This window comes from Macrosteles quadrilineatus, unplaced genomic scaffold (genome assembly GCF_028750875.1).
Source record: "Macrosteles quadrilineatus isolate MER2022 unplaced genomic scaffold, UCM_ALF_1.0 Scaffold_3__2_contigs__length_128488019, whole genome shotgun sequence".
NCBI classification, from domain to species: Eukaryota; Metazoa; Arthropoda; class Insecta; order Hemiptera; family Cicadellidae; genus Macrosteles; species Macrosteles quadrilineatus.
In genome coordinates, this window is record NW_026542596.1 from 66,169,683 (window position 1) to 66,458,040 (window position 288,358).

The following is a 288,358-nucleotide window of genomic DNA, read 5'->3' on the forward strand; positions in this document are numbered from 1 at the left end:
GAAAATCATTAGAAAATTAAGATAAAATGGGTAGGGCTAGTACTCAAATAATCGTACAGTACACTAATAGATTTTCTTTACAAAGGTTATATTCCACGTGTAAACCGTATTTACTGTTTTGTTGCTATTCAATATATCAACACATATGAGAACGATTTTTTTTAGATATATTACAACACAAATGCTTAACAGTTAAGTCAAAATAAAATTTATTTTACACATAACGATATTTCCATATACAAAACATAGATTCAGCGACCAATAAATATAACAGTAGTTGAAGTCTCCCAAATTTACAACTACCAGTAGAAACCTAAAACTGCCCGGTTATAAGAAACACACATATAACTCCCGCATGACAAACGCAGCATGCGACGTCCACACATTTATCACCCGACTTTTCTGTTTTCTCCGTCGCCATATTGTGTACAGGTGAGGTGTAAATGTAAATGAGAACCAAGTAGTTCCGAGGCGCCAGACGGGGGACAAGATAGAATGTTTACCGTCGTGCAGGGAATGGGAGATGAGTCGGTTGGTAGCACTGAATGCAAACAAAATGTCAGAGTCAACAGTGCCACACCTGCCTTTGGAGACGAGGAAATATCCTGAAAGAAAATAATAAATCATTGCCCATTCAGTCAAGCATTGAGCACGCATCCTTTAGAGGTCCTTTCAGAGCGTTCAGGTGTGCCTAAACGGTCTATGGGGTTGTTGATGTTTTTTATGCCGAGATCGATTATTCAACGTCATAGCTCTTGAAAGAGACGTCAGTAGAATAGAAGAATAGTTGCAAAATGTGCTTGCAATCATTCGTAGAGCGAATAGGATGACCCATGACCCGAGAACAATAATAGTAGTAGGGGGATTTAAGCCCAATTACTTCACTTGACTTATACAGTTGAATTACCAATTCTTTCTTATATAACTCGATACATTATTATATTATTGGAAATATACAAAACTAGAGCTAGCTCCGTTGTTGAAAATTCGACCAAAAGTATGTATTGTGCAAATTTCTCTATTTTCACTCCATGCTGTAAATAAAACATGTGATTTTTCTTTCTTGTATTTGTTTTGATTTTCTGTTTATATTTTGTTGTTATTTTGTCTCCAACATAGCATTCCATTAGGCCCAAGTAGATTTTTGTTCAAATTCATTTTTAGTGCTTATTTTTGAGCCTATTTTAATTTATAAAGCGATTCTGCACATCTTCAGGAAAATATATCTTTCTGTATGCGTAGATTTTCCCTGCGATGCACAGGGGAGAAAAAAGGGTTTCAATAAACATGCTTAATTAATATATAGAATTAGCCCTATGTTAAATCTCCATAAGAAAGGTTGAATTTCCATTTTTGACCCAATTAACATAAATGTTCTCAAAATACAAATAAAACCTGCACGTATTGGACCGATAACCTTTCTTTTCGTCCAACCCGCGTGTAATTCGGTTCAGAATTATGGTCAAGCTAGCTGTCATAAGTTGATTAGATATCGTAGTAAAAAAGTCCATTAATAGATTTAGTTTTTTTCTGTGGTACACATATAAAGTTAACATACCGGTAGCTTTTATTTATACAACCACCCCAACACGTTTATATGTTGTTTCCGTTTCTGCGAATTCTGTAAATAGGAAATGTATGCAAGATGTGCCTCAACATACTTATAAAGCAGCTAAATATATTTTTGATGCTTGAGCGTAATATTTATTAAAATTACTACACAAAGACTAAATTAGATAATAATGAAAAGCAATAAAATTAAGAGCATAAAAAATATATACGACGAACAAATCTTGATAGTAAATATTTTATGAGGCAATAAAAAACACTCATTAATCTATTTACAGGTAATTTATTATTGTAATGCTACTAAACAGCAAATAATTTGCTCCTTTTTATCTTAACTGGTTATCAACAAGTTACAGTCTGTGAAAAAAAATTATGAGCTTACATGATCGTGCATTGCTCACAATCGTAAAAAATATCAGTGTAACCAATATAAAAATGTGTTGATGATCAGAAGATTTGAAATTATATATTTTACTATTATCAAAATGTTAACACTTTTGCAAGTAAATTCTTCGTATGCTTCTGATTACGTTAATACACTGAGCTTATGTTCTATACTTAACATAATGTCTATTCAATAACATAATATCTAGTAAATAATTAAGATAAAACTGTTTATATCATAATCATTATCGGAATGAATTGGCTTGTTTTATGTAATAAAGCTATTGAAATTCTGCATTTTCCTTAAACGATTGCATATTTTAATAACATCTTAAGACTATTAAAAGTATTCAATAATTTCTCTTCTCTTTTTTAAAAACCCATTCAAATTACTTAAAAGCTGTTTGGGATAACAAAACAATTTTAACAATCAAATATATAGTTTGTATTTAGTGAAAAGAGATAATCAAAAGCTAGGAAATATCAGCAAAATATTAATTTAAAATGATCATAGAAAAGGAAGGGAAGATGTTAATAAAACGTGAAAGGCTATTCAAAGCATCAGCTTTTGCTTCAGCGGTTCTTTAATTATATCTGCGAGCGATCCCTCGAGTTGTATTCAACGAATCTGTTTTAATTCCGCTCTTTCTTGATCTTTTTAAGCATGTTATAATAAGCTTTGAATACCCTTTTATTCCCGACTAAACTGGGTATTTCTTGGGGGTTTTCATCGGGCTTTTGACTTTGTTGTATTTGTTTTGATATGCAAGAAACGTTTATTTACTATTTACCTAAATCTTGTTGGTATTTGCTATCCTACTATCACAATTTAAATAATTTAAAGAACTCTATTATTAAAGTTATGCACTGGAACCGCACAGTTTTTTATAGGGGCGATACAAATTTATATACAAGAAGAAATTAGAAACTGAACAGAAGTACTGTATATAGCAATAATATATAGAATATAAATTAGTAGTTTGAAATAATGGAAATAGGCTATACTCGTATTGTGGAATTGTAAAATTGCAGTGTGCATTATAAATTTTGCACGTTTATAATATTGACTTAGTTGCAGCTTATTTAATTTCTACCAGACATTAACCTTATTTTATTAAAGTATAATATAGATTCAAAATCTTGTATCTAAAAACTCTATAATACAGTACGATAATAGTGTTATACAGACTGTCCCAAAAGTCCCGGACCGGTTTAATATTTTCTAAACAACAACAGATAAATCAATACGATTTGGTACATCAACACCACTCCTAAAAATCTACTTTTTTAGGGAAATATCAATTTTCTGTCACATCATGGGGACGTCCCGCAAGGGGTCAGAAGGAAATCTTAAATAGAAGCATAGGTTGACATGTACACCAAATTAAAGGTCTTTACTAGCAGAATATAATGCTGCAAATTTGAACTCAAACGGACAACCAAGTCAAGAATGACAGTGGTTCAAAGATTCATTTAATTTTCATTTGGGGGAACAGCCCTAAATCGGATAAAATTGTTAACGTAAGCGTAGGTCGATATGCACATCAAATTAAAGGTCTTCACTAGTAGATTACAATGCCGTAAATACAAGCTCAAAAGAACGCCTGAGTAAAAAATAGCAGTCGTTCAAATATTCAAAATGGCAGGTTCAAAGAAATCTTTGAACGGCTGCCATTTTTTACTCAGGCGTTCTTTTGAGCTTGAATTTACGGCATTGTGATCTACTAGTAAAGGTCTTTAATTTGATGTGCATATCAACCTATCCCTTCTGACTCCTTGCGGGACGTCCCCATGATATGACAGAAAATTGATAGTTCCTTAAAAAAGTAGATTTTTAAGTGTCGTGTTGATGTGCAAAATCTTATTGATTTATCTGTTGTCGTTTAGAAAATATTAAACCGGTCCGGGACTTTTGGGACAGTCTGTATAGTAGTTCACGCAATCGTTGCCACTGAAAGTGATGCAACGACTTATTGTATAATCAGCTGATTTCATGTAATTACGTGTTTGTAAAACTTCGTTAAATAATACGTTACTTTTTCAGAGAATAGGTTCTCCTAGCAGCATTCTTACCATAAATACTGTATCAGGTACAATTAGGGAAATATTGCATTTTTTTGGCAACTGAATAATATAATGAAACAGTAAATTTACAGATAGATTTCAGCATCGAATATGTGGTCCACAACAAGTTGGGTGGAAAAGTGGTTAAGAGGTTTTTCAAAATTAACTAAAAGCTAATTTTCATTTATCAATTAACAAACTCTTTTGTTTCGTCCATTTAATGAATTGCTGGTATGTAATTCTATACCTTTGTTTCGATTTTGGTGGCAAAAGATTATCACAAACAGTTTGTGCTCTCATTTCCATCTCGTCAACTTCACTTTCACTAACTGACATTTTTAAATCAGTTTAATATACCTTCCTTTAACTGCCACCAACTTAGGTTAAGAATACGTGAGTATCAATAGGAACAAGTTGGATCAACAATTAAAATTATCAACTGTTCAGCTGATCAGCTGATTAGCATTACAATTTCACATCAATTTCACTTCGTTCGAAGCATTACAATTTCACTTCTTTTATCTCAATCCTTGAACCTCATTGGTCCGTTACCCGTGTTGTTATGAGAAAAACTATGCTGCTATGAAATGAAACTATGCTGTTATGAAAGTAAACAGCTGTTAAGTGAAACTTTTCAATTCTAAGAACTGAACTGAAATGGCTACTTTAAAAAACGGTCGTAGGTAAAAATGTATAGCTCATACACAGGTCATAATCGGTTTTCCTATCAGACCTGACAGATTTCACAAAATAAAAATATAAAAAATTTCATCCTTGACAAGTCCTTAGTGATTACAATAAATGATAAAACAACCCAGTAATATTGTTTGTCACCGCTTACCCAAGCCCAGATGGATCAATTCACCCCATTAACTCTGGGGTCGGGGAAATAACCATGAAATTAATGGTTATCCAACAAGGACCATGGGATGAGTCCTATATCCTGGACACTCCCTGGTGGTGATTGATGCATATATTCCATTTCCGGTTCCGAGGGGACAGAGCCTACCATAACGACCCATACAGGACCACCCTCCCACATCGATAATGTAGATTTTGGGATGGAGTGAGTGGTGTCGGGATAGAGTGGACAGACATGTGTAATCCTTTGACAAACTTTCGAATTACTCCCCATAACTCAGCAATCGCCTGCTGGAAGGGTTGGGAATACGGTAGTCCTTTACTTTCTGTGTGAAAGGATGTTTAATGCGTTTGGGGGAGATTGAAAGAGATGCTGTCGAAACGGGGAACCACGGAAATGAATTTGATGGTGGGATTGTGAAGTCATATTGGAAGGTTTTGAATTTTCTGAAAAGGGTGTGGAATTTGAATATGTTTCGTATAAATCGGAGTCACAATTACATAAACACGTAACAACTACGTAAGAAAATCAATGAATTGATTAAACACGTGTTCATTAAAAACTGCTGCTGAAGGTAGTTTGAAAAAATGTTTTAAAATGCTGCATACGATTCTTGAAAACTGTAAAACTATCAGGGTGTCCCGGAACTCTCTACCAATATTTTAGGGCATTGATCCTGGGTACGAAACGTACCTAAATATCATATTCAAATTGTCCGAAAGTCCTTAGTTACTCACACAGCCACCATTTTTTTCAGTTATTATTTTTTTTAGAACGGTTAAACATACGAAATGGAAACTTTGCACAAACATTTATGACAACTAGACAAAACTACAAAAAAATTATGAAGATTTTTCAAATTCGTAAAACAAAATGGCGGCCATTTAAAAATTTCTTTCTTAAATAACTCAAAAACCATTGATTTTACAAAAAATTTAAATGGCCACCATTTTGTTTTATGAATTTGAAAAATCGTGATAATTTTTTGGTAGCTTTGTCTAGTTGTCATAAATGTTTGTGCAAAGTTTCCATTTCGTATGTTTAACCATTCTTTAGAAAAAATAAATAACTGAAAAAAACAAAATGGCGACTGTGTGAGTAACTAAGGACTTCTGGACAGTTTAAATATGATATTTAGTTATGTTTCTTACCCAGGAGCAATGCCCTAAAATATTGGTAGAGAGTTCCGGGACACCCTGTATAATATTCTAAACTACCATAAATAGTCTTTCCAGATGAATTAATTGAGTTTTCTTCAAATCAGGTTTCTATTACTGTAATTCTATTAAGTCAGTGCTAGAAAGTTAAAGATATTATATTGTGCGGTCGCCAGAGAGTGTTGTTTCGAAATATATTTTTCATTCTTGAACCTAAAGAGCATTGTATTGTAAAATATAGCATATTTTAAGTCCAAAACTACCATACTATTAAAAAAAATGTGTACCATACTATTAAAGAAAATGTGTATAGTAGAACACTATATGAGCTATTTTTTTTAAATTCATTTTTGCATTGGTTCTGAAATTTACTATTCTATACTAATTTTAATAAGCCCTCAAAATGGGGCTAGTCAAAAAACTGTTTATTAAAAACATTTGTAAATAGTTCATTTCAATAAACAGTTTATTTTTACTGTTTTTTAAACTGCTATAAAAAACGTAAAAGTTATATAGTTATGACCAATTAATTTGTAGGTATATTCACGTTGCCACAATCTTATTTCATATTTTACAGTTCTTGTTTGGAACATCCACTCTCAACTTGTTTTGTATTTTACGTTGTTGTTTAGTTAAAATTGTAAAAACTTTTCTATTTTTTAGCAACTTAATCCTCAACGCTTTAGCTTTTCTTTTGCATTTTTCTAAATTGTTTCATGTTTTCCAATTTCACCTTCTTTACAACTTGATCAGACCACACGTAGCTCCACCAACAGCTGAATACCTGATGTCCCGCAGGACCCAGGGGTATCTATAATCGTTCACTCACGACCCTATTTACATAGCCTGTTGATTTACCTCCTCCGTCCCTCCTCTGTACCTCAGGGTCACGGGAGGATGAGGGGAGGGGAGGATGATAGCATTAATTTATTTAACACTGCAGCCCGCGGACGACAGAGAGCGTGTGGGCAGAGACCACGGGCTACCGTACCACCTCGTTAACTGCTGATATAGGAGTTGTGGATAATGAAATGCTTATGTAAACAATGTTTGAAAAAGGGTTTGTGGGTTGATCAATTAATTTAAAGAAGATTTAGATTACAAATATCTCTTATAAGTACCAAAAGCTGTGGTTGAGAAAATGCAAGAGCGTCGAAGAAAATACTTATAGGGTGTTAAGTAATTTGACATGTAATTGGTTTTAGCGAATAGGGAAGGAGCTCTTACCGTAGGTGGCATGGTAAGATTTGGTTTGAAGGTGTAAGGCGGGATAAACTTGAATGAGTTCGCGAACCAGCATGATCGGACCATGGGAACAGGGTTTTACGGGGGTTTGTTATGGGGTAAAATTGGTTTTTCTAATTTTTGACCCTCCAAACACCAAATTTTCCTAATTTCTCTCCAGAACTTTTGAAAGAGCTTAAAATACAAATAATTTAGTATATCAAAGTGTTTTTGTACAATTATTGGTTAAGGAGAAAATTCAAAAAATTGTTATTTAAAATTCCCATGTTATTTTTATGGAGAATAAGGCAACTGTTGTAGTTTGCTTATTTTTGATCATATTTTCATCAAATTTTGAAAATACTTTCATTTCTTACTAAACTATTACCATTTTACAACAAAAATCATTTTTGCCCTCCCTGTTGCAGCAAACCTAAGTACTCGTTAAACTACTTCTATTTAAATTAGGAGTAAATGTGATATTTTGTAAGTATATTGTCAATAATCAATCCTGGAAGAATGCTGAAAAAAATATATGTTCGCGTTTACATTTAATCGGATCTATTTAAAATACACACTAGTCAATACAATAACTAGAGAAACATAATTTTATTCAATCTAATTAGAATGTCCTCACCGAATAACTGATTTATATTTGACGTAGGCTAACCGCGCCTTGGTAGATTGGACTAGGGAGTTCATTACAAGCTTTTTTGTGCAGTTTTCATTTACATGTTAAGTATTCAATTTAGAGAGCTTTATCAAAATAATAAAATAAAAACCAAATCAGTTCAGTCTTTGACCAAATTATTGAAAAAAACGCATGACTTCGCTCACTGATATACTGTCATTACAAACTTTTTTCCTAAATTAACAAATAAATTATTATTGTTAAGAAATTTTTGATCCCAATTCACGCTATCATTCAACAACAAGAACTGAATTTTTCTCTCAGCTTTACCTCTTGTATGATTTGTTTTACTTGCATTAAAAAATATTTTACATGAACTAACGATTAAAATATAACAAATATATCGCATTAAGTGTCACTCGAGAATCGACTCTGTCACGGAGACAATTTCTTCACCCGCTGTAACAAAAAACGACGGACATACATTACAATTTACATAACGAGAAATAATACCAGACCGAATAAACTCGAGAGTAATACTGTATAGCGATAGTATCGATATCTTGTAATTCGATATTGCGGTCGCATTCTTGCGGTGTGGTCTCGTCGTCCACATAACACACCTTGGTTATTGCCTTGTCTTGCATGTCTGTTATCAGATCCACCCGTATCTAGAGACATTTAAACACCGGAGTTTAAAGACAGGCAATTCGACCATTCGGTTGTCTGCTGAATCGACCATTCGGTTATCTACAGATTAAAGATAATTTTAATCAGCATTTGTTTCATGCTGTTCTGGTTATTAACCAGCAAAATAAATAGTACTAGTGTACATGTTGCTCGAAATCGAGCAATTGCAAATAAGTAAAGTAGTTATTGAAAAACAAATAACTTAATTAAAAACGAATAAAAATCATAATTTCCGATGAATTTAAAAGACTCAACGAATAGACTACGTGCTTGACAAATCTATATAATCAACATTTCTTGTAAATATTTTATTATTTTTCAAAAGCTGATCTGGTTTTTTAGTGTAATCTACAAATGTTTCCCACTTATAGCCGCATTAGCTTGTCAATGTTGATCTTAGGCAATGATAATGTAGCGTATTAATTATATAGATAATTACAGCAAAACATCTGTTCGAAAAAGAAGTATAGGCATTATGTTATCCAAGGTAAATTTTAAGAATGACTGCACTCATTACGACTGACTACAGGAATGCAAATCAATATAAGTTTTTCATCGTTTAAATCCTCAATTTTATTCTTTTACAAAAGTAGGTTTGTTTCAGGTACATTTATGTTTATTATATCATTTGTTTTGGCTTTGATAACATTTTTTTTTATCGTACAGTGAAATTAAAAATACCATCTATCTGAAGTTCCCAAACAAGTAACCAACGTCAATCGATCCTTCGAATAACATGGGAGATAACTTCCTTAGAACAATGGCACTTGATGTAGGTATAAAACCAATTGGAGTAAAATACTTAGGTAATCTACCAAAGCGCCTTTTAAGCAGATTTTTATAGCAATGAAATATATTCAACAGTTAAGAGAAGTGGGCTAAAATTCAAACTGTTTGAAAAATCCCCCTTCTTCCAAACCCCTGTCATCGACGGGTCGTGCGGTTTGACTTAATCATAATTTTAGAAACTGTATTTATTTATTTTTCAGTTGACGATGAAACGAAAGAAGTACGGTGGTTCTTGGATTGTATTACAACATATAACTTACTTATAACTTCTGCTTCAAAGAGAATTTTTTTAACTACAATAGGGTGTATTAACAAAAGGATTTTAGTTTTTAATAGCTTACACATTTGATTTAATATAAACGCTATCAAAATAAATTCCACAATACAAGCTGCAATACTAGAATATCTACTCCTTAGCAGAGTATACAATATGCATATTTCCCGGGAGGTATTTTGCACTTATGTCGTAAAATATAATATTCTCTTTACTACTTGAGAGAAGGAATAAAACAAACATAACCTACTCTCCCAGTGAAATAAGTCGTCACGAAGGATGACATGATACGTTGCTCTGCTTGCCCTAGCGTAGAGCGTAGACACGCTGGCGAGCGTAATACGACATCGTAAAGGGAACGCAATAATACGCCAATCTCAGTGGTAAACTTCCAGAGAAATGTCAACGTTCGTTTTATTGAAAGAAATGATACAACTTGGAATCAAACAGACTTTCATTTCCACTCGCGCAACAGAGAGATACTTTGAGTAATATGGTTATTTTGTTACTTCGCTTCCAGTTTTGACTGAAAGATTTATGTATCGTTTGGCAGCTTCGTTGAATATGTTTTATTTCATTTACCTTACGTTGTTCGCTTTTATTATTCTCTATGTTTGGCATTTAACCTGTATTTTATGTTGGGGGCTACGTATAGTTGTTTATGGATGCAATATTATTTTGATTATCAAAAAGTAGAAGGTAAAACACATTTTTCGTATTGTTGGAAAACAACATACTGGTCAATCATTTCTATCTTTCCTGGTGTATCTAAAATCGACCTTTCGGGTTAAGGCATTTGATTTTCAATCCTGAAATATATTTTTCACCACACTATGTTGTTTTTAGCTGTTTTACATACATACGCTACTTGGTGGCTGAAAGTTACGTTTTGCTGGCCATACCAGCTGTCATCGTTATCTGGGGACCGAGCGGGTTTTTACATCCCTAGGGCCGCAAAATCAGCTGTTCGCTTACTTACTTAAAACATTAATCCATTGCAATAGACTTGTTCTATTGTCACCACTCACTAGCAACTATTTATTATTATTTCTGCTGATTCCTCAAATTGTTTCTTCACATAACCTTAAAAGTGTTGACTGTTAGTGTGGACTGCATTATTTTTGTGGTGAATAGTAGTAATAGGGAATAGTGTGGTGAAAAATAGCGTTTGTACCACGAACCTATGGTTTTGCAGCTCTCGATCGTTTAAAAAAAACTATCTCGAGCCGACACCTACCTCATTTTCGGCCCTAGGTACGAAATATACTATTGTAGTTCTGTAAAACTCGAATTATCGACCTTAACCTATGGCTCTAACTTATGTAGAAAACTAATGAAGAAACTAAAGTAGAAACATAATGACGAACAACAAAGGTGTTATACAAATACGTATAATGTTTAAAAGGATGAGTTGCTGATGCTAGTCTTGTGGCTGATGTATCAAACTTCACTTCTGGAGTGACGGTTTTGATTTCCACAATATGCGTAGGCTGCTGGGGTTTGGTTTTTTCCCCTTGAACGCTTTTGATTCTTTCACACATGGCACTGTTGTAGATACTAACAAAACAAAAATAAACACTAAACCAAAGCCAGTTTAAATGTGTTACAATCGGTTTCTCTGATAATTTTAAATTTATCGTTTAGCCCCCAATTTTCGTGCCAAATCAAACAACTGTTCCCGCCAAACTGATTGCACGTTACCACGTGATCCACTGACTCTCACGATTATCTTCTTCTTCTGCTCGTCTAATCCTCTTTTAATTATAGATCCAAGCGAGTCGACGACGTCTTAATTTGATATTCACTCTGTGGCCGTGTTAAGGCGGTCCGCCATTTTTCAACAAACGCCGACAAAGGTTGGAGAAATGCGCTTTGGAACTAACAACAAGGCGATTGTATATGTTAAACGCAACGTAACTGGACTATGGCAGAAAGGTCGATTTGAGAGAGAGATTGCTTACTTAATTTTAACCTTTGTAGATCCTTCAGACGGTTTCGGAATGCTTCGCTTCGTATGATCCATCAGGTCATGTTGGATTTTATTTCCATCGCAATGTATAGGGCGTTGTTCATTAATCATAGGGTATTTAACTAAATTATTAATAAAATACCATTTAGTCATTCAAACTTTTCAACCAACTTAAAACAATTCTTTTATATGCTATAACCTTGAAGAATGTATTTAGAATGTGACAATACTGCTAAATTAACATGGTTCAATGTAGGTCTAAAGCGACAACAATCAATGCAGCTAAGTTCTATGTATACTTAAAAAAGTTAAAGCAACACTTTTAATTGTTTTCATATTTTACTATTTAAGGTAATACTGCATTATGTTGGGGCTATTATTGTAGAAGGACACACAAACCCGACTTTAATATTTATTAACATTTCAAAACTTTTTTGGAAGTAATGATATTTTACAGTATATTCAGTGACTGTTCACAAGTTCGTTGCTTGTCTCCTTGTTGTCGAAAATATGTCACTTGCTTTGGTAAAATTAAATACTTAAGGTTATTAAATTACGGCTTTTCAAATACATAATGAGTTAAATGAGTATTATTGCAAATTACTTCAGTACTGACACCCTCATTGAAGTATTCTTAGTTTTGTGTAATTATTTTTTTCATTCTTTTCTATGTATTTAAATGAGTAAATGAGTTATTTTCGAGGATACAGATTAAAACATTTTTGGTTTTAAGTAAAATAGCTTTTCCCAATATTTTGAAATTCGTAGTACATATTTTTTTATACGCATGTACAACGATGCAATTCTATTGTACTCAAATCAAATTTAAACCCCTTATTAGGTTTAACCAAATTCAGAATCAAATAAATACAATGATTAATCTTCAAGATATATCACCCTGTAAAAGTTTCTGAGTTCAAAATAGATCCACACTGTTATTTTCACCAAGCTCATTCTATGTGGTTTTCTACACAATGTGTTCATGCATGGTTCCAATCGCCCATTGTTCAGTATTAATCAGGATTATTGAACAAACAAACCAAGTAGGTCTAGATATCACGACATAATCAATGCCTGGAGAATCTAAACACAATGGGGTATTTATATAACCTTTCTATCGGATCGTACGTTCCATGTTATTAAATAAGCAATCCGCGATAAGCATAGCAGACATAAGGACAATGTGGATACAATCTATATTCATAATGTAACGCACGACTATGCGGTAGGCTAGTTACTGCACGGTGTGTATAGCATTCAACTGATGCCATCGCTCCATTCAGTAGGTAGTTAGCAATGTAAATACTTAGATTAGAACACGACTCCTATTAAAGGATATTGGTTGTGTTTAATAGGAATCGATTAGGAAATTAAGTGTAAAATCCTCAAATTATTTTGATCAATATATACGTTATAGGGTTGCCGATATAAACTGTGATAAAATGCGTAATTATTTGTTAAATACTGTATGTAGCACAGAATAGACTTCCCATGCAATATACTAATTTGAAGCCGAGAAAATAGACGAAGTTCATGACCATCTCACTAGAGTTTACTAGTGTATTGGGTTAAATATTAATCACAAGAGTTTACTAGTGTATTGGGTTAAATATTAATCACAACCAATGCAGTATCATAGCCAACATTTGATTGATTTATCCGTTGGTAGACCATCTCAACAGATTGCACCACGTTTTTTGGTGTCAAATGATTAATTTCTATTGTAGCAATTAAATGTCATAAACTTGTTCTCATTCTCTATAAGGTTTAATTATTTAATGTCTTTTACCAATCCATCAGATCCCATGAGAAAATTTCCTATAGAATTTAATTCGAAGATTCCTGGTAATTAATTTAATTGGCAATTAAAATTTGGTTTTAACGTAAATCCCTATAGCTACTTTCATGTTCATTTTTACGTGTGGAACTTGGGTACTTTTTTCATTTTAGGATTCGCCGAATATTTTAAATTAAACATACAATCAATAATTAAATTAAACTGTTTTTACTCAAAAGACTCTTTATCGTGATTTTCTTGTCCATTTCATTTTGTATATACTCCACACTCATAAATACATTTACACTATTTAGATTTTAAAAAATATAAAAATATTCAAAATTCAAATATTTTTATGAGATTATGTATCCTCATTAATGATTTGGTTAAAACAATAAAACAGGTTTATTATTGTTGATTGATTATTTTGTACTAACTCTACAAGATGTTTTAACCTTGAACATTTGTATATTTTCCAAGATAACAGACATTTCAAGCCTAAGGCTAACAACCTGAGCAGCGAATCGTTTCGTCCGACCAACTGTAATATTGGACTTTATTGATACTTCTCTGCGATCCTGTCTCGCCTAAGGCTTCTATCAAGGCTTTCTCCAGTCAATATAAAATGTTACTGCTATTTGCGACCTATGTTTTACAAACTGGTTTTCACAGATAATAAATCGTTTGCTTTCTAGCTTCTGAAAGTAGATTGTAAAATGTATAAATCACTTTTGTTTCAACCCATGAAATGTCTACTGTTTTGTGCATGGAATGTGTACTAAAAATGACCATTATACAGCAACAAACTATAATAGTTCATTTTAATTAGGTAAAAATTAAAACTACAAGCTTTTTATCAAACATTACTCATAGAGGCAAAATGATTAAGGGAATTGATTTTGTGAATAAGAAAATGAAATCGCAATACAATATTACATTTTGTACAACAAGGCTCTGTGTTCTGTCCCTTTTCTTTAACTCGTCACATCGTCATGGTCTATTTACTGGAAGGAAGTATAATTGCTTCTTCGTTTTATAGCTTTGAGAGGTTTTCCCTTGTTTCACCCGTTCTTCTTCCTACAACCTTTCCTATAATAGAAAATAAACCCTTCTTTACTGTTGGAAACTACAACTCGCTTTTGGCACTGATTTGTACGTGCAAAATGTGAAAAATATCCTGACAACGAAAACCACGCCCAAATGTAAATCGTAAGAGAGGTTCTGGATACCAATTTGTCACTTGGTAGTTTTCTTGCTGCGAAAATTAAAAGGCTCTTGATCGTTTTTCCTCCGGTCTGTCAGCAGATGGTTACTTCCCGCGTTCCCGCACAGCCTCACGGATCCAAGATGGCGGCAACGAGCTGCTAACAGCAATGTTTGTCTCGGGTGTTCCTAACCTATAATTTGCTGCGCCGGAGTCCCTCCAATATAATTAGGTTCTCCTAACCAAACATTACATCAGATTCTATTGTCTCAACCCTTCTTCGACAAAACCTTATTGTTTCAAAAATCGCGATCGTTTTTACGACTTCGACTCGCAGGCGCTCCGATTGTTTGCGACTTATAGTTATGGCAGTGTTTACGCTCGTGAGATTATAATTACCGAATGGTTGACGAGGTTCAAGGATCTCCGTGCAACAATTATGTCTCGAGACGCCAGTGCAACTTCAACTTCATAGTTTTGGCCGGAGACAAACGTAGAAGGGGTGTAAAACATCTTGATTTATGTGTTTTTTTTTCTCTCTAAAGATGCTTAATTTCAAGAAATATACTGTAATCATAATTCGATAGAATCAGGATATTCTCAAGACATTCAATATTTTAAATTTTAAGATTTTACATTTTAATCTGATGTTTTAAAGATCACTAAAACACCACTTCGTTAAAACACTTCGTTACTTATTCGTTAAAATACCATCCCTAGCTTGTAAGCATTGCAATTAGCCCTCCTACCCACATACGTAATGAAGCTTCGTCGGAATTAGAAAATATTACAAAAATATTTACTGAGAATGCACAAATGTTTTATCTCCTGTTATTGCATAATTTACTGTTTGTGAGCATATTCAGGGAGGTTATAATGACTTATGAATAAGAATCGCATCCTGAATAATTATTTTTTCATAATTTGCTATTTTAAAAACTATTTGGTCGCACGAGAGAATTGATATATTAACGTTAACTACAGAGGCGATGAATACCAATTAACTATCTTAATTTTGTAGTAATATCGGATAGAATTTTATAAAGCGATCAGCATAAAATACTCATTGTAGTATGCCTCAAAATGTTTCCTATGAAAACGTAAGTCACAATATCGATACAGTACCAAGTTAGGCATTTCTTTTTTTTACTTTCCATTGTAATCCAAGATTAATACAATTCTTAATTATATAGCCCTGTAGGGTAAACCTTAATGGTGTACAGCAGTTACAACAGTGTCCGTAGAAGATATTTTTTTATTTAAAAAGTAGAATTGAAATCGAAACGGAGTATCAGGGAATACGAGCAAGGTGTATTTAACACCAAGCTAACAAGTAACAATCAGAACGTTAACTGCAGTCAAAAGTTCAGCTTCCACAAATCCATTCAGAGTTCCGCAGAAACTCACTAAATCTCGCGCCCATTTGGCGCAGGATGGGCAGGCTTTGTTTGTTTTGGGCGCAAAAAGTCGCCCCACGTCAGGGTGGTTTATAGCTTCATGCTGCACTGTGTCGTGTGCCAAAGTGCCACAGAGACAGTGGAGGCTATAAATTGTCTATTGTTGTAGTGTAAACATAGCTAAACACCGTGACCGCCCGTACTCACGTCACTGGACTCGTGATTATCCACGGTGTCCTAGCATTGACTGTAGATACAAGGACAATGTCAAGTGTAATTAGTGTTCTGTGACAGCTACGTAGCTACAGCTATATCATAGAAAACGAGAAAGGAAAAGTGAAATCAGCTGTGGTCGCTGAGATATATTCAGGTGATGAGAACTTGCTCATCGTGGGACACCCTTGAGGCGTATGAGGAACAAATTAATCATTACAACGTCATGTCTTTATAAGTTTTTTTCCTTAGGACAAAACTCTTAGAAAAGCCATAGCTGTAACGAAAAATACTGATTTTTCAACTGGAAACTAAATCTTTGGCCTCAAAATAGTTGTTTCCATTGATAATTTTTTCATCGTGAATGCTGAATATCAGACAGTCATCCGACACAAAAATAAGTGTTCAACAATATAAATACTACATTTTCGAAAGGTTATCTTTTCACTATACATGTATATAGTTTATGTGTTTAGATATCTCTAAACACATTTCTTCTAGTTTTTGCAGCATCTATTGACAGGACAAAAAACTAAATCAAGGTTACAATTATGTTTATACCCTATTTTATGGGTATTAACCACTGTGAAGAGCTAGCAGCTTTCTCACCCAATGTGTATATTAGAGTGTTGATTTGTTTGTTCTCAGACTCTTCAGATAACCCAGATGCTGACCGATATCTTTGAAAAAGTGTTTTCTACCTCGGATAATCTGCTTAAAGGAGAAACTAGCTGGAGGTTGAATAACTGAATGTGTATTTGAATCAATGATTGACTCGTTAGTTGAATTGTATTAATTTGTTCTGCTTTGGTTACAGTACTCCTACTTGACCAATAGTTTCCTTATTAAGTATCCTACACAAAATAACTACAAGACACCTCGATCAAATCTCAAACATCCTTAGGCAAAACACTACTTCAACTAAACCTTATCTTAAACATGCGGCCAACTAATTTTGGAAAATCATGAACTGAAAACAACCTTTAAGCCGTAAACCGGGTCGTAAATTGCTTCCGATTGTGTGTTTTAGATCGTCCGATACGCGCGTAATGAGACAGAACGTAAAATACGCTCTGGTCGTTCCAGAGAGTTAATGACTACACGGGATATCTGTCGCGGACGTTGGGTTCCGAGCCACGGTGCCAGATCCCCTTACGACCGCAGATCAGCTGTTAATTGGCGAGACCAGGGATCAGATATCGCACGGTCATTTTATTTAGCTAACCTCGGTTTAAGTCTTGAGTTTATTTTTTGCCTTGGTGGTCTTCGTAAAAATCTTATATCAGATAGCTGTTGTGTTTATTTTTTTACCACGAGATGCTTTAAAGTACTAAATTAACATGGGGTTTAAGGACTACACTAAACAGGAAACTTTAGACTGAGATATCACAATAGATTGATATTACGTTTGATAAATCAGGGTATTGAAACATTTAGTTTTAAGTGTCACCATGCAGTAGGCCTATATGATTTTTTCATGTGGTTAAAATATTGATTTATTCTGTCGAATAATGTGGGAGGTAGATTTGGAACAATTATCAAATTGTATCTCGATATTTTAATATCATAATTTTTAGTTGTTGGTATTAAAATTAAAATAAAAGTCAAACTGTACGTTATAAAACTTTGATGATATTGCATTCGTACTTCATAATTATTTTTTTTAAGTACAGTATAAAAGTATATTGAATCTCTGTGAAATGTTTGATATAATGCAGGTATTATGAGAGAATGGTTGCCAAAAGTTTTGAATAAAATACTGAAATGAAATTCATTAAGATTTGTTTAAGAGCTGGATTTAAATCATCAACGGAAAAGAGGGATACTGTGTTAGAACACGGTATGACTGTCGATTTTTATGGTTTCCATGATTTCGTTTCTTCTGTCCAATTTAAATGACTAATAACTTAAATGTTCGTTAATACATGAAGGTAAATGTTGCTGTACTATACTTGGAAGTCAACTGTCAAGCTAAATTAAATTTACTTAGTCTCGTATAAAAAATACTATTGATTTGTGATTAAATACGTTAGCGTTAAACATAGGTATCTACCGTTTAACCCCAAACAATGAGAACAGTGAAAAACAGTATGCTCTCAAAATACGTAACTCATTGAAACCAACATAAAAACATTTCGTAAGATAAACCATAAGTTCGTAATTACATTACAAATTCTTAAGAGGGTTAATGTATTATAGCAGCCTTAAACCCCCCCCCCAAAAAAAAAAAAAAAAAAAAAAAAAAAAAACAAATGACAGAACTTTAATCGCAGGCGTAGCACTCCCGAAGAGAGGTTCTAGGAGGCAACCTTTTCACCTAGTAAAAGCCTTACCGGTACTGCAGATTCCTCTTGTACAGGGTAGAGTACTTGAGTACAGTCAATGATGGAAGTAAGCAAGACCTCATGTCTCGACAACAGACAGACATAGACACACACCTAGTACATCCCACCTAGCATTGCTACAACTCAGCCCAGCCCAGCTGTCAGTCTACAAGACTACAAGCTACTCTGCTAATGACTTGTCTACAAGCTACAATCTACAAGCTGACACTTACAAGACACGCAGACACCTTCACTTACACAGCATGTAGAAGGGAACAATTATTTACACCACTGCATCAATTGTGTATTAATCATACATCTTTGTCTCCGTAAGCGTCTTGCAAAGTAACAATTGTGTGCAACGAAACTGTTCTGCCACAAAATGTGAAGGAGTTGTGCTAGATAGTAAAATCGCTTTGGCAATAAGGAAATCATGTATTTCCCAACACTTATCATGCGGCAAATTTTCAGATGTGCAAAATCTCTGAAGAGCATAATTAATTATACTTTCTGTTTTGACACTGCGTTTCGGAGGTGAGAAAACTCCTCCCGTTTTCAAGAGACTAACAATTAATCAGCATTTACCTAATTACCCTATCCAGCCTAACCTGCCCAGTGATTTTACACACATTGATTATATTTTATATATTACATTACCTAAAAACAACTCAACCACAGTTTGGTTCGAGTGGTGGTATCCGAAAGTGTGTTGTGGTGTTTCCTCAACCAGCTAGGAGGCCTTAAGCTGATGAGTATAGTGTTAGGTTTTAGTTCCATTGTGTATTGCTGTTTACTTTTAGTAGTTAATTTTGTTTGCATTGTGTTTCATACATATTTTTTCAAAACTGCATACACTAAAATAAAAGATGGTGAAACCTTTTAGAAATACAGCTTAATTAAAACTGGAAGATTTACAATTAACTCCTGTCATTGGCACTCCTTGGTAAGGAGGCATAAATGATGCTCTGGCTGAATACAAAATAAGCTGCGGTAAAATTAAAATGATTTGCATGGTAAAAATACCGCTTACTCTCAACAGCACATTCAATCAGTAGCTCAATTTAACTAAATAGCATCTAGTAAGCTCTCATTATTATAATAAAACTGACCACAGCACTACATGAAATTGTTGTGTCGTCTTCACGACAGTTCACTTATAGTTCAAGCTAAGAATCAGGAATTTTGTTTCTTAAACACCTCAAAACCCTAAAGCGTCACATATACCTAGCAGATTTCCTATACTGCTACATCCATCATGTAACTTTTTTGTCCTAGGAGGCTAGAAACAAGCCTGGGATTGTTTTTCACATTACTTCAGGCTACACCTAGGGGTTTCGGCATTATCGCTTAGATAAAATCCATTGGTGATTCGGTGGGATTTGGACCCGGGACCTCTTGGACCGAAGTCCCGCGCTCTAACGACTAGACTCGCTCCCCCATCATGTAACTAGGAGATGCTAGTACGACATGTACAGTACTAGGATCAGGATGTCTCCACTAGCTCACCTAGTTGACTGTACAAGGACTGAGGTATGTGTCAGGTTAACACCGCTTTGCTCTGGACCTACGCCAGTCCATCCGTTGTCTAAATAACCAGCCTGTCTCGGTGAGTAATTGCTGATGACTACAGAGCTACAGAGCTCGTGGGCCGCGTTGCATTCTTCCTCTGTTTGATGAGCCATTCTACGCCCACAAGCAGACTCGTTACTGCAGGAGAATTGTGGGAACTATGAATAATTTATTGCAATAAATGAAAACTAATTATAGATTAGCTTAAATTATACACACATATAAAAAGATGAAGGTGTATAAACATAGCCCAAATACAGTATAACTGTTGGTGGAAACTTAGCTGGATTTATTGGTTGTCACACAAGCGCTGGACGCTGGTGATAAGATGAGAATTGTTAAGATTAGACGAGGCATTTTTTCTCATATTGTTGATTGCCAATCTATTGTACTGTAACTCTAACAAAGACTTTTGCAAACGATATATTTTCTCTACTCTAGGAATATCTAGAAGATAAATAATTAGTTGATGGTTTCTATTTGACTTCACCTTATTCCTCAACCAAGCGCAGTTTATATATACAGAGGAATCAACTGTTGTTAGTTATCCTATACTCTAATACAAGCAATGTTTGTATGTATGTATGCTTGCTTGTACCAAGATCTCGAAAACGGCTCCGACGATTTTCTTCAAATGTTGTAAATAGATTATTTTTGGCCTAAAAACAAGTTTACTACAGTTACAGTTGCCAACAAAAATCTAATTACGTAGAAAAATGAAACTGAAAGTCACATTTTTTTAACATTAGTCTTATATGGGTTGCTAAGTAACCATGTTGGAAGAATTAAATAACAAGGGAAAAGTAAACAAAATTCTTGTAAGTTAAAACATGTGTTCATTAAGGCATCTACCCACAGTATACTAGAAATTACAAAATACAGTACAAAAGCAAAAACATCAGTTGTTACTATTAAGCAAAGATTATACTGAAGATTACTGGATAGGCCTACAATGTTTGTAGTAAAGGCTAGCAGTGCGGAGTGTAGCTGCTGCAGTTGGATTAATGTATCTAAAATACTTAAATGCTACGGGTAGATTTCCCATCCTTATGGAACAGCTGAAGCCAATTTTATTGATAGTTCTGTCCGGTTTTCTGTAGATGTCGTTTTTGTTTACAATTTGTTTCTATTATTTTAGGGTTAGTTTCTCATTATTTGCGTCTCACTTTTTGGTTATATAGCTAGGGGACGAGTTGATGTTCATGATTAGATAGCTTGATTTGGCTAAACGAGAGTTTAAATGACTGAAATAACAAGAAACAAATTGTAAACAAAACACGACATCTACAGAAAACCGGACAGAACTAACAATAAAATTGGCTTAAGCTGTTCCACAAGGATGGGAAATCTACTAAGGGACTGTGTTTTATCATGTTCTATCAATGCTTAAATGCTAAGAGAAGGGTAGTATATATATATTTATGTAGTATGAAATTATGGAAAAGTGGTATGTCAATTGTATGAGCTTTATGCAAGCGCATACTTTGGTAACTATATCTCAACTCTAGAACCGTAAAAAGTGTATTACTATATCACTAGCTCGAAAAAAGTCGAATATATTTTATTCTTATTGTGGCCAACTTGGTTTAAAATCTAGAGTCGACTCAATCCAATTGGATTGTATTATGTCTTATGTGTTATGGCAAAACTAATACTGAAAAAAATGGCAAAACTAATACTGAAATAAAAACTTTGCATTATGCACATGTGGTTAAAAGTCACATGTTTGTGATTAACGTATCAACAATAGAGTTTTGTTTGTAAACATCTTGCCTCAAAAAAATCGTTACTAGATGGAAATGTACTCAACAAAAAATCTGATATCATCATGAAAAGAGGACGACCACCAAATAAACGTTTGAAGAAGTTGGGGAATTTCTTTAAAAGTCACAAAGCTGATGAAGACCAGGTAAGTTATAAAATATATACCTTTATTAATTTAATTACATACATTAAATTCGTGTGGTATGTCATTACTAGCTTACACCACGAATACATAAATTGGAATATTTCTCTATAGCTCATTGTGTGAGGCACGTTAAAAAGTTGGATGACAATTTTTATGATTGGTAGTTAAAAATTAAACTAATTAAAACTGATCCAGTACCTCATTATATATAATATCAAATAGGCCTATATGATTCAAAGAACATAACATTCTTTTTTATTTAATTGCAAAGCTAATGGACACCCGGTTAGCCTAACCGTTATAGAGTCCAAACTAGATGAAAATGTGAGTTTTTTCAAATTTTGTACACATCATTATTAACATTGAAATAGTTACATATTTCGTTTAGGATGAATTAAAACAATTCTATAAAGGTAGGATAACTAAGGAATAAACTTATTTGTTTAATTAAAAAATTTGAATTCTTAACTTTTGCACAACTTACCGGTCATTATGGTTAAATAAATATAATGATGTCAGTTTCTCTAATAAATTTAAGTAGGTAGTTAGGCAAGCTCATGAGGAATTTAAAGGTAAGTTTTCAATACTTCAAAACCTGTAGATAAGAATGGTTTTGTATGAGCTAGGCCTATCATCTAATTATAAATTTGTAAAATCTAATATCATTCAGGAATTTGTTCTATTGAAGTAGCAAGAGTGTTTTAAGTAGAAAAGTTTGTGCCTTTTTCACCCAAACAATAGAGAAGCAGGCCGTAAGTTGAATGTGACATAGTGGGGAGACCGTCTTGAGCATTGTCCTACACACATATATCTTAGTGTCATACTTCGGTCCAAAAAGAGCTTCATATCACGGACACGAGTTCTGGATGGATCACTCTCAAGCAATCGGGTGGCAAGGTGGGAGGCCACTTTGACTAACACTCCCATACCAGCCAGAGAGGAACTGGCTCCTGGTGGATGCCTTCACTACACGGTGTGGAAGACTCTAGATCGAATCAGGGTCGAGGTACCAAAATGTAAGACAAACATGCAGAAATGGGGTCTCTTACAAGACGAAGAAAACGTCTTGTGTGCGTGTGGTGCTGCTCAGGATCCCGGCCATCTACTGATGTCCACGCCTAGACCAGTCTTGCACATTTATTAGATGAGCTTTTACAAGCGAATGACAAAGCTATATCGATAGCTGATTTCTGGAAAAGCGAAGTCTGATTTCCGGACACGGAAAGTAAGTAAGTAGCATGTGGAGGAAGAGGTACGCTATAGGGTTAGTTACCATTTTTTACGACCCTTAGAAAGAAGCTTAAATTTACTTCCTTTGATAAAACATTTTTTTTTTATTTCAGGTTGCTAAAGAACCTGAACCTGAACCTGAAGGACCTGAGGGGTCTGGTGTATGTGTCTTAGAAGTTCAATCTGAACAAAATGTGAGTTTTTATTATCATCTCAACCGTAATGTAAAATTATTCAAAACAATTAATTTATTTAGTTTATAAATATTATTTTGTGATAAATTAATAATAGGTACCAATAACCAATAAAAAGTAAGTAAACAGTCACCAATTTTACGATCATTGAAAAATTATAGCTTACACTTAGATAGGCCTACAATGAAAATTACCTTTTCAACAAGCATAAAAGACAAATATTTAAATTTCAGGTCACAAATGGATTGTGCGTGTTGAATGATCAATCAGATGAAAATGTGAGTATGAGTAACTATACCTGAACCGCATTGCTACGGTACTGTACAAATAAATAATTTTAAAAAGTTGAACCGTTCTTTTTGTGGTTAACTTAATTCATATTTGAAATAATAAATTAACTACTGTAGAAAGTATACTGTAGAAAAGTATGAATTTGGTTCAAACAGAAAAAAAAAATAATCTAAACACGCAAAAAAATCTGTCATTATTGTTATTGTATACGGTGAAAAATTGCATTACTGTACTCGATTTTTCGGATAGTGTAATTGCTTATGTACCTACCCAAAGACCGCAATAGAAAAGGTAACGTTTGCCCAAAGTAACCGTTGATGGTGGTTAGGAGGAGGATACTCATATATTTTCATGAATCTTTACTGTTGCTAGTAAACAAATAGAGCTACTGTTATTGTTTGTTGAAATTGTTATACATTTATTTTTATTTTCCATGATGATTAGTTATTCTTATTCTGGTATTGGAGTATGCCAAGAGTATAACGCATTAAGTGTAGACAGGAATATATTCTAAAATTGAACAGGTGATGCTAAAATTTGTACTCTCAGTATACTAGGATACAAATGTTGCAGTATTACAAATTAACGCAACCTTGATACAGATTTTTTATTTGTACAGCTGATGACTTCCAACAAACCCATTAGATGTGCGAAGATAAGGGCTCTGGAGATAATTTCAGATGTAAGTGCTCAAATAAGTCAGTCTATGGTGGAAGAAAAGGTAAATTATGTTGAGCAAAGAAGAATGTCAGAAGACAGCCAGGTTCGTGCCACTCGCCTTGAGGAACAGCGACAAAGAGACGCCAACCGCAGGGCTGCCGAGGAGGAGGACAAGCGAGCACGACGCCTCGAAGAACAGCGGCAAAGAGACGTCAACCGCAGGGCTGCTGAGGAGGAGGACAAGCGAGTGCGACGCCTCGAAGACCTCCGACAAGCAGCCACTACCCGCAGAGCCGCCGAAGAAGAAGACGAGCGTGTGCGACGCCTGGAAGAAATGCGGCAAGCTGCTGCTATCCGCAGAGCCGCCGAGGACGAAGACGAGCGTGTTCGACGGCTGGAAGAACTGCGGCAAGCAGCCGCTATTCGCAGAGCCGCCGAAGACGATGACGAGCGTGTTCGACGTCTTGAAGAACAGCGTCGTCGTACAGCTGAAATACGACAGAATTCTGAGCGTAATCGACTTCAATCCTATAAAGCTGCTGCCTCAAGCCTCGTAGAGTACAGCAATTTGGGAATGTTTGACATTGCATGTGTTCATTGTGGTGCTGTTCATTTTTTAAAAGAGAGAGTGCAGAACAGAATTCACCCTAATTCGTTTGGTGACTGTTGCCTTCATGGTCGCATTGAACAACCTGCGCCAGAGTTTCCCAATGAATTGGCATTGCTGTACACAAAACAACACAGACTAGCCAAACAGTTCCACGATAAAATTCGAAATATTTCTGCCTGTTTTGCTTTTTCTTCATTCAATGTTGCTGATGACAGGACTTTCAATAGTAAAGGTATATATACATTTACTGCTGGTGGACAAGTGTATCACAAGTTAAATTTGGCGGCTCAGCCAGTCAGCAACAGTGAGGGTGATTTGGAAAGACCTAGATATGGCCAAATGTACTTCATTGACCCGGAAACAGCCGTTGCAGAACGTATGAATGAACCAATGAATCAAGGCGTCAATCAAGAACTAATACAGATTTTAGAGGAGGTCATGAGAAGTCAAAACCCATTTTCACAGGCTTTTATGATGATGAGAGAGATAGTTGAGGAAAACAATCAACGTGCTGAAGCTCTTGGTGTCCAACCAACCCATGTCCACCTCCTGTTTGCTGAACGTGCAGGTAAAATAATACTGTTTTCTCTAATCACAATTATTTTGTATGTTATTTGTAGTTGCTCCAAAAATATAAAATCAGAAATATAAAATAAACAGTAACTAAACATAAAAACTTATACAAACTTATCAAGTAAGATGTCTCGTGTTACTCCTCCATAAATGTGATTTACTCTGAAGGGAAATTTAATTAAAGGGTCGCCAAAACTAACGTTTTGCTGCAATCTCAGTACTAAACTCTGAAAACTTCCACATAAGCAAAAGCAAACGCGCCGTAGCCATTTTTATTTCCTTTCTCTTCTCTTCTCCGTAGCTACTCTATATTACATGTAAGAATGACTACAACAGCCTGTTAAAATAATAAAAACAAAACTTGTAATCTCTGCTCTTTCAGATGGCACCAGTTTAATTTGCCTACGATCATTAATAAAGTAGCTTTGAACAATTAAGAGTGCGGCATTAATTTTTTGACATACCAAACTTTGTTATTAAGCGTAACGCAATTTATAAACTTGACATTTTTTCTGAATGTGGTTTTTATAATCAATAATTTCATCAAAACAACTTTATTGAAAAGAGGATTTTCGTACATTTGTATTTTTGAAGAGTAGTCAAATACTATCATTCATTTACTGGATTAAATGAACACTCTACAATTAATTCAGTCTTTTTTTATTTTTATAAATGAATAATCTTTAAACTTTGGCAAAACTATACGGGTATGTTTCAAGAGTAAAGTTATGTAAGAGAAAAATATGGAATGTACATTTTGTGTCATTTTTCTCTTAGAACTAAATAACGATTAAAAGTTAAGATTTTTTGTTTTTCATATCATTAATTTATGATGTTTACTTATAGGCGATGATCCCAGGCGATTCAACTCACCAACTTATAATGAAGTTGCTGCTGTAATTACATTAAATGCAGACCAAAGCATCCCGGAAAATGAGATGGTTATTAAGGAGCGAGGAAAACACTTAATAACGCTCAAGAACATTGACAGCCGAGTAGAACCATTCACCTACCCTCTTCTCTACCCAAAAGGAACTTTTGGATTTACTGTAGGGCTTCCTCTTAAAACGCCTTATGCAAGCCGTGCACACATGACGAGGATGGAGTTGGCTCAATACAGGTTAGCCTTTCGTCCAGAACAAGCCAAGGCTCTTCCTCCTGAACCATTGCTAGAGGGGTTAGATCTAAGGTCGATTGGATTTAATGCTCTCCACTTTGGTGGTAGACTGTTTCAACAGTACGTCGTGGACACATACATCCGTGTTGAACGTGATCGTATTCAGTGGATCAAATATAACCAAAAGAAACTTCAAGCTAATCAGTATGCAGGAGTAACACATTTTCTAAATGAATTGGCTGAAAAGAAAAATGCTACAGTTGCTGAAAAATTGATTTTACCATCATCTTTTCCCGGATCAACTAGATATTTCACCGAACACTTTGAAGACGCTATGGCAATTGTCCGAAGGTTTGGCTCTCCAGACTTTTTTATCACAATAACGTGCAGTCCAACATGGCCAGAATTAAAAGAAGCTGCATGTATTGAGCTCTCTGATGGTTCTAAACTTCAACAGTTCGCCCAGGAAAGACCTGACATTGTAGCTAGGGTAGCCAAATTGAAATTTGACAGCATAGTTGAAGATATAAGTAAGAAACAGATTTTTGGGAAGTCTTCTGCTTTTGTTTACACTGTAGAATTTCAAAAACGAGGATTACCCCACCTACATCTTCTTGTCATCATGGCAAATGAAGACAAACTCCGGTCTCCAGAGGAAGTAGACAGTTTCATTTCGGCAGAAATTCCTAATGATGACCCAGTTCTAAGGGAGTTGGTCCTCAAATGGATGATTCACAATCCATGTGGCGAACTTAATCCGTCTGCGTCATGTATGGAGAATAAGGGTGGATCTCCTAAATGCCGCTTTGGATTCCCCAAAGCTTATCAAGAGTTTACGTCAATTGTTGACAACAAAAAACCGAATTACAAGAGACGGTATGACCCACAACTGGATCCAAATAACCCAGAATTTTCTCACGTCCATGCGGTGTACCGCAAAAACAGTGATGGACAAAAAGTTACACGGGACAATAGACATGTTGCTCCATACAATGGTTATTTACTGAAGAAATACATGTGTCACATAAATATCGAGTATGTTGGTAGTGTTAGAGCCGTTAAGTACCTCTATAAATACATTTATAAAGGGCATGACTGTGCAAATGTAAAAATTGTTGAAAATGTGGCCCGAATAATGTATAATGAAGCAGAAACATTTGTTGAGGCACGTTATATTTCGCCCCCTGAAGCATGTTGGAGGCTGGCTGGAAATGAAATCCAAAGGAAAAGCCATTCGGTGCAACGTTTGGACATCCATCTAGAAGGTCAGTACCGTGTGGGAAACATGGAACAGACACAAGAAGATGTAGCGGACACTGGCCTGAAAGGGTCCACCTTAGAGGCGTACTTTAAACACAACTCTAAGCTTCACATAGAAGAAGAGAATGGGAATGAAGTAATCTACTACTTCTACTGGCAGATACCAGAAAAGTACAAATGGTTAGGCAAAACAAGTGAATGGGTGGTACGACAGCGAAGCTCAAAAACTATTGGAAGGATCCACACCGTGAACTTGGTGGCCCAACCTGAACTTTATCACTTGAGAATGCTCCTCTTTCATACCAAAGATGCCAAAAGTTTTGAAGACCTTAAATTTGTAAATGGGACTGCCTATTCCACTTATAAACAAGCATGCCTAGCAAAAGGCCTTACATATGATGACCAGCAATGGATTGATGGGCTGCGGGAATCCGCTTTGTCAAAGATGCCGAGTGTCATGAGGACACTCTTTTGTCAAATCTTGATTCTCGGATCACCAGAAAACCCTAAACGTCTCTGGGATATGTTTAAGGACGAGTTGGCAGAAGATTTTCTTAGAGAAGCAGAGATTTCTGGAACCCCTCTAGAAGATGCTTACAACAGAGCATATAGAATCATAGCTTACAAGCTAAATACTGAAGCTACAGAAGGTAATAATAAACTTATAAATATTACTTATTACAAAACTTAAATTAAGTTTATTTTGGGTGTATACCCCTTCAAAATTTGTAATATATTTATTTATATTTTATTTTCAATGATAATATCTTTCTCTTAAACTGACAGCGAATAGGTTAGCCATGCCGATGGTCGATGAATGTTGTCTATTGGTCTACCAAAGTTAAATATCAATCTTTAGTGAATTCCTTCAACATATCATACATAATACCATATCAATATTCAATTATTTTAATGTCTTTAAAAGTCATTTCAAAATAATTAACAAAGATGGTCTAATACAGTCCTTACTATTATTTATTAATCACAAATTTATAAAAAACAGATGATTTCAGAATCAAACCTTTGCAGATATTTTTATAACAGTCTTTATAAACTAAACTAAAATATGTTAATTTAATATAAAAAAAGGGTTGGAAATTAGTGTGTGTTTTAGATAAGAGAGCACAAACCCCATTTAATCATATTATTCACTCATGAATAATACATTCATGACACACATTATTCTAACCATTGTTGTAAACAGTACTTTAATTTGGGAGATATCGACCTTGAAACATACATAATTGCGGATCTTCCAGCAAAATAAATCGTCTTAATAACAAACATTTTGAGCCTTTGGGTGGAGATTGATCACCTATAATTACTCCCAATTATTTACCCAAATTCTTTCAGCTTTATTAACTTATCGTTATTTGTGATGTGTTACAAAAACTTTAATGACACTTTTTAGAAATTTTTAACACTTAAACGTGCTTATTTTAGGACGCAACTTCCGTTTTTGGGTAGAGAACTATGGAATGGATGATATTAACGACTTCGAGATGAATGAGGAGGTTTTTAACGTTGGGCAATCTCATGCAATTGGCCATCGCCTCTACAACAACCTCAATGATAAGCAGAAGGAATTTGTTGATGCTGTCATCCAAACACTTGATGATGAGAGTTCAGGTACAGTACACTGTTAATAAACTGAGAAATTCAGGTGCGAGAATACCTAGGATACCACTAATAGCATTGAACATATGTTTTAGCAATTCCATTTAACCAATGTTAAATAATGTTTATTTTGGGCCAAAAACATCATTTGTTGATGTTTATGATCCATACCGGGTATTTTTCTAGTAATCGTGTAGGATACCAATAACCTTGAATAATAGGGATGTTACTTCAATATTTAGAACAGTATGTTTTGAAACTATTTAAATAATGGTCAAGCCTTTTTTTATTTACAAGTAAATGACATTGTTAGTTATCAAAATACAGTTTCAGTTTTGAAATAAAACATATGGTTAACACATATTATTTGTTGCAAAAAAAAAGAACAAAAAAAACAGAATCCTACTGCATCAGCTTTTAGAAACCCGCAGACTTGGATAATATAAGCTAGGATAATAATGAAGTTAACTGTAAATTGTACATTTTTGTTTTTAATCAATGTCATCTGATTTAATTCATTTTTTAGCTTCAATTTTGTATACTATCTTTCTTTATACTATTCAAACAATGTCACCAGTTTTAAAATCCTGACAGTAACAAAACATAATGTTGTGATAGTACACATGAATTGATTTGTTTTCAGGACCAAAATGTTTCTTCCTTGATGGACCTGGAGGTACAGGGAAAACATTTGTCTACAATACCTTGTACCACCTCTGCCAAAGTCGAAACATCATTGTTAAATGCATGGCATTTACAGGCATTGCATCCATACTTCTGCCAGAAGGACGCACAACCCACAAGACATTTGGTCTTAAAGTTCCTTTGACTAATGATTCAAAATCATCAATCAAACGTGGATCTTCAAAATTCAAGGAATTGGAAGCAGTCAACATGTTCATGATGGATGAAGCACCAATGCTTCCTAAATACGGACTTGACTGTATGGACGAGCTCCTTCGTGATCTAGGTGACAGAAACTCCCCATTTGGCGGGAAAATAATGATTTTAGGAGGAGATTTTCGACAGTGTCTACCGGTCCAGCCAAGGGCAAATCGTACCGAACTTCTAGACCTTTCCATCAAGAAAAGTGTTCTCTGGAGGTACTTCAGGGTTTTCTCTCTGGAACAAAATATGAGAGTTGATGCAGAAGAGGAGTGCTTTGCTAGGTACCTACTGAAACTTGGAAATGGAGAGCTTGATACCAACGCTGATAGTGAAATTGAACTCCCTAATGACATCATCACTAATACTAATGACATCGTTAACGAGATCTATGGAGAATGTCTCTCCGACAGAAACTTTGAGGAGATGAAGGATCGAGCAATTCTTGCACCCCTAAACAAGGACGTCGACACAATTAACAACACCGTTATCAATTTAATTCCTGGAACCGAGACCATTTATAAAAGTTACGATTCAATTAAAGATGAACCAGAAGGTGCCTTAAAGTTCCCCCCAGAATTCCTAAACTCTATCGAGATTTCTGACCTACCACCACACCAGCTCAGACTAAAAAGTAATACCATTATCATGCTCCTTCGTAACCTTGACGTCTCAGAGGGTCTGTGCAATGGCACTAGACTGATAGTTACAGCACTCTGTCCTAACATAATAAAAGCCAAGATCATCACTGGTGAACACTCTGGCCGAGACGTGCACATACCGAGAATCACCCTTGATTCATGCAAGTCTCAGCTAGGGTGTTCACTACAAAGACACCAATTCCCTATTCGGCCAGCCTTTGCGATGACAATACATAAATCGCAAGGGCAAACATTTAAATATGTCGGCGTCGTGCTACAAACGCCTGTATTCATGCATGGCATGCTATACGTTGCATTTTCAAGGGTAAAGCGTAGAAGTGCATTGAAAGTGGTGGTACCGCCAGAAACAGGTGGTCGCACACGCAACGTAGTGTGGACCGAAGTTTTTAATTGATGTGGTTCGTGCATTTGAGAAAAGACTTTTGTTATATTATGAAATTCTATTTTTCTTGCACTATTTTTCATTTGTTTTGTTGTAAACATTTTCTTTGATAGTTTGTTTTATTGAAAGTATGCATTGTACTGTATCAGATGCAAGCAAGTTCTTTACTTGCTCTGCTCTTTAGGGATACTTTAAATGTATTGAAATATTTGGGAATATTTCATTTTCATATAATAATCTTATATTCTTATGTGAGCAATGTTTGCTTGCAGATCAAAAACAGCAAGGTCAAAGGTCGGGGTACCGCAGGGTTCGGTTATGGGCCACATTTTGTTTTTAATTTTAATTAATGACATTAGTTTCAATTTAGATTGTAAGTCAACAATTTATGCTGATGACACCTCTTTACTTGTTAGCCATAGAGATTTAGATTGTATGGAAAATGTTGCCAATTCTGTTTTTAAAGATGCTGAAGAATGGTTTACAGTAAATGGATTGTTTTTAAATTCTAAAAAACACAGAGAATATTGGTGACCTTGAAAAAGAATCATGAAAACCATCAATTTGTTCACGATTATGAAAATTTTGTAACATTACTTGGTATAAAAGTAGACTGTAAGCTGTCATAGTCTGACCATATTAATTTTGTAAATAATAAATTGCCCAGAGTTGTACATTTGTTTGTTAATAAATCTAAAAAGACATGTTTCCAGTAAATACTTGAAAATGGCATATTTTGCTTTTTATGAAAGTGTTATCTGGTGGATAATCTGGAGTAACGGAGTTGGAATTAAAAAAAATTTAATCAAACAAAAAAAGCTGTTAAGAGTTTTGCCGGACTCAGAAAGGTTAGCCCGCTCCAGGCCACTTTTTGTCTCATCGGGGACCCTGACTATTGTACACTTGTATATTTTAGAGGTATTGATGTTTGTCAAAATTAATTTAAATATGTTTTCTGTCAGAGAAAAAATACATGATCATGTAACCAGATTTAGGAAAAAATTATATCAACAAAGGTTTAGGTTAAGTAAATCAATGAATTATTATGTTAATTTAGGTGTAACATTTTTAAACAAGTTACCATTGACTTTTCAGAGTTTTCTCAAAAAAGCATTAAATAGATTGTATAATTGGTTACAATTGAACCCATTTTATACATTGGATGAATTTTTAAATATTAAAATAGAGTCTTCAAGCCTAGCCCAATTTTAGATTTTAAACATTACATGGTTTGTTGTGATGTTAGCTCAATTTATGTTGCTTGTTTATCAATGTGAATCAAATACAACTGTTTATTGAAAAATTTTGTAATTTTGTTGAATGTCTAATAAATGTCTTATTATTTGTCTTATTTGCTTGTATGTATAATTTCACAAAGTACTTGAAAACGGCTTTGACAACAGCCTTTAAATGTTGGAAATAATTTATTTCTAGCCTAAAAACGTAATTGACGACCACCAACATCTAAGGCAAATTCGCATTTCACTATACAACTCAATATAACAATATACAAATTTAACATTTGCCACAAGGGCTGCTAAGTAGTTATGTTGGTTGAACAAAATAATAAGTAAAAAGAAAAACAAAAGACTTGTAACATATTGTGTTCATAATAAGCCAACCACAGTATACGGTACTACAATTTACAGTACAAAGGGGGGAACATCAGTTGTTACTATTGAGCAAAGATTACACTAATTTATCTATATAGGGGATATTTTCCCTTATATATTGATTAATTTTCAGTGTAATCTTTGCTCAATAGTAATAACTGAAGTTCCTCTATATGAGGTTTTTGCCATTGACTGAAAATAAAATAATTTGTTGTGGATTGTCAGGTTAAATTTTCCATCATAATAAATGGAAATTCCACTTGAAGTTAAATAATTAAGTGCGAAATTAGTTGTAAATAAGACTTGATATTGTGAAATCCGTGAATAAGTTAAAGTCATATTGTGGTTTACCTGTTTTAAAGTAAGTTTTGAGTTAATAAAAGTAGAATGAATATTAAGAGTTTAAGTTTGTATCAATTCCTTTCTTTCAGTATAAGTTTACAATAATGAGTATTTACATAGTAACCAAAAGTAAAAACACTAGGAAAATAAAACACAGCTGGCCTAAAGATATTGCTTTAGCAACACTTAAGTTGCCTTTATATTGCTTTTACAATCGAAATCAACTATACCGAGCCATGGCTCGGTCCCCCGGTACTTTAAGTTAAGTCTAGCACATTTATTTATTGTCCTTATTATTGTACCAACTCGGTATAACAGAAACTATTGCTAAATGGTGTGTTAGTTTTGATTCAAATCACAAAAATCCAGTTCCTTTTATTCAACCAAGACCTGTTATTGTTCTCTATGCCACTATTATTGTTGTCGAATTCTATATGAATGCTACTTCTCCGAAATACCTGTTTAAATTGCAAAAACTGTTGATTTTGAGTCAGGAGGAACGAATTATTATTCAAATTTCTTGCAAGTTGTTAGTCGCGATATCTATCTGAGTTGATATCGAAAGCTATAAATGATTGGTTCTGTTCTAATCATATTCCAATATTAGAGCACTAGTTGGTTTATATTAAGAAACATGTTGGTCCCAAACACAAATATCCAGCACAGTTTGTGTTGTCTAGAGAAACCAGTTGTACTTCGGTGGTTGTTTTCTATTAATATTTTGTTAGACACCTCGGAGGGACCTATTGGCCAAATTAACATTGGCTTCAAACACACATCTACAGCTCAGTTCGTGCCAAAAGCTCAAGTCTTATTCAGGGCTCATCAATGATTGGTTTTGTTTTGTACATTTTCCACGACTAGATCACTAGGTGGAAGCTGTTGGACTCAAACACAAATATCCAGCTCAGTTCGTGTCAGGAGGAATCAATGATTGATCTTGTTTGTGAGCTGTTCCGCTTGTTAACCTTGACGTGATGACCGGCGGTAGATACGCGTTCTCGGACGACGAGCTGTCATTACTGCTCTGATACCTGGCATCACAGCATCACAGCATCACAGCATCACAACACGGGAGAGCGATGCGGGACCAACGGTATAGACAAATCGGCCTTGTTAGCAAAGGTCACTGGTGCGATCCCCGCTGTTGGAGGAAACATGACACGTCACGTAGGGGAACTAGTAGAAATAATAAATCCACAATCGGAACCCAAGGGTGTATCACGTCACGTGATCCACGTCAATAGTCATCTCAATGGTAAATATTTTATCGAAGGTCCATGAAGAGAGTACCGCATTTGAGGAAGGTTATCCCAATTAAGACGTTATTTAGAGACATAATTGAAATATAAAACGCAATGCAGATAACCCTATAAAGCACTATACAGTATATCCTATATCGAGGCATTTCATCTCCACTTTATACTTTAGGAAATTATATATAGTTTGGACCTAAAATCATGTCTTAATTTCATAATTGGTTTTTGCTTCAATAAGTTCCACCATTATCCAGGATTAGAAATGTACATTATCCTGATCGTCGTCAACAGCCACGGGCCAAATTTAGATGAAAAAAATCTAACGAAAATACTTTTTTATTGAGGGGAACTTAAGACTTCGGGGTGTTTTCTTACAGTTAACCTTCTATGCTCCTCTGGTTATTGAATTAAAAATGTATCCTCATTAATCATAATACTTTGAATCAACTTTCAAAAACAGCAAATAGCATTCGAGTATCATTATTAAACATATAATAAAATATTAATTTTCTGTCAACAAGGAATATCACTTTCTGTACATTTAGTGTTACCAGTTCTAGTTGGCATCGATGACAACGATAGAGGACTATTTTAGCCTACTTGTCTCCCTATTTAGTTATATTTAGTCTCCGTTGGTTTTTATCTCCTTTATAAATGTTGGAACAAAAAAAAACTCATATTGTTAGAAAATCTAATATTGCTTGAGTAAGTTTTGCCTACAAATAGTACTTTCCAAAGCCATAAAGCAGTGATATAAACTAAAATACTTTTTTGTGATTTTGATTCACGGTTTCACAATGAAATCAAGTACGGAAGATAATGTAGAACGAGCACTCTATAATATTCGCTCGTGAGTGTAACGATGTAGAGCGACCATCAGAGCGACTAGATGTGCTGAGATCGTCGGAGTTATCGTAGTGATTACGACGGAAGCGGTTACGGACACTCGTTCGCTCCAGTCCACTCCCACTCCAGTGCGATAGCTAAAATAATTACTGTACTTACATGACATCAATCTCTGACGTTGTTCTGTGTACTTTCTCAGTTGTAATGATGGTGATTACCATTCAGAGATATTCAGGTTGCAAAAGGTTGCGGAAAAATAGTGGTCTTGCCGGTCTTGCTGTGTTTAGTTAGTGCAAAGGTTGTTCCAAATAAACAAAAAGTTAACAATAATGTATATAAAAACTTTTTATATTGACAATTATTAAAAATAAAAACATTGACCTATTTAAGGTAACATTTTTTATAAATTGTATCCTGATTGGATCGTTTCCTTGGATACTTAAGACTCCATTAGTCCCACATAAGTCTCAAAATATTAACAAATCATTTCAAAACATAAGTTTAATAGTAAACCCGAATTCATTACGATAACAACTAGCTGTGAATTCATAACTGATAGAAATATCTTATTACTCTCGACTATTGTTTAGTTATCCATTTCGTCGAAAAAAAAACTATAATACAGTATTTTAAAGAACTAGGCTATAAAACATTTTGATATTCGCTATAATTTTAGACCTCAAATATCCTTAAGTGAAATATAAAAAATAAACTGAGTTTCATACCATATTATAGTAAAATTGTTCTCATACCATTTTTCCTTGCTGAGATGGTTCTGCGTCCAGTAGGTCTAATTTTTGACTTGACAAGTTAAGTTATTGAAGTGTACTATCCAAATTATAATACTTGCTTCTTTCTCACAAAAATTGCTAGTGAAATACTGCCAAAAATTGTTCCCAATCTACAATGGAATCTTACAGGTCACGAATTGTCGATATTTATAGGCATGCACTGTGGATGCGATACTCTCTGGTGTGGATTAACGTCCACACTAGTGAGTACTACGACTATCCACAGTACTATCCTGATAATTAGACCAACTCGTTAAAACCAAGGCAAAATAATGGTTCGGATATCACTATAAACTGCAGGTCCTTTGTTGCCAATAGCTGTATGGGCAATTAACAGCTGTGTCTAAGGAATGTCGGCCTTAGTCACTAACAAGACTTCAAGATCGCGCCACTCCTACACTCATCTCCATTCATACTCGGCTTAAAATACATATTTTGTATGGTCGCCATTTAAATGAAAAGTATTAAAGTACATGATTTCTCAAAACCCTAAACCCTTTAGGAGGGAAGGTGCAAAGACCAACGTAATTAGAAACACAAGACAAATGACGACCCATGACGAACTCTGTAACGAGCTGTAACGTATACTTCTCAATCAGACTTTGTCATGTGGCTGATATATTACTGCTCCAGATATCAGCTGGCGGCGACTCGGTTGACAGACGATTTGTCCGAGTTTCGACCTATCGATCATGTCCAAGATGGCCGCCGTGATTGCCTCTATCAGACAAACAAGTTAGTATCGATTACGATGTTTGCTTTTCTCGATAATCGATATAATTTCCAGCATTCCCGCACAACCAGAAACCGGTCTGGATTGCTGAAAGCTAATTGCAGCAAACTGGGCAAATTGCAGGATGCGAATTGCAGTCTTGTCTTCGCCAGTTTGCATTATGTGTAATTTACAAGTCACTATGCATGCGTTTATGATAGTTGGGGGATTATCGGGTTACTTGTAAAGTTATGCTAAGGATAGGTTAATTATTGTAATCGCTGAGATCTTTTAGGTTTTTAGAGACATCTGTTTCCTGAAAACAGTGGACAAATTTGGAGTGTTAACGAGTCATATCAGTAAGATGTTCAACGGTTTAGTCCCTTTATTGATTATAAATACTAAGGTGGTTTAAATACTGCATAGAATGTGCTATCAAGTTGAATGGACACAGATACAGCAATGCTTTTGTGATAAAGTAAACTTCAATATCTATCTGTAATATTAAAACGAAACAGGGTTTTTTTTATTTCACGATTCTGAATCAACCACTCGACGGATTTTCATGATTTTTGTGTTGAAAGAAAGATAATTTTGAGGACTAGGGAATGTCGAAGCCATAATTTTAGTTTAGGGTCCCAGTTATTTAGATATTAAGTTTTAATTTTTGAAGCGTTTTGACACGGAAAAGGAAAAGGAACAGGATAAAAATTAAAAGGCATACTTAGGGTTGACTTATTTATACTATGTGTAATGTGTAATGCTATTATCATTGATACGTTAAATTCTTCGGTAAGAGGACGACAAATTGATTAAATATTCTACATAGTAAAATACTAGGTTACCAAATAATTTTTAAAGCAAACTTTAAAATCTTCGGTTTTTTTTAGGGCAATATAATTTGTATTAACTAACATCTGGTTATATATTTAAATATTACATAGAACTATGTGGTTATTTTATTTTCTCTATGATTGTGTCATTGATTATAGTAAATAAGTAAGATTAATGGAGATAATTAGACCACAACACAGAGAAAAGTAAGACCATTACTGTATACAAATCCAGGCTCTGCTCGAGTCTTAAGAGAAAAGGATATGCAAATGATTTTACTGCTCAAACTTTTGAGGAAAGAGTTGGAAAATAACAATGTTTACATCTTTTAATTCCTATGCCGGGAATTATTGATGTAATTAAAAAAGGAGATCAAGAATCATCAGGAATCACGATTTTAAATTACCACCACAACCTCAGACGGGTTTTATCCAGAGATAAACAGATGGATGACATATACTGAATACAACTTAATTTACCTAGGATACTGTAATTAAACTTACCATCCTTTTATGAAATCTAAAAATTTGTGTGGCGTGTCAGGTTACCAAAGATATATTATGTGTACTGTGAATTGTATTGTATAATATCGTTTTATTTTAGGTAGTTTGTATTCACACTTACTTGAAATTGTGTACAGTATGAGTAATTGTATTGTGGTGATAAAAATTATAGAAGAGGAAGGTGATAGTATGCGATGGAAGGTGGTATTGTTGACTAGGCCTATACACTTCTCAATTGGCTATATTACTCTTTACTGTACCGTGCGAATCAGCCGCAAATCTCACTTCAACGCTTTTCACATCGACACAATTGCTGTTTTATTGTAAAATTATCTAAATTAAAATGCATATCATATAGGTCTTTAATGGGGTGAAAACATATTTGGTCACGCTACATTCGTTTATAAGATATCACTTTTAAACAGCAAGAACCTTTTTGTCTTTACACATGTTAACTAGCTGTCCTGTGTATACTCAATGATTATACACAGTTTTGACTGACTGCTCGATTCCCGTACGTAGGACGGGCCAACACCTCTTCGTTGTTTAATACTAAACACACATACTACTGAAGTTCATATTTACTCTCTCAGATAAGATAATATTTTCCACATAATGTTTTAAATCATTGACTATTCTTAAAGCTAACCACATCCAATGATACAATATTAAATCCCAACCATGTGAGCTACCAAGTACTCTACCAGCTAACAACAAACCGCTTCTGAACCAATAAAAGTAGACGATGAAGTCATAATTGGACCAATCAGAGGCGGAATCACAGATGAAGTGAGGCCAAACTCCTCTAATGAAGGGATTCAAAACAGAATGTTTCCTGTCTGGGTGGAGGGGGGGGGGAGGTTGATTGGGGCTTGTTACACTTCAAACGTCATCATAAACAGCTCTTACCATACCTTGTGTCACCTAGTTTGTCCACTTTGTGTGTTTTTTTTTTTTTTATTTGAATTCTTTGTCAAAAAGCAATTGTATTTTTACGTAGAAGACAAAACGTTATTCTCAGATTGAAGGTAAAGAAACGATCAAAATAGACACCATTTTACTGCTTGGGTTGATAATGAAAATCGTGTCTTTACTATGGAATCCTCATATATTTTTATCCATTTATAAATGCCTGATGAATTCAATAAGGGGTTTCCGTGTAACGTCCCTTTTCAGCCGTCCTACTTAACCATTTTTTACGATTAAGGTGTCGTTTTAAATCTTATGATCTAGCGCCCACCAAATGGTAATTTTAAAGGTAATTTAATTTAGGGGTTCGCCCCCTCACGTTTAATGTATTCCAAGAGCCCGTTTTATAAGGTTTAGTTATGCTGACAAACTTTATGTAATGTTCCTTCAGTTGAATGTTTAACCACAGTCAGATTGTAAACAACAGATCATGAAAATGTATTTTAATCATGCTACTATTTAGACAACCAACTGTGACCTAATTGAGGAAAAATGTATTGTAAATTACTAGTTATATTCACCTAATAACTGTTCTTGAAAAGGTAAATTAGTATTGCCTAGGAAACAAGTTCTGGGCCCTCCTTATAGAAAAAAATGGCATACCTCAAAACCGGTGGGGCACACGGGAGGGACTAAGGCTAACATATCTTGTAGTGTCAGCGTTCGCCGCTAGGACTGCTAAGTTGAAAAATTAATTTTTAATTTTTTATTTTTTGTTATAAAATTAACTTTTTAATTATAAAATATTGTTTTAAAATTATAAAATAAATTTTTAATTTTTAAAATTAAACTGTCATAACATAACCTAACCAACCAGACTTGCTGATAATATAAAAACTATATAAGAAAAAAATCTAATTAATGATTACTTATAATTTTTAATTAATTATAAAATTAATTTTAAAATTTAGTATTATAAAATTAAACTGTCATAACATAACCTAACCAACCAAACTTGCTGATATGAAAAATTTGTTGACAAAAAGTTAGTGCTGCCAGCGGGTTTCGAACCCCAGACCTCCTGAACTCCAATCCGAAACGCTACCAACTATGCCACGAACGCCGCTGAAATCACATCGTTTCGTTACGGTATTCGTGTCGCCTCAAGAGAAGACATTAACCACTAGAGATATGACGTCACTACACCTTTAGCCTTAGTCCCTTCCGTGTGCCCATTCCACCTCAAAACTGTTAAAACGATAGGGTTAGTGTTTTGATTATCCATGAGCTTAAAAATAAACTTGCATGCAAAATATAGTAAATTAAACCTAACATTTACAAAATAATTTGATGACCATATCACAAATGTTTATTTCCTCTAGATTCACCAATTTACGATAGTTTAATCCATAACTTACAATTAGTAAATGTGAACACTTTTCAATTCTTTTTAATATACAGTTTGTTCACACCATTGTACTCTTTAAAAGTACTTTAAAAAATACAAAATTGAAATAAAGTAAATAATTTCCAAGTCATATGTAAATAAATATTTACACCAAAGGGAGTAAGTTTACCGTTATTTTAATTCAATTTCATCCCCGAGTAAGTTAAAATAACTTGCGGATTTTCGGACGTCATTTGGGTCTCAATGTTCCATATTTTAGGCAACAAGTGTCTGTAAGTGGCTGTTAACGTGATCATAACTTGTACACGGTCGTTATTGAGGCAATTATACTTGGTTTTACGGTTATTATACCTCAAAGCCCAACGACTAAAGATGTACTTTTGCCGTAGAGAGGATATGTAATCATTTTCAAAAACTGTATTAAATTGTATAAAATATTTCTTAATTATTATTTTGTGAAAATAGATGAAATACAATTTTCCTTGGTTTTAATTTAGTTTGGGTGTCTTGGTTTTTTGACAAATACAGCTCTAAAAAATCTGGTGAAGTATGGTTCTTAAATTATTATTTGCGAAAAAAATCTATTTGTAACTAATATCAAATAATGGATTGGTTTTTAATCAATAAATTTTAAGATTTAAGACTATACACTTGTAAAATTATATTTTATGTGCAAATATTGAACTTAGGTTTAGTATTTTTTAGCGATCCTATGAGTATTTAACGATTTTGACTACATTTTTTACTTTAATAGGTTTTCATTAAAAAAATTGAATAAAAGTAGGCCCAATTGAACGGAGAATAACACAATGTAAATTCTATCCCTTATTTAACAATATTACATTATATCTTTAACTGGTTGAGTAAAAAAATGCTTTTGAAGTCAAACTGACAACAACCGTCTTTGATAACCGCTGCAAGCTACTCAAATAAACACACTTTCTGATCATAAGGAGTCCAGAATATGTTATTGACTTAATTGCAGCTGACCCACCTATGTGCCTAGTGAAATGCGAAGATATACAAATGACGCAAATAACGATACATCTAAGAACAGCACATTATTTACAATAATGATCAACAAATGATCCAATCTTTCCTTGGGATCTAACGGACATAATTAAATTTCTAGGTGAGCTCTCTACAGTAGAGCTTTTATGATAACATTGATAACTAATAGTTATGGTTATCGAGTAAAAGGCATTGTTTATCAAAATGGTGTATTAGGTTTGTTAAAAGCGACCGCGGCGCTTGTATGTAAATGACCGCAGAGTGCAACGGTAGCAGACATTATATCGGCTAGTTTTCCCGGGCCGGGGACTGTAATTTGGCGCCAAATTGTGGGAACGGAAACCATAAACAATGAGGAACAAGAGAAACTGGGCCACTCCACCGCAAGTCTTGGCCCAACGGTGACCGAGGAAATTAATTATCTTAATTATGATTTTTTATCAGCTTCACTTACTTTTATTTTGGAAGTCTGGCTCAAATCCCACCATCACAAAATTGACGTATGCTATTTGGTATGTGATAATGCCGTGACTTACCCGGTGCTTTTAAGTCCATCTTGGAATGCACGAAGTTCAAACATAGGTCCCTTTACCATTATGAATTTTTACTCTAGAGATCTTCCTCCCCAAAAAATCATAGGACTTTTTGGACTTACGAAATTAATCACAACTTTAGATTAGTAAAAAAATATCCTTCATCATCCTTCATTACTTATTGTAAATATCTACAATGCTTTAACGCTACTTAGACGTACAGGATGTTTGTAACCACAACTGCTCGACAATGTGATCTGTGTAGGATATAGGACAGTGAGTGGTGTGGTACGTAGAGCTAGAGGTGTGTGGGTTTGTGTCGTCGTATTCAAGTGTGTGGGAAGTAGAGGACATCAAGACCTACAGTGGACCAACTTGACTGCTCGTTCAGATATGTACAATAGATAACATAAACTTACAACACAGCTGTGTATACTGAGGCTGGAACAAGATATCCGATGGGATTTTTGTAAATGTTTCTCATTTTCATATGAGTTTATTCTAAACACGATATTGTTACTACTAACTAGAGACATATGTTGGAAAACTCACCTGTAAGCTATAACTTGTATTGGTTACAACAGTTATTAATTATTAGATTATTGAAACTAAAATATGCCTCAATTAAAGTAAAATCGACTAAGAGGTTGAAAATAAGTGACACATAAACATTTGTACTTTAAACCCAAAGACATTATAAATATACTATACATTTAATTCCTTGTTTTATTTTATGTCATATTTCGAAAATGACATGCACGTTTAAATAATAAACAACTTTAGAATAAAAAGTAAAAGGAATTCCTTTTTGAAATCTCAAAAAACATACAACGTTTAGGGATAAAATAAAGTACTAAATGGGATTTATTTTGGATGTATTTGATATCCAGTAGGGGATAGAACTGTCTTGCAAGACAATATAATAATCACATTCACACTAAAAATAAATACGGATTCTGTAATCTTTTTTTTTTTACATTTGTTTATTATGTACGAGTATTTAAAAGTGTGGTTTTGATGTACGTATTGGAATACACTAAAAAAGTACTCTAATGTATTTTATGCCAGCACAGACACTTTAGGATGGATAATGTTCTTTTGTAGAGAGCATTCTGAGGAAAGAATTCTCATAACAAAACACCGAACAACACTGATTTTGGAAAACAGCCTCGAGTTGATAAAACTTTTTTTAGAAAAACATTTCAAATGAATTCGCAGAATGTCTTCTCAAGGTGAGAGTAAATACTGGGAGTAAGCTACGTAAGAGTAAAAAGTGATTCCAGAATACCCCGAGGATTAAAGAAAGTTAATGCGAGTTTAAGACAACCCTTGAGGGGAGGAAGAAAGTCAACTTAAACACCAATTGGGAATAGGCAGGAGTTCAACTGCGAACTTTGTATTGGCATTTGCTCAGGAGTCAGGGCACAAACTGTACCTGCAAATATACGTTTTAGCGCAAATTAAAGAGTAGAAATTAATGTATACCCTTCTATGATTTTAATTGCAACTAATTTAACTTGCTTTTCCATTCATTGTTCAGAAATTAGAATACCTAATTCTATGGTTGATTAGGGTCAATCGTAATTCCAATCAAATATATCGATGTTATTGGCGTTAGTTCTGATCCAAAGAGTGTTGCCTAAATTATAAACACAGCCATACAACTCATAACTATAGAATTTGTTCGTTTTCTTTCTGAAAAGTGTCAACACACTGCTAGATTTAGATAGGTACAAAAGTCTTGCATATAGTCAACAAGTATTATTAATTTATCTTATACCAAAGGATATTTTAGATCTCTAGAGCTTTTCAACTAATAAGCCAATAGTAGTTGTGTTCATCACCAGAACGAACATCAAAGAGTCAACAATCGGATTATATAGATTCAAGGGACAGCATCAGTTTGCAGCACATATCAAATAACTACCAACGAGGGAGAGAGAGGAATGCTTGGAAGAGGCAAAGTAAACAACAGACAAACGAAATATAATTATTACCAATTGTGGAAGTGCAAGGATAGTTACAAACTTTTGAAATGGCACATTGACATAATTACGGTGAAGAGGTTAAGTTTATTGTTCAACATGGGTCCATGAAAAAAAAACTGTTTAATTACTGTTAATTTATCATAGAGAACACACAATGTTATTGCAGCCTTTATTTTTCTTATGAAAACTGTTGTAGGTTTTGTTTTCGTAATTTGGGATTCAACTAATCTATGGAAAGCATAAAAATAGTGATTAGTGTCTTATAGGAGGATAAATTTATTTTCACTCGAAAAATAAATCAATTAACATCAAAATAATAATTTCCTAATGTTATAAAGAAACTTTCTTAGACAGTACATCAGCTGTATATTGGAAAAAGGCAGTATGATAAGTCATAACCTCTATTTTCACTTGTAAGTGAATGGCTTTATAATAATTATTAGTGGAGAGAAATAACTAAAATATAACGTATGAATAGGTGATCAATTACGAGTAACTTATACTCGTATATTCTTAGGGGTAGCTTTATGACCAATTTTACTTTAATTGCTGCTAATGCATTGAAATTGTGTCAAAAATGTGCATTTTCTGTGTTCGAACATTTCCTTCTCTGGGCTCCGCCCCATTGGCATTAAAAGATTGAAAGTAATGCAATTATCTTTTTCCATAAATTAAGTTTTTCACAGGTTAATTGAATACCCAAATGTTTACTCTAACTAAAGGAACATAATGGTTATGTTGAATTTTTGTTTGCCACGATAGTAAAATCTTTTTTCAAAAAGCTAATAAATTAACATTTTAGTCGTGAAATACAGAACAATAAGTAAAAAATGCTAATGCAAGCATCATGTAAAAAAAAAACAATGAATATTTTGTCTGGAAGAATAAGCCGGGTTCTGTTCATGTTTAGGAAAAATTAAATATACAGTGCGTGGTAAGACTTTGTTTTCTCAAGTTGAACCCGGAACTAAGTACTGCATAAGCTCCTTATCCTAAAACTTTCTCCGTTGGCAAATCATTATTCCCTTCATCTTATAAACTGTTTCTGAAAATTTGAAATCCCCTTGAAATATATTCAAAAATATTAGTTCTTGCCATACTTTTAAATGTAAGATGAATAATATTGCAGATTTGTTTTAAATGCTTTGCATTACATTGTATTGTACTGCTTTGAATTTTATTGCATTTCACATTGTTTTATGTCTGAAGTTTTTTTCAAAATCAATGTGAACGTGGGTTAATGATGACGTCATAGTTAGCGTCCTAATTTTAATGTTCTCACGTCCCTGTTGGTAATATTTATTTACATTTGACCGATCACATTAATAGTACCTATGTGATAAGAATGAGTAGTTGTACAGGTTAATTATAATAAACAATTACTGAAGTAAATGTGTTAATCTAATTCATCCCATAGGCTATTTGATACCCATACAGTGAATAACCTATTACCGTAGTACGGTAGTACTTATGGTAAGACCTGGACCCGGGACCGATTTACTTTTTCTTTTTGGGGTCCCTAGAGGCCCAAAACACCATCCGTTCAAATCCAGCCAGGAAAAGAAAGTCACTTAGTCTGCAGGTTTGCTGTGGCGGGGGTATTTTTATAATTTAGCTTCTTCACACAAAGTTGACAGAAATTGTAACAGCATCTATTTTATATGTAGTCAAATTTATTGTGATCCGAGAGTAACTTAATAATCCCTTGCGAAAGCGTTTTCATTTTCTCCAGGAGACGCGTTAATAGTATTTAATAATTTTCGCATTGAATTGAAAATCGGGGATTAAATTTTATATTCAATTTGTAAGCTTCTTAGACAAATCTTCTCAACTCCTCTTAGGAAGCGTTTCCTTCATTAAATCTCTCTCTGAATCTCTTTAGGGTTTACATGAAATCAACTTCGAATTTAAAACATTTTTTGTGTTTCTTGATTGGCTTCGATTTAAGTCATACAATTTAAAATTGAAATGCAAATATTATTTTACAGGCAATTAGTCTGGTGACGAAATTTACCTTAGGAAGAGCTAAATAAGTATTTGTTTCGGCAAACCGTATGTTCCAATTAAATCTCCTAGTAAGCTTACCTTAAATAATTATTTAGCTAAATACAATTTTTTGAGACCACTTACTTGTAAAATGCCTGACTCAACAAACCTGCAGATTATTTAAGCGAATTAACCGCTGCTATTGTCGCGGATTTATAAGTTTTGTTCTAATTTAAGTAGATATATAAATGTGGAAGCGTGAAAGAAGTTTTATTTTTGACAATTAAAGTATTTCAGTTTTAGAAAACATTATCTTTTTGCTATTAGTTCAACTAGTACAACTCGCATTGTTTTCTTTTTATATTCACAACATCTGGTATTAATTACATATGTTACAGTCTTTTGGGAAATGTTATGGCTTTGCCACAGCTATGTTATATTATAATTAATTCAAACAAGTTTATAACAAAAGTCCGGTATACTCTCAATAATTTTGGACGAATGAGTCCTTACGTTTAAGTGCTACAAGGAGCACAAATTGTTGTTTTAAGCTAATTTAATTGTAAAACAGTATTTTATAAAGTTTTTCCATATGTTGATAAAATCAGTAATAAAAACAGAGTTTTAGTCAACTCTGTTTGGGTTTACCGTCACTCAAAAATTCCCCATCATGTTAGCTCAGTACAAAAAAGTTATGAAAAGTTAAGTACAGCTCTCAGTTTACCCTTGTGTGTAATTGCTGGTCTCACTCTTTATTTGTGTTGTTGGATTGTTACAGCTTGACAACAATGACTGTTAGAGTTACTGTACATTGTTGAGCTATTTGAAATACACTCATGTTACTTCGCGTGTTTTCAACACGCGCCATTCTAGCGTAACTTACAATTATTACTACACACACACACGCACACACACACACACGCACATCTGCTTTAATTGTTATCGGATTCTAAATCACAGAAGGCGTGGTAAGCTTATTGCTTTTGATTATACCTTGCAACAAAGGGTTTCTATTTGTGTTTGTTCAAATTTTATTCGGACTTTGCTTTTATTCAGTCATGGCTATGCAAGCAGTAACACTATACGGTATTAGTACCATTAGTGTAGGCATTATTATTACAGTTTTACTTCTGACGTTCTTGTCTGCATTTATTGTAGTTGTGAATGTGAGTTTCTTGGACGATCAGTGTGGTAGAAAAAATGTACCAAACGAAAAACAGTTGATTAGTTATGAAGTTATGATTAGTTAAAATCAATACATTGCGCTCTATAAAATCTGCAAACGTATTACTTGGTGCAACGAATCTAGAAGACATTACCTTAACTTCATAATGAGGAAAAGGAAACATTTAGATCTTTTGAAGTTTGCAATTTTTATACAGTTCTTAAATCTATCTCCGAGATATATGCCGAAGAAATAACCCCTACATGACCTGTTTAATCAATAAATTGAGGGGTTCTTCACGATTTTCCAAAATTAATTTTTTCCACCAGCATTATAGAGAACAATAAAAGCTTTTTAATTTCTATTAATCCACGTGAAAATCATATTAGGACACTCATGAAAAAGCGGGTGTAATTAAATCTTGGACATAAAACTATTTAAAACAATGCATTCTATTACAAGTGTTAGGGTAACACTTTAGCTGCAAAGATCCAGATTCGTGATACAACAATACAAGTAGTAGACTCCAAGTCGGCAACAAACTTGGTGAAGTTCTGGCTGAAGTTTGTACAAGCAACAAACTTATGTTGATGGTTCTGAAATTGTAGTTTGTACACGCAACAAGCCTTTTGTTAGGAGTATCAAGGGAGTTTTAAGCCATGAAACAACAACCAACAGAGCTGAACTATAAGGGAGGGGTAACTGTTATATCTGATCGCTGTTGTTATGAAAATTACCTATTCAGAAGTATGGCAATTGTTTATAATAACTAAACGATAACAACTACACCTTTATACACGTCTATTTAAATCGTACTTGTCTACAAAATCATAATCTTTACTAAATCTATAAGTATAAAAGAGGATGTTTGTATATATATTTGTTTGTTTGTTTGTTTGTTTGGGGGTGATAAACTCGGACACCGCTGAACCGATTGCCACGAAACTTGGTACATACGTGTAGAATGTCATGGAATAGGTTTATACACCATCAATTTCGTGATCCGTCCAATCGGCTCCGCCCCAGTGGCTCTGGAGTTTCCCATGTTAACCTTATGAGAAATGGAATTAATGAATCTTAACAGCTGTTTCAATTAAACAAGTTGGTTCTGTTCTATGATGTTCAATAGCTTTAAAGTTACAAGGATTGCCAACAGGGTGCAGCACTATTATTTCTTTTACATTTATGACAACTGCCAATTTGCAACCAAAAGGTGAGTGAGCGTAGCGAACGAACTTCAACCTGGAGGTGAGTTAGCGTAGCGAACGAGCTAACCTGAAGACAAGTGAGCGTAGCGAACGAGCTAACCTGAAAGGCAAGTGAGCGCAGCGAACGAGCTCCAACCTAAAGGTGGGTGAGCTGAGTGAACGAACTTCAACCAGGACGTGATTGAGCCATGCGAACGAGATCATCTTGAAAATTAAACGTAACGGTACTTAAATTATAAATAGTCAAAGGCAAGACAACGTCTGCCGGGTTCAGCTAGTCTGACATAAAAATGAATGTTTTTTTTCAATAGGAAGAAAATGTTTTCAGTAATCATATTTATCCATTTAGTCAGAGTATTGATTTAAAATTCACAGTTTCACTGCAATGTTGACAATTCAGATTTCCTTTGGTTTAGTTTAATCCGAGCCTTTGCATGCTATGCAGAAATCCCTAAGCAAATATATATTTCAGATTAGCACCAGTTCCCTCGCATATAATTCGATCGGACAGCAGTGTAAGAATACAATCGACATTCAAAAATCAACAATGCCCAATCAGCTGGTGCGCGTACAAGGGATGTAAACAGTATGAGCCGCAAATCATACAATGTCGATAATTACAACTGCGAAGTAGCAGGGGACCTACAAACTGGATTATGTTTAACAAACGGGTCAATGGTATACAAACGATGACAAATTGCCGAGTGGGGATCTAATTTTTAACCCAGCTGTGACGTATTTACGTTGTAATAGCTCAGATTATTGTGATTAAATACACGAGGTTTTGTTATTGTAACTTTATAAAAAATTAGATGTAAAATCATCGAGAGCTGCAAAACCATTTTGGTCCGTGGTACGAACGCTATTTTTCACCACACTATACCCTATAAGCATTCATGTTTTTTAAGATAGTAAGCGGGCAGCTGATTTTGCGGCCCTAGGGATGTAAAAGCCTGCTCGGTCCCCAAATGACAATGACAGCTGGCATGGCCAGCAGAACGTAACTTTCAGCCAACAAATAACGTATGTAAAACAGCTAAAAACATCATAGTGTGGTGAAAAATAAGTGACGATTGTATACTTATCCAAAATAATTGTATTCTCTTATACCTCAATAATATTTGTTCAAAATATTTTCTTTACTTGGTTCAATATCAATTTTCAGAGATGTTCTGTAAACAATGCCATAGCCTCACTCTAAAAAAAAGGGAAAACACATTTACAAGAAGTTAAACATATAATAAGTGTTGCGATAAAATATTTGAACAGTCTTACATTGTATAATTATTTTGTTATCTAATGGAACACTTTACTCTCTAAAAATTTTACATTCAAAATAATTTCTACCTATGCTTCTTTGCAGTAACAGGACGAACTATAAATTATGCGTCAAGGTGAAATACACATTAAGTGTTCAATTTTATTAATGATTCCAAACACTTAATAATTTATTCGAAAAGACGTGGTCTAACGGTAGAGTGCGGAGCCACAGGTTAAAACTTTACCAACCATCGATTGATTGTGATCATGTAAATGTAAGCATGTAGTTCGGAACTTACCTAAATACACATTTCAAACTATCAAGTAAAAAGGTCTCTTAAACGATAACTGTCTCTGCTTCGGCGTTTTCCATCCCTCTGCGATCAGCTGACTATTCAAACATTCCAACCCCCGACTGCAGTTTCCAATCTAATTTCCTCATCGTCAGTCTGTCCAGAGTCCTTTTGATTACTTCTCTCAGATGCTTCTGTGAGGGTGGCTTATGACTAGTTACTTGTGACCCCCTCCCCTCCCCACCCCTCCCATCCCCTTGTATATTCAGGGACGATTGTCCCCTCATCATGACTCTCCCTATCTCATCCCCTTCTGTTTCTTCATATTGTCTTTCGATTTTCTGTTTAATTTCTCTTATTGGGGCGAATGACAATAAAATCCCGCCACGGTTGCGAAAGTAATATAGAGTAGCTTGTGAGATAAAATTGGGTGAAGCTTACTACACTATGTGGGTGACAGTAAATGTGGTGCTAATATGTGAGAACGAAGAGGCAATAAAGGGTCAAGAACCAACTTATAGTGTACATAAACTGTAAACAATAAGAATAATGAAGCAATTAGACAAAAGCAAAATTCTCAATCAAAATATTGCATGTTTTTTAACACGTTCGATAAACTGGTTATAATTTTTAGATGAAAAAAATATTACACGTAACTAATTCCAACTACATTAACCTATATAAGTACACAATTAGATGACTTCATTGCAAAAAAAATAAATAAAAGTACTTTAAAATATGGCTGTTAAATGCATACTAATTATAAGTATTTGTGTGTATCAGTAAAAATAGTTTCAATCTAGTTTGTGTGTAGGAAAACAGGCTGTTAGTAATGAATGACTAATAGACTAAATAACTGTTTAGTAGTCATTGTTCTTAAATTGGTTTCAAAATGGTCTGGCAATATTAATGGCCATAGCGATTGAAATCCCTTTGGAACGGGAAGATTCTAATAAACTCCACGGAAAAATGTCACAAATACAATTTTCTCAGAATTTATCTCAAGCATTCTGCTTGCTTGGCTTGTAAGTTTTATTGTTTTATATATTTTATTGTAAAAAAATACAGTATGCTATTGACACATTTATACTGTGCATGGTATACATTGAAAATCTATGAAATTAATTAACCATTCAAATGTTTTTAATTTTCGAAAATATTCACAAAACTCACAAAACTAAAAAGACAACTAAATCTACTCAACCTGAGCGTGGCGTATAACCAGAGTTTCACTCTGTAAAGGAAGCTGGAGGAAAGTTTTAAGCCTAAGAAATGTTTTACCATAACACAATGATGTTATCACCCCGTTACCCCACCAAGCACCGTAGTGCAGGGTTGTATGTCTCACGGGGTGCGTTAACTTCACCCCTTTTCATGTACTTACTGCGTGCTGCGACTAGGCCTACACACACTGCTGTAAATACTCACCAGGACTTGAGTAAAGTCCCTTAAAGAGCTCAAAGCTTTGATATTCCACAGTTAAATGATTTAAAATACAAATTTCTCATAAATTATTTTTTTATATAAAAGTTTCCACTTGTAAACCTTAGACAAGGTGCTAAAACTACTAACGGAATAGTGATATGACGTAACTATTGCTTGATAACTATATTTAACAATTTGCAATGGAATAATTCATGATATAAGTTAACAATAATATAATTATTGGAATGGAATTGGTTTTACCTTACATTCCAATGCCATAATTGCTGTATTTTTTGATGAAGTTAAACTTCACTACAAAATTGCCAAATTCACTTGAGTATAGTATAAGCATAGATTAAATCAGTATACCGAATCTATGTCTACTATAATCTGCGGTGTAAGGTCAAGGTCAAGTTATAACGTGCTAAGAATCAGCTGATTAGTTTTTTTTAGAAACATGGTTTCAAAAAGCATTGATTCATAATTATTCACTTGCGTACTTGGACTATAATTTAGTTCTTTACAAAACACTGATGCTATATTGTACTTCCACATCCGGTACAGCGGTTAATTTCATTTGAATAGTACCTACTAATTTATTTTTAAAATATAAACTTTAAAAATGTAAATAGAAGGTTTATACTGTGATATTATTTGCTTATTCGAGCTTTTATTCACCAGGAAGCTCAGTCACTTAACCTCACGAAGGAAACTAATTAAAAGGTGCAATTGATCCATGTTAAACATGTTTAATCCTATTGACTTTGTTTTTATCCGCAAACTATTTGTATTTTAGAATAATTTTCTTAAACAGCTAACCCGCTTTTATTTCTATTTCACTAGGAGGTTGGATTTTATGTGATTTTTATGCCGTCAAAATACCCTTCTCTGCACCGAAAATTGGCTGAGGAGATGATTGTAACAGGGAAGGTACATCCGTTTACAACCCCTATTTTGAAGGGGACGGTGGGAAAGGTAGAGGAGGAAGTTAAATCCTTCAGGATTGAAAAGGATCTCAGGAGTGCGAAAGCCTTATTTCGCTGTAATATAGCTATTTGTCGTCTTCGTGTGAATTTATTCAATCGCATTACGTTTCTTTGCCATCTTTTTCAAGGGAATAAGACTTTAATTTGGTTTCAGATTGAAAATAACAAATATGAAAGCTTAAACTGGTATATTTAAATCCCTTCCATTTAGATCCTCTTTTTTTATCTCTTAAAATAATAATTCAAAAGATATAGAATAAATATAGGCATATAAACGAAAATCGCTGAACTACTGTTCGTCTGTTTGTTCCTCCTAATCAGAAATTATGTGTTCGGTTGGATCGGTACAGTATGATGTTAAGATGTTATGACAGGATGAGGATGCAAATAGTTTGAGTCTAAATCCCACAAAGTGTTCTCATATTTTCCCCCATTGATAAATAGTCCAAAATAATGCCCTGAATCAAATATATGGCATGTGCAGTACATCAAACCATTAACGACGCTAGTAAATTGTTTTACCACCAAAACAGAAGTTACGACCCAGAATTTTAAACCCCAATAATTTGCAGAAAAATACAGCCCACTTAAAATATTCAACCAGAAACCCCCCAAACATAAAAATTCAAATAAAATCCACGTCAAATCCCCTCATAAGCCTCATTGTCCAAACAAAGGTTACGCGTTATTTATAGCTGAATATTCTCTTCGGACGTTCAAAGCGAAATATGGATCTATAAATCTGCGGAGGTAACGAGGAGCAAACTTTCGGAGTCGTAAACGATGAAATAACTCATAAAGCAATTAATCCGAACGTCGCCCAAAATGGCGGATTCGCCTACAACGTTATTCATCAGGGGTTTATACTCCGCTCGTTCTTGGTAGCCCGTGGCATGTTCCGGGTGGCCTATTAATTAAATGGAAAACAAACAACCTGAGACACGGCCGGGGAGGGGCGTCGCTTCTTGTTTTCCTTTTTTTGGCGGGAACACAGCGCCTCGGTTATTTATCGAAGGTTGTATATAGTTACCGGACTTGTACTGGTAGCTGCTGTGTAGGTTCAATGGTCAAGGGGAACTTACAAAATGAGCCAAGGATTATAAGGGTGTCATAGGGGAACCTAATGTTGAAACATTCGTTGGACTCTACTTGAGGCTTCAGGAATTGATTTCTAATATAAAATATGTGATATCTTGAGCGAAAAAATGTTACATGTGTAAACTATAACAATACTACTATAAAACCGTGTAAAATGACAGCACTTGTGCTAGTTGGCATTTCAATGGCGATAAAGGTATACGTAGGTTGACTTATTGGTATTGGATAAGGCAACCTTCACCCGATTAGGATTTCCATGAACATAATTTATGTAAACAGCCATGTATACTGACTATAATAATAACAGTTTTGTATAAGTATAAGTGTATTGATTTTACCTCGATTGCCTTACAAGCGTTAAAAATTTTTGGCACACAAACTAAGTAGAATGCATTTTCCATACAAAAGTAAAGGAGAGTATCTTCAGCATCATTCACCACGAACGCTATACTTGTAATGCTTACAAAAGGAACTTACAAATTATCTCCGGCAACATAATTGCAAAACAGATCCATAAAGATTCTTACTTAACAACCAATAACTTTTACAACAGTTAATGCCCAGTTGGGTATTTACCAAGTAGTAAACCACTCTTGACAAGATTACCCAGTGCAGTTTGCCCATACCCAGGTATTGCCCGAGGAGCGCACTGCGCGCTGCGCACTCCGCCAGCCGTAAAGCTAGCCAGCGCGCCCGCGGTGTAGAGGCGGTGAAAGATAATGGCAGTGTTAATTATCAGGTTTGCAACCGTGGTGATGGTAGGGGAGATGTTTGCTTGACGATCAGCTGTTATTTATTGTGTGAGCGCAGGTGGCTGGGTGAGTGACCGGGCGGTTCGAGGAGTCTTGTTGGAGTTGGAGATTGTGTTTGGTGGTTGGTTCTGTTGATGGAGTTGGCTAGAGCAGTTGGTGTTGGAGTCGGAAATTGTGTTTGGGGGCTGGCTCTGTCAATGGAGTTGGCTAGAGCAGTTGGTGTTGGAGACGGATATTGTGTTTGGGGGTTGGTTTTGTTGATGAAGTTGGGCAGAACTGTTAGAGTCGGAAATTGTGTTTGGTGGTTGGTTCTGTCGATGGAGTTGGCTAGAGCAGTTGGTGTTGGAGTCGGAAATTGTGTTTGGGGGCTGGCTCTGTCAATGGAGTTCGCTAGAGCAGTTGGTGTTGGAGACGGATATTGTGTTTGGGGGTTGGTTTTGTTGATGAAGTTGGGCAGAACTGTTAGAGTCGGAAATTGTGTTTGGTGGCTGGTTGTGTTGATGGATTTGGGTAGAGCAGTTGGAGTTGGAGTCCTAGATTGTTAATTTATAGTTGAGTAAAGAAGTTGGTTTTGGAGTTGGGGGTCGAGTTGGTACTGTAGTTTATCCTGCTGGTGTTGTTGGAGTTATATAGTCAATTTGGTTTGTGCTGGAAAGTGTTGTTGGAAGTGAAATAAGGATACTTGAGGTCCCAGTCAGAGATTTCGCTTGAAAGTTGCAATTTGACAGTTAATTAGAGATAAGATATATGGTACTGAAGATTGAACCTTTTTTCATGGATTGTTTTTGGTGATTAATCATTAAGTAAGCTCGGTGTAAGGTGTTAGTTGGATATTAGGATTAAATTTGGTTGATAATGTGTGTAGTCTCATGTCTGATTGAGCTGTATGTTATAGTTGGTAGACGGGGTAGAGTTTAATCGGTGTAAAAAATTGCAGTATATAATTTTAACTTATGAACATGCAAGGTGGTTAATTGATTTATTCATTAGTTTATTCATAGCAATAACACTAAATGTATTCCAGCTAGAAAAGCAACAAACGGACTACAAAAGCGTATTTGTAACAATCCAAAAATCGTGTTCCCCAACTGACCCCGGGGTTTCAGGCTGAGCAGGTTAAATGTACCTGTCCGTCGCTCATCAGTCACTCGGCTAAGCAAACAAGAGGCGGAGAGCCAATTTCAACTGACCCCCCAGATCTGGTTCACGTGGTCGTCGGTAATCAGTAATCACGTGGCAATCACGAGACAATCACTGGTAATCACGGGTAATCGGAGCCTGATTGGGCCCGCGAGATGGGAGTATGTTATTTGTTTGGACGGATAGTCGTGACATGAAATACCGGCATTGGGAAACGAGATTCGATCAGCTGATTATAAAATTAAAAATGGCTGAGGATTAGGCTCGGGCTAATTGGGCGCAGTTTCAATTTTGGATTCGGTAGTTCTAATCGGATGTTGAAAGGATGCAAGGTAAAATAGTTGTCGAGATGAAAAAGTAATTGGATGGTTGTTGATGTTTGGTAACACGAACTATCATATTTTCAACAGAATATGATCTAAAAACAGGTATATAACTTATCATTTAAATTATTTTTTTCATCTAATAATCAAAAACTAGTTGCTATTGAAATCATTCATTTATACAAGTGGTCATTCTATAGAGACCACATTTTTCTCTGTGACTAGTATAATAGAGTGGGTAAAGTTTCCAAACATTAACATCTAGACTATTTTGTTAATAGCATGGTAGAACCATAGAATAAATACATACAATGTGATGCAATTACTTCATGGATAGTAAAACAAACTATCCATGTCTTTGTTTGTTTAGAGAAGTTTATAGTAAATGTTAAGACATTTCCATGTGTTCTTGGCATATAACACAACATGTGTTCTGAAAGTTGGCAGCAGTGTATAAGTAACATGTCTACTTCCACACAATGAAAGCATAACAATTATTCTTTTAACAATAGAAAAAGATAGTTTGATGTACCCTTTTTCCCCTAAAAATTTATGTCCTCTTCTAGACTGAGACGAACTACAGTAATGCATAGTTTTTTCACCAATTTGAAAAAAATGTATAGTCGATTGAGTTTCAGCAATAGTTAAGACTTATGAAAATGATAGTGTGATACAAACAATGCTGTTGCATATTTTAACAAAAACATCAATCACTTTGGGTTTCAGAGGCTAAACATTTTCTCTAAAAAAATATGTTTAAACAGATCCCAGCACTGCATAAAAGTATAATTTAGTATTTTTACCCGGATTGATAGATGATTAGTCTTTGTATTTTTTACTGTTGTAACGGAATCTGTAGTAGCCTAGATTTTAAATAATTGGTTTTTCAGTATTTGAATATGGTGAACGTAAATTAAAACTATAATCCATATCAAATAGAGAATAGGTAACACAAAAGTCAATATATACAACCACTATACATACAAATATGAGAAGATAAAGGTTAAAAAACCGTGCTTTATAATACATTTAACCTACTAATGGTGGAAATTCAGCTATCCCCCCGGGGGCGTTGTCCCAGGACAGTACGGTACCGGGTACGACCCCCACCCTGGTACTGGACCCTCCCAGGACAGCGGATATCCTTCTACCTCAATATCCTGTCGATAATAACGTGAAAATCGACCGCCATTAGCCCATAATTGTCTAATTATTTTACAGGTGCTGCTTCACATATAAATGGGCTAGTTTATCTGTGAGAATCTGCAATAGTTTGTAGAGGGGTTAGGCCTATACTTTAGTGCAAACTTATTGCACTACCCAGTTTAAGGATGCAATGAAGGAATACCCAGCAGCGACCCAGTTTGTAGTTTTGTTTTCAACTGAATATAAGAGATGGGACGATGGGTGAGTGTATAACGAATAAGATTGACTATTTTACTTTTAAGATTACTAGTAATAATTGTTTCTTAAGCCAAGACGATTCATAAAACGCAATGACCATAGACAGCGTGTTCCAGGTTTGAACAATTAGTAGTTCTCACTTAAACTTCTGTGTGTTAAACTTCTGTTCCAGGAGTTTACTCCTGGAAAGAGCCTAACCATTGACTATATAACACTAGTGACATAGTAGTGTTTATGTAGTCAATAGTATATAGTGATAGTAGTGTTATATATTCAATGGTCTAACTCCTGGAGGTATCTTATTATTCTTTAATAAATGTGTAGGAAAAAATGTCTCCTTTACAAAATAACAATCATAAAATAATCCTAATTGCAAATTAATTATGACCCTTGCGCAGAAAACTACCATGCATAATAATAACAATTGTTTCTATTAATGGCCATTAATAGTTCCAAGAAATGAACTATGTATTGTCAAATTAATTGTTTCAAAAACCATAAACTCGAGTTGTATTACTTGTTTCGAAGTTGTACAAGATTTTTAACATTTCACCGAAGGGGGTCAGAGCTCTTAAATTTCAGGTTTTATTAGCTAATTTAGGATTCTTCGAATTCAATCTTGAGGTAGAGCTGGTCCATAAAGAGTAAACAAGGCGAAAGTATAATGAGTAGACGGTAAAGATTATTGGTTTTTCTCAACAAACTCTAAAAGACAGGGTCATCATATTTGCCTCAAGGATGGGTCCTTATACATACGTTATACATACGTCACTTATTAATGTTTAATTTACATTACCTAATGTTTATTATTTGACTTTCTTACTTCCTTTGAGTAAATCCTTGCGTTTCTCAAATCACAACTCTTTTAAAACAAATCAACGTCTAAAAATATCTAAGAAAGCCTTTAACGACGGAAGAGCACTCTTGGCCTTTCTTACTTTAGCCCTTACTTCGTGAGTGTGGTCAAGATAAGGAGACTAAACCTCTGCAATAGTTGCGATTATACTAAGAAGCAAAGGCACATATCTTATACTTCAAATGGTCTACAAGTAGTTGAGACTACATGGGGTAAAAGCAAGTAAAGTATGTTTTGGTAAAAAGTTAAATTCACGTGATCAACCGTTGGTGAAAAATTTAAGATCACCCAATCGGTCTCATGAAATACATTTTATTGATAAGAAAATATTGGTATAAGAATTAATTATGTTTTCTATAAAGTGAAATGGTGCAGTCCAAAATAACAGAATATGATACTCTAGCTGGGAGCTGGTTTGGCGTAATCCCATAAAAGCTATTATCGAACTCTCCAATATTCACACCGTGATTACAACATCCACCAAACAACAACTTCCTCTATTAAAAATCAACCGATACTTATAACCGGACAGTTTCCACATGTCCACCACTGTTATACCCCGATATCAAGGGGGGGGGGGTACGACACCCAGATCGACCGGAAGGGGGGCGGGGGGGATTGTTTACAGGGGTTGATTTATGCGACAAGTATTTGTAAATACGCAGGTCCATGTGGTTCCTGTATCGGTTCAACACGGGCCAAAACAAACATTTACGCTTATGTTGACTACATCTACGCTGGGATCGCTGGGATCGCTCACTGGCAGCCTCTTCGTCTTGCGATTAGATTAATCGAACCTCAACTAGACTTCGATTGTAGTTAATGAAGACAAAATAGTAAATGGGGGTTTTTTTAGGAAGAATTTATGAGAGCTTCAGTAAAATGCAACAAAGTTAGAAGATTTTCATAAGTAGGCCGTGTACTTTTGTTAGTTTTCCAAACTTAAGACGAATACCTCATAGATCCCTAAAAATAATATACAGGGTGGTCCAAAAAGAACTGACACATTTTAAGATGAATTTTTATTTACAAAAATTTTACTATTGGTAACATTTACATGTGTACAGATAAAAAAACTTGAAAAGTTTTTGGTGATATTCAATAAATCTCAATATGGCCACTATTTAAGGCTCTACCGGCGTTAAATAAAAATGTACCACATCACACACCTTTACTTGTTAATATTTGGCGTTAGGTTGAATTTCGATTTGACGCCAGCCGAGTCTTAAATGGTATTCATATTGAGATTTATTGAGTACCACCAAAAACCTTTTTAGTTTTTCTATCCTTTACCAAGTAGTTACAATTTTAAAAATAAAAAAATGTTGTACATTTGTCAGTTCTTTTTGGTCCACCCTGTATTTGGCACATGTTCTCTAAATTGCTATTAAATAAACCTTCATTGCAATTGAAATGACGGTGAATTAATTACCAGATGGATTAAAAGGAATACAAAACAAATCTTCAATCCTGAACAAATCCTGAATTTCGTTAAAAACACTCTGTTTATAGTAATTCTGTTACAATCCGGGGACCTAGTAAAAATACTAGATTCACAAAAAATTACAGATACGTAAACATTGCCACACTTCTGAAGCAATAAGGGCGTATATACCCCAGGACAACACCAATGTCATGTAAAACCTTTTCACAGTAAAATGCAAACAAGAAAAAATCACCTGTACACATGGTTAACCGTTTTTGTCATCCTTGCCACCAAGACTGATTGTACGAATATAATAGGATTTTATAACTTGGAATAATTGCTTGCGGTGCTTCACTGTACATATTATTATGTACCGACTTGGATGTTTATGCAATGATCGTGCTTTTCATGTTTCAGCTTTTGACTTGCATGTTCGAATTTATTGTATCAGTCACATGTGTTCACATTGCTCTTGACAATTCCCCCTCGTTGCCATTCTATCATGAGACTAATTTTAGTATCACAAGGAAAATAACACGTATTTAAGTCACACAAATCAAAGTCAATAAAGTCATTGAACTAAGTAGATAGCCTTGTTAACACAACCAAATAATTGTTATCCATTATCGCTCTAATGGCTTACAAAAACAATCTAATGAACCGTCAGATTTCCGTCTGACAGATACATAACTTAGTATAAAATGTGAAATCGACCTGGGATGACAAGGATGTGATAACAGATAACGGATGACCCAGACACTGATAACAGAAGAGGTGAAGTAGATAACTAGTGTCAACATATGGGCCATGATTGTAGGGGATGTTTGTATAGGGGGGTGGCGACAGCTCTGGAACAGGTCGGAGGAGATAACATGTTCTGAAATTCCTTTTGAGGTAACACAAATATGACATATGTCCAATAATTGAGTGCTCATTCAGTTAAAATATTGAAATATACATTCCATCTATATGGACAAGCTAGAGTCAATGTATTATGCAAATATAACATCGTCTTCGTCAACACCCTTATACAAGATTGTTGTTTCTAATAACAACAAAAGGCTATACATTTCTCAAATATGAATACGATTTAAAATGAAAATAATCCTCATAAAATAAAAACTGTGTTCGAGGAAGATTCTTTCAGCAGGGTTTGTATTCAGGTCCATTTTCACCCCCAAGCTATGTAATGTTTAGGTCACATGGAAGTTATTTTCTCATGTATCTTTTAATAGTGAAATTTACCCCATTTCTTACAATCATATATCAAGAAATTCCAGTTAAGAAATGTAATGAAGTGGAAGTTCATGAAATACTTCCAGCCTACAGTGGAAATCGCGATGAAGTTGTTGATTACAATGAAGGATTTGACAACTTGTAAATTCCACTGTACAAATAAAAAAAAATTACTAGTACTCTTACTAAGCTACTAAATGCTGAATGTACTGAATTGTGTTTCAACGGTCCAAAAGATTCGTATAAAGGAATTGTTGATACTCTAATCGTGGTACAAATAATATTACAAAAACATTTTTGTACATGACTAATATGATGTGATTTGTAAATATTTTAGCAGAATAAATGCTAATTTGATTTAGATTTTTTTGTATGGACCATTTGTGAGATAAAATCATTATTCTGATGGTCTAATGTGTCATGAAAAATGATAACTGATAAACTAATGTTTCTTGGTTTATTATGCAGACATTCTCCAAAAAAATTAATTGAAATGAGTCAAACCGATAATTCCTACACCACAAATTATTTTCCCAAACATTTACCACAGAGCAAGAAAATGTTAACTGGTCTCTTAACCGGCTGGCGACTGAGAAGTTTATATTTAACTATGGTCCCAATGTCACAAAGAACTCGACACCCCATAGCCCCACGTTTGGTCCAGTTTATCAACTCCCTTATCTCCACGTCGCTGGACCTCGCTGTCCGTGTGACAGGGTGAGTTGTGGAGGAAGGTCCCGGTCTGGGGGTGAGGGGTCAACATTTCACATCCCTCACGCGTTTCCGGCATAAAACAGCTGGCCGCATTAATTTTCCCAAAATGTGTCAACGTCAAGTTAAACTGTCCCGGGGAGTTTTTTGTCGAGAGTTTAGGAATATTTTTGTACGAAGCAAGGGTGTTAGTTTCAAACTGTATTAACAGAAATAATGGAATACTAGAGGCTTGGAGAGAATCTCCTGATATCCAGATGTGAAGTAAATTTTTGAATTATCATTAATCATAGAAACCAAAACAGTATATTTCGTACCTAGGGCCGAAAATGAGGTTTTGCCGGATCGAGTTAGTTTTTAAGTTCGAGACGAAGTCGAGACCAGATTTTTATATTCACAGTAATGATGATCAATTTCAATTTTAAAAGTGTTTTATAAATGAGCAGAACATTATTAGTCTTTATTGTATATAGGTGTCGTATTTTTGGAAGAGTGTGAAACTTAACATTTTGACTTATTTTTCGTTTTATGCACTGTATTTGCATGCAATAAATATTAAAGAGTGTTATCTAATACCAAGACACACATCTTTAACTCTAATTGAAGTCGCAAACAAAAACAATGTAATCTGCTCCTATACACCTATAATTGAAAGTTAGATTACTTTTTTTCAACACTACATACATTAATTTCAACCACCCAGACAGCCGAAACCACCTATTGCTTCTACGAGTGGCCGGCGCTCAGACCGTTTAAACTGTAACATTAAAGCCACCCCTTCCCCTAATTGCTAGCTTAAAGCCGCTCCCAAGCAATTAACAAGGTAAACTCTGCACCAAAATGGTCTTTTCCACAACTGCTCATTTCAAACCTACTTGTTGCCTGGAGCTGTTTAAGCGTCTAGAAGGATTTAAATCGGTCTGGCAATTTTAGCTTTTCCCTCTTCAATTTTGTTTCTCTGTTAAAATTTAATTTAATAATTTGATTCTCTTACTGAAATAGTTTCAGTCTTAATAGATTATTTTTTTGTTCATAAACATTTGGTTGTATTAAAGTTGTGTTCTCTTATGCAAAGGTAGAAAAAAATGATAACTTAAACACTTCAGCATTTGATCACATTGTTCACAAAATACATAAAAGTTCAGTTATCTTGAGTACATGTCATTTACACGTTGTTTCTCGTGGTAATTTTAAATCATTGACGACGATTTTCTTTTCCTCATTTTGATACTTTTTATTACATTAAGTATAAGTAAGAATGAGTTAAGTTTATTTTCTTGTAGAAAATACCTTGTATTTGTTACGTATAATTTATGGGAAATAAATACCTTCTGTATTTAACTTAATTTTATAGAATTTACAAAAGTAAAAAAAGTTGCAGAGGTCCGTAAAAGTTATGTGATTGTGTTCAATGTCCATTGTATTTATTTCCTAACCTTTTATTTTTGTTAAAGTAATCTATAGTATTCAGATTGGCTTCTATATAGGTGTGCAGCTAACTTTGCAATCATGTTAGGTATTTGCGAATATATGTGTATGTGTAAGAGAATTTGTGATGTATTTTATTGATTTTAAATGTATAAAATTATTAATTAAACTGTCATAAATATGTTCAACGTATTTACCAATGTTACTTGTTGGACATTAAATCCTTTCTTGAGCATATAGGGAAAGTTAATATTTAGGTATGTTTACAATTTTCCAAATCCATACTTAATGAAAACGTTCAATAACCGCCTTGGAAGTATGCTTGTATCATACATACTTATTTTAACAAGATGAAAATGATATACGACACATGTTATATCAATATTACAAAGGTTTATATATTTTACTAACTAAAAATTTAGACACGACGTCAAAACTCCAAAAGTCAAAATACCACTAAATTCTTACACAGTGTTAAAGTAAACCTAAATACCTATGGAAAATACAGTTTATACTATTCCTTATACATTGTCAAACAAATTTTAAACAAAATAAACTTTAACAGCTTGGCCGAAGCGCCAACAGTGAGTGTCCACCCAAACACACCTTACAATACAACATACGGCCACGCGTGGGTCCCCATTGTCAACATGGACACAAAGAGTCGTATCTCACCAGCCTTGCAATTAAATCGAATATACGAGCCGCCATCTTGGATCGGTCAATTAATAAACAATCGACGATGTTTAATTAAAAAGATAAATCTGTGATAGTAGATACACCGGCGACTCCGCCTACATTCCCGCTACGGTAATCGCCGGTTGTTTATTTAAATACAATTTGATAATGGAAGAAGCCGCGGGCTGTGCTGACAAGATGATGGGAAGTAATAAGGGGTTAGAGGCAGAGTGACTACATCTGGGTAACGGGTTACCTGTATAGGTATAGTGTGGATTGTAAATATGGTCGAGTTGTAGATTTAACTAGCTGTTTGCCCGTTCTACGTACGGGAATCTGGTAGTAAGTTAAAACCTTATATTCAGAACAGGAGTTGGTTTGCATATTTAGTGTGCATTTTTCCAGATATGATGGCAAAACTATAACTGTTTAGGAATACATATAAACCTTCTTAAATACAATATCTGACAGTTTCAAAGCCAAAACTAATGCTTCGCAATTAAATGTCACCCGATCGTGTTAGTCCATATTTTATATCAAACGATGAAAGGAATTGCTTTACAGTATAGATCTATGAGGCATAGCCCCTAAAGTAGGCCTGTAATTTAAAGTTACTTTTCACACTGGTTAAAACACTACCTCAACCTCACTATTGCCCACTTTATTCGGGTCGAAATTGTTATTAACAATGGTGCTCTTGTCTTTTCCACGAAAAATAAGGACATTAATGCGTTACCAACAGACATACACACATAAATACAGAATTGAGTCCACACAGCATTTTTGAGTCCAGACAGAAAACGCTAAAAATTATACAGTAAGACATCAATTAAATTTAATAAGCAATAAGGTGCAGTGTTTATAAATAAATAGTGAAAATGAAAATAGTGATGTGTTTGTATGTAAAAATTATTCTTACTGCTACCACCGGTTCTAAGGAAAAGTAGCAGTACCAAAAACCAACGTTTACATTTGAGAAAATAACTGTAGTACTTACGACTAATTCAAACTGTCCTTCTAATCAAACTGTATTATAGGTGTTAATTAATCTGTTGGCAAATATATAAATAAATAAATACACAGGCCACAAAACATGTAACATGTAACATTAACAACGTAAAGCTTTAAAAACTTACTATGGTTTGCTAAAAACACTTTCACTTGATGTGGTGCAGTACCGAAGTTATTAATCTCCTTTGGTTTAAATTTTTTTTTAAGTTTTCGAAAATCAAAGTTATTTCCCATTAATAGCATTATTTGTAAGCAGCTTTTAATGTTAACATATTAATGGCAATTTGAAGAAACCACCTTTATCCAAACAAAGGTTTCTCATTTAAAAGATTACGTAATCTCTAAACGATAATCGGTAGGTACATATATCTAGCAAACATTCGGAGGAAATGTGACAAAAAACGCACAAATCTGGGGTTTTGTACGTTTGTAGTTTTATTTGTATTTCCTAAGTAGGAAAAGTACCGATACCGTTGTCGAAATGTAAGTAAGTAGAAACCAAAAGTGACACAATGGAAAAGCGAGTTTAGCTACATCTGTTAAGTTAAACCTCCGTTACGGTACGATCACAGCGAAATCAGACAGATCTTCCAAGATCGCAGCAACATCCACGATCACCCACTGCAGTTGTGATTTTTTACTTTGCACTTCACACAACTTGTCCTTGAAGCGCCGTCAATGAGTGGAAACCTTTGTAAGCTACGGTATTGGTGCCGATGATTAAAAAAATGTAAGTTTCCTTGCACTAATACAACACTGATTCACGGTATTTTCCCCGGTTATCAAAACTCAAGAACAATCGTTGCACTTGCGATTAATTAAACCGGTTAAGTAAGGCACGACGTTTTTAATCTCACTTGGTTTGGATGTGCTGACTAAACTTGATCGGAAATGGTTGCGGTATTTGTAAACAACTTTTAATGTAAACATATCAGTGACAGCTAGAAGTGAGAACTAATCCAAACAGCTGATCGTTATTTCATAAAATATAATAGTAAACATTGGGAGAAAATTTGACAAAAATCGAACAAAATTGGGTTTTTGGTGGTTCGTTATTTTGTTTTCAAAGAAGCGAGGCCATGTTTTTATAGCCAAAGACACTCTTCCCAATCCAGTAAATACAGAAAAACGATTAGAACCTTGATCGGTAATCTAGTTTTCTAGGAGTAGGCCGCGTAAAATGACATTTTGGCGTTACAGACGCAGTCACAGAATGGACAAACAGACAGACATACAGACAGAAATTGAGATAAGACTCGTTTCGGCTTTCTTAGGCTATGAAACGTAAAAATAACCAAAAACTGCATGATTCTAAGCAATGTACAGACAAAACTGTAATTTTATTTATATAGATTTGAATTTAGTTTAAATTATTTGAGTTAGAGTTCGCTATGGAAAATGAACACAAAAAGGCAACGGGAGCATGAAAATCGCAAATAGATGTAACCCCTTCAAGGCATTGTTATGTTTGCACAGCTCATAATCTATAATAAACTATTCAATGCTAACTTACGTAGGATTTATGGTGTCAAATATTTTACATGTTTAGAACCCATCGTTGTTCATCGTTTGCAGTGTATAGAATCATTGACTTTTGGAATAGTCAAATATAGAATGTAAAACCATCTGAATTATTTTTTAAAATCAAATTTACGTATACACAAATCGAGTATTATCGTCAATGGTTGTACCCGTCATACATAGGCCTACATGTACGCTATGTAGATTAGACATGCTCCGTTTTGTTGGTCAGTCAATGGCTATACCAGAACTGTTTTTTGTTCTAGGTATATCAAAATAAATGAATTTTATGAGTTAACCAACAACATAAATATGTAAGTAATAGACTCTGTATAAAATATACGTGAAAACTATGATAGGTAGTGAATCTAAAAACTCTAACAAACACAACAACAATAATTATAAATCCAATGAAACACTCTTTGTAAAAATATGATTGAAATAGTTGAACAAACCCAAACTGCCCCACAACCGGGTAGTTTGTAGTTGTAAATTCACCTCTTATTTATATGTTAAAGTGATTTGAGACTTCACAAAAAAAGGAAAAAGCTACTGAGAAAATAATGTGGAAAACACTACAAATTAATTCCAACATAAATAGAAAATAACTCTCCCAAATCCCACAGGGACAGTATCACATGGCAATTACATTCAACCTTCGCGAGACAAATTGTTTCGGAATAATTAACGAGGAATTTAATCCAGCTTTGCGACCCTCCAATTATGCCAAGCTCGGTCCCCTGGGCTGTTGTTGCAATTCTAAGCGCGAAAAGTTCCCTCGCCAACCATCGGGCCCCTCGCCCCCTCGCATTAAGTTAAAAACCGGCGAACAAAAGAATACGGCAGTCGATCCTTTTAGTATAACTATATTACGGGGCACGCTCGCCGGGGCATGTGTGAAAATTGAACCCTTGAGTATGGAATTGTCGAGTATCGTGCAGTAATCGAATGGTCTCCCCTACCTATTGTGACGGTGCTATAACTCATCGCTGGTGTTAAGCACTTCTTGGTTTTGGGGGGGGGGGGTGTAACGGCTTAGCAGAAATGTTCGTGAAATGAGTGATGAAAAATGTCGTCAAATGTTTTTATTGTTTGGTTTCTAAATACTGTACCCTAATTAATTTTATGATTCTGTCGTACTTTTCACTAAGCCTCGAAATAAAGGAATTCCCATGACGCATTATGTAGTAATTCTAGAATAGGAATCTGCGAGGAAATTAAATGAAGGAATGAATAGTATATTTCATTACTATGGGTAGTAGGTACAAAAATAGTATATATTTCATTACAAGGACCGAAAGCGGCATTTTCCGACTCGAGCCCAAGTTTCATGTTTGAGGCAAAGCCGAACACAGGAAAACCAAATTTCACGTGCGAGGCAAAGCCGAGGTCGGGAATATTGGAGCAAGTGTCGGAAAAAACCTTTTGGTACGAGTTATGAACGATACTTTTCATCACGACGCAAAAATACACAGATGCAGGATAACAAATCTCAGTAGTATTAAAATCGTTTTAGACCACTCTTTATCATTGAAAATGCACTTCACAACTTAAATATATGGCTTCGTAATTGCAATTGTAGATTATTTAGATAAATGTATTAATAAATACCTCATCACTTACGTTAATTAAATTAACATTTTGTAATTTGTAGCAGTGTCTAAGCTTTCTGTATTCCTCTTCTTATCCTTCCGGTGATTTATCCGGTGAAATGTGATAAGTTTAGTTGTTTACATCAAATAATCAATAATGTTAGACATATTTTGAGCAATTTCAAACATGCACTATGTTAAAAACACAGCAAATCGAACTAATGCCTGTTTCTGTGTAGATTTAGAATGTGCAACAATAAAAACAGCTGTTTCAAATAAATCATTCAATTAAACCGTAACAAAACACTAGCGCGCGTAGTGAGTAAATTGATAACTGATTGAGAGCGAGGGAATGTAAATTTAGAGCGAGGGAAAATAAGCTGATCGATTTTCCCTCGCCCTAAATTGAAACAGCTGTTTTTATTGTTGCACAATCTAAATCTATACAGAAACATGCATTTGTTTGTTTAGCTGTGTTTTACCGTAGTGCATGTTTGAAATTGCTCTGAGTATGTCTTACCACATTACTGATGATTTGATGAAAACAGCTTAACTTATCACCTTTCACCGGATAAATCACCGGAAGGATAAGAGAAGAGGAATACAGAAAACTTTGAGACTGGTACAAATTACAAAATGTTAAGTTAATTAACGTAAGTGACGAAGTAATTATTAATACATTTATCTAAATAATCTACAATAATTATGAAACCGTATATGTAAGTTGCGCAGTGTTTTCAATGATAAAGAGTGATTTAAAACTAATTTAATACTACTGAGACATGTTATTTGGCATGTGTGTATTTTTGTGAAGTGATGAAAAGTATTGTTCATAACTCGTACCAAAAGCTTTTTTCCGACACATGCCCCAATATTCCCGTCGAAACTTGAGCGCACTCGGAAATGCCACTTTCGGTCCTAGTAATGAAATATACTTTTTCCCTCAACTTTCCTACTAATAAAAAAAATACTTTTACCGTTTAACGAAGACCATTGTCTATACGATGATGAAGACGTAACTACGCAAGGCGAGAGTTAAGCACATAGTAAGGAACTTTTCTACATGGAATATCTACTCTGTGGTAAAATAAAAAGCATTACTTTTTGTTGAACTGGTATTTTGCCACACGTAAGTAATCAACGTGTTGATACAATTTTTGCTGTTACTAATAATATACTAATCAACAATTTTTGCTGTAACTAATAATATACAGTACCAATCATGGATTAATTGCCTTGCTAGTCAATTAAATAGTAAAAAGTGAAAAATTAAGTTTAATTTTGCTCAATGTAAATGCTTTTTGGCCACGGGCTCAATATTGTATGGAAACCACAGAATGAAGAGTGAATTAGCTTTGGAAATACTGTAATTATGTAACCGTCTGACTTGTTATTCTGAAATAAAAATATCTAGAATCTAGACAAATATCATAACACTTTTATAACACACCATGTTGAAATAAAACAATAATTAATTGAAATGGAATTTTAATTGTATACATTTTAATATCAATACGAAACAGAAGTAAATACCAATTTTTAGGTTGTATGTTTCAGTTAGCCTGCATGGCAACACCAAAACTACGAAACACACAATATGCTTATAATTTATTGAAGTATTAAATTTTAGGATTCAAAAACCGCACTTCTACCGATTCCAATTTCTTATTGGTATGTTATGCCCATAAGAGAAAATTGTTGGTTAAAAGTAACCATGTTATTGCAGTTTTCCTTCAAATCTCTTGGCTGGCGGCACTACCCACAACACAGTAGCACAGACAATATAACATTGTCTGTGACAGTAGCCTAGTGAGTGATGCTCATTCTACAACGAGTATTGACATCGTTCTGTTTTTAAGACCAAGGTCGGCAAAGCAGTACACTGTAAGCTAGTACGCGCGAAGTCCGCAACACAGCGCCACTTTACACACATGGATCATTGTGAACAGTTTGTACATTGACTATTGTCATTGACTATAATAGTCATTAGTCAAAGCTATAGTCAATGGTTTGTATCATATAATTTTTTTGTAATAAAATAAAATAAGCTAATTAATGTATGTAGTAGATAAGAATTCTGAGTGAAATCAATCAGTTGTTGTGGATCCAAACAATCAAATTAGTACCTCATATTATTATTTCTCAGTAAATTACCGGTACTTAATTATGTGAATGTAAAGTTATAATAATAATAACAATTTTGTAATTTATATTACAACAATAGTGTTTGAATCCTTGTACAGTACTCCTATGTATAATCTGCTACTATACAAACAAAAAGAATATGCTCATTATAGACATAGAATGGTATGTAGGTGTATGGAGGATCCTAAAAATTAAAATTACATCTCTGTTAAAACTTGATACTTTCTAAACCACAACAACATAACCATTGATAAAAATATTCCAATTATGTTATATAGGGGATGAAAATTATGTTTAGGATCAGAAACACTTTTAACTAGTTTAGGGATAAAATGAGGACACAATGTGATCTGTGTGAAGTAGTTTAATCTATAAGAATATACATGTTTACACGGTTTAACAAATGTATAGACTTTATATGTACAAGCAGAGGAAACTAACCTTACCACCTTCAGCACAACCTTCATTGATACACATCATCATGTTAATAGTCTTGTGCTTTATATAGCATGGATAAAACATTGACTTTGGATATAACCAAACATACCATTCCCATGTTAATTCTGTAGCTAGTCCAAGAATAGAAATTAAGTGAGTTTAACTGAGTAACATAAATTCAGTTTGTCCATAAACTTAATTATTCAGTTGAATTCGTCATGCTTTTTATATGGATCAGCTGAAGACAGTTTGAGTTTCAAACTATGCTTCCATCAAATGGTGAAGGGTGTTTTCATGGTTACTATAAATTTCTTTAAATTTTACAGAACAATAAATTTTAGCCATATAACAATATAATGTCATATGTTTTTGTAAAGTTTTAATTTTGTGTCTTTAACCACTTTTTGGAAAAACAAATAAGTGGAAAAATCAAAATAGCGGCTCTGTGAGTAACTAAGGACTTCCTTCCGGACAATTTAAATATGATATTTGTATGTTTCTTACTCAGGAACATTCCAGGACACCCTGTATATACGAATATTTAATGGGCTGTCTAATAAGAAACAGTCAATCAATACACTGAAACATTATTGGACATAAAACAGGCTTCAGATGACATTAAGATGAGAAGTTTACTTGCTGTTGCAGTATCCAAAGTCAATGACTTTTTAAGTAATGAAAGAGTGTAGATTGACAAAATGTATTTTGTTTTGGTATAAAGATATTGTAAAGGTAATAATTATATGAGTATATTCAAATATTTTAGTAGTCATGTTTGTTAGTACCTACCTAAACAAAATTATTTGGTAAAAACATAATATAAACTTAATTTTTTGTTAGAAGTGATTGTAACAGTTAAAAATTAAAAAAAAAAACCTAACAAAAGTAGATTATTTTTTTACATTATGTCACATTTGGTTGTCTGAGGTAATTTCATTGTTTTATAAAATCACCAGGGACAATAGATGCCACATACAAGTTGTATACAAAAATTATATTTTTTTGTTCTTTTGTTGTGACTTAAAATTAATTTGAGAATGTAAACCATCTAATTAATTTGATTTTAAGTGGCAATTGTTTTGCTCAACCCACATAAAACCAATCTACCCAGAATGTTTAATTTACAGTACCAATACTTTTACAGCCTCACCAGTTTCTATTTGGACTTGCTATTACATCTAACCATGGAGATATCAAACATGATCTTACCGATTCTAAAATCTTAGATGTGATATTGTAGAATTTCTTTGAATTGTTCTTTGAAATGCTACAGGTACTGAAAATCATTGGTTTAATAAGGCAGCTATCTTATGCAAACAACCGAGGTAAAAAATACTCATGATTAAATTAATTAAAATACCTTGATAAAAAAAAAAAAATAAATAAATAAAACCAGGAAAAACCAGAATATATTATCTACTAAAGGAACAAAATGATAAATAGCTCCGTGGGTAACAATTCCAAAGGGCAAATATCTACTACTATTCGTACAAGCTGAGGCAAGCTACCTAGACATACAGTTTGTGCTCCTCTCAATTCATCTACAGTGCTATTTATGTAGTACTTTGCCATGAATCAAAGGCTTGAATACTCCGAAAGATAGTCAATTTACAACTTCTAAACTAAAGCAAGAAAGTTGCTTAAGGAGGTGCCCACTAAATTCTGTAATGGTGAAATATTTCTTTTTAAATCCCTGACACTTATAACCAGAAACTAAAACAGTCTATTTTCCATCATAGAGTCTTATGTGCTATGAACTTTATCAATAATCCTAAGAAAAAAAATTCAAATAGAATTTCCACGAATCATGAGAATGAGATTATTACTTTATTTTTAAAGCAATCAAACAATTCAATTACCAGATGGATGAAGAAAGAAATTTGGAGGAAATGTAATTATAATGATTTATTGGAAAATACTAATTATTATGAATTTATTCACAAAGATGAGCAAACTGATGATTTAAAAATCAGCAGATTGCAATAATTTAATCATTTAATGTACAATTTATTGATTTTCCCTTGATCATTTTAAGATTTTTTAGATAAATTTTTAAGATGTTATTGAAATTGTTAGTCTTTTGTTAAGAGATGTCTATCAAATCAAGAAAAGATAGTGAGAACATTGTTTGTGAAAAATCTTCATGCACCCCCTTGAAGTCAACTTTAGTTGTTACAGGTTGGTTAAATAGTTCATCATGCAAATCATTTAATGAGGTAACGTTTCCTTAAACTAATAACAGTTCAACATTAAAAAGCTTTAATTAGATAACATATATAGAAAATATATAACATTTCAATGTATATACACTTAATGTACATGGATAAACATTTAATAGGATAACAAAATTACAATTAATTAAAAATAAGTTTACAACCGTGTTTGTACATATAATACATTTAGAATTACTAATATCTATATACAAAGGATGTTTCGGGCCCTAAGCTAATAAATAGAAAAGTTATTGTATCGTTATAGGTAATTGTTTGCTACTTTTTTTGAAAAGCAAGAACAAGTGGACCATGAACATTACTTAATTGAATTGCTGAATAATAGTATAATATAGAAAAATATGCAATTTTAAGGAGTTAATTGAAAAAGAATTAGTTTTTAAGATTTAATATATTTATTTAATCAAATATAAAATTTGAAAATTTTCAAACCATCCAAAGATTGTCAGATAAAAGTTTGTATTTTACTTGAGATACAACTAGTTTTTAATTATTTGAATGTTTTTGACATTTCAAATATCAATATTTATTGGTATTACAAAATTAAATATACCTGAGGAAATAATCTCTCCTCGCCATTCAATAAATAAAAAAATTCCAAAATCTTTGAGGACCTACATGCTCTTTTTATTCAAGCATATCTGACTTTAAGATGCTTTTACTGATTTGATCATGCACAACATTTTGCAATTCATGACAAGTTCAAATTCATGCTAGCAGGTACGGTATGTGATTCAAATAGTGAATTAATCAATGCAATCTCTAATATATGCATGTATATTATAAATCAAATCAAAAGTCCCTTCTTCCACTCCATACAAGTATCATGTTCAGAGGTTACAATGTCTTCCGTAACATTTTTAAATAAAATTATAGCATCGATATAAAAAAAAAGATTTAACTTAATTCAGAAGACATTCTTTTAAAGTTATTCCTCAGAATAGACGTTTTGCAAAGAGTTTAAATCATTTTCATATACTGTAATTTTATTGCATATCATAGTAATTAGTAATGTTTCTACAATTTAAACAATTCTTAGTAAAAAAGTCTTGGGCTTATATTTTTCAAAAAGCACATTTTTTACACCTGCTATTATAATCTTGGACATAATTTTTATCTTGCTATGTTTTGTTTACAAATATATTTGTCAAAATATAACTACTGATTATTAATTTTTCTTTTGAAAAATTCACTGCAATATAAATAACACTAAAAGTACACGTAAGAAAACCTATTAAAAAACATTAAGAGGAACAATGAAAAACGGAATGCTACATAAACTGGAATGTCTAGACCACAATTTAAAATCTGCTTTACAAACAACGAAATCTTAAATATTAAAAACTTTATACAATGGATACTATTGCATTATAAAAGAACATGAAAATTAACGTTTACTGTCGCGACATAGAGGTTGTATGAAGTGGAGAGAAGTAGGAGCGCTCAGGGCGTTCTGGAGCTGAGGAAGGCTGGGTCGACTGAGGCGACTTTAGCGGTTAGGAACGCATGCATGCAGAACAGCAACCCTTGTAAAGTGGGGCACTCCAGTTCCTGTAACAGGCTGCAAGCTTAGCTGACTGGCTAACAGGAGTACAAAAACAACAAAACAAATTAAATCATATATATTTTTATATATCTTCAATACATAGAATCTTCTCACCTAAAAGACTTATCTTTTAAATTGGTTTTGAACCGCCAGAATATGATTTTACTGCACAGGTAGGCATGGGTATAGCAGGAATAAAACCAGGTATATTCAGTATATGGTATGTGAAATTCAATGAATATACACTAAGAATAACTTATAACTATATTTACATAGGTCCGTGAATTGGGGCTCTCTACAAAGTAAGAACCCATAATCTTTTTTTCAAACTTAGGTTAAAATGTCTAAAATATATACAGATTTTACTTTGTTATCAATAGCCACTTTAGAGTGCAATTGTAAGCACATCTTTAGAAATTGGGCCCGGGGGCACAAGAAGTTTCAGGTTCGTTGGGGGCCCATGCTAAAGAAAGCATTTTAAATTGGGCACCAATGGAATCTTCGCTACTCTCAGTTCACATTCATGACTCATCACTGCAAATACCTCGATTGTGCTACTTGATTGTCGCTTTGTCTTATCTTGTCAGTTCGTTTTGTTCAATTGCGAGAGACAGGTTATTTGTTGGCTGTGAATTATTCGACGTGTTTTTGCTAACTATTCAATATGTGATCGTACTTATTGGGGATTTATGGGTCCCAAAATTTGAGAGAATTTTTGGGGGGAATATATTTTCAATCCTCAAGTGGATATTCAACATTCAAGGACATAAGAATTGGATTTAAGGGACATTCAATTCAGGATATTTTTTGGGATGAGATTTGTTCCATTTGTCTGAAATACCGCAGAGATCGCGAGTGACAAGACAATGTCCACGCAATCGCCAGAGTTGTTCTTGATTTTGGGGGGTTTTGCAAGCAAAAAAAGATGGTGATATCTCCGTGATTGCGGGAGTTAGTTACAGTTTTTGGGAGCACATGCGGGAGAAGATGTTTAAGAATTTGGCGTGGTCGCAGGATATGTTCACAATTTTGCCGCTGAAGATGATGATGTCCCTCCGGTTGCAGGAAAAAACTATAGTGCCGTGATTACGGATTTAAGTCATGACAAAATAGAACAATATGTAGGCCTATACAAGACTGAAAATTGTTATATCATGTTTGTAATTCATATACATTTGCAAGACATTTCCCACATTACTTCCAAACAAACTACTGTTTTCCTTGTTGCAAGGGAGGAATATACTGTTCTGTTTCATCCCGAAAATCAGTAAAGCTGGGTTTTCCTAGACGCGGAGTCGGCCAGCGGAGAGCGGACAACGGAGAGCGGAATTGAAATTAACATGGCATTCCGCTCCGCTGCTAGGAAAACAGTAACATTAAATTACCTAAGACCAGCTGAGTCCGCTCTCCGCGTTCCTCTCTCCGCTGGCCGACTCCGCACCTAGGAAAACCCGGCTTAAGGAAGAAATGTCAAAGGAGTTTTTTACACTGAAACAGACCACCGAGGCAATGGAGTTTGGCGGCAGGCTTATGAGATTATAATTAATTTTTATAACAGTCTGATACTCATTTTATATAACCCTTTGGTCTTTTTCCTCTAATTTATCAGCATACCCATTCCTCCCAAAACAGATAGTTTTAGACGGTAATCAGTAATCTATCTTTTTCGGTAATCCAGAACTGTTAGAAGTACTGTAACAGTTAAAATTGTTTTTAAAATAAACTATTGACTAAGAATATATATTCAAAATCTTAGTAATTATAATATTATACCAAACAAAATATAAGCAATTAAAGAATGTAAAACAATACCAAGTAACCAAGCTAATTTAAATATTTTAAGTTTATTTTTTACATATTGTTAACCAGCCCAACTCTTATAAATATAAAGTTTTGTATTGCAAAAGAACACCAATTTTGTCTATAACTTTTTATAATGTTGTATCTTCTAACTAAAACTGTTGTGTACAGTGAATAAAATGTCATATACAGATTGTGTTACATTATCAAATAATATCTTAATCTATGTATTTTAATAAAAAAATTTTAGGAAAATTTATAAAAAACATGTATATACAAAATATGTGATTGTGCATTTGCTTGTAGGAACCCTATGACTAGACTAGTGGTGGTAAGTGTAGTGGACAGTGGGCTCGTAAGATGAGTGGATCTGTGTGGAACTACACTTCAACAAGATTACTGCAGCCCAGGGTGGAGGGGGGCCATATCTGTGTGGAGGAAATGTAAAAGAAATCACATTGATTAACTTTTAAGAAGAAATATACTTGAGGATATGTCAAAATGTTAAGAAATTAACTATGTGGGAAAGGCACAATTATGTAACTACTGACAGATAAGTTTTATGTGATATCTCCAGAGATTAGTTTAATTGTACTCAAAATTTTAATTTATAAACTAACAATGAACATTTCAAAATTTAATTGAATTTGTTTACAATTAGATGCCTATATTTAACGAATAAGGTGTCCATGTTATCTGCAATCTTAGGATCATATGCATAGGCAGTGCACGCAAGGGCGTAGCCAGGGGGTGCTGAAAGTGCTCCAGCACCCCACGAAATTCTCGTAAAATTACGTTTTTAACATATAACTGAGGCTTTTTTAACCTGTTCAATAAACCTGTGTTGATGTCATGCCTTTTGGTTTGTCAAACGAATGAGCGAGGTTAGTTGGCACGGACCATACACAGCGGCAATGTCAGTGTTTCACCAGAACAGAACAAGAACTGGATGTAATGGTGAGCTTGCCCAATAATAACTATAAGATTGTAATTTGTATTAGTTTTAAAAAATCAAAAAAAATTGATGCCATGGCTTCAAAGCAATTAACAATGTTAACTTTTAAACTAATACAAATCACAATCTTAGTTATTATTTCTTTATTTTTAGTGAATTTGACTGTGTTAGTATGGTTAATTGTCGAACGGTAAAGGTAAGGAACTAAGTCTTACACTTCAATCTTACATTTTACTATGGTCCGTAATGAATCAAAATAAGATATTTAAAATGCTCAAATTGCCTTAAAACTACAATTTTGCTCAAAAATTTTCAAAATAATATTCCCTGGGTTGCTAACCCTTCCAAAGCCCCCTGAAGAACCTTAAATGTCAGCACCCCCCAAAAGAAAATCCTGGTTATTCCCTTGTGCACAGTGGCTAGAAACTCTATCGTTTCATATTTATTCTAAAGAGATTATTTATTCTAAATATTTAATGAAAACTTAATTTACTCATTGAAAAGATTGTACAGTATTAGGTTTATTAATTACGTCCTTTTTCAAACTTCAGTGGAGTTTTGATGGGCAGACTTATTTGGACTACCGGTATTTATATACAAAAGGCAATTAATTAATTTTGTTGTTTTGAGCTTCTGCAGGAAGATATAAATGGTGTTCATATGGTAGAGCTTCCTAGCCAGCACTAAACCTGAAGTTTGATTATTTTTTAGCTCTAACCTTCATTGGTCGAGAGTTTGGAATTATGTCAATGACAGTCAAATATTCTAATTATTGAACATAGTGTAAGGTTTGTGCTTCTTGTGCCATAGTGAGTTGCTTTTAAGAAAACCCCTAAATTATAGTCATACATGTTTTATCATAGCCTATTCAAACTTGGTGTTATCTTAACTTAATACATCCATTACCTTAGTCTCTATGGCTTTTGTTTCTGAGTCCTGGAAGTGCAGTTTGAGTCTACTCTTGCCATCGTCTGACGAGCCTCTCAGCTGGGAGAACTTGTACTGCCAGGAGTACGTCCGGGCCTGGATGTCGTACAGCGCAAACCCAAGGTTCCAGTCTAGAGTGAGGCCAGCGCTGGTGCCTCCGTTGGCTGTCGTCACGTTGAAGGTTTTACTCTGGAAACCAGTATTGAGATACAGTATATAGTAATGAGACATACGCTTCAACCTAGTTGAGTTGCTAGTGACAGCTGAGATTGTTTAATGTTTAAGGTTGTTTGGTATTGGAATATCTAGGGTGTCGTTCCCCGTCAGCTAATTGAAAAAGAGAGTTTGAAAGAGGGTATAAATACCATTTAGGTATAAAAATCTACAGATTGCATTCAGTAGGTGATTACTGTAGTTTTAAACTACCTATAACTAGTAACTAGTTTTTGTAAAAAATTGCTGCATTCTTAACCCTTCCCGGACGGGCGAAATCGTGATATAGGACGGGAAGAAATTAGAGAAAAAAATAAAAATTTATTTTCCTTTTTTGTGTTTGGTTATACATGTATACATGAAATAAACACAATAGAACACTTCATAATGTCAAAATAATTTTTTTACTTGTTTTTAAATATGCGGATATATCCGCTACCCGTCTGCGGATGAGTAGAAAAGCAGCGGATATATCCGCACACCCGTCTTTGAAGATATGACCATGACAACGTTAGGCAATAAATAAAGAACAATATGTAAACAATAAATAAAGACAACGTAGTGTTGAGCGCGAAACGTCGAGGGGGAGCGTAGGAGAGGTGGGTGGTGCGAGGGGAGAGGGTGAGGAGCGGGAGAGGGTAGGCGCATGAAAGAGGGGGGAGTGCGGGAGAGAGAGCGCATCCATGGAGAGAGCAGGAAAGTGGCGCCTTGGTACCGCGAAACATCTGGTTACTGCTCAAGCACCTGCCTGCCAGTCTGTCTGAAAAGAAGGCGGATTTATCCGCTTCCCGTCCGGAACATCAAAAACCATAAGCGGATATATCCGTCACCCGTCCTTTATCGCCAAAGACTTAGGCGGATATATCCATCACCCGTCCGGGAAGGATTCAACTATAAAAATGTCTTTTTTTTGCTAAATTTGTAACTAGTTGCTAAGTCTAATCTGAGGATAATTAAGCAAGTTTTTAGACCATTTCAATATTCTGGTATATTTTAGAGGCTCAACTTTTTAATAACAAGTGTTCATTAAACTGTACGTTCTACTGAATGCCAGTCCCAGGAGTTTCAAACATATAAACTGTTCTTTTGCAAAAACAAATTCAAAACAATCATGTAGGAATAACTACATTGACAGTACAGCGGACTCCTCAACTGTATAGTTATGAAGATTCAGAGTGTATTATAAATTCTGAGGGACTCCAGAGAATACACTAGGATTCCTGTATGGATAAACAACTGAAATGAGTGGGTAACAGGCAGGATGGTAAGGAGGAATATAAATGGTCTTCCTTTTTACTCTTCCAAAACCCGCATCTAAAAACTAAATTACCCAAATACTACTTATAATAACCCAACTGACCCCCAGTTTCATGACAGCCGCACAAACAGAACAATGCCATGCACTCTCTATCCTTAGCAGCTCTTGCCGAGTCTCCACGCTGAAGTAGCGAGACTCCTGACCCGATGTCTGGATCAGGAAACAATGTTGTCTCTCGTCCACGTTCTCCGAGTCTTTGATGACCCGCAACATCGACTGGTATACTTTGAACACCGTCTTGCACTCGAGCCAGTCCCCGATGTTGAGCTGAAAGTCACAAAGTTTGTATCATGATTCATAAGGACCTGGTAAGTAGTCAGATAAGGTGTGTCTATGAGAAGGATACAATTAAAAAGTACTAAGATTTGGATGTTATTAATGAACTCCTTTGAATAATCCGAAAATTTGAAAGATCTGTAAAAAGAGTATTTTATTGTTTGTTTTTTAGAATATTTAATTAAGTCCCTGATATGGTTAAAATTTCAATTTAAACATTGTTGCCCCAAGACTGATTGTACAATAATATAATAGGTAACGTACCTTTTGTCCGTCTTTGGTATCTAACCTGTAGTCTAAGGATGACTAGTATTTGGTCAAAAGATTGATTTTCAAAATTACATCATAGTCCATAAATCCAACAGAAGTCTTCACAAATACATAGATGCACATCGACACATACAGATATCGAAGTTCACATTTATACACAGAAAACATTTCAATAACGGTTGGCCGGTCACATTTCATTGCGGGACAACCCGACGCAGGCTGCACGGCAGACAAGACGGAACTCACTTGATGAGGATTTGAAAATGGGTCTTTGACCCGAAGCTAGTCAACCCTAGACTACAATTTTGAGACTGAAGATGGACAAAAGGTATATAATCTACTAAAATATTGAATTTCAAAGTGTAATGACTATCAATTATCAATTATCAATTATCAATTAGTTAAGATGGGGACGCCACTATGTGCGTATTTTAACCCAAATATGAGTGAAGGATGAGTGTAGGATGAGTGGCGCGATCTTGTAGTCTTGTTAGTGACTAAGGCCGACATGTTCCTTAGACACAGCTGTTAATTAATAGCCCATACAGCTAATGGCAACTAAGGGACCTACAGTTTATAGTGGAATCCGAACCACATTTTTCCTTGTAATTTACGAATTGGTCTAATTATCAGGATAGTACTGCGGATAGTCGTAGTACTCACTAGTGCGGACGTTAATCCACACCAGGGAGCATCGCATCCACAGTGCATCCCTATAAATATCCACAATTCGTGACCTCCTAGTAGCTGGATTACAGGACGACGCCACCCGTCCCAGTCAAGTTAAGCTTCAAGTTTAAAATTGTGATGTTTTTTTTATTGGGTACCCGGGTCTTAAGCCAGACACATCCAAGGAGTTTAAAAATGCAGCCGTAAGCTAGGTGGCTTGTATTTGTTTGTGATTGGGTGAGGAAAACCTTAAGATCTGAAACTTTCAGGTGGTATTTTTTTAATGAGTCCGTGGCTAGCGCAATTAACTGTGAAACAAACACAGCAGTTCCATCGGATCTAGTTCCCGTGCCACCACTTAAGATTTGTAGTACAGATAATTCTTGTAATGCTAGATACATCCTATGCACAGGCTTCAGGTGTATGTAGATTGTGAGTGGACAAATAAAGGTTAAAAGAGGCCTTGGGTTGATCTACTCACTCACCGGAGGTGACTCAAACAGCAGCACGTCTGTGCCTTTGAGAGTGAGGAAGCGCGGCCGGTAGCTCTGCCACGGCTGGTTGTTGTTGAGGATTCCCTCATTCACCCAACCCATGTACTCGATTCTCTCTGCTGCTGGGAAGTTTCTGTTGTACAGTTTCATCTGCAGAAATGTCACATTTAAAATTATAATAGATAGGTTGAGAAGATTGGATTGAGTCAGGCTGAGATGGACAAGAGGTGGCTGTTGGTTACATTGGATCAGATGAATGGCGTTATGAATCTTTTTTATCTTAAAGACTAATTACTCTGAACTTCTAAATTAGAATAGTTTTTACAACGCCAACACACCATGCAAAATACTAATAAATGCGTATTGGTGAAGATGAGAGAATAATGAGTGATAAATAAATGTGATAATAGCATTGCTACTGACTAAGATCACATTGTATCTTTAGCCAGGATCATTTTCGCCCAAAGACAAGCTGGATCAAGGGTATGAAAGGTATGCCCAGAGCCGGTCTTAGGGTAAAAAGACAGCGGAGCAGGGCAGGTAGCTGGTAGCCTGGCTGGTCGCTTCCTCGCTTACTGCGATCTAAAATTAAAGCACGCGTTGTTATGGGTACGCACACAGTCGCGCCTAGCAGGTAGTCGAGAGGGTAGCAGTAAGCTAGGCGGCAAGCTAGAAGAATTGCCAAGTCGATTGTTTTGGAGCTGCAAGCGGGAAAGGCTCGACTGGGGCATGCGTAAATAGCAGAACTTGACAGCCATGTGTTCACGGGTTCACAAGTTCAACGCAGACTCTTTCACTGTGCATTCTTTGTATACGGAGTGTTGTTTATTTTAGTTGATTTAATTGGTTGTTGTTTTGTTTACATGAAATACAATAATGGACGTAGACAAATTGATATCAGAGGTTTTATCCGTGTGCCTTTGTGGAACCAAGCCCATCCGGACCACCACAACCGTCACGTACTCAACGATCTGTAGAATGAAATAGCAAATGAACTATGATTCAAACATAAGTTTATTCTATCATACTAATATTATAAGTGATAATATTAGTATCGGCGGCTGACAAGCGACTGTGTGTATGTCCCAGCTTCAGGTAACCAGCCGTAATGCGTGGACCAGTGTATATGCGAGTATGCGACCTGCTCGGCTCCACTGTGTTTTTACCCTTAGGCAGGTGCGAAAGGTACGACTGCAAAGGGCCCCACACCTAGGGGGATCCTTAGCTTGAGGCAAAAATACAAACAAATTCTAAAAGTCTGCGAATTTTATGTACGTTAATTATGAAAAAGAAAAACGGGAGAGTATGAATACTAATATTATACATTGAAGATTTTTTTTATGTAGGATGCTACATTTTTGTAGTAAGGGGCTTCGCTCTGAATGTTTGCACTGGACCTCACACCACACAAGGCCCGGCTGTGGGTATGGCTGTGCAGCTGGTCCAATTTTGAACGATTAAACAGATTTAGACTTTTCTAGGAATCAAACCGGCAACCTCATAGTTATGAGGCAAGCAAAATAAACCACTCAGTTAGGGTTGACTTCTCCACAAAACAAGAGGGTCCAGAAAGACCTTTAAATGGAGGCAGTGAACATCTAGCTTGGAACTAGACATTTTTTTCAGATTGCTCAGCCATTGATACTCACTTGTAAGTGGGTAAGTCCCATGATATTGTCTGTGATGTATTTAAGCCACTGGGAGAGTATAGCTGCATCGTCACAATGCACGACTCCTGTGCTGGAGCCATTCAAACCTCTAACTTCAAACGCATTTGGTCGCAGCTTGTCGGTGCCGAAAATGTAGCGGGTAACATACGCCATCATCAGAGGAACTGGAAACCATTCAATAGTGTTAAACATCGGGTAAATGTATCTTTTGGTTTTAATTTTTTGCCTTTAGTATCATACGGAAATTGCACTACAAGTTAATAGGCATATTACAGACTTTGGTGTACTTTGTCTTATCAAAAATGTTCTTTAAAATGATTGAATATTAATAATAATATATTATATATTATTGAATATTATTTGGGTTTCCTATAATATAAAATTCTACAAGTTATTATTGTGATACAGCCATCTAGTTTAAATCATGCAACTGTGTAATATTTTAAAAAACCCCAAACAACTATTCTGGCTGGTTCATACCTCTTTTTAAAGCTCAGTCTTGTTGTAATATCAAAAGTTTGACTCATCCACCAAGTTGTATCATCTCAATAACCAAACTGTGATTTAAGGATGAGCATCGATAGGTCAACCGTTGATGTTTTTGTACTCTCCAGTAATAGAAAACATCAATATTAATGGCCAAAAACATATCTGTTTGACAAAAACATCGATGTTTGACAAAAACATCAATGTAACAAAACCTTCGGTAACCTACCATACTGTCAATGTAAAAAACATAGAATATCGATAGAAAAACATCGATGTAACAAAACCATTGGTAACCTACCATACCGTCCATGTAAAAGACATCGAACATCGATAGAAAAAGGTCGATGTTTCCAAAACATTGACTATTGATGCTCACCCCTACTACTGTGATGTGACCAAATTGTGTTCTGTGATAAGAGTTGTATGATCTCAATCACCAAGTTGTGTGGTGGATTGTGCTCTGTGATTAGAGCTGTGCAATTTAAAGCATAATTCATTTAAATCCTGTATTAGGTAATGTGTCCATTAACAGATAAGTATATGGACATAACAAATGTAGGAAAGTGTTGTTTGAAGTTTGCAGAAGGCTGTGTACATGCCAACACAAGAATGGTAGTGTTTGTCTGTTTGGAAAAGAGTGAGGGTTCTGAGAGATTTTTTTTGTGTGAATTGGGCTGACTGCCAGAGATTGCCAAACTTATAGGGTCATCTCTAAGACCGCCATCAACAAAGGTAAACCCTGTTAGTAGGTGGCATCCCTTAATTCATAGAGAGTCTTCATAAGGGATTTTGTCAAAGTAAAATAAAATTACAAGTGCTAACTTAAATGTGCAACAATTCTACTTTAAAGATCTAACTGATCTTTAAATCCATCACACACTTGTACACATTTATATTACTGCCTCAGCCCCATTGTCAACTTGAGGTGTACCCCCTTCTCCCCTCCCTGTACAAGACTTACTTGCAACTCAACTGCATGGTGTACCTCAAGGCTAATATAAATAAGTAATAAGTGTATAGTAGTTGTTTTTTCTTCAAGAAGCTCACAGGACTTGAATCAGAATTTATACGCTGAATACTAATAGACGCCTGCAGATATGAAAATAAACCACCTAGCCCTCAAAAAATTCCTACAAAAGGATTTTTTTCGTTTTTTGGTAGGGTTAGGTGTGCTGATTAACATACCAAAAGTTTACCAAAGTTTGACAACTGGAAAGGTCTCAATTTCAAGATGGCGTCCAAGATAGTGTCAAATATCAAACTTCTACAAATTTAATCCCAAAGGAGTGGTTAGAGTCTACTTATTCGTTTACAGGGTCCCTAAACTTAAATGAAACATATATATTATACATAAATTTCAATTTAAAAACAAACAATCACAATATTTTATCATGTTTGAGTAGTTATAGTATTATTTTTTAACTCAAAAAGCCTAATAAAAACTAGGCTCTAATTTATTTTTCATTTGACTTAAACTAAATTGTTCTAAAAAACGTTCACCTAATTTTAGACAAATACATTACCAGTAAGTAAACATCCCTAATGATACATTTTTATTAAAAAAAGCCTCACAAAATAAAACTTGTATAATTTAATTAAAGTAATACGAAAATGGCTATGTTAAAAATATTTTCATCGTAAACAGTGAGGTTGACATTTTTATAGGTTTTTTCCTTCAGTATGCCTACTTTTTTTAGGGCACCTTAAATATTACATATAAAATACATTAAAAGAGGGTAAGTGTAATAATAAATAGGCTTACTTCCTAGCAGAAGTCTACGGAAATAAAGAAATGTCATAATTTTACTGAATTCAGCAAGAAAATAATACAGTTTTTTCAGGTAAGTATTTTGTAAATAAATTTCACATTTACAGTTGGCTAACCTGTTTATTGTTTACTCATGTTTATTATGTAATGAGTTCTGATTTCGTAAACAAAACTTAATGTCCTATATGCTTAGAAGATTTATATTGTTCTACAGACACTTTACAAGTTCGTCAAAAGGGAGTTGAAGGAATAAACAAAGCAGGTTTGGAAAGAGGAGGATAATTAATTGTGTGTGTACCCAGGAGATAAAGTTCACGCGAAATGCAGACAGCGGTATATTAATAAGAAGGACAAAGAAATTAAAGCTCGGAATAAATTAGAAATGTTAAAGAGAAGCGCTAGGGTATCTCGGTCCCTTCAACAGCCAAACAGACTGTCTCTTCTGCGGTACTGCAGTCACAGAAAGAAGTTCTAGTGCTAGCTGTAAAGACAGAAGAATTTTTAAAAACAATAAAGTAGTAGTCGATTGCACGAATGGCTATTGTGAGAGGAAGAATAGAATATTACGGACATGATCTGATCGCCGCTAACTGTGTTCACCACCACTCCTGTAGCAGTAACTTTCGTTTTCTTTAACGTACCAGTTCAGTTTCAAAATGGACAAACTGCGAAAAAAAGTAAGCCCAGACGACCCAGAAATGAAGATCAAGAACAAACATTCCTGAAAGTATGTACACATTTAGAAACTAATGATGATGAACAACTAATAATATCTTACGTACAAGAAAAAATGGAGGAATTTCTTGAAAGAGAAGATTCAAAACCATTTGGAAGACGTTATTTGAAAGAACAGCTAAAACAGAAGTATGGAAATAACCTTTATTTTTCTGAAGGAGAAGGTCTTCTAGATATTGTCACAAATAGGGGAAAACATCAAATATTCTTAGATCCTATTTCAGCACACTTGAAAAGGACGAGGAATCCCAGAAAAAGGATATCATCGAAACACCAGCCCGCCCGTCTTAGGATTGATATAAATGCCTCCACTCTGTCCGTTACAGACCAGTATCCAAGTGATTCCTGAATCTGGATTCCGCCCTTTCTTTCATACCTGAATGCTTGCCGACTTTGTTAAATAGTGTTTTTGTAGGCAAAAATACGGATTGTAAGGTGGCAGGAATTGGTCATGCCATCCAAGCAGCCCGACCACGCGCTGTTGTTGCTCCTTTACAAATCGGCCTGGCAGTTCAGGTACACCATCTATATCGATCTCAATTTCTTTTCGATACTTTACATGCCATGGGATTTATTTCTGCATAGAAAGAAGTTCTGAGTTTTGAAAAGAATGCGGCTGATTCGGTTACTCCAGATTTGTACAAACCATAAAGTCTGACATTAATGGGATTAAACAAATAATGGGCAAGAACTTGTGTTCGCAATCCATGCATTCACCGGATGTGATTCAACATCGCACATATTCAGTGTAGGAAAGAAGTCAGCATTCAAGAGGCTTATTAGCAGAAATGCAACGATTTTAAGATTGTGCAAATTTGTTTCTAACTCCGAAAAAACACTGACATATAGATGTTCGGAAGCAAAGTAATGGCAGTTTTATTTGGGGGCAGAAGTGCCGATTCCCTAACTTCATTGCACTGTAAACTCTTAAGTAAAAAGATTGTTTCTGCTACCTACATCATTTTTACTCCAGAACAACTTCCTCCAACCGAGTCTTCAACAAAATACCATTGCCTAAGAGTGTATTTTTAAATCATGAATTGGACTGGAATGGAAAAAAATATGAATGCTATTAATTGGGAATGGAAGCTAGAGAGCAATAAGTATGTACCAATAATGACTAATAAACCTGTTGCACCAGAAAGTCTTCTACATATTCTACACTGCAATTGCACTACTGCATGTCGAACAATGCGATGCAGTTGCACAAAATATGGACTACCATGCTCGTCTGCATGTGGACTGTGCCAAACTGAAAACTGTGAAAATAAATTCAATGAGTCTGTTTGGGATGAAGAAGTTGACAATGAATACTTGTAAACGTACTTGTAAATGTGTTGTTTTGTAAAAAAATACATTTTTTTGTCATTTTAAATGTGTTTTTTGCATTCAGTGGCCCTGAAAACATATAGGTAGACACCAGTATTACTTTTCTAGGGCAAAAATTGCAGGCGTTAGGTAATTTACACCATATTGGACGCCATCTTGAAAATAAGGCGTTTCCGGTGGTCAAACTTTGGTAAACTTTTAGTATGCTGATCAGTACACATAATACTACAGAAAACCGCAGAAATACCTCTTGTAGGAATTTTTTGAGGGTAAAACTATAATTTCCGCCGTCTATAACCATTTTAGCTGGTAAGTTCTAGTAGCTAAATCTTTTTGGGGGTAATTTGTGTTTTTAAATCTTCAAAGTGATTTACCAGTGATGATGTCCACCCATCTGACTTGTGTCTGTGCGATGGATGATGTAGATCCATGATGGCTCAGTCTCCATCCTCCCTCCCCCTCACCAGCTGTCTCCTCCTCATTGTCCAACACTCTCTCTTCTTCATCTGCAACAACAGGAGGGTGGTTGAGAAAGTGTATCGTTTTAGAAACTATGATACTTACAAAAACACACCCACCAAGTTACGATGCCTCAAGATTTCACGTTGACACTAGCAGTACAGTGAGTTTTTTTTTATAAAAGAACTTATACATGTTTGCCATCAAGACTGATTGTACAAATATATGATATTCTACGTACCGTGTTCAGTCTAAAACAGTAGTTTGGTAACTAGTTTCAGGTTAAAGACCAATTTTCTAATCCAAAATATATCAAGTTGTTGTCCATGAAATCCGACATACGTCCTCATCAATAAATAAATACACGTTGGTACATAAAGTTCACATTTAAAACATAATCAAAAATTAATACATGGTAGGCTGGCCACATTTACACACAGTACAAAACTGACGCAGGCTGCACTACACTCGGCGGAACTATAGTCCTCGCCACCCTAAGTTGAGGCAGCCAAAGGCCGCACTAGATATTCGCCGTGCGGCCTTGGGCTGCCTCAACTTAGGGTGGCGAGGACTAAAGCTGTTCATGCCTACAGTGTATATAAAACGGTTTTAAATATGTTTTAAATGTGAACTTTAAGCATGAATGTGTATGAATTTATTGATTAAGTCGTCTATCTCGTGGACTGCAACTTGATGATTTAAATTTGAAATTGGGTCTTTGACCAGAAACTTGTAATCCCCAAACTACTTTTTTAAGACTGAAGATGGACAGAGCTAAGTAACCTATCATTTGAATAACAACATTTGTATCAGGGTGTTTTCAGAGTTTAATGTCATAGAGATAACTTTTGGTGTTGGTTGTACTTTGTTTTCTTGATTCATACATAGTCACTAATCTTCAGAGCTACCTTAATTATAAAAAATACAAAACTACATTTTACCATTCGAGGATATTCATGAGTTACTGTTGTTTTTACATTGCTAGGATTATTTTTTTAATTGTAAAATCGAGGAAGTTTTTTCTGCTATATTCTTTGTTTCAATTTAAAGGTGATGTCGATATGGATTCGAACTTGGAATAAGACCAGCTTGTACTTTGTTGCAGTTCAGTACAAGAGAGTGTCATCTACCTTGCATAAAAGGTTATTTTGCTGGAGTAAGGGTTGGGGCTCAGAGAATGGAGCTTTCCTCCAATTCTCGAATGTATAGTTCTGCTAATGAGGCAGATAGTGGCCCTTGGGTGTTGTAATATTCCCTAATTCAATCTACTAGAAAAGAACCCTGAATTCTACCATTTTTAAGACCATTTATGAAATAGAAACCAACTCTATGCAATCAGGCAATCCTGTGAAAAACCGGCAACATTACAGGTACAATTCGTGAAAACCCACCCCTCGTCCCCAGTCCGTCCACAAATGGTTGTGTATCATGATGGAAGTGCACCCGCAATGGTAATATCGACCTGTCGCGTAGCTAATGTGAAAAAAAAACAGTGAATCATAAACACCTGTAAATAGTAGAATGTAGTTCCGGTTTAGTATTTTTATAATGATTTTAAACTCTGAAGATGCCACACCTTTGGCAAAATGTGCACAAGTTGCTAAGTAAGGGCATCAATAATTCAAAGCTACAAACATAAAAATCAAATACAAATTATTTTATGAAGGGTTTCTTGAAAAAAGAATATATGTGAGAACAGCTTAGTAGTCAATTAATGGCAATGTACATGATAAGTTTTTCAGAGGATTTACCTTGCAGCATTCAGATTTGAATTTGAGTACCCTCCAACAACTCTGATACTCACATTTCATCATAGGTAAAAAATAAATTCTAATATCACCTTGAAGGTGCATTTTTACTTGTTCCTTTTTTCAAGCACAACTTTAAACCCAATCCATAGGGAAGCACCAAAACTTGTATACTTTATAACTTCCTAGTCTTCAACCAAATCCAATTTTAACTTTGCCATTACAGATTCACACAATGTGTTACTCTATTTGTTGTTCGATATTGAGGTTAAAATTTATTGGATGATTGCGTCAGCTTGGTTAGAGTTTTGTAAAATTTTACTTGTATAATTAATTATTCAACAGAAATAATTATCTGCACTGTATTTTCATCTAGGTGCCCTATAAAAAAAACAATATTAAATTGAATCACTATTGTATTTGTAGTTATTATTGGGTTATAAAAGTAAAAAAATATATTATTTTGAGGTTTTTACCATATCCAATCTTATTGTATTTTGAATCATTGCTTGCTACACCAGTTTTTATTCAAGAAAAATAGTTTAAAAAATTGTAGTTCTTATGGGATTTACTTCTAAGTACCTGGGGACCGAGCTTTGCTAGAGGAAAATCATTAGTTTACTCTGAAAGCAGTTTAGTATTGCAGATACATTAATCCACTCCCAAACTCCAAACTCACCTTCACTACCTCCTTCACCACTCCCTACGTCGTGGACCTGTTTGCCCTCCTTCCCTATACCATTTTAGAAATGCAGATACATAAATGCCACAGACAGTTCCCTCACTCTGCACTGCTAGCCTTACTACTTCCTTCACCCTTTCCTACGTCATTGACCTGTTTTCCTCCCTTCTCATAGAATTTTAGGATTGTAGATACCTTAATCTAATCCCCAATAACAGTTCCCACACTCCAGACAGCTCACCTTTACTACTTCCTTCACCACTTCCTACGTCGCGGACCTGTTTCTCTCCCTTCCCATAGCATTTTAGGATTGCAGATACCCTAATCTAATTGTCATTAACAGTTCCCACACACCGGGCTGCTTGCCTTTACTACTTCCTTCACCACTTCCTACGTCACGGACCTGTTTCCCTCCCTTCCCATAGCATTTTAGGATTGTAGATACCTTAATCTGATCGTCATATACAGTTTCCACCCTCCAGACTGCTCGCCTTTACTATTTCCTTCACCACGTCCTACGTCGTGGACCTGTTTTCCTCCCTTCCCATAGCATTTTAGGATTGTAGATACCTTAATCTAATCCTTATTAACTGTTCCCACATTTCAGACAGCTCACCTTTACTACTTCCTTCACCACTTCCTACGTCGTGGACCTGTTTTCCTACCTTCCCATTGCATTTTAAGATTGCAGATACCTTAATCTAATCGTCATATACAGTTCCCACACTCCGGACTGCTCGCCTTTACTATTTCCTTCACCACTTCCTACGTCTCAGACTTTTTTCCCACCCTTCTTATAGCATTTTGGGATTGTAGATACCTCAATCTAATCCGCATAAACAGTTCCCACACTCCGGTCAGCTCACCTAGACTACTTCCTTCACGTCACGGACCTGTTTCCCTCCCTTCCCATAGCATATCATGATTGCAGATACATTAATCTAATCGTCATAAACAGTTCCCACACTCCAGACTACTCGCCTTTACTACTTCCTTTACCACTTCCTACGTCATGGACCTGTTTCCCTCTCTTCCCGCGGCTTTTAAGGATTGCAGATACCTTAATCTAATCGTCATAAACAGTTTCCACACTCCACATTACAAACCTTTACTATAATCATTGATCAAAAAAGTCCTGCTACAATTATTATCGAGTAATCTTCAGTATAATCTTTGCTCAATATAGTAACAACTGATGTTTTTCTTTTGTACTGTATTTGTAATTTGCTAGTATACTGTGAATAGACAACTAACTTACAAGTCTTTTGTTTACTTTTTCCTTGTTATATTGAATTCAGCCAAGGCCCCACTAGAAAAAACAGGCCATGCTGCAGCGCGGGTAGCGCAACACTACGTCACAGTGGTGGATAGTTGTACTAAACTCTTACCATTAAAATCTTACAAACAGCCAGCTTGTTTATTTACCTAAAACATATGGGAATGGTGATGGCAATGAATTTATCAATGAAATCTATCCACTAGTGTGACGTCATGGATCCTGCAGCATGGCCTGCTTTTTCTATAGGTCGGCCGCTTAGAAAACTACCTCCTCCAGCATTGGTTTAGCATTAGCGCGCAGGTCGTTTTCTAAGCGGCCGAACTATAGTGGGGCCTTGATTCAGCCAAGATGGTTACTTAGCAACCCATAAGACTAATGCTAAAAAAATTTGACTTTCAGTTTCATTTTTCTACGTAATTAGATTTTTGTTGGCAGTTCTAACTGCAGTAAACTCTTTTTTAGGCCTGGAATAAACTATTTACAACATTTGAACAAAATCGTCGGAGCCGTTTTCGAGATCTTGGTGCAAGCATACATACATACATACATACATACAAGCAAACATTGCTCATATTAGATTATAGGATAAAGTTATATTTTACATTTTAATCTTCATAGGAATAGCTGATGGGTATGTAAAAGATGTGATACTTAACTGTAGGCTATGTTTCCCTGTAGGGGTAAAAGTTGGTTTAAAAAATGAAAATAACACTTTTTAGCAATACCCTCTTGACATTGGTTATTTAAACTATGCAAGATGGAAAATAATGGAATGAGACAATCCTGAAAAGCTTTTTTACTGAACATCCGCATGAGCCAGGACCATTTACTAAATCAATCATTAGGAACAGGTGGGACAACTCCATCAAAAAGCTACTGACCTTTTGGTCATTCTTAGTTCGCTTGGACTTTTATGTGTTAACATATTGAAAACTTAGAAACACTTGCGCCTGAAAAAATTCAGCACAGTTTTTTTTAAATTTAAATTAGGACATAAATTAGGACCGACTCGTAAGCATAAACTTATTTTAACTGACTTTTCTCTGTCTCAAAACTTGTGACCTTTTGATTGTAAGGCAATCTAAAACTTCACTCTAAAACCAAATCAATAAATTTTACCTTAGAAATGAACTGTCAACTCCATAACAGTGTATATACAGTCAAGGGCTATATGTGATTGGTGGAACTCACTTGGCTTTTGCAGGAAGGGAGTAGCGGCTCTGTAGTGCTTGACGGTCAACATGACTATGTCTCCTGCGTTCCTCAGGATGTTGACTGCTTCATCGTGTTGACAAGCTGTGATCAGTTCTCCGTTGACTGGAGAACACAACAACATTGACATCAACATCAACAACAACATGGTGAAATAGCCTATGTTAAGTATCATGTAAGGCCGGGAACACCATCAGTCTTGCTTATGCAGTAGAATGGTTTATGTATACCTACTAGACTTACCAGTTTGTTAAAAAGTTGATCAAATTCCATAGCACTAAAACTACAACGACTTTAACATTAATAGTAGTTCCAAAAGTATCAGGAAAATGTGTAAAAATGATGAACCTCCAAAAAAAGCATTATACTTGATTCCACATTCACTGTGCGGTAAAAGTTACAAAATTACAGAAAACATGTTTATTGTCATGCGAGTTGATGTAAAAAGAACATCTTACTTATCTCTGTCTCTACGCTTGTTAGAGATTGGTATTCTTCTTTAATGATTAGGATTTTGACCTTAGTAATAGTACTATAAAGCATAGAAAAAAATAGAAAACTGAGCAGACTCTGATTTTTTTTGACAAGTGTTATCAACTTTCTTGTTGGACGTATGAAACAAAATTTCACCTTTAATGATGGCGTCTCCAACAAACAGTTCCCCCGTTTGGTCTGCAGCTTGGCCTTTGAATATCCTAGAGATGAGGATCGGCAGCTTGTGCTCGGCCCCTCCCTTGATGCTAAGTCCCAGACCTCCCTCCTTCTGTCTGGTCACCCCTACTATCCTCACCTGCAACAGAGGGTGGTTTTTTTTTCTTTTTATATAAAAAAAAAATTAATGTTAATCTGTGCCATTGGCATTTTTGTCGCTTTTTGTAAGCAAACGATCCAAACCCTGGTCTTTTTATTATTTAAAATTGAGGTGTTTTTAGATAGTTAGATAGTCCAATAGTCTATGGCACCTAGATTCAGAATCAATCTCGATTGGAATTAAACACTACCTGGTACCTTTGTATTTAAAGGAGTGGTGTTATAAAAAATCTTTGTATCATTGACAATATCGTATGTGAAACTTTGTGAATGTAGTAGAATATGTAAATTTTTCGTTGGGTCTACATTAGTTAGTAACAGGACTGAGGTTTGGATTGGTCCCAACAAACATTTTGGAAAATGCTTATTTTCAAGAGTCATTGGCCTCTGGATTAAGTTTGAATATTTAAAATGGTTTAAATACCTGCATTCAGTAAACCAAAATTGCTGTTTGTGGCGACTATAGTTTTGGTTCTGCTAAGTAAACATCTTCAAGCCGTACAAGGTAGTCGTTCAGGTTATTTATATCCAATGTATATGAAAGTCGTTTTTAAGTACATAAAACACACACGCACATTGATAGACAAACCTTAAACATTAAAACGAGTACTCAGGGACACAATACAGATGCGACACGACTGGGCAGAAGACGTAGTTCAAATTACTTGAACTACTGTTTATAGTTGCCACAAGCAGCAATTTTGATTACAGAATGCAGGTACTTAAACCATTAGGAAAATGCTTGAATGGTTAAAAACATAATATATTATATATATAAAAATAAAAAAATATATACAGTACCACGTAAATTGTTACTTTTTTGATGATAAGATAAATGTATGAAAAAGTAAAACAAAAGCATATTAATATCACAACTCACAACAGAAGACAACCACAGGGAATAGACTGTAATCCTGTAGTTGAATCCTGGGCGAGCTAACTGTAATGAATGTGTGAGCTCGAAATAAAAGTAATTTATACTGTCAGGCTTAACACAGGAGCAACTTTGCACCGCTAGCACTTTACAGTGGCTCACTATTAACACTTAGACTAAAATGTTCTGACAAGTTTTTTTTTTAATTGATTTAACTGATCATTTGTGCGAGGATATATACAGTGCATGTCCAGTTTAAGCCCCGGGTAGAAAAATAAATGTGTATAAAGTAAAATTTTTATGTAAATTACTTAAACTAATTCTTTGATCAACACTAAATCTTTTATAACAAATTAAATTTTAACCGAAATTAGTTTTCATAACAATTATTTCACAGGTTTTCAATCGGCATTAAATTATTTTGCAAAAAAAAAAGCAAAAGAGCAGGAAGCACAAAGTAATGGCACAAGATAAAATTATTGTGACCACCAAACAGACCGACGTAATCTGAAGACTTTGGGTTACAAGATGAAAACATATAGGTCTAATTAAAAACTAATGCGGTTTTATTCATTTTATGTATTTCATTGGATGTGTTCAATGAGAGTAATATTGTATATTTCATAACAAGAGTAGCAAGTAAGTTATTTTAGACCATAACTATTTAAATATGGTCAATAATACTTAATGATCCACTATCGTGTTTTAAACTTTGGAGGTGATAAACATTTAACAAAAAAAAACAGGTGATTTCACAATAACTATTGTTATCTACACTAGCAAAAAGTAAAATTGTTACTGGTTTCAATGGCTAGATGCAAGAAAAATGCTGTAGAAGTAGCATTCTAACTCTAAGTATGATGACAGTTCCTCACAATTTTTTTTTGTTTTGCATATTTGTACATTGCAGGGTTATTATCAATATAGCCTACTGATAAAATGTTAATTATTTGTTGTAAGAAAATATTGTTAGTTAATTATACATGTGTCTGTTTTATCTGCGAAACCTAAATGAAGGCAAGTGAAATTTGGCTCAGTTTTTGGTACTTAATTAACAATGCCAAGAGAGGAATGTTCTCAACACAGTGGTATCAAAGCTTTCTGTTTCAATGAATTCAACTGGTGACAGTGTTGTGACAGTATTGTCAAAGTCTGAATGACAGTGACTGCACAACTTCACCTCCTCAATTTTTTTGCTAAAGCCAATCCTAAATATACAAACTCTGTCAATAATTAGCATACCGGTACTGTGCAGTGCACAGTGTGCATACATCTCACAAATAACACCATATGACAGTTCAAGTTAGCTGAATTGATTGAGAATGGGATTACATGAAATCCCAACCAATTAAAACTGCAAAGGAGATTAAATCATTTGCATATTTTCCCTCATCAGCTAATGAAACTATATCAATTACATTGTCCCTACATATCTAAGAACAATTTCAATATTGGCAACCATAAAACCCTCTTTGGCATCAGTCCATATTTTATGGATAATCTGAGTCATTGTTGATATTAAACAAAATTATAAGTACTATTTTCACTTTTCTTTGTTCTTACTAAATGGTGAGTGTACTTTGTAGGAGTTTAACGCCAGATTTGTAATGAGTTTTAAGTAAAAGGTTTATCATAAATTATATTGTTAAAGCAAAAATATGAAAGATAATGATCCCAATTTATGTCTGAGAACAGAACAGTGTGTTCATATTCAATTATATTTTATGTATTCACACAAGTGCCATTACAAGACTATTGTCTAGGTGTTATATACAAACTCGTATGGTATATATGTATGGTACGTATAGTATATGTTCCCAACTTTAATGAGATACTCACCCTAGAGTCCGTAGGGGATGGTTTGTGGTTGTGGTTCCTGTTTATTGGGGAGATTTCTTCCTTCTGCAGCTTCAGCAGCTCCATGGACAGATGCAGTCTCATGGGGGTTGGTCTGGTCTTGCCATCACTCACCTTCACCATACCCGTCCGGACCTGTCAACACATCAACATCACATTATATACCACTTAGTCAGTAAAGAGTATTTGGAGGAAATACGCGAGGTTGGGCTGGAGAGGCTGTGAATTGGAGCTCAGAAGAATGGAGAAAAGTCCTAGAACATTAAATTACAGTATTACCAATTTACATGGGGATGCCACCAGTTTATTTCTAACCCATATGAGTGAATGATAACCGTAGAATGAAGTATGATCCTTTGTGGGGCTTTGTTATTACCAAGACCTGCAGATCGCACAAATCCTAGAAAATGCTTGACATTAGCATGTTTGTCAGTTGCCTGATTCATTACTATATTGATCCAACGAGAACTCTAGTGAAAGACCAACTAAACATGTTGGAAACTTCAACCTAGTTAAACAAGGAACATTATGGAGGTAGGCAGTCTCTGATATTGTAGCCCTTGTAGCCTTGTCACTTGAAGTAGAATGAACTGGATACTGGAGGATCATAAGAAAATTACATACAAAAGGAGACAATGTTAGGGAAAGATATGTGGACTGAAACGAACTGAGAATGTCAAGAACAACCAACTGGACAAAGTATTTGACCTATAAACACAGCTAGCTGTTGTACATCAAGCCCTACAGATCAGCTAAAGATGATGAAGAAAACAAAATGAAAAGTACAGATATTTTAGAATTGAAAAGTTTAGTATGTAACAAAATATTAGTGCTAGTATTAACTATCTCTGTTTTAGTATTAGGCTGATCGAGTGAGGTAGCATCTTGGTAATTATACTATTTCCAGAATCGGAAGGTCTGACCATCGGACCAGCCGTTCTGAATAGAGTTTTTTACGGTTTTACCCTCACAATGTTATGGATCCCTCAAGGACCGTACTCCGCCAGGCAAAATGGAAGACATGACTTGGTCCTGATTCTACTTGTTTTATAAAGGCCCAAGTAGGTGGTACAGTAGTTTAAATAAGCAACATATTACTCAGAAATCTTGGTCTTATTTGTTTTAAATGGAATAAAACATTTTAAATTACAAAAATTGCAATTACAATTATTTGGTAACATAATAAACATTTATAAATTAGTTAAAATGTTTAATCTTTTGATAGTGAAATAGCTGGGTCTAATTAATGCAATGAAATGTTTTAGCGAAAACTCCAATTGTTTCAAAGCGTGAAGAAAAAGTGCACTATAAGTTCTGCAAGAACCAATTAACCAAATGAATAATGACAGTTGTTTAACAGGAGGGCTCTACAGCAAGTTGCACCCTTAACATAAACTACCCTCCGCCCAGCACTCCTTTGTAGTTAGTTGTCTTCTAACAGAATGCTTTGAAGTTGGAGTGTGCAGATACCTATTAATTTTAGATACAAAACAGAATAAAATAATAGTTGTAATATAAATAAAAAAAATACATTAAGCCTAAAAAAATATAACACTTTATTTATATTTTACTTAGTTTAAGTTGTCTTTTTCTTGTATCAAGTTATTGTTTTTATAAAAAATCTGCAAACAATTTCGATAGTCAAAAAGTTAATAAATGTGGGACATGGCTGGTATAGTGGGAGATATCTAGTAGCATCAGGTTCAAATACCGTCGGATTTAAATCATTTTTCAGCTAGCTTATACTACCCCAAGATATACTTCAGAGTTAGCTGTAGGATCATCAATATAAAAAACAAAAAGGATGTACCTCTAACAACTAGAAAAATATTTTATGTATTTGAAAACTATCTCCAATAAAGCTGTAGAAAATTTAGTGAAAATAGGGACATTGTTAAGCAATACAATATGATAATGAGACAGGTAGGAGGTTAATTGATGGAAACATAAAATCCAGACTGACATTTCACACGTTGGAATGGGCAAGGCTTGTTTGGCGAATGTTTATGCTAATAGGTAGATATTTAAGTATATTTAACTGTTACCAATGGTTATGTAAATGAGGGAGCTACTATACCTGATTGGCAGCAGTGGTGAATTGATTTTTATTTTTAAGTATATAGAAAAGGTGGTGGAATGTTAAGTAAATGTAAATATTTTACCTGAGGTAATGTCATAAATCATTTTTAAGTGAGTAATAAACTTGTTAAAAGGATAAGTACTAAAGTAGGATAAGTAATACAGTATATGATGACCGTGGGTAATGAAATACTATCTAAATATTTTATTTGTATGAAAAAAAACGCTTTCTTTTGAAACTTAATTTTCCCCAACAAACGTTTGCGCTTTCTTCTACGTTTTGTCCAGACAAAATGTTGGTTTTTAATATGAAAAAGTAAACAATTTTTATCAGAGATAACACTTCAAAACATATAAAACTATTGGTGTGTGTAATATGTTCTATTTTCTTCAACCAGAAAATATAAGTGAAACAAACAATTTGTACCATGACCTCAGATGAACTTTTAAAGAGTGACATGTGAAATCAATAAAGCTCTCAAGATCTGCTGAGGAAGGAATTACTTGAAGACCTACTTGAAGACATTCTTCAAGACTCCCACGCATGAATGGCTCAGGTTTCTTATCCCATGATGATCCACTCCCTGACAAAATGAATGAATTCAACTTTCTCTAGTTGTTTACTTCTTCAAACAAACATAGCTAAATTGGAAAAGTAACTAATAAAATGTATAACAACTTGATCTCCTTATTAGTTACTAGGGGCAAAAATAAGTAGTTTTGGATTAAAAATATGTATTTAACACCTAAAAATATGGCCATATAAAAATAATTTAAATATCAATAGTAAAAATTATCAATTAATATAAATAAAATAATTACTCTAGATCTTTAGTTCTGCTGAGTGTTCTAAAATAGTTATTAAGTAAGTCGGAGCTTGCAAGAAAGCTGACAAAATATATTAAAAAGTAATATAAAAAGGAAATTATTCTGCGCTATTCAGTATACATCACCACAGTGGTTAAGCTCGGAGGTTATTTACATTCAGTCATGCATTCTGAATTAGATGAGGGATTTCACCTGTAAGGACTTTTGTCCTAGTCACAGCATTGATGACGGCATTTTTTAGTCAGGTTGCTTGTTTCCCCTAACAATATTCATACTTATTCAAAAATTTTTGAAACACTGTTTACTGGTATAGCTATATTTTTTTATTACAAAAAAAAATGATTACTTTAGTATTTTTTCAGCAAATACAGATCCTTACATGAGAATCATAGGACGAGGTGGGTATTTCGCCTTTATTGGATGAAGGCGACCAAGAACTGAAGCGTCTTATTGAATGAACAGGATGAAGTTTTAGGAATCCTTAATAAATTATCTCTAGTAGGCAATAAAGTGTAAGTGGAGAGGTGTTGAATGTGAATCAAATAAAATGCAAAGGAAACAACAATTTTACTGCCCAACTTCAAATTTAGTTGAATTTTTTTAGTTTTTCTCAGATTCAAGAACCTAAATTATAATAGTTATTGCCTTTTTTGCCTGAGTTATTGATATTCTAGTTTATGCACATTTTGACTTCTTAAATTATCTTCTTACGTCACAACATTAAGAATATAAGAAGCTTCAACATTTTGTTTGTAAAGAAAATTGCAGGAGTGATAAAACAAACAATAATTATTTTAAGATAATTTTATTCTAAAGCTTACTTTTACCAAGGAAAATGTTCTTTCAAGAGTGGAACGATATAATAATAAATCTACCTTAGAACAATCTTGAAGAGGTCAAATCCTTTAATGCATACAAAATCAAGGGGTGTTCTCATTTTGTCAAGTCCTTCCCTTTAGACATAGATTCATGTTTTGTACTTTGAATGCAGAAACATCCTTCAAATATTACCATTTCTTCTTTTCAAATAATAGAATGTGAAAATGCATGAGGATGAAACTGTAATCTTACATAAAGTATCTGTAATATGAATAATAAGTTGACTTTTGTAGTGGATTTGTTAGTTTTTGTTTCATACTTACAGTAATACCCTTTTATTAGTAAAAATTGTGGCTGTATTCAGTTTTTAAGGGTATTGTTTACTCAAGTTTATTCTCTTGTTTGTCAAATGAAAAATGTCTTATACAAAATAGTAGATGTATAACTTGCTGATGCGATCTCCCTGATAGTTTGGAGGGCAAAGTGCCTTAAGTAACTGAGAACGATTTCTCTGAGGTAGAAAAATTCAATTTGTCGCCCACAACAAATTGACTGTGGCAAGTTATCCAGTTCCCTTTATATGACTGAGCATAGAAAAGTTCAACTTGAGGCAAAAACTCGAAACAGTATAGAGTAACTTAAGATGTAAATAAATAGTAGCCCCAAAGACAAAAAATAGATGACAGTTTGTAGATGTTTGGAAAGTAATACTAGAATAAAATAAGTCTTACATAGTTTTTCTTGATTAACTCTACTATCATCATCTATTAAGGTAATTTTTTTTCTATAGTCTTTCAATTTTTACTTGGCACAACCATATAACTCCCGACTGTAGACTATTGGTGATGATAATTGAATAGTGTAAATTCCTCGATCCCTTACAAAACTGATTTACGACCATTTTCCGGTTATCAAAACTCAAGTACAGTAGGCTACAATAAAAAAACACGCAGCTTAGATAAGGTACATTATAAAGCAGAATCAACTTGCTGTGTCTGTATTTCAAATACACTTTCAAAGTAGGGTAAATTTAAATAATTTGGCTATTAATAAATCCAAAACTTGTATATTGAAGGTTAGTTTAGTCATGAAAAATATATTCCATTGAAAATGAATACAGATCTAAATTCTAAATCCATAAATAGATTAAAGGAGTAGGACATAAGGAGTAGGGTGTTTACTCCTACTCTATGCTATATGCCTTTGACAATAGGTGGTCTATACTAAAACCAATACAGTAGTTGAGACAGTTTCAAAATTTTACTGGGTTTGGATAAAGTATTCATGAATCAAGTATGTGCTTAATCTAGAAGTAATCAAGGGTAGTTTAGGACAAAGGGTGGTGTATGCTTTGCCAGAGATGTCTAAGGGCTGACGTTGATCCGGATTTCACCCACCCCCCAACAGAGCTCAGGTGTTTCATGTCACCCTGTTGACATATTCACCCCTCCCCTTCCCTGTTCTGACAAACTTCCAACTCAAATCTCTCCTGAAGACCTTTCATCCCGAAACAGTTTACATTGTCTCATTTAATTTCTAAAGATTAGTTTTACACCACCTGGATAAGTAGACTCATTGTTTTAACTTCTAGATTCTAAGATTATCCTGTTATTATTTTGAAGATTTGTAATATAATTACAAAAATTCTCTTTTATGTAAAATACACTTGTTGAAACAACATGATTGACTTGATGTTTCTTGTAACTATTACAAACCAAACCTGAGAAAGTCAGAAATGCTAGTAGAGTAGTATAAGGATATAGTAAAAGCATGTTATTTCTGATCAAATTATTGACTATTATGTGGTATTTAGTGAGGTCACTCCTTCAATGTTAAGTAGATTCATTTTTCCATTTTCCATTTTTAAATTAAATTAAATTTTAAATTAAAACTTTGAGTTTACCAACATTTTAAAACAATGATATTTACAACAAAAGCAGAATTAAATAAAGTAACCGAATAATCAAGAACCATAAATCCGTTTCACCCATCAAATACTAAAGCAACAAAACAATAGAGGATCCAGTGTCGAACCATGGGAGCTTGGTTTAATTATTCAGCAACACAGACATTGGGTTTTGGGGGAGTGGGTGTGGTGAGGGGGGAGGGGGATGTTGGGATAAACGGAACATTTAATCTGTTTAACCAACATCCCAAAACATTCTGTACAATGACTAAGGTCAGCTGGGTATCTTTACGACCTCAAACTAATAACTGGACCCAACCTTGGGTCAGCTAATGAATTACCAATATTTATGGACAAGCCTACCTGATATCTCTAATAAATGTGGTATGAAAATATGAAGATAAGTTAGTGGACAATCTCCAAATTTCTACAGTTTGTATTCATGTTACCATTTAATTGTATTTTGGCCATCTTATAGTTAGGAATCTTGTAATTAGGCGTACCTACAGTAATTAGGTTTACCTAATTAGTAAATATCTACTTAAGCATGTAAAATTGTCCAACGTTTTTTCGCCGGTTAGATATATGATTTTAGCGGCTCAAAACACTCAATAAAGACACAAAATCAGTCCAGTAAAAATATAAAGAATATTTACATGAACAAGGCATGTATACTGCCTTGCTTTGTTAGATACAGTGTTAAAAATATGTTTCATGGTTTTTACAAACAACCAAATAAGGTAACACATGCTTACTTGTTTCAGTATGTGAGAAACTTAAACTCTAACAGGTACCTAAAGAGGAAAATTCCAGAAATCTATAAAAGTCGCATGGATTGGTTATGAATTAAAACAAATAATCGAAGCGAAGGCAATCGTTTGAAACGTGTTAAGTTCTCATCTCTCTATCTACTGTAGAGTTGATCAATTACTGTAATTCTACTAATCAAATTAACACTTCAACGACCAAACGAAGGAGCAGCGCAATCTGTAGTGATCACTAAAGAAGCTTGCTTTCAATGGGAGTTTAATGTAATTACTTTGAATTGTTCGTTTAGTTAATTTTGTTAAAGCGATTTTGTTTGCAAGTTTACCTTAATAAATGATGCAATTGTTTAAATTTGCGTAACCGTATTTCTTGTTCATAAAATTATTTAACTTATTATTCTATTTACAATGGCTAGTTTTCCATTTCATTACTTGTTATGTTTGAACGAAGAAAACTTCTTCTTTACAAGCCATCATCCAGGATTTCATTACGTTATCTTATGCTAAAATACTTTTAAATACTTTAAATACTTTAAAATACTTTATACTAAAATATACTAAAAATACTTTTGCAAAACTTGTGACAGCTAGCCTGACCATACTAGTAACCCGAATTACACGCGGTTGGTACCACATGAAAGATATTTTTTGTAGATGTACAGAATCCTTTTATCAATTAAAATAGGCTCAAAATAAGCAAAAAAAAAAAAAAGAATTTTAAATAACAAAAATTAAGATGTGCCTTATGGTTTGCCATGTTGGTGACGAAATTACAACAAAATATAAACAGAAAATCAAAACAAACTAGAGGTCCCATGCTGCTCTGCAGCTTTAAAATAAATATAATATCCGAGAAATAATTAAATTTATGATTTTTTATTTTTGATTGAGTAATACAGTATCTTGAGCTTAACTAAGTACACGATCAATAGCTCAAATTAAAGCCTATAATTTACTGATTATTTTGAGTCTATAGGACCCGTGCTGCTCTTCAGCGTTAAAACAAATATAATATCCGAGTAATAATCAAATTTATGAGAAAACATATCATATAGAAAAACATTAGGCCTACCAATACTGGAGCTATTAGTTTTTAATCATGTAAAAACCGTATGGCATGATTCTTATCAAAGGAATTTACACAACTTAAAATACGTTAGCTGAGACTACTGTATTCACAAGACCTAAATGCCACTTATATGTTTAAATGCCGTCTATGATCTGATTATGATTTTGCCAGTTTGTAATTTATTTTATATTTTTATGTGCACACATAATTCACGTCTTTGTACATTGAACTCGCAAAAAACTCGGGAAACACCAGCAAAACTACAAATGTAAGTTTTCTATGCAGTTGGAAATGTAAAAGGGTTAACAATAAAGGCTGGGGTGATAATACAATAATGTTACAACGGTTTAGACGAAAATACATCATAGTTCTGTGCGTGCATTGATTTGAAACAACGGCTCTGTATACCAAAACGTCGCCTTAAAATAATAATACTAATATATTATCATAATATTATATTATCATACAAATATATTCCAAATATATTATTGCCACTACGCCAATTCTAATACAACGGTATAGGACACGAGTATGCAACTGTGTATACTGTATAGCGTAGCGTTCAAGCCGGCAAATATTCATTGCAGCAGATGTCAAGTTATGAAAGCAATTTGCCAGTTTCGGATACATAACACAAAGTAATAAAACTTTAAACTACTATATATGAGATATCATCTCATGAACCATACGATGCATTGTAATCTTGTTTATATAATAACTTTATTTCTATCGCCTGTAGTTTTGTATCAAAAGTTGAAGATACTACCTAGCAGCCAAAAATATTATAACAGAACCGGTATGGATTATAAACATTAGCAAATGACGTAACTGGCCCGGATCCTACACTAGTAACATTGTCAAATGGTTTGGACGGTTCTATTTAAGTAATGTTAAATCTATCTATATAATTAATACGCTACATGAAACTTTGTCGGTTGAACTCCTCTGCCATTTCTTAACCGATTTTATCCATTGAACCATCCATTGGAAAGAGCGTGTCGCGTAGATTTGCAAACCGACCTTAGCCTGTCTCAGACCCCAGTGGCTGTTAAATTTCTTATGTTATCCTTATGAAGAACATAATTGTTTACATTTTGATCAGCTGTATAATTTAATTGCTGTTATTTATTTTTCAATTTAACGTCTTTTTAAACTCATCGGAAATTATGATGACTTTTATTTTTGTTTTTAAATTACTACTTTACTTCTATGCAATTGCTCGATTTCGAGCAACGTGTTTATTTATTATTTATTTATTTATTTATTGAACACCAACGGCAAACACCATTTTACATTGAGTAAGCTACAGATAGGAAAATATTATGAAAATTTAATAAATTAACAGAGGTGCTGGAAACAATCTTTAACACTAATTAATACATGGCAAAGACAATGGAATATTGATGCTAGTAGCACTTCCTATTAAAAAAACTGTTAAGGTTTAGTAAGTCTGCAAAACATATAGGTTTGACACATAATTATAGGCTTTTGCAGTCAGTGTCTGAATCCATTCGGTCTTCTTTGTCAACCGGCGTCTTCAGATGAAATTCACTGTTAAATATTTCTCACTTTTGCTGTGAAGTAGCTATAAGTATCATAGGCTGAGACTCAGTCAGTGAACTTCATTATGAAGCGTTTACGCAAATAACCGATGGATTCTATCACAGACCGATTGTAATAACTATTGGGTACTGAGCTACCCAATAGTTATTACAGTACCTACTATACTATATCAGTAGCTGCTAGTGTTACTATTTCTCTTACTGATGGACACACGTGGATATTATGTACTCAATGTCGTATAAACAACTACATTGTGAATCTATATCGTTATACATAAGCTACGAATTTCCAAATGTAAGTGAGTAACACCCTTTCTACCTGCTAACATTTTGTTAGTGTTTTCAATTATTAAACGTATTATACTAAATTCACTGATCTACATCAAAGATTAGTAAAAAAATATGTTTTCACTGTGTCTTTTTGCAAAGTTGGCGAAGTCTGCCTTTCTCATTCCCAGTATAAATCCTTCAAACACATGTATGAATGTATTAATTGTAACAAATTATAAATTCCCCGTAATCATTTAATTAAAAAAAAGTTTTTGTTAAATTTTTCTAGTGTATTTTAAATTGAAACGAGTGGAGAAAACAATAAAGTGATCAATTCAGCCAGTTTGGGGAGTAAAATCTCTGGAGAAATTATCAGTTAGTAACCTACAGCGCTACCTCCGCCTCTCGTAAACCTACAACTTTAGTGCTTGACAGGGTAGGCACGTGCAACAGATAAACCAAGACTGACCATTTATATTGAAACTTTTAACCTTTTACATGCTCACTTCTCACTGAGGTGGTTTTAACTTTCTGTTTATAATTCACAATATAATATCAAACACAAATATTGTTGTATTACTCCAATCGGAAAAATCAATAAATTGTCTAGATGTATGTATTGGAGTGAGAATTTTCGAGTAATAAATTGTTAAACAAACTGGAAATTATCTTATTCTAAAGGCTTGCTGCAACAGGTGTTTTTATTCACAAAATTTCATAGTTTGGATTGCTTGGCTGTTAAATAGAAATGGTCTTAATCGCTGTTCAAAATGCAAACCTTGACTGTGTTCATGGATGCTATAGACGCAAACAACAATATTGAAAACAGCGTTCCTAGAGACTGGATTGCGTTATTCTCTGGGGTAAGTTGTTGCTTTGAAAACAAACGTTAATTTCAAGTCATGAATGATAACAGTAAATTTCTAGAAATTTTATTGATATGTTATATAGAGAGTGGTTAATTTAGGTGTGCGCATACTCATTCAATTCGACCAGCTAGTTGTTATAGTAGTTTTTGTTACTTATTTGGTAGCTTTTTTACATATTGGTAAGTAAAAGAATTCTGTTCATATGATAAATAAAAATAAAACAAACTTTTTGTTTAGACTTGGACAGAAAAATGATTGGACAGAAAAATGATTATTAACACTTTGAGAGACAATTGATTGTATAATGAGTTTCTTATACTACTTCAAAAAACCCCTTTCTTCCACGGATTATATATGGTAAAACTAAATATCTTTATGTACCTAATACAAATTTCGGAATAATGAGGAACTGTTATAATCCTCATACATGTTTTAAGGCCAATCAAAAAAGCTAGGGATGTATGATCTTGTAAGATATTAGCCTAAATACAAGTTCCAGTACAAATTACTTATTTTTTTAAATTACTTACTTCATTCCAAGTAATAGCTTATATTTCATATTGGTACTACTAAAATGTCTTGAGAAATTATAAATTATTAATAATACATACATCCAATAAGAATAGTTTAGGGAGTTTTAAAAGTTCTATGTAAAAATATACGATTCCTACCTAGTGAAGAATAAATAACGTACAAATACCAAAGAATAGATTAATAACAATAGAAATATTAGTACTACACATTTATATAATCCAAATAAATCTTGAACTATCAGAAGTTTCCGTATACGGCCTACATATCATGGTTAAAAGATGAAGTATTCTCTTTACCACAGCAGCTCAGCAGTCTGGTCACGCCCGCGTATACAATGTAATGTCACCAAACAGCTGATCGCGAAATTAAATTTTGCTTCTTCTTATACTATATACTTTATAACCTATCAGAAACATAATACCTTTGACTATACATTAATACTTTGACTTGGGAATTACTGCCTGAATAAGGTTTTCCCCCAGCCGATACACTGTTGTATACGAGTAATGTGTTATTTGATAGTAATAATGCTACAATTAAAATTGCAGATTTTACTGCTTAATGTGTACTATAGTATATCCTGAATATCTAATTTGAAAAAAGTTACCAATAAAAAATACATAAATATTTTATTCTATTTGTGTTCATAAGTCTTTAAAGATTTGTTGTAGAGAAACGTCCAAACTCTTGTAGGAATCTAACTTTGGTCTTTTTTCACTCTCGTTGATATCTAATGACAATGGAATCTGGGTCTGGAAACGATCTCGCTTGGATTAGAACCAGTGACCTTAAATTTTGAAGGCAAGCTCTACAATCACTCGGCTTACTTCTATCTGGCTATTCAAATATTCAGTTCAATATTTGACGCAATATTTTGGTTGTTTCGTTATAGTCTTACTTTTCTTTTCGGTAATTTTAACGTAAAGCTTTGGTCTTCTATGTCACTGTTATTTTTAAAATTGTACATTCAGCTTTTATTTAGTTATGTTTTACTGTTAATCTGTCTCGGAACCATCCATCATTAAATTAATCTAAAATACCATAACCGATTAATAGCAAGAAGTGACAAATAGATTCAATAAACAATCAGTCCAAGATCTAACTAACAGCCTATGGACTTTCTATTGACCACTATATCCACCCTACGTAACTTTTTTACATCGTGCATTTGCTATAGTACCAAAAAAACATGGTTTGAATGCTTAACAAAGAAATGAATTAATAGAAAACAACTGTCACAAAGACAAGTGTTAATGTACAAACAATGATCCCAGTAACACCACAGCCAAAATGGCGTTCCCGATTCAATTACGATACTCTACGATTATTTATTCGTTTGACAAACCTTTCCTCTTTATACAAGTTTTAAACTTTGAATGAAAATTATAAATGATTTTCGCTTTTTAACTGCGCATAATAACTCTTCATGGTGCAAATACGCAACTCTGGTGAATTATATTAGAATGAATTATACAGGGTGAATAAACCTAATGACCTAATAACCTAATGAATGCAGGTGGTTCGTATGGTATTTGTCACCAAAAGAAAGCTTATACCGCGTGTTAAAAAAGTCAAGACTTTTATGATTTTATGATTTTAAAATTTTTGACTGTCCCCTCAAAAGGGGGGAATTTGGGTGGCAACTAAAATATTTTAAAAGTAAACCCCCTTCAAGTGACACCTCATTTTGAAGTGTTTAGAAAAACTTAAAGAATGGTGAAAACTAGAGGTCACTATCTCTTCTCTATCCTAAATGGTAGCCCGTCAAATGTTGTGGAAAATCAATGGTAATATTGGATACCATTTTGGATAGAGAAGAGATAGTGAACTCTAGTTTTCACCATAATTTAAGTTGTTGTAAACACTTCAAAATGAGGTGTCACTTCACGGGGGTTTACATTTTAAAGTTTTGAGTTGTCCCCTTAATCCCCCCTTTTAGGGGGACACTCAAACATTTTAAAATCATAAAATGAAACTTCCTGCTAAGGTTGCACGACCACGAAAAGGATATCTCTGTATATTTCCTTAGGAAAATATTAGAGAGGGGGGGGTCTTGACTTTTTAACACACTGTATAAGCTTTCTTTTGGTGCCAAAGACCATATACGAACCTGTTGTATTCATTAGGTTATACAGTTTGTTTGGTTTGGGTAACGGTTAACGCACAGTTGACATGCTATACTATAATTTTCGTTATCGAAAACATTCAAGTTAATGGTTACAATGTGGGCAAATTTGTTTAGCTAATGTATACAACAATGTGTTGTGTTTGTGTAGAGATTTACTGTGTCAACCCACGCTCTGATTTAAACTGGGTTTAATTATAACAAGGATTCTTATGATTTATAAACAGTAATAAAACAGACTGTGATAATTTTCAGCAAAACAAAAAATGAAAAAACCCACTTTAATTAAAAGCTGAGCCAATATTCTTCAATATATTTGATATACACAAACTTAAGTGAGCATTCCATTATACATTCTTTCGACCTAGATATTTTAAATACTTTCGCAGACGATTGATATTTTAATTCCTTTACCCAACTACCCCACATAAAAATTCATATTTATGCGTTGTTACTAAATGAAGATTTATCATGAACGAGGTATTTGAGAAAAAAAACTAAATTTATATTTTCTTTATGTAAAACAGCCAAAACAGGCCCATGTAGTTGTCTAATTCAACGGTGTGATATCTTATAATCCTAATATTACAGAAAGTCGGTGAAGCAGAGAAGATAGGAAGGGAAGATGAAATTACTATATAAACTGGAAAAGATTGATTAATTGAACAGATAAACTAATCGTTGGTTTAATCTGCGACTTTGATTAATGTTGTTTAGTTTTCGTTGATATCTTCACACTAATTGAAACTGCTTCGATACCATCGCCTTCCTAGATAATACATTTCAATCAATTACTGTATTATAATTACTTCAAGTATTCTAACTGTAAACCTGTGTAAGAAATAAAATACTGTCATGCTATTTATGAGAATAATAGTCTTAAAATAATTAAAAAATGATAATAATTTTAGTGGTACAACAAGAGCGGAAAGGCATGTGTTTATGAATAATTGTTTTAACAATGTTGTAATGTTTTATCATGACGCAATTGACTAAATATAAAACACTGTATAAAATGTATTTATAGTACAGTGTGTTTATACAGTAGTTATAAGTATAAATAATCTATATAAGAATTGTGTTTTTCCTTTCCTGTATATTAAACTCCATTTACTCCCAATAGTTTGACATTTCGATAGTTCTACACCCCTTAAGTCCACAAAGTGTCGAACTATCGAGGTTCTACTGTATATATAATTCACTTTAGTTTTCAGTTAAATACAGGAATGATCCGACAACCAAGCTGTCAGTTGAAATTATGCTGATATAATAATGTCTGTAAATGTAAAGACTACGTTAGGTAAACAAGATAATGGTGTGTGCTTTTCTCTAAAAAAAAACCTACTGGTAGGTTCCAAATTATAACGAATTTCAAATATTGTATTCAAATCAAATCAAATCAATATTGTAGAAAAAGGAATCTATATACTCATAAGTTATTGAAAAAGTTGATGGATAAAAAATATAAAAACGAACTTTGTTAGTGAACGATGACTCACTAATAGTAAGACCTTGACTGAGTTCATGGATGCTCTGTTCTGATTGGGGTAAGAAGAATTTTGTTACCTCAGCGACTACGAGATTAATTCAGTCTGCTCTATGCATTATAACACCTGAGCCTGAGACCAGATACAACCAGGTTAATTCTGCATCGTCGCCCATCGCACAACAAAGTTAGGTACACGTCGCATCACACCATACAAGGTAACATTAGATAGATCTTTTATGAGAAAAATACCAGAGGTTAATGCAGTCACAACTTGAATGAATTATCAAATATTTTTAATAACTTACATATTTTGACAACGGATAATTAAATAATTAGATTCTTCTGAAACCAAAATCGTAGTAATATGTTCTAATAAATACTGTATTAAAAACTTAATCAACCCTAAAAGATGACAAACAACATTTACAAATTGATGGGCTGCAGTACTATGACTATTATTTAATATACTTTAAAATAAAAACTAAACATGTCAACACGAAAAAAATGGGTAGATAAGAACTGCATTCAGCAAGATGTAGGAAGGAAACAAAATCTTTCAAAGTGTAAATACATGCTACAGTATATCAGGTTTAAAATAAATAGTGCTATATTGCATAGTATGCCTCTACATAAGGTTGCATTCGCATGAATCGAATTTATGTATAAGCTATTTTCATTGATTTTAGATTAAGTAATTCTCACTTAGTGATAAGAGTGGCTAGACAGGTGGCGTGTAGTGGTTGAATCCGACTCTGCTCTTATCAGTGATAAGCTTTTAATGCGACAGCTGCTGTCCGGGGTGGCGTTACTGCAATACATTAATGTATTTGGATCTGCTGTTTTTGTTAGGGAATAAATGGGAGTTATATGGGCTGCATTTTATTTATAAATATTAAGTTTCTGTATGATATGAGCCTGGATAATTTTAGTTATGCCCAGCGCATCACTAAAATCCCAGCGCATTAATTTTATACCTAAACATGCATAGGCTTCCATATCTACTGTGGTCAGTAAATATAAACGTAAATAAATATAAATAAAATAAAAAATAATAATATATAAAACAAATAATAATAATAAATAAAATAAATAATAAAAATAAATAAAATAAATAATAATAATAATAAAATAAATAATAATAACGTAAATATGAATAAATAAAAATAAATTCATGATGCAAGATGAATTTGTAAAACCAATCAGAGGTTAACTAATATTTTATAACTTTGTCCAACAAATCTAGATGAAATAACGTAGATAAAAATATTGGCAACGTCACCATCGGGTTGATGGGGTTTATTAAACTGCCAAACGTCACCACATCACAAAGACTCGTCTGATGAAAGAAAGCAATTCTGTTGGTGATATCAGATTGTAAAAGATCGATACTTATTGTATCAGAGATGCAACACTGATACCAAACCTCATTACCTGTTAGCAAATAAGATTTTTTAGAATTTTACACCAGGATGATTCTTTTATTTAATAAATTAACTAATGTTTAACTAGTTATTTTACTGATGAAAATTACTCATTCTTTCGTTCATAGGCACATTTTATGTATGTAAGAGTAGTTTTAGAATTGCCTTTGTGTAGTTTGTAGTACAACAATCTTTACTTCGCTTGTCCTTTGGAATTATTATGAAAGAAAAAACTAAGTATATTCCCTGAAGTAGTAAACAATAAATCACAATCAAACGTAAACTTTGAACTAAGCATGTTTCAGTAAACGCCAAACAAGCTTACCTACAAGAGGTAAAAAAATATAACTATAAGACAAAAGTTTCACCATCCACGGATAAATTAATAACTTCAAAGCACGTACAAAATATAACACTGTTTTACTTTCTAGGTACAATCAAATTTATTAATAAAATCTATCATTTGTCGGGTACTAAATCGATACAAACAAAACATGTTTCACAATTGTAAAACTTATTTTTTTGTCATCACTACATTATTTTATTATTTAATCATCAAAATATGGTAAATCGTTTTTCCATAGTTAGGAATACAAGTAGTTTGCCAATTGCAAATATTAGGTCAGACTACAAATCAATATAGTGAAGAGATTACATCGACCATATAATCAATAACTACTTGAGTGTTTCTAAACATTTTGCAAATAGTTCCCTCCAACCACCATGGTTGACCTAGTTTGTGAAGTTACTTCATTTTAAAACATTTTAGACAACTTTTAAACTTTTCTCTATCCATGTATCTTTCTCTAAGCACAATTTCCTCACACAACTGTTTATAGACATATTAGTAAGCAAATGATCAAGTTATTGGGTAACTTAAATAAAGTAAAGAAGACTAGATTCCCAGCGAGATTACTGTTTTTGTTCAGACTATCGGGGACCATTTATTCTTAACTGTCAGGCTGGCGGCTGTCACTGGAGTAATCTTCCGTGAGGGCCTTCAAACTTTTATCAATTTCAAAAAAGTTGATGTACTGATTCCTAATACTATACAGTTTTACTAAGAAAGATAACTGATACTAAACAGAATATAAAAGATAGTGCACTAATGGAATATTTTAGAAATCATGTTGGATATAGCAGTAAATTCACATACTAAATTCCTCAATTTGTAAAAATTTAAAGAAATAATACAGCTACTAAAAAAACTACTTGTGTCATCACAAAACCAAAATCCTACTACAATTTTATATTTCAGAAAGTGTTTTTTTGTTTGTTTGTTTGAAATCGCCTAGTAAGAAGTAAGGGATATCAAAACTGTTGGATGTATAAAATTATTAAATATAAACCTAAAATTCGTGAAATATACTTTGAAGTGACATGTATCTTATGAGAAATTGACTAAAAATAGTAAATGCTAAAACCCAATTTTAGGATCATGGCTATATCCGTTATATACCATACAATCACTACACCATTACCATACTGTGTAGTCATTATACCAAGTATTATACCCAATGTTGGGTATCCAATACACATACATTATATAGTATAGTAGCATATAGTTTCAATGTGATTAGATGGTAGATCCATCAGCGTGTTTGTGGATGTCCAACTCTATACAAACATTGTTTTGCATCGACCAAATCCCTGCTGCATAAATCATTGTTTGACCACTACAGTGTCAGGCTGGTCTATCGGAGCCAGTGTTTAAAAACATTCGCAAAAACTCCATAGAGTAAAATGTGTTATTAATGTTTTGTAATTATAATTGTATAAATCCGATATTAATTAATATGACAAAAAGTCTGTTAAACAACTACATTTTCTTAGGCGTTTCAAATAAGAAACGTATTAATGTCGGGGACAAAATACTTAGTTGGTTAAAATTATTAGATTTACACCTTAGCAACAGACCAAGCACTGTTCAACGGCAGGAACATAAGTTAGTTTAAAAGTCAACATTTTGAGGGATCAGTAGCACACTGCTCGAGAGCAAAAGAACCTAAAGCTGATAGAAACGTTGAAGGATAAATATGATTTGAAAATGTGTATTACAAATTAGAGGCTTAACTAAACTGAACTTAAGAATTAGATGCCTGCGACAAAAAAATGAACCTTATAGTGTGTGTGTGTAACCTTATGGCCGTTATAATATTGTTGAAGCAGATTAATGAACAAAGGCCATTAGATTGGTACTGTGCATTTTCTAAAGGGATGTTATTGAATCGACATGAGATAAAGATATGTGTAAAGGTTCAAACACATCTCTAAAGCCTTCAGGTAAAGCTGTCAGAGGCACAAAGATACAGGAAGTCTGTCGCAACAACAATGTGATCTAGATATACGATACATTTCCTTTAGGTTCCAGATGGATAAACTTTACTTGGATAACTTATGATCAAACTAATTCAAGAACATATTTGTATTCGTATAAGGATGATAAGAGCAAATTCTACACTACTGGTTGCAAATTCCATATTCATATTATAGAGTTATTTTTATTGTAGTCATGTTGTTTGTATGAGTATGAAAATTTATGTTCATTACTTAAATGTTATCAGTATGACACACACAAAGGATATGAAGAAAAATCCAATATATTACGTATTATAAAACTACAGCATATAGAAAAGCTAGCAATGTTAACAGGTAAAGGTTTTTATATCTTCACAATAAGTGAAAAACAGGTGAATTCAGACCGAATGTAAAACACTGCCGTGACAGAAAACATTAGACCTTATCTCAAAATAAGCTCTGTGGAAGGGGAGGGGGTTAGAGTAAGAAGCATGTGATTCCAAGTTTGATAAGAGGGTTTAATAGCATTAATGTCAGCTTTAATGTTTAATACATCTTACGTTGACATGTTGTTTCAAATATCAAACTAGGTTAGATTTTTAAGGGACATGAATAGATATTCGGAAAATATACGATATCGATAACTCAACTAAATATCCTTAAGTTCGTTAGAACTATTTTCAAGTTAAAAGGTATTTAAACTGACATAAAAAGAAATATATCAGGCATTAAAATACTTAAAAATATATTTGATGACACGTACTCCATTACAGATTTATCTACTTTATATATAAACACTTTTAAGGTAAGACCATTTATTTATAGATGATACAAAACAATCGTAACATATTGCTTGTTCTTTCCTTGTTACATTTATAAAAAACCAAATAATCTACATTTCGTAAAATTTTAACTTGAATAATGGGAAACAAATGTAACTGTTAAAAACTAGGATTGGCAAACATAAAAGATTTACTAAAGTATGCTGCATATTTTTTGATTTTACAAAAGGATGATAATTTGAATAGTATCAAAGTCAAAGGAAATATGCCACACATTTCTTATTACAATTACTACAAACGTATATAGAGTTCAAACCCACATTTAACCAAGCAAAATTGTATATGGAAAATAATCTAGGCTGACATAAAAATATTGAATACCTACTGTACAAAAATATTTTACACGTTATTACTCAAAATTGCTAAAAATTCAATAGTACAAAACACATTGCCAGAGTGGTAACAGATATTCTCCACGAATTGGCTGTATCAGTTAGAACGTGTATAGAATAGAGAAAGCTAGAACAAGTCTAGGGGAGAATATTGATGAGCCAAAAACGTAAAACCAGGGAAATATGTTTGCACTTTACGATTCGCACTCACAGCTTTTGCTACGTGAACTTCTAACAACACACGATGTGTTTAATCTCTACACGAAAATATGTGTTATTACTAATTGACTGAGTAAATTACATGAATTTAAATGTTAAAGAAAGGTATTTAAAAATAAACATTTGGTCCAATTGGTACACAAATGTAAAAGTAAGACCACAAAGCCTAAGTGAGAGTATATTTTTCAATGTCAACCATTGAATTTATAAGGAATAAAAAATGAAAATATATTTTTATGCATATAGATTTAGGCTGTTAGAAATATTCCTGACGGGAAAAGTAAAAAAATTATTATATGGCCTGTACAACATTTATAAAGTATCATGCATGGATATGGTTAACTTCTTCCTTCAGCATGTCTACCTTGAAATATCAAACAAGCTGTTTAATAGAGGTTATCAATGGTCATTATTTGTAACTACTAAGTATATATCCAATAGCCATTACTTGATTCTTCTTATTATTATTTATGTGTATGAAGAAAAATTCAGCTTTTATTGCTTAGTAGTTCCATAAGATGTTTCTTCCTTTTCTTGGTCCAAATAATAATTCTGACCCACTTTGATATGATACTATAAAGAATATTCTTAGTGGAAAATCTCGTACTTCAAAGAAGGTAGTGCAATAAATGGCAGACTCGGACAGTATAGTCGCATTGTGAAGTAGTGTTCCGTGTTTTCAACATTTATTTTCAAACCTCTAAAGTAAAGCCTGCCACAGCCACAAACGGTCTCTATATCTCTCTATCTGGGGCAACTTTGTCTATTAGTTAATAAAATATCTTTTCACCACACTCCGATGTTTTTGGCTGTATTACATACGTTAATTGGTGGCTGAAAGTTACGTTTTGCTGGCCATGCCAGCTGTCATTGTAATTTGGGGACCGAGCAGGTTTTTACAGCCCGGGGCCGCAAAATCAGCTGTCCGCTTACTTACTTAAAACATGAATGCATTTTAAATACACAATCAAAATCCATAGCATTGCAATAGAATTGTGTTACTGTCACCGTTTCCTAGCAACTATTTATTTTTATTTTCGTTGATTCCTCAAACTATTTCTTCACATAACCTTAAAGTTGTAGCTGTGTTGACTATCAGTGGGCATTATTATAGTGGTGAATAGTGGTAATAGGGTATAGTGTGGTGAAAAATAGCGTTCGTACCACGGACCGAAATGGTTTTGCAACTCTCGAACGATTTAAGTTCTCGACTTCGTCTCGAACTTAAAAACTATCTCGAGCCGGCAAAACCTCATTTTCGGCCCTAGGTACGAAATATACTATTTCACCACACTATGATGTTCTTGGCTGTATTACATACGTTAATTGGTGGCTGAAAGTTACGTTTTTCTGCCATGCCAGCTATCATCGTAATTTGGGGACCGAGCAGGTTTTTACAGGCCGGGCCGCAAAATCAGCTGTCCGCTTACTTACTTAAAACATGAATGCATTTTAAATACACATTCAAAATCCATAGCATTGCAATAGAATTGTGTTATTGTCACTGTTACCTTAGTCCAGTCAAGGAATGAGGTGTAGAGTGCGTGAGCAGGTAACTAAGCGATTCCTTCAGAAACTTGTTCAGGGGGCTTAGGGTGTTAACATACCAAAAGTCCTGACTCCTAGGTGGTGAGCCAGGGGGTGGAGGGGGGTAAAAGGGGGGGGAAAAGGTACGCATTTTGGGTTTTTTGATTATATCTCGAAAACTATCAACTTTTTGTATAATATAGTAAATTATAAAATTGAAGAAGATTAAATTTTCTACAAGAAAAGTATATAATGTGTTTATTTTGGTTCAACAGATTACGAGTTATAACTTATTTAATTGATATCTTATTAAAATCTCCTTCCATAAGAAATACATGTAAATTAGTATGCGAAATGGGGCAAATCCTATCCGCCCAAAGGAAATATAAATGATATTCTGGAAATCTTGACAAAATTTCCAGTAATTTGACACTTTAATCATTAAAATTGATCCAAAATTAAGGCGAGGGCGAGGTAACAAAATGTCGAGTTTTAGTGTTTTTTTATTGGAAATGTAAAAAAAAAACCTTTAATCATCCCATTTTTAAACGCTCACCCTCGCTTTAATTTTTGACAAAATTTCATGATTAAAGTGTCAAATTACTGGAAATTTTGTCAAGATTTCCAGAATATCAGTTATATTTCCTTTGGGCGGATAGGATTCGCCCCATTTCCCATACTAATTTACATGTATTTCTTATGGAAGGAGTATTTTAATAAGATATCAATTAAATAAGTTATAACTCGTAATCTGTTGAACCAAAATAAACACATTATATACTTTTCTTGTAGAAAATTTAATCTTCTTTAATTTTATAATTTACTATAGTATACAAAAAGTTGATAGTTTTCGAGATATAATCAAAAAACCCAAAATGCGTACCTTTCCCCCCCCTTTTTCCCCCCTCCACCCCCTGGCTCACCACCTAGGAGTCAGGACTTTTGGTATGTTAACACCCTAAGCCCCCTGAACAAATTTCTGAAGGAATCGCTTAGTTACCTGCTTACGCACTCTACACCTACTTTTGGATCATTCATTGACTGGACTACCTAGCAACTATTTATTTTGATTTTTGCTGGTTCCTCAAATTATTTCTTCACATAACCTTAAAGTTGTAGTTGTGTGGAATATCAGTGTGCATTATTATAGTGGTGAATAGTGGTAATAGGAAATAGTGTGGTGAAAAATAGCGTTCGAACCACGGACCGAAATGGTTTTGCAGCTCTCGATCGATTTAAGTTCTCGACTTCGTCTCGAACTTAAAAACTATCTCGAGCCGGCAAAACCTCATTTTCGGCCATAGATACGAAATATACTATTGTCCTCAATCAAATAAAATCTTACCGCCCTGTTGTGACAATCGTCGTACTAAAAAAGTGTTTTTGGTTATATTTTAAGGTTTACAATACATTTTAATAAATGTGTACAAGTTAAAAATAGTTGTACCACAATACAAATTCAAATACCGTATGTGCTTATTTCAGAAAACTGTTTGAATGCTTATCATAAATCATTTTCAAACTACTCATTTTCGCTACATCATTACCATCTTTTAAGATTATCCAGACCATCCATTATCCAGAGAAATTGTTCCATACAATATTGGTTGGTATATTTATCAATAGAAGATTTTTTTCGAAGTAAACAATTAATGGTATTTTTTGTCTGGAAGCAATCAAATAATATTTATTATTTTATAAATATATGGTACAAGTGTACTTCAATAAATATTTCAATTACCATAAACAAACGCTATGATTTGGTAGGATTACATTTACTATCACCACACTTTATATTAGGCATATTATGGACATAGTTATTTATTAAAACTTTCATATAAACCAACAATAGATCTAGTGATCAATGTTGGGGACTAATCCCACAACAGACCCAGGCTGAAAACCCACGCCAACCAAAAGCGATAAAAATTATACAATATAGATAACATGCCACGTGCTAACAGTTCCGACATTCCGATCTCGTTTTAAGGTGTAAGACTACATATGTCTCTAAAAAATACGTCTCTAGGAGAATTTCCAGCAAGAAATACGAGATTTGTAGCAGATGATCAGATTATGGGTTTCTTTAATAAAGTACAGAAGACTAGGTTCCCAGCGAGATTACTGTTTTTGTTCAGACTATCAGGGAACATTTTTCATTGTCAGGCTGGCGGCTCTGTCATTGGTGTAATCTTCTGAGGGCCTTCAAACTTTCATATAGACCGTTCATAGCTTTCTTAATGCAAAAGAGTAATAATAATTAAAGTTCGAATATTTAAGTATGTGAAATAACGGAATGGAACCATAAACATGATTTTCTTCGCGTACATTAAGTACTCTCATTTTCCAGCTTCATGTAGTTTTTAAAGGCTTGTTGTTTTTACTATTTTTACCATCTACAAAATAAGAAACACTCTATAGAATGATATTCATAGGATAATCGTCCTACTAAGTGCATAAAAAGCTATGCTCCTTAATATTGTTGTATTGTTATAAGCCATTTTCATCTAGTTATCGGTTTATAAACAAAATTACGTAAATATTTATCACTACACAAGTGAACCTGCTTATAAGGCAAAATACATTTGTCACACTTTCTGTTTTAGTTATAAAATAAATATAAATGTTAGAAGTTTTTTAAATGTTTTATATTATGTAAAACGATATTTATGAATTTACAAAGACACACAAATATTTATATCTAAAAAAATAGATGAAGGATGTATTTTAACCGTTTGTAGCTGTTGGTTAGGACTATTTATTTTCAGTTCCATCATCAAGGACTTACTTTTCACCACTAAAAACGCCTTAACTCTGCCCAGAATCGAACTCACCATCTACGAATTTAAATTTTTTTTTACACAAATACTAAACGAAGTATATATTAAGATTAAGCAAAACAAAATATCTACTTACTTTAACCATGCCATGGACTTCTGCTTACCTGTAACAAGTACAATTAATTACTTTAAAACCCTAACAAAAGAAAGATTATATGGTTAAAAGATTAAATTAGAATCATTTGGGCTTAATTATTGTATACACTAAATGGAGTAACTCGAATATAATTGACATCTCCTCAACTAATGTAAAGAAGAAAAACATTGTGAAATAAGAGATCATATTAATTTTAACACAGAAATAAACTTCATAAAAAGAGTTGAAAGCAATCACTCCCAGTTCGTTGGAGTGAATAAATAAATCAACTACACAGAGTTTGTCATTGTTGTCATTGCAGCGGTTCATCCATTGGAAATGCAGATAAAAGTTCATTTAAGCATAATTTTACTACAATCGAAAAAGTAAAATGTGTTGTTGACACTTAAGTTAAACAAATCGGGTTTAATTCCAATACTCACTTATAAAAAAGTTATTATTTTCATTTAGCTTAATCTGGTATTCTTATCTTATTACTTAAAACTGAGTAATTAAGAATATATAAAATTGAATTTATGCCTGATATCAAACATTTCCGTTTGGACGACAAAGTACAGGCCAACCTTTTTTTACAATTACATATTTGTTGTGATAAAACTTTGTGTTTTTTGTTTTGCTCTTTCTAATGCAGTTATAAAATAGAATGCCTTACCCTTACAGGGTGAATCAGGCCACCCGTGCACAAGGGTTTGGATCAACAAGCTTTACAAAACGACCTTTTTATTGAAAACTCACCATTTTAGATTTTTTAAATGAGTTACAATTTTAAAATGTCACTTAAGACACTTTTCTTTCAATGTTGGGATCATCAAAAGTACAAATATATGTCCGAAAAGTAATTTTAAAAATTAAAAACAAGTCGAAAATCGAAGACATTTTACAAATTTTGGAAGTAGGGTGGTTTTTGAAGGTGAAGGAGTGCGATTTTCGAAAATCGCCTAGAAGTGTCTTGCAGAAAGTTTAATTCCTGATCATAAAAATATGTATATAGCTATAGCTCGGTGCGGTTGAAAAAACCTTAAAAAAGGAGATTTAAGGGAATTAGGGAAGAGGATTTGTAATTTGAAAATGTAACTTTTTGTATTTTCTGGGTGGTTTGGGACCGAGCCGGACCTCCACAAAAATTTTCATATCCCTAGCTATTCTAGAGGTGCGTAAACATTTGTATACCTGATAAGTGAGTCAGTGAGTTACACAAGCAGCTTTATATCCCGTTAAAGTATGTGCGCGAGTGGTCTGATTCACCCTGTATACACAAAACCCATGATTTAATAAGATCAGAAACAGATAATACAGAAAGTCACTTTGAACTAAAAAGAGGTGGAAATTCCGGGTGAATTGTCCCTGAATTGTACCCAACAAACCGACACAATGTGAGTTTTATGTAGATCCGGCGTCCAACTGTTTGTTTGGTTATCCAAGTTGTACAAGAGCGTTCTCTCTGTTTCCCTCACTACACACTATCACTGAGACTCTTGTATTGCTTGGTGCTGGCTTTGAGTTGCTTAAGTGTGGAATTTAACGTTGATATTATGTGGCTATGGATATTCTGTTGTATTATAAATAGTTTTCAGCTCGTTTCATGTTAAAACCGTAACTTAGTTTATGATACATATAATTTCGTTTAATCGTGTGTAGGCTATACAGAGCGGGCCGCTGTGAATATTTTCTGATTTAAGTCGTTTTTTTTGGTCTACTACCTGCGCCGGGACCGTCCGCGTCGTGTGATAGCCCTATCTAAATGTTCGTTTCGTGTTATTTATTTGTTGTGTGCGTGTGTCAGTAATGTATTTTATATGTGTGTACCCTGAAGATGCCGTATTAACGGCGAAACATGTAGGTTTTTAACCTAACATCAAAACATTTGGATTACTTGACGAGGTAATTATACCACAATATGAGTTAATATAGGTTAACTATCTTATGATGACATGAACGTTGAAAGGCTGAACTGTTATGATTTTGACAAATTTGTTCAAGAATAAATGGTAAAGTTTAATTATTTGTACGTTAACCACAATGATATCGTGTTAGTTACTGCATTCTGCCCGGTATTAAGTTGCAGCATACAGTTTTAATCCTTGTTTTAATATTACCATTAACTATAAACAGTAATAAAACATATTGCTTATATTTGATAAAGTTTTTATATAACACTTTTTTGCCAATTTAAGAAAGTTTTTTACAAACTGCAATACAGTATAAAAAAATACATTAACTCTATTAGCAGGAAAGCTAATATTTGTGTAATGGTGAGTAATATATTCAAACTCAACATAGAAAGAAGCTACTTAAAATAGCTAAGAGTGCAAGATGCCAGCGTTTGTGAAAATCAATTTCCAAGTAAATCCTAGAGTGAACATCACTCTTAGCTTCATTATTAACTTGTAAGTAATCAACTTGATATTGCTTGGCAGGTTAGATGGAAAGCTCTTTATTAACTCTTGTGCAATATCACGCAACATTGGTCTTGCACGTTAAAACACATCTTGAACCCCTCTTAAAACCTTTGGTTTGACGTTTTTCTACATACTTGAGACAACCCTGACATATCTCTCGGGAAAATTTGGGATTTTAGTTGTCTTTTGAATTCATACTTAGGCATGCAGCATTGACTAAATAATTGTTTTTCTGCACTTATACCACTAAATATACTACTAAATGTTTATAATGCACAGATAGTTTAAATAAAATATTGTCTTTGTTCGTTTGATTTTTGTGTTTATCAAAAATAGTTGGGAAGCTAAGTGGATGGTTCATCTTGTAGGTAGAAGATTCGGTGCAGTAATTTTATAAAAGTCCCTCTAATTTACGGCTCAAAACTGGACCCTAACCTCCAATTTATTAGGCTTGATTTATTAGGTTTGATTAGGCTTCATATAAATAATCTTGAATAAAGAAACAAATTATCTTTTAAATATTTAAATGAAATATTTTAGTAATTCGTTTATGTGATTTAAAACATTTTGTTGACTATTCTCCAAAGCATGTAAGTAACATATATAAGTGATGTAATTTCAACTGCGATTTCCATTTGTTTTTTTATAGAAAATTCTTAGCTTTATTTCTTAACTACATATTTTAAATCTCCTTACAGGTGAATAATCTTCTTTTTAAAATGTGCAAGGCCAATTTTTAGAATACTTATTCGTGACCAAATGTTAGTTAAATAATCTTAGCTTTCAATATCCTTCCAATATTATTCAGTTACGAAGATAACGCCTCTGTTTGGGATGATCAATAGGTGACATTTGCGTCAAACACAGCTCTGGACATTACTTGTAATCCTCTCACGGAAATGGACAACAATATCTGTCTCAATAATTCTGTCTGTGTCTGGCACGAAATTGATTCTAACATCGCTTTATTTCAGTCAGGTCTATTGTTTTCTATATTGGACGAGATGTCCAATGTGGAAACTGGTTAGAGGGAATAAAACTTATTTGTAGGAAAATGTTACCGCAGTGTTTTAAATAAAGACACTAATTTAAATAAAGACTTAATACAATATTTGATTTTTTTTCTTCTAACAGTTTACAATACTTAAGTTTAACCATAGACTAAGCAACGTGTAACTTAACTAAGGTTGCATATGAAAAAATGTGAAATTGTTATTTTGAGTTAATTACGTCGATTCAAAATTGTGGTGCAACTTTTTAAATTCATATAACCCTAGTAGTACTTAAATTCCATAAAACCTTGTTTACATAAATTAAAGCCTAGGGACAGATATGAAATATTCGTCCAATGTACATTATAATCTTGTACGCCTTACCATCACAAACATAAAATCCCATCTAAAATAAAACTCCAATATTATAAAAGGTGCTAAACTGTATTGCATAAATTATTAATTATTAGAACATCTATTTACAACGTAAAAATAATTTTTAAAGACTTGAAACACAATCTAAACATCGTCAATCACTGTCTGAAGTTTAGTCAACATCTTAATTAATACATCTTTCTCGTCCTATTATAACATTTCAAATTATGTAATTGTTTAAGAGAAATTATAAGTTTTTCTTGTTCATACAGTGACTACATATGAAACATATTGTTGTCATACATGTGATACAAAAATAATAACTTTTCTTACTGCGGTGGAATTCCTTTGAATTTAAAAGGGTTGTAGTAAAAACCTCGGAAGTTAAAGAAAATTGTAAAACAACTGGAGAAACCGCACCGTATTCGTAAACATTTGACAGCTGCATTAAAAGTAGATGTTTTACAAGAAACTACATTGCAACTGATTAATGTGTAACATTATTTCCGTCAAGTAAAAACAAAACTATAAAATATAGTTTACATACTAATAACATACTAACATATGTTATTATTACTAACATACTAATAACATACTAAAACATAGTTTATACTCTACGGTGAAGATAACAATATTTATTATGTATCTTAACTCAATGCTTACTATGAAATAAAGATGATGATTCTTCTAACCCTTCACTACAGTGAAACCTTTGGATAAAGTGAAATTAAATAGGTGTAATCATGTATTCTATATAAATTAACCATTTACTGTAAAAACCTCTAACAAAATATATGGATGACTTGAAATTTTTCATAAGCATTTGCACATTTCTATGAGAATTACGTGCGAGCAAAATAAAACTAAACTGTAAGAAAAGTGTTCTTTTATTGGTTTTCAGTAAACAAAGTTTCGGGTGGTCAATACGATGGTATATTATACTAGTTAAATTATCTATTTTTATTTTCAATATAATCTTTACGTAAGAAAGCATAGTTAATTCTTTTATAGATTTAGCAACATGTCTTGGGGGTTTAAGCTTTAGTTGAAGTTTACAATACTATAAATTACAATTTATATTATATTTATTTCTTTATTATTTATATCCTAAGAACACTCACTGTTGGTTACAGAACAACCCAGCTTATATTGCAGTGTAACACATGGTTGGGAAAGCACTGCAGGTAATTCATCATGGCAAATACTTAGTTCCCGCGCTCCTTGCCATCTCCAAAGCCAAGTACTTCTGCAGTGTTATACGTTACTGTTGTAATTAAACTTTTATTTGTTTTGATGTTTTTACTTACACGTTAGGCGAGTGAACAAATGTATTCAGATGCAGAACATTACTTTAGTTTGAGATAATTTCCCATAAAGGGAACCGCTATTACCCCCTCCCCCTAGGACTGATTTACTCTTTCGTTTTGAGGTCCCCAGAGGCCAAAAACGTTTGAATTCGTTTAAATATATATTTGAATTATTGTCCAATGTACTAAATTATTTAGCGTCCACTGAATGGTTACGGAAAAAATCCAATAAACTTCCTTTTTTACTTTGGATCAGGGTAAATACCCGTTAAAATATCAACAACAACAAAACTGTTGAAGCTAAAAAAGTCACGATTGTTGAAAGCAATCACTTGACTATGTTTTAATTTACTAAAACTTGGTACAGAATCTCGGCTTGTCCAGAATTCAACAAGACATCAATTAAAATCAGATACTTTATCAGGTTATAATCTAGGATACTACTTGGATGATGACTACAGAATGAGGTAAGTTAGCAAATTTGAATCTTCTTAATTTATAGAGTAGAATTAAGGAGAAAACCCAAAAATATTCTTCACATTTTTCATGTACCCATTCCATGTTTTTGTTAATGTCCCCATGTGTTACGCACTTCCCTAAAAGTTTCAAAAGACGAAACGGATATAAACATGTAGGAAGACGCAGGAAGACATTTTCCACGAGATATGGCAGTTGTAAAGGCGCTCAGGGACCCATTTTGGCGGTAATGTTGGTGTAGTGGCTGTAAGGGGGGGGGAGGGAGGGGGTTCCTTACACTTTCCACCCTGACCACTAGTTTTATTTTTCAATTTTGGCATCAATGAAGAGCCCGAATGCTTTAAAATAGTGTTTGTATCGTTATAAGGCATTACGGTTTATACTTACCTTTTCAATTAGATTCATTTAATATTTTACTGTCAAATTTTTTCCCCTAAAGACAAGTAATGGCTATCATTTGTATTGAAACCTTTTTATATCGATATCAGGAAGTATACCATACATAGACCTAATCATACTAGGTGTACAATGCAGTTGTCTGCTTGCATTATTGAGCGGAGAAAGCATATTAAATACGTGGAAAACGTGCATTAATACTTAAGGCTATTTAGTCAACGATTCAGACCCCACTGATAGTTTGTAAATACTTCACATAATGCTTTCACTACGGTATTGCATATCAGGGGGCGTACCAGTTTTTTTTTTGTTAGCATGTTAGTAGTTGCACATAGTCGTTATTATTTTACACTTGAGTGTTTATGGAAAACTGCTGCACTGAGGAAAGATTATGACATACTAATAAAAGGTAAATATTCAAATTATGTTATAACCCGGCTTAGCATAAAAAATATTTTAAAATTGTGTGTGAAATGCCAGGTAAAATTGTCTCCTATTATTGGGAGTGAAATAACTAATATCTTTGACTATCAATACAACATTATCCAATAGTCAATGCTAATATGTAATACAAAACATAATTAAATACATGGTTTTTAAATAACTTTTGTATTTAATTAACTGGGAATCGTCGACATGTTGAGTATAAATATCAAATTCTATGTACAAAAGTATCTCAACTAATGTATCACATTTTTGATACTACTTACTACTTTAATTAATACTTAGTTTGCTTAACAACCATAAAACATTACGTTACATCAGTGAATGTCAATTCAACAATAATCGTTGTATGTATAAAACACTATATTTGTGATATTAAATTTTTTAACCATTATGAAATCGAAATGTAATGTAATATTTTAATTGATTCAGCCATTATAAATGTTTCACGTACGAGATGACTTGAGGGAAATATGAACGCCGAGGTTCTTGTAAGTTCCAATGTCACGTCGGTACTTAAGTAAATTGAAATACCAAGAATTCTTTTCTCAAAACGCTCTAAGATTTTCTCTTTAAATTCCTCTCTAGATTCGTCAAAATATTTTGTTAGGGGTTGTCAAAGTTTTGCCAAATCGATCTCAATTTATAGACTCAATGGACATAATGGACATTGAACAGTTTTGGAAAATCACTATATAAATTTCAGTTTTCTTTGTGGCAAGTTATTTAATTCAATAACATATTATCTATATAACTATATGATATGATTGTGTAACTTTTGTACAACCTTCTAAATTTTAATTACGTCAACTAGTAAATATTAATTATTTTTTTTATTCTACTCCATTACGGTAATTTTTAAAAGGGAATATTCGTTTGGTGAGACGTTTGAAAGTAATACGACGTTTTATGATCTGAGAAATATTATAATTAACGTTGCGATTATCTTGATCATGGTCTAGACTTAATCGTAATGAACATCAAGTTGTTTGAAATATAAAACTGGGGATCTAACTGAATGGATTTGAACTCAGATATTGCATCATAATCTCTCATATTCAATTATAATTTTATTCCTAAGCAATAATCATCACTTAAAGTTATTCTGTAGTTTAAATATTTGTCTTTTAGAACTGAGTTATTGTTTTTAATGTGAGTCATTACAAAATAAGTAATGATTTAGTAGTATTTGTAATAGTAATATTAATAATAAAGATATTTTTCAATAAAGATCTAGATTATTATCTAGACAAAAATGTATTACTGTACATTTAGCAATGCCAGCACATACACCCCTTTGTTGAAGTTTAGAAATATCCCTCTTAGTAAAATGTAAGTAATAATTAAATAACCATACTCTTTTACGCAAAAGAAGCCTATAAAACGAAGTAAAAATTTAAATATTTTTAAACTAAGAATAACGAGAGTTTGTCCAAACCTGTTACTGATATCATAGACAATATAGACCGTCAGCTGTGCTGCGGTAATTACAGGTTCTGGCGCACACCGCTGGGAGCGTCATGTAGTTACGGCGTATAGCCGACAGTCCAAATTTAATTCTCTTTGTCTATGCTGATACTTAAAATCCATTCCGATCTTATCTATTTTCTTATAAAGAACACTAAAATTAATTCCTTTACAGGTTCAGTTTAATCTTATTGGTAGTCAAATTAGTGTAAAACCAATTCACGGCTTTTATACTAACGTGAAAGAACAATACAACCATCTGAATAATCTTTAATTGACCTATATCCTCTGAACTGTGTTTGCATCGATGTTACTTTGAAAGCTTCTCTTTTAAAACTCCGAGGTCTAAATTCTTGCTAGAGGCCACATCAACCAACAGTTTAAAGAACTCGGAGAAGTCTATGTTAGTTTTACCCAGCTTCTGGAAGGCAGAAGCAAAGTCCTCTTTGGTGATGCTTTGTCCATCAATAACCTAAAGACATTGTATTTCAAATGAAAAGTTGTGTAGATACAAAATCCGTAATGGTAAAATCGAACAGCAAATCTGTTTTTTTTATTTTTTATTAATAATTAGTTGATTAGAGTTGCGAGCAAAAGTAAAAAAAAAAACCAAGAAAAGGGTTCGATCTTAGAATTCCTCATATTTTCTGCATTTTGTTAATAGAAAATCAAAGACCAGTGAAATAAAAATAGGTACGTAACATTACACACTCTTAAATACATTTGCCTATGTTGTAGCTCTGTTTATTTCATAAATATAACAGAGCCTAAAAATATTAGACACTTTGCAGTGCAATATTAGTACTACCTTTGCCTTAGTCAGCCAGTCTACCACTGCCTGTTGTGTCATGGTACGGCCGTCCCCAGTAGCCTTCCTAGCGGCCTCTGTGAACGTGTTTCTCAAGTTCGCCACAGTCAAGGACTCTCTGACCATCTTGTTTACGTTGTTCATCTTGTAGGCTTGAATACTGAGAATTTACAGGCAACGCTACAAAGAGCGAAAACGTTCCTATTAAACGTTTCCGTAGAAACAATCATTCAGCTGCGATAGACGTGGCTCTGCGTTACATAGTCGTAGGCTAAGTTGGTTTAAAAAATTATGTAAGTGAACAAAATGGAAGAAAATCAGTGCTCTCAAGTTTACTCTCAAGTTAATTGCTGTTATCATAATATTTTAGTCTAAAGTTTATTTTATTGCTTTAATAATCGTAATTTGGGTATTTTTCCTTTGATTGTGTATTCTGAAAGTAATCTACTTTCCAGTTATCTAGCTGTATACTTTTAGTAAATGATGGTATATAATTACGTTTTGATAGTAACATCACTTACATAATTTTTAAACATACTTCAGATTTTGAAAGAAAGTAGTTTTTTTCGGTTAAAGTAAACAGTAAGAGTTGTTTCAGTTCCGAGTCAAGTTGATGGGCTAATCATTCAAATGAGAGAATGAATTTCGTCGATGATTGCTTTTTTGAGAAGTACATATTAACCCCACTTAATTGTATAGTTTGATATTTACATTTATCATTTCATAGATACGAACATTGCTAATACTTATAAACATGCTTAACGATTGTTTATAGTGAATAACGACAGAAATTAGACGAGTAGAGAATAATGAAGAGATTTCAATTAATCTCAATTATTATTTACACATGTATACAACCTCAATCAATTATTTTGTTCTATGAGATTACGGTCATGGTATGGCGAAAATCTTCCAAATAAAGAAAGGCTATTTTACTTCAAATTTATTACTTTTAGATAAATATAATTAGAAAACGTGTTTCGTGTTGTTTAGTTATAAAGGAACTTGAAAATGAACTTGCTCAGTTTAAAACATTTTGAATATTTTTAGTAATAAAAATGTTATTTTAAAAAGCCTGTCAACATTTTAAAACCATTAAAAGAGAAAACTAAATACACCCGTTGCAGAACACTTTATTACTAAGTTAATCTTCGGTTGAGTTTTAACATAAATAGCCTCCTACTACTCTCAATGAAAATGATAATGTTTCTCGGAGATTAAATTAGTTAAACATTACAGATAAACTAGGTAATCCACACACCTCTTTCATTAAAAAAAATATCAATTTCGTACATTAATGCTTAATTAAACTTGGATAATAATATTGGCTATCGAGTATTGCAAAATAAATCTTGTACTGGAAGATAAATTATTGTAAAGTAGAATAATTCAAGCTAGATCCTGATGGCAATAAAGGCAGACGGGCTTGCATGGAATCTGCATCGATTTGACATTATTGGTCCATGTACTTTATTGTACTTTGCTTCCTCTTACTTCAACCAAATACAGACTGAAACCAAATACAGAATGTAACTATATTATAAATCTTAATATTCGATCAAATATTTTATTTTAACTTAAAAAAAATTGTATAAAAGAAAACCCGTGGTCAGTGATTCTTATGTGTTTATGGTTTAGTAAAGGTCTCATTTAATACTTACAGTACTTGGTGTGACTTTCTACTGTTACTGTCATACCTAAAAATAGAAATAGATCATCTTATAACCTCGATTGTTACCAAAATAAATTAGTGTATTCGTATAGTAAGTAAATTAAGGTTGAATATTCGAAGACCTCACTGAAAAATCCGCCATTAAGAATTGGAAGGATACCCATACGACATTGATGATGTTAGAAATAAATACATTAAAAATTATAATGTATATTTAAATTATAGTCCAATAACCACTAATGGCTGTTAAATATAAATTAAATTATAAGATTTTATTTCGTTTGGGTAATTTATAAAAAGAACAAGAACGGTGACCAATTATGCTGGACTGATAATTTTTATTTACACATTTTTGAAGATAAATCGTAAATCTTTGAGAAGAAACAATCTTCCAACTTTCATAGTTTTAAGTGAAGTCAAACAATAGTTTTTAATACTAATATCATATCCCATCATACCAAACTTGGCATTTTCCTACTTCTTTTAAGCTTAAGATCTTATTTTTATTAAAAATCTTAGTAGTGTAATATGAAAAATTAATTAGTATTGTTTTAACTGAAAAATCAATTAAAACAAAGAAGATTTATTCACTTAATGGATTACCACATTAAAATTTGTAAGTTGAAATGTGAATTTGATTTAAAAAATTTTAATCTTAGGGATTTTAACAAAACATTCGTAGAAGAAGTTAGATTCTAATATATTGAGTTTAACATTTGTGTAGTAACAATAGTGAGCGGGTATGTGGTAGAATGTGTGCTGGGCTTGCCACAACCGTTAAACTTAGGCTGCGTGGTGAGCAAACTATTATATGGGATTTAAATGTTTGCAATTATACTGATTATTAAACTTAAGACTTTTATTAAAATACCATAACTACACAAATCCATCACAAAATAAAATACGGGTAGATTACAGGAAAAAATCTTTGTGATAAAAATTAAAATCATTTTTATTAAATACAATATTTAAATTAATTATGTAATTGTGACTATGGATTTACTAAAAATATAAAACAACGATTTTAAATTTAACAATGGACTATAATGTTAAATTTAAGCTGTTAATGAATGTTTTACCTATATTATATCAAAATAAGTTAAACATTATTGTTGTACGTTCAAATATAGTTTTGTGGTATACATGGTACATAATAAATATAATAACTAAGTTAAATAGTGTTTTATGTACAACACAATAATTATGTTTGACGAGTTTTTTATGGTTAAATTAATTGGCTGTTGTATTACAAGTTATACTAAAAAATATTAAAAATTAAATTTGGCTATACGGAAACTCAAATCAAAATAACAGTATTGTGTTTAACTGGTGTTATACTTTCAGTTTATAGTAAATGTATTATAAATTATATTAACATTTTTAGGCAATTGTATCTCTATACATAAAATTTAAATTAGTCTCAATCAATTTTAACATCAGCAAATAAGTTCAACACACCGTTAAACCTAGGTGAAGCTTGTGACAGTGATTAGTACTCGATAATCGTGACATCAACCGATTAAGGACATTGCAGGATTATTCTGCTAATTTACTGGCTTAATAGAGCCGAGTGAGCTTAAAAAGGTTTGTTTCAAACAATCATCCGTTCTGTAGTTCATATTTGAAGTAAATAAACTATATCGAAATCCCAAAGGTGTTACAATGTCAATTAGGTGCTTGTGTGTGACTAAATATTAACTGTACAACATAGAGAGTTTTCAGGGGTTGAAACTGACCCTGGTACAATGTATTGTAAAGCAACAATGTATTTTGTATTGCATTAAACAATAGTCACTAACAGCCTGTCGAGTGCTCAAATCGACTGGAGTTATTGATGTGAGCTGCAAGTACTTGAGTTGCACAAAAGCCGAGTGAAGTCAACGATCACAAACCCTTGGAAGTAGCCAATATAATGTTCAAAGTAAGGCAAAGTAAATGCGTTTTTTCTCAATGTTATTGATTAAAAACTAGTTACATTAACCAAGTAAAATGAAATAACTCAAGTGTAAAACATGATAATTTGAATGCAGCTTTTAGTAATTAACATGCGTATGTAAATCTTTACATATTGACTTTGGAAATCAGGTATTTACACTCTGTAGAAGCCGCATAATTATGATGTAGTAATAATGAAAAGACTTATAACACGCATTATGAGAAGTATTAACATATAACTTTACTAATCCAAACCACATTAGAGGTTGTCCAGTGGTCGAAAACTCGACCAAAATATGTAATGTATATACTACTCTACTTTCACCCCACGCTGTAAATAAAACATGTAATTCGGAATTTCTTCAATTTTTTTAGATTTTCTGTTTATATTTCGTCGTTACTTCGTCACCCAACATGGTAACCTATTAGGCCCATGTTAATAAAATTTGTTTGTGCTTACTTTTGGGCCTATTTTAATTTATAAATGGATTTTGCACATCAACAGAAAAAATATCTTTCTAAAAGTATGCGTAGATTTTTCCTGCGATGCACACGAGCTGAGAGAAAAGGTTTTCAAGAAACATGATTGTCTGTTATTATCTAAAATTAGTATCACCTACATATATTTTTATATTACATTTGAAGTTTAAGTCTAATATTTGATCTAATATTATGACTTATAATATAGTTTCAGTCTGTATTTTGTTTGAGTATTGAAGTAAGATGAAGCAAAGTACAATAAAGTACAAGAAGCAATAATGTCAAATCGATGCAGATTCCATGCAAGCCCGTCTGCCGTTATTGCCATCAGGATCTAGCTTGAATGATTCTACTTTACTATCATTTATCTTACAGTAAAGGATTTATTATGCAATACTTGATACTCGATACTCTAATCCAAGTTAAATTGAATATTAATTGATTTTTACCATTTTACTAAATTGGACAATATTTAAACTCAAATAGTGATGTAGATTACCTGGTTTATCTAGAATGTTTCTATTTTTATTGCCGCAAAACATTTTCGTTGAGAGTACTGGTATGCTATTCACGTTAGCCGACGTTTTTTCATGTATTTAAAAAATAAATTATTTTAAATGCAACTGAAGATATACATAGAATTTTGGTTACCTGTAACGGGTATATTTTGTTACCCTTGCAATAAATCTACAATGTTATCAAATGGTTTTAAAGTAAAATTTGTATGTTAAACAATTAAAAAATTTCAAATCAATTGGAGAAAACGTCCTTACATATTTTTACCTCTTGGTTGGACAGGCAAATAAAGATTATTTCTAAGTATATTTATCTATTATTAATGAATTTTTAACAAATGCCCATACCATGGAATATTTTCGTCCATATGAAAAGAGGTATTGCTTATAGAACACTTGTAAAATATTTGCATTATTCTCTGCCCATCAACATTCTGCCGTTATTCACTATAAACCATCGTTAAACATGTTTATAAGTATTTACAGCTATTTATGTAATATGTATTATGTAATATGCTATCTTTGAAATAATACATTTAAATATCAAACTAGACTGAGGTTAATTCCTCCTTCTCGGAAAGGCAATCGACGACGAAATTCGTTCTCTCTCATTTGAGTGATTGGCCCGTCAACTTGACTCGGAACTTAAACCCTTCTTAATATTGATTTTAACCGAACAAAATACTACTTTTTTCTGAACTGAAGTTGTTCTTCAAAATTATTTAAGTTTACAAAATGCAAGAATATCAGTGCTCCCAAGTTAAAGTTTTTGTTAACATAATATTTGGGTCTAAGTTAATTTTATTGCTTTAATTTGTGCATTTCTGTTGATTTTTAATACTAGAAGAAGATTCCCATCCTAATGATTTACATTTTCTATTTTGATATGTATTCCATATTTAGTCATGCTCGAGTGGTGATTTAAACTTTCTCTCATATTTTAGAGCGAGCATTTACAGTGTGTCCTTCACGTAGGTAGATCAGGCTTAACCTAAAGTTTCCAAATAAACCATTCTTTTTTTTTATTTTAATAGTTTTATGACAAGAAGTGAATAGTAAACACCACAACTCCACATATCCAAGGGAAAGATATTTTAAAACTGCCTTAGAGCTTATTCATAAGAACGAAAGTTTCTATTTATCACTTCCTAACCTTCCACATTCCGCTACAGATTTGCACAAGCATTGTTACCTGTAAGCAGATGATACGTCAATCGCAACTGAATGTTGCTATAGGTGGTGGTTTCTATGGAATCGTTTACTGAATAATTGGAACCTTTTTTTCTCTTTGTAGCGTTACCAGTAAATTCTCAGTATTTAAGCAAAATGTGCTGTAAAAACAAAATGGACACACAATGCATGATTGACGTGAACTTGAGAAACACTTTCACAGAGGCCGCTAAGAAGGCTTCTGGGGACGGTCGATCCATGACACAACAGACAGTGGTGGACTGGCTGACTAAGGCAAAGGTAGAGTAATCACTACAAAATGTCTAAAACTCTGTTAAAATTCTAAAATAAAAGTAGGCAAATGACTTAAGAGTGTGTAATGTTATGTACCTATTTTTATTCCACCGGTCTTTGGTTTTCAATTTTTCGTAACTGCGCAAAATATTGAGAATTCTAAGATTAAACACTTTTCTAGTTTTTCTTTTCTTTGTACTTGACTTAGGTTATTGATGGACAAAGCATTACCAAAGAGGAGTTTGCTTCTGCCTTCCAGAAGCTGGGTAAAACTAACATAGACTTCTCCGAGTTCACCAAACTGTTGGTTGATTTGGCCTCCAGCAAGAATTTGGACGTCGGAGTTTTAAAAGAGAAGCTTACAAAGTAGTTGACAAGGGTACAATCATAGTTCAGAATAAGTCAATTACTGTCAATTAAAGATTACTTAGATGGTTGTATTGTTATTTAACGTTTTCATAAGAATCGTAAATTGGTTTTACACTAATTTTACTACCAATAAGATTAAAATCTACCTATAAGGGAGTTAATTTTAGTTATCTTTATAAGCAAATAAATAAAATCAAATTGGATTTTAAATAGATGTAACAGGTCGACAAACTCTCTTTAATTTCGATAATTATTACTCGAGCACAAAAGCTAAGTGAGCTTGAGTCAGTCATTAATTATCAAAAGAAAAACAAGGTACGTAGTGAAATATAATGTGTATATTATTAAGCATGAAAAATATTAAAACAGATTCCAAGTATTTTTTTGCATTAAAATTCTCTAAATTATCCCCCTAATAGTAATAGTAATTTAAGTAGTAAAACGCCCAGTGTCACCTGACATGAACTAGTAGACACGAAAAACGAGCTTCAAAATTTACTATGTGAAGAGAAGCCTACTAGTGTTAATTACTCTCAAAGTTTAAGAAATAATCTCAAATGCATGTGGCTTCTAAATATAAATTAAATAAGAAAACTGAATTACGTTTTGGTTCTTCATAAAAAAATATAAGAAAAGCTGACCAATAAATTATACTAAATTTGTATGTAAACACATTTTGAAGACGAAAATCTTAAATCTTTGAGAAGAAACAGTCTTCCAACTGTTATAGCTTTTTTAAAGTACAGACAATAATTTTCATTACTAATATCATCCAATCATATCAGACTTAGCATACCCTACTTTTTTAACTTAATATTTTATTTTTATTAAAAATCTTAGTAGTGTAATATGTAAAATTAATTAGTATTGTTTTAACTGTAAAATCAATTAACACAAAGAAGATTTATTCAGAAATAGATTGCTGCATTAAACGTTGTAAGTGGAATTTTACATTTTTTTTAAATAATTGTAATTTTAGGGATTTGAACAAAACATTCATAGAAGAAGTTAGATTCTAATATATTGAGTTTAACATTTGTGTAGAAACAATAGTGAGCGGATCTGTGGTAGGAATGTATTCTGGACTTGCCACAACCGTTAATACTTGGTCTGCGTGGTGAGCAAACTATTATATGGGATTAAAATGTTTGAAATTATACTGATTATTAAACTTAAGACTTTTATTGAAATACTATAACTACACAAATCCAAAGTGCATATTTTTTTACTGCTACACTCTGTAGTGTATTCCAACTTAGGTTGGGCGTTTGTGTATTGTTAGTTGTAATGTGTTAGTCAAGTTTTTTCACCTGAGGATGGGATCAGATTCCAGATCCCAAAACGTTGTGTATTGTTTTTTACCATTATAATGGAAAATGTCTGCAATAAACCTTTGAGCAACTAAATAAACTCATAATAAACTCTATAATAAAATCTATATTAACTATAGAGAACATATTATTATTAACAACTATTATTTATAAACTCTATAACATAATAAATAAACTCACCATCACCAACAATGAACTTCAAAAAAGAAGTACACATATCCATTACAAAACAAAATAGTGTACGGATGGATTACAGGAAAATCTTTGTGATAAAAATCAAAAGTATTTTAATTAAATACAGTATTTCAATTAATTGGGACTATGGATTTACTAAAAATATAAAATAACTACTTTGATACACAACTATAATGTTAAATTTAAGCTGTTAATGAATTTTTACCTATATTATATCAAAATAAGTTAAACATTATTGTTGTACGTTCAAATATTGTTTTGTGGTATAAATGGTACATAGTAAATATCATGACTAAGTTAAATAGTGTTTTATGTACAACACAATAATTATGTTTGACGAGTTTTTGATGGTTAAATTAATTGGTTGTTGTATTACAAATTGTACTACAAAATATTAAAAATTAAATTTGCTATACGTAAACTCAAATCAATATACTGTAACAGTATTGCGTTTAACCGTTGTTATACTTTCAGTATATAGTAAATGTATTATTAATTGTATATATACATTTTTAGGCATTTTTATATCTATAAATACAATTTTAATTAGTTTCGATAAATATTTACGTGTGCCTGTAATATAACAATGCAGACTACAATCAGAAAATAAGCTCAAAACACCGTTAAACCTAGGTGAAGCTTGTGACAGTGATTAGTACTCGATAATCGTGACATCAACCGATTAAGGACATTCCAGGATTATTCTGCTAATTTACTGGCTTAATAGAGCCGAGTAGGATTAAAAAGGTTTGTCTCAAACATTCATAAATTCCGTAGTTCATAGTTAAAGTAAACAAACTATAACGATATCTTCAGAGGTGTTACAATGTCAATTAGGTGCTTGTGAGTGATTAAATATTAACTGTACAACATAGAGAGTTGTCAGGGGTTGAAACTGACCATGGTGGGTCCCACGCTTTAAATAAAACATGTGATTAAAATTTCTTCCATTTGGTTTGATTTTCTGTTTATATTTCTATGTTATTTCGTCACTAACATGGTAACCCATAAGGCCCATGTAATTTTGTTCAAATTTTAAATTCCTTTCTTGTGCTTATTTTTGAGCCTATTTTAATTTATAAAGGGATTCTACAGGAGAATATCTTTCTAACAGTATGAGTAGATTTTCCCTGCGATGCACACGAGCTGAGAAAAAAGGTTTTCTAGAAACATTCTTGCCTATTAATATGTAGGATTTTCAGAGTATCTGATACTTATTTAACCTAAACTCACATTATGTATTTTAAAGTTTTTGTAATTGACATCTTAATACTAATTTAACCACAAGGAGTTTGCCTATTGTAATTTTGAACGAATCATTATGTAGTTTGATTTTATACAGTGCATAAACAATTGCACACAAAGTTTGAATCAAGTTCTGTTTAAATTCAAAGCCAAGTTATCTTTTTTAAAAATGCAAGGAATTATGAATGCAGATCTTAGAATAATTTGTATTCATAGTTGGATTGCGTTCTGGTTATGAATAGTAATTTAAAAAAAAACATTTATGAAAGAAAACTCATTATCTAGGTGTGAATACCAATATTTCATAAATTACCACGAGTTCAACTTCGTTATGTTTTTCTTTACCAATAAATTGAAAACTAAATATTACTTGTAAACAAAATATAGTGTGAGAACTCTTCAGTAAATTCCACAAACGTCAACAACATTTCCAACAGCTCAATAAAGCTGGCTATGCTGTTACTGCAAGAGTTATGCTGTGTTCTGTTCTAAGTACATTTTCTACAGGCCACATTTTACTACTTAAATTACTGTTCCTATTGCAGGGATAATTTAGAGAATTTCAATGCAAACAAATACTTAGTATTCTTTTTAATGGTTCATGCCTAATAAGTTAAGATACGCATTTCACTACCTAACTTGTTTATCTTGATAACTGTCCAGTTAACTAATTCAAGTTCACTTTTAGCTTTTGTGCTCGAGTAATAAGTCTTGAGAATAACGAGAGTTTTTCTAAAACACAGCTATTTAAAATCCAATTCAATCTTATCTATTTGTTTATGTTGAAAACTGAAATTAACTCCCTTATAGGTCTATTTTAATCTTATTGGTAGTAAAATTAGTGTTAAACCCAATTCACGATTCATATGAAAACATAAAAGAACAATACAACCATCTTAGTAATCTTTAATTGGCAGTAATTGACTCACTCTGAACTATGATTGTACCCTTGTCAACTACTTTGTAAGCTTCTCTTTTAAAACTCCGGCGTCCAAATTCTTGCTAGAGGCCAAATCAACTAACAGTTTGGTGAACTCGGAGAAGTCTATGTTAGTTTTACCCAGCTTCTGGAAGGCAGAAGCAAACTCCTCTTTGGTGATGCTTTGTCCATCAATAACCTAAAGACATTGTATTTATAATGACTTGTGTAGATACAAAATCCGTAATGGTAGAATCGTACAGCGAATCTGTTTGTCAACAATTAGTTAATTAGAGTTCTGAGCAAGCAATTTTTTACAAAGAAAAAAAACAAGAAAAGTGTTCAATCTCAGAATTTGTTATATTTTCTGCATTTTCTTAAGAGAAAACCATAGACCGGGGAAATACAAATAGGTACATAACATTACACACTCTTAAGTCATTTGCCTACTTTTATTTTATAATTTTAACAGAGTTTTAGACATTTTGTAGTGATTACTCTACCTTTGCCTTAGTCAGCCAGTCCACCACTGTCTGTTGTGTCATGGATCGACCGTCCCCAGTAGCCTTCTTAGCGGCCTCTGTAAACATGTTTCTTAGGTTTACGTCCACCATCGACTCACGGTCCATCTTGTTTATGCTGCACATCTTAAAGGCTTAAATACTGAAAATTTACCGGTAACTCTACAAAGAGAAAAAACAGTCTAATTATTCAGAAAACGTTTCCGTAGAAACCACCACCTCAATGCCTATAGCAACATTCAGTTGCGATTGACATAACATCTGAGATACATAGTCGTCGTTGTGTTATCGTGTTAGATTTGCTAGGTTACACTGCTTGTGCAAATCTGTAGTGGAATGTGGGAAGCGATAAACAGAAACTTCCGTTCTTATGAATTACCTGGCAGATTAAAGATATTTTCCCTTGGATATGTGGAGTTGTGGTGTTTACTATTTACTTCTTGTCATAAAACTATTAAAAACAAAAAAGAATGGTTTACTCGGTAACTTTAGGTCAATCCTGATCTACCTACGTGAAGGACACACTGCAAATGCTGGCTCTAAAATATGAGAGAAAGATTACATCACCAGTGACACAATCAACTAAAAATGAAATACATATAAAAACAGATAATGGGAACATTGATATAATGTGAAAATGTAAATACATTAGGATGGGAATCCTACTTTCAGAATACAAACTCACAGTAAATACACAAATTAAAGCAATACAATAACCTTTCGACCCAAATACAGTACTATGCTAACAACTTCAACATGAGAGCACTGATATTCTTTCATTTTGTAGACTTACACAATTCTGAAACCAACTTCCGTTTAAATAAAAAACAGCTTTTTGTTCGGTTAAAATCAATAGTAAGAGGTGTTTCAGTTCCGAGTCAAGTTGATGGACCAATCACTCAAATTAGAGAGAATGAATTTCGTCGTCGATTGCTTTTCCGAGAAGTAGGAATTAACCTCACTCTAGTTTAATATTTAAATTTACTATTTCAGAGATACCAACATTGTACAAACTTATAAACATGCTTAACGATGGTTTATAGTGAATAACGACAGAATGTTGATGGGTAGGGAATAATGTAAAGATATAACATTTGTTCTATTGGCAATACAGTTTTGCTATTGACGAAAATACTCCATGCAAGAAATGTCATAGGCATTCATTCTAATTCATTAATCAAAATAACGTCAAAATAAATAAGGAAGTTTTCTCCAATCTGTTTAAAATTTTGTAGATTTTGATAAAATAATGTTAATTTAAATAAATTTGTTAACATTGTAGATTCATTGCATGCATAACAAAATATACACGTTACAGGGAACCAACATTTTAAGTGAATCTTCAGTTGCATTTTTAAATTATTTCTTGAAAATTACTTGTCATGTAATAAGACCTTGACTAATATGAATAGCATACCATTACTCTCAACGAAAATCTTAATGTTTTGCAGCAATAAAAGAACATTCAAGATAAACCAGGTAATCCAGATATCTCATTAATTTTAAAGATTGTCCAATTTAGTCAATTAAAACAAATCAATATTAAATTTAACCCGGATAAGAGTATAGAGTATTGCAAAATAAATCCTCTACTGGAAGATAAATTATAGTAAAGTAGATTAATTCAAGCTAGATCCTGATGGCAATAACGGAAAGATATTTTCCTGTAAATGTGCAGAATCACTTGATTAAAATAGGCCCAAATATAATTAATTACCAAACAATGAATTATAAAATTTCTAAAAATTAACATGGGCCTGGATTACCATACTGGTGACGAAATAACAACGAAATATGAACAGAAAATCGAAAAAAATGAAGAAATTCCAAATCACATGTTTTATTTACAGCGTGGGGTGAAAGTAGAGGAGTCTGTGTATTACATATTTTTGGTCGAGTTTTCGACCACTGGACAACCTCTAATGTGGTTTGGTTTAGTAAAGCTATGTGTTAATACTTCTCATAATGCGTGTTATAAGTCTTTTCATTATTACTACACCATAATTATGCGGCTTCTACAGAGTGTAAATACCTGATTTCCAAAGTCAATATGTAAAGATAAACATACGCATGTTAATTACTAAAAGATGCATTCCAATTATCATGTTTTACACTCGAGGTATTTCATTTTACTTGGTTAATGTAACTAGTTTTTAATCAATAACATTGAGAAAAAACGCATTTACTTTACCTTACTTTGAACATTATATTGGCTACTTCCAAGGGTTTGTGATCGTTGACTTCACTCGGCTTTTGTGCAACTCAAGTACTTGCAGCTCACATCAATAACTCCAGTCGATTTGAGCACTCGACAGGCTGTTAGTGACTATTGTTTAATGCAATACAAAATACATTGTTGCTTTACAATACATTGTACCAGGGTCAGTTTCAACCCCTGAAAACTCTCTATGTTGTACAGTTAATATTTAATCACTCACAAGCACATAATTGACATTGTAACACCTCTGAAGATATCGTTATAGTTTGTTTACTTTAACTATGAACTACGGAATTTATGAATGTTTGAGACAAACCTTTTTAATCCTACTCGGCTCTATTAAGCCAGTAAATTAGCAGAATAATCCTGGAATATCCCTAATGTAAACTAAATGTTTAATTTTCCTCATATTAAACGTCATCTTGTAATAATAAATACTAGAGGTCGTCCAGGTTCTTCGAGTTTTCAACCACTGGACGACCTCTAGTATTTATTATTACAAGATGACGTTTAATATGAGGAATTTAAACATTTAGTTTACATACTGAATACAGTTAGTAGTATGAAACCTTTAATCGATGCCAGGTATCTTCTTCATAAAGGAGATTGTTACTTGGAAACTTCATCCATGAGAGAGGTTAATGAAGGCAATAATGAAGCTTGGCAGGTATAATTAAAAGCAGTAGACAACCTTGTTTGATAACAATCTTACAAAGTTGCTAATAACATCCCCCTCAAAAATATTTTCCGAGTTTTGTTACAATGACATGGCTGATGGAAAGAAACTAACTTATTTAAATTCTCTTTCCAGGAATAGCTTGGTACACTGACTAAAATTTGTTTTGTTCGCCTTCAGAGTATAGACTTATTATTTGCAGCTTTATGTTGTTATTTTTACTACAACTTCAAAGCACATGAAATAAATTTAATTAAACTAGCTTTTACCCACAGGATTCGCCCCATTTGAATTCATAAGTAAAAAAAAAACCATTGATTGGTTAAGTTAAGCTGAAATAAACGAAACGGAATACAGTAATACGAACTAAAAATCACACCTAATTTTAATCTATATATATAAAATCCAATGTATGTTTGTTCGTATGTATGTATGTATGTATGTTTGTTTGTGTTTTATGGACTCCAAAACCGCTCGACAGATTGTAATTAAACTTTCAGGCATTATTCAAGGATGGTTTGTGTGAAGTTTGGTGCAGATCCGTCAAATGGACTCCGCCCCAGTGGCTCTGGAGTTTCCCATGTTAACCTTATGAGTACTTATATTTAAATGGAATTAAAGAATCTTAACAGCTGGTTCAACTAAACAATTTGATTCTGTGATGTTCAATAGCATTAAAAAGTTAATAGGTTTACCAACAGGAAGCAGCACTATTATTTTCTTTTAAATTTATGACAACAGATAATTTGCAACCAAAAGTTGAGTGAGCGTAGCGAACGAACTTCAACCTGGAGGCGAGTTAGCGTAGCGAACGAGCTATCCTGAAGGCAAGTGAGCGCAGCGAACGAGCCCCAACCTCAAGGTGAGTGAGCGTAGCGATCGAACTTTAACCAGGATCTTGAAAATGAACAAGCATTTGACATAAAACCACATTAGGACAGGACGACGTCTGTCGAGCCAGCTAGTAAGGTAATAAATTGAAAGAATAACAAACAAATTAGTACAGCTGGGGTATTTTTAACATTATATATATGGATAGTTCTCTTTGGAAAGGAATTACGACCTTAAATGGCAATTTATGAAATAATGGATAGTTTTGCGCAAGGGTTCTCGTCATGACGAACATTTTAAGTATATGGTTTATGGGGGTGTAGCTTGTAGTTTTCTCAAAAGGTTTTATATATGGGTCATATATATGGGGATGGGGATATAATATGGGGTAGTTTTTATTGCACCACAAAAAACAATAATAGTAATTTTAATTCAAAATAACCAAGCACTGCTCGCTACTAAACCAATGGGATGCCTAAGAATTAGTTAACTTCAAACAACAAGAAAACTAGCTATGTTTCATAAAAAAAGGCAAAGGTTATTTTAAGACACACTTGCTAAAGCATTATGTTTTAATATACAACTTGCTAAGAAATACACGGGTTGATGGATATTGTAAGTATTATAGTATAAATTTATAAATAGGTTCTCTATACGTAATATATTGTAGTATTATAGCCATAAATCTATTCCTTGCTAAATCACACCAATAGAAGCGATCTACATAAGTACCATCAGCTGCACCCCTGTGCTATCGACCAGTCAGCCCAAGGCAACCATCATTTAACCACAGTATATTTAATTCCTTAGTTTGATTTTGTTTTTGGCGTACATTATTGTCTGCACGTAGCTGATTAATAAATCCTAGATTTATTTTAAAAGTTATAAAGAGGATTAGTAATATAATATGAAGTGTACAATTTTAATAATCGTAAAGGTTGGTAAAGGGGAACAAATATTCACGTGAGTGATTTAGTAATATGGCTTGAATTAAAACAACATATAATAAAAAATTGCATTACAACACACATAATAAGTAGACATCTAGCTGCCAAATAAAATAAAGTTGAGAGTCATATTTTAATGTATGTAATATTTTGTTTACATATAAAATATATACATACTTTAGTCTAACATAATACCTCTGATATATTTCAATGTTTGCTTTGCGGGTTTTATTGATTGAAAACATATTATTAGACAACAGAATATGAATGTAACCTATCAATAATATTACAAATATAGGTCATGTCATGTCAAAGCACCAATGACTGTTATGGTATCATACCATTTTGCTGTATAACGCTCGCTACTATTGTATAACTTTATGAACACCGTACACTAAAATGAAATAGGAATCAATGTATGCCATTAGACTAATAATCTCGCAATCACAATCTTAAATTTATTTTTAATACACGCACAATAGTTACATTGTTTACAAACAATTTTCAGCAATTGAATATATGGAATCAGGAACTATGACCTGATTACGACTTAATTGGCTTTTCATTACCTTTGAATCACCCACAAACTCCAAGTTGTTTGTATTAACTCTGTACTCTTGATACAAAAAATTGTGTACTGGTTATGTTTGTTTGTATGAGATAACAAATCATTGCAAGAAAAGAATTAAGTTTTCTTTGAAACAATATAATTTTGAATTTTAATTTGAGATCTAAAAGTAAATAGATCTCACTAGCCAAACCTAGCCTAACTTGTTACCTAATATAACCTAACTTCCTAACCTAACCTAACCCAATACGTATATAGATAGACCTATATGTAGATTTACATGTAATGTTGACACATATCGTGGTCGTTCGCCCAATTCAGTTTTGTCGATTGGACTGTGTATTAGCCTACGTATTGCCCCATGATAACCCACAAACGGTGATAGGTACTTTATCATGTAAAACATTCGCCACCACCATGTAACGTATGACCCACACACCAATTTCACTAGATGTGTTGTAATTTGCGGTGAAAATAGAACCGTTATGTAGAGAATACTCTGCTCATGTAAAAAATAAGGTACTTCAACATGAGTTATGTTTGTTTAACATTGTCTTGTTATATAGAGCCTTTGTGTTAAAACTATGCTAAAATTTTCGTTCACAGGTTGAAAATTCCTCGTGTATTATGATTCAAAATTATTTTCTGGTAGGTCCCACTTCACTGGTAGAAGGCCAAGCTATTACCTCATTTTCTATTAATCAAAAATAAAGTAAATGTTAAAATGCAATTTTTAAGTTAAACACTTTCTTACAAAAAATAATAACTTGGTAACCTAATTTTAAGGTTTCGTGTGGTTTTTATTTTTGGTGAGATTCCCTGTGTGTAATTTATTTAAATTTATAGATGAGTTCGGATCATATGGAACGTAAGGCAATCCAAAATATTAGTTATGTTAAACACTTTGATCATTTATACTAAAACACTAAGGAAACATGGAATCTTTTAAATATTCGGGAGTGGTGGGTAAAATCCTCGAAATTCGGGTACAGCAGTAGTCCTTTCGAACCAGCTACGGTGGAATTTTATTTAAAAAGAATATAGCTTTCAATTTGCTTGGTTAAAAATTGGTGTAATCGGCAGAAATTATAATTTTGCATCACCAAACTCTACAGCACACATTGATCTACCTTAATGTTTATTATTTAAATGATTAAGCCTACAGCTTAAACATGGACATGAAATGTCTGGTCCATGGTCAAAAATAAGATACTTTTTAATGAGATCAAGTTTAAAAGGACTTCAAGTATAAATGGAAAGTTTACATATTATTTTGTATACAAGATTATTGTGTGTGTCAGGGCGGGTAGGACGTGGGTTTGGGCCATGTCGTCGCCCCCTTGTTGTTGAGTGTTAGATTTACGATACAAACACAACTGTGGCCTTGTACTTGAGACGTCTACTCTACCACTCCTCTCTACTATACACTCTACACTGCAGCTACGGAGTAAGGAAGCTAAAACGGGTGTTTCCTAATCAACAATTGGGCCAATCATGTAGAAAACAAGTGTCCTGGCTGTCTATATTTGTAACCTCCCATCGCTGATTTACCAATAATTGCTGGATAATCATTACTGAACACCTATTACCAATCATCAATTAATTGAGATAGAGGACGCCTAGGTGCGTATTTAAACCAAAATATGAGTGAAAGATGAGTGTATAATGGTGTGAGATGATCTGTTGCTTACTGAGTGTCCACTTAGGAATACAGCAAGATCCTTGTAACTTGGCAAGTAGCTAGTAAATATGTGTAATGTTCCCTGACAATCTGGGTTTCACTGGATATGTTAAATTTTAAAACCATGTTTCAGTCTCGAGTCTGATAATGGCTAAATAGTTAGATAATTAATTGCTCTTGAAAACATGTCATGCCGTGAACATATTATATAATCAGTAAAACATTTAGGGAAGACACATTTCCTAAGTGTTTCAAGTTTTGTTTGCAATACAAATGATAACTAGAATTTATGAGTTCCAGAATAAAGGTTATTAAATACCTAGCATATAACGAGGAATAATATGATCATCTAGTTATTTCAATAGCGTACTATGGAAGTTCGATCCCGGAATATCCACAAACATTTTAGAGAGTTGGGCAAATAACTTTGTTAATAAATTTCACTCAAAAATCTTTTTACAAAATGTCTCTTGCGTTGAAACAGACAACAACTATCCAGCGTAGGTTACATCAGGGTTTCCCAGTAGGCTGGAAGTAATGCTGAGCACGAGACGGAGTGAGATGGTCTCGTAGAGGTAATGTAATTTACAGATCTTGATATGTTATCAGATATAACAGCTGGAGATCTTCCTTACTTTGCTTTTTATCTTTCAGCAATGATATTTTTTGTATAAACCATACACGAAATTAATATGAGTACAAATAAATGTGAACTACAGTTATTATTCCATACTAACACAATATTAGTTCAAGGTGGCTTTGAAAAAATAATTAAATGCACGATTGAGTAAAAAAACTTTAATTCAAATCCACATGTAGGTTGATATTATAAGTGCCATGGTAAAAAAAATCAAAACACCCTCTGACTCTTACAGACTGGTACCATCTCTGGATTATTTGATAAAAACTAACAACGATTTCTTATTGTAAGGAAAATTTGCCTTTTGTATGTAGGATAAATTTTTGGAGCTCCTTTTTAACATTAGTTAAACATCTTTTTAAAAACCAGTACGATACATTTTTTTTTTTATTAATTGAAGAACCTTCTTAGTAACCTCGTGAATATCTCCACAATGAACAAACCAATCAATATTTCAAATCGTATTATTCGCATTCAACTTGACAAACATCTGATTGTTATATCGATTGTGCCAAAGACGGGTTTCAATGTAAAAGGTTACCGAAGGTGAACCCGGTCGCTAGCATCTTGTACATAAACATTGACTTTCAAATACTCTCCAGGCGAAATTGTTTAACTGATAATCGAGCCAGAAGGGCTGTATGCATAATTCATGTGGCAAATGTGAGTGTATCACTTTAGCAACAAACACTCTTTGCTTAAGTAAAGGTCTTTTTTTTTTGTTTTACTACCATGACGTATACATTGTTTTCCCATGGTAAAGTTGCAGGTTATACAAAAATAAAATAACTTTTAAATTAAGCAAAAGATATAGAATGTTTCTATAAAATATATCATTTTCTTTATTCACAATAACATTTTATCACCAACTTGAAAATGCAACCCTTTTATATGCTCACCAAATGTCTTGGTATAAATAACCACAATGGAAAATAAGAATTTTAATAGAAAATTGCATACCCAATGGAGTTTTATCAAAACTATATTCCGTAAAAGACTGGTCACAGCTGGTCCATATCGAAGGGATGTTTCCTATAAAGTTTTGTCTGCAACTTGCATAATACAACTTTTCTTGGTTTATCCCACCATCGAAACAAAGCAACTTAATTTAGCATTTTAGTAGGGTTCAAAACTTAATTTAAAGGTAAAAACAATAACGCAACACCTTTTCACTTTTCAAAGATCTAGATCTGCCCCTTAATAAAGACTGAAAAGTGATTTTCCTATCATGTTGCGATTATGAAAAATAGCATACCAATTTTCCTTAACTGTTTCGTCCGTCTCTTATTTACTACTCTTATGTAGCCTATATAAATGTGGTTAAACAACCAACTGAAGGAGCTGTTAAATTACAAGTTTGTCAGCATCACTGGAGTTAAAAGCAAAATCTAGAAATAAATCAAAAGCTAGGGGGGCGAAGCCCTACAGGATATTGCCTTTTTAGTTACATTGCGCAGATTCGCTGGATTATAAGCTTTAAAATGACATCTCAATCGTACGAAGGGTGAATAGGGGATGTAACTGATAAAACCCTTATTGTAATTAGTATATGGATAGATAGTAAACTTTCTTTGGGGAATACTTTTAGTCGAAAATAAGTAATCTACAGGTAGCCCTTTGATATTTTAAAAATACAGGGTTTCCATAAAATAATGGTGCGGTTTAATTATGAAATAAAAAGATAACGAGAAGAAGTACAAAAAAACTATTTATTTTATTGGATTCCTCACATTAAAAAGATGTTATACATATTTAATAAAGCTCGACATGGCCACCATTCCTAGCCCTGCAGACGTCCAAACGATAATCTACTTCAGCCCACACATTTTGCAACATTTCTTTTGTCACCGTTGAAACTGCATGAATGATTCTTTCCCTTAGGTGGTCCAAATTGCAAATTTTTTGAGCATATACGATGTTCTTTACATGACCCCAAAGAAAAAAATCGCATGGCGTCAGGTCCGGGCTCCTGGGGGCCATGCTTTAGGACCGCCTCTTCCAATCCACCTGTTCGTGAACTTAACATCTAAAGCATCTCAAACAATTGTTTTATAATGTGGAGGTGCTCCATCCTGCTGAAAATGAAGGCTTTTTGCATTTTCCATGTCGTCAAGTAGAGGAAAACAATAGTTTTCTAACATGTCCAAGTAAACATTTCCATTGATAGTTTTTTCAGCGAAGAAAAATGGTCCAATTACTTCTTCTCTGGACAGGCCACACAAAACGTTTATTTTTGGTGAGTCTCTTTCCTTTTCAAAAGTTTCATGAGGATGCTGAGCTCCCCAAATTCTTACGTTGTGCCTATTAACACAACCACTGATGTGAAATGTGGCTTCATCTGAAAAAACTACTTCATTCAAAAATGATTCATTTTCTGCCATTTGGTTCAACATAAATGTAGCGAATCCTGCTCTTTTTATCAAATCTGTTGTTTTTATTTTTTGAAGAAGTTGAATTTTGTAGGCATGAAGATGGAGTCTTTTGTGTAAAACTTTGTGAAGAGTACTTACAGGTATTCCTAATTCAAGACTACGGCGAGGGAGGGATTTCTTTGGACTTCTAACACAAGATAGTCTGATGTCTTCAACTGTCTGGTTAGATACTGGTGGTCTACCAGGTCTACTTTGCTTTTTAACTGACCCAGTGTTTATAAATTGCTTACTCCAACGATTAATGTTGTTTTTATGAGGCGGAGCTTTATTGAATGTTCTTCGAAATGCCCGCTGCACTAAAGTCACTGACTTTAACTCACTTAATAACAATACACACTTAGCTTTTTCCTGATCTGAAAACATGTTGGTCGAAAAAACTCAACTTATTGATTAAGAAGTGTTTTGAATAGTACAACAATCAAAACAGCTGTTTTAACAAATGTGAACAAAACTGTTTGAGCTACTAGATACAGGGATACCAACAGAAGTCATTTAATTTGTCTTATAACAGTTTTACAGGATGTTAAAACCGCACCATTATTTTATAGAAACCCTGTAGCCTATATAGCTTTAGAGCTGTGTGCATTTTTATTTATCATGGTATAAAACGGATTTCTAAATTCTACCAAGTGTTTAAGCTAAAAAAAAACTTTCAACTCATGACTGAGAAATCTGTTACAAATACAAACGTAGGAATATATTCATGACTTAAGCAAGTTTGCATAGTTTAGAGGTTCTAATATTACGCATTGCCAAGCAGCTCGTTAACTAAAGACGATTTACAGAAAACAACACAACACTGCAGGCTTATAATCCGCTTAGCCTTGCTTGTTGCTGGGTTGATTATGACGGATTATCTTATCTGCGTATATTTTCCCCGTGTGCTTTTAAACTAAACAAGTAGCTTATTATTTCAACAGGTCTATCAGTATCGATACTAAATATATATGAATAATACAAAAATATCATCCATATTCAACGCATACACAACTAATAACCAACTTCATATTGAATCTTATAGTTTTTAAATTAGCTTAAAACTTAGCTTGAAAACTATTATACAAAGTTCAAGCGAAACACTATTCGTAAAATTTTTTTATCAGCTGGTTACATGACTAAGCTTAAAGCATTTCTTGTAAGATTTATTCAGAAACTCAAAAACCCATTAAGTACTTTACTTAACTTTCATGCTTTATTTAGAAATAGCGACCACACGAATGTAGGTTTTCTAAGCCAAGTATGAATTGATATGATTGTAGGATGCGTCATCGTGAACGGTACAGTGCTTGAAAGTTGACGATGCAAAGTTTACTTGCACTATCCAAAGTCAATGATACAACCCAGGCCCAGCTGATCAAGTTGTGTTTAATTAAGTCAAGTAAATGAACCGAGAGATGATAAGCGATCTCTGGACATGGCGCTTGTAATTAACGCGAGAAACGAATGCGATCCAGATATCGACGTTATCGCCGCAAACATATGGCGTTTCTTCCACCGAGGCGAAACCTCAATCGTAAGTCACGATGTTTAATGTTCAACTTAACGTGCTTTGCCTCCTTTAGCAGTCGTGCTACGGAGGGGAACTGTAGTGATTTTTTAGTTAACAGTTCCTACTTAAATTATTGTCCACTTCCTCCATGATTGGAGTGGCCATCGCTCTCATGTTGACTTAAATTGTAAACATTCTTCAACAAAAAAAGCATGTAACAGTTTTACAACCTATAGATAAATTCTTTTACTTCTGCAGTTATTAATAATACTACTGATTTGTATAGTGGAATGTCTAGCCTAATGGTTAGAGCTTTCGCCTTTAAATCTGTAATTCGCTGGTTCGATTTCAAGTAAGGTCGATTTAGGACACAGATTTGACATTTGATTCCAGTTGATACTAAACATTAACTAATTCACGCAGATAACGTATAAAATAAAATAAAATATTATTTTATAGGTGTAATTTATTTAGCAATATCGTTCCAAAGGTAATTTTTCCATTTTCAAAACATATATCAGATATACATTTAAGATAATTAAACTAGGATTTGCAAATATTTGGATATTTACTTTGTGTTACATTTGAAAAAAATATGAAAAACTTTTTAAAATCAATGAAAATTTATCATTTATAGATGGATTATAATTTATAACTATTTCAGTTTAGGACGAAATAAAAATATAAGATACAGTCAGATCCAGCAAGCAACTAAATATATCTGTAAATTATATCACATTCTACAGTTTTGGGAAACTTTATTATTAAAAATGTATGGAAAATATATTATTATCTTACCTTTAAATTATTGTCCACTTCCTCCATGATTGGAGTGGCCATCGCTCTCATGTTGATTCGCATCGCTCCTGAAAAAATATCTTACATAAAAATACCGTTATTGGTAGGCCTAACATTATACATTAAGAAACGTGTTATCTGAATTCAACACAAGTCAACTCATGATGTTTTGTTTTCATCTACTCCTCTGGATGCTGAAATAGACATAAGTATGGAACAGCTATACAGTCATTTCTACATAAAGAAAACATTGACAGGAGTGCAACACATGAGGTTAGTTCCTTTTGAACCTTGTTTCCCTATGATTGTTTGTAGGGTCACAACTGATGCTATAATTGATTGGTTATATGTTTTCTATAATGGATAATTGAATGCAGCGTGATTGAAAACTCTATATAAAAGAAAGAAAAATGTCCTGCTGCAACACACTATGCTCGTGGTTAAATATTAAATATTTAAATATTAAAATCGTGGCTAGAATATTTTTGTTGCTAAACTTAAACTAAGAAACGTAATTTCCACTTGAAATTGAACTGTTGATATGTTGAATCACAATATTAAAAATGTCGCCAAGTGAACGTGGAACAAATGGAATCCGAAAACTAATACAACTTCTACCCTAGAAATACCCTCATTTGCAATTGATTCCATTATCACTTTGTAGGATTCATATTAGATTACACAAGTTTCAAGAACGAAACCCCTTTTCATATTAAATTCTCAATAAGATATTATACTAAAATTGAAGGGCGAAACTTAATGTATTTTTTATTGTTGTAGTCAAGAATTGTCTAAATGTCTTTTGTTAATTAATTTTGTAACTTTACCTAAGTTTCAAAGATGGTAAAAAATAGCTCAAAATTTCACAAACAAAATGAATTGTAGACATTTAATTAGAACTAATAATGAAACTAACTAAAAAAAAATTAACTACATTGTGAGTTTTTAAAAACTGACACATTTCAGAGGCTAAACATTTTGTTGGCTAAATATGCATATCAGTATCCAAACATCCGAGTTTCATCAATAGTGTTATAACATGAAAATAACACTCGTGAATAACACTTGTGGACAAAGAGGCCTCTGATATGAAAGAGGTCTTTAGAGCTTACGAGAGATAAGGAAGCCATTCAAGTGGATCCAAGACAGACGGACTGGGTGAGTGAAAAGGGAAAATATAGCCTGACTGGGGTGATATTAGCTTCTACACCTTGCTGCAAGGTTGTTGGGTTGAATGGCTTACAATGTCCATCACATAACTCCTATATTATAAAAACCATATAACAAAATATAACCTATAGGAAACATTATACGGATCCAATAACAAATATGTCTTCCACCACTATTTGATATTACTCGTATGCTGTCGTACAAGTTAGTAAATATATGTGTGTGTTTGTATACATATCATAGACAAATAGAATTAAATATAGACCGTCAGCTGTGCTGAGGTTACCATAGGTTCTGGCGCACATCACTGGGAGCGCCATGTAGTTACTGCTCACGCGCTACGTAACTACACGGCACTCCCAGCGGTGTGCGCCAGAACCCATGGTAACCATAGTTACCGCTGCACGAGATGTTACAATGGCCATGACCGGTAATGGTCTGACCCGACTGGAGATACAAATTGAACTCTCGGCAGTAAGTTACACTATATATGCGTTTTGTAAACATACACTGGATCTTAAAAAATAAGCAAGTGTGTTGTTTATGTTAATTTTGTTGGTTGTTACTAATAAAAATAGTATTATTGAAAAAATACAACATTTTAATGTACATAGGTTAGTAGTGACAATAGGAGAAAGAGACGCCACTTCCGGCATTTTTTGGCCCAGAACTTTTAAAATTTTCGGCGAAAAAAATGTCCGAAGCCCCAGGAGCTTTTTTTGGCCACTTTTCTTAAGGACCCAGCTCTCGACCTATACACCCATATATAAATTTTTTACTTTTTTAATACTGAAAAACACGTCTGGAAATGGTGAGCTTTTTTTGACCACTTTTTTAAAAATCCAGCTCTTGGCCTATACAAGCCTATATAAATGTTCAATACCATTGTATAAAACCATTACTATTTCAAATCCACATCCATCCACATGTATATTCTCAAAATCGATTGAGATTTGCACGTGAACCGGGCGTGCTCCCGGCTCATGGCGCGCTCCCTTGGACATCCTTAGTGGAAATCCATGAGTTCTGGCTACTTGGGAATCCAAGCCATTTGACATACAATAAATCACCCTTCCTCTTAATTACCTTTTCTACCAAATACATGTCTTTATACTTGGTCTTTAACAACTCCTCTGTATAGAAGCCTCCCCTGATTATATTGCCATTTTCATCTTTCAAGATATAAGTCACAGGCTTTGTATTCTTAACTTCTACTATTGTAAATAGCTCACCTGTCCAATTCGGAGTATATCCTTTACTAAAAACATGTTTATACTTGGAAATCCTTACGCTATCACCTACCTTATATCTTGGCTTCTTAACTTGCACTACTTTAGAAGTCAACCTCTCATGCACATATTTACTATTCTTAATATTCACTTGGTTAGGCTTCATTCCTATAGATCTATGCACTTTATTATTATATTTTCGAATTAACTTTGGAAGTAAATCCAACCATTTATAACTTCCCTGAGCACTAAATTCCCTATATAACCAATTCTTTAAAGTTCTCTGAAACCTCTCCACAATTGCAGCCTTAGTTGTAGAAAATGTGTGATAGTGATTAATATTTAATTTTTTCATTAGTTTGCTAAAATATTGATTAAAAAATTCTTTTCCATTGTCAGATTGAATGTTTTTAACCCCCTTTGGTAGAATGGTTTTAATGGCTTCTGTAACCACTAACCCAGTCTTATTCTTTAGTGGAGCAGCATAAGCTTTTTTAGAAAATGTATCTATTAAAGTTAAAATATATTTATTGCCAGAATTTTCTCTAGCATAGTTTTGCATATCAATTAAATCTATTTGTACGGTTTCATTTATACCTAATACTTTGAAAGACCTTCTAATGAAATTCTTTCTTGCAGGTTTATGAAGTTCGTATGCAATTTCATTCATTTTTTATAACATCATCCTTTCCTGTAACTCTAAATACATCACCATTAGCCCCAATCAATAGATTATCTTCCATTCTTTTAAATACATAGTTTTCTGGTATATATGGTCTATTATCTATATACTTAAATCCACTCAAAGATGTGGGGTCAGCAACTAATAAATCAGGATTATATTCCATCAAATTAAAATTTTTTTCTCCATATACAAATTTTGATCCATCGTAATGCATAGATTGTGACATTAGACAAATATCATCCGAATGTTCCCCCTCTGGTAGATTTCTTATGAATTGATTTTTGGCATCCCAACAATGTAGTTTTTTATTATAAGTTATAGTCTGTTCTTTTGTAACACAGTCAGTGTCATCAATGGCAGGTTTAACACGTACTAAACTTTTATTATTAAAATTCCAATAGCCTACTTCCATTTTTGGAACTTGTGAAACATTCACAGCATCTTTACTATCTGTACCTTCCATCAAATTGCTAAGTTTTTGTTTCTTAGCATTCCAAACACCATTCTCTGATTCTAAAAATTCATAATTATTATCGTCTTGTACAAATTTACCATCTTTTTTTCGTATTAAAGTCTGTTGTAAAGTGGGCACATCATCTAAACTTTTACCCTTTTCCACATTAGTAATTTTCTGTTTTTTAGCATTCCAATTTTTATTCTTAGATTCTAAAAACTCATATTTAGTTTTACCTTGTAAGAAGACATCACCTTTTCTAGTTAATGTCTGTCCCAAAGTTGATACATCATCTACAAACTCCCCATCTTTAACATTACCAATTTTACAGTTTAAACCATTCCAACTATCGTCTTGTAAATTTAAAGTAGGTTCATTACTAGCCCTAGGTTCTGCAGGCTTATTATATGGATTATATAAACGATAAAATTTATCTATAAACATATTTTTATTTAATAAATAATTCCACTTTCTCTCAATTCCTCAATAATGGAATCTATTTCATTATCCACTCCTGAGTTACCGGCTTGGCGACTTAGCCAAAGAAGTCTTAACCTATCTACAAGCTCATTAGGATCATCCCAATAAATATAGTCTATTTTATTACCAGTCACTTGTCTCAAACCTTCACCAACAGATTTAAAAAGAGGTTTAATTATATTAAGATATTTAGTATGTCTATTACTTGAAATTGGTGCACCATCTTTGTAACTCTTTAAATGTCCATTTGTAGCTTCCAAAATCTCTTTATAATTTTGCAAATCAGCCGGAGTATAATCCTCAGGTTCTTTTAAAGTTAACAATTGCCACAAACCTTTTGTCCCCTTGTAGGTTTTATTTGCAATTGTAACATCATCATTGGCAATATCAACTTCCTTATTTCCAATAAAAAATTTATTTGCTTCTCGTCTAATACCATATGTAGTGTCTGTCATACTACTTTTACTGAGGTAATTTCCTAAATAGTCTGATGCTAAAAGACCAAAATCTAATTTCTGTGGGGTGGATTGCTGTAATGGTTGTAATCTTGGTATTATTGGTATTCTAGATGGAGTCATTGGGAGAATCTCCATTCGAGGCCTCTCTGATGCGATTTTTTTTAATTCTTGTAATGGCTCTATTAAAGGTTGGAATGTTTGAAACCTCTCTTCAGCCTCTAGAAACTTGCCACGTTTTAAAGCTCTATATTTCTCTCGTATTTGATTTGCAGAGTCAACCAATTCTTGTTGAATGTTTTTCATCTTTTATTTACATTTTATTTATCTCATTTGACAAAGGATTGTACTCAAACACTTTATCATGTATAATCAAACAATATGCAGATGTATTTGCTGGTACATTTTCTGCAGTTTCAATCTCTAATTTAATATCAACAATTCCTTCCTTCACTGTTTCGTTCTGTCTAGAACAGTCTATTACAATTAGTGGATATTTCTTCATAAACTCGGCCCTACTAATCATAGGATCTGGGATAGTATTATAGTAAGTCTCTCTAAACCTCATAAACATCTCATAAGCTTTAGAGACATCTCCATTTTCAAAGTCGAGATTTAAATCACTATAAGGATAATATTCAGAGTTTAGAAATACTTTGAGATTTTTTAACTTACAGTGATCAAATTCATCAGTTCTTTTTCGTGCACTATTATCCCTAGCTGTTTGGAAACCAAATATAATATACCTAGGCTTCTCCAAACTTGAAGACGTCTTTACTGACCATGTATGTCTTGTAGTATTGGGATATGATGGAAGTTCATGCAACTCTAAGCTTCTAAATGCAATTTGCAAATTTTTATTTTGCAGTAACATCTTTTGTAATTGTAACTTCTCCCCATCTGATGGTATTACATGTGGCATCACCCATTGAATTGAGTTAAGTGTAATTTTGGGAATTGCATCAGCAGTACCACTGGCTGGAGCACTAGTGGTTGTTAATATACAATTCAAATCATTTTTGGATCTTTTCAACACCAATTCTTGTTTGACATTTACTAATACCTTATTAAAATCCTCAAATACACCCATTAACAGTTCTAATGGCAAACAAGTACTAAACTTGCCACCTTTATGGAACTCTTTTAAATTCGTGTCAGAATCAAATGCCACATTTGACAATTTAGTTGTTTTATTGTAAGAGCTCAATATTTTCATAAGACTAGAAATTCCTGGGTTTCTTACAATGTCTATTTCTTTACCTGCGACTTCATATCTAATTTCATCAAATAAGAATGCAAATGCATTATTTATAAAATGACCTTTATCATGATTTTCAATTTCTCCCTTAATATACAGATAACTCCTACATGGGAGAGTTAGCAAATCTTGATTATTAATACATATTCGAATTTCATCAGAATTATTTATTGCTAAAGTGTTATGGGGAACATAGGAGTGATTTGTAATTTTAACCACACTATCGTCGAATTGGGATTTCCCTGTAACGTCTAGAAAATCTTCCATTTTTATTAATAGAAAATTTTAACTTTAGTCCTATTGATCGTAGGAACCTAGCATTTTGTACACTTATAGATAAATTCTTATAAATTCTCATATCTTTTTTATATGACAAGTAATTGTAGTTTCTTCTCCATTAAAGTCAATTGCCTTGTCATGCTGATCGGCAAATGTAATACTGACAACATCTAAACTTCTCTTATTTACAGGAAAATATATAATATTTCTTGGAACTTCAATAATTTTGTAGCCAGGAGGAGCTTCTGGATAAAAGCTATGTATGGTGTGTGATTTGTTTCCATTTAAATAGGACCCGTTTGCAATATTACATTTTACTCTAATCACATTTACATTATTAATGTTTATTTTATTTGTAGATTCAAACTGAACACCAGGAGTAGAAACACCTTTAAATCCCAATAAAACAGACCCTAAACATGGTTTTGTAAAATCAAACACGTGGCTAGAAAGTAATGTCGCTTTCATAGTTTTATTATTAGCTGTAAGGAAAAAGTCTGGGATTTGCTTTTGAATTTCCTTTGCAAGCTCAACCACCTCATATGTTCCTTCAGAAATTTCTATTGTAACTGGAGCTTTGTGGTCATAATAGAAAACATCATCACCTTCTCCAATGGTTAATTTGTTGCCTTTAAGTTGATTTAATTTTGGAATAAGCCCTTTGAATAAAAGTTTGACTTTAGTATTAATTAATGCTTCTCCATTCTTATGTATTATAACTTTAAGTTTACCATCTAATAACTGGTTTAAATCATCGACAGAGATCTCTCCCTTTGGTAATGTCATTTTCTCTACTTTGTAATATGTTAAAGTATTAAGTGGTTTTTTAACATTAAATATAGAATTATAACTTTGAAAATCTACTAATCCAATTGCATAATCATCATTTAATTCTATGGGAGGAAAGAACACTGACTTTAGCTCTGACTCTGTACCCGAAAATGTTATAGTAAATGAATCCATTTTTATAAACAAAAATTTTTTATGAATGATAAACATAAAATTCCACAAATAGAACTATTTAAATCTTGTATTTGATCAGTTGTATAGAATATTTTATATCCCTCAAAATATTTAATTACTTCTTTTGGAGGTTGGATTCCGAATGGGTCAAAATAAATTACAATATCTTTATTTTTACGATATGCTGTCCAATGTGTGCCAGATGAACTGTCTAAGTTAACTATTCCGCACTCTTTTACTCTTGGTGTTAGATTTTTTAGCTCGTTTTTTAGGTACACCCCCCGGAAGTGAGGCACGTCTTTTGCGGCCTCTAACAGCTGGTAGTTGTCCATCTTTTTTATTAAATTTTAATCCCATTCCCATTTTTGCTTTAGCCTTCATCAAATTTGTCACGGCATAAGCAGCAGCTTTTTCAGCAAGACTTGCATCCTTGGCTGTAACTCTAGTCCAAGCTAAGTCTGCTAATCTCATGTCTGCTTTGTTCCGAGCAGCAGTATCAGGATTATTCATGTAGAATATGTCATGCTCTTTACAATAAGAGTCTAGTTTATTTTTTGGAGGTACATTTTTAGCTAGATTCTCACGTATATTCGTTCCAGGTCCACAGTATTGATATGTTGGTATTTTCAAATTAAATGGAAGGTTATTTATAAGAGTATTCAATAACCCTCGACCCCTGTAAGGCTTTAAGAATAAACCTTTGCCTTTTTTACATGTTTTCTTATTATCATTTTTTACCATTTTTATTATATAAAAAAATGTCTTTTATTCAACAAAAACATAAATTTAAAATAGTACATACTAAGGAAAATATATCAAAGAAGTTGGGTCTATTTCCTACCAATATTCGGTGTGTTATTTGTGGTCCAAGTGGAATTGGGAAGACGGTTGTAATTTACAATTTAATTGTGAAAAAGGAAGGATTAAAATTTACAAACTTATATTTAATATCAAAATCTTTAGAACAAGAAAAATATAAAAAAATAATTGAAATATTTAGTTTGTGTGACGAAGTGAAATTACACACGTTTACTGACTGTGAAATTACACCAAATGATGTCGAATCACAGTCAGTTGTTGTATTTGATGACATAAATAGTCCAAATATTACACAATTTTTCTCAATGGGTCGACATAAAAATATTAACAGTTTTTACTTGTGTCAATCTTACAGCAAAGTACACAAACATTTACGTGATAATGTAAATTTTCTAATATTATTCAAACAAGATGATTTAAATTTAAAACATGTATATCACAATCATGTTGGTAATGACTTTTCATTTGAACAATTTAAAAATCTCTGTCATCAATGTTGGGATAAAACTAAATATGGCTTTTTTATAATAGACAAAGAAAGGTTAAAGAATAATGGCAAATATAGATTTATGTTTGATCAATTCTATCAAGAGGATGGTAAGGGTAAATAAATAAAAGACTGAAGTTTTTTAACATTTGCATTTATTTTGCATCATTAAATATATCTACACATACAATTTATTGAACATCAATTTTATAATGACCAAGTGCAAGAGTATTGATGCCATCTTCTAGAATAATCCTCTTGTCATCGTCAAATGATAGTACTTTCTTGTTCATGGTCAAGGTTTGAAGATGATGATTTGTAGATTTTATCCTTGTCACATTCTCATAGTAATCTTGCCCAGTTGCAAGGCAGTTCAAATAATGTTGATGTCTGAGGAGATGTTTAACTGTGGCACCATCAGCTCCTTTAGCTTTCTTCACCTCTAAAGCTTGCTTGTCTTCTTCATTTAACCATTTTAGAGGAATATAAGAATATAACTTTGGTCTTAAACCACAATATTCATACATAATATGACCATCTAATTCGTCTTTAAACTTGCCAGTGACTTTTTTATTTTTATCAGAGTATAAGAAATGGTCTTTACTATATCCAGAGGTATCAAAATAGTGCAAGTCACATTCTATTTCCTTGTAAAAGTCCTCTGTAACTATAGAATACATTAAAGAATCTGTATCTGTCATAAGAAATCTTTTGTTCTTAAATTTTGACATATAATTATAGTGAAAATCATACATTATTACTTTACTAATATCTAAAATGGTCATTCCCAATTATATTTGTTTATTAAACTTTACAACTAATTTATTTAAATGTATAGCATGTAAATTGTTATCGAACTTTTTGCTACAGTCAAACCTTGGATTAGTGACATATTTTGTTAATAGTGTCTCATCTTTGAGATATATATCACGAAACTTGCGTTGATTCATAATTGTTCGACCAAAGAGACTATTATTTAACAATTTGTAAAAGTCTTTTTCGAAATCATTTTTAGCACATTTGCGTTTTTCAATATTAAAATTAATATAGGGTGCAAGCCATTTTGATTGTCTAAATTTTAAAATTCTATGGTATTTTGTAGCAACCAAACCCAATTCCTCATATTTTTGTAATGCTTTATAATGTAAAATATATTTAGTTTTGTCATTTAAATTAGGTATTAATTTGCCATTCATTTTCTCAGGTGCTAATGGATAGACATTATGTAAATCATGTAAGTTTTTATCATATTTTAAATCAACTTCTAAAATGTATCCAAACTCATCATTTTGATTATATTTGTAGTCTATCTCATTAGTCCAACAGAATCCATCCACGGGTAGTGTCTCACACATAGCTGTAGAGTATAGCGAGTTACAATCTAAATATATTAAATACACACTTTCTTGATTGGGATCATAATGTTCGCCCATATATTTATTATTGGCTTTAGCGTAACGTGTGGAAATCATACTGACTCCTCCTCTGATTGCACTTTCTATGAACAAATGCATGTCAATATCTTGAAATAATTGTAATTTTATACCAGTCATTCTAAGACAGGCCTCCCATGTTAGTCCAGGGAGTGAATACATATGTACGGGGTCAAGTTTGTAATCCTTTAAACACAGGTCTCTAAATGTCTCAAAGACATCAGCCAGTAGCAATACATCTGTTTTAAGATATAAATCATGATATTCTTGTAAATTATTTATATTAAAATGGGACCATACATTTTTAGCATGTTCATATTCAATGGGAGAGATATGTTCTTTAGTTAGAGTACTGTAAAATTTTTCAATTGGAGGTAGAGACTCTGCAAACTTATCTGGTCCCGTCATGTATTCATAGGGAAATACACCTTTACGTTGTAGTAGTGGATTGTCTATGAATCTAAATGTATTTAAATTGGAAGCTAATTTGTATAATGGAAGGGACAGAAAGTTATAGGAATCCAAAAATACTAAATCATCAACTGAGAATGAAATATACTTTTCCATATCCTTGGCTATGCAATTTAATTTACGATCAAACTTTCCCAAGTGTTGCATTATTAAATGTCCATCATAATTTTTCAAGTTATGGAAGAATACTGGTATTTTCTTTGTTACTTTATAGTTTAAATTACAATCATTATGGGCAGCTCCACGGTAACGGCCAGATGAATGACAATGATCACGTACCCTATCAAAATATAGGGGCTTTTCACAAATGTGACAATGCGTTGAGTTTTGGAAAGATGCCTCTTGTTCAGGAGTCATTACAAGAGGAATATATATCGCCATTTGACTTTTAATGAAGTCATAAGTCTCAAACAACCTTTTGAAAAACACGTCCATAACATTTTCACCACTATATAACTCTTCAGAAATAATCTTAGACTCTTTCACTACAACGAATGCAAATCCAGATGGAGTATGATTGTTTGAGTTTATAAAACATTCAAAATCTGCATAAATCACAAATGGGGCTTTAAGTTGATATTTATAATTTTTAAATTGTAATGTATCTTGTTTAGACATTTCCACTCGTTGGGCATCAAAGTTTTTACAATATGTTATATGACGCTCCAATTTATCATTAGTGTAAAAATGTTGCAAACACAACTTGCAAAAATGCTTCTTATTGTTATGTTTTGTAGAGTGGAACATTAACCTATTAAAATCACGAATTAAACAATAATGTGATTTACGACCTTCTTGTAATAATAATAAATCTACATGAGTATTACTATTCAGTTTAGTTGTTCTTAATGGATATATACATTTATCATCTTCAAGCCCAAATACATTAACACTTATATTATTTTGTTTTTCAAATTTATCTATATCAGCTAATTTCACGGGATACTTTATGTTTGACATATTCAGCTGACTTTCATGTGGTACGTAATTGGAGACTCTATTAGCATTTTCATTTTTAGCATTCCTTGGATTTAAAACTGCTAAAATTGACCAAAGGAAGCATTTATTGTCAACATTTCTTATATTTAGAACTGCATGTTTCGATTTAATACTCTCTGGTGTGGGGATATATGACTTTGGAGTTAAGGGCTTATACTTGTAAACATGCAACTGCCAATATTTAGTATGGTTATAAATCAGTCCACTACCTTCGGCTTGATATCTGTGCATGGAAGTGTCAATCTTTAAAAGAGCATTGTCAATTTGAGACTTTAAATCTCTCTTCTCAATAGTTAAGGTGGTAAGGCTTCTAAAATCTGCAATACATTCTTTCTCATTAACTAATTTTCCATTTTGATCCACTGAACATTTTATAAATTTGATTCTCCTAACTAAAGTCCATTTTATTGGCACAGGACAAGATTGAAGAGTATTTTTAAGTTCAGCTCTAATCGATTCACAAACAAATTTAATCATTGTATATGGACATTTATTGCAAGAATTGACATGTCTTTTAAAATGACCAACAACATTTTTTTTACAAAAGTTACAATTCTTATGCCTTTGTAATATATGCAATTTTAGAGCCACATTATTATCACAGATTAAATCACAAACCTTGCACAGTTTCACCTTCATTTGGTGTATTAACTTGTAATGACGGACCAAATTGCTCTTCTTGGACAGCGAGGCGGGACACAGTGTACAAGTCAGCATCACGCTCATGAATGAAATACCACCCGGATGTCACTTCTATATATAGACTCTCGCCACCTGGGGATTCCCCAGTCGCATGACCGCTTCACTTGATCCGTGTGGCAGTGCCCGCGGCCGGGAGCGCGCCCGAGTTCGCGTACAAACCTCAATCGATTTTGAGAATATACATGTGGATGGATGTGGATTTGAAATAGTAATGGTTTTATATAATGGTATTGAACATTTATATAGGGGTGTATAGGCCAAGAGCTGGATTTTTAAAAAAGTGGTCAAAAAAAGCTCACCATTTCCAGACGTGTTTTTCAGTATTAAAAAAGTAAAAAATTGATATATGGGTGTATAGGTCGAGAGCTGGGTCCTTAAGAAAAGTGGCCAAAAAAAGCTCCTGGGGCTTCGGACATTTTTTTCGCCGAAAATTTTAAAAGTTCTGGGCCAAAAAATGCCGGAAGTGGCGTCTCTTTCTCCTATTGTCACTACTTAGGTTATTTTACTTCTATCAAAGTACTATTCATATTTCCACCTACTTAATACGCATTTCCTTGCCATTACATTATTGCAAAAGTAAAAATCCATAGAGTAGATGAAGTAGAATAAACAATATTGTCACAATGTTAACATTTTAAGCGAAAAAAATAAAAAAATACTATAGTTAAAGAAAAATATATTTTCACATTTTTAAATAGTACAGGTTTAAAGTAAGAAGATGGAAGAGCTAACTTACGCAAGTGGTGAACGTTATTCATCATAAACATATAGCGATAAGTAACAACAACTGTACGACCTTTCAAAGTGCTGGGAGTAAATAATTTTCACTAGAAGGGTATAGCACCATGAAGTGGAACCAGAAATATAGCAGAGAACGTAAGTTTAAACCATCTCAGCGAAAACGTATGACAGCTGAAGTGGAAATAGCTTCAATGATAATGCGTTGTTTTGTTTAGATGTGTGGTTTTATTCACTGGGTATGGTAAAAATAAATTACGTACTTTTTTGTTTTGGCAAACATCCTGGTTGGGTTTTGAGCCAAATAATTTACAGAAATAAATAGCACTACGAAACCCTACAACCAAAACGTTGCCGTACCACAATCTTATATTGATTTTGCGTGTTTACTGTTATTTTAAAGTTTAATTTCGTTAATGACAGTCTCAAATAAATCACATACAACTGATAAATACAAAGATATTAGGTCAGTGACTTACAATATATACAAATACGATTGAGTTTATGTATATTATGTCTGCCCTACTATGATAAAGCAGAATAACAAAAAATATTTAGTTTATTTTAAAAATAATTAACAATTCCAAAAATGCGCGGCTTAAGTAAAGTTAAAATGTTATGTTTAGTTACCTTTACTGTTTTAAAACACCTAACCCATACATTCAGGTTATGGATGGAGTATACGCTAATATATAGGGGTCAAAATGTAATCCCAAACAACTTATTCACTCTTTGATAAATTCAATGCTTTTTGGCAGATTTTGAATATCGGATATTTTTCATGGATGGAGGCGCACGTCCACGAAAGGATAACAAATATGAGTAGATGAATTATTACAGTGCTTGCTTTCGAATCTTAAGTTCTCCGGTTCGATTCCAACCAGGATGGATTCTAAACTCAGATGTCATTCGACCATTTGTCTTCAGACTTATTAATGGTGTTATCTGACAAAACATTGGCGTTATACATGTGTAGGAGTGCCAGGATTCAGACCGTTCCCTTACTCAAAAAGTTTTATAAAATCACAACGGTGATGACAAACACAAAATTGTACAAAATATCTGTACTGTATAGTTATTATTTTTTTAAATTACTTGGTATTTTTAGGTAGGATATTCACCAGTAGAGACTGTATAAAGCTGACTTGTAAGTAAGACACTAGAGTGTGGTGGTAATTAACCCCGAGGTCAACGTCTATCGACCAATCACAGAGCCGCATTGTGACTGAGACTTCGCCTACGTCTTATATGCGAACTGGCCTAAAACTTAAAACTATCCTAAGCTTTTAGAAATCACCTAAATTGTCAAAGAGTGTCAACATTTTAATTCCGTACTACTGTACGTCTTTCTCCTTAGAGGATGCAATTGCTTTGGCAGATGAAAATGCTTTTTTTTCGTTTACATAACTGGAGATATGTTGCAAAGTATATATGTTCTGAACCAGAATTATGTTATATACTTTTGTTATTTTTGTTTTTCCAAAATGCCCCCTTCTTGTTATCACATGTTCATTTAAGTTTTTTTGTCTTTCATTTACATTTCATTTACATTTGTCCCTATTTATTGATGATTTTTAAACCATCAATAATTAGGGGTAAATGAAAGACAAAAAACATATGTTGCAACTGTTTCTTTATTAAACGTATTTCCTCATCAAGTACCGGGATGGTTTATTTTGTCATTGAATGTTTGCAATCTTAAAATTTTGAAGATGTATATAATGTAACTAGTTTGATTGTAACTGTTTGTTTTCAATTAGTAAATTAGTTAAATTAATGTTGTTCTTTAATAAGATAATTACTGAACAGGAATAAGTAATTAAGTTGACATATTAACATATCGAATATTATTTGCACGTTTTACTGCAAACATAGTCTAAGTAGTTGACTATTGTACATCAAATAATAAATGATTGTGTTAATCAACAAAGAGAGAGGAGAATGAGTTATTTTGACAGTTAGGACTACTACTATAGGAAAAAACTCAAAATATACCAATCTGAGGCCGAATTATGGAGTAATTGGCAGAATTCTGTATATTCCCTTAGAATACTCTAGTTTTTTTTTGTATGTTTCAGAATAACCGCATGCAGCACAACGTAAATTTACTACTCTGAAACAATCTGAGATATAATTTATCCAAAAATATATCAAGTATACTATACTAAAGGATGACGTTATCTTGTTCACACATGTAATTCTTGCCATTTGACCTGTATTGACCCCGTCAAGAGGTACTTGGCAACGCCCGCGCTCACTTACCGACATTTATACATTTACTTGTACATTTCCGTTCACGTAGTTGCATTTCATGTTGTAACATTTTGTATAATAATTCTAACTAGAGGTCGTCCAGTGGTCGAAAACTCGAAAAAATATGAAATGAACAGACTTCTTTATTTTCACTTTACTCTGTAAATAAAACATGATTGAAATTTCATTCAATTTTGGGGGGGTTTCTGTTTATATTGCGTTATTATTTCGTCACCAGCATGGCAACCCATAAGGTCCGTGTAAATTTTTTAAATTTAAAATTTTTTTTTTTTTACTTATTTTTGAGCCTATTTTAATTTATGAAGGAATCCTGCACATATACAAAAAAGGCTTAAAAACATGCTTGTCTATTAATATATAGATGAATGTACAAAAATCTATGTTCAATGGTGCCAGGAACTAGAGTCGACCTCTTTCCAATCAATCAAAAATACTTGCAAATATTAAAGATAGATCAACTTTTAAAAAGTTTGTATAAATTATATATATTTAATTCTTCTTCAACTGAATTTTCTAAAGAACCTACTAGTAAGCACAGTAGGTTATAATAAATGGAAATGTATATTATTGATGGACAGAAAATGTCAACATGAATCCAAAATCCATACTACAAAAACACGTAAAGTTTCACGTTAAGCATTGTTAAGTAATTGTATTACTTTATGGTAAATATTTATGTAAAAAAAAGACATCAGTAAAAAATGGACACATAAAAGTTACATAGACTTAATAAAGTTTGTATCATAAAGTTGTACGTTATACACTATAACGTTATACTAAAAGCACGTAGAAATATTTCCTGAAATAATGAATGCTAAATAATTGAATTCACGTAATAGAGTTTTTAAACGATCTCATATTACAGTATTTACAAAGCTTGCGATATACTTTAAAAGAATCTACTAATATAATTGGTTATTTTGTCAAAAGTAATACTTGAAGGTATTCAAGTATTGTGCACATGCTTTGAAGCTAGAAGCTAATTCAAACTCAAAGGGACTTTTGTTTTAGACCAAATGATGTTTGTTCATTCAAAATAACAAGTTTCTGTTTCAAACTTCATGAAAATTCAACCTTTTTTTAATATTATCTAAATATAGTACACATTGTTGAGAAATTAGAACGAAAACTGTTTTATTTATAAACAAACCTTTACTTATTGTGTCATTTGAATAATATAAATTAATAAAAAAATACTCGTAGTTTCAGTGAAATTTAAATAACTGTCATGAAGCATAGTTTTAATTACAATTTACAGTTGTATAAGATTTATATTTTTATCGAAGTAAACAATCAGAATCGAAGGAGACCTCTTTTTAAATTAGTAACTAATATCATAATTAGATCAAAAGCAAAATTGCTTGAACTAATTACAGACTATAGATTGATCCCGCAAACATTTTAATATGATGTTTGAGCAGTTTAAGATAGCAGAGATGAATAAGGTTGTCATCAACATTATAGTGCTTGGCGAGCACGTTCCAGCCTATATCAGCATCACCTATATCACATTTCACATTACCACCGAGCTCAGAATGGAATTATAGCCTTTGAGGATGAATTCAACCATTCTTTTTTTTGAAGGCTTAGAGAACATGTAGTATCCATAATATAAATCATTGAATAAAAACTGCTTTGAATTCAGCCCTGCTTACGATTTTTTACATATAGGCCCACTTACTTCTTCTCTAAACAATAAAATATAACTTGTTCTCCCTTTGTAATAAGTACATGGTACACACTTCTAAAGTAGCTATTCCATTTTTATGGTCCACCAGTAGCCAGTTTTTCAATCAATTGTAGGTCAACTACACTATTATAACCTATTCTTTAATATATGAATTTTTCTACAATATTACATAACGGGAACTTATAGGATGGGTTACTTCAAGATAAGTTTTCCTTCCGTTCGGCTCGATTTAAAAGTTTTAGAATAAGAAAGTAAAATGTATTTTCACCAGCACACTTTGACAATGTTTTGTTAAACTAGGTTTATTCTTTTTTTGTCCTAGGTCGTTCTGCACGAGCCCGGGATTGCTTTTCACATTACTTCAGGCTAGACCTAGAGTTTGCTGCATTATCACTTACATTAAATCTATTAGTGATTTGGCAGGGTTTGAATCCGGGACCTCAGGGACCGAAGTCCCGCGCTCTAACCAGCTCCCTCCCCAGGTTTATTCTATTACTAGCAACTACTTCAACTTGGTTAAAGGCGGTGACACACTATCGATCTTTTCCCCGATCAAGACCCCGAACCGAGCAGGGAGAAGGGAGAAGGGAGATAAATATCAGCAAAATTTTACTCCGAACATTTCCCCGAACATGACCAAGACCAGACGAATTCTACCGAGCGCGGCAAAAGGAAGTTTGGAGAGAGATAGAGAGTGTGTGCGAGTGAGAGCGCTGAACTATCAATGCTAGCGCAGGCGGCCGCTCGGTGCGGCGCTCGCGACGATGTTCGGGGCAAACATGTACCGTGACACACTATCGTACATCGGACCGTACATCGGACCGATCTTTTCTTTGATCTTTCGCCAAAAAACCGCCTCCAGAGCGCTCGTCTCCCTGCTCGGCCTGATGTCTTGTTCGGCGTCTTGATCGGTGTACGGACCCGTGACACACTATCGAACATCCTCCCTTCGACCTCCCTTCTCCCTTCTCCCTGCTCGGTTCGGGGTCTTGTTCGGGGAAAAGATCGATAGTGTGTCACCGTCTTAAAGGCCGCTTATTTCACTTATCTATACCAGTAAAATCAGCTTATTCCTGAAAACTGTTCTATGAATAAAAATAAAGAGAAACTCCTACATATATCTAGTATATTAATATGTTTATCTTTTAGCTTTTCTAATGGATATGAAACTTGCTATGCATTTTTAAGGTAGAAGAGACCTAAGTTAGAAAAACAACTTACTTGATCCAATTTAATATTTTAAAATGGCGTCCGTTTAATTTTTATTACGGTACTAAAACCATTAAAGAATGGTTGATTTCATAAAAAAAAGGTTTAGTATCACGATTTTATTATTATAAAAATAAGGCAAAATGAGGAACGCCGTGACTAGCTTAACATTTTTAAAGGTGAAGTAATAATTCATTTGTAATATAACGGGAAGCACTACAGAGTTTTTATTTTATGAAAATAGATTCAGCATTAGGTGAATGTCCTGAATATATTTTAACCTTTAGTTTCTTAAAACAAACAAAAATTATACACTGTGATTAAGTGAATATCCTTCAATTTTACACTTATATTACTTTCAATGTAAACCAAGTGTATCATACCATAGTGGTAAACTTGTACACTAGTTGGTTAGTTGGTATGAGTATTAAACAATCCAAACTCGAAGTACTGTAATATTTAACCCACTAAAAATATTTTAACAGGACATAGTATCATGGTGTACGTAGAGTTCTATACGTGATCCTTTGCCAGGATCATATGTATTCCGGGAGGAGAGCTCCTGCAAGAGTTAATTAGGAACCCAGGATCTCCTTCTATCGACCAATCAGAGGGTCGCATTGTTCTTTAATCCACCGCTCCTATAAACCCGCTCTTTTGTGTGACTGTTGCCTTTAAAATAGTATTTTTATTATTTAATAGTTCATTACAACAAAGCAATATTTTTTATTACAACTGATAAATAGCTTCATACAAATTATCTCGAAAACAGTCACTTTACGCCCAAGTGATGAGATATATCATTTAGTCTTACCTAAAAACAATGTGTTTTGCTTTTTTGTCGTTTAAAAAACTAATATTTCTCTCAGTCTTTATGGTGGTATTGCCATTTGTGTTGAATTGATTGAAGTATACATAAAAAAGGAACGGAATATTGAACTCCTAAATCGCAGAAAATTATAATTTTAATTCTTCTGCTAAGCCTATGCAAAAATTGAAATAAAATTCCAACTAGAATACTTTGAAATATGAAAATATAATATGGGTTTATCTAAACACGATAAAATCTCTTTAAAATATGTTCTAGGGGAAACTGTTAGTAACAAGTTGATGTAAAACTAAGTAAATAAGTTTACTAAAAGAATTGCGTTGCATTACTAAAAGTCTGAATAAATTACTCAGTCAATTGGGAATTAGAGAATTGTTTGATTTCCAGCCAAGAGATAGTTAAAACTTTTCAATCAATTGAAGGAGCAAAAGTTGTTATAGTCAAGTTTGGCTTGTTAAAGTTTCTCCTCTAATATTAAAAGTTAGTTGCTTCACAGACTTTACTAACAAATGAAAGTGTTAATATAACTGAAACGTTTTTAGGTACAAATAATGTTAATTATATATGAAATAATGTTACTTAGTTTATTCATTTACCTAGTTTAAGAGGTTCTTGACATAAGTTGCATATTTCTACTTAGGAACTTTATCCTCCGTCTAAAAATTAGTAAGCCAATATTTTCATTTTATTTTGTTTGGACTATAAAATTGATTATACTTCATAATACCTGTGATGCCATATGTTGATGAACAAATAGACAATTTTTCTTAAATCAAATCAAATCAATCTTTATTTTTAACAAATAATGGAGCAGCATTGCATATATAACATAAAAAATTATCACATGGGCTTTTGCCTGTGCGTGATAAAACGTTTATAATTTAATCTATGGTGATGCCATAGAGCAAAAAAATGAAAAACCCTATTTTAGAACTCCATTTTATTTTAACGGTGGATTAAACAATGTATCATTACAATGAACTACTATGTGTTACCGTGCTGCAAAGTATAAGCAAAGCTACTCATTACTTATAGAAAATAAAACAGTGGTTTTATTACAACCACTGAATCTGTAGTAACTGAAGTACGTCGTTAAAGCCGTCTACAGTATCACATTTCACAGACTAAGGACAGCACGAGGTGGAGACATAACCGTTACACTTGCAATTAACATCAACAAGTCTCGGTACACTTCATTGAGCAGTTCTCAACCTGCAAAGGTATATAAAGAACTGCTATCGGATCAGATCTCTCTTGGAACGGTTACATTTTATTCCAGCCGGTATTTAAAATACTAATAAATCCACAGCTATCAATAGATTCAACTGACATTCAAACATTTTCTATGATATATATATTTTTGATTCAATGCAACTAAGGTCTACTAACATGAAGTTACTGTTTCAGTTTTCCAATCTGTTCAGTCAGTGTATGTTCGATACGTCGCATAGATTGTAGGCCTACAGATTCTTTGTAAGCTAAAATCACTTTTTGTAGCTGAAAGAATACATTTAATTGATTTAGAACGAAGTTTATTTCGAACTAAAACTAATCGTACTCACATATTAAATTCAACACAATACGTGCGTAAATCGAAACAGAACTAAAATCATAAATTTGTAAACTTTCAATTAAGTCAACTAAGTCTTATATACTGGACGAATTTACCTCGGCTTATTTCGTTTTTCGATATTTGTAAATAAAGATTAACTTAATATCAAACAGTTTTCTCTCAAATATATTGCTGTAATAACTACGACATTTATTAAAAGAGGTATTATTTTAAGTGGCATGCTGTTTATTTATTTAATTCATTACGATAATTATCGAAGTTGTTTCATTATACAATGCACTATGGTTTTGTAAACAGTATAACCGCTATGACCGGCAATCCAGTGGCTTAATTACTTCATTGTAACATTAATTTACTTGTAAATTGCGTTGAAAACCTTAGTTAATTACTGAGTATTATTTCAGTATTTTGAGACAGACGAAACTTTGAAAACACTGTAAAGGCTGTAAACATTCACATTTGCCAACCAACTTAAAGTGATAAACGTATGGGAGAAATACGACCTCCACGTGTGTATATCCGTCATACGCTCATATGAAACTTATATCTCATGTCTTCCAGCGTTACATTGGAATGAAGACTATAAAATATGTCGCATTGTCTTACAAGGAAATGTTGTGGAATTCAAGTTATACTTGTCTTGGAAGAAACAAACAGCCACAGACACTTAATATTAAGAAATGTTTTACTGTTTCAGAATAATTAACTTTTAAAATAAGTTTAATACCTGTTTAAATGCTCTTTTGTTTACTAATAGTTTGTCTCTATGAAATAATTTGGTTCAGGGTAGGTTAATATTTGATGACTAATTGTGATTCAGTGGCAACAGAGCATGTCATGAAACACCACACGAATTCCTCTTACCAGACAAAACAAACACTGAATTGAAACAACTCTTTGATGTTTGAAACTGTGGAAGTCCATTGAAATCTGTTCCAGCCCAGACAGAGACAAACGGAACTTTTAGCAAAACAAGTCTCAAGTTTTATAATTATAATGGTACAGTACTAACTAACTAATTGTTATACAAACCATTCTATGTAATCAATAAAAGTTTTAAAAATCTATAAAGGATATTGTTAGTTAACGTACTTCCAAGTACCAAAAGCCGTTGATAAGACCGAAAAGGTTTTCACATTAGCTCCTTAATCTAATAAAACTTATTTTTGTATTAGTATCAAATGAGATCGGGACACCTAGGTTTAGGTGTGTAATTTTTACCCAAATATGAGCGAAGGTTGACTGTAATGAGATGCCTTGTGCAGCTTTGTTAACTGACTAAGATCAGCTGTTTCGTTATCCAGGACCATTATTAAAAGCCCTATGATCAAGGATAGCTGGGTCCAGTTTCGAACCATCAAAAAGCAACACGCTTTTCTCAGGATAGAACCGGCGAACACTATAACCACTAAGCAACCCAGTTATTATGTATAAACAAACTAATTACGTCTTGTTAGGACTTTTGGCTTTAGATATTTGGAAATAACATTTATGTTCTTATTTAAAATTTTAAATCATGTTCTTCTCCCTTATGTACCTTCTGTACAAAGAGTATATTTTAAAATCAATCTCCGTCCAACAATTTATACTTTTTTGCCCTAGATTACCAGCAAATTCTTAGTCAATCAATAAACTGTAGAAGTTGTTTACAAAAACAAGTTGAAAAAATATAAAACAGATGCATAAAAACTAGAGATCCTGAAGGTGTATAAACTTTCACATCACGTTTCTGGGAGGCTGTAAAATAAACACTGATGATTTTCCAACTCTTTACTTTTACGTGTGTGTTGCAAATGTACGTGAGCTAGGTTGAAAAGTTATAAACAATGAAAGTTTTTCCAAACTTCGTGCACGGTTGAAAAAACTATGATATAGTAAAGAATATGTTTAGCCCAAATCTTATCTACTTGGAATGAGGGATGCGAAAGAGGTAGGGTTCGTAGTTATTTAAGTAGATTGCAGCCAAAGGTAACTATTCAAATACAACTCACATGTATCTTTATACTTCAATCCAATTTCGTGCTGTAATACATGTACGAACGCATCATATCTTAGTAAATCAATATTATACATTTGTACAACCTTAAACATTTTTCATTTGTTTTAACATTCTAGAAATCAAATAGTTAACTGTGTGATTTACCCTGAGATCGTTACAGTGTGCTTTCAGGCTCTAATGGTATAAACGCAACAATGGGAGTAATCAGACATAATTGGCTACAGTGCCTCTTACGTAAGATGAACTAGGTTGTATCTTGGGTCTTGGGTAGGAAATGTATCTCTCTAGTTTACCTTAGGCTATCATCATTTAGTTGCATAATTTAGACGCTTTTAAATTCCTTTAGATTTCAGGGTCGGTATTTTTTTACAAGATGACTTACGGGGTAGGGGTTACTATTGTTGTCAAATGTTACTTGTAAAAATGCAAAAATATTTTCATCGTCTATGGGCACACTCTCAAATTTTTATGAAATTTAGTTTAAACATATGAAAGGTATTTTTTTTATCGAGTTCACCAACAAACCGTCTCTAAAATAGTTGTACACCCTTTTACAGGAGGCTTAAGAATTACAATTCGAAACATGTATCAATATAGTTATTTTCAACCTTAGTTATTATTAACCTCTTATTTCAATTAATCAATCTTTATTGTTAAAAGTAATAGCAGCAATACAAGTTATTTACATGTTAAGAGATTCGAGACTACACAAAAATAAAACCTCACCTGACTATGGGAATTAAGTTATTAAGATTTAACCGAGCTTTAATTCCGAATAAGTTTTTCTACTATGCATTTGTATTTCAAAAATCATAACAGGCAAGGAAAACTGCTAAAAATATACCTGCAGTATGTATAAATGGTTATATAGTATAACAGGAAACCTCAAACATCTTAAAAATGTACATTGAAGAGGAGCATTTGTTCCAACTACTATGTTTTTATTTGATTTGAAAACATAACTTTGAACTTAAAGGGAAAAGTACAAAAGCAGCTACATGGATTGCAGAACTCAGGCAGCACTAGCCTTATCTCCACTCTTTTGTTGTTCAAATATTTCCTTTGTTGTTATCCTGCATCTATGACCCTCGTCGTGGCAAACAGCCCATAGAGATTATCATTTAATTTTATGATGATTTAAAACATAATTATACATCTAAAGTTATGGTTTTAAAAGTACTGGATTTCGACTTTATAACCCAAATAAATTGATGTTATAAACACAGCTGATAATTCATTGTTGCAAATTTATTATGAAACTGTGAAAACAAATTGTGCTCTCATTGCCTCAAACTGTATATCAAAATGTACAACACTTAAAGGAGAATATTTCTGTACGTATTCCCCAGTAAATGCTACAGTTAGGGCGGTAGTTAGAAGCTATAGAAGTTAGGGCGGAAAGTAGTTAAATGCTAGATACCACGGAACAGTAACACAGTACAGTACATGTATTTCCCCCGGGCTTCGATCAGTCGAATTTTGTTTCTTTTTCTAAGATTCGTGAAAGTTTTATAAGTCAGTGTTTGTTCTTTTATAAGAAACCAACCAACTAAAACCTCTACGTTTACAGTTTATTTTTATTCTAATATGAAAATCCTCCAAGACAAATATATTACTTTAACTAAAAATTACTGATCAATGTGAAAATCGCTATACTAAAGAGAAACCCGTTTAAGGAAGAAAATATTCTACGTTGTGGAAAAAATTAACTCGAATTTAAAAAAGGTATTTTATATTTGAGGCTGTGATATTTCAGTCTATATAGATATCATTTGCTATCAATTAATTGTTAATATTATCCATGAAAATTACATCTCGTGTTGTTTTAACGGGAGGAAATTCATCATGTGAGAATGCAGTGTAAAGGGCCCCAGAGATTCCCTAGCAGCAACCAGGCATTACAACACCCCTGATCGCATCACAGCTATCCCAGCATGCTATATGGGATTAACACCTTCATAGGAGGTAAATCGCTTACCTCTAACCAAGCAAAACTCTGGTTTATGATAGACTAGCAGAGTACCCGTCCTTCGTACGGGGTTGGCCTATATAATTATAAAATGATTATTGCTGCTATACTCAAGCTTTGCGTTTGCAATGAGGAAGGACACAGTTTGATAAAATTTGCTTCTTTAAATTTACAGTATTCTATAGGTAGTATTACACATCTACCGTAGCCATAATGTTCTACCACTTCACCTAAACAATAGAAAAAATAAATTATCAAAAATTCACAAAATATCACAAATTATTAATGAAAAATAAAAACATAAAACAATCTTACTTTGACAGTTAGTTCTCATTGCGTATCACTTTTTTTTTCTGCTTAGTTCAAAATAGCTGTTTTCATAAATGCAAAAAATATAGTGCTGCACCCTGTTGGTAAATCTTATAACTTTTTAATGCTTTCCCATATCATAGAACCAACTTTTTTAGTTGAGACAGCTGACTAATTTTTTTATTTAATTCCCTTTAAATATGAATACTCATAAGGTTAACATGGGAAACTACAGAGCCACTGGGGCGGAGCCCGAAAGGATTTTTGAGATAAGAATATGTCTATATGTTAATCGGGAATGTGAGCTATCATCATGCCAAATTTCAGCCCAATCCATCGAGTAGTTAGTGCGTGATTGAACTTCAAACAAACAAACAAACAAACAAACAAACAAATAAACAAACACACAAACTTTCACATTTATAATATTAGTAAGATTACACTCTCTATTTACAGTTTAAATGTTCTAGTCACGGAGATTGCTAACAAATAAATATGTTTGAAATAAAAGTTTTTGAATAAAATGGGTGCCAATTTTTTTCCGATTAAAAGAAGCTGTACAAAATAGCGATCATTTTTGCCTTTGTGATGACTGCCATAAACTGTAAACTTTTGAACTTTAGATTTGATAATTAATTGTCTTCTACTCTTATAAGATCTAAGCTGTCCAGACATGTCTATATCAATTGAGTAAACAAGTTAGTGTAGAAAAACGTTTGCTAAATACAGTGGTAAACATAGTCTTGGATTTTAGTATAGCTTGAAAAAAAGTTAATGGTTTAAAACTTAAATAGATATTTTAAAAAAACATTGTTTTAAAACATTAACATAACATTAACATAATACGCGTGTAATTTTAATACATTAACGTATTATTGTACTGTTGTTTCAAAACATATGCATTAATAATATTTACGCCCAAACCTGAATAGAACATAAGAACCAATGTTTGATGAAATTGGAAAACTATGTTTTTTTAAACATACACTTTTAGAGTTTTTTTTCCTTTTATAAAATTGGAAATTAATTTTAAGCCTTCTTTAAAAATAATTTTTATAATAATCAGGCGAGTTTTATGTATGTGAAAAAGATGTTTTTATTTACAGAACGGGTTTTCAGGATGAGATCAGATGGAGGGAAGAAAAATAGATTAATTTGGGAGGCCAATGTGTCCCCTGTCACTGGATCACTCTCAATTTACTTTTTTCGACAGGACTTTGAGGATCCCATCACACCGAGAATTTTTTAATATTTATATTTTGTTAAATTCCATTTTGTAGCCCCTGAACTGCGTAGTATAGACTAAACTATTACGTACCTTGTCCTGCAGATATTTTGTATTGCGACAACTTTAAATATGTATAATTATGTCTAAATTGAAATACTTACAAATAATAATGACTGTTAACTTGAAAATATTGCGTTATGGACATAACTATACCTGCCAATGAAATTGGTTAAGCTATAATAAAATAGAGGTAAACTATAAGTTTAAATAATTATTGTCATTTAGCCTAATAACCTTAATTACAATTAAAATTTTACGACCGATATGTTTTTTTAGTTCTAGGATGTTATATTAAATATAACATATAACATCCTCTATGAATCATCATCTATGAATATATTACTCATTACTAAACATTGAGTACTGTATCATTTTATCCACTATTCACATAGGCTGCTTATCACTTAAAAAGGACATTAAATAATTAGTTTATATAGAAAAAATGTATTCTTTAACATTCCCAAAATGTTGGAACGTCAAACATTTGCAATGTTTAAAATTTTACTGTTAAGAAAGACGTGTTTATTTTTTCTATCGTCTAAATATCTGTGATTGTATGGAGGACAGTTATAAATATACAAACTTTAACTTTACCGTGATTCAATAAAACGTTGAGATATTTTAGGCGTTAGTCCTGTATATTTTATGAGATAAATACATCGTATACACCAATGGTTTGGGCGGTTTCTTAGACAGGCCTGTGAATGTAGGCAGTCAAGTAGAGCCGTCACTGTTCAACAACTCTTTATAACACAGTATCTACAAAGCTTAGTATCTTTTCAACAATTCTATGCAAACTCTGTATCTAGGATAATTACATGAGTATAACAAATCCAGATACTCTTGCTACGGTATAAAACATGTAACAGTACATAGCAAAATTTAAAATCTAAGGAACAAGTCTACTTACGCTACCTAATACATTATGGCCAAAAAACAACCACACAAATACACTACAATATGTCAAAATATGCAGTTTCTAATAATATTTATCATCAGTTTAATACTAACTTTATTCAGTTTCATCAGTATTACCATTGTATAGTCAATGGTATTACTAGTCCTAACCCAGCAGCCACATTCGGTCGGGAAATAAATTCCTATCACATGGAGCAACTTCATGTTGCATCATGAATTCATTCCTTCCATAATAGTACTTCAGCTTCCATAATAAATCGGCATGAAAAAATAAAGAAATAAAATAATATCGAATCGATAGGTGTTTATAGCTCAAATGGTGTTAAAATAAACCACCGAACAAAACATTTCCGGCATCGATTTGTGTTCTGTTCAAGCTGTAATTGGATTAATTATATGTTTTTAATTACAAACTATTAAATAATTACTTTAAATTAAACTTTGTTCTTCGATATTTTACATAAAATGTGTAATTTTATTTTTAACTATTATTTTATTACAACTGTAACGTACAGTGATTGTTTAGTTTGCCTAACTACGAAAGTAGAACAATCTGTAACCGATAGATTGTATATATTAAAGAATAATATTGATAGGATCCAACAAGGAATTCAAACCAACAAACAAGATTACGAGGCAACAAACAACAAACACTATGGCTGGGTAAACACAACCTTACCACAATGTACATATTCTGGCAAATTTAATTTAGACGTTGAGGCTAAAACTTCTCTTTTGTTGGGATATTTTCTTCAAACGTTTTCTCCCAGAACATCGATACTACAAATAAAACAAAATAGTTAGCACACAAATGTTATTTAAACAATTATTACCTTAAGACCAATACACAAAGATCATCTCTTTGTGTATTGGTCTTAAGGTAATAATTGTTTAAATAACATTTGTGTGCTAACTATTATTATTATGTATAGTGTTGTAATTTGAAGGTCCCCTTCCTTAGTACAGCTTCGTCGAGATGAAAATCAGCTGACCAAAACTCACGCCCCACTACACTCTGTTTTGGCGCCGTGCCGTGTAAACCACTTTATTTGTTGGGGCTTTTTCTTTGTTGCTTCACCAAGTTATCTTTTGCAATGTGTTTTATAATATTTAATTGAATTAAAGCTGTACCTATATTACTACTAAAATAAAATAAGAATTGCTTCCAAAATATATTCGTTTAATATACGATGCAAAAACTTGTAACTAGAAGATACGAACTACTTTAAAATTTCTGTAAATACGTAACAAATTACTATAAATTCCTCTATGCTTACACTCATGAGAACTAAATGTCACCATTTCTGAATGATAATGACAAAGTTTGTCCCAGGGAACTTTCTTACACGACATTAAAAGTTTGATTTCCAAAGTTCAACGAGAAACTGGCTGCGGAGATCTACGAGTTAATTAATGTGCAAATTTAAAATTTGCATGCATCAAGACATTTATTAATATAAAACATCTTACTCAGACTTGTAAATTTCAATAAAATTACAATTTTTTTACTAAATAAACTATGTACTTTTCGAAACAATCCATGCTATAGCAGTCTACTCATTGAATGCGAAAACATATTTACCGTAAAAGCCAAAACTAATCAAATGCTAGATATGTTTATTAAAAATAAAAACTAAATAAAAATAAAATAAAAATAAAAAATGCTGATTTAGTTATGTGTCGTTGATGAATATAATATTTAATATTTATATTTATATTAATATATTATTATATGTATATGGTGCAATGTTTTATGTGCAATCTACTGCATTTTTTAACCCTCCGTTCAAACATTATGCATAAGGTTTTACAACTAGGAAGTAAAGGAGACGAAGTACGATACTTTTAAACTATCCCCTCCATTGAAGCGAAATTACCTTTTTCTGGTCATGTATTCAAGTGGAAACTCAAGCTGGCCGGCTATTCTTTTGTTGCTCTACCCTAATTAATATAAAAAACAAATTTGTATATCATAAAAAACGAACTATATGAAACCTTTTCACTGCATAGTGCATGGTATGAGTTATATTGTAACAGATTGAATAAATAAATAAACTCTACAGCGCACGTAGGTATGTGTGCCGGGACGTGTCTAGCAACAAGCAAATGCACTGCAGTCGATCAAAAATAATATCCAAGTATAGTAGTTTTTTTTTCCTTCACTACAACCTCTTTTCAAATAATTTGAAACATTGTACGCAAATAGAGTTTGCAAAAAAAGCTTTTTCCGACACTCACCTGACAAAGTGTGCTTCCTTATACTAATTACAACAAAGAAAGTTGTTAATTGCTGCAATTACTTACTTTTGCCGCTCTATGTTTTCCGCACTCCAGTATTCCAACCAAAAACGAAACGGCGAGCTTTTATTAGGCACGTAATACGTGTACGCTTTAAAATATGTTGGCAACTCTTAAAGATATTACGCTTACGGTCCCCAGCGATTCCCATTTCGTTCAAGTTTTGTATTTAACCTAAAAACGTATTGTACAGTTTTTGAACGACTAATTATTTAAATGCTTTATAGTAACTGTAGAAAAAATATAGCCTAATTTGTAACGCGAGTGCAAAGTGCCACTTTGAGCACTAGTCACTAAAATAACTATAGTAGAGTAGATTTTACTTATTTTATTAATCTATCTACTAAAACGATTGGTGCCAAACCTTTATTTGCTGAGTAGTTTTCCAATACAATTGTTAGACATTGGTTATTTTTAGCCAATTGCTTCTAACAGTGTGATATATTACAGCAAAAAAAAAACGTAAATTGTGCAAGTGTGTGTTTCTTAATAGTTGTAAGCACTTACTATGAGAAATTGTGTTAAAAGTATTTAAACTATCAAAATAAAATGGGTGCATGACCGGTGTCGAAGCTTTTTCTCTAAGCAAGAACAATGTAAGCTCACTGTGTTAGATCTTATAATTAGACATTTAGAGGACAGGACTTATCTTCTGGAGGCCTAATTTCAAATCCGATCAGTCTCCAAGTGTTTTTCCTCTGTGTGCAAGTTAATATTGTATAAATCCTTGGAATCACGTCTACTAATCTACATAACAAATGATAGATTTCTCAGACGAAGAAAACTGCTTCTGTGTCTCCACTAAAATCCACAAGAGCTTGTTTGGCGGACATTAAGTCTAATTTGAACAGGATTATGTTTTGCCAGATTGTGAGCTATAAATTTATTAACGTTATGTAAGGCGACATTTAAGGGCCATTTGAGGCACAGGAGGACGACTTGTCCTAATCTAAGGATAATTAATGGCTTGGCTTAGAGAAGCGACGGAGCGGAATGTACTGAAAATATTCATCCAATGTTGCTTTATGTTTCACCGAAAACTTTATTAAATGTGCCGAAATTCCGAAATTAAATGCTGCCAAATGTTAATAAAATCCCTTGATATTTGGTGGTAAAAATAAACATATGTAAGAGCTTATATTTTCCCCTGACAGTTTTATTAGTATTCCCATTTAGTATTTACTTCTTGATTGATATTATTTATGTAATTGCAATTATTATAACGTTACCTATTTTGTTTTTTTAAGTACTTTTAATTTGTATATGGAGACCTATTGTTTTTTAACTACCACGAGATTATTCTGTACCTTAGGGCCTAGATGCAAGGGAGATAAGATGTCAATATTAAAAGAAAAATAATTAATTTTTTTACATTTTAATTAATAAATCAAATTAATAAATTTGAATGGTTCATGTTAATAAGCTTCTAGAAATCCAAAAAGCTATGGTTTATTATTAAAAATGTTGTCAAGCTATTGTTTTACTTAACAAATTAAAACTTGTCAAGGAAGTTATTTTATGAACATATAACTTGTGGAATATTGTTTAAAGAAGTAAAGTGGCCAATAAGCTGAGCAAATCGCTGGTTGTAAGTTACAAAGGCGGGTCAAGAGTAATGGCTATGTCTTGTGTGTGTGTGTGACCTGTTGGTGGGGGGGGGGGGTACATGGGGGGTTACGTGGGGGGGTTACGTGGGGGGTTACATGGGGGGTGAGAGTTCTGGCCGACCTTAACACAACAAAGCGAGATTGTTGTTAGTCATCTGGCTATATTAGATTACACATCAACTCTACTGCTAGATTACACAAATACAAACATTTTGATGGACTGTTGGTTTTAATTTTCATTACCCGCTTGAGAACGCTAAATATAAAACAGGATAAGCTTAAGGGTACTGGGAAGTTCAATGAGGCAAATAAGATTTTGTATAGTTTACACATAATCACAAATTAAAAATTTGACGTAAGACAGAAAAACAAAAGAAGGGAATGACTTTCACCCGACCCTTGAAATAAGATACCAACATGGAAAAGATCCTGCGGGCACATTTTCATGTTTCCTTAAAATGTCTGACAGTATTTTATCTCTATAACATTATCTACAATATTATTACATACAGGTGGTTTCTATAAGTATGTCTATAAATCTGTAAATCCATTTGGTCTATATAACCGCAAAAGTTTTAGAACTGGGACTGAAATGTTTCGCGAAAGTTGATCATTAAAAGCATGTTGTTCAGCATGTCTCTAATTTAACTTCTAGATACCTTAACATAACGTCTGGCTACGCCTTCAGAATTCCGAGATAGATAGAGATTTTGGAAGTGAACCCTATTTGTCTCCATGGTTAAAAGAATGGCCGGATATTTACGAGGTTCATGTATTGATTAGGTTGTTATTTATATCTACTACACAGCTTAAACCCAACTCTAGAGAATATAATAAAATAATGTGGTATAATTCAGCTTAGTTTCTATAATCTATGGACCCTTTATGGCTCCTAGTCCCGTTAGAAAGCATAGTCACTACTTTGACCTTTATTTTTAAGGAGTATCAATTAGTGATAAAGAACTTTTAGTATTTATATATTTAATAACAAACCGACTTCCATTACAGTAATTTAGAACTTCCGAATGTTAATCAAGGTAACGCGTTGAATTGGTTATTTTTCTATTAACAGAATAAATACATAAATGTGCACCAACACTCAAAATTCGCTTTGTCAAAAGAAAAAAACATTTGGTTTTCTCAAGGTTTTTTCTTAAGCATTTACAATAAAATTATGACAAACTTTACTATAATCTTTGGTGCTATGATAATAATATATGTCATTCTCAAAATTCACGTTCATGCAGAGAGGGTTCAATTTAGAGACAATCCAATCAACAACTGCATTCACACAGAGCATCGCCAGGCAACAGACTGGTATATTTGTATTGCTGCAGCTTTGTTTAGGTAAAGAGAGGATAGGAGAGGCAGAACTGGTAATTGCCAGAGTATACGTAAAGTTCGCATAAAAGATGGAATCCATTAATCGTGGAAGGTAGTTCAGAATGGTTCTCTTTTGCTAGGACTATTTATGCGCACCTATAACGATACCTATAGCATTGACTATACTAGTAAACTTCCCATCCACTGTAAAAATTTGATCGGGGGAGCAGGCTGGTCTAGTGGTTAGACCACGGGACATCGGTCCAAGAGGTCCCGGGTTTGAATCCCGCCAAATCACCAATGGATTTTATCTAAGTGATAATGCCGCAACCCCTAGGTCTAGCCTGAAGTAATGTGAAAAACAATCTCAGGCTCGTGACTAGCGTCCTAGGACAAAAAAAAAATCAAAAAACTTGGTGCAATTTGTTGAGATGGTCTAACAACTAATGGCATATTCTGTGTCAAGTGATAAATCAACCAGATGTTGGCATAGATTTTAAATTAATATTTTACGATTTAATCATGGACTAAGAAACTATTAACCCAATACACCTAACACACTAGTAATAGAATAGTCAATGGTAGTACCCTCTGTTGAGTTGGTCCTCACATATATTTTCTTGGCTTCACATTTTTACATTGGATGGAAAGTCTACATTAGTTTCAATTATAAATGTTGTTAAGCAATAGTAATTCATCACTGACAAATCAACATACTCAACACCACCTATGATATGAAATCTAACAAATATTCTTGATTGGTAGAATATTTGGGGAGTTTTATAATCGAGTTTTGAACTTATGTGTAGGCCTATACCACTCTCTGCAATTGTGCAAAGTTACTTGTTTTATGTAGGCTAGTTTACATCTCTGTATCGTGGACTCGACTCAGTATATAGTGCTTTCGTCAACTACAGTATATAATAGTTTAACCAACAATCCAGTGTGTGACACAACATATAGGGCTACTGATACATCTCGTTTACCAAAATCGGTTTTAACATTTTTTATTATGCTTGCAGCTAAATATAATTTAGTTGACAGACTTTGTTTTAGCGGATCCCAAACATATTTTAAATAGGAGTATCGTATAGTATAGTATTTATGACCATGAGATTAAAACCGGTTGGAAACAGCATTAATGAAGTAAGATAGACATAATTTAGTGCGTTCGTTTATATTATCAAGCTATATAAGGTTCCCTACCTTTCTTTTAATCAAGCGGTGAGATGTTATTACTATAGGATATTACTTACGTATTACTATAGGACAGGTTAACTCCGTTTCTCCCAAGGTATGTTATCTTCTTTATTTATAAAACTTTTATAAAATATTATTTTGATTAGAGTTTATTCTACCTAAACTACTTTACACCCTGATTTCTGTAGTATTTCTAGTACATTCTGGGCATTTAAAATATTGAAAACCGTCTTTGGTACTTAAGATCAACTTTTTGCAGTTTTTAAGGTAAAATATAACAAATAATCGGTTTAGTGGCTATTAAAGCATATACACTACGGATTAAGCATCTATTCTATCTATCTATCTATATATTAATAGGCAAGCATGTTTCTTTAAAACCTTTTTTCTCAGCTCGTGTGTATCGTACGGAAAATCTACGCATACCGTTAGAAAGCTATTTTCCTGTATGTGTGCAGAATCCCTTTATAAACTAAAATAGGCACACAAATAAGCACAAAAAATGAATTTGAAATTTTAAAAAATTACCATGGGTTTCATGGGTTGCTATGGTGATGACGAAATAACAACAAAATATAAACAGAAAATCAAAACAAATGGAAGACATTCCAATCACATGTTTTATTTAACAGTGTGGGGTGAAAGTAGAGAAGTTTGCACAAAACATACTTTTGGTCGATTTTTCGACCACGGGGCGTGCTCTCGTCTATATATTAATAGGCAAGCATGTTTCTTTAAAACCTTTTTTCTCAGCTCGTGTGCATCGCAGGAAAAATCTATGCATTCTGTTGGAAAGATATTTACCTGTAGATGTGCAGAATCCCTTTATAAATTAAAATAGGCTCAAAAATAAGCACAAAAAATGAATTTAAATTTTGAAAAAATTAACATGGATCAAATGGGTTGCCATGCTGGTTACGAAATAACAACGAAATATAAACAGAAAATCAAAACAAATGGAAGAAACTCCAATTATATGTTTTATTCACAGTGTGGGATGAAAATAAAGAAGACTGTACATGAAATATTTTTGGTCGAGTTTGACCTCTAGTACTTATTTAATACGCAAGCAGGTTTTTTGTGACAATTACTCCTCCGAAACTACTGAACCGATTGACATGTTCTTGGTGTCATTGGAAAGAGAGTAACGTAAAGTTGTGCAGGAATTTTTCTTTTTAGGGAAATAATTAGAGAGTGAGGCCCTGGGGCCCTTTAAAGATTTGTATTTCTCCATAAGATTAACATGGGAAGCAAACATTGTTATGAAACTCCAGCTGTTGTCAGAAATTAAAAGTGAGAATAAGAACATATGTTAATTGTAAACAGCCAATTTGTAAACTATCTATGTTGTATTAAAAATGTGTAAAGTTTTGGATGTTGGTTTGTGTTTAATGATATAAGTTATGAATTATTGAATTTTTTATAAGTCAGGAAATAATTGTAGAAAACACTAAAAAAACAATATCAGCTTACGAAACATGATAAAATATTTACAGGGAATTTTGATTACATTATATTGAACTGTTATATACATCATGGGTATTCCCATGAGTTACACACCGGTAATCTTTGAGTTTACTCTTTTAAACTCATTGTAAATATAACTGTTATTCGTTTTGAAACAACTTCTGTAATGATTTGCAATTGCTCGAATTCGAGCAACAGGGACACTAGTATTACTAATTAATGCTTGCTAAAAAAGTTAAATAGCTTTTAGAAGCTTCCACTGCAGTTATTTTTCCACAAAAATTATTTTTATCTTGTATTTTTTTCAAACTATGAAAGTTAATAAGGTCATAAAGTAATACATAGTTAACATGACATATATTTGCAATTATTGTGATTAAATGATTGGGAATCTATCTATCTATCTATATATTAATAGGCAAGCATGTTTCTTTAAAACCTTTTTTCTCAGCTCGTGTGAATCGTAGGGAAAATCTACGCATACCGTTGGAAAGCTATTTTCCTGTAGGTGTGCAGAATCCCTTTATAAATTTAAATAGGCTCAAAGATAAGCACAAAAAATGAGTTTAAAAATTTGAAAAAATTAACATGGATCTTATGCGTTGCTATGCTGGTTACGAAATAACAACGAAATATAAACAGAAAATCAAAACAAATGGAGGAAACTCCAATCACATGTTTTATTTACAGTGTGGGGTGAAAATAGATAAGTGAGTACATTACATATTTTTGGTCGAGTTTCGACCACTGGACGACCTCTCGTCTATATATTAATAGGCAAGCATGTTTCTTTAAAACCTTTTTTCTCAGCTCATGTGCATCGTAGGGAAAATCTACGCATACCGTTAGAAAGCTATTTTCCTGTAGGTGTGCAGAATCCCTTTATAAATTTAAATAGGCTCAAAGATAAGCGCAAAAAATGAGTTTAAAAATTTGAAAAAATTTACATGGATCTTATGCGTTGCCATGCTGGTGACGAAATAACAACGAAATATAAACAGAAAATCTAAACAAATGGAAGAAACTCCAATCACATGTTTTATTTACAGTGTGGGGTGAAACATTAACATAAGTGAAAACATTACATATTTTTGGTCGAGTTTCGACCACTGGACGACCTCTCGTACTTATTTAATACGCAAGCAGGTTTTTTGTGACAATTACTCCTCCGAAACTACTGAACCAATTAACATGTTTTTGGTGTCATTGGAAAGAGCGTAACGTGAAGTTGTGCAGGAAACTTTCTTTTTAAGGAAATAATTAGAGAGTGAGGCCCTGGGGCCCTTTAAAGTTTCGTATTTATCCATAAGATTAACATGGAAAACAAAATTTGTTATGGAACTCCAGCTGTTGTCAGAAATTAAGAGTGAAATATTTATTGATGGTATCCATGGTAACAAAGAACAAACCCACAAAATTTAAAAATGTGAACAAGCAGAACTAACTGTCAAATTAATTTTGATATCACAATTCCACACAGCTGGTTCAAACATATTAAATACTGCATGATTATTAGAACAGGAACGGTAGGGATCATAAACATTAATCAAATATGTCACTCGCCCGAATCATTTTTGTCTATGCCCGAATGTAAACATTTAACATTGATTAAATTGAACTGTCAAACTATATGTTCATGTCATTAGTATGGAATTCTTTCAACATCATTTGTTGATCGAGTTAGTTTCAATATTTTTGAACTGCTATAATAATATTTTACAGGAAATAATTGTTAGATAAATTCGTGGATATAAGTAATAATTATTCAGATTCTTCAATCTTTGCTGTTATTAAAATTGTGTATCTGCAGCAAACCTTCATACTAAGCGAATTTCCATTTACCTGGCTTAATTAATACAAAGATTAATTATTCCCTTAAAATGGTAATTTTTCCTATTTAAATAACATTAAGTTAATTTTAATATGAGTACTTAGGTTTGCTGCTACAGGGAAGATAGGTGTGTTTTTGTTGAAATGTTGATAGCTAAGTATGATTGTTATTGGTTTGCCAATCCTGTAATACTTTACAATTGCTCGAATTCGAGCAACATGTACACTAGTGATATTTTAATATGAATCAGTGGCTAAATTGAACTGTTATTTTTATCATAAAACTGCCTATAAATTCAAAATGGGACCGTAATGTCTTAGTTATGGTGGCATATCTAAGGGAAAACAGTTTGCTATCTGGGACTAACTGGGACGGGTGGCGTCGTCCTGTAATCCAACTACTATGAGGTTACGAATTGTGGATATGTATAGGCATGCACTGTGGATGCGATACTCCCTGGTGTGGATTAACGTCCGCACAAGTGAGTACTACGACTATCCGCAGGCCTATTCAGAAAATTAGACCAATTCGTATATACCAAGGAAAAAATGTGGTTCGGATTCCACTATAAACTGTAGGTTCCTTAGTTGCCATTAGCTGTATGGGCTATTAATTAACCAGTGTCTGAGGAATAAGTCGGCCTTAGTCACTAAAAGACTACAAGATCGTGCCACTCATCCTACACCCATCCCCATTCATACTTGGCTTAAAATACATACTTTGTATGGTTGCCATCTCATTGAAAAGTTTTAAAGTATTTACGACAAATGTCAATAACATCGAAAATTCACATCGTCAAGAGTAATTAAAATTGTTTCTTAAATCCGACAAACTGTCATGTGTATTATGATTGAACAGTAGTTCTTAATTGAATCAATTACGTTTTACACAATATCTGCATTAATTAATTTGATGGACCATTTTAAGCCATTTTCTTCCCAGGTATGTAAGATATAGCCTTTGACATAACGCTAAATCTCCTTGGACTTTAGATTATTCTCAATTTTCTCTTCTGAGAGAGAAATATTGGGTCTCCACACGGACTCGTATGTTTCCAAATGTCTCCGCTCAAAGATGATAAGATCCTGAGTTTGGTCGATGGTCGAATCGTGCTTAGCCTTTTTGACGTTATGATTCATATTATTTTTGATTATCTTTGAATAACAATAAGTGTAATTTATTGACATTTATAGTTATTTCGTTACGAATACGTTAAAAATGTAAACACCAAAAGAAGATATCAATGTTTTTGTTTTGTTTCACGAACATTCATTTTTCATTTCAATAGAGTTTTTTTTTTATAACAGAACAAGCCTGCGTGAATAGATTCTTGTGTTAATTAATGATAGGCAATGTTAAATAGGCATAATATGTACCATGAACTTACTTAACGCCATAGCAAATGCACATGTTTTGTCACCGTTCAAGTTCGAGAGAGTTTGTAGTTTGATTAAGTCATAAATCGAACGTGTTATTGCCATTTTATCAGCTAGTTAACTAATTGTTTTTCATCTAAAATCCAAAATTCCATATGTTAACATGGAGTAAAATTACTTACAAAATGGCTTTAAAACTATATTTTATTTATAATTGCGAATATAATGGTCAATCTTAGTAATTTAAAACTATAATTTAACAAAATAAAATTGAGTAGTGTAAGGAGTGTTTCACTTAACGGATCAAAGGCTTGGATTTTCAGGTCAATCTTTGTCGCATACAGAGTACACCAAACCTCTTTAGGTAGATTATGCATTAGGCCTACATCAAACACGCATTATGTTTTGGAAATAAATTTAAAATCCCTCAAGTGTTTAAGGTTAATGCAAATTTTTACATTGAAAACTATGATTTTGTGCAATATGACAAAGGAAAAAGTTGGAAAGGGGTTTTTTTATTTATAATGCAAACAAATAAATAGGTAAACATATACAAATTAAGATAGAGTTATTTCTTATATGTGTGGATAAAAAGTTTGAATAAATAGATAAATTGACCAATCTATAAATAGATAAATAGGCAGGAATAGATGAGGAGGATAGATGAACAGGAAATGTTCTCAATGAGCAAGGTAGCTAGTTTTCATAGATAATTATTTGGCCATAGACATGTATGGATGGGTACATTGGTTGATTGGTTGATTGTTGTGTATGATAAGTGAATAGGCAAAAGATTTAATAGGGGAATAAGGTGAACACGAAAAATATCATAAATAGAATATTAGATGTGAAATTATTAGAGAGGAAAGAACACGAGATGTGAGAAAAGAATTTGGCATCAAAGTAGTTCCAAATTATATGTTTAGGAAGAGATTTTACCTTTCAAGACGTTCTCCTTTGTATAAATCTTGGGGGGTCTTGAGGTTTGAAATTTAGAGCTATTAAAAACAGTTACAGTGAAAAGAGGGTAAAACTTTGTTGAAACTTTGAGAAAAAAAAAAAAACTAAAAAGAATATCACATTAATTGAGTTATATATCTTCAACATGAACACATAACATAAACAAAACCAACAATAATCATCAGATGTTCATATTCTAAAAACCCAAAATATGTGTTAGAGCAAGGCCACACTAAAAAACTTTTTGTTTTTTTAGTGTGGCCTTGGTTAGAGCCAAAGGCAAAAGTATTTGAATGTTAAAACATATTATATATTGGAGACATACTTATGGCAAAATGTATTTTAAAATAATTCAGCCCTTAATATGAATAGATTAATAGATAAATAGATGAATAGTTTAATAGGTGAATACCCGAATGATCGAATGGACGAATCTCATTCTGTTATATGCAGGACTTAAACAGAAATGTAATTCTGCGAGAATTGGTCGTTTAATTTATAGCCTGGAAACTTGTCGGATAATTAACTAGGTTCAAGTCAATATGTTATTGTCCCCAACAAAGTTAGCAGGCTTTGAGAAGTTTGAGGGTTAAAGTTGACGGTCAGCCACGTGTGTAGGGACGGCGCCGCGCCGACGGGTCCGTCGTTATTGTTGGTCGTTATTCTCAATTTGCTCCATGGACTGTTACTGTGGGCTGGATGGGACTGAATAGTGATGTGGTGATCAACTATTGAACTTTACTGGCCAGCAAACACTGTAAAACAACGTTGTCAAGGGTTACAAATCGGTGCAGATATTACCGGTGTTTTAAATTTTTAATCGGTGTGCTATCAAAACTGCGAACATCCTTTTAGAGTACTTAACCTGTTGAAAATCTGTAATACTAAACATATGAAAAAACAATTTGTGTATAGAGTTTTGCCATGTCATTAAAAAACAGATAATGAATTATATTGTTGTTTATGTACATAACGACGTATATTTTAATACATTATTCATATGGACAGGTTTTTACTCTGTTCTTAAAATTGCAATGTTACCCGTGAAATAAATTTCGAAACATATATAATACTCATAGTACCCTATTAACTGACTATGTAAAATCTAATCAAACAATATTTACGTTTTATCGATCTCATTACACCGTTTTCATTACAGAAGGAGGATATAAACAGTAATTACAATCACCTACAGTAATTGCCACAGACTCCGGTCTCATAGTGGACGGTTACTATTACCATTGAACACAGGAAGTTAATATTAAAGTGGTCTCATTATACGGAGGTCCCGTTAAACGTTGCACCACATCAGATCACCTCAGATGGCCTTGTATGGAACATGTGTTAAAACATGTATACATCGGTGAAACATCCCATTGGGAGTAACAACTTATATTGGATTTTCAAAATGGAAAAGACACTTAAAAGATTGGATCACCTTAATATTATTTTTCTGTGTTTAAGATAAATTTTGACTTAGGATCAATTAGAAATATTATTTACAAACCATAGAGTTGTGGTATCAAAATGTCTAGTATTTTAAGGGCAGGCAAAACAAAAGTCTACGCCTCCATTCTGAGCCTCTACATTCCATATTTGCATATTTAGGCTTCTAAAACACCTTTATATCGTTTTGGAGTCTAAGACTTCATCTATGGGAAAAAGACATACACTTGAGAGACATAAAGATCAAATACACAGCTCAAATAGAGCCTTTTGATGTGGATTGCTAATACTTTGGGATCTTTGGTATTTATGATATGTATTTTAGTAGAAAGGTTCTCCACTTTGTATCCATATGCAATATGCGATATCAATATGCATGTATCCATTATTATTGTTCAATAAATAAATAATTATATTGAAAATTGATTGATTGTAGAATGTTCTCCTCCCCTGGGGGATATATTCTTTTTTAACTTTCTACGGCTTAAAGAGGGTTTTAAACTATTTTATCACAAAATATTGTCAACTAGAAGCCGTTGGTGATTGATAAGATTCGAACCTCTGTCTCCAGGGCCGAAGGCCTGAGCTATACAAATTCTTCTACCAAGGGTACCATACATGAACTGAACGTGTATGGTAGGCCAACGAGTAGAATGAGGTTCCCCAAGTGAAACTTGAAAATCGTATAACAGAGGTCTCATTTCCATTTATATTCTTCCATATTTTATATCTCCTTTCAAAACAAATAGGTACCCAACTATACCATATAGATTAAAATTGTTATATTAGCTAAAAGAAGCATCTATAATAACATAGATAAGGACATGTTGTATGGTGAAACCTCAACAATATTTTCTACTTTGCTACTAAATTACACCCCATATTTGTTGATGACAGTTTTAATTACACTTATAGTTTAATAAACCCACATTGCACTAATCTCAGACTGTATTATGACGAAGTAAACTATTGAATAGCATTTGAGACGCAGAAGGCAGGTTAATCCTTATCTAGAGATAATTAATGACTTGGCTCAGAGAAGCAGCGGGTGAGATGAGCGGCAGAGTTTGGTTAAGAGAAAAACACAGGATAATGGATATAGTGTAGTGTAGATGTATAAAGCAGGTTTTATTATAACAGTCTACTTTACAGCTAGTTTAAATATTAGGTTTGGTAATTTTGAAGCGTGTGGTAAAGCGATTTTGTTTAGTTTTATCTTTTAGGAACGGTTACAGCTTTTCTATTCACATCAGGAACAACTTTTAAACACATTTGTTTGTATAAAGTTAACTTTGGTGATGGTGAGTTTGTTTACTTTAGATATTATTCCGTAACGTCCACAATAGTTTACTGAGAACATTTTCCATCACCGTAAAAAAGAACGAGTTTACAACATTTCAGGATATGGAATCTGACCTCTTCTTCAAAAGTGAAAGTATTAAAAGATAGAAAAACAGTATACAAATCTGGCTTAACTTGGAAAAACACAATTAAAACCACACACAAAACATGTTGGTAGTCACAAAAAAAATTAAAAACAAAATCCCTTTAATAAAATAGGCCCTAATACGATAATAATATTGTGTAAGTATTATATACATGACAGTATGATAGTACACAAGTATACAAGTAACAACGAACATTAGGGGAATGTACACGTCCACAAAAATCTGGGTATTTTGAACAAATTGAATCATTCAATCAATCTTTATACTGTTCTACTATTGGAAGAGGAGAACCTATTAATCAAAATTCAAACAATTTTCAAACGGTGTCAATGAAGGATTAGAACAGGAAGATAAACTATTATTGAAACGAGCCAAGATTTCCAAAACAGTTGTAAGAACTGAAAAACTGCCATTTTGTATTTTAACGTGTCCACTACATTAGAGCGATCGACAATTATTTCAGTTCACTGCACAAAGTGTATGATTGAAAATGAACCTGAAAACATTGTTTTAGTAGCCTCGAACGACGTTGATCAACAGTAATCAAATTTATTTTTGCAAAAACTGTAACATCTTACAACAGTTTTTCCATAAATGTATTCAATTTCCACGTTTACACTCTCAACAGTCTATTTGCTGTATAAAAGCATTGTAAGGCTGTGATGATTTGTGTGTTGCAATATCCCCTTGTCAGAGATAAACGCCCGTGTGTACTTTACGTTGCAGGCTGCGCCGAATGTAACAGCTGGTTACAAAACAACATGGAATCCCACAGCCTTCCCGATCTCATGTCGCACGTAGAGTACTATTGTTATGTGGAAGAGAAAGCCTATTACCCTATTATGATTTCAAATATTTCACCTTTTGGAATTTTAACATGTTAAACCGTGAAACTTAAATTCTTGTTTGAATCTGATTGAAAACATTGTATTATCGAATTTCTCTAGGGAAGTAGCTTTTAACGTACGTGGCACGGTAAAAATAGAGCCGGGACCGATATAATTTTTCATTTTGATGTCCCTATATCTAGAGACCAAAAACACTATTCGTTCAAATGTTGATGTAGAATGTTGATGGGCAGTATTTACGTCCATAAATGCAATAACTTAAGAAATGTTTGTCCGATTTTGATGAAATTAGGCTTGAAGTTGTAAGGCAGGATAAACTTAAATGAGTTCACGAACTAGCATGATCGGACCACAGAAACGGGGTTTTATGGAATAAAATATATTTATCTCATATTTGACCCCCAAAACATAAAATTTCCCAATTCCTCTTTAGGCCACCTTAAAGATATTGAAAAAACAAATAATTTTGTATATCAAAGTGTTTTCTAACGCTAATATGTTACGGATAAAATTTAAAAAATATACATTTAAAATTACCATGTCATTCTTATGGAGAATAACTAAACTGTTGTGGTTTGACTTATTAATTTATATAAAATTTATTATATTTTTTAGTAGGCTATTAATATTTTACTAAAAAACACACTTTATTAGACTACATGTAGCGACAAACCTAGGTACTCGTTAAACCTAATGTTAAATAAATTTAATTGAAAATTCAATCAGACAAATGGAAATTTGTCTTAATCTGTAGGTTTGCTGCGGCGGGGGCACTAACTTTTGGTTTACGATTAGTATTTAATCCCCGGGACAAAACATGTATCTAAAATAAGTCTTTTTATCTTCAAATAATGCATGTTAACAACTAACTGTGTCAACTAGTATTTCCTTCCAAAACTCTCCTCTCTCATCTAGTGACGTAAGCAGCCAACGATCACGTGACTAGGACATCAATGACACAACTCATCCCCTGTCCCATCAAAGACCAAGTTTAGGATCCTAATATGACATTCCACTGATCCTTACTGAATATCACTCAGCTCAATAATGTACCGATACAGGCCTGGGTATGTTTCATAAGAAATACTTTATAGTTTAAAATATATTATTCTATGGATATGTGTGTTATTAATCTGTAGAAATAATAAATTTACGTATTTTTTTATTAAGTTATATTTTTACTAAATGCCCTTTGGGGAAATTGAAGATTGAAATGTTATACAGTATTTTAATTATTCCAATTAGGTAATAAATCTTATATGCATTCATCATTATAATGATGCCCTTACTTTTAATATTTATTTTTAACAGTTATGCTAGGGAATTTTGAAAAGCTAAAATAGGCAGGAGGTTATTCACGTATTAGTAAATGTAATAGTTCGTTAATTGACTATCTAAGTTGCTTGTAACAGTAGCATCAATACCGTATTGAGAATTATTGAGTTTAGATGCTCTGGTCAGATAACTAAATCATGTGTTAACTTAATCATCAATCTGTGTGTACTTGCAGTGGGGTATTTAATGTTAAACCTGTAAAAAATTATGTAATGATCCATAAAACTAAAGGCAGCAGTTTCGGACCCGGACCTGACACAGTCTGATTCTGTTCACGAAATGCAGTTCCAAAAAAGCTGCATGTGAAACCCTAGTGTAGGAAAATAGTATATTTCACTACTAGTCACGAAAATGACCCATTTTGAGACGAAGCCGAGCGTGGAAAACACCGTCGAGTCCCAAAACGGGACTATTGTGTCGAGTTGTGCACAATACTCGGCATCGCGCTGCAAATAACAACACTAAGCTTCTATAAGTACCTGATATTTTATAGAACTCGGGAAAAAGTTACTTTGAAAAAACTTAATACGCTCTTACAATTTGCTAATTCAACAAGGTATTTTAAAAATAAATAACGAAATTTGAGATATTTGTATTTTGTATTACAAATTGTCAAATACAGCAGAGCAGATAACTGCAAAAAGCATTTTAAGTCTCAGGATCCATGGAGTTTACCTGAGGTAGAGAAATAAATACAGTACTTTTACATTTTATTTTTTCGTAACGAAAACGTTCGTTGATATTTTTTCGTATTTTTTTCGCATTGGTGTTCCTATTAACCAGTAAAGGATATTCAAATGTTAAGGAAAATATGGTTTGCGTGGTAGTAATAGTATCCGTTGGGAAGAATGTTTTATTTTCCGACTAGTTCCGAAAAGAACGTGAGGATCAGTGATCAAATTTCATTACGATGCAAATAATCAACGACGTTTGGTTTTGAACAATCAACCCCCTATTTCATAGTTTAGTATTTATGATTACAGTTTATTTACATATCATAGCTGTACATTTTTTTCAGCTGTTATTTCAGCTGTTTAATCAGCTGTTTTGAACAATCAACACCCTATTTCATAGTTTAGTATTTATGATTACAGTTTATTTACATATCATAGCTATACATTTTTTTAAATCAGCTGTTATATCAGCTGTTTAATCAGCTGTTTTGAACAATCAACACCCTATTTCATAGTTTAGTATTTACGATTACAGTTTATTTACATAACATAGCTGTAATTTTTTTTTATCAGCTGTTTATCTTACATTTCTCGTAATATAGAGCACATTAGTGCTATTGTTGGGCAAACGAGAACTTAGCTGAAAAGGTTTGTTTAGGACAGGCAAAATCATACGTTTTGATACGTTGAAAATCTACGATTCGCTCAGCTGATCGTAAATGAGTTACATTCGCATACATACTGATATAAAATTAATGTTTGGAACAGGTATAGCCAACTCATTGTTTTGTGTTTGGTTAAATGGAAAACGATCATAACGATCATGTTCGTAGATATTGGTTATCGTTTGTTTGTATGCAGATTGATGAAAAATAAATTGTAAATCAAAGTTTTGTATACAATTCAAACATTTAGGCCTGCATTTCTTTTTACTCCATATTAGATGCATATTTTCTGTTTTGCCAGACTAAGATCTCTTCTCTTGAGGTGCCATGCATAGAATCGAGCATCGGTTAACCATGTGTAGGAGAAGATTTTTCGACGGTCAGGCCGTGTCCATCTGTTTGCGTGTTTGTCTGTTTGTTTGTCTGTTTATGTTTACGTCCAACAGAATGAGTTGGGACAGACACAAAGCTAGGCCTGGTGTTCTTGTAATAACGAAACCAATTTAATCTGTATTCAGTTTAGTTTTCAATATAGTCTTTTCTAATTTTTACGCATCCAGAAATCAGCACTGAAACAATAGCTGTATTGGTGTCTTGTTTTGAAACCTATGTCAATAAACTAAATATATGTAGCATTTGATTTTATCCAAGTACAGTTTAGTTTGCAATGTGTGTTTTATAATTGGATTGGGTTTTTTAGTTATTAATTAATTTTATAATTAAATTCTTTTGATCAAGTGTTATGAAACATTGAAATTGAAACTCATTGTGTGTTAAGTTGAGTGGTTTTCTAAACTAGTTCTGAAACTATTCGAGATTCACATCTGTGCTCGGAAAACAATTGTAACCAGACAGTTTCCATAACTCTTTTAAATTTGAGAAGTTCTTAAACATAAAGTAATTTACTTTACTTATGAATTCACTTTGCAATGAAAACAGGGTTTTCATATTTTTGATAAGAAACTGTACTGTATGAATACCTATTGATCCTAGTTTAGAGTAACCATAAATATACTTAATAATTGGGGTTTTCTAAATACTCGTTTTGGCATAGACTCAACATAAACCATTGATCTAAACAGTAAAACACCTCTTTATCTCTTAGGGGTAGGAAAGAAATTAATGGGTAAAGTTAGCATTCTGCTCCCAAAGGCATGTTATCTGCTTCATCCCAAACTTTGGTGAATGTTTGCCATTAGTATTGTTCTTGAATGTATTGTTCCATTAAATTGTTGAATATTATGTGTTAACATTAAGCATGGCGTGTACCGAACGATGTCAAACATCCAATATTCTTTGTATTTGAACATTTTACTGACGGGTCCTAAAGCCTTGGGGTTTAAATTATAAACAACCCTATTGCACAGAGTCATCTGTAATTATGTTATAATAAGACACAAAAGCGCATGCCGTAATAGTTTATAAATATGTGTTAGGCCAATTTATTTAATTTGAGTTTTTGTTTTTGCAAGGAAACGGTCCAAACCCTGGTCTTGTTACTAGTAATGTTGTCCTGTTGTTAGATAGTACCATTAATTCATAGCCCAATGACAAATTACATATGGGTCGCTTGGATTCAAACCAGCGACCTTCAGATTTGAAGGCGAGCACTATAACCACTCGACTACCCAGACACTTATTGTTAATTAATTAGACTTTTGAAGGATGTTACAATTAGCGTGGCAAGCTCTGAACTTCAGATTAACTTGATACGTGATCTCGATAAAGAGCGGAACTTCGGGTGAGGAACTTTATTGATGTCTTGCGAAGTTCATAATGACGAGAATTGACTTGTGAAATTGAACAGTTTGGCTATAGAAAATTATTCATCTGTTCATAAAAAAAAACTACTAAAACAATAATTAAGTCATTAATTATTGTTGGGTAAAATAAGATGTAAGTTTACACTTCTTACCATTTTTATGCTTGAATTTAAAAAAAAAATATTGATTAGTTAATGACGTTTTTAAATTTTCTATATGAATAGTGGTAACAAACCTTTGTAACAATGATTATTGCAATAGAAAATTTATGCAACTTACAATCCTTAAATGTTCCACGTTTTGAAAAAAACAAAGTTGTTTGAAAGAGTTACAAAGTATATGTTGACAACTTTCGTTTTGTGGGATTTAATATTATATTTTATCACATATTGTACTAAAATATTTGATGACAAGCTTTGTTAGATTTTATGTCTCCTAATCCTCAAGACAAGTTGTAAGAATAATGAAGGATATTTGCATAATGTTGGTTGGATATTAACATAATGTTAATGTTGGTTTTTTTTTTAATGTCATAAAGATTTGCGTTTCGAAATTTCCTTAAAACACGGTTTATTTTTTATTTGTTGGATATAAGAAATATAATTGAAGACACTACTCTTTAAGATGATCACAGTACAGGACTACAATAAAATGTATCTACATCCCATTTAAACAATTTGATAACGATGAAAAATATTCGTTTTTAAGTAGTTTATATAGAGACACAAACTGAATTAAGTCTTGCAAAAACGGTTAAATGCAGGCTCCCAGTTGTATGACGTCAGGTTGGGGGGTTGGGTTGGGAGGGGGGAGGGGGGATTGGCAAGAGATATTGTTGAGAAGATAAACTGACACTCATTTCTGACGAGGCTTTCCCGCAACCACTTAAAAAAAGATAATAATGTTGAGTGATTACAAACAGTTGTGGTAAAATAAAGCCCTAGACATACTCCCTTAACTTTCGTAGCATTTTAAAATTCTAATTTATTATAATTAAATTGGTTTTAAGTATGTCGTTCCATTTTTACGCCATGCGAAAAAAACACGATTGTTAATGTTAAGATCAGATGCTTGGTAAAAATATACAGATACAAATCTACGTATAGATTTGCCATCATTTTTAAAAGTGCTAGAGTTAATTTTGGCTGTTGTTTCTCTCTGAAGAGGTAATGTTTACAAAAGGAACTTAACACGTTAGTTTTAGTAACAGAAAAACATTGGTTTACAAATATGTCGTCCCTTTTGACAGTAATAATTTAAAAAATGTATGTAACAGGATATGAATATTAAAGACATCAATGAATCCAAACGTTATCGAAGTTAGACATAGCATATTATTGCCATCAGCTAATCCTAAAAGGCCGGGGAGCGAGCTGGTCTAGTCATACATATATAAAAATTTGAACGAGTGGTGTTTTTGGCCTATGGGGACATCAAAATGAAAAAGTAAATCGGTCCCGGGCCTAAGTCTTACCATGAGACCTACGGTAATAGCTACTTCCCTATAGGGAAATTCGCTAAAACCTAAATAAACATTAAAGTATTATATTGTCTGTGGTCTAGTGGTTAGAGCGCGGTGCTCCGGTTCCTGGGGTCCCGTGGTTCAAATCCCACCAAATCACCAATGGATTCTATCTAAGTGATATTGCCGTAACCCCTAGGTCTAGCCTGAAGTAATGTGAAAACAATTCCGGGCTCATGACTAGCGTCCTATGAAAAAAACACGTTGGTTTTAGTTACAGAAATAAAGCATTGGCTTACAAATATTTCGTTTTGCTTCACAGTAATTATTTTCAAAATGTATGTAAATGTAACAGGATATGAATGGACATCAATGAATCCAAACTTTGTCGAAGTTAGAAATACTGTAGCATATTATTGTCATCAGCTAATCCTAAAGGTAGCAAATCTATGTCGGAATATGTTTATCCGGTTATGTTTGAAATGAAAAACTTAAGCTTACAGGAACCAAACATTTCCAACAACAATATCACGAACATCCGGCTCGAGTTTTGACAGGTGACGTTTTTATTCGCCAACGTGAATTGTGAATAAACTGTTTCCGATTTAATTCACAATATGTTGCAGGTTGCATCCATTTCAATATGCAATATCAATCACATGCTAGGCAGATGTTGCTTGACATTTCTAATTTTATTCGAAATTTACTTGAAAGAAGTGCCTTATATTGCTTCATAATTAGGATTATTAGGTTTACACAGATTCATTCACAATTTCTTGAACTGTAATCTAATTATATGCGAAACCAGGTATGAATTCAACTCTGGTAATATAACGGTTATTAGCCGTAGTCGTAGGTTTGATATAACGTTATTTTTTACTTTACAGATTATTTTATGCCTCTATGCTATTGGTAAAGTCGTCAAGCTATGTTTAGTTTATGTTGAGGGCTTATACAACAAAACTACTTTATTTCTGAGTTCATGCAATAAATTCCCTACACTGTGATTATAAAGATATATTGACGAAGTAAAAGGTATCAAAACTCCGTGTTTAATAATCGATGCCTTAATGAATTGACTAGTCGTGTTTATAGCTTGAATCGAACTTTTAACAATTTATAAAATCTAGTTCAATGTGTAGGTGTCACCAGTGGCTGGACATTCTTGATACTTGGTAGTTGAGTGAACTAGATGTGGGATGTTCTCATTGACCCAAGTCAATGTTAGAAGGTCCTTGGATGTTTATGTCACACGTTAGTTAAATGTCCCCAGTGTCGATAGCTGGCGTCAGTCTATATCAATATCTGCACGGCACAGCCCACGTATGTTATGCAACCCGTTTTCCTTGGAGACATTAGACGAGCGGATCACTAGGTGCAGGTCCAGACCGCTGTGGCATGCCAGACCCAGACCTACAGCCAATATCAGTTACATGTGGTGATCTAGACCATAGACCACGATAGTATGTCCACCACTACTCTTAGTGCAATAAATACACTCTTTTTCAGGAATGTTAGGGAGAATACGGTTGATACAACCAAACAATCGACACAAATTATATGGTGGTTATAGTTATCCAAATCATGATTGGTGTGTCCAATCGAAATCGATTACCACATACCATCTTTTAGCAAATTTCCCTATAAGGAAGTAGCTATTACCGTAGGTGGCACGGTAAGACCAAGGCCCGGGCCGATTTACTTTTTCATTTTGATGTCTCCAGAGGCCAAATCACCATTCGTTCAAATGTTTAAAAACACAAAATTTCCCAATTTCTCTTTACACCTTTTTAAAGAGCCTAAAAACAAATAATTTAAGTAATCAAAGAATTTTGTACGGTTATTGGTATCGGATAAAATTAAAAAGTTCAATTTAAAATTCCCATGTTATTCTTATGGAGAATATTGTCAAACGTTGTAGTTTGCTTGTTTATGGATATATTTTGATCAAACTTGGCGAATATATTTATTTTATAGTAAGCTATAAATATTTTACTAAAAAACACACTAAATTAGTTTCTTTGTAGCAGCAAACCTAGGCACTTCTTAAACCTAATGTTATTTAAATAGATTTTATTCAGAATCAACTCAGACAAATATAAATTCGCTTAGTCGGCAGGTCTGCTGCAGCGGGGGTATTATATGTATTTACCGTCTTGTGAGTAAACAGTATAAGTGTAAATATATAATAATAAGTGTTATTTGATTTTTTTGTGCTTTCAGTAAATTTTAATTTGAAAACTTCCAAATAATTTAAGACATCTTTTACCCATTAATTTACCTCAAGACTTGCACTAAGCAAAACGCAGTGCTGCCACATTGAGGATTGTCCAATTCATAAATTTTCAGTAACACTGATTCATAATTCTTGTTTATTATTTAGTGCCCCAGACGTCATATCCATTGGCCCAGACAGAGTGACTGTGTCCGAAGCAACTGGAGTGTGACTACATTATACTATCTGGCCATCTGCCACGGACTCTACTAGAACCGACCACTAACCTTATCATACGTCTTAAAATACTGACGAGTGTTAAGTGAATAGATTGAATACGTGCAAAGTGTTAACTTAACCTTTTACCATGTATGTTAAAGAGGGTTTACCTGCCTACTCTCTTTGGTGCTTTACATACAAATATTATTCAATTTAACGTGATGCACTGCACGGATGATACGCAATTTAAACCCAAAGATTATAAATTTAAAATTATATTAACCTTTCTGTCGTTGTAATATTTTGTGTAATATTCAGTTCATTATTCGGAAAACCTGCATAACGTGTCTTGAATAGAAAAGAATGCGACAGCAAACACAAATACCCCTCTCACGGCAAACCTTCAGACTAAGCAAATCTTTTGCTGCTATTTTAAATTTCTATACAAACTTGTTTATAGTATAAAGTAATTTGGATTTAGATTCAGACCTAGTATAGACAATATTTCCTTCGTTGTACTTAAGATGTTGATACAAAGATTGAGGATAACAAACATTGTCGTTTCGGTAACATTTAAAAGCCTACGTAACATCAAGAAATGTGGTGTCTTTGATACAACCATGGGTAGGTAAGCGATCTACATCAGGATTCACATACTTTGTATGTCAATTTCAATTTGTGGTTTATTAATTGTTAATATTTAACTACAACTTACAAAATACATGTTGCACAGTGTTTCTTCTCGTACAAAAGGCAATATTCATTCCGAATCGCATCTTTATAGTGTCGCTGGTATTTTATAGGTGTCATAAAACAACACAAATACCTATAAAGTAACAGCAACGAACGACAATGTTGTCTTTTAGTTGTCTTTTTACTAGTTTTACAAAACAATCATCTCAGCTAATGAGGAGTTTATAACCAACCATAATTAAAATATTTGGTTTTACAATACCTTTATCAGTTCCAAAAGTAACCTTCGTCAACGTGTGTACATGTTTCGGTGAGCTGCCATTGTCAAACACAAACTACAAGTATTTATTTTTATTTTTATGTCGTTCGTGTAGTGTGTAAATGTTTTATGTCGTGTAATGTGTGTGAGAACGAAGCTATTCAAGCGGATCTACATCTTCCTGTATTGAAGTGTTTGACAATGGCAGCTCGCCGAAACATGTTGACGAAGGTTACTTTTGGAACTGATAAAGGTATTGTAAAACCAAATATTTTATATATTACAGTTCCGGGGCTACAACAATGAATTTTAACAACCATAATTAACATAACATCATGATTAAGCAGTTAAAAGATGATAGTGGTGGTTAAACCGATGTTAAGTAGCTTTGGAATTTATAGTACTGTATGTTTAATATCAGTAAATAAAGTTCTTAAATGGTAACTAAACTTACTTGGATTAGTTTGAGCATGGTTTAAAACTATTTAGATTATTTAGGAGAATATTACCTAAATAGTTTCGTTATTAATTCCAAGATGTTCCAAGATAGAGTGTATTAATGATAATGGTGCATTTATCAAACACAAATTATATGAGCTCGAGTGCTCAGAGTGTAAAACGTATGTGAAGTTCCGGGTTCAAATCCTGAAAATTACAATTGAATGACGCTACAATTTTTAATATTCCGTGGCTCGGAGCCTAAGCCAGTCCCACCTTTTTCGAAAAAAAGAGAAAAAAATAAGTCTCTTAGGTAAAAAAATGTAATCTGTACAAAACCAGTACAACTCCTTCCACAAAACCAATACGATAACAATCATAATTTAATCTCCAAGAATTGTACATTCGTACAGCTAATAACATTATTCTAATTTGTTTGCGATCTGCTTACAGAATAGTGATAAATGACAATAATATCAGTTATTAAACACTCCTACCATTGATTAAATTAATTATCAAGAAATGCTAGTTTTAATAGGTAATGAGCTCCCTTTTATCAGCTAATACAGCGGTTATATTAATCAGATTATAAATATCCTTTAAAAATATGTTATTATATTTTATTTTCTATCAAAAATGATAATTTTTCTCACATGTAAAGGTATGTGGAGTACTGATCTAATGTAGGTAAAAATCATATAGGGACCAGCTGTAGCCTATGAAAAATGGTGTAGTTAGGTCTAAATAACCTAAATACTTTTATTCATGGTGTTTTGTAAATGCGATATGTAACATTTAATATGCTATAGGACGTCTTTTCAGTTGGTGTGTGTTACAGAAGTCAGGAGTTTTTTTTTTGTACATCAGCGCTCTCTATCGGTGGTTGAATTTTCTAAAACTCGCTACAGCAGTAACATGGGAATTTAATGTTTAGTTTTAGCTCAAGGAATAAATAACTTCTTGATCAGCAGTGTACGTGTTATTAAATTTACGGAAATTAAATAAAGATACGTCTTATAATACTTAAAACATATATTTACGCTTATACTGTTACTCACAAGACGGTAAAGGTACAAAAAAGATGGTAAGTGGTGATCGATTTCGATTGGATACTCCAATCCATCATCAGACCCAATAGGCGAATCTTTTAAAATTTGCTATCGTAGATCAAATTCACTACAGAGTTATTTAATGTAGAAACCACGAAACCCGCAGTGTAGCCAGTGTAGCCTACTGTTTCAGGTGGTAAATCTGACTTTTATGACTCTTCCAGCTCAGTGATCAGCTGGCAACTTGCCTCACAGGCAAACAAGAATTGTGTTGATAAACCGCAAGGTTAGCCTGGTTACTATAACTACCTAACATAAAACATTTACACAGTTTTAAGTTGTAAATTATTTTTTCCTACAGTTACCTAACAATGTACATGTTCTCTCACTGATTTGAGAAAGCAAAGTGGCCAATTCGCTCATCAGTGAGACAATGTTAACATTGTCTCACTCTAATTACTTTGTCTCACTCCAGATTTGCAACGTGAATGTACGAAATAGTGAGCGCGTAACATGCAGGCAACGTCGTATGCGCGCGAAATACGTTGGCAGCACTGGCTGTAAATCAGCTGGTCAGCTGTTGTACTGTTGTATTTGTCACTTCACATTAAATGTTATATTAAAAGTTCACTTCTGTGTAAAAATAGGTTATGTTTCTTCACCAATTTATTTGTTTTATGGTAACTGTAGGAAAAGTATAATGTGCAACTCGAGTTCAAAGTACAATTGCCTCACTCGAGAAACCATTCCTCACTCGCCTACGGCTCGTGAGTAAGGATTTCTCTCGAGTAAGTCAATTGCTCACTTTTCTCACTAGTTGCACAAATAACTATTGAAATAGGTTGAAATCATCCTAATGAATCTTTTTACCGAGGTAAAAATTTTTTACGATAAATAGACGTTCAAAGTAAAGTAGAGAAACTAACGTTTAAATTTAAATATTAAAATGTTATTAGGCCCTATACAGTGTGGTAGAAAAGGTCCGGAACGGTTTAATATATTTTTTACCAATATAAATAAAGTAATGAGACTTGGTATACCAATAATAGCCATAAATGTCTACTCTTTGAAGCTACTTTCATTATTATCCCTTAGGGGGGACGGCCGACGAGGAGTCAGACAAAATTCTTAAATAGCAGCATAGGTCAAGGTTGGTATCTAATTAAAGGTCTTAGTAGAACACATTGCTGCAAATCCGAACTCAAACGTACAATTGAGTCAAAAATGGCAGCCGTTCAAATTTTTCTGGAATCTACCATTTTTTAATCTTTGAGCGGCTGCCATTTATTTCTTGTTTCGTTGATCTATTGAGCTCAAACTTGCGGTATTGCATTCTACTGTTTAAGAATTTGATGTGCACATCGACCTATGCTTTCGTTAATGATTTTCTTCTGAATTCTCGCAGTCGCCCCTTTGAGGAGGTAGGGTATAGCAATGCAAACTCAACGAACCTTTGAACAACTGTCATTTTCGATCTATATTATAAAAAACAATGCTGCTATTTAAGAATTTTGTCTGACTCCTCGTGGGTCGTCCCCCTTAAGGGATAAAAAAGTGATAATAGCTTAAAATAGTAGAGATTAAAGACTATGTCTCACTACTTTATCTATTGTTAAAATATTTATTAAAGCGTTCCGGGACTTTTCTACCACACTGTATAAATGTATAAAGCAAAGCACAAGTACTATACAGTATAATACTATGCAGACATTGAGAAATTTGTTGTTCGTTGGTAATTTTATAAATATTGTGTTATGGCATGGCCTTAGATCATTTGTAAACCTTATTGACACCAAGTTAAAGTTTTTATATTTTTTTCAAAACTTAAATATTTTATATTTTTTGTAAAACAACCGAAAATGTTTGGTTGCTACAACAAGTTAGTTATCGTACATTAAAACATAAAAAACTCGCAAATTTAAAAGAAATACAGTATTCTAGACAATTTTTTACTATTTGTCACAACTACTTATAAAAACAACAAACGTTCATACTCGAATTAGTTTATAGACTGTATAAAAATATCAAACCTAAAAATACATAAGTATGCCAATTTTTCTGAAATAAGATTATAATAAATTACTTATTTTGTTATAAGAGAAAGAAAGAACCATAATCCCATGTAGGCATACAGTACCATGGGACGTAAAAGAAAATATACAATTCTACGTAATTAAATAAAGTGTCGATGCGTGTTGTTTCCAATGCTAATTTACAGCACAAGTAACCGCATTACATCTGACCCGGATCGTTAGGTGTGGAGACAAGGGTTGAATGAAAATACTACGTCAAGACACGGCACTCACCAACACCGTGATTGTCACACCTAGTGAAACTTGCTTTGGGATTCTCCAATGGTTTCACCTTTTTTATAACGGATTCAAGAATATAAATTCCAAATAAAAATTATTATTTGCATTTTCAGATGCCGACATAGTAGTTATGTATTTCTATTTTATTATTTTTCATTAGGCATTGCATAATTATTTAAGAAAATAAAAATTACTCGTTTCCTTAATTGAAAATCCAAATAGGCTACACCTAATACAAACTCTCACCAAAATTGAAAATTTTCGAAAATTGTATAAATTTAACCACAAATTTTCGTAAACTGGCAAAATGATTGTGGAAATTCTTTTTTTTTATACCAGACTCAAGTTTGAATAATTACATTACCGTACATGCGTATGCAAAGTTTGTTACTAACTAATTGGTTGTTACTAACCTTGGTGTTTATTCCATGGATAAGCAGGTAGATCACTAAGCTCCGCGGCCACCAACCACTGGACTACAACTGAGCCCCAATCAATACACTACACTCCGCCGCCGCTAGTTGCCGCCGTGCATAATAGATGGCGCTGCGTGCCGTAGGGTTGGTATGCCTCAAGGGTCTGCGTTTTTCATGTTTTTTTTTAGAAAATAATGGGGTAGTTTTTTTTTATAAAATGTATCTGAAATGTAAGGATCATAATCTTAATTTAATGTTCACTTCAATGGGTACGATATGAGCGGCGAGCCACCACGTGGTCACATCAACAATATTACACACAGCTCAACTAAATGGGACCCGATGTCAGAGCGGTGGCCAAATTGTTAAGAGAATCAATTGACTTTCAGGCGTTGCAATCAACAATGAACCAAACAACTGTTTGCCTCGGGTACGATATGAGTGGCAGGCGGCAATTTGAGTGTAGGTGTCAGTGGCGGTAACTTATACTAGGTGGCGAGGGTGGCGTTCGCAGATGCATCCACAAAATTGAGCGGAGTCATCAAGGGTTCATATTATATTGTTTTTGTCATGCTGCAATAAAAACAGTCGTCATTGGTGCAAGCGTTTCGGATCTAAAGTAGCATTTTTATTCTTTAGGGAATAAAATTCGTTTAAGCCTCTATGGAGTAAAACTCAGCTGTTGTCAACTCAGTTGTAAATTTCTATTGTAAACGATTGAATACGTATCGAAATATGTAACGATTCGTGCTTCATAATCATTTTAACCTTCAGTCTACAGTCTCTTCCCATATCATTTTAGAATTGCAGATACATTAATCCATTCCCACACTCAACACTGCCCACCATTACTACTTCCTTCACCACCCCCTACGTAGTGGAGCTGTTTCCCTCTCTTCCCATAGCATTTTAGGATTGCAGATACCTTAACCGAATAGTCATAAACAGTTCCCACCCTCCGAAAAACTCGCCTTTACTGCTTCCTTCATCACTTCCTACGTCACGGACCTGTTTACCTCCCCTTCCCTTAGCATTATTGGAATGCAAATACCTTAATCTATTGGTCATAAACAGATCCCACACTCCAGGCAGCTCGCCTTGACTACTTTCTTCACCACTTTGTACATCGCGGACCTGTTTTCCTCCCGTTCCATAGCATTTTAGGATTGTAGATACCTTAACCGAATAGTCATAAACAGTTTCCACACTCCGGACAGCTCGCCTGGACTATTTCCTTCACCACTTCCTACGTCGCGGACCCGTTTTCCTCCCTTCCCATAGAATTTTAGGAATGCAGATACCTTAATCTAATCGTCATAAACAGTTCCCACACTCCGGGCAGATCGCCTTGACTACTTCCTTCACCACTTCCTACGTCACGGACCCGTTTTCCTCTCTTCCCATAGAATTTTAGGAATGCAGATACCTACCTAAATCTAATCGTCTTAAACAGTTTATACACTCCAGACTGCTCACCTTTACTACTTCCTTCACCACTTCCTACGTCACGGACCTCAAGCTAGTGTCTTCATTTGATTATAGTATTTATGATCCATACCACCGTTTATGTTCTAATATCTGTGGAATAATGCTATCAGCTATTTATTTATCTACTGCATTCAAAATTCAACAGCTGATCATATGTCTTTGTTTTTGTGTCAAATACTGCTTCCATAAGGATCACATTGAAACTTTGAGACCCAGTGGGGCGGATTCCTGAGAGACTTTTTTAACGCCATATAGATGTTGGCACTCGCCGATATGGTCTTTATCACCATGCAAAATTTGAAAACGATTGATTCAGCCGTCTAGGAGGAGTTTGCGTATTACTAAATGCATAAAAGTCGACGTATAAGAGCTTCGCTCGCTCCGCTCAATGAAAGTAAATAAAACCCATTTTCGTAGAGATTTGTTTCCATGGATGGTCGGGATTTTTTCTAAAGCCTTTTCTAAACAGCCTAGTGAACGATTTGGAAGTTCTTCAGTACAGTACCACTAATACGTGTGGCCTAAAACACTACAAGTTTCCTATAATTTGAGGGTTGTAGCAAAAAATCTTTTGTACTGGCTGTATCTGTCGAGATCAAGGATTGATTCTGATTGATAGGGGTTTATAGGTGAGGCATTTTGGCATAACTATGGCATTTGTGTCCCCTACCTAATAAGTGTTCATGTAATTCAATATTAGAATAATTCAATAAGGAAATATATGTAGGATCCTGAAATTCAAAGTTTTCAACATTTGCCAACATTTCTTCACTCTCCCCTGGTAGTGAACTTCTCATCACCATCAGATTTTTCATTGAACTGTCGGCAATGCCCAAACGTGACTTCCACTTCAGAGTCTGAGGTTGCTGGATCGGGAATCAGTACCATCATCTTTGCCGTTCGGCTGAAAAATGTCGGAGCGCTGTCCTGGAATAAATAATAATCTTATTGGGTTACCTTTCATCACGAAAATAGTTTAAATTACAATTTGTGGAAGATACATACATTTAAAAAAGATAACTGCATTTTTGGTAATGTGCCATTTTTGGCACGCCCAGAAATTTTCGTAGTTCCCTGGATCTTTGGCAATGTGCCATTTTTGTCACACTCAAATGGTTTGGTTTATAAAAAATCAATATTCATATTTAAGCTGATTAATGACCTGGGTTATGTTTTCTCATCTGTAATCTGTGAAAATCAGTTGGATATATAAGTAAACAGCCTAAAATATTGAAATAAGAAGTAATTTACTAACCTTCTACACGTAGCCTTCATGCTTCCTTTTTTTACATGTTGGTCTAAAAGTGATAGTAATTGCCAAAACAGCTATCAGAGTGCACTAAACCATAATAGCAAGAGACAAAGAACCTTTGGATGCTGTTTGTTGGAATGCAAAAGTTAACAGGCGAACATAATTTTTTTTATTAATCCTCATGTGCCAATAATGGCACGCTGTCAAAAAAGAAGATAAACCAGTTAACATAGGAACAGTTAACATATATTTTAATCAAATTTGGCAATTTGGCTTATTTCATACTAAGCTATCAATATTTCAATTCAAAAAAACACACCTCAACATCTTTTCCGTAACAGCAAACCTAACTACTCACTAAAATTAATGTTATTTAAATAGGAAATAAATCTGAAAATTTATAGGGAATATTTTAGTAGAAATCAAGCCGGGTAAATGGAAATTCGCTTAGTATGCAGGTTTGCTGCGACGGGGGTATTTTTAGTTAATTGTCGTAAGCCTTTAAAGCAACCGTCGATTTCGACGGGGTTCACCTAGTCATTAAATGTTACTGAAATAGCTGACGTGACACAAAATACATCTAACATGTAGCTTAGAATACATCATCCTATCAGTTAGACTTTGTTAAAAATTTGCATATTTGATGATAGAAGTGTTTAATTTACATCAGCTTATTCTGTCGATAGCTCAATTATTCAACTACCTACGCCCATTGCAATTCTAAAACTAACTACAAAAACATGGGGGTTGGATGCCTAGTTCTGACTAAAGTCAAAGTTTAACAGCCCCTAAGCCCACACCTAGTCCATTAACCATTACACACGCTTGAGGTCCATTCGCCTAAGAAAATTGGGCTTATATCAATCGTGGAATCGTGGATACGGTAGTAAGAATATGAATACACCGCGCTTGCGCTATCAACATGTTCTTTATTGTACCAACAAATCTCCGAATTAGGCTAACATATGATTCATGACAATCTTAAATCTCTGGCTTGTATAATTATGGTCATAACAAATCTGAAATAATTTTTCTCACAGTAACTATAAATCATATAAATAATTTGTCTTTCAAACACTGCACAGCATGTTTTTTTTAGATTAGGTTAAATCCAAACAATGATCGAAATGGGAAACGCTGTACCAGCTGATCGTGTCGTAGTATCTTTAGGTGTTGCCAGCCTATTTCCTAGCGCACACAAATTACTTGCATAATAAAAAGAACGCTGTTTTTTGTTGTTTGGTTTGAATACTGGTTTGCGACAAAGTAAAGTAAAAGTGTGCGGCAAAGTAAGTAAATGCAGCCAGTAATAGAGATGCATTATATCTATCTCTATTATTACATAGAGATCGATACAATTAACAGCTTTCTGTACTATAATCAGTGCAAGGAAACCCACTTTCTCGGGTGACTGTAAAAAAATGTGTTATTTTTATAGTTTTGTTTTCTTGTTTCAATTTTTGCATTGTTATTGTACCTATGTATTGATATTTCTCGTTGACTGATCTGTTACTGTTTCTATTTCTTGCATTGTTTGTTAAGCATATTGTTCTTTGCTTTTCCTTGTGAAATTTGTTGCACAGTTATCATGTCTATTTTGAATTGTGCATGTATAAATTGGCAATTTGCCGTTGAAATAAATTAAATGAAATGTGTAACACGAGCTCGAGTGCAGCAAAGTACCACTTCCCCCAATAGTTACACAAATAACTATTCTTCGTATACTTCAATGTTTAATAATGTATCCCCAGCTTAGTGAATTCGGAAAAGGTGAATGGATGTAGAATGTTTTCATAATCAATAGTAACACATCATACTTGATCAAACATGTAGAACAAGCTTCACTCAACGAACAGCTGGAGCTGATCTGCTGATGTCAAAAAAAAAACAAATGGCTAAACTGAAACGTCAAAGTTCCAAACACAAAACAAAACACAACACAAACGTCACAAACAGAACTATGTTTAGGTTATGAAGTAAAATAGTAAAATTCATTATAAATGTTAGTTTGTTACAATGTCAGTTTTAAAGTGGTTAGTTTTTCAATTACACCTTATAGTAATATTTCTAACTGTAATCAAACCAAATTTGGGATATGGAGGAAGGAAATACACCAAAGATGACTTAATAAAATTAAGGTGAGATTGCTATGAACCTAACACCTAGGGGCCTATATACATTTTAACATTTTCCTTCGACCTTTGGTATGATCATTGTAGTTTTGGGTACAGTTTCTTAACTGGGCTATGCTAATATCGATTGAAACTATCGATTCGATTAGTAAACCTTCATGCGATTTTTTCACCATCAGCAAGTTTGGTTGGTTAGGTTAGGTTATGATAGTTTAATTTTATAATAGAAATATTTAAAAATATCGTTTATTAATCAATATTTTCAATTCGATAGTTTCAATCGATATTAGCATAGCCCAGTTAAGAAACTGTACCCGTAGTTTTGATTATGTATGTTTATGTACTAAGTTATGCAACAACTTAATTTTTTGCCTCTTTCCATGGCCTTCGTCTAGACCTTATTTAGACTCTAATAAATTTGTCTGAAAAAGTTTAATTTTTACCTTCCACTGTTTTCAAACTTAGCTTGTTTATCAAATTTGAGGAAACCAATATCATCACATCATAGAAACAAATGCTTGGTCTAAGTTAGACCACGTTTGATGTGTTCATCACCACATTAATAGGTTATTTAGGCCTACGATTCAAAAAGTGGTGGCTATTTTTAGATACAATTTCCCTTGCAAAACCAACGGCCTTAGTTAATTGAATTGTTTATACGGGCAACTGGTCTACTTGTATTAACTTACTGCTATAAGCCATCTAACTGAATAAGTTTTTTTTTCAGGGAAGAAGTAAGAGAGATGTTCAATCACGCTTATTCAGGGTATTTGAAGTATGCCTACCCTTATGATGAACTCAGGCCTCTAACTTGTGATGGTGTAGACACATGGGGAAGGTAATTATTAATGTAATTTGACCTAACTAATATGCCAGCTTCAAAAATAACTCTACTTCTTAAAAAAAGGTTAAGTACCGTAATTTACAAAAAAACTTGTCTCAATTATTTAGGTAACTTAAAAGCTGAATAAAGGATAAGTTGGTTCAATTTTTGAGTAATCTGAGTACAGGTAATGTAGGGTATCGGTATGCTGAATTAATCTAACTTACTCAATCTCATCCGGGAACCAACCAATGTGTTTATAAACAAAAAATACTTAGGCCCTAATTCAGTTTATTCAGTCTTAATTTTAAAACAATTGATCCATAGATCTACATTATCAATAATGCAAATAAGACACTAGAAAAAATTTTCATTTGTCTTTTCTTTCAGTTACTCATTAACGCTAATAGACGCATTAGACACTCTAGCAGTTATGGGCAACTACACAGAATTCCGCCGTGTGGTTGACATCGTTGTGTCAAACGCCAACTTTGATGCTAACATCAATGTTTCCGTGTTTGAGACAAACATTCGTATTGTTGGAGGACTGTTGAGTGCCCACTTGCTGTCTCAAAGGTAAGTAGGCCTAGACTTACACCTCTCAGCTCAATAGCTATCAGATAATATTTTTGAAAGTAGCTAATGGTCATATGCCAATGGGTGCAGCACACACCCAATATTTTAGTGTTTTCTGCATGATGTTTGTGCATGTTTTTATTTCATTATTATGGACTGACTATTGTACGTCAAGAGGACCCAAGAGGATTAGGCATAATTTGTGACCTAGCCTATTGTACTTAAATGTTGAATGGCCAAATAAAATTTTGATTTTTGATTTTGATTTTATTGTAAACAGAAGTTAATTTAGGTCAAATTCACAGTAAGTACGGTAACCTAAACCTTTTATCCTTTGTAGACCTATGAAATTTTGGGGCTTTCAACAAAATCAGTGGAAACCGCTATCAGAAATCTTAGTTTTCCTACTTGCCAGGTGGTAGCTTAGTAGGCTATTAATTTTAAAATCTGTGCGCTGCTGGTTTTTTCCCAAGCAGGTGCCTTTTATACAGAAACCTTTTAGTTACAAGACCAGAGTTTGGATAACCCTATATAAAATAACTTTAAAATGTTAACACAAACAAATACTAACTGTAACACACATTTCAAAAAGATACAAATTGATTAAATTCACACTAATTAGTTCTGATTCAAAAACTTTTGTCCGATGGTCTACTAAACTAAGCTTTTTAGTTGTGCTACTAACTTTTTAGCTTAGATTTAAAAAATATCTGGCTTACAAAAATACTATTCCAGGGCAGGAGTAGACCTAGAGCCAGGATGGCCGTGCAATGGACCACTGCTGAGGTTGGCTGAAGACGTTGCTCGTAGGCTGATAGCAGCGTTCGACACAACCACAGGCATGCCGTACGGCACTGTCAACCTACGACACGGGGTGCCGCCGGGGGAGACCAGTGTAACCTGTACAGCTGCTGTGGGGACGTTCATCCTAGAGTTTGGAACTCTTTCTAGGCTCACTGGCGACCCTCTATACGAAGAGGTATTACTTTCAGGGCATTGATGTTTAATCTTTAAATCTTGGATAGGCCTACATGTGGCTAGAGATGAAATTCACTTCATGTAGTAACGTAAGTTTAATTAGAACAAAGTGGAAAATCTAGGCCTTACAATCTGACGTTGGTAATCACTTTTTCTCACATCGTGGTCTGGGTATTTTGGATTACCGGTAATTGGATTTGCTCAATCTCTGAAAATGTTTTGACGTCTGCCGACTCTATTGTAAGTAAAGATGATAAGAGTTGTGGACATAAAAACAACCAAAGGTACATTCGGGCGCCTACTTACCAAGGTCGTAGTCCTTGGGGGGGAGAAAATGTAATAATCCATGCCTGCCTATTTTTTATTTTAATTGAACTAACATAATATGTTTTATTAAAATAAAGAAAAAAGGCAGGCATGTATTATTACAGATGGTACGTGGTTTTTTTGTACTTCTGGGTAGTTGAATTACCTGTACGGTGCTGATTCAGAAGTTATTTGACAACTTATCTGTTGCAGGTAGCCATGAATGCTCTCCATGCTTTGTACAACCACCGGTCATCCATCGGCCTGTACGGGAACCACATTGATGTGATGACTGGACGATGGACAGCTCAGGACTCAGGGATTGGAGCTGGTGTTGACTCCTACCTGGAGTATCTTGTAAAAGGTTAGCTTTTCAAGTTGTTTGAAATAATATTATCTTCATGTTTTTAAACATGCTATAGTCTCAGCTTTAGATAAAGTGTCCAACTTACTTCTTAAGAGTATACCTTACTGAGGCTCAATGTTCTAGTTTGAACTAAACTAATGTTTTAAAAACTCAAACTCATTATTATACTCTGGTGTAACCTCATAGAACACTACTTTTGTGTTGAGTAAAAATATTAGGTAGGCACCAGTTATAAATTATGCTGTTTCATCACTTATGTTGATGTGTTTCTTTATAACTGATCAGGGAACACTTAGTCATGATATTTAATCGTAATATTGCGGAGAAAACTAGAATTATCCCAGAGCACTCAACTCACAACATGGTTCAATGGCCATAACCTTGGCAGACTACCTCATAGAATCACTCGTGTATTATTATTATTTTTATAAGTACAATTCGTGGTAATAACACTGGTGAATTTTTCTGATGGCTTTAAAACATTTTAAAGAGTACGGTACAGTAATTTAATGGCTCACTGTTAAAAGGTGCTCTGCTGGTTCAAAAGCCAGAACTGATGGCCATATTCAATGAAGGGCGAGTGGCCATTGACAAGTATCTCAAACACAACGATTGGTACTTGTGGGTCTCCATGCACAAAGGTCAAGTCACTCTACCGGTGTTCCAGTCTTTGGAAGCTTATTGGCCTGGAGTCCTTAGTCTTATAGGTGAGGAGGTTGTTTAACATATATCTTGAATTGCCAGTCCAGTACTTTAATACTTGCTCCTGTTTGAAATAGAGTCAAGATGTTTCCAGATAAAGGCTCGAAACAGTCCTAGACTTACTTTATATTTCATTCTTAAAACATTTTTGATAGTTGAAATGCTGCATTACGTAATAATAGCCGAAAACACTGTTTAAGTGAAAATTTATCCAGGGGAGGAAATTGCTAGTGTGAGTGTACTAATTGCGTAAAAAAAATGAGCATTTAAACTTAAAAAAATATCCTTAATGTGCAGCTGGCGTGATATATTGAAGGATTTTGGGCTTTTAACGCGAAAGAAATGCTTTTCACACAGAATGCTTTTAACGTGTTAATGCTGTGTATCCTGATAGTTCAGAGCCCATCTTATACTAATTCTTGTAGGTTATTTAAAAAAAAATATATAACTCTTAGGCAAAGATGAATTTGGTATTTTATAAATCCCTACTTCAAATTCATTTCATAGCTTATTCTTTCTGTAAAGGAAGAGGAGCTAGATTACATTGGAAAAAGTCTAGTTAGGTTATCATAGCGCACACACAGAAAAGATGTAATGTTTCGTCATACTTGATAAAGTCTATCATGGGACGAAACATTGTGAGCTTCTGTCTCTTCTAAGTGTACAATGGTTTACCTGAACTTTGATTTTCATTCCTTCATTTATTCTAAAAATCACAATCCTGGCCTAGAGTGTTTTGTAAAGATGTTATATTTGTAGGGCTGCTATTTGAGAACCAGTCACAAGTTAACACACAAGTTTTATCCTCGTGTTTTAGGAGACATAAGCGGAGGTATGAAGTCGCTTCACAACTATCACCAGGTATGGAAGCAGTACGGTTTCACTCCGGAGTTCTACAACATCGCACAAGGTCACGTTGGCACCAACAGGGAGGCCTACCCTCTGCGACCCGAACTCATAGAGAGCACCATGTACTTGTATAGGTATGCCATCCTTATCTCTATACTTACGTTTAATCATTCACAAAGTAATTTCATGACTATCAGATTATCTACTTTACTTTTGTATACCATCATTTGTGCTGGTTGTAATTATAATCTATTCCATAGGGCTACTAAAGACCCCTTCCTGCTGGATGTTGGCCTAGATATCTTACGGAGTATTCAACACAGCAGCCGAACCAAATGTGGATATGCTACGGTGAGTTCAAATGGATAGAAAGAAACATTTAAGACCTCCAGACTCCCTTTAACTAAAACAGGAATCAGCCTGTGTCTCAAATTGATTATTAATGAATTTTAGACAATCACAACCTTACTTGGCCTAACTAGATCCTGAGAGTAAAAGTAGGATTACCTTTTCTACAGGATGACCTTTACTTCAATTTATATAAAATAAAACAGACAAATTGTATAATATATTAAATTTGCCTTTCTGCTAAAAATCTAATCTAATCTTGGGGTAATTTAGCTTTAGGCCTAGTAAATTTTTTCCAATATTTTTTCAGGTAAAAGACGTTAGAGACCACAGCTTAGAGAATAGGATGGAATCTTTTTTCCTGTCGGAGACAACAAAATACCTCTATTTGCTGTTTGACCCAGACAACTTCATACACAACAATGGACAGCAAGGGTCAGTGCACACACTGCCATCAGGGCGAGAATGCATCTTGGATGCTGGAGGATATATCTTCAACACTGGTAGTTAATTTTTTATTGTTTTTCTTGACTATCATCTCACCTCTAGCTTTTAGTTTTAGTTCAATTATCTATTAGACTTTGAAGCGGGTGTGCTTCAATGTAGAGCAAGATCATTTTTTGTACTGATTTTTGCTCATGCTGCAAGCTGTCTAAATCATATGGTTTTGAATTCTTTTAATATCGTGATAGTTTTTGAAATAGTAAATTAAAATAAATACTTATAGACATGATACTCTGCTTTCTCTTTTAGTATTAAAATATATATTTTTTTTAATATAAATTTTCAATATTCAATTTAACCGCTAATTTGATTAAAATGTAATTAAAATATATGATTTCTTGCAGAAGCTCATCCAATTGATCCAGGAGCATTACTGTGCTGCAGTGATAACAGTGAACCAAAGCGATACAACAGAGAAGCCGCTCGTGGCGAAAAACTATCTTCGTTTGCAAAATTCAATCAAATGAAAGAACCACCCTCAGTCTCACAAAGCACTTCTGGTGAGTACAGTAAACCATTAATACAATTAATTATGCTTATAGAATTTGTAAAAACAGAATTATCTACTCTAACCTAACATTTGTTTGCCTTTTTCAGGAAACGATCGACAGGAAGTGGAAGATTTACCTTCAGCTTTTACGGATGACGAACCAGTCATTGGGAAAGGTGATGCCTATTTTAAGAAATTGAAGAAGAACAGAGCAGTGGATATTGTCACGATTCCTCCTCCCAACCCGGGAGAAGTGCAGCCTATAGTGGATGGAAAACAGAAAAGGTTGTCTCTAAATATGCTGCAGATGATTGAAACTCTGATCAACAACAACCTTGATAAACATCTCAAGCGAACTGCTTGGAGTCATGACCTGCTGAAGGAACTTGTAGACGTCATTGAACATGCCGAAGAAATCCTGAGTCGTAAAAAACGAGGTCTGGACGGAAAAGAAGTGATAGAAGACAACAAAGTTTCTGCTGAATCAAAAGAAGAGGATAGTGAATCTGTTAAAGAAAAGGTAGCAAAAGACCGTAATGCCAGTTCTGATAGTTCAAAGGATATTAATGAGGAAGGAGAACACATTGCAAACAGTAGTCATAGAAATAAGATTGTTAATAAAGGGGAAACAGAATTATTTGAAGGAAGTGAAGACTCAGAAGAATCTACTAGAACGAATGAAGAAAAGAAGGAGAAGGGATTGTTTGAGTTGGTGATGAGGCAGCAATTTAACAACATAAAAAAAGCCGTCTTAGCTGAGGCAGAGTTGATGATGCTTCATCTGACAAAATGCTTAGAGAATTTGGAGTTGACAAAAAGTTTGGATGAAGTTATCGACAGTCCTGAGATACGAATTCAGTTTCATACACAAAGGCTTGAAGTTACTGTCTTAGCAAACAATATGAAAAGATCTCTTGAGGAAACAAAAAAACTCCTAAATCAAGAAGGAGAAGACCAGAGTGTTACTATGGAGCTTTTTAAAAGGTTAATAGAATTGGTAGTCGATGGAAAAACAGTAAAAACATTTTTGGACGACTATAAGCACTTTATGGACATAACAAAGAAGATAATTGAAATCGAGAAGGAAAAATACAATTTAGAAGACAAAAATGAAAATGAGTCCTCGGATAAGGAAAGTACAAGTATTGAAAATAATAATTTGGTCAAAGGAAACATTGAAACACTTTCTGTGGAAGAAAATACCATCAGCAACACTGACAAGGATGCTGTTGAGAATGACAACAAGGAGAATAGTTACATAAGTGATGAGGGTAAATTGTTGCACAATGATAATTGGAAAGCTGATGATATATCTTACCAAGTGGATGATAAGGATAGAAATGAACTAAGCTCCAAGAGTAATGATAGACCTTTGTTTACAGACAAGTTAAAAATAAAGACTGAAACTGTTGTGGGACTGCTTCCCAAATCACTTGTATCAAGTGATAGCAATTTTGATCCTCAGGTTTTATTAGAGCGGATACGTAACAATCCAAAGTATTACCGGAACTCGACATGGCCAATGCAGTATGACTTGTTGACCTGTCTACCTCAATCGTATTTTATAAAAATTATGTTGTCAGGAGAATTTTTCAGCGACTAAGCAAATATTTGTTCCTTAAATTGGTTCGGAGAAACACTCATGCTCTGTACTAATTTTTACACTAAATTCAATAGGTGGAGTATGCCAAAGTAGTTGAAAATATTATGTCAATAGATATTTCTAAAAAGAAAGCCACTTTTAAATTTAATTCTGTTCAATTATCCTAGCCATGACCAAACTTATGTTTTCTTCAACAAATTTGTTTTAAGATTTTAATTTGGATTTTCAAGCAACTTGTATAATATTGTATGGTACCTTTCTTTTTTAATCTAATCAAATTACGCTCTTGAGCAATTCATTAAGATTTTTAAATCTCTATCAATAAAGAGGAAAATCTTTCAATTCAGTTTAAAAATGTATCAGAGATGATCACTAAAAACAGCCTAGTGCAATAAGCACAGTTTTAGCTTGACTTAGTTTACCGCCTAATGGGACTGTTGTATATAATAATAATGGGGGAACGAGCTGGTGTAGAGGTTAGAGCATGGGACTTTGGTGCCTGAGATCCCGGGTTCAAATCCCGCCAAGTCACCAATGGATTTTATCTAAGTGATAATGCCGCAAACCCTAGGTCTAGCCTGAAGTAATGTGAAAAACAATTCCGGGCTCGTGCCTAGCGTCTAAGACAAAAAAAAATTGTAGCCAATACTGGTTATAAGACACTTCAGAGAAAGGAGTGGATTTTCCATAATACACACCCAACATTTCCAATAATAGGTACTTTAGAAGGATCTAACACTTGGTTGTTCAATTCTAGACAGAACCGTTCTGATTTTTAAGACAACTATACAGAAAGAATAAGTAGATAAACACTAAACAGGTAGGTAAAATAACAACACAGCTGGCAGAGCCTCAATGATTTAGCAGTCGCTGTTTAAAAGCCATGCACATATCCTATGTTGGTTTAGGGTGTTTTTTTTTTGTTTTTTTTTATAGTAATGTTGGATGTTTGTAAAAGTTTCACTAACCGTATGTAGTGCTCAACTTTAAACCCTAAAACAGTTCTTTGACTGGTGACCAATGGTCTTTGGGGTCATTAGTTATGGTTTCTAAGAACAGGGCAACGTAAGGTAATATACAAGACTACGTTTGGGACTTTTCTCTAACAAAATCCCAAAAAATCCTTTGGTATTTATTAAATACCAAAGGATTCATTTAAATACACAAATGACCTCATTATATTTTGTTTATATCAATAACATGTAAAATGAATATTAATTGTATATTTCAGGGGTCTTCAAAGATGTACCTATACAATCAAATGAAATTAATATTTTTTCATTAGAACTTGGCAGGCCCGTAGGTTGGAGACCCCTGGTAGGCTAAATTTTGTCACAAGAGCCCACATTGGCTCTTTCAGCCCGAGCTCAAATTTAACAACCAAGACGAGGCTAAAGATAGAGACTTTTTGCCCTTTTGATGAACTGTTTTTTGTCAGATTGCACTATTCATTATGCTAAATAATTTGCGTAATGTAGATTCGTACATTGTTTACCTTTAAAAGGTAGCTTGGAAAATGGACTTTTTTGTTTCCTCCTTTACTAACAGATGTTACGCACGTACGCAGTGTGAAAACACATAAAAATATGAGCAGCATTAGATGTAATGAGGAATTCCACACGCAGTGAGTTTTCCGCAGAAGCGGGCATGTATCCGTTTTAATGCTGCTCAAATGTTTAGCGTGTTTTCACACTGCTTTCGTCCATGAAAAAAAAGAACTTGGGGCTGTAGACTCATATAATAATTTAAGCACGTAAATGTATTATAATAATGTAATTTATTTTAGTTTTCTGTGCTTTAAATTTGTAGAAATACTATTTCTTCCTTGGGGCACAACCTAGTCATGATATAAGGGTTTTATTTTCTATTAATTATTTATAGTTTGATTTGTATTGAATTTATAATGTTAAAATTTTAATTATTTTATCTCTGTAATGTTGATAATGGACCGATACCAATTTACTGTGATACCATATTCTCAAAGTCTATGAAACTAGTTTTAAATCTGTTCAGTCATGTAATAAATAAGTCTCTTTTGTAACATCAAACCAGATCTGTTTTAACAAAACGATTTATCATTAATAAAACTTTATTACTGATTGAGTTATCATCATATCCTACTGTTTTATGTACGGTAAGTTAGAAAACAACTGTAAAATGTATTTTTGTTTAAAAAATTGATCAATAATTGGTATGTTTTTATTTTTGTGCAATTTTTTATAACCATAAGTTCAAAAACTTTTATTCTTTTTTGTAATACATTAACTTGTTTACATAGGGGTCATCTAGCTATTTTGTATAAATCATTTATGTATTGGTTAGGAAAGGCACTCCAGCCCAGTAACTTTTAAAAGTAAAACTGTATTTTCTCTATTTCTGTAAGGCAGGAATCATTAAATTCATTGAGATGAATTCTTAAAGTAATGCTGACTTTTATATAGGCTAGTGAAGCCGAGTTTACACTGAACTATTTGGCAAGCATTCTACCTGCCTAAAGGTAACTTGAAATACACTAGAGTCAGGTAACCTACCAGCTCTATTGGCCTGTGTAAAAACAGCCTTATAGACAGCTGATAAAATTAGCCTACCCTTAAGCAAGCAGTTAGTTGTTTTGTAATTTTGGCATTAGTCTAAGGTAGTAATACAACTGAGTGTTTAATGGGTATATTTAATGCTATTTGAAGATACTTGAAATTATGCAATTGTTAAATTAATAAACACCAACATGTTGGTCCGACATACTAACAAATTTTCTAAATTTTAGAACGTCAAGTTTTTGCCATTCTTATTGGCTTGCCGGACGTCCTGGAAATAGGATAGACAAAACTGTTAATAGTCAAGCAAATTTAATTTATTTATTTACAGTTTTGCTTAAAAAGATACCTACTTTTCAGTACAAAAGATATAGGCCTACACAGTACTAAACTATTTTGTTTTCACTAACTTCAGAGGGATATTGTCGTCAAAATAATCTTCAATTGTTGGTTCTGGGGGTATTGGCTTGTTCCATTTTTCAATTTTCTTCGGAGGCTGCAGAGCTTCTTTGATCTTCTGGTTTCTCTCTTCCTCTTCAGCTCTTTTCTTTTCTTTCTCTTCAATAATTAAGTCCAACTTAGGCTCATTTTCAAAAAAGAAAAGCTCCTCCTCTTTCTCTTGCAAGAGCTGCTTTTGCCGTTGCACCTCTGCTAGTTGTTTTTCCCTGTTTATTTTTTCAACTTGTTCTATTAACAGCCTTTCTCTTAGTCTCTCCCACTCTTTATAGGCCTAAAAAATACAAATAATTTAGGTGGGTAAGTTGATACTGATAATGAAATTTATCATTTAATAACAAAATAGAGTCAACTTTGATACTACGGAAAACTCTTCTATGACCTAAGTAACAATACATACTATTGAGTAGCGATACTTTGGAGAGAATTTATACCCAAGTTGCATAGAAACTAATCTGATGATCTTGACAACCCTGTGAGCAACCCTAGGGGCAAACAAAATTTTTATCTAAAGGCCTATCTATATATTAATAGGCAAGTATGTTTCTTTAAAACCTCTTTTCTCAGTTCATGTGCATTGCAGGGAAAACTTATGCATAATAAAGATATTTTCATGTAGGCCTAGATGAGCAGAATTCCTTTAATAAATTCAAATTGACTCAAAATAAGCACAAAAATGAATTCAAAACTCAAAAAAGTGGACACGGGCCTTATGGGTTACTATGCTGGTGACAAAATAACAACAAAAATCAAAACAAATGGAAGAAATTCCAATCACATGATGTATACAGCTTGGGGTGAATATAGAGAAGTCTGTACATTACATATTTTTAGTTGAGTTTTCTATAAAACGAACCTCTTTCTTGGACAACCTCTTCTATAAAATAAATGCCAATGGCCAAGTTCTAAAATAAACTACTAGAACTCTGAACCTTCAACAGTTATAAAGTCCACTGCCTTTTCCAGCTAACTACCTTGCTAGCAAGACTGAGATCTATGCTGTGAATTAGGTGGGAAAAATTAAATAACTTATTGTATTCAACAGTTTAACAAGTTTAATTTACAATTTCCAATGTTATGATGTGGATTGATAAAGGTTGTCCATGCAACACTTAATGCATCAATCCAAGTGCCATGTTCTTTAAATACTGGTCTGACTAACTATGTTTAGGGAAATCTATGCTCCCTCCAAGCAGTCTCTGAATCGTGTTTTGTGATTAGATTTCTGAGGTTTGAGGTGTCCTATTGAAATCTATTGCCAGAAGAATTGAGAAAAGTATTTGAACCTAGAAAATGAGCGTAGGACAGTTGGGTGGTGGTTGTAAGCATTCGTGCAATAGTGAAAATGTTTTGCATGATGGCTTCAGTCATTCACTGGATCAGTTTGGTTTGAGGGAGTAACCAAAGTTAAGTGCGGTTCGAGGTGTACCTGAACGATGAGACTATCAATTTAGGGACATCTCTACGACCAGCTAACTAAAGACAACGATAACCCTGGTAATCTTAATCATACCAATTTTTATGCATCCGCAACTTAATTAGGCTGTAATAAATTTAAAAAATAATATTCTCGTCCTCATCATGCAAATGTGTAGGGTACGGCTTTTCTGTGAACTTCTTGAGACACTTAGGCTATAATTGCTTTTTGTATAAACACTTTTCTGCATGCAAGTTACACACCTGTCACATGGAAGCAGATTAATAGGGGTGATTCATACTTGGTGAGGGCATCAATTTTCTCTTAAATACTTATTGGCTACTGTAGTGAGACTAATCGTCGCATGGAGGATGGAACCAGATAAAATAGTAGGCTAGTGAGTGCAGATTAAAGAACACAACGCAGGTGTTAGATTTTGACTTGATTTACCTAAGCAACCCTATACCGGTAAAATTAAAAAAAAAATTACTTAGGCCAAGGTCTCAGTATTGAATTCCAGGTAAAGAAGAGGCTGTTTACAAACTCAGCTCCCTTCTGGTTTACTTAAAAGTTAGGAGTTTGTAAGGTAGGCTAGCAGAAAAAAATAATAAAATGTTATTGCCATAATCCTTTAATATTTGTGAGCAATATTATTACTTTACATCCATATATAGAGTACATATAGAGTAGGCCTAGTTATATAATATAATAATGTAGGCTATAAAATAATTTAAAATACTATGGTTAGCCTATTATATTTTATACAGTAAAAAGTTTAAAAAACTTACGTCCAATTGTTTATCAATCTCTACTTTTTCATGCTTTGAAGTAAGTTCCTTGATTGTTGACTCCAACTCTTCCAAGAGGTTTCTTTTATTGACTTGAGTGTCGGTAAAAGATGTATTCAAAATCTCTTTCAATCTATTAACAGATGCTTTAAATGATTCATCTTGACTTTCAGTTTTGGATTTCTCTTCTAATATCCTATTTGCCAGGGCTAGCCCTTCCTCGTAAACTAAATCTGATTCTTTTGACGATGAGAGTGCAGTAATGTAACTGGTTGCTTCATCAAACTTTTCATGCAAGATCAAGCCAAGAAGTTTGTAAGTTTTTCCAACACAACTGTCAATACCTGATCCAATATACGTCATTGTCTTCCCTATCAAGTGATGAGGTTCTACAAGATCAAAGTTGTCGTCGAAATAGGGATTACGAAGAAACCTAACTCTAACCTTAACTACTTCGTCTTCATCCTCTTCCTCCTCCCCTTTCTGTCCATCCTCAGCATCTTTCCACGGAATAGGGTTTTCCAAATACTTGTGACAAGAATACAGTGAATAATACTTTAACAATGGATTTGAAATCTCTTCCTGTAGCATGCCTAAAATACTAACTTTGGCGGCGTCCCTGAAATTCTGAGCTTTGACAAAAGAGTCAATCATGAACAAACTACAATAGTCATCTGGAAATACACCATAGTTGAGTCTGTCATCGAGGACTCTCATCAAATCCTGAGTTTTATTCCATTCCATGTACAATCGAACAATAGCATGATGAGTTGAGGGCAACATATTAACTGCCTCTGGACTCAATCTCAACTTATAGAGGACATCCTCTATTTCATCAAAATAGGAATCATCGTTTACAGCATTTACAAAAAGATCGATATCCAAAGCACTAGCATAAGCAAAATGTTGAAATTGGTTATCCAGTTCATAAAACATATCACTCACATTGATTCTTTTGAGAATAGGGGATTGCAATCTTTCCTTCCACACATTATCCAGTTTATAAGATTCTGACAAAAACAGCCTAATTTGAGGAACTTTGAAGACACTATTACGGCACAATAGGTTTTTTGATATGTGGGGAAGTAGTTTCCACATTATAAAAGATATTGCGGTCACAATTATCACAAGATACACAGTGAAAGTCTTCTCAATGAATCTACAAAGCAATGTATCTATTCCAAATTACATGGTTAAAAGAATGGGTTAAGTTTCATTTCTTTATCAACCAAACCAATTTGATATACAATCTCTGTTGAACATAAGCCCAACTTAACCTAACCTTAATGCATTAGGCCAAACAGAGGTACAATTATTATTTTTATACCACTAAACAAATATTATATTTGGTAACTGTAAAACTGTTAAAATGGGTAGGCCTGCCCAAAACCTTCTGATACTGTTAGGGCTCAGCGCTCAGCAATAAATAAAAATAATATTCAATCGGAAGTCTAATCAAAATTTTAGCACTAGCACATAGCACAGCACTGCAGACGAAAATTTCTTTTTGTTTTCGTTTCGCGTTTCGCCTCTTCTTCTTACGACGGCGCTGAAGGGCCACCAACTATAAAAAAATATTTTTCTTAATCTCTGAGAAAAAACTTAGAATTCTGAGTTTAAAGTCAGAATATAACAAGTGGGCGTTCCACTCTGAGATTAAAGTCAGCTGAGATTAAAGTCAGAATTTAACAAGTGGGCGTTCCTCTCTGTGAAAGGAGTTAGAATTCTGAGATTAAAGTCAGAATTGAATTGTGGGCGTTCCTCTCTGGGAAAAAAGTCAGAATATAACTAGTGGGCATTCAACTCTTAAGTCAGAATTGAACTGTGGGCGTTCCTCTCTTATTGCAACGATATTATCTACATATCGGTGCTATCATCCCTACTACCTTAGACAAAAGAAATAATATAAATATCCTTTCTGTTGTCTATTCTACTGTGTTCTTCTACTTGCAACGTTGCCAATTCTACCAGGCCGCGGCCTGGAGTTAAAGGTGGCCGTGAGAAGAGTACAGTAGAGTATAGTAGCACGGCCGCCTTGGTGGCCGTGGTAGTTGAGACTAGATAAGTCCAATTCTTACGTTAATCTCAGAGATGAACGCCCACAATTCAATTCTGACTTTAATCTCAGAATTCTAACTCCTTTCACAGAGGCGAACGCCCACTTGTTAAATTCTGACTTTAATCTCAGAGGGGAACGCCCACTAGTTGAATTCTGACTTTAATCTCAGAGTGGAACGCCCACTTGTTATATTCTGACTTTAAACTCAGAATTCTAAGTTTTTTCTCAGAGATTAAGAAAAATATTTTTTTATAGTTGGTGGCCCTTCAGCGCCGTCGTATCTTCTTGTGTTTGTGTGTTCAGCTCCAGTCGGCCCGGGTCCACTAAGACTAAGACTACAGTACAAAAATTGTGTACAGGAACACAGACATAGAACCACTGATTATATATGTATATGGATTATATCATAGATAAAACATACTCCTCAGGGACTCTCAAGGATACTCCTTGAGGAGTATGTTTTTTTTATAATTGACTTTATATCTACACAGATTAGATATAAAGTCAATTATAAAAAAAACATACTCCTCAGGGACTCTCAAGGATACTCCTTGAGGAGTATGTTTTTTTATAATTGACTTTATATCTACACAGTTTAGATATAAAGCACAAAGTCAAAGTTATTATTATAGTAGGCCTACGATAACAACTTTTTATAGTCCCCACTACGGGCATGGCACTGCAATGTCACTCGTATACTAGTGGCTGTGGAAACCTCAACAAATATAACCAAATATGGACTGCTGATGGGCGAGGTTTCATTCATATATCTTAGTAAAATAATTCTGTAACAGTGTTCAAGAATTTGTTGAATTTACTAATTTTTATGGAGGTGAGGTATATTAATTGCTTGTGTTTATAACTTTTAATCGCGTCTCCGCACGGGCATTTGTTTTAAAACTCCATTGATTTATAAGTTGTCATTCCAACTATTAATTTTAGGCCTACAGGGTACTGTTTGTACTGGGCCACTGTTTATTGTTGTCTCTATTAAATATTGGTTTTAGTTACAATAAATATAAGATTTAGTTTCACCCTAACCCATGGGGGAGTGCCCAAGAACCCCATTTCTGGGGTTTCAACTCATAATTTCTAATAAACTAAGTTAGATCCAAGCTTAGTAAACTTATGAGTCCAGTAATAAAAAATTTGTTTTTCAATTCTCTGCATGGTGTGTTGCAGGCTTAGGCTAAGATTTTGATGTATTGACGTTTCCTTGTACATATTATTATGCTTTCAGGAAATAAATCATTCTTATTCTCATTCTCATTCTCATTCTCTCATTCTCATTCTCAGTAAAAAAAAACCCTGAATATAGGGCTTTAGGGGGGTTGCACTTTTTAGGATTGGTGTGGTAGGATTAGTTTACGTCCTACATTTACTATTATACATTAACTACCTGCTGATTATAAAATGAAACTGTTAACCAAATGATGACCTTAAAAAAACTGCAGTAAGTCTGGATATTCCTGTGAATCCTGTGGTATAACTTACCAATTATTTTAATATTTCTAGGGACTAATAGCAACAATTGGACCTTGGGCCGCCTTCCCATAAGGGTCGAAGCCACGCTTACCTTAAGTCTTGTCCCTTCACACATGGTGGCTGTCGTACATAAGTTAACTTTAACTTAGTGGCTGCAAACTTCTTGCTAAAAAGTTTTTGTTTTATGTCGTAGAATATGATTCATTCTCCAAGATAGAATTTAATATTTAGCTTTTTTCCTCGTCAGAGATTTTTTTTTCTTAGTTGGTTTGCCAACAGATGCAGTAAGTTACCGTAAACTTAACAGCGTGGCGGCCTATCTAAATCTAATACCTTACCTACTTCGGATAACCTTGTACTCGTGACCCCAATTTTGCGCTCAGGCGCAGACCCAATTATCTTCACCCAATTATAACAGGGATTTTAACACGTTCACTGCGGGCGTATCCGATCGGATACGGGCCGAGCGCTGTTCAGACGCTGCCGTAACCGATCGGATACGCTCGGCAATGCCTTTCGTATATCATCGTTTTTGCTCTAGCGTCGGTCGAAGGCAGACCAATTCCACGTTAGCGTGTAGTGGGTGACTTGCTTTTTGTTGTGTTGTAGGTTGGTGGTAAAATTTCCCCATAAAATCCCCGTCTGGCAAACTTAAAAATCAACTTGTTGTCCCGTCTTTCTCCCTCCAATTGGCAATACGATGGGACCGGCTACGTTCCAAGCAGTGCTGCTATATGTGAGTGTTTAGTGAACTACGTCGACTCTTGTTATAAAACAGGACATCACCGCACGTTATTTGCTATTTGTCATACCGAAATATGAGAGCCAAACACCCGGCAATCGGGTTTGTTCGACGCTGCGGGCTGTGCCGCGCTGAGGCTACGCCTGCCATTTGATGTCCCGCAGCGAACGTGTTAAACCCAAGGCTTCGCGAGTCCAATTAGAGAAAACCCCGGGCCAAACAAATGAACTTGTTGTATTCACGAGTCGGGAGCGTTTCATTAAGTCCAAATTTCACAAAGTCCAACGGTTAAAGTAATAAATAAACAGAGCGTTTCATAAGGTCCAAATTTCATTAAGTCCAAAACAATAACATCCAAATAATCACCGTTTCACAATGTCCAAATTTCACAAAGTCCAATGTTAAAATATCAAATATACAGAGCACTTCACAATGTCCAAATTTCACAAAGTCCAATGTTAAGATATAAATAAAAAAAACAGAGCGCTTTAAAAACACATGGTCCAAATTTCATAAAGTCCTAAACTAGGCCTATAACATCCAACTAATCAGCGTTTCACAATGTCCAAATTTCACAAAGTCCAATGTTAAAATATCAAATAAACAGAGCGGTCAAAATTTTACAAGGTCCAACGGTACAGTCTGGGCCAGAAGTCTCTACAGTAGTTGCCCTGGTCAGATAGCAGGCACCGTCCGCCGACGCTTAACTACTGATTATTTTAATGATTGAAGAACACTTAGCTGTTTGACTCAACTTTGTGTTAACACATAATGTGCAAATCAAATTTACATTTTTATATTTTTAATAGCTTTGATTCAAGCATTCAGCTGAGTTTCTTAACTGTTCCGTCTCTCAATTAAAAAGCGATTACATATATCGGAAGAAATATTTTTACCGATGAAAAATGTTTAAATATTTAAATATTTTTTATAAGTATATTGTCTTATAGCTGTCAAAATGTCATGATGATTACATCGGTTTTATTTTTTTATATCAAATGTCAAAATAGCCCGTTGTTAGAAAAGTGCCAAAAACCTTGAACTTAATTCATTCTACCCACTGAAAGAATGAGTTGAAACTACATCAAAAGGTAGAAAATAACACACATAAACGCTGAAATAAATTTTTATGAATAGGATTTAACTCATATGTAGGCCTAGACATCATATTGTATTTTTTGTATACTGTAAGTATAGCCCATGTCAATAAAAACTGAAACTCAAGTATTAACACTTTTTTACTTGACATCAGTCTCGTTTTCTCTTTGCAACTTAATGTTGCTAGTTCAATAATGTTAAAGTTTTGACAACACAATAATTTATATTTGGATTTGCCTTTTCAGTGGAGAGCTAAGGATTGTAAGTTATAGTCCTACCTTTTATTTACCAAAATATGCGTAATCACAAACAAAGGAGTCTGTGACTTTCGTATAAAATACTAAGGTACCTATGAAGTTGTTGTTGCTGTTGTATAACGATTATTTCATAAAATTCTAATAGGAAATAGTGTTCAAATGTAAATAATTCAACAGGTTATTAGACAGGTACACTACCTTTTTATAGTTTTTAGATTCTTTTTTAGTTTGTCCAATAATCGTCTACATGACCACTACTAGGTCTGGCTAGTTTTTGCGCGAAGTTTTCAGCGACCGCCGCTTTCCAATTACGATATGAAAAGAAATTACGATACTTTGCTGTAGAGGGGGTACCAAACTACTTTACACTCTTTACAATGCATCTACGTACCCACAATGATGTTTTGTGACGTGCGGCTACAACACTAGATCGTGTAGTGCCTACATGCCGAACCGAACCACGGCAACCTCTGCAGCGACTTCTGGCCGAGAATGGACCTTGTGAAACGCTCTGTTTATTTGATATTTTAACGTTGGACTTTGTGAAATTTGGACATTGTGAAACTGAAACAGTGATTATTTGAATGTTATAGTTTTGGACTTTGTGAAATTTAGACCTTGTGAAACGCTCTATTTATTTGATATTTTAACGTTGGACTTTGTGAAATTTGTACATTGTAAAACGGTGATTATTTGAAAGTTATAGTTTTCGACTTTATGAAATTTGGACCTTGTGAAACGCTCTGTTTATTAATATTTTAACCGTTGGACTTAATGATATTTTGACTTTATGAACCTCACCCCACGAGTCATGGTTTAGCACAAATAAGAAAATCTAGGTCGAAATAACAACGGTTTTGGACTTGAACTTAAACCCACTGGGGGGCAGGGTTAAGTTGACATGTTGGGATTATCTCATTTGCTTGTTTTTTTTTGTTTTTTTTTTAGCATAAAGAATGATTAGAATTCACCATTAAATTCTGTACAATTTCATAATTGCACAATTTTACTTAATTTCCCTCAAAATAATATTTTTTTTCATTTTTTTTTTTTACTAGCCTACTGATTGTGAAAAACATGCAAAACATCGTAAAAAGTTTCTGTTGTCACATTTTAATTAATTACTTTTTAAAAATAACTTAGTTAATAGCTTAACATATTTATATAAATTTAAATTGCAATTGAAGTTTATTACTTAGGTTTCATTTAGCACTTTTGCACACTTTATTTCAGGCGAATAATTGCAAAATAAAAATGGTTCCAACAAACACTATTGTTGGGTTTTGTCTAAGAGTTAAAGACCTTTTTATCTAAAAATTTCTTAATATTTGTCATATCGAATTTAACAATAAATTGCTTTAATTTGCTGAGACAAAAGATAAATTCTATAGTTAAACATTCAAAACATTGTGGTACAACAACAAAAAAGAAAAAATTATAACCTGTTTTCTTGCACTTAAGATCTCTCATGCTTAAACAGTTTAAGTAAACCTCAGCACAGAAAACATACTTACCTACAGTACCCAGAATGCTAACCACATGGTAAAAAGTGTTAAGTACTTATATGAGAGCTTTTCCTGTTAATTCGTAGGCAGCGTCACCATCGTTGCTATGCTGGTGGCGCTGCCACGAATTGACAGGCAAAGCTCTCTCCGAGTACTTAACACTTTTTACCATGCATTAAGCATTCTGGGTTATGGTAGTATGTTTTCTGTGACCCGAGTGAAATAAGGTGTCTAGACATGCTGATGAAATATTGTAGCTTTGTAGTTTTTACATGTAGTTTTGCCATCAATCAAAAAAACTTTGGAATTCCATCAGGGCTCTGCCCCAGTGGCCTTCATAGTTCCCATGTTATTCTTAGAGAGAAAATGTTTGTTAACATTTGAACAGATGAATACTTTGTAATTGACACTAATATTTGAAACAGCTGGTTATACTAAAATTGGAGATATTTAGGATTTATTAGATTACCGTAGTTGAAAAGATTGATGTTTCTTTTAGATCAGTTTTGTATTTGCACAAAATCAAAACATAACCAAAAAAAACTTTTGAAATAATGGAGACTATAAGATGTCGACCAGGACGGCCAGGCCAATAGGAGGAGGACGACGAAATTTAACTGGTAGACGCGAACGAAATACAAAAAATACTATTGTCGTTGATAGCCGAATACAGCAACCACCCTTCTGTGTTGGGTTTAAGTATACTCTCCAACAGCCGCCTGAAGATTACACATTCAATTTTGGACTGTAGGATAATCGCTGCCTATAAGCTGTTAATTTTGGAATACAAGGAAATCGGAAACAGAAGAGAGGAGATATTAGATGAGTGGCAAATGCGTTGGGAGCAGAGTGTTTTAAACGTTTTAGGCCTATAGATAATCGTTCGGATATATACCTAACATCAGAAAGAGACTGGAACAAGATTGGGAGATGGGCCATTATGAAACACAGTTTGTGACAGGACATGGAAAATTTCAAGATGGATTTGTGGACATTTAACCTGGTGGAAGAGGAAGTATGTAGATGTAAAGAAATAAAAACCACGAGCCACGTATTTATAAGCAGGGTTGGTACGGTCAGGGAAAACCTGGAAAACCTGGAAATGTCAGGGAATTTTGTTGGTCTGGAAAAGTCAGGGAAAAGTCAGGGAATTTTGGAAAAAATCTGGAATTTCTCTTGAAAGACTACATTTTTTACAGATATGCTACATTTTGCATCTACGTCTCAATACTTGGTCAAAAACATCGAAGTTTGACGAAAACATCGATGTAACAAAAACATTGGGAACCTACCATCGATATAAAAAACATCGAACATCGACAGACATTCTATCATCACCCTCTGATTACTGGCTTAATTGAACGCACTGAGCTTTCAGTGTTTCTACACGACCAAAAGAATATAATCCCGGTCACTTGGTTAAGAAATCCCGTTTAATCCCTTAAGATTTTTGATGTTAAATTCTGAGTGTTGAATTGGACATATTTAGTTTAAATAGTTGTTTTAACATTGCTATTATATTTTGTTAAGGTAATTTTTTCGATTGGGGTTAGTTTTTCACTAAAATAAAAGCATAGTAAATAAAAACGGACGTCATAGCCAAAACTCCTGTTTTATCCCACATCCCCTTCAAATCCCGCTCATGCTCTAAAAATCCTGTTTTCGGGATCTTATCTTATCTTATCTGACAGGGGCAGGTCGAGACCTTTAAGCACTTCATCCAAAATCGAATTATTGCGCACCCCAGACAATTGCTTTCTTGTTGACCTACAAGTTAAGGCGCCCAATGAATGCCTGTAGCTTCCCAATTAGTTCATCCTCAGGAAGGTATCTACCTCTAGCCATATTTCCAAGAGTTATCGATCTAGCGTCAAAGAGCTCGTTACAATCAAAGAGTAAGTGATCAGCTGTCTCTTCTGACCTATCACAGTACCTACAGATCGGTTCACCATCATATAAGCCCATCCGTTGTAGATGTTTCCTGAATCTTCCATGACCAGTTATCAGTTCAACAATTAATTTAATTCTTCGTCTGTCTAGTCTCAAGAGGTCACAGGCAACCTTTTTAGAAGGCCTAAACAGAGTAAGCTTGCTGACCCTAAGAAGGGGAACATCGACCCAGCATTTGCGATGCTTTTCCTTGGCCCATGACGCAATCGCAGAACATGCACTGTTTCGTGAGATGCCACAGAAGGGTTGTGGGCCTATCATTGAAGTCGCAGAGGCAGTATTTGCCAATCTGTCTGCAGCTTCATTTCCTTTAATGCCTGAGTGTCCTGGCACCCAGCAAAGCGTAAGGTCATTTCTCCTACCCAACTCAGACACAGAAGCAAGACAATCCCACACGAGCCTGGAGTTGAATTCGTAAGAGTTTAATGCTTTTAAGGTCGCTTGACTATCAGTATAGATATTGATTGTTTTGTCTCTGATATCTTTGTTAAGATGTTCTTGAGCACAAACTAGAATGGCAGTGACCTCCGCTTGAAAGACAGTTGGGTACACCCCCATTGGAAGACAAATGCCAGTGCCTCCATTCATCCAATGCACACCTGCTCCAGTGCCCCCATTTTTGATCTTAGAACCATCAGTATAGCATTCTAAATCACCTGTGGGTATGGGTCCTTTTCCGCCAGACCAATCCTTCCTATCTGGTATTAGTACTTTGAAAGGCTTTCCAAAGGAGTATTTTTTGGACATGTGATCTGAAACTGAAGGCAAGTGCAATTCATCATTATGTACCACCTGAACAATTTTGGAGTGCCCTTTATTGTTTCCTGAGGTGATCCATAAGTATTCGCATCTAAGGCGTTGGGCTGTTTTACTTGCTACCACCTTGATGTAAATGTCGATAGGTAGCATATCAAGCAGACAGTCAAGAGCCGCTCCAGGACAGCTGCTTACTGCCCCAGTTATCATTATAAGAGCAAGCCTCTGAACTCCTGCTAAAGCTTTGACAGCTATAGTAGATTCCATCTTTGGCCACCACACAAGCGAACCATATGTAAGGGCGGGTCGAACAACAGATACGTACAGCCAGTGCAAAAGTTTAGGCTGTAACCCCCATGTGCCACTTACCATCCGCCTGCATGCCATAAGGGACCATTTGCCACGCTCAGTGACTTTTTGAAGATGTGGTCCCCAGTGAAGTGATCTGTCCAAAATTACACCAAGATACTTCACCTGATTCTGCAGCTCTATTACAGTGCCCTGCAGTCTTAGTGGGCCGATCCCATCCAGTTTCCTCCTTCTTGTGAAGGGTACCATTACAACTTTCCTGGGATTTATAGAGAGCCCAACTTCCTGGCACCAACGGTCCACTACCCTTAAAGCTCTATTCATAAGGTCAGTTATGGTTCCGTGGAACTTTCCAATCACAAGGACTGCAACATCATCAGCATAACCTAAGGCGAAAACCCCACTTTCGTTGAGTGTCCTTATAAGGTCGTCTGCTACCAAATTCCAAAGGAGAGGAGAGAGAACCCCCCCCCCCTGAGGGCATCCTCGAGTAGTTCTTGCCTCGATCGTGTCATTATGGAGTGAGAGCCTAACCTTCCTACTGTGAAGCAAGGATTCAATCCATCTACATATTATACCAAGAAAACCTCTTCCTCTCACCGCATTAAGAATTGCTGGCGTACCAGTATTATCAAAAGCACCTTGAATATCGAGAAAGGCACCCAGGGCCACTTCACTGCTCTCTAGAGCTTTCTCAATCTTGCTTACAAGTTGGTGCAACGCAGTCTCGCATGATCTTCCTGAGACATACGCATGCTGATTATTATGAAAAGGATGTGTCCTAAGAGCTGTATCCATCATATATCTTGAGACCAACTTTTCTAGGATCTTAAGGAAGAAAGAAGATAGAGAAATGGGTCTAAATGACTTAGGATCAGTGTAACTATCCCTTCCTGGTTTAGGAATAAATGCGATACGCGAATTGCACCACCCTAAGGTAATGTGTCCTAAGGCTAAGCTGGCTCTGAAAAGTTTTTGGGATAAGTTAATAATCCCACGTATGGAAACACTGCTAGTACCGGGATGCGCGGAAGGATAGGCCTAAATTCATCGTTTCAATTTCAATACGACACTGAATACAATTCCTCATTGAATTTATAAAAATAGAAAAGAATTTATTTATAAAAATAAATACATCTGCCTTAAAAAATAAGGTTGCCAATGACACAGAAAAAATTATACAAGATAAAATTGTATAAGACTGATTAATTTTGATGTTTGCCATATAGACGATTTCTCATTATGGTCAATGAACCTCTTAATGTTTCATGAGTAATAATTTTCAAAAAGGATCTGTCCAAATCATATTGTTTCCAAAAGTTCACAAAAAATTTTGATAATGTTCCTCTTGAACCAATAAACAATCCAATCACCTCAACTTTCCAAATTTTAAAATTTTTCTTGAAATATTCAAAGGTAGGATCATATTTTTTTTTTTCTTCATTTACTTCGTTAGGTTGATTTATGTTTATTTCAAATTGAATTGTTGAATCGAGAATTATGCCTTTGTTAGTTTCTCTTTCTATCAATAAAATATTTACTCTTCTGGTGCTTCCGTTATAAGAAAGACAGTGTACTTCTTCTTGCACTTCCCATGTGTTATACCTTTTTCGGAAGGCATTTGCTATGATACTTCTTATTTTGTGGTGCCTAGTGATTCTTAGAAGTTCACCAAACGGACAGAAGCCAAGGGCATGTGCAAGGGTTTCAATCTCACCACAGGCATGCCTGCAGCGGTTATTGCCCTGACTTCTGCTGTGGAGAACACGCACTGGCACCACATTTGCAATCATTTTTATACTGTCTTTCCACTCAGATTCTGACAAGCCTTCTTTATTAATAATACTTTTATTTCCCGGAGTATAGTCTTTGAAAAGTTTAACACCTTTACCCTTTCAATACTGATTCAACCTTTAATAAACTAAAAAAAACTGCACTTGCAGGAGTTTATACAAAAAATGTTATCCTGTTAGTTGAAACATTTAATAGTTTAGTTTGGTATTACTTTTTGTCTCCGGTACAAGCATGGTAGTTATTTTTCCTATATCACATGTTTCTTCCGATATAAGCCGATGATATCGCAAACAAAATGTTGATATATATATCAGTATCAGAAGCACCGTATCGTCTATCTGCTAGTGTCAAGTCAAGGCCAAGTAGAACATAACGTGTGAGGTTAAGTTAGTTGGTACTCTTAATTTTCCAGATTCCAGATGTTTAATTCCTTTCTTATTGGTTTTATGAGTAAACTATTTAGGCCTACATTTTTTCTAATGATTCTCGATTCTGACTATTCGATATCGTCTTACGGTATACCTGGAAAAAGTATAATATCAGTCTGGAAAACCTGGAAAAGTCAGGGAATTTCGTTTTCCAAAATCAGTACCAACCCTGATAAGTTTTCCACTTCAGGAGACAAGTAGGAGAACAGGAATAAGTCTTGGATAAGATAGGTCTAGAGATGAGAAAATGAAACATGATGAGTGACAAGGAAACAATTGAGACGTTTAGAAAAGTAGTTAGGGAAATAGGAAAAACCACTGATACATACAGCCTTTTAAATTTAAAAAAAGAAACAAAGAAAAACCAAGAAAGAAAAGGAATGAAAACTTTTCCATGAAGGGGAGAGGAAAGGTTAGAGCGAATCTCAATGTTTCCTATCGCTCAGGGCGGTATGGGGAAGGGAGTCGTGCTGTTAGGCTTTTGGACACATAATGTGTCTGGACGAGGATTGAAAGTAAAAAGAAAGAAGATTTTCATGGTGAATTGGCCTGGCAAATAAGTCCCAGACTTAAGCCAGGGGTGGTGGTGGGAACGAGGAGTTTGCTACAAAAATTTACTGACTTGGCTGAAATTAAATATTTACTGTGCCCGAGTATTTCCATAATCTTTTAAAGTCATCAGAAACTATGACTGTTATTCGTTTTATCATATCGCCTGTAATAGTTAACAATTGCTTGAATTCGAGCAACAGGTACACTAGTTACGTCTTATATTATTACTTATTACATATGAGGGCATCCCAACTCTTATAAATGTTCCTCCAACTTTATTTTTTAAACAAATTACTGATACATAAAAGATAATCACAAATCTTTTAAAAGAACAGTATGATATAACAGTATGATATAAAGTATTATTTAAAAATAATTGGTGATCAAATTTTAGTTAGCCTAGTTGGTGATTGTTTGGTTTATGTGTTTGGTTTGTGGTTGTTGGTGATTACCAAGATTTGTTCAAACAAATTTTATTTAAGTAGGCTACTGGCACAATTGTATTTTCCCCATTCAATGACATGTACTCAGTAAAAGTGTATTTTTCATAATTCAAGGAATAATCCAGTAACTTAACACTTTAGTATAAAATGAATTCAAGTGCAAGTCTACAACCTTTTATACAATATCAGTTAACACCCTGTATAATTATAATAATTTATGAACCAATCATAATAATGTATGTTCCAACAAAAATCCCCTGTTAATCCCTGCTGTTGAGCGACGGCCAGCGTTGGTCTCGGCTAACACTCTATGTTCAGTAAACTTTAACCATTCATATTATTTAACACTCTATGTTTTATTTAATGTACATCTCTTTTCCTTGCAACTAACATGTGTTCTTAATCAAATTAAATTATTCTCTATTGCTAACACATGTTGTGTATCAAAAAGTAAATAAAACAGTGCTTGTTCTCCTATCCCAAAAGTGTGTTCATTTTTTTCTCATCTTATAATCTCCATTTAATTTCATTCTCTACAAATCATTCATTGGTCCTAATCGAGCCTGGATTTTGAATTTCAGTCTTTGGATTCAATTTTCAGAACACTTTCAAGCTATCGAAATATCTTTATTTTATCATTCAATCTCTTTATGTTTCTCCCCACTCTCATAGTGTCACAAACTCTATCTAATTCTTAGTAAAGTTTCACTCCATCTGTTTTGTCCAATATGGCTACCAGATCAATTTCACTCTCAAACTTCAACAAATCAACCCTTCTCATACAAAATTCTTTTGAAAAGATTCTCAAATCTGTACAAGAGCTTGAAACACTTTCCCCCTCAATCTTGTCAGTGATACAAATCAGAACTTTAAACAACTTCTCGAACCAGTTAGAAAAGAAACATGAAGCCTATGAAAATTACCTGGAAAGAGCCTTGGAACATATATCAGAAGAATTAGATTTGGATGCAGTAAGTGACACTGAAGACAAACTGCGACTGCTATTCGTCGAAGCCAAGTCTCGGATTGAAGCCCTTCTCCAACAGCAGCCGCAAGATGTTCCAGAAGAAAGTAAAGATTCAACAAGAATTAGTGACATCTCAGCTTCATCATCTGCTCACGTAAGACTCCCAAAACTAGACCTCATCACGTTTGATGGTTCTCCTCTACAGTGGGTAAGTTTCATCAACTTATTTGACACTAGCATCCATCTGAATGAAAGCATTTCAAACGTCACTAAATTTCAATATCTTCTCAGCGTGCTCAAAAATGAACCACTAAATCTCGTAAAAGCTTTCAGTATCACTTCAGCCAATTACTCAATTGCCTATCAGCTCCTCAGAGACAGATACCACAACACCCGAAGGTTAACTACACTTCACCTAAACAAACTGATCGACCTACCGGACATTTCCTCTACCTCAAACAAATGTCTCAGAACGTTCCTCAACTTGTTTTATGAACACACAGAAGCACTTAAAGCTCTTGACTGTGACATTACTTCTAACTCTAACCCTCTGTTGTCCACCATACTCTTACGAAAACTAGACAATGACCTTCTAAAACAACTAGAGGCTTTTAGAATTAATATAAAATGCGAAACACATTCTCTACCAGAAGTAGTCGAAATAGTCAAGTTTCTTAATCAAGAGTGTAACCAAATGGAAGACGCTGTGTTACATACCAAGTTTGCTCAAAGTACGAACAACCACAATTCAAATTTTAAACCCAAATCTTTCACATCCAAGCCCTCTTTCATTCAAGCTCAGAAAGTTACAATGGTCTCTACTCCAACTCCATCAAATCAAGACAACTCAAAAAATCCTTTCTCATTTCCCTGCTTTGTCTGCTCATCAACTGGCCACAAGGTTTATGCTTGTCCTAGCTTTCTCTCTCTTTCTTCAAATGAACGTTTTAAAACCGTAAAGGACAACAACAGATGTGTCTCTTGCCTCGGAAAACATGATGTTAAAACATGTAAGTCTAAAGCATCTTGCTTCAAATGCCACAAACGTCATCACACCTTACTTCATTTTGAACATGACAAGACATCTCAAGGTTCTACATCATCACAACCATCAACCACTCATGTTTCGAATGAAAAACCTACCGTATCTCTTTGCTCACAGGAAGCCAGTCCTGCTAATCAAATCCCTAAAACTGTAATTTTAGGCACAACACTGGTTAAAGTTACTGCTCAAAATAACGTTTCTCATGTGTTCAGAGCATTGATTGATAGTGGCAGTATGTGTGATTTTATTAGTGAAAAAGCTGCTCAACTACTGAATGCACCTCGTTTCAAATCCAACTTACAAGTAGTTGGTCTTTCTCAATCTCCAACTCTCACAAAGGGTATTGTGAACCTCACTGTTAACACACTGGCAGGAAAATTAGTTGCATCCAACCATGAAGTGCACATACTTGATAAAATATCTGTCAATCTCCCTAGATCTCAAATATCACAAAGAGTTCTATTGAAAGTAAAACCTTACCCCCTTGCTGATCCCAGCTTCCACTTATCAGGGCCCATTGACATGCTGATCGGAGCTTCTCTCTTCCCTCTTCTTTTAACGAATGAAAACTATTCTCTCGGCCCTAACATGCCTAACATGATGGGAACTCACTTTGGCTTTGTTGTTATGGGGAATGCACCTTGTTCAACCGATTCCCAGCCTGCCAACACTCCATCCATCTCTCTGCTCTCAACGGTTGACAACGAATTGCATAACTCTCTACAGAAATTTTGGAAATTAGAGGAATTATCTGTACCCTCAAAGATATCGGTTGAAGAGCAACAGTGTGAAGATCTGTTTAAAGCTACCCACTCTAGGGACGAAAATGGCCGTTACTTAGTTCAGCTACCATTTAAAGAAAATCATCCACCTTTAGGATCTTCCAAACTCATCGCAGAACGACGTTTTCACTCACTTGAACGACGTTTTACACTCTCTCCTGATTTGTATAAAGCTTACTCTGACAATATAAATGAACACATCTCTCAAGGTCATATGGTAAAACTACCTCATCTAGATATCAACTCTCCTCACTATTTCTTGCCACACCATGCAGTTGTGAAACCATCCAGTACCTCAACTAAACTCCGAATCGTTTATGATGCAAGCTGCAAAACCAGCTCTGGAATTTCCCTCAATGATTCTCTCATGACCGGCCCTAAATTACAGACCAACATTTGTGATATATTGCTACATTTCAGAATACACAATATCGTTTTCACTTGCGATATTCGCCAAATGTATCTTCAAATCTTAATCAAACCTTCCGATCAACTGTTCCAACTCGTCTTGTGGCGTGACAATCCCTCTGAAGATATATCCACATACAAACTCACTCGAGTGACTTTTGGAGTAAATAGCTCACCCTACTTAGCGATTCGTACCCTCCACCAGTTAGCTGAAGACGAAGGTAAAGACTTCCCTGAAGCAGCAAATGTCTTGCGCACTCAGACTTACGTAGACGACATTGTAACTGGAGCAGACACGGTAGATGAAGCAAAGAACCTTCAAAATCAACTCATTCAACTACTCAACCGTGGACACTTTGAACTTCGAAAATGGACTTCAAATTCTCCCGAGCTTCTTCAGTCTCTTCCAGACACTCATAAAGACTCTCCAGTCTTTCTTGAAAATACACCTGATCCCCATTTCTCAATTCTTGGCCTACACTGGTCTCCAGACTCGGACAATTTTTCATTTCATCTCAACCTACCGCCAAAAACACTAACTAAACGTCACGTTCTCAGTCTAGTCGCTAAAATATACGATCCTTGTGGATTTCTTAGCCCATGTACTATGACAGCGAAATGTTTTATTCAACTTCTCTGGACGACCGGTCTACAATGGGATGAACCTCTCACTCCAGAACTTAGTGCAATTTGGAGTAACTTTATCTCAGCGATACCAGCACTTGCAGACATTCAGATCCCTAGAGCATTGAAAATCTCTCCAAATTCTAGTGTTGAACTTCACGGCTTCTCAGACGCCTCTGAACGTGGGTTTTCAGCTGTTGTCTATGTACGATGTTCCCAACCCAACGGAGAAGTGACTACACGTATGGTTTTATCTAAAACTAGAGTCGCCCCTCTCAAGAAGGTGACTCTTCCACGATTAGAACTCTGCGCTGCCCACTTATTAGCTCAACTCGTAAACTTCTGTTGTTCTTCATTCAAACCCTTAATTTCACTCAACCAATGTTATTTGTGGTGTGATTCTTCAGTAACCTTGACATGGCTTCAAACTCCATCTTACAGGCTGAAAACATTCGTGGCTAACAGAGTCGCCCAAACACAAGAACTTGTCCCCTATCACTGTTGGCGTTACATCCCTAGCAAGGAAAACCCTGCTGATTGTGCTTCAAGAGGTATTCTAGCCACTGAGCTTGTGTCTCACCCCCTTTGGTGGTCAGGGCCTTCTTGGCTTTCTCTTCCCCCTTCAAACTGGCCTGATGTAACTTTTTCACCTACAGATATCTCAACATTAGATGAAGTAAAACACACTCCTCTAACTGTACTTGTGTCAACTACCACTGAATCTACGCTGACCAATCTTCTCATTAAATATTCTTCATGGGAACGACTTCTTAGGATTTTTGCTTACGTCCTTCGTTTCATACACAACTGTAAAGGTTCTGAAAAACGCCAAGGTTTCATCTCAACACAGGAACTGAAAGACACAAAATATCACATTTTTAAACTTGTACAAAAAGAAGTATTCACAGAAGAAATCAACTGCCTCAAACGGAAATCATTTTGCTCCACTCGTTTACAACGTCTTTCACCTTTCATTGACTCATTTGGATTATTGCGTGTTGGAGGACGTCTTTCTCAGACATCACTTCCTGAAGATGCTCGACATCCCATTATTCTGCCAAAAAAGCATCATGTGGTAAATCTCCTCATTGACCACTACCATATCTACAATCTTCATTCAGGCCCTCAGCTTACTCAAGCATTACTTTACAAACATGTTTGGATACTGTCTGCCCGTTGTGCCATACGCTCTCGTATCCATAAATGTGTCAGATGTTTCAAAGTCAAACCTAGAAATGTGTGTCCTCTCATGGCTGATCTCCCTCAGTCTCGTGTAACTCCTGCTCGACCTTTCCTCCACACCGGCATAGATTATGCAGGGCCTTTTACTGTTAAAATCTTCAACCTCAAGGCAGTGAGACACATAAAGTCATACTTTTGTACTTTCATCTGCCTCGTCACGAAAGCTGTACATTTGGAAGTAGTAACAGACCTAACGACTGAATCTTTCATTGCTGCAATGACTCGATTTGTATCTCGCAGAGGACATTCTTCCGACATTTACTCGGATTGTGGGTTCAACTTCATTGGTGCTGACTCTACCCTACGCAAGATTGTTGAAAAATCTATTTATTGTCAAGACTCCAAACGGAAGATTCAACGATTCTCTTCACTTAAAGGCATCAATTTTCATTTTAATCCACCAGCCGCTCCGCATCAAGGAGGATTGTGGGAATCGTCTGTAAAGAATGTGAAACATCATCTCCGTCGAGTAATGGGAACTCAGTCTTAACACTCATTGAATTCATCACATTGTTGACCCAAATCGAAGCAATGCTCAATTCCCGACCACTGACACCTCTTTCAAATGATCCTTCGGATCTCGCAGCACTGACTCCCGGACACTTCCTGATTGGTGCACCCCTCACAGCAGTACCTGAACCTAATCTCCTGACAGTTCCTGAAAACCGTCTCAAGCAATGGCAGCTAGTTCAAGCATTTCATCAACGCATATGGCATAGATGGCACCTAGAATACTTAAACAACTTGCAACAACGTACCAAGTGGACTCGGAAATCAAAAAATCTTGAAGTGGGTGACCTTGTTCTGGTACATATGGACTCACCACCTCTCTCGTGGCCTCTCGCTCGAATTACAGCAGTTCATCCAGGGGCTGATGGGGTTGTGCGAGTGATAGACTTAAAAACATCAAGTGGCAACCTCAGAAGATCTGCCCACAAAGTGTTTCCCCTGCCAACTGTGGATTCGTGAACTGTTTTTGTTGAATCCACTGGGGATTCAAGGCCCCCGGTATGTTCAGTAAACTTTAACCATTCATATTATTTAACACTCTATGTTTTATTTAATGTACATCTCTTTTCCATGCAACTAACATGTGTTCTTAATCAAATTAAATTATTCTCTATTGCTAACACATGTTGTGTATCAAAAAGTAAATAAAACAGTGCTTGTTCTCCTATCCCAAAAGTGTGTTCATTTTTTTCTCATCTTATAATCTCCATTTAATTTCATTCTCTACAAAACATTCACTCTATATTGTTAACCCATTTTTTGGCCGTCCGTTAAAATTGGCCGAAATCAATGATAACCGCTGGCCACGAAACCCCATACTCGTAAACTGCCTCTAAATCTCATAGCTGAGGTCTTATTTATTGCTTAATTTTCACTAATGAACATAACTCTAACATATCTCAATAGTACAATTGTTTTCAGGTTATCTTCCTATCACAGTTGGAGCCATTTTAGTGTGACAAATGCCAGGGTAAGCTAATTACTTTTGCTACCTATTTTGATATTTTATCTATCACTAATATTTTATTAGAGAGCTACTAGAGAGGTACCATAGCCTAAAAATAAAAATTCATTAGGATTGATATTATTTTTAATGTTTCTATGTTTTTCATGGTGACAAATTATCTCAATTGTTCAAACGTTATAAAGTAAAAAATTCAAACATAGGCCTAATTCATTTTCTAATTATGTTTTTCTCTAGGATTTTTTTAAACTTTATTATTAATTTAAAAAGCTATAAAATCACTAAAATGTAAGTCTACTGCCAGGAATATAATTCATTTCCTAATTGTTAAAACCTATATGTGTATGCAATGAATATAAACCCTTAAAGAAGCTTTAAATGCTTTAAAATGCTTGATAAACATGTGACCCAAAATATATAGAAAATAGTCAGCCTGGAATGTTGCTGCCGAAATAAGCTTCCCGCAGCCGCTAGTAGGATCGCTCGCGTGGCGGCCGCAATACTTACTATCTCTCTCTTTCCTTTTTAACCCTTAGGCCGCCGCGGTCCGATATATCTTACCACAGCGCTATTGCGAAGCTCGCCACGGTCCGATATATTGGACGTCTGCAAAAATTTTTTATTTATATACAGGGTGCGGCAAAAAAACCGATCTATTTTCTGCAGAGCACTGTTCAGCGACAGGTTGTCCGAGAGTGGTGGGAGTAGGCTCGTTGGAAAGACTATACAATGCCATTTTTAGTAGTCATAGAGCAGTGGTCGTCTGAGCTACGTGGGGTTGTTGTGGAGTCGTTTTCATAAAAAAGTGAATTCATTCATTGCTACTCAGCGGCAGTTTCATGCATTCTTTCAATTAAGGCGACACAGAGAAGTTCCATTTGGTAGCACAATAATGCGGGGGGTTACTTACTTTAGGACAACGACTTCTGCGTTGAAAAGGAAGCTGACAGGCCGGCCAAATTGAGATCGGACGCCATACAATTGACCAAACATTTGATAGAGTTCGTGCTGCTGTGGAAAACAGTCCTCGTAGGCCAGCCCAAAAACAAGCGGCTGCCTTGAACATGTCTGACCGCTCAGTTATACGAATTTTGAGGTTAATTTTCATCCCTATGGATTACAATAATAATCTGTATAATTTGGTAATCATCCATACAGATAATCACGATGGAACCTCTCTATGTCGACCTAATTGAATAAAACATGGAACTGCGGCTGAGTTGCAACGACTAAATCATAACTTTTTTTTAAATGTCTCGATAACAACCGCATGTAGCTCATACGACCACTGCTCTATGACTCCAAAAAATGGCATTGTATATAGACAAATGAATTAAAGGTTAAAATACCTGCTTGTCGCCTTGTGGTCCAAAGTATTGTCCTAGTGGATTATGTACATTTCGGCGCGAGCGCCATCGTCGGATCTGTATAAGAACTGTTAACACTAAACTTCCCTGAAGAGGTGCGTAAAATGTTCACAACACAAAACACACATAAAAACCGGTCGACCGTTAACTAACATTTTGTGTTGTGAACATTTTACGCACCTCTTCAGGGAAGTTTAGTGTTAACAGTTCTTATATGGATCCGACGATGGCGCTCGCGCCGAAATGTACATAATCCACTAGGACAATACTTTGGACCACAAGGCGACAAGCAAGCAGGTATTTTAACCTTTTATTTATTTGTCAATCAATTGGTCCGGAAACACCACAACAAAATATAATTGTATATAGGTTTTCCAACGAGTCTACTCCCACCACCCTCAGAAGACCTGTCGCTGAACAGTGCGCTGCAGAAAATGGATCGGTTTTTTTGCCGCACCCTGTAGTTATCTTGGTTGTACTGAAAGTTTTTATTTATTTATTTATTTATTTGTATTTTTTACGTACATTTGGTAACATAAAAAAACCATCCAAACTTTTATAAATATCTATATATATATAATAGGCAAAGCCCTCACTGACTGACTGACTCACTCACTCATCACTAATTCTCCCACTTCTCATTTACCTAGGAGGCTGAAATTTGGTACACTGATTCTTTAGGCATTAAATAGGAAAACTAAGTTGTTTTTATTCTGATAGAACTCTCGGGCTCTGCCCCAGTGGCTCTGGAGTTTCCCATGTTAACCTTATGAGTACTCATATTTAAATGGAATTAATGCATCTTAACAGCTGTTTCAATTAAACAAGTTGGTTCTGTTCTATGAAGTGCAATAGCAAGGATTACCAACAGGGTGCAGCACTATTATTTTTCTTTAATTTATGACAACAGCTTGCGACGAGATTTTCTGCACTGGAAAAATAATATTAAAAGTGCAGTGCAGTCGCAACCGTTTGCCGGGGATAGCTCAGCCTACAATGGGCGGGTAAAGTTCCAGGGTCTGCGATAAGGTCAGGGAAACCACTAGGCCAAAAGCCGGGTCTAACCGGTATAGGACTGGCTCATACACGGGCACTGTGAACAAGTCAAAAACAAGTCACCACAACAAACGTGCAATAATCACTACCAGGCCTACGCCGATTCTCCACACTCCTAGGGGGTCGTTGCTGACTACGCAACTCGGGCTTCGTCCTAACTATCCAATAGTTAAGCCCAGAGTGCCTAAAACACAGTGAGTTACACGACGACCTGCCAATAAAAACCACAACGCGCGTTATCACCAGGCGGGGTCTACTAGGCCACTATAATCCAATACACAACTCTAATGCCCAAGCTAAGAATCAAACAGTTCACTCAATAATCGTACCACATAATAATATACAAGTACACTATAGGTAGAGTGACTACACCACTAGTAGCTGGTCTCAATAAATACCAAGCTAAACAAGCAAAACTAGATGTCAATTGTACTACTGTACTATTAAATTATTGAGCTACTTAGTAGCAGATAAATAAATATTAACTACGTTCCAAACACTAGATAAATATATTATCTGATAGCCGGTACTCCGCTATCCAAGCTACCAAGCTAACGTGTTGGATTACTAAGCAAGCTGTTCAGGTTAAATTAAACTAATTAAATGATTAATCAATACCAACCCTACTGCTACTACCACTACTGCTACTATATCAACGTTATATTGCTTAGCCGGGCTTCTGTTAATAGGCTAATAAAACTAGCTACTAGCCTACTGGCCTCGTGCTTCCAACTACGCACGCTAAATCGTGCAGCCTAGGTTTGTCGGGCCTCAGAGTTATTAGTAATATAACTAACTCTAGGTACAACGCAAAATAATATCTACTACAGTCAATTAAATTATATTATTTGCGCTCTAGCACCTGCCCAGAACCGTCAGGAATACACTTAAATATTATTCCTGACTAATATAAATCCTAACTACCGTCAGGCTTTGACCAGCACGATTGCAACTCTAACTCTCGCAATAAAGTGTAAGATTAATATTAAATCAAATCTTAAACCAAAGTGTAAGGAACGTCGTCCACTCACCAACAGTGGGTCTGTACCGTCTGTACCCAACTTTACACCGACACTCGGCGCGATCACACCACGTACACTCTGTACCTCCAACGTACGCCAGCCGTTTACACAGGACACCAACACTGCCTTCCTCACTGTCCGGGATCCACCACTAGAATGTCCGTTCTCGGCTGTCCAGTAGTCCCAGGATACCCAAGCTTATCCGAACTGATAAGCCGGGTCAAAGAGCGCTAGCCAGGTTCGCCGCCGCCGCTTGCTTACCTCAACAGGCGCGCGGCCCAAATAACGAAAATATACCCCCCTGGGAAAAATAACTCGTTACACCCCCCACTTACATCGGGGTAAAAAAAAGAAAACGGCCAAAAGAAAAAAAATCTTCAAACTCCGACCAAAACAAAACACTCCGGCCCCTCACCCAATGATACCTCCTTTACCATGGGTCTCAATGTAAACCAAAAACCAAACTACTAGATTAAACAATACATCAAAAGAATAGCAAACACAAACATGCTATCTAACCAACCACCACCATGCATAACCAAGAATAACTAGGATTCGGTTCTTTCATGGTAGGTCTTAAGGTCCTTAACATGGACGACGTGGGTCTCTCTCCTACCCTCGTCCTTTACCTCATACATATTGGGGCCACTCGCTTCAATACGGTGCAAGGACCCTGAAACTTAGGGGCCAGTTTGCCCACTATAGTTTCAGCCGCTGAGGATAAGACATGTAGTCTTCTCATGACTTGATCACCTCGATGGTATTGCACCTCACGTCGTCTAAGATTATAATATTTAGACTGGCGCTGGAAAGCCCTCCTCAAGTTCTGCCGACAACTATCGTACAACCTCTTAAACGCCCGCTCCCGGTCACTATATAGCTCATCCACGGTTCTCTCACGGTCATCTCCAGGCTCCGGTCCTGTGGTCAGAGACGACCCGATTGCCCTAGGTAGCCTGAGATCTCTCCCAAAACACAGTTTGGCAGGTGAAAACCCAGTGGAGTCGTGAACGGCGGTGTTCATCGCGTACTGGAACTCGGCAATGAGTGCATCCCAAGTACGATGATTATCCTGAACGAACTGGGCTTTCATAGTTTTGATAACCCGGTTTGGCCGTTCAACCGGATTGGACTGCGGGCTGTAAGGGGCAGTCTGTCGGAACTCGATTCCCCACTCTTTCGTCAGGTCTCGGAACACCTTAGAGACGAACTGGGTTCCATTGTCACTCATTAAAATCACCGGGGCGCCAAAACGCAGCAATAGCCCGTCCTTGAATGCACTAGCTACAGCCTTGGCCGTAGCTGACCGCAGGGGTCTTATTTCAACCCACTTGCTAAACAGGTCCTGGAAAACTGCAAGAAAACGATGTCCACCTTTGGATCTGGGGAATGGACCCATCAAGTCGACCGACACCGAATGCCAAGGCCCTTGAGGGTTTCGAAAATACATTTGTCCCGCCGGTTTCTGCTGCAATACCTTAAACTCCTGGCACGTGGCACAGGACCTAACGTATTCTTTCACGGCACGACGCCATCCCGGCCAGAAATAGTTTTCCCCAACCCGGGCAATTGTTTTCTTAACTCCCAGGTGGCCCGCCATAGGAGAGTCATGGTTCTCTACCAACACATCCTTAACCTTAGATGGTGGTACACAAGTCCTCCATACCACTCCGCCTTCATCATTCTTATCTTTCCCAAGACGCCTGTATAACTCCCCATCCCTAATACAATAACTCGGGACACGTCTGGGATTGGACAACACACACTCTTTAGTGCGCTGGTACCATGTGACATCTTCTGGCTGCATACCCTCGGTCTCTAATGCGGCCTCTCGTGGGTCTCCTCCCATCACAGCTACGTCAGCCGGGGTATCGTCATCTTCACCACCCACGGGCTGACGGGAGAGAGCATCTGCAACACGATTCAACGTACCCTTACGGTACCGGATCTCGAAATCATGCTGTTGCAACTCCATAACCCAACGAGCAAGCCGACCGGACGGTTCCTGCAGCTTCATCAACCATCTTAATGCCACATGGTCCGTTATGGCCACGAAGCGATAACCCTCCAGATATGGTCGGAACTTCCGCACCGCCCAGACCAGAGCCAAACACTCCTTCTCGGTAGTCGTATATTTCCGCTCTTGGTCTGTCAACAGACGGCTCGCGTATGCCACTACGGCCTCTTTACCGGCCTGGTCTTGCGTCAAAGCCGCACCAAGGCCATCGTTTGAGGCATCTACCTGCAGCACGAACGTCTTCGAGAAATCCGGGCATGCCAAAACTGGTGTTGAGCTCAGGCGGTTCTTCATTGCTTCGAAAGCAATCTCCTCATCTGAGCCCCACTGCCATTTCTCCCCCTTCTTTAGCAACTTGGTCAAAGGCCTGACCAACGACGCAAATCCGTCAACAAATCTCCTGTACCAGCTGGCCAGCCCAAGAAAACTTCGAAGATTCCTCACGCTTCGCGGTGTAGGAAAGTCATTGATTGCCCTGACCTTCTCTGGATCGGTCGCGATTCCAGCATCACTGACTACGTGACCCAGGTATTTTAACCGGGTCTTACAAAAATGACACTTGTCAGGATTCAGGCGCAATCCCGCCCCTCTCAATCTGGCGAAGACGGTCCTCAACAATTCCAGATGTTTCTCAAAAGTTTCAGAAACCAAGACCAAGTCATCCAGATACGCAAATGCCGATGGTTCTAGGTCCGGGCCGATCACCTTGTCCAGCAAACGCTGAAACGTGGCCCCCGCCGAATGCAAACCAAAAGGCATCACTTTAAACTGAAATAAGCCAATCCCGGGCACCGTGAAGGCGGTAACCGGGCGACTCCGTTCATTGAGGGGCACCTGCCAATAGCCACGGTACAAATCGAGAGTACTTATGTACCGGGCCCGCCGAAGCTTTTCTAAAATGGCGTTTATCCTCGGCAGGGGATAAGCGTCCGGCACGCTGGCCTCATTAACCTTTCGCAAATCAAGGCACATCCTAAATTTGCCCGAGGCCTTTTTTACCAGCACGATCGGTGAGCTCCATGGAGACGAAGAAGGTTCTATAATCCCATCCTTCAACATAACATCCACCTCCCCATTAACCACAGCTTGCATAGCTGGATTTCTCGGGTAATGTCTCTGCTTCACCGGAACCACTCCCTCTTTCAGCCTAATAACGTGCTCCAAGAGATGGGTCCTCCCGGGCACATCGTCAAATTTTGACAGCTCTCCCTTCAAGAATATCGCCAACGACTGGCTTTGGGTTTCCGTCAACGGCTTTATCACTCCTTCGCCCTTGACGTCATCACAAGCGGGATCATAATCCACGCCACTACCAGCCAACGAAGTGTCAGATACTTCGGCTTCAGGAATAAGACGGGGATCTCCATCGTCAGGGCCTCTGGGGTCTTGGTCACTAATTTCGACTGTATCTAGGCAGCCCACTTGACCAGAACAGTCCTCACCCACGCCCATTCTTATCACCTCCGTCACGACCGTCACAAGTCCGAGATGTCGTATGACATCCATACCCAAAATCATATCCGTGGTAAGAGTGGGAACGTACAAGGCGTCTCCAACCCACCGTCTTCCCGCAGCCTCCCCTGCCAATCGGAACGAATACTCGGCCCTAGACCGCGACCCATCTGCCATCCTCAGAGGAGAGGGTTCCTTAAAAGGTTCTACCCCCTGGCGTTGAAGATGATCGGCGACTTCTCGCCCAACCAGGTTAACTACGGACCCAGTGTCCAATAACGCCTTAAAAACGCTGCCCATCAGCACAACTTCAACAAAGGGCCTTGTCTCCGAAACCAGCCGGTTCTCGTCTACCCCACCAACCAGGCTGTTTAGTTTTCCGAGCCACTCGGACCACTCTTCTGAGGTCGTTCGTTTTCGGTGGCCTTGCCCAGTTGACCTCCTGATGTCTGAGCTGGCCTGCCGTTTCCCGCCCGACATCCACACTGACTCACCGTCAAACCCGGTTTGCCACACCCAAAACAGGAGACGGTCCTTGGTTTACCACATTCTCGGGCAAAGTGACCAATCTCCTGACACCTAAAACATTTCACCGTCCCCTTTGGACCCTCAGGCGCTCTAGCTGCTGTCACGGGCCGTTGACCGTGGACCCGATCCGACTTCGAAGCCACCCGCCCAAGCGACTCAGCTTCCGGAGATGGTCTCTCGAAACTCCGCTTCTCGACGGCGGCAGTTTCGGCGCGCTTCTCCATCTTCTTTTTGGGTGTGTAGGCGGTTTCCAAAACCAGCGCTACGTTCGGAGAAGGAGGAGGTCTAAAGGCCGCCTTCTCTCGCAGATAGGCCTCGTAGTCTTCGGCTAACTCAACCATCTCGGCCAGATTGCGGAAGTCCCGCCGTCGCACCATGAGTTTGTACTCTGGTCGCATGTTGTTGTAGATCAAGTCCAATCTACCATGCTCGGACAACGTACCGCTACGCCTAAGCAAGGTACTTATAGCAACCACGTAGTCCCGGAAGTGCTCGCCTTCACCCTGTGTCCTTTTCCGGATCTCCTCATCCAAATTCCTCTGATAACCAGGTGGAAGGAACTGGATCTCAAATTGATGCCGAAAAGCTTCAAATGAATACAGGAGCTCCTTGCAATTCCTGTACCATAGAAGCGCTGAGCCTTGCAACAGCTCCGGCAGCGCTCTGAGCAGGTCCTCTGATGTTATAGAGTACGAGACCATCAGCTCTTCAAGGCGCTCCAGGAACGACACAGGGTCTCGTCGGCCATCAAACCTTAAACCCCACTTCCGTACCGTGTTGCATACTTTGGAGCAATCCTTTGGCTCCACCCTGCTGGCCTCATGTGAGAGCATATCCGAGCCTCGTGGCAGCTCCAAGCTAGAAGGCCGGGCTGGTCTCTCAGAAATATCATTGGGCCGCTGCCATCCCTCGGGTCTACTAGGTAACCCAAAGGTAGGCATTGGAGCAGCCACAACAGGGGACGTAGGGTTGGCGGGTCTTTCGAACCCATAGCCGACCCCATTACTGGGCGAGCCTCTCGCCTGTCGCACCACCGATGCCAGATGTTCTCTAAGAGTCCGGGTATCAGTCTCCAAAGACAACCCAAGGATCTCTTTAACCGCCTCTAACTCCCCGCTAAGCCTGAATATCTCTGTTTGGTCCGATTCAGTACTACCCAGTACCTGAGGTACGGCTCTCGGGGGGTCTGGATGCCCTATGGTTGTAGTAGCCGGCGGTACATATGTCGGTGCAGGAGCCCCAGCCGTACACAGCCTATCCTCGCTGTACCGACGGGCATTCCGCTGCTTCCAAAACGATGAAAATCGCTGCCGTAATTCCGCAGAAGTACCAGTGGTCACCAAACCATACTGGTCCATCGTTCTCATGAGCTCACCTTTTGAGAGGTCATAGATCCAACCCACGCGACTGTCCCGGGGCTGCGACCCCAAGGACATAGTCGCTGGCGCGGAATAGGTCAACGAAGTTGTCACCGTCGTAGCCACTACCGAGGAAATTGTCGGCCAAACGGGCGAAGACGCCGGCCACAATGACGATGTCGTCATCACCGACAGTTCGGAGCTAACCCCAGAACTAGTCGTAGCAATAGCAGACGTAATAGGCGTACCGCCCAGCACAGACGTCGTACTCGTAGTCATAACCATATTTAAAATTCAAATACTACGACTAATCCGCAAAAATAAGAGCGAAACCGATTAAAATATATTTAACACCGTTATAATAAATCAAACCAATTATAGGTGTGAAAGTCAAACCACAAATACACAATAAGGGTTCTTACTCAAATAATATTCAATAATAAAGCTCAATTAATTAGCAAAATAATAAATCAAACCAATTATAGGTGTGAAAGTCAAACCACAAATACACAATAAGGGTTCTCACTCAAATAATATTCAATGATAAGGCTCAATTAATTAGCAAAATTAAAATTACTAACTAATATCTATGTATACAACCACTAAATAAATTAGGGTTCACAACACACCACGCTGTAACAGAAAACAGGTTAGGCCTACCCAACCGACTATAAAATCACAGCAGGTCTGCCTAAAACTCTGCTCAACAGCTCAGGTCCGCAGCCAATCTGCACAAGTCCGCAGCAAATCTGCACAAATAAAATTATTTTGTTCGGGCGCCGTTAATACGTCAGCAACTCAGCACCACTGCCAACCTCAGTCCCTGTTCGCAGGCGCCATCTTGCGACGAGATTTTCTGCACTGGAAAAATAATATTAAAAGTGCAGTGCAGTCGCAACCGTTTGCCGGGGATAGCTCAGCCTACAATGGGCGGGTAAAGTTCCAGGGTCTGCGATAAGGTCAGGGAAACCACTAGGCCAAAAGCCGGGTCTAACCGGTATAGGACTGGCTCATACACGGGCACTGTGAACAAGTCAAAAACAAGTCACCACAACAAACGTGCAATAATCACTACCAGGCCTACGCCGATTCTCCACACTCCTAGGGGGTCGTTGCTGACTACGCAACTCGGGCTTCGTCCTAACTATCCAATAGTTAAGCCCAGAGTGCCTAAAACACAGTGAGTTACACGACGACCTGCCAATAAAAACCACAACGCGCGTTATCACCAGGCGGGGTCTACTAGGCCACTATAATCCAATACACAACTCTAATGCCCAAGCTAAGAATCAAACAGTTCACTCAATAATCGTACCACATAATAATATACAAGTACACTATAGGTAGAGTGACTACACCACTAGTAGCTGGTCTCAATAAATACCAAGCTAAACAAGCAAAACTAGATGTCAATTGTACTACTGTACTATTAAATTATTGAGCTACTTAGTAGCAGATAAATAAATATTAACTACGTTCCAAACACTAGATAAATATATTATCTGATAGCCGGTACTCCGCTATCCAAGCTACCAAGCTAACGTGTTGGATTACTAAGCAAGCTGTTCAGGTTAAATTAAACTAATTAAATGATTAATCAATACCAACCCTACTGCTACTACCACTACTGCTACTATATCAACGTTATATTGCTTAGCCGGGCTTCTGTTAATAGGCTAATAAAACTAGCTACTAGCCTACTGGCCTCGTGCTTCCAACTACGCACGCTAAATCGTGCAGCCTAGGTTTGTCGGGCCTCAGAGTTATTAGTAATATAACTAACTCTAGGTACAACGCAAAATAATATCTACTACAGTCAATTAAATTATATTATTTGCGCTCTAGCACCTGCCCAGAACCGTCAGGAATACACTTAAATATTATTCCTGACTAATATAAATCCTAACTACCGTCAGGCTTTGACCAGCACGATTGCAACTCTAACTCTCGCAATAAAGTGTAAGATTAATATTAAATCAAATCTTAAACCAAAGTGTAAGGAACGTCGTCCACTCACCAACAGTGGGTCTGTACCGTCTGTACCCAACTTTACACCGACACTCGGCGCGATCACACCACGTACACTCTGTACCTCCAACGTACGCCAGCCGTTTACACAGGACACCAACACTGCCTTCCTCACTGTCCGGGATCCACCACTAGAATGTCCGTTCTCGGCTGTCCAGTAGTCCCAGGATACCCAAGCTTATCCGAACTGATAAGCCGGGTCAAAGAGCGCTAGCCAGGTTCGCCGCCACCGCTTGCTTACCTCAACAGGCGCGCGGCCCAAATAACGAAAATATACCCCCCTGGGAAAAATAACTCGTTACAAGCTAATTTGCAACCAAAAGGTGAGTGAGCGTAGCGAACGAACTTCAACCTGGAGGCGAGTTAGCGTAGCGAACGAGCTAACCTGAAGGCAAGTGAGCGCAGTGAGCGAGCTTAAACCTAAAGGTGAGTGAGCGTAGCGAATGAACTTCAACCAGGACGTGAGTGAGCGTAGCGAACGAGCTAACCTGAAGGCAAGTGAGCGCAGTGAGCGAGCTTCAACCTAAAGGTGAGTGAGCGTAGCGAATGAACTTCAACCAGGACGTGAGTGAGCGTAGCGAACGAACTTCAACCAGGACGTGATTGAGCCATGCGAACAAGCTCACTTATAAAGTAAAACGGGGCAAAGCCCGCGGGTACAGCTAGTATCTATATATTAATAGGCATATCTATAAAAAAGAGGAACTATGTATGTATGTATGTATGTGTGTGTGTGTGTGTGTGTGTATATACGTTATGGACTCCGAAACCGCTCGACAGATTGTAATGAAACCTTCAGGCATTATGAAGCATCTTTCATGGATGGTTCAAGTGAAGTTTGGTGCAGATCCGTGAAAAGGGCTCTGCCCCAGAGTGTTTTAAGTGGGCCAATGTCAGACTTTTTGATCTACAATGTTTACAAATAAATATAATTTAAAAGCAGATGTTTACTTTCACCAACTGTTTTGTAGGTTTGAATAATCACAACATTCTTTATTAGCATTAGTGATGATTTGAAATAGTGCCACAGTGTTTCTACAGATTGAAGCACAGAAAACTATTCTACTTTTGAATAAGTCCAAATGTATTAAACCCCAATCGCATCACACCTGTGCACTTAACAACGTTTAAATTCTCCAATGTTAAATATTAAAACATAAAAACCTTTATCAAAGTACTGTACTGTATAATAAACAATAAAAGGGATGACTTTTTAAAATTTTTGACAACAGCTAATTTGCAACCAAAAGGTGAGTGAGCGTAGCGAACGAACTTCAACCAGGACGTGATTGAGCCATGCAAAAACTTATGATGTTAAGCGGGGCAAAGCCCGCGGGTACAGCTAGTATTATAGCCTATATTTATAGGCTGTTTTTTATTTCAGTTCTAGAAAAAAAGGTTTTATCAAAATATTTGCAAAAATAAAAAAGTTATATCTTAGCCATTTTATATAAGCATTGCGTTTTAGTACAAAATGGCCTCAGCGGTTCTCGATTATAGGAATGATAAAATGCTGGCGACAAAAGGGTTTTAAGCTGACTCTTTATCTCACTCTCTCTCACTCAGTCAGCTGACTTGGCTACGCACTCACATTAGTCTACCTAGCATCGGCTGCGGGAACTATCCGAAATTCAAATATTCCCAGACTGAAATTTAACAAAGGCGTTGTGCTTCTTATAGGTTTTGTAAATCATTAGTGTAGGTCACTGATAAGATATAATGGATGCTACATATTACAAATTTTAATTAGAATGGTTAGGCCTATTTTGTATTTTAGGCCTAAAGGTATATTTAATAAATTTTTCTATTGAAAACGTCTGTGACATTGCCATAACCTTGATGACTAAGCAACTTTATTGAAAATTATTTTGAAGGTTATCAAGTGATTGGCTCAGAGTAACTGGTTTTTGCCTAGACACAAGCCATGCAGTTGAAGGTGGCTTTGAAATAGAGAAACATCTATTGATCTGTGTTTTGTCTGATTATACAAGTTATAACTTAAAACCCTATTGAAAATTATGTTCAACTTAATTGTTGGTGAATTCACCTATCATTAGTGTCCTCTCCAGATCAATGAATCAGTGTTGTAAAACATATGAATAATACCATTTTTTTATAATCACTAAAACATATTAAAAAAAGTATTTAAAATCACAAAACAAAATTTATTTTGATTTATTGAAACACTTGTGAAAAATATTCAACACATGTAATAAATAGAGAACAGAAGAAAATAACTGTGCCCAGCTATATGGAGAGACTAACTGTCAACTTCTATTTGAGACCGTGAGTAAACAGTTGATAAGAACGACAGTTATAGCTCTGTGAGGGAAGGGAGGGGAGGCTACTGATCACAACTCTTACTTCAGTTTGTTCTGATAACTCGTGATAACTAAACTGTCGCAACTGACGTTCATTACAAGTCAAGTAGTGAGTCATCAGCTGCATTTAGCTTATAACATCAAGTGTGTAGTGAAATGTCAGAGACACAGAGAGATCCAGATTTGAGTCCAGAACCAGTGGAACTCCTAGGGTTGCCGCATAGCAAGCTTTATCTGAGAAGGAGGAAGGATCATGATGATGATTACGAGGACATTGATGAGGTGTCACCTTTGCCTTCGCCTCCTTTTAAGCCTGCTTCAAAGCCGAGAGTGTTTTTCCGAGAGAATAAAGATGAATTTAGCTGGAGGGGGGAAAATAAAAATGTTCCTAGGTAGGCCTATACAAATTTCCATTTAAATATTAGTATATTTGATAGGCCTATTCATCTATATATCTATATTATTACATACCGTAGTAGCCGAAAGTTTTAAATAAATATTTCCTAAAACAACAGCTTTCCCAAAAGTTTTTAGTAGTAAAATAAATCTTTTAGTTTTAGTTTCAGGTAGGCCTTGCTATACATGGTTACGATTTTATGTGATTTTGCATATTAGAAAAAATTTAAAATATACGATGTAAGTATCTTCTAAAATTAAGTTCATGAAGCTTTCTTTACAGTTAGAGGTGGTAGTAACAGATTCTTAATATGTTACGCCTATATTGATTAAAATCTTATGTTTGAGTGTAATCTAACTTGGCTGTGACCAACTTTAAAGAGCAATAAATGATACATTCTTGGAATGTACCAATTTGTACAATGAATATTAAATTATTTTGCCTCATTATAAATAGTTATTACCACTCTCATTAACAACCAGGAATGGTGTTCAATAGTTAATAGTTTAGTTGAAACTACTTACATGTACCACTAATACCCCTATATTAGACAAAGAGGAATCAAGTTGACTCACACATAAATTAGTTACTAGTTACTAGACAGGCAGTTGACTGGTGCTCTCCAATTGACTCTGTTTTGAATGTTGTAATTAGATGCCAACTCATCAGCAAACTGGCAATTATTGTTGCTACAGTATCATGAGTCAGCTGCTAACATGTTTCCCTCTCTTGCAGTGTGACCAGTAACATGAACGTGGGCAACATGTTCTGTTCCCGCTGCGGGGATGGATTTGAGCCCCATGAGAAGATTGTCAATTCCAACGGTGAACTGTGGCACACTCAGTGTTTTGTGTAAGTTGTTAAAGTTACTAATTGTGTAGATTAATTAAATTATACTTTGATTTTCTAAGGTTGACCCTTTCAAGTCAACTCTAAGTTGATTTTTATATGGATTTCCTAAATGAACTCGGATCATAGCAAAGTTAAAATCCTCGAATAATCTTTAGTTTGCAGTCTAGAACCATGCCACTCCGCACGTGTTAGAGTCATTATTTGAAAACTCTCACGTACATTGTTCAATTTGTTTCTGTGATTCTGTTTTCATTATTTTACAACAGTATTTAAATAAATCTTAAAACATAAACATAACAAAAATTGTATAGAACCCCTGAAAACAGTGCAGGCTTAAACAAGCAATTTTCATTAGACTTTGAAAAAATGTTCTAAACTATTCAAAACTGTAATGTCATTTAAAAGTACTTCACATTTTTGAAATCCTATTATTTTATAAGCGTTCTTTACTGAAAGCTCAATTAAAACCTTGAGTAATTACCAACAAAAATGGAATAGGCTATGGACTTAACTAGATGTATTTAGTTTGCACTCAATAACTTTATATTTGTTGTTTTATAGTTGTGCCCAGTGCTTCCGTCCATTCCCAGATGGGACGTTCTATGAGTTTGAAGGGAGGAAGTATTGTGAGCACGACTTCCACGTACTCTTTGCTCCATGCTGTGCCAAATGTGGTCAGTACTTTTTAATTGGTCTGTTAACATTTTTAATGCTTTTTAAAATAACGACCAATAACATTTTTTGTATTTTATCTATAACAAACTTTATTTTAGGAAAAAAAAACTGTTCTTTGTGACACGCTTCTTATTTTTTTAGTGTGGTCAAGCATGTAACAGATGCTCTGTATTTTTATCTGATAAAAAAGTGTAGGTAGTCTTGTAATATAAGTTCTGATCTTAAAGGTAAAAAGTTGATGAATATTTAAATGTATCGCTTACTTTTAGCTTTTGGCCTCATTAATACAGATCTCCTACTATAGCAAGTTCAGTTTGGTCTAAGTTTGTGTTGGAGATTGTATATGCTAGGAATCTTTGTGTATTAAATCAATTGGTACTGGTAGTAAGCTGTAGATATCAGTAACTTTTTGTGATAAGTCTCAACTAGAGATATGTGCAAGAAGCTCAATTTTGAGCCTAGCCTACTAGTTCGAACTCCAAGCTAGAGCCAAGGTAATCAGGATCGCAGATGTTGATATAATATTAACTCAATAACATTTTGCCTTAATTTAGGAGAGGGTGATGATGTATGAGGATAATTTAATAATAGGGTTTTGCAGCGATCACAGAAGATAATGATGTTTTTTCCATGAGTGTGAGAATTGTCCAAGATTGTTTTGCGATGGTAAAGTCGACGATGAATTTTCCATGAGCATAGGATTTCTCCAGGATTTTTCTGTGATCACCGAAAACATTAATGATATATTTCCGTGGCTAATGATGCATATTGCACTTAATTTATGATTACTAAATTAATATGGTACAAATAGGTATGTAAGATTGAATTGCTTTTTTAGAGAAAAGATTATTGACAAAATAATTTTGTGGTATTACATTGAATTTATTAATTAAAAAAGCTCGGTTTGAAAAAAGCTTAACGCTCAATATTTTTCCCGAAGCTCAAAACTCGCACACTTCTAGTCTCAACAACATTTATTTCCAGGAGAGTTTGTGATCGGCCGGGTGATCAAGGCCATGAATGCCAACTGGCATCCGCGTTGTTTCCGCTGTGAGGAGTGCAGCAAGGAGTTGGCAGACCTGGGCTTCATCAGACACCAAGGTCAGGCTCTGTGTCATGACTGTCGTGCTAGGGCTAGGGCTACTGGCTACGGCCGCTACACCTGCCACAAGTGTCAGTAAGTATCCTGCCGCAGTGTTGCAGCTATAAACATTCAAATATTTATCACATTAGTGATGTAACGTGATTCTTTAATTTAAGGAGAGAAATAAATTCCTGAGTCTGTTCTAGAATTTTCTTAAGCCTAAATGAAGTTACATTTTATTTTAAACACACAAGAAATATCTTAGAGGCTCGATTACACATGGGTGGGTTTACGAGACTAGCTGGAGAGCATAAATAGCAGGATTTTAGCTGTTACATCATGCAACTCCCACTACTAACCAAATTCTCTGTCATTATTAAGACTAATGCTACCTGTTCAATTTGCACTGGCAACTGTGATTGGACTTGGATAGTTTTACAGTTTAGTCAGCTCAAAATCCGATGAGTGGTGTGTAAAGTTCATAGCAGAGTCAACTTTCTGAGGTTTGATATATAAGCTATTATACTAGTACAGCGAGTACACTCGGCTGCTTTACCAGCTGTGAGTGAAAAAGCGGCTAGTAAATAAGTCTTAGGTTACTCTTAAAATATTTTTCAGTTAAAGAACTATCTTTCAATTTTGGGGTCATATCTCTTCAATAAGTTAATTTTTGTTGAGAGTTAATACTTAACACTGGATTAGAACCTTGGTTTTCACATTTTAGAAACAGTTCTTGTAGTTTTAGTGTCATTGTGTACATCTTACCATAAAATTGATTTTTTAAATAATTTAATTTCACAAAATTTTGAGATGAGCTAAAGTGATCAGTTAAAACTTGTGTAAGTAATTTGGAAAGAACTTAATATCAGAATGCCTCGGGAACATTCTTGGATTGAGCTGTTGGTTTAGAAAAAGAGCAGTTTAACCTCAAAAACACAAAAATAAATGCTAAATAAGGGAAATAAAAACAAAAAAATATACTACAGTAGGCTATGGTAGGTAAAGGTATGTTACATTGTTTGTCTCTGCTTTTATACTTTAAGATTTAATATTTTGGTTACTTGTACAGTATTGCAACATATCCTATGTGAAGTTTTTTTAGTCACTAGACTATTTTGTGATACAATTTGTTTGTTTTTTGTTATAGTGGTATGATTGATGACAAGCCTTTACGTTTCCGTGGTGAGGTCTACCACCCTTACCACTTCAACTGTGCAGCGTGTGGGGTGGAGCTCAACTCTGACGCCAGAGAGGTCAAGAGTCGTCCAGGCTTCACTGCTAATGATATGGTTGGTGCCTAAACTAGTTAAATTTGTCTATTTTTAATTGTGAAGGTCGCCCAAGTGGTTGACGTAATTTTTGTGATGAATTATTTCTTTTGGTTCCTGATTCAAAGGTTGTCAACACTGAGGCAGCAATGTTGTGGTCGTCATGTTATGTATTTGGTTTTTTTTAATGTTCAGAGTTATTTTCTACTGTAGTTACTTACTTTGTGTTACTATATTGTTATAATTGCTATGCTTTGTTGACAGAATGAGCTGTATTGTCTGCGCTGCCATGACAAGATGGGTATCCCTATCTGTGGTGCTTGTCGTCGGCCGATAGAAGAGCGAGTTGTCACTGCTCTTGGCAAACACTGGCATGTTGAGGTGTGAAGATGTTCTAGAAATATTTAAAACCATGTTGTAAATTTGTAATAAGTAAAACAACAAAGACCACAGGCATGAACAAGGATTAGTTACTTTTATATTTATGTGTAGACGTAACACAAGTCTATGAATTAAGCTGCTTATAACATTTTTTCAAGTTTTTTTGACCTGAAAATACAAAAGCACAAATGTACAAAAAATAAATTTACCATAGCTTTTCCTTGTTCAATTTTAATTCAAGCTGGTTTGATCTCAAAAAATGTTAGTCTCCCTAACTAAGTATAGAGTTCTAGTTATCTTGAATAAAGAAGCATCCATTTCACAAACTTAAAAGTAAACAAGTAGTTAGCACAAAACTACCCAATGCAATCCTAAGTAAAAAAATACCTACTATAATTCTACAGAATGAGTAAATTGTAATGAAACAATGTTCATAGTCCTTGTGTCTTGTTAAAGGTTAGCCATTGTAAACACTCCAAGACACTTTAGTATGAAGTCAAACAAGTAACTTACAAATTGCTATCCCACTATCATTTTGGTAAAATTGTATTGAAAGAAAATGATAATACCTTGTGATTCCTTAAGCTGGTTTATTTGATTTAAACGTTTGTTGCAGCACTTTGTGTGTGCCAAATGTGAGAAGCCATTCTTGGGACATCGTCACTATGAGAAGAAAGGGTTGGCATACTGTGAGACCCACTACCATCAGCTGTTTGGTAACTTGTGTTTTGTGTGCAATCAAGTCATTCAGGGAGATGGTAAGTATTCATTTTAACAGTTCAATATTTGTATTGTATCCTGTATATTTGTAAGAAACATCATTGGGTTGTACATCAAAGATTGTGTAAACATCATTGCACATGTGGTTTACTCTTGATACTGTATCCAGATATCCTAACGTTTTATAGCTAAACTAAGCTGTAAAAAGTAGAGATAAAGACATTTGAATGAAGTCTGTCAAGGTGTATATACCTGGCTTGTATTTTGACATTTAGGTTTACGTTGCATTTGTGAATGTATGGTCATTTTTCTCCTTTTCCATTTGCAGTATTCACAGCCCTCAACAAGGCCTGGTGTGTTCACCACTTTGCCTGCTCTGTTTGCGATCAAAAGATGAATCAGAAGACCAAGTTTTACGAAATCGATTTGAAGCCAGTCTGTAAGAAGTGTTACGACAAGTTCCCCGGGGAGTTCCGTCGTCGTCTGCGTAAAGCTCACGAGGCCACACCGAAGAAAACAACTCCATAACATCAACATCAGCCGGCCTGTTTATTCTGCAGGCACTGCAAGGATTGTTAACCTCGTAATGACCAAGGAAAACAAAATAACTTTGTTCCACAGGAACCTTTCAACATTCACAACAGAAGTAAGATATCCTTCATATTTGTTGGGCATGTAAATGATTTTTGAAGTCTATTGTCCTCTTTATTGAAAGGGTAATGTGGAACAAAGTATTTTTAATACAAAATGAACTAACAGTATTTAAACATTAGAGTTAGTTGTAACAAGTGAAGTGTGTTCAGCTTTTATCGCTATATAATGAAGTTGCCTTGCATATTTATTTAGTTGATGGGATTGTGGTTACAGAATTTTGATTGTTGTAATTTAAGTTGTCATTAAGAACTTGGGTTAATTCACTTGAAGTAAATATCATTGATAACCTTAAAGACGAAAGTGGTTCTGAAAAGCAGTTTCACTGAGAAACGCTTGATAAATAAAGGAATTTTTAGTTATTTATTTGATTTATTTAACAGTGGCTGATATTTTATTTATGACTATCTAAGACCATCGCAAAGGATATGACCTCTCTTTGATGTTATTTTGACAACTTGACCTGCTCGCACAATGTGTTAAACATCATCTGGAGTGGTGAGGGAGGGGGGATTAAATTGAAATATGTTATACTTTTCCCCTACAATACTTAGGATATACTAAGTAGCAAATTGATTATCAGGATAGTAGGTTATCCTTAATGATCCTCCCAACACTATTGTTCCGCTTGGATAGGTATTTCAGACTGTTTTAATTTATACACACTTTATTAACACATGGTGCCTGTTGTATTATTGTTAGCTATATTGCTAGAAAACACTGTTTTATTTATTGTTATGAAAGTTAAAGAAACATTCTTGACACCAGTACTTAAACTAAACTTCAACTAATAGCCATTCTCAAATTGTAATACTAGGCCTAATGTTATATGGATATATTGTATTTAGATTAAAATGTCTATTGAACATAAGCTCCACATTTAATTGTTCCTTATTGAAGAAAGATAAATCAAATGTGTTATTTACTGTAGAACTTTTATTGTTATAAATTATAGATTGATAGTCTTGTTAACACTGCCTTCCTAGAAATGTGTCTTAGTCACTTAGTCAGTGTCAAATAAATTAAATAAAAAAAACCTTATTGAATACAGTTATTGCTATAGTAGTAATATTATATAATACAGTTATTAGTCTAAGAGGTTTAACCGGTTTTAAAAATATAGAGTATTTATCTAGCTTTTTCCCTATTACCAACATAGCCTACCATGTTTAATGTATGATATTTTATAATGAATCGGCTAGGTTTTATGAAGTTATTGTTGTTCCCTGAATATATTTAACAAAAACTCATACGTTATATTTTGCATACAAGTCTAAATGTAGACTAAAACACTACTGGAAACTTCCAAAAGTGTTCTTAGCCTACACATTACATCAATCATGAGTCTTGGTACAGATATTCAAACCTTTGACTAACTAGTTTTTAAAAATCCTCTATCAGTGGCAAGACAACAGTGTCTTGCTACTGATAGAGGATTTTTAAAAACTAGTTAGTCAAAGGTTTGAATATTGTAGCATAATTTGGTCACCCTATTTTGAGCCCAAATTTGATTTGGTAATTACTGACATATTTTTTTAAGTTGACAATTTTTTTTTTACTTTTGATCTTTACATAGTTAAACAAAATTGAGGTTACAAAATATTACTTATATATTTACTAACCTAGAAAATGTGTTATAATATTTATTGTGAATTTACCCTAAGCTATAACTTGATGAATTTGGAAAATATATGATAATTTTTACAGGGATATTTATTATACAATTTGTTATTTGGAACAAGAGGTTAGTTAATTAGTTAACATGTGCTGTACGGTAACAAATACTCATTAATGCAATGGTTTTTTATAAGAGTGTTATTGAAAGCCCAAAGTAGCTAAGTGTGTTGTGCACAAAATGTTATAACTAATAATTTATTGTCTATTAATTATTATACTAAAATAAGCATAAATAAAATACTGACCATGTATATTGTTGTTTTATAACCCCCATGATACAGTTAAGGATAACATTAAATGAAGAGCATTTTTTTTTAATTATCAACAGATTGGTAAGTAGTAGTAGACCTCCCAGTAACACCATGCTAATTATCCATTAAGTATTGCAGTAATCCATGCTGACTGTTGTCAACTTCAAATGAGCTTCAACAGAATGTCTAAAACCAAGCTCTTAAAGGCCATAGAGATTGCAGATAAAAATAAATTAATTACTTGTTGTAACTCTTTAAGTCAGTGGGATCACCAGATTTAGACACCGGAACAAAATTACCAGAAACATTGAGGGAATTTCTCACATGAGAGAGAGCATTGTTAACTCATTGAAGAGGCGCAGTCAGAATATCACAGCAACAAAGAAGGAGGAATTTGACCAGGGTCAGCATTAGGGGTGCAACTGAGATCTTGCGCTTTTGATTTCATCTGTGGTGAAATTAAGTGTGCTGATCAAATTATTGGTCTGGATATCAAAAACTGGCGCCTTTTGTGCTTTGGAGTGATTGAATGACATTATTTGTGAACCATTTCTTATGCAGAGGCATTATCGAGACACTTTTGATCAATGTGCACACTGCAGAATCGATTGAAATATCCTTTGAATTTTGTAAGTCTATTTTTAATGATTTGTATTATTAAATCAAAAAATTAAATTGTTTAATATCAAAATGCTACCTCTGCAGGCATACAAACATAATACCAGACCTGTACAACCTAAGAATTATAGCTAACTCTTGATAGAACTAGAAATTCCATCCCCACGTTAAGTTGTCACCATAATAGTTTGTTAATCCAAATTGACAGATGTTGCTGGATTGAGCCATGACAGAGTGTACTGATTTCAATAAATTATTTTTTACAATAAATTATAATATAATTATTATTAATAAAATAAATAAATATGATTATAAATAATTAAATAACACATAAATAAAACTATTGTATATTGGCCTTGTTGAATTTGTAAATTTAATTATACATTTCATTACAAAAAATTATGCCAACTTTTACTTTCTCCCCCTAAGTTATACCATAGTATATGGAGAAAGTATTGTTTACGTCAAAAATTTCGAGTTTGTTGAGTGGATATATTCGTTTTGGGTCCCCCTGGACCCAAAAAAGTGGTTTTCATCACTCCGTAACGAAAGTAACTATTTTCGATAACAGCTGACATCAATGAAAGTAGTCGTTTCCCAAGCTCTAATTTAGGGCGAGGGAAAATCGATCAGCTGATTTTCCCTCGCTCTCATTTAGTTCTCCATTTATTCACTACGCGCGCTAGTGTTTTGTTACGGTCTAATTTAATTATGTGTATCAGCTGTGTGTATGGTTGAAAGTTGTTTAATTATTTTATTTTGATGTTTAAACAAAATTTATTGAAAACATGTAGGTTACCTTTAGAATACTTTCTTCTATTTTTTGTTTGTAAAATTAATCAAAAATAAACCTAGGTTTCCTTTTAAAAGATTTTATTTTATTTTGATGTTCAATCTAAATTGAGATATAACACAGTTGCAATATTACTGAGGTCTGCTTATCTGTGTTTGTGTATTTTTGCGTTGTGATGAAAAGTATCGTTCATAACTTGTACCGAAAGTTATCATCCGGCACTTGCTCCATTATTCCCGTCCTCGGCTTCGCCTCGTACGTGAAAATAGCTCTCACATACTCGGCTTCGCCTCGCACGTGAAATTGGGGTTCCCTGTGTTCGGCTTCGACTCACACAAAAACTTGAGCGCGCGCCGGAAAATGCCACTTTCGGTCCTAGTAATGAAATATACTATTTCGAAGTGATGTCTGTGTGTCTGGATGTGTACAGAGCTAGAGACTACACCTGTGGTCCGATTTCGATGAAATTTGGTATGTAGGTTCTAATCCATGGTATCTCCAGGCGTTTTTTTCATTTTTTTGAAATTTTGATTTTTAATGGGGATTTTCCCATAAAAACCCATAAAAAACGGAAAAATCGGATTTTCTCAAAAATGGCCAAAACCATTTTGATTGCAATTTAGTATGTTGTAGCCCTTTAAATTCTGAACAAAATGGTACAAATCCCATTTCTGTAAACATTACGGTTCAAAAGTTATGGTAAATTATGTTATTTTCCCATAAAAACCCCATAAAATAACGAAAAATAGGATTTTAGACAAAAATCCAGTTTTGATTTAACATAGTAGGTTATGGTTCTTACAATTTTGATAGTTTTTTTTTTAATTTTTTCAGAAATTTAGATTTTAGATGGGGATTTTCCCATAAAACCCCATAAAATAACGGAAAAATAGGATTTTCCAAAAAATGGCCAGAACAATTTTGATAAAAATTTAGTATGTTATAGTCCTTTATATTATGAACAAAATGGTACAAATCCCTTTTTCTGTAAAAATTACGGTTCAAAAGTTATTGTAAATTATGTTACTTCCCCATAAAATAACGGAAAATCGGATTTCCCCAAATTGGCTCGAACAATTTTGATAAAAATTTAGTATGTTATAGTCCTTTAAATTCTGAACAAAATTTTACAAATCCCATTTCCGTATATTTACTCTCACCGCTTACACATGATAAAGGTTGTTGACAAACTTATGGGAGAAAGTATGTGTCAGAATGCTGATACCGTTTATTTTAATAAGTCAAACTGATATGACTGATGTCTTAGCTAATTGCTAAAGTATATTTTTATGCCATATTGCTTTTTCAGTAACAAAAACAATGACAGAAAATAGCATTTTAGACTATGAGTAATTCATTCAACTACTGTAACATCTACTTTAACCATCGATGGTCGATGTAGTCTAACTATATAGTTATACCTAGGTTATACAGATTTATAATACACATTGACGATTTTAACCAAAATAGGATTTGTACTACGGTACTGGTCCATGGATGGGATTTCTACTTAGTAGTGTCCAACAGTCTTTGAGTGAAAACTAAATACTGATGGTTAACGAGTATGTTCCACGAGAACTAGAATTTGAATTTTGGAGAAATGTGTAAAAATCACCTGACCATGCAAAACTAAAGCACCTCAACATAATATCAATACCACGAATACTAGAAAAAACCTACGGTACACAAATAATGGCTACGTGAAACAAAAGTGTATTTTTAATTATGGTTTTAATTTAATTTGACTTTGGACACATTACAATAATGGAAACTAATAAAATAAATGTAACATAACAGTTCTTTAAACCAATTTTATAGCTACTAACTGTTCGGGTGAAAGAACAAGTATAGACAATTGCTTATATTCTACAAAAAACGTTCCGATCCAGGTCTCCGACCACATTGCATTGCAACAGTTTCACAACCGTTGCAGTTGTGCCTCTAATTTTATAATCACAGTGGCCGACTTTTTGCTCGAACGGGAGCGGAACAATAAACTTTTTCCGCCGTTGATTATGGAGTTCGACAGTTTAAGTGATCCTGCTAAATCACATTAGCCGTTGACTAATCGTACATTTGAATTCGAAATTCCCAATGAGTTAGACTTCCATAAATACAACGCCTACAGGTGGTCAGTGCTGTATCAAGATTTGCAAATGTTTTTAACTCGATCATATCGGACTGAATTTGATTTGGAGTTTTAAAATGGTCCACGTGACGGATGTTAGTTTGTCTCCACTCCTTGTTTTCCGTGTATTAAACAGTAATTACCCAGTAGGTGGCAATGACACACCCAACCGCTACTGGAATACTTGTACACCCATTAATCTCCGTAGGATGATTTATTTTTTTAGTTCTAATCGTCATTTTTATAGCCAGCAGAACATATAGGGGTACAATTTATTTTTAATGGCCAGACTGTTTAATGTAAAGCACTCGTTGTAAATGATATCTGTAACATAACTTGTGCCTGTTTTGCAATTATGCACAATTAAAACGGTGATAAATTAATAATTTGCCATGCGCCGTTACTGTTGACAGTGTATCAATGGCGTTGGTGAAAATCCTTGAGTGGTAACAATATATGACAATTCCTGTATCTGGCAGGCTATTGCACAGAATAGTCATTTGCATGCATTTTTCATATATTTGTGTACGATTTAATTTAGCGAGATACCTTACTTCATTTCATGTGAAAATTAAATATAATACTTTAATGTTGTCTTACAATTAAGTTTTGAACTTGCACAAAGAATAAGTTTAGCCCCCTTGTGAAATGTAATCAAGTTTTCACAAAAGCCTCAAAAGTAATATTACAACACATTTTTTTGAATCCTCCATGGTTTTTCAAAAGTAATTTTACCATTAACGTTCCCCGCACCCGCAATTTCGGTATTCGTCTCGCCTGGAATTAATTAATAGTACTAATTGCGGAACAAATCGTTCGTAGACCTGTCTCAGTGGACAAACCAACACCACCAACGCATGCCCACTAACGGGGCAACATTAACCCTTTAACGATCGACCGCCGCATTCGATTCGCCGTTAAATTGGTTGTAGGAATGCCGTAATGAAGTTATTCTCCGTCAGCAATAACTAGAACGGGCGATAAAATCTAAGATCGTATCCGGGAAATATCGCGTCCCCTGTATGTAAATCACCTACGAACGGGAATGTTCGATACCCCACAGTACACCGGCTATTTGCATAGAGTACAAAAGTGTCCGAACGCGAATGCAAATGGACACTATTAAAGATGAAGTTTATGCGTGTTTGGACCTCGGATTCGGTTTTAACGATTATATCCGAAATTTACGGCCAGTCCTTAAGAGCTACTAATGATTTTTGTCGATAAGGTCGCGCGGTGTTTCTGGTCCGATCTTATCGAGTTTCCCTCGTTGAGTTTGTACAAATTGCGTTATCTGTTTCGAGATCCTTGTTAGTCCGGGAAAATATTGAACGAGTTACATAAAATACACATCCTTGTTATGGCTCACCTACACTTTAAGGTTTAGACCCCTTGAATTTCAAGATACAGGTCAAAAAGAGCCTTGCTAATTCCACCGCAGTAAAATGCGAGTTTTAATTTTCACTTAAGAAAATAATATTTAGCATCAAATTCTAACGTCAGATGAAATAGTTTTTATGCACATGTTTATTTAAGACTATCAGCCATTACTCTTACATTTTATTGGCAAATACATGCCATCGTATTCAGTAGATGTGGTATCAACTACGCATGAGTGTAGGAGTTTTGCCAACGGGTATCAGGTAGAAAGGGTCCCCATCCATGAATTCCACATACTGCGGAGTTTTGCCAACGGTTGTGGGTTACGCAAAAGGGGGAGGGGGAGAGAGAGAGATTACACCTGACCGTGAGGGTGGCTTCCGCTAGGGGTGGACAAACCAGGCAGGATGCTGACTGTGTTCAAAGATATTCTGTGCTCGCTGGTTCAAAGTAATGGAGTTATGCACCTCTGACTGTGAAAGGAAATGTATTGCATTTTTAACCTAACCTAACCTAACCTAACCCACTGCGACAAGCGCATAACTGCCAAGCGTAGACAACCCTGACAATCGCTCTCCCTTCCTCCGTCACACTCTTTCTCCCCCCCATCTACCTGACACCCGTTGGCAAAACTCCGGTTCCCACTACGCATAGATGCGGTATCAACTACGCATCTTTCACGGCTAACGAACGTTCAGTTAATTACAGAGAAGAGTCGTCTATTTGCAAACCAAATCCATTCTAGAGGAGTTGTTGAGGTTACTACACATAAACAAGGGACTAAAGGACCAAGTCCGCAGGCCATCCGAGAGGACTGCTTGCTGTAGTCTAGAGGTCACGGGTTCAATTACCGGGATAACACGTATCTCATTGATTTTTGGGGAGTTTAAAAATTCATGCACTCTATACTAATACGAATTGTGGATATTTATAGGCATGCACTGTGGATGCGATACTCTCTGGTGTGGATTAACGTCCTCACGAGTGAGTACTACGACTATCCGCAGTACTATCCTGATAATTAGACCAATTCGTATATACCAAGGTGAAATTGTGGTTCGGATTCCACTGTAAACTGTAGGTCCCTTAGTTGCCATTAGCTGTATGGGTTATTAATTAATTAACAGCTGTGTCTAAGGAATATGTCGGCCTTAGTCACTAACACAGGGTTGCCACCAGCCATGAAAACCTTGAAAAGCTTGAATTATGCATGAATTCTTGTGACCATGAAAAAAGGCATGGATTATGCATGGATTTCTCAAATGGACCATGAATTTTCAAAATCAGGAACAACAATTATTCAACCAGTACCATAACATTTTCCAAATAAAAAAATTTCATGTTTAAAAACAGTTCATAGAAACAAACACCATGAAAATACTGTGTGCAGATGATTATTTAACATGTTCCACGGTCAGAAACAATTGCTTATTTCATTCCAAGTCATTCAAAGATGCTGATGTCAGCTGAGACTTCCCGAGGACTGTATATGGTTCGAAAAATCATTAGTAGGCCTACCCCCCGCATATGAAAAAGAGGTATAAGGGACTTAAATCACAAAAACAGAAGTTTTAGACCATGCACGGAATTGAAACGGGGTGGGCAATAAAACCGAATTTCCGACTGACGCCTGATTTTCTTAGCTTTTTGGATAAAACCATCATACTTTACTCTTTTATACTTTTTATGAAATGGCGACCATACATAGTAGGTATTTTAAGCCAAGTTTGAATGGAGATGAGTGTAGGATGTATCTTAGTACGTTGTGGAATAAGATAAACCAGAATGCACATTTTATGACAATTATGTAGGGGTATAAAACTGGATGAAACAGTACTTTTTTGGCTGGGTGAGTGGGATTTTTGTTTAATTCCGGTGGAAAGACTGAATCAGACCTAGACTTAATATATTTTACAATTCTTCTCCAATATCTCATATAGAATATGAGCTGGCCAGTTTTGTTTTCAACTTTGTTTTGAATGTTTATAAATCACTGTAAAAAAGTTGTATATTAAGTATGAAAGGTTATTAAAAAAAAAATAACACACAAAGAAACTGCCTCTTTAACGTCAGTTTATGAAATCAGCAAAACTGAATTGTGTTGAAATTGTATAAGCGCATCGACCATGAATTTTTTGTAAACTACCAATGAAAATCATGAATTCTGCATGAATTTTATCATCCCACTGTGGTGGCAACCCTGTAACAAGACTACAAGATCGTGCCACTCATCCTACACTCATCTCCATTCATACCTGGCTTAAAATACCTACATCGAAAAGTATTACCCAATTGTCCTTTATAGTTTACTAAATGATCCTGGTAATAGAGCTAGCCGATTTTCTTCTGTAACAAAGCAGTCATTTAAAATGTCACTCAAAGAACACAATATACTCGCGAAGTGTCGGCGTATAAGAATATCAGATCAATCCATCGGGAAAGTTAAAAAAATTTGAAGAAAAACAGTTTATCAGAGAGTAAGTGTTTTCAGCTAAAACTTAGGTCCGGAACCAAATATTAAACAAGGCAGATCTGATTAAATGACACAACGAAGAAACGATATACATTTTTGGAGTGTTCCCCCCAAAGTAAAGCCACTGAGGTCACAGAAAACGCTGACATTTATCAACTAATTCCACCATAAACACGTGATAATTCAAGAAGTAAATTCTACGTTATATTGTGAGAAAGTCGTCGTGTAATGCAATATAGAAGGCGCATATTGCAAACTTACGTAGGTAATAGATGCGTGCGTGAAAGTAATAAGCAAACTTAACTTACTGCTGCGCAATGTGTATTTAGTGTTCAGCAAAGAGGTTCCCACGTAGTGCACTGCCTTGATAGTACAAGAGGATTGAGGAAGATTTAACCTTGAGATCATTTCGCTCGTTATGATTTTAAAGTTTATTTTATTATTTTTGGTACCAATTAGATTTTCAACTCGTAGCATTGTTAACGTTATACTCCAGTTCAATTGAAAGCCTTAATAAATTGTAAACTTTAAATAAAATGAATTTTTAATAAACATGTGGTTCGGATTCCACTATGAACTGTAGGTCCCTTAGCTGTATGGGCTATCAATTAACGGCTGTGTCTAAGGAATGTGTCGGCCTTAGTCACTAACAAGACTACAAGATCGCGCCACTCATCCTTCATCATATTTGGGTTAAAATACGCACATATAGTCCAGTCAAGGAATGAGGTGTAGAGTGCGTGAGCAGGTAACTAAGCGATTCCTTCAGAAACTTGTTCAGGGGGCTTAGGGTGTTAACATACCAAAAGTCCTGACTCCTAGGTGGTGTGCCAGGGGTGGAGAGGGGAAAAAGGGGGGGGGGAGAAAGGTACGCATTTTGGGTTTTTTGATTATATCTCGAAAACTATCAACTTTTTGTATACTATAGTAAATTATAAAATTGAAGAAGATTAAATTTTCTACAAGAAAAGTATATAATGTGTTTATTTTGGTTCAACAGATTACGAGTTATAACTTATTTAATTGATATCTTATTAAAATCTTCTTCCATAAGAAATACATGTAAATTAGTATGCGAAATGGGGCGAATCCTATCCGCCCAAAGGAAATATAAATGATATTCTGGAAATCTTGACAAAATTTCCAGTAATTTGACACTTTGATCATTAAAATTGATCCAAAATTAAGGCGAGGGCGAGGTAACAAAATTTCGAGTTTTGGTGTTTTTTTATTGGAAATATAAAAAAAAACCTTAAATCATCCCATTTTTAAACGATCACCCTCGCTTTAATTTTTGACAAAATTTCATGATTAAAGTGTCAAATTACTGGAAATTTTGTCAATATTTCCAGAATATCAGTTATATTTCCTTTGGGCGGATAGGATTCGCCCCATTTTGCATACTAATTTACATGTATTTCTTATGGAAGGAGTATTTTAATAAGATATCAATTAAATAAGTTATAACTCGTAATCTGTTGAACCAAAATAAACACATTATATACTTTTCTTGTAGAAAATTTAATCTTCTTCAATTTTATAATTTACTATAGTATACAAAAAGTTGATAGTTTTCGAGATATAATCAAAAAACCCAAAATGCGTACCTTTTTCCCCCCCTTTTTCCCCCCTCCACCCCCTGGCTCACCACCTAGGAGTCAGGACTTTTGGTATGTTAACACCCTAAGCCCCCTGAACAAGTTTCTGAAGGAATCGCTTAGTTACCTGCTCACGCACTCTACACCTACTTTTGGATCATTCATTGACTGGACTAATAGTGACGTACCCATCTTAAATAATAAATAATTGATAATTGAATTGATGAACATAATCCATACATTTTTAAACACACAGTCGAATGAAATCGCCATATAATACAATTAACATTGATTTCACATGAAGTTTCTTACAATTAATTAACTTACTGAAAGTAATATACAAAAAAAATCTGGTATAAGTTTTTTAATATACAAGTGGATAAAATAACTATTTTTCCATTACTTTAATTTATCGAGCGTCGGTAAAATGGTCTTACTATAAAGCAAATGCACTAGAATAAAGAATGCAGGATCAGTTTTAAGTACACCAGTTGGTACGAATATTTATTTTGTCCTTGATCTAATCAGTACCATGAGTTTGCTAAGTTATTTAACTAAAACTAACAACACAGACGTGCATACGGTATCCTACAGTATGAAGCATATTTGAATACGTTTGAAGCACAATGACAATGTGAGCAAGACTACAGCTCGACATTGACCAACTACAATAAGGCACGATAGGGTAATAAAACAGTGCTGAAATACAACAAATAAGTCGAGTACAATTGCTTACTGAACTGTGAACTTGCGAAACTCTATTTAGCGAATAAAACATGCAAGTTAACGTTGGCAATACTGCAATACAGCAATACAGCCTCGTCGCCCCGGGGGTAGAACGTGAACGCTGTGATATCTTTATTAGAGAAGGGATCCTAAACTGATTGTTTGTCGGTGTAAATTTGTCCAAGACGCGATAAATCGCGAGTTTTAATGTTGTAAAACTATTCCAGATGAACACACAGCTACGAGGGAACAAACTGGTCTTGGACTATGAAATACCGTACTGTAGCAGACCAGCTCCAGCGAGACGCGGTTCAGATGTGTGCGCGAACTGAGTAGGTGTGCAATTTTCGACTTGGTAAAATAATTTACGCATTTTAAATTATGAAAACTGGAAACTATTACAGATTAAATTGCAACTTTTAGGTGACTAGCTGATACTATGGAATCAATAGTGGTAGGTCTTGCTGGAAAAAAAAGAAAATGTGATAAAATATAATGAAATTTCAACAAAATTAATAACAATATTAACACAAAGCCATTTACTCAAAATCACCCTGTAAAAATTTGCTTGATCCTTGCATACTGCATGCAATAAAACATAAGCAAAGTTTGTATCTAAGGTTAGAAGGAGTTTAAAAAAGTTGAAACACACTTAAAAGACTTTTTTAAATCTTGCTCCGACAACTCCAAACCGGGGTTTATTAACCATTCGCAACGCGGACTGTTTTTGACAACGACTTTGATCTTTATTACATAAGGCCACATTTAACCGCGTTTCAGGAAACTGTACACTAGGAGAGGGTTAAAAAAGGACTGAGTTTAGAGAACTAAACAAACAATAAAACAGTTTTAAATATGATATTTCATTTCACAGGTTACGTAAAATCCAAGTTTCTTCCAACAGTTCATAAATTCACTTTTCTTCTGCGTATATATTTTCAAAACCACAATTTTCCTTTTATTATAGGAAAATATTTTGTGCACTTCAACTCCCTTTGTCGATTGTTAGCCAGGAAACAAAAATATAATTATCTATCTATACTATTATAAAAAAGAGGTGGTTGCTGTATGTGTGTATGTGTGTATGGGAAAAGTAAACTCGAAAAATACTGGTCGGATTGGGCTGAAATTTGGCATGATGATAGCTCACATTCCCGATTAACATATAGGCATATTCTTATTTCAAAAATACTTTCGGGCTCCACCCCAGTGGCTCTGGAGTTTCCCATGTTAACCTTATGAGAAATGGAATTATTGAATCTTAACAGCTATTTCAATTAAACAAGTTGGTTCTGTTCTATGATGTTCAATAGCATTAAAGTTACAAGGATTACCAACAGGGTGCAGCACTATTATTTCTTTTACATTTATGACAACAGCTAATTTGCAACCAAAAGGTGAGTGAGCGTAGCGAACGAACTTCAACCTGGAGGCGAGTTAGCGTAGCGAACGAGCTAACCTGAAGGCAAGTGAGCGCAGCGAACGAGCTCCAACCTAAAGGTGAGTGAGCGTAGCGAACGAGCTCCAACCTAAAGGTGAGTGAGCGTAGCGAACGAGCTCCAATCTAAAGGTGAGTGAGCGTAGCGAACAAACTTCAACCAGGACGTGATTGAGCCATGCGAACGAGATAATCTTGAAAATTAAGAAGTTAAACGGGGCAAAGCCCGCGGGTTACAGCTAGTGTCTTGATAAATTTACAAGACTTTATTTGTGGTATTTAATCTATGGTCAGATAAAATCGTTCCCATCAATATCTACCATATGTTAAAGCAATTCTTTTTGATAACAGCACACTCTAAAGAATTTTTGCTAAAACAACTCCAATTTTGTGCAATGCAGTATATATTTTACAAGTATACAATGTTGGTTGTATTTTTGTGGTAGAAATTGAGATAGTTTTTGAAAATATTATTTAGCATCTAGCTTTGTCAATCAGTTCAAAATATTTTTAAAACATCTCACAAACAGCTGTCAAAAATCCATGACCCATATACATATTAAATTACAAAAAATTTGAAAGTAAAGTTTTTAGATCTCACTATTAAACATTAACTCTCATCAGTATACATATATTTTTAGATTAGTTGTTCTTTATGGTGTTTGGCCTGGTGCTCTATACAATCTCTGAAATCCTCGAACTTCCTAAAGGAAGTAAGAGGATATTAATGTGTATAACTTAGAATATCATTCACTTTTGCCCACATCACTTGGAGTATCAGGAATAAACCAAGAAACACGTTTTAAACCTATTACCGTTAACGTCTCCATTGAAAGATTCAGTAACTTACTTGCCTATTTTTACCATAGTTAATTTCTTATCAGTGTCAAACATCGTCCCACAAGGCACAACTTGTACCAAACCACAGTGAAACATACAGACACCACTGAGCCTTTCTCATAAACGAGATTAACAGGAAACACTGACTGAAATGTGGAACAATTGACTACGAAGGTGAAATCAAACGTAAGGCGGTGAAGTCGTTGCAGCAAAAACAACGATAACACAATCCGAGGACCATACAATCCAACGCTTAATGATACAATCAAGTCCGTTTTTGGAGATCAGATAGCAGAGTGAAGGTGGTTTGGAAAATCACCTAAAAACTCCTTTACTGCAGTGCCCTACTTGTGTATGAAAACTGAGCAACTGTTATGGCGAGAGTGGTCCCCGGCTCGTAATACAAGTGCAGACGATGACAGTTTCAACAGATGGCTATTACATTTCGTCTACACTGAAGTCTAGGGTTTAGTTAGAGCGATGGTCAATAAAAGTGCATTTATCAACAAGACTGTTAAGTAAATGCTATTTAATTCCGTTGTTAAATTTGGTCTAGATATAATCTAATCAATAAGGTGTTAGCACATAAACAAGAGTTTTATGTAATGCTGTTAAATTGTGTGCTGATTTTTATTCCAGAGAAATGTTCACTAAGAAATTAATCAGCAAGATTATTGCGTACATTTCTAGTACATTTCTTATTGATAGTACTTATTGATAGTACATTTCTTATTTATTTAAGTCCAGAGGTACTTTTAATACAAATACAGTACTTAACCTAAAAAACAGTGACATGTGACAGTGCGAATACCGTAAATCCACGAAAATACACATTAATCTAAACATATAAGTAAAAGCCCTCACTCACTGACTTATTCATCACTAATTCTCCAACTTCCTGACTATAGCTAGAACCGTTGAATATTAATGTTACCTTATAAATATAACACTATAGTGTTTAACGTTCAATGCTAGAACGCTGAAATTCGGTACCTATAGTGTATTCATAATTCAGGTTACAAATAGGACAGTTGAACAGTTTTAATAATGCTGTTACCAAAGGGATGCACCCTAGAAGCCTTTAAAGTTCCAATGTTATTATTATGGGCATTCAATTTTGATGGATCTTTGGGTTTAGACTTGGATACTTGATGCTACCTAATGATAGTGGGGCTTTGAAGTTAGTTAACATTAACAGTTTGCCTACTGATAGAATTAGTCATCCCACTCTGATCAATACAAACTACAAACTACAAACATAGTTACAAACAGAATTCATTGGATGTAAATGCCAAATACACAAACTTATTGACCAAATCACGCTGAAAGTACAATTTGATGTGAGCCTTAGCCTTAGTCATTTTAAACATTGCAAACGAAAAGAGATACATAAAAAAAAATAAAAGAAAGAGAGTACATTTTAAGAAAAGGTTTTAACAGCACACCATGTGAATTGCCCATTGAAGGATATTCGCTTTGAATTTGAAATCCCAACTGTTAGTCTAAATAAATGGAATGACTGCTTCAGTATCCCAAAATCAAATAAAAAATATATTAAAACCTCCATTGCGTTGGTGAACACAAAATAAAGCAAATAAAAAACTAAAACAGGACTTGCTCTGGCTGAGGATGGCGTAAGGCACCCCAAACCTCAAAAAACTCAGGATAAACCAGATCTAGAGCCTGCGGGACCTCCTTGGTTTATGTCTCCGTATCCACTATAACTCGACTTGGACTGGATTTGGATTGCAAATGGACTCTCCTCAGTCTTCACTACAATTAAGTGAAGTAGGTTCGTTAACGGTGAGTTATGAAATCAGGTTCACTTCGAAGCTTTTAGGCAACTTTTGTCTAGAATGTAAGGAGTTGTTTTATTTGTACTGATTGGGAAGCTATTGATTTGTTTAGGACAAATACCTAAATCGTATATTTTCCAAGTATCACACTTACAGAACTTTTTATATCGATTTACTTAAACATATTTTCTCTTTACACACAGTTGGATCTACTGTATTACAAATTAGAACCCATGTAAATGTGTATCTTACAAAATATTTTCTCATGATTAATAAGTTACTGAGCATAGGTTATAGGCCTGTAGAAATGTGCACGGTACAATACATTTTAAAAACTATTACCTTTTAGCCGACTTAAGGTTTATATCCAGGCACTTACTGTATATCACATCAAAAGTTAAGATTGGAGTTCTTATTGTCTGCCTAGTGTACACCATGAGACTTATACAGATACAGATTTTTCTTCACGAACATTAGTTGAATTCACTATTGAAGATTGAAGACACGAGGTCTTTGGACGATGGATACTCGATACGGAGGAAGGACCGTGTACGACAACCTACTCTGGGATTCAGGAAGTGACAGAGGATGTTTATGTAGATCTTGATATGATACTGGCCGCTAATTATACGCTAAATATATACCATCCACGTGCTGTCGGGACGTTAGAAAGAATTACAGTTATTGGTAGGCTAGAGATAGTAAACACTCCTTGCTAGGAAAAGCAGAAATGGAGGAAATGCAAGTTAGTTTGAAAAAATACTATGCAAGACGCCTATAATGTTCTGTTTTGGTGGATGGGACACGAGTTGTTCTTCTCATTATGAAACTATTATTTAATTAGTTGAGAATCATTGCACGATTGTTATTGATCTGTTATTCTGAGTTTAAGTTGAACGATACTTGGGGTCTCCAGGAAGATTGGAGTGAACATCGGAGCATATTTTTCGTTCAGTACTACGTGAATTATTGTTGTAATGTTTGATTACTTTACGGTTTTTTTCTGGTAATTACTGTAAGAGGTTATTTATCAATATTAGTATTGTTCATGTTTATTTAACACAAGGTTTTCTATATTAATTGTGTTAGATATCATCCATTGCATCGAGGATATTAAAACGTTTCAGGACAGATTTCAATTGCGCTCTCGCTCTCAACCAGCACTATAATCTTAATACTTTAAATTTAATGGCGACCATACAAAGGAGGTATTTTAAGCCAAGTGTGAATGGAGATGAATGTAGGATGAGTGGCGCGGTATTGTATTCTTGTTAAATGACTAAGGCCGACATATTCCTTAGACACAGCTCTTACTGTCCGCGAGAGTTAAGAAGTCCTCTGAGCCCTGGCCTATTGTAAAAATGCAGGCGCTTGCTACTTGAGGTCTAGGCGGGTCGAGCGGGTTAACTCATGTTCCACGCGGCAGTCAGGGCTCAACATCCACTGCGTTAAAACCAAAAGAGCACCTGCAAATACCGCGGGGCAATATACAAACATTGCTGCATTCTCTCTGGCTCAGAGGACTTCTTAACTCTCGCCTACAGTAATTAGTAGCCCATACAGCTAATGGCCACTTAAGGGACCTACAGTTTATAGTGGAATCCGAACCACATTTTTGACTTGGTATATACGAATTGGTCTAATTTTCAGGATAGTACTGCGGATAGTCGTAGTACTAACTCGTGCGTACGTTAATGCACACCGGGGAGTATCGCATCCACAGTGCATGCCTATAAATATCCACAGTTCGTAACCTCCTAGTAGTTGGATTACAGGACGACGCCACCCGTCCCAGTCAACATTACTAAAACGTTAATTTCACTAACTGAATTCCTTACTAACATTACTTTAAACTACAGTATCTCTAGTAGGTACCATTAAAATAATCACTTGACTTAACTCCCCCACAAATTGTGATTGAGGTTTATTGAATTAACGCATTGGTATGTTTTATAAACTGTCCAATATCCCAGAGGAGATGCGAGAGAAACTATCAAACCCGTGGGCGAATGTCTGCTAACTAACTAACCTCTAAACTAACCAGTTCTTGTGTCCAGCCCGCCAAAACCGCGGTCCGTGTAGGTATTCCCGCGGAATTTATCACTAGACCATGTGGGGTCGTGTGTTGCAAAGCATTTACATAAAATAAAAACCCGCTACTTCATATTTAACACCGCATTATACACATATCTTCTTCTTTGTATCCCAGTGTATTGTAGCCATGTAATTTAATATACCAGTTTTCCAGTTGCGGTTTAACTATGGCAGGTGTTTTCCTTAGATTGAATATGAATACGTTTGTTCCTTTCACTACATGTTTTTCAACGTAGCACGTGCGTTAAGTATGTGATTTTATATTTTTTTAAGAATTTTTGTCGAATTTGACTTTTAAATATGATTTTGACTGCTTACAGTCCATCTGGTAAAGTATACATTATTATTATATTTTGAGATGGCAAGAAGAATAATCAACATCAAATAAATTTGCTATCTACAATTGGCTTTACTCATCTTCTTCATGCTCGGTTTGTAAAGTCCACACTTCAATTAACATTTCTCTAGTACACTATAAAGCCAACTTCGTCCCTTCGTCCCCCTCACAACACGCCTTTCTTCATATTCAGCGAATGTCTAGTTGCCCCCATTGATGTTTTCATAAACGAAATATTCACAAAATAATATATACACTAAGATTCTCTACCGCCAAAAAATGAAAGAAAATGAAATCAGTTTGGTGAATAGGCTAGGGTTTTCTTCTTAGGAACAAGCATTGTGGATAACTCCAAAACACTTTTTGGAGTACAAAACCCCCTGTAGTTTAATTATGGTTAGTGAACAAGTACATAGATTTCCCAGAACTATTTTATGCCCCACCTTCACATCCTAGGACGTTAGTTTTCTAGTCCAGAACTGTTTTACACATTACCACAGTCTAGTACCATAGATAAAAGGAATCTATGCTAGTACCAATACTAAAGGGTTACGACATTATCACATGGATAAAATCCCGAGATTAGCTGGATTTGAGCCCGGGACTTCAGGCACCGAAGCCCGCGCTCTACAGTACCACTTGAGCAGGTCGATCCCTAGAATTCTGACACTGGTTGGCACGTTTATTCAAATTAGATAAAAAATAATCAATATATTACAAAGTTATTAAAATATATACTAGAAATACTATATAGCAATAAATTGCCCATCGTACAATATATTGATAGGTCAATTCGTTTGGAGATTATTCCCCCAATCCCCGAATTCCGTTCATCCATCACTTATCGGGTTTTATCTCGTCAAACATTGATTCGTTGTAATTTTTACTGATCACTTTCGTCATTTCTCAGCAAGATAAGTGATTCAGAGAAGTGTTGAGCAACGGCTGACATTTGACTGCTTTGTTCTGCTGTGAATGGACGCCGAAGGTTGGCCCGATAATTGCCACTTGGTCTGTTTCGCAACACAAAGACCACCGGTGGCCATCACTTTTACGCCGAGTGTCCGAGGAAAAATATTATTACCCGGAGAATAATCTGCGACTGCGCACAGACCGCCGCGGGAGCTGAGCTGCACTCAAATCGTCTCTTGATATTTTACATCACTCTTCAAACTATACGATTTAACACAACACACAAGGTAGAGTTTGTAAAGCATGCTTAATTTAGGATGTTATAGATAACATCCGCATACAATTAATTAATTCAGTTAAGGCTTATGTTTGACTTATAACACAGAAAACGTACTACTATAGTACAGTAGTACGTTTTCTGTGCTTATAATCACCAGTTGAGTATGGCCTAAAGAACACCGTCGCGTTCTAGATCCTGCCTCCAAGTGAAGTCTCGACTGATGAACAATGGTATTTATGTACCAGCATTTTAAAATGATTTGTTGATATAAGTAAAAATAGATCCAGCCCCAGATTGTGTCTCCAGAGACGTAGGGAACTTCTCCGAGATATGTCAAATAAAGATACAGATAATACCGGGTAAGAGCGTTCTTAACAACTCGGTGTTCGGCTTGAAAATAAATCTTGAGATTCCGAACTATTGGTCTCCCACAGGGACAACATGATGACTTGACAGTATAACAAAATCATCTAAAACAACAAAGATTTACTCTTTACTTTTTCTTCTACATACAAATAAAAAGTCTAAAAAAACAGATTACTGCAGTTAAATACTTTGAATAGTTATCTAAACGAAACATCCACGAATCAGTGTTAAATGTCAAATGATAATCACCCACAAGACGTAATATAAACGACACTGTTGCAGTCCTGACAAGTACAACGGAAATGCTCGCTCCTACTTTTTCACCACTCATCACTATCTTGTTCTCTTATCCGATGCCAAACCGCTAGGTTCTTACATCTGACGCGATATGTGAGACAAAATCAAGAGTAAAAACTATAGATTTGCATACTCGCATGAATTAGCATATTTATAGGCTTCCTGTACACAGCACGAGTGTCCACGAGCAGTCATCAGGTGTCAATTAATTCCTGCCTAGAGATAGAGACATTCAGGGCACCAAGATGTATTACTTTGTTTGGCCAGACTTGCTTGCAACTTGCTATATCTAGTATAAAGTTTCCTTGCAGAACGTGTCATTGAGTCGGTCTGAGGATATCAAGAAGCTAACCACCAATGTATTTTAGAATTCGATTAAATCTGTAGGTTCCGACTGTCTGTGTCTAATGGTAAGAGCGAAGCAAGGACCAATGGTCCAAACCTAGATAAATTAAAGACATTTCAACCTGTTAAATCTTGCAATCTAGTAATCAACTGTGTATGAATACTAGTAATAGGTGAAGTTATGGACACCGAAGTAATATCACATTGACAGAACAACATTGCAGACCGTTCACTGTTCCTCTTCTCACTCATAAAAGCAGTCTAGAAGACTGTATTTTACATTTCCTCCCGTCAGTTTACAATCAGTTTACAATTAACACAGTTAAAAATGCATGTTGAAAACTGATTGTGAAGTTATTAACTCGGATTCGTTTGCGTCCTAAATAATATCTCCGACAATCTTTTAGTATGTTACTTTAAAAGAATTTCAAGAAACATAGATTGTAGCACTGGAATGGAATACACTATTTGCGTTTTTAGACGAGTACATTCATCGATATTCTACATTGTAACAGTATAAGAAATGAGCTATTCGCTAATCTCTATCTCTAGTGTCTGAACTGGCAAAACAACAGTCTTTTAATGGCGAACACGTTGTTGAAAGTGTTATTTACTTTAAATAAAGATTCTTTTCCACTACCGGTATATGTTTGCGTATCATTGATGGTTTAATTTCTTATTCTTTTCAATGTCTGATTTCTACTACGGTTGACTATACACATGCATATTGTGTATGTATAATCAATGGTACAACTTATGTATAATAATGTATGTATTTAAAATTAGCTATAGTGAATAATTGAGGTATGGTGGAAAAGTACTTTGGCGTAGTTGAGTAGAGTTTATCAGTAGTTAACTACCGTTCAACGTTAACTACTGATCAACTCTACATGTACCTGATGCGATGGTGTTTTAACACCGAAACATGTCCTGAATTGACATATTTTATTGAGCTGTGACGGGATTACGTAAGTACTTTAGTCTAACATCATGTCCAACAGCTCAGGGACTACTCACATGGATTTCAATTTTAAAAAACTGATAAACCGGATTTTTTTCAATATTTCTTTGCAATAGAAAAATTATTAAAAATCCCAAAATGTTTCAAACAAAATCAATACCAGTATTTATTATAACCTGAAAGATTTCTTGTAAACTAGGAAAATTGTACATGTACATCAAAACAACTGTACACAACACTGCAGTCACAACACAAGTCGCACCCGATAGTTCACGGTAGGAGTATGACGCCGGCGGCCACGTTCTGCGCATGTGCTGTAATTGCGCTCAGTGACTCGCAGTTATCGAACACCGAATCGCGTCGTAAACATCGATATATCGATCGCAAAATCGTCGTATCGTGCATCAGGTAGTTAGCTCCCCAATAATGGTGCGGAATTTTATGACCGCAAGTAACCAGTGTAGTTAGGTTTTACGTACAACACCGTGGAACAAGAGGCGGAATTCTTATCGCAGAGGTTTGCGGATAAGTTATAACTTATATCATTAGTAGACACGCCATTGCAATTATAAAACTCTATCTAATTTTAAACTAACCAGGGGGGGATCGTACTTTTGATTCTAGCTATGTTTGGTTGTATAAACTCAAAATTGGTTAACATGAGAAAAATGGTAATTGTCCTCTGCATGACTCAAACGAAACTGACATTGAAATTGTCTTCAGGTGACCAATCAAGATGATTTGACGATGACGATGATCATGATCATCATGATTATACGATCAATAAAATAACTTTATCTGTTTATATTTTTGTTGTACCACTAAAATCGTGATAACAAATTATTTTTGTGTTTTAAACACTGATTGTTATATTATTTTTTTTTTTTCAACATAAATGTTCTTATTGCGTGGTTTGCACGTTTAACTATTTACTACAATTTCCGTTAAAAACTCGTCGGTCAAATCTTAAACCATACCTTTTATAAGATTCAAACGTAAAATATGAATAGAATAACACATTTTGTATATAGGAAATAAAATATGAAACCCGGAGACGTAAGTCGTAGTACGTACAACCTATGATCGTTTCCAACACAGGATATGCATTTCAACGGTGTACCACACACATAGCGGGTACATTTACATTACAAAGGTCCAGTACCATAAGTTTCCAGTAAACATAGTTATGACAGCCCGGCCATGTGTGCTGGTAACAGTATTACACTAGGTGTCAACATGAACTAGCAACTAGACCTCTAGACTAGTTATCTGGGATTTACATCATGTGTGAAACACCGTTATTATACCCAGAATGCTGTTAACATGTCGAGGAAAATTAGAAATATGCTAAGGAAATGTAGTAGACAGCGTTATATATATATAAATGATTATATTATTAATGTTTATTGGAACAAAAATTACTGTATAGACGCATAAATAGTCATTCCAAGCATGTTTTAATATGTGAGATTTTCTTAAAGTAAAATCGAACTGTATGGTAACAGAACATGATTTAAAGCTAAACTTATGTTGCGTAGTGAGAAGCATTCAATAAGAAACTCCAATAATAAAGCTTTGCCTCATGTCTATTAAAAATGCTGCCATGAGGAACACTGGGTGCGATAAAATATACAATACTCATATTTCCGAACAGTTAAACACATTTGTAGCAGCCATATTGCAAATACTATCAACGTGTCGTGAATTGGTATTACTCTAACACAAATACAATTATTTTTAACTTCTAACAGAAGCCTCTCCTTTAACCAATGGGGTTTCCTATTTCTCTTTCGCCGGTAACACCCAAAACACATGTCTTGGGTCGAAGTTTTTAAAATATAAGATTGTATATTTAATACCATACATTGACTACACAATAAATAGCTGAAAAGAGTTCATCTTGCATTCAAAGAGAGTCTATTTTCCTCTAGTTAATTGATTAAACAAACAATATAGCAGAACAATACAGTAGCTCAGCATGTGGTAGAGTTTTGCTCTTGTTATTGTTGAGCTTGCCGATCACGTGACTGATGAGCTATGATGATGATGATGATGATGAGATCATCAGATGTCCTTGGTTACACCTGATCCACAGTCCACACCCAGTCAGGGACAAAGTGTCTGTCATCGGGCAAGAACTGATGAATGATGACCATTCAAGTTTATAAAGATATAAAATATAACATAGACATTGGCAATGGACGAGACTACTAAGTTACACTGCATATCTATGTTTGTGTTTGTTCGTAATTTGTTAAGAAGAAACCTATATTCAAATCTAAGGCTAGAAGGGTCTATCTACACCTAAGAAACCATTTAAACTAAAAAAATACATTTAAAACGTTTTAAGACTAATTTTGAACTATTTCATGAAAGAAAGACAGTTATTGAGTGGTTGAGGATCAGATTTCTTCGAAACTCTAGCAGTTAAAATTGAATCATGAATATCTTTACAGAAAACAAATCATTCACTCACACTCACTTCACTCTACACTTACTTGATTGAGTGATCTTTTTGCATGGAGCCCAAACGTTTGCCCTAAACATAACAAAACCATTCATTTCAATCCCCCACATAATCCTCACTGAAGCTTCTAAGAACTGAATAAGAACGAATATCTCCCACGAAGGTATCGCCTTTCTATGAGTCTGAGGTCCGAGGAGGGGCCTCGACTTGTATATTTATTGAGCAATTTAAGGCGGATTGCGCGGATCGTTGCGCTATTAACTGCGAGATCGGCCGCATTTCAGCGCATCGCAGCCTCGTGCAGCGTGCACAGCGCACTGCAGCTCCGGTAATGGTAATCTATATTTATTCGTGGTGAGTGGGCAGGAGCATGGCACGCAAGGTGGACACACTCACACGCACACACGCACACTCAATCAGGGATTCAAGGTACGGAGGAGGGATGTCCAACAATATGAAAGTGGTGGAAGGTTC

The 288,358-nt window shown here is 34.5% G+C and overlaps 10 protein-coding genes across 12 annotated transcripts; 5 read left to right on the forward strand and 5 right to left on the reverse strand.

Moving 5' to 3' along the window:
- Nucleotides 1–21,925: 21,925 nt before the first annotated feature.
- LOC128989271 (uncharacterized) lies at nucleotides 21,926–31,499 on the forward strand. The gene is made up of 6 exons (XM_054411149.1): nucleotides 21,926–22,006; nucleotides 23,350–23,430; nucleotides 24,341–25,559; nucleotides 26,411–28,591; nucleotides 29,385–29,570; nucleotides 30,202–31,499. The coding sequence occupies exons 1-6, from the start codon at nucleotides 21,926–21,928 to the stop codon at nucleotides 31,497–31,499; spliced, it is 5,046 nt and encodes a 1,681-aa protein (XP_054267124.1).
- A 41,414-nt stretch (nucleotides 31,500–72,913) lies between these two features.
- LOC128990338 (gamma-1-syntrophin-like) lies at nucleotides 72,914–207,444 on the reverse strand. Of its 2 annotated transcripts, none has more exons than XM_054412676.1 (11): nucleotides 207,395–207,444; nucleotides 151,414–151,481; nucleotides 95,912–96,064; nucleotides 93,019–93,178; nucleotides 92,368–92,493; nucleotides 87,383–87,514; nucleotides 82,667–82,851; nucleotides 81,009–81,167; nucleotides 79,351–79,575; nucleotides 77,757–77,966; nucleotides 72,914–74,100 (listed from the first exon to the last, which is right to left on the reverse strand). In XM_054412676.1, the coding sequence occupies exons 2-11, from the start codon at nucleotides 151,474–151,476 to the stop codon at nucleotides 73,993–73,995; spliced, it is 1,521 nt and encodes a 506-aa protein (XP_054268651.1). In that variant the 5' UTR covers nucleotides 151,477–151,481; nucleotides 207,395–207,444; the 3' UTR covers nucleotides 72,914–73,992. The 2 variants fall into 2 exon arrangements, with proteins under 2 accessions (XP_054268651.1, XP_054268652.1); XM_054412677.1 differs by lacking the exon at nucleotides 72,914–74,100 and adding an exon at nucleotides 76,172–76,323.
- Nucleotides 127,972–128,683, reverse strand: LOC128990341 (uncharacterized). The gene is made up of 2 exons (XM_054412681.1): nucleotides 128,488–128,683; nucleotides 127,972–128,151 (listed from the first exon to the last, which is right to left on the reverse strand). Exons 1-2 carry the CDS (start codon nucleotides 128,629–128,631, stop codon nucleotides 127,990–127,992), a joined length of 306 nt encoding a protein of 101 aa, XP_054268656.1. The 5' UTR covers nucleotides 128,632–128,683; the 3' UTR covers nucleotides 127,972–127,989.
- On the forward strand, nucleotides 134,351–134,978 carry LOC128990340 (uncharacterized). Its single transcript, XM_054412680.1, has 2 exons — nucleotides 134,351–134,559; nucleotides 134,762–134,978. The coding sequence occupies exons 1-2, from the start codon at nucleotides 134,416–134,418 to the stop codon at nucleotides 134,921–134,923; spliced, it is 306 nt and encodes a 101-aa protein (XP_054268655.1). The 5' UTR covers nucleotides 134,351–134,415; the 3' UTR covers nucleotides 134,924–134,978.
- LOC128990339 (uncharacterized) lies at nucleotides 138,574–139,306 on the reverse strand. Its single transcript, XM_054412679.1, has 2 exons — nucleotides 139,116–139,306; nucleotides 138,574–138,811 (listed from the first exon to the last, which is right to left on the reverse strand). The coding sequence occupies exons 1-2, from the start codon at nucleotides 139,257–139,259 to the stop codon at nucleotides 138,650–138,652; spliced, it is 306 nt and encodes a 101-aa protein (XP_054268654.1). The 5' UTR covers nucleotides 139,260–139,306; the 3' UTR covers nucleotides 138,574–138,649.
- A 4,640-nt stretch (nucleotides 207,445–212,084) lies between the features above and the next one.
- LOC128990333 (uncharacterized) lies at nucleotides 212,085–221,914 on the forward strand. Its single transcript, XM_054412671.1, has 11 exons — nucleotides 212,085–212,275; nucleotides 212,997–213,107; nucleotides 213,483–213,668; nucleotides 214,404–214,647; nucleotides 215,166–215,316; nucleotides 215,847–216,026; nucleotides 216,839–217,004; nucleotides 217,131–217,221; nucleotides 217,529–217,721; nucleotides 218,067–218,222; nucleotides 218,320–221,914. Exons 1-11 carry the CDS (start codon nucleotides 212,154–212,156, stop codon nucleotides 219,813–219,815), a joined length of 3,096 nt encoding a protein of 1,031 aa, XP_054268646.1. The 5' UTR covers nucleotides 212,085–212,153; the 3' UTR covers nucleotides 219,816–221,914.
- Nucleotides 221,915–222,644: 730 nt separating this feature from the next.
- LOC128989724 (28S ribosomal protein S27, mitochondrial-like) lies at nucleotides 222,645–226,492 on the reverse strand. Its single transcript, XM_054411739.1, has 2 exons — nucleotides 225,011–226,492; nucleotides 222,645–223,079 (listed from the first exon to the last, which is right to left on the reverse strand). Exons 1-2 carry the CDS (start codon nucleotides 226,106–226,108, stop codon nucleotides 222,741–222,743), a joined length of 1,437 nt encoding a protein of 478 aa, XP_054267714.1. The 5' UTR covers nucleotides 226,109–226,492; the 3' UTR covers nucleotides 222,645–222,740.
- A 1,307-nt stretch (nucleotides 226,493–227,799) lies between these two features.
- LOC128991171 (LIM and senescent cell antigen-like-containing domain protein 1) lies at nucleotides 227,800–266,035 on the forward strand. 2 transcript variants are annotated; one of them, XM_054413950.1, is made up of 9 exons: nucleotides 227,800–227,901; nucleotides 244,888–244,936; nucleotides 259,212–259,328; nucleotides 259,890–260,002; nucleotides 260,988–261,180; nucleotides 262,235–262,376; nucleotides 262,620–262,736; nucleotides 263,353–263,494; nucleotides 263,785–266,035. In XM_054413950.1, the coding sequence occupies exons 2-9, from the start codon at nucleotides 244,929–244,931 to the stop codon at nucleotides 263,982–263,984; spliced, it is 1,032 nt and encodes a 343-aa protein (XP_054269925.1). In that variant the 5' UTR covers nucleotides 227,800–227,901; nucleotides 244,888–244,928; the 3' UTR covers nucleotides 263,985–266,035. The 2 variants fall into 2 exon arrangements, with proteins under 2 accessions (XP_054269925.1, XP_054269924.1); XM_054413949.1 differs by lacking the exons at nucleotides 227,800–227,901; nucleotides 244,888–244,936 and adding an exon at nucleotides 258,453–258,471.
- LOC128989272 (uncharacterized) lies at nucleotides 234,364–236,964 on the reverse strand. The gene is made up of 4 exons (XM_054411150.1): nucleotides 236,889–236,964; nucleotides 235,795–235,911; nucleotides 234,706–235,536; nucleotides 234,364–234,506 (listed from the first exon to the last, which is right to left on the reverse strand). The coding sequence occupies exons 1-4, from the start codon at nucleotides 236,962–236,964 to the stop codon at nucleotides 234,364–234,366; spliced, it is 1,167 nt and encodes a 388-aa protein (XP_054267125.1).
- On the forward strand, nucleotides 239,117–243,946 carry LOC128989273 (uncharacterized). The gene has a single exon (XM_054411151.1). It carries the CDS (start codon nucleotides 239,117–239,119, stop codon nucleotides 243,944–243,946), a length of 4,830 nt encoding a protein of 1,609 aa, XP_054267126.1.
- Nucleotides 266,036–288,358: the final 22,323 nt, after the last annotated feature.

Coding starts and splice junctions, on each gene's coding strand:
- LOC128989271 (XM_054411149.1), top strand. CDS start 21,926: ATGAAAAGAGGACGACCACCAAATAAACGTTTGAAGAAGTTGGGGAAT. Junction 25,560..26,410: donor CCTGTTTGCTGAACGTGCAG/GTAAAATAATAC, acceptor GTTTACTTATAG/GCGATGATCCCAGGCGATTC. Junction 28,592..29,384: donor AAATACTGAAGCTACAGAAG/GTAATAATAAAC, acceptor TGCTTATTTTAG/GACGCAACTTCCGTTTTTGG.
- LOC128990341 (XM_054412681.1), bottom strand. CDS start 128,631: ATGAACAACGTAAACAAGATGGTCAGAGAGTCCTTGACTGTGGCGAAC. Junction 128,152..128,487: donor ACTGGCTGACTAAGGCAAAG/GTAGTACTAATA, acceptor CAATGTCTTTAG/GTTATTGATGGACAAAGCAT.
- LOC128990340 (XM_054412680.1), top strand. CDS start 134,416: ATGTGCTGTAAAAACAAAATGGACACACAATGCATGATTGACGTGAAC. Junction 134,560..134,761: donor ACTGGCTGACTAAGGCAAAG/GTAGAGTAATCA, acceptor TACTTGACTTAG/GTTATTGATGGACAAAGCAT.
- LOC128990339 (XM_054412679.1), bottom strand. CDS start 139,259: ATGTGCAGCATAAACAAGATGGACCGTGAGTCGATGGTGGACGTAAAC. Junction 138,812..139,115: donor ACTGGCTGACTAAGGCAAAG/GTAGAGTAATCA, acceptor CAATGTCTTTAG/GTTATTGATGGACAAAGCAT.
- LOC128990338 (XM_054412676.1), bottom strand. CDS start 151,476: ATGCGAATCAACATGAGAGCGATGGCCACTCCAATCATGGAGGAAGTG. Junction 93,179..95,911: donor CATCCCCTACGGACTCTAGG/GTGAGTATCTCA, acceptor CCTCTGTTGCAG/GTGAGGATAGTAGGGGTGAC. Junction 77,967..79,350: donor CGGCTGTCATGAAACTGGGG/GTCAGTTGGGTT, acceptor ACTGGTTTCCAG/AGTAAAACCTTCAACGTGAC.
- LOC128990333 (XM_054412671.1), top strand. CDS start 212,154: ATGTCAGTTTTAAAGTGGTTAGTTTTTCAATTACACCTTATAGTAATA. Junction 212,276..212,996: donor GATGACTTAATAAAATTAAG/GTGAGATTGCTA, acceptor TTTTTTTTTCAG/GGAAGAAGTAAGAGAGATGT. Junction 217,005..217,130: donor AGCACCATGTACTTGTATAG/GTATGCCATCCT, acceptor TCTATTCCATAG/GGCTACTAAAGACCCCTTCC.
- LOC128989724 (XM_054411739.1), bottom strand. CDS start 226,108: ATGTGGAAACTACTTCCCCACATATCAAAAAACCTATTGTGCCGTAAT. Junction 223,080..225,010: donor AGATTGATAAACAATTGGAC/GTAAGTTTTTTA, acceptor TGTATTTTTTAG/GCCTATAAAGAGTGGGAGAG.
- LOC128989272 (XM_054411150.1), bottom strand. CDS start 236,964: ATGATTGCAAATGTGGTGCCAGTGCGTGTTCTCCACAGCAGAAGTCAG. Junction 235,537..235,794: donor AGGTGCTTTTGATAATACTG/GTACGCCAGCAA, acceptor ATGATGTTGCAG/TCCTTGTGATTGGAAAGTTC. Junction 234,507..234,705: donor AAATGGGGGCACTGGAGCAG/GTGTGCATTGGA, acceptor ATTCAACTCCAG/GCTCGTGTGGGATTGTCTTG.
- LOC128989273 (XM_054411151.1), top strand. CDS start 239,117: ATGGCTACCAGATCAATTTCACTCTCAAACTTCAACAAATCAACCCTT.
- LOC128991171 (XM_054413950.1), top strand. Junction 261,181..262,234: donor TACACCTGCCACAAGTGTCA/GTAAGTATCCTG, acceptor TTTTTGTTATAG/TGGTATGATTGATGACAAGC. Junction 263,495..263,784: donor TCAAGTCATTCAGGGAGATG/GTAAGTATTCAT, acceptor TTCCATTTGCAG/TATTCACAGCCCTCAACAAG.